The 278585-nt window shown below is 35.5% G+C and overlaps 13 protein-coding genes across 20 annotated transcripts; 5 read left to right on the top strand and 8 right to left on the bottom strand.

The window, feature by feature from the left end:
* Positions 1–18489: 18489 nt before the first annotated feature.
* Positions 18490–22673, bottom strand: LOC136824858 (probable protein disulfide-isomerase ER-60). The gene is made up of 5 exons (XM_067080836.1): positions 22515–22673; positions 22256–22337; positions 20005–20125; positions 19529–19723; positions 18490–18741 (listed from the first exon to the last, which is right to left on the bottom strand). The coding sequence occupies exons 1-5, from the start codon at positions 22646–22648 to the stop codon at positions 18638–18640; spliced, it is 636 nt and encodes a 211-aa protein (XP_066936937.1). The 5' UTR covers positions 22649–22673; the 3' UTR covers positions 18490–18637.
* Positions 22674–23121: 448 nt separating this feature from the next.
* On the top strand, positions 23122–27573 carry LOC136824857 (ras-related protein ORAB-1-like). Its single transcript, XM_067080835.1, has 3 exons — positions 23122–23236; positions 25799–26104; positions 26579–27573. Exons 2-3 carry the CDS (start codon positions 25817–25819, stop codon positions 27029–27031), a joined length of 741 nt encoding a protein of 246 aa, XP_066936936.1. The 5' UTR covers positions 23122–23236; positions 25799–25816; the 3' UTR covers positions 27032–27573.
* Positions 27567–34333, bottom strand: LOC136824856 (glycosylated lysosomal membrane protein-like). The gene is made up of 5 exons (XM_067080834.1): positions 34232–34333; positions 33087–33551; positions 30657–31189; positions 29650–29817; positions 27567–28977 (listed from the first exon to the last, which is right to left on the bottom strand). Exons 1-5 carry the CDS (start codon positions 34319–34321, stop codon positions 28953–28955), a joined length of 1281 nt encoding a protein of 426 aa, XP_066936935.1. The 5' UTR covers positions 34322–34333; the 3' UTR covers positions 27567–28952.
* A 19781-nt stretch (positions 34334–54114) lies between these two features.
* Positions 54115–62000, top strand: LOC136824855 (cAMP-regulated phosphoprotein 19-like). Its single transcript, XM_067080833.1, has 3 exons — positions 54115–54436; positions 59960–60052; positions 60596–62000. The coding sequence occupies exons 1-3, from the start codon at positions 54401–54403 to the stop codon at positions 60833–60835; spliced, it is 369 nt and encodes a 122-aa protein (XP_066936934.1). The 5' UTR covers positions 54115–54400; the 3' UTR covers positions 60836–62000.
* Positions 62001–97211: 35211 nt separating this feature from the next.
* On the top strand, positions 97212–166491 carry LOC136824854 (U11/U12 small nuclear ribonucleoprotein 35 kDa protein-like). 5 transcript variants are annotated; one of them, XR_010849179.1, is made up of 4 exons: positions 97212–97431; positions 111874–112421; positions 124869–124936; positions 165587–166491. XR_010849179.1 is itself a non-coding variant. In XM_067080829.1 (3 exons), the coding sequence occupies exons 1-2, from the start codon at positions 97243–97245 to the stop codon at positions 112378–112380; spliced, it is 696 nt and encodes a 231-aa protein (XP_066936930.1). In that variant the 5' UTR covers positions 97212–97242; the 3' UTR covers positions 112381–112421; positions 165587–166489. The 5 variants fall into 5 exon arrangements, 4 of the variants coding, with proteins under 4 accessions (XP_066936930.1, XP_066936933.1, XP_066936932.1 ...); XM_067080829.1 differs by lacking the exon at positions 124869–124936 and having other exon boundaries at positions 165587–166489; XM_067080832.1 differs by lacking the exons at positions 124869–124936; positions 165587–166491 and adding an exon at positions 136391–137555.
* Positions 166492–170073: 3582 nt separating this feature from the next.
* LOC136824853 (methionine adenosyltransferase 2 subunit beta-like) lies at positions 170074–171620 on the bottom strand. The gene is made up of 2 exons (XM_067080827.1): positions 171068–171620; positions 170074–170561 (listed from the first exon to the last, which is right to left on the bottom strand). The coding sequence occupies exons 1-2, from the start codon at positions 171579–171581 to the stop codon at positions 170185–170187; spliced, it is 891 nt and encodes a 296-aa protein (XP_066936928.1). The 5' UTR covers positions 171582–171620; the 3' UTR covers positions 170074–170184.
* Positions 171621–173641: 2021 nt separating this feature from the next.
* On the bottom strand, positions 173642–188761 carry LOC136824851 (uncharacterized). 2 transcript variants are annotated; one of them, XM_067080825.1, is made up of 12 exons: positions 188579–188761; positions 181991–182218; positions 181817–181900; positions 181288–181338; positions 179871–179917; positions 179539–179611; positions 179256–179337; positions 178857–179000; positions 175288–177372; positions 174857–174897; positions 174517–174654; positions 173642–174339 (listed from the first exon to the last, which is right to left on the bottom strand). In XM_067080825.1, exons 2-12 carry the CDS (start codon positions 182192–182194, stop codon positions 173878–173880), a joined length of 3411 nt encoding a protein of 1136 aa, XP_066936926.1. In that variant the 5' UTR covers positions 182195–182218; positions 188579–188761; the 3' UTR covers positions 173642–173877. The 2 variants fall into 2 exon arrangements, with proteins under 2 accessions (XP_066936926.1, XP_066936927.1); XM_067080826.1 differs by lacking the exon at positions 188579–188761 and adding an exon at positions 182815–182888.
* A 3574-nt stretch (positions 188762–192335) lies between these two features.
* On the bottom strand, positions 192336–197123 carry LOC136824848 (serine/arginine repetitive matrix protein 1-like). The gene is made up of 3 exons (XM_067080821.1): positions 196758–197123; positions 196035–196146; positions 192336–195768 (listed from the first exon to the last, which is right to left on the bottom strand). Exon 3 carries the CDS (start codon positions 195757–195759, stop codon positions 192643–192645), a length of 3117 nt encoding a protein of 1038 aa, XP_066936922.1. The 5' UTR covers positions 195760–195768; positions 196035–196146; positions 196758–197123; the 3' UTR covers positions 192336–192642.
* Positions 197124–197588: 465 nt separating this feature from the next.
* Positions 197589–216198, bottom strand: LOC136824849 (KH domain-containing, RNA-binding, signal transduction-associated protein 2-like). 2 transcript variants are annotated; one of them, XM_067080822.1, is made up of 9 exons: positions 215962–216198; positions 202676–202845; positions 202211–202327; positions 201679–201825; positions 201231–201438; positions 200917–200993; positions 200384–200436; positions 199965–200008; positions 197589–198574 (listed from the first exon to the last, which is right to left on the bottom strand). In XM_067080822.1, the coding sequence occupies exons 1-9, from the start codon at positions 216050–216052 to the stop codon at positions 198438–198440; spliced, it is 1044 nt and encodes a 347-aa protein (XP_066936923.1). In that variant the 5' UTR covers positions 216053–216198; the 3' UTR covers positions 197589–198437. The 2 variants fall into 2 exon arrangements, with proteins under 2 accessions (XP_066936923.1, XP_066936924.1); XM_067080823.1 differs by lacking the exon at positions 197589–198574 and adding an exon at positions 199555–199771.
* Positions 216199–216433: 235 nt separating this feature from the next.
* Positions 216434–227399, top strand: LOC136824850 (zinc finger protein 593-like). The gene is made up of 3 exons (XM_067080824.1): positions 216434–216733; positions 226248–226310; positions 227100–227399. Exons 1-3 carry the CDS (start codon positions 216540–216542, stop codon positions 227311–227313), a joined length of 471 nt encoding a protein of 156 aa, XP_066936925.1. The 5' UTR covers positions 216434–216539; the 3' UTR covers positions 227314–227399.
* A 1804-nt stretch (positions 227400–229203) lies between these two features.
* On the bottom strand, positions 229204–260555 carry LOC136824847 (rho GTPase-activating protein 24-like). 2 transcript variants are annotated; one of them, XM_067080819.1, is made up of 15 exons: positions 260402–260555; positions 253174–253313; positions 252887–252994; positions 251872–251968; positions 250547–250665; positions 249638–249770; positions 248976–249053; positions 248443–248577; positions 234629–234722; positions 233841–233937; positions 232845–232975; positions 232328–232488; positions 231477–231518; positions 231121–231265; positions 229204–230685 (listed from the first exon to the last, which is right to left on the bottom strand). In XM_067080819.1, the coding sequence occupies exons 2-15, from the start codon at positions 253306–253308 to the stop codon at positions 230595–230597; spliced, it is 1566 nt and encodes a 521-aa protein (XP_066936920.1). In that variant the 5' UTR covers positions 253309–253313; positions 260402–260555; the 3' UTR covers positions 229204–230594. The 2 variants fall into 2 exon arrangements, with proteins under 2 accessions (XP_066936920.1, XP_066936921.1); XM_067080820.1 differs by having other exon boundaries at positions 249638–249758.
* Positions 236315–237458, top strand: LOC136824841 (chondroitin proteoglycan 1-like). Its single transcript, XM_067080814.1, has 3 exons — positions 236315–236453; positions 236606–236989; positions 237157–237458. The coding sequence occupies exons 1-3, from the start codon at positions 236351–236353 to the stop codon at positions 237336–237338; spliced, it is 669 nt and encodes a 222-aa protein (XP_066936915.1). The 5' UTR covers positions 236315–236350; the 3' UTR covers positions 237339–237458.
* A 581-nt stretch (positions 260556–261136) lies between the features above and the next one.
* LOC136824846 (ras-like protein RAS2) lies at positions 261137–263596 on the bottom strand. Its single transcript, XM_067080817.1, has 6 exons — positions 263376–263596; positions 263186–263208; positions 262767–262846; positions 262532–262582; positions 262179–262278; positions 261137–261998 (listed from the first exon to the last, which is right to left on the bottom strand). Exons 1-6 carry the CDS (start codon positions 263551–263553, stop codon positions 261855–261857), a joined length of 576 nt encoding a protein of 191 aa, XP_066936918.1. The 5' UTR covers positions 263554–263596; the 3' UTR covers positions 261137–261854.
* Between the last annotated feature and the right edge of the window lie 14989 nt (positions 263597–278585).

Raw genomic sequence — 278585 nt, 5'->3', positions numbered from 1 at the left:
ATTTAAGGCCGAATAAGTTTTGGCATATAAGGTACCCTAGTACGCATTCCCGGGATATGAATAAAAGTATGCCCTGTAGTTGTTTCCTGCCATCAACCTCTGCGTTGTTGGGTTAAATCCAATTTTGGTTGCAATAATTTCTTTCACCATTCAAAAAAAACATCCAAATTTTTCGGAACCCAGTGTTCAATATCCAAACCCAATCCATGCTAAATCAAATGGAACCTAATTTCAATCATCTCTAAAAATCAACCCTATTTAAGTTGTTTGTACTTGTGAAAATACGTCAAAAAGGCCACCCTAGCCCTTCTTAAATATCACCAAAACAGCGAACAAACAAGACAGCGAGAGAGAGAAGAAAAAACATATCTAATATCAGGTATCTCACAATTGTCAAGTTTGTTTTTCGTTTTTACTCCATTTTTCTCTCTATTAATACCCCTCAAAAATGATAATGTCTTTGACACTTCATTATTTATCTTCAAAGAAAAATTTCCGCTGAGTGCCAAAATATATGCCATTCAATGGAGAAACTTACAACTGGGAGAGTGCTTTTCTAAGCTTCTAAGCATCTTCTCCTTACACGGGAATCTTCTTTCAAATCCTTGAATACATCTTTCATGAATGCATGTTTTTTTTTAATGTGCAAGAACCCCTATATCGGGGGGGGGGGGGTTCAGGGGGTACCCAATTCCGCAATTCCGCCAATTTTTTCTCCAATTTCCGTCAAACCGTCTTAAATTGAACCAAAATTCCGTCACCGAAAATTCCTTTGAAATTCAATATTTTTGTCGAAAATTCCGCAAATTTGGAATATCTTTTACCATTTCCGAAATTCCGCAATTTTTTTTGCTAAATTCCGTTTTTCCGCACTAAAATTGTCTAATTTTCCGTCTCCGTCAGAGAACCCAATTTCCGTAATTCCGTCTAAATTTTCGCCAAATTCCGCCACTCCGTCCGAAAAAAGGGCCGATTCCGCTCCTCCGCCAAACGTGAAACCCCCCTATATCAGGCTCGCGTTATGCTTAGTATTCTTTTGTTCTTAAACAATAGAACCATTGCTTAGGTACCAAAAGCTGAACCTGTATATGCTTATAGAAAAAAAACATGTGTCCCCTTTTTATTATCTCCAATATAGTTGATGCTCTCTAATTCGACATTCTACTATTCGATACGCTCTATTATTCGATAATATTGAAAGCCTCTGTCAACGTGAAACTGTCATAAACGACGTTCTACTATTCGATACGCTCCCTTATTCGATGAAAATCCTGTTCCCCTAGAAAATCGAATTAGAGAGTTTCAACTGTATATCATAAATTTTTACTGTTCGTCTCCACAGGTTAAATTTCAGAGAAAGCCAAACTATCGAGCTCACAGTAATACACATTATACACTAAAATTGACTTCGTGTTTGAAACAGTGGTTCTACTTATTCCAACACCAACTAAATATAGATATCATCAATTTTTTATTTTGCTTACTTTTTTTAGACAGCTCGTCAGACATATTTGACAGTTGGCTGAAAATATCTCGGAAAATATTTTGCAGACTCATTAACACTTTACATTTTCCGAGTATATTATAACAAACAACCCTATTCAGACAGTAAATTGTTATCTTGATTTTACAGACAAGGTCATTACTTTGATCAAAATTAACCGATTTCATTAGATTCGTGCATCTGTAACATGAAATCAGATCATCATTGTTTTCTACCTACCACGCCAAGCTTTAAAGGGATGAGTTAAAACAATTTAAATATTGTTCCCTCTGCTTAGAAGTGGTTTAAATTACTCAAATTTGACCAAAATCCATTACCTACTACATTTATTGACCTATTAACAATAGAATGGGGATTTCGATAAAAAAAAATTTTTACACTGTGTGAAGAGGGTTCACCGGGGCTGTGAGACAGGAGTGTCTTTTTGAAGAGTCCATAGTTATACCTCAAGTCGACGATCCAATCGTGTACACAAAATCACTAAAAAGGAAATAGTTTAGGAGGTGGGATGAATTTGGAAATAGTGGTTAGCCCGGGCGGAGTAAGCAGTGGCGGAGGTGTTTACAGTTTGCTCCAAACTCTATGGCCACTTTTTTCTCTCGTAAGATAAACTGCCCTCACGCCATGACTCTGCACATATATATTTTCCAACGTTTACTGAGCCTCTGACGGACGATGGCATCGTCTATACCTAGAGAAGAGTTTACTGATGATATATAAAATATTCTGATCCAATCGTTCACCAAATGACCTACACAGTAATCCTAGTCGACACACAACGTCAAAACAGCGTCCATTTGACATTCTTAACGTCCAAATAACGTTATTTGAACGTTAAAACAACGTTGTGTGCCAGCTGGTATGAATCATAAAAAATCTGAAATATTTGTCAAATTTCCTGTCTAGACAAAACACACTTAAAACTCAAAACCACCTCTTTTGCAAGAGATATAGGTAGGGGTGTACTTGATAGAAATTCTTCCATGTTATTTTGAAATATGAGAAATATCCGCAATTTATCATTCCAATTTCTCGTTAAAAGAACTTATATATGAATTTCTAGTCATTTCAGCATATTCCGTGTTTTTGTCACCCGTATCATGCTCTCATGAAACCTGTATCCATGTCAATAGACGTCACGAGAAACACTTACCTCGTTTTTGATATATTGCTACAGGTCACAAACACTAGCCTGTACCAAACTCTTCTTCACTGACCGAAAAGATAACGTCCCAGAAAACTGGGACAAACTGAGACACGGGATCACGCTAACCGAAACAGACCGTCACACTCCAGGGGATTAAAGGCGGGGTCAAAATGCTCTCAAACCTTACGACGGCACCACTAGAGGTATATGAACCAACGAGATGACTATTATTAACCAAAGAGCACCACAAAACAACCAAACTAGCAGTTTCAACGTTCATTCAACGTTCATTTAACGCCCTTAGCATCCAAAGATAAATCTTTTAGCAACCTGTACATAGATCTCATTGAATTCAGTCAAGGATATAGAAACTACAACACAGGATATTCAAATTACCGATTTCTTCAAACGGTAACATTCCATGTGAGTGAAGGTAGAGAGTCTATCACCATATTTCCCTAAACACCCTTCCTGGAAGAGCTTGGGATTTGAACACAGTCCATTGCGGTGAAAGTCTGTGATCGAAACCTTCACACTACCAATCGGCAGAATGTTGGTGAGATACAGTGATAGTGTTAAGTAACATTCCAACTTAGAGCTCCATTAAGATGTTTTCCAATGTTGTATAAATAAAACCATGACCGTACGTGACAAAAACAACTTCAGAAAACTGCCTTAAGACGATACTTTGGTCAGCAGTACACTGTAGTGTGAACAAAATAAAACACTCCATCAAAAAACAACACGTGTTCTTGTTATTGTCCCATACAAAATTTTGAGTCAAAACAACCCTTGCTAGATCTATATCTCTCTATTTTAAAAAAATGGACAGTTTTTTTTCTTCAATTCTGTCTGACTACTATGGGAATAACATGCTGCGTTTGTGACGTCATCGTCTTAGAACATGATACCAAATTTTGTCAAAAGCTGTCGCATTTTTAGAAGATACTCGCCTCACTAAGGTAAACTGTGCAAAGATGTCTTCCTTTTACGCTGAAAGAATTGTCTGGGTTTTTGTAAGCATTACAGTACCATCAGGTTTCAAAATACATTACCTCATTTTTGAGTTTTTCGAAAGAAAAGTCAGTGGCGGGCGGATCTAGGTGGGATTCAAAATTTATGACATAAAGTGCATTTCTTATCAATACACTTCTTTGACCGTAGCCACCAATTGCCGAGTGGGCATTTTCTACCACCCTAAAACCATCACAGTCTTTTTAGCACCAATAGACAATAGGAATAAAGAGTGGGACGGTTTTAGGATGGTAAAACGGACAAAAAATGCCCGCGTGGCAATTGGCGGCTACGATCGAAAAGGTGTATAGTCCTTAATAAAATCGAAGACACTCAGTCATAAATTTGAACCCTTTTACCACCACTGAAAGATCATAAAGTGGTTCCGTTCCTATTTCCTGGTGTTCTTTGATTGCCGAAACTGAACTTTGCAAAGATTGCTGGGATTTTCTCCAATCAGAGCACCGTTGCGCTTTTTGAATTTTAAAAATTAAAATTTTACATGGAGTAGCGCGCTAATGATTGTCACACGATAAATTTAAATAGTCTGTTGTTCTGAATAAATTCTAAGAACGCCTAAGCTAATATCCAATTCAAAATACAAGTGTCTGTATTTTCTTTTCCGACATTCTCACCATCAGCCTTTGAAGATTCTTGCCACATACCTTGATTTTACCGCTTATCCAACACAATTTAAGGATATTAGCAAGTTTATGTATTTAGCTTTTTGAGGACCACGATATGACTGAAGCCATTTGGAACAACCCGCACTGTGGGCCGCAATTCTGACCTGATACATCGAGGACAATAAAAATGCTGATTTACCGTTGTCCTCAGTCAGTCAGGATATGGACAAAGCAAAAGCTAATGTACAAATATGAAAGTTGTTACGTTGTTACATTGCCATGCGACTTGACAGTAAGACGAATAGGAAATAGCGGAGAGAAAATTGACGAGCCCCTCCCTCACAAAACTTAATTCGATAACAGGTCTAAAACAGTAAGTCGGCCATCGCAATCAGACCCAGTCGGCACACAACGTTGTTTCAACGTTTATCTAACGTTCACAACGTTCATATAACGTTATATGAACGTTGAAACAACGTTGTGTGCCAGCTGGAGAGGTGATGTAAAGGTCGCTCTTTCGATAGCAATCTACCTGACGGTGAAGGAGAAGGAGCAATTAACTCTTCTGGATTTTCGCTTCACCTTGACCCTTTACTTTGATTGCTGAGCAGCAAGCATAAAGGCATCAAGTACAGTTTTTGTTCTAAATGAGAGGTCTTTGGTATGACTCAATTGTAGATTGGTCCCAGGATATTGCACACCGTAGCCGATGGACTATGCTATAGTCTAAGACAAATCACTATCTGAGAAATAAGCCCAAAGCCGAAGTAAATTTCGCAAACGGTTTTTTTGCTGAAAAGAGTCAGTAGAGTGACTCAAAACTCTCCCACCAATTTTTTCTCCGTATACCACCATAACGCTATACCGCCATATTTTCCCGCCTTTACTATCACTGTAACGGACGATAACATCGTCTACGTAGTCGAATGCTTTACCTTTGAACTACGGTATTTGTATGTTTGCCAATACCATTTTTCTCAACTTTTTGTTAATAATAACACACATCCACCTTTCCTTCCAAAAGCATTGCCAAAACCATCTGATACATACCAAAAATTTCTCACAGAGATTACTTTTTTGATTGTAACAACAATATAAGACAAGTGCCTCTTAACAATGTAGATGGGCTGAGATAAGCTGTTGTTTTTGTTATGTCGTAAAAAGTTTGGCATTTTAGAGAATAACAAAGCATGATGGGTAAACAATGGGACGTAGCAACAACATTGAAAATATTTTTCGGTAAATAATTTGACATGCAGATATTTTAGTAGCCAGATTATTATCATTTCCTGCGAACGCAAAATATTTTTCGAATAATGTGAAAAAATTTCAACCTTCATTTTTGAGAAAGTAATTTTCCATCTTGATTTTTATGCAAGGGAACAATCAAAAAGCATAAAGCATGTCAACCTCGGTATCGTTGGAAAGCGCCACTTGCCCTCTTGAAAATAGCCTAAGATTATTTTTCACGATTTTCAAGTTATTCTTTAGTACTTTGTCCGCAGTAGCATTTGGAAAACAATTCTTTTTAAGTTTCATTTTCCCAACGTAATAAACAACTGACAAAAAAAAAGACTTTATTGGAAAATTTCCACTTCCACCGTCCTTTCAAAATCAAAGTGCCTTCTCTAAATTTCTAAAGAGCGTTGTTGACTTTCTATGTCAAAAATACCTTTGAAAAACTCTCAGAATCTAAAGTAAGTCATAAAGCAAACTCAATCTTCTTCTCCCTTTATCACAAGATAAACCGAAACAGCTTCTTTTTACAAACAAACTTCTGCTGTTCCACTTACATTTTCTCACGCATCGTTATAGCCATTCGGGGGGGGGGGTTACTTAGGCAAAAATAGGAAAATAGAAAATTCACGTTTTTTAGGAAATTTTAGAACATTTTGTGCAATAAAGATATACAGTAAAACTTAAAATGACGGCTTGAAGGCTTGAAGAAAGTTTTACTTTCTACATTCAACATTGAAAACTTATACGTAAATCTAAAAATTTCCATATTATATAAACATTTCCCACGCTCAGATATAAGACAATTTTGCTCACGTCAAAACAATCTATCGATCTTCTATCCTCCGGTGAAAATTTCACTTAAAAGTAACAATCTGAGGTTCCCGCAATTTCATCACATAATGCAATTCTATGCACACACAGTAAATCATAATGGTCATTTTACTCCAACATTTAAAATTCATTCACTTTTTTCTCTACTAAACTTGTTTACAAAAAGTTTGGTGTGAATGAGAGAGATAGAGAGCCAGACATTATATTTCCCAACGTAACATAAAGTTCATGTTTTTATAACTTTTTAATTTTCTCAAACTCAAACCCTTACCATAACTGCATGAGAAAAACAACTGTCTCTTAATTACTGAAGTTAACTAAGCCTGTCAACTTTGCCTTAAAAAGACAGGAGAGCCGACGAGTAGCGCCCTCAAGGCGGGGCTTTACCGCCTTAAAGGCGAAGAGTTGAGGTTATATTTGGACACCCCTGTCTTAGTGACCCTCTTAGAAATTTTCAGCCAATTGAGTTGAATCTTTTGCACCTTTTCGACCGTAGTCGCGTGGTCAGGCGCGTGCCGCTTTTATCCCACTAAACTCGATCCAATCCTTTTTTAACACATTTTTCTATTGTCTATAGGTGCGAAAAAAGGACTGGGATGGTTTTAGTAGGATAAAGCGGACAAAAAAAAGTGCACGCGGCAATTGGTGACTACGGTCGAAAAGGTGTATTCCTTTCTCAGTTGAGATGCGAATTTAGCGTAGTTGTTTGATGGAAACGTAATAAGAGATTATTCCCAGAGAGTTTTGCCGACATAAGGAAGGCTAGGCTTCCCTAGCCTCTGCGGTGCTGCTTGACTTGAGTTCAGCCAGTCAGAAGGTTTTCCATATCTTAAGCATCAAATAGGTAAATACCTTAAACGCTCCTAAAATGCAATATTTGTTTCGATGTCTCTTATCAGTGTGTCGTCGACCCTAAGTGCCCAGCGGGGGGGGAGTACTAGGGTTGCGAGCTGACGGGGGGGGGTGCCGCCCGACTTTTGACCCTCGGACCCTTACCGGGACTAAAAAGGAGAAAACAAAGGAAAATTTTGTGAATTTTACGACCCTTACCGGGACAAATTTGACCAAATTTCGATCTTTCTGGGGGGTAAAAAGTAAGTCCCCTTAGTGGGACTGAAATTTGATTTTCTGATTTTTCCGACCCTTAGTGGGACTTTGGAAATCCAAAAAAGGTACCCTTAAGCAGGGAGTGTTAAATACCCCCTGCCTTAAGGTAAATAAGTTACCTACAATCGCTGCTTATCTTCACAGTCAACCATCACAAGTGTCACCTATCCTCTTAGCAAGCGCACGATAGAATCCAGGTAAGGAATCTCATGTGCTCTATTTTATATAACCAACTTCGATCAAGTTCTATATTTTCTTTCACCTGACTATGTAACATGATGCATATACGCATTAAAAAGATTTCTTTACATAAATTGATTTTAGAAGTCGGGAAAGTAAAATCTACTATGAATGAATTAGCCTGTACCCTGTGCCCTTAACACCCACAGGTCATTTTTGTTTTTTGAAGAACCTTGTTTTTTTTCGAGGAGGAAGAGTTTGGTGCAGGCTATGAATAAACTTGTTTCAACTTCCTACTGGTTGTTAGACACTAGACAGTACGTTGTTCTCTTCTTAAGTTACATGTCTGGGTATGTTTCAGATTGAATTGGTTATATCTTTTACTACGTTCAGATGTATGAAAGATAAATTTAAAATACAAAGATTTAGAAAGATGACAGATCACTCAAAATTCAATGTGGAGGAATGCATAAATTTTCCATAGCCTATTGTTAAAATCTACAAAAGTCATGGACACTAATTGGGGGGGGGCAAGAATTACCAATGTGCTCCGTGTCTAGGCTAAAAATATTGATGCAAATCTAAAACATATCCCCTGAAAAAAGACATACAGAGATCTAACATCACTAGCAAAAATCAAAACGCTGCAGAGAAAGGCTTCAGACACGTAAGCCAGTTATTATATAGATAATGAGGGATCCTAGCACAATAAAATTTGGACCCTAGCACCTACCAGATGCAAAAATGTTTTTCTTATATCTACACCCTGAAAAAGTGATAAGAATGTCCAAAATGCGATCACTTATATTATTTCCGACTTCTCAGATTATGTGAAAGTATGAGAAAGGCCTCTTGACCCAAGGCACGTCCCAATATCCAATTTGGCCTAAGTGACTCGCTCGGTTTGCAAAACGATTTAAAAATGCTAGCAATCATACTTTTACTCTCAAATTTGATTAATGGTTATCATCATAATGGTTAACATCATAGAAGAATTGAAGAAATTGCATGGTCTAAATGTCACACGGTATTTTACTTTTCCAAAGCATGAAAAATTGCACCGCATTTCGAATTGCCGATTCAACTTTTTATGGTTAAACACTCTTTTGTGAATTGAGATTAGAAGTTTTACAAAGACAACACCAGTGGAAAAGAGTTCTTGAATTCCCAAGTCAATTGAAACACCCCTTCTCACAGACCCACTGGGACTCCTTCCCACTGGAAAAATGGACCAAAATATAGTCCCCGGTGGAAAATTATCCCCCAATGTGACAGATGCATGAATCCTATGAAATAGGCTAATGGGCCGTGCAATTTATTGCTTTCAATTCTACTCAGGAGATTCGACTCCAGTCTTCGGATATATCTTCAGGGATTTTTCTTTGTTTTTGGTAGGCTGACGAATGAAAAATTAACTCTTGCGATTTCTAGATTCCAGGCTGGCGAACTCTTAGCAAGTTAAGTGTATTGATTAGCGTAAATATGTACTTGAGGCGGCGAACGGAACTTTTCGAACGGTGAATTGTAATTTTTTTTTTGCCTTGGATCGCCGGGCCTAGATAAGACCCCTGCATGTGCCTAACCATACAAAGTAATATCCCAGCTGGCACACAACGTTTTTTCGACGTTTATCTAACGTTCACAACGTCCATATAACGTTAGATGAACGTTGAAACAACGTTGCGTGCCAGCTGGGATAGAAGTAGGTTGGTTGAGAAAACAAATAATCAGTATCGGTATTCTCTGAGGAAAAGACCCTTTTGAAACTATTTTTAAGGGCCTCTTACGAATCTAATCGCTTGATTTTCTCATACTTTCTCTGTTAGTTTCTTATGCAATAGCAAATGGTAAATGGCTTCAACCTTAAGGAAGGTGTTGCTTTCCTTCTCAAGTTTCGTATTGTGGTCGTCATAACCATATTCAACAATTTATGCCATCGTTGAGTGACCGGGGAATGGCTTTTGAAAACTTGCAACTTTTTGAACACGTGTGTTTAAAAGATAATCATATGGTTTGACATATATTTGGCTTGGAGAAACCTTCTATTGTCCTAAGTGAAACTTCCCAATTATTTTGTAAAACTATTTCCCAAAGTTGAATTTTCTGAAAATGGGTTCTTACACGGTTTTCTTACGTTCTTATGTTTTGCAGGCGAAAGTTAAAAAAACTTGTTACTTGAATATCTCAACGGTGACCGGACGTTTCCCCGACGGACGTTTCCCTGCCAGACATTTCCCCGACAGGCAATTCCCCGACGGACTTTTCCCCGACTCTGATCTGACATTGACAGCTTCCGAAGCGGCCTTTGAAAAAGAGTAAGGCGAAAAATATTTCTGGTTTTGTTCAGTACAATAAAATGAAACCACAGGCAAAGTATCTCTAACCATCTGATTATTCTTTTAAGCGTTTAAGTAGATTACCTCAAGATTTGCTGGAGTTAGGATTTTTCTTGGCCTAATTCTTGTACACCCTTAAAGCCAAAAAAAAATCATTAATATTTTTTGTTGAACTATTGAATCGATGCAATAATGACTTTGGCACAATACATATACATTTCAAGCCCGAGTGAAGCTGAAATCTGATCAAAATTACCGTCGGCCGAAAAGAAAGTTAGCTGGAAAGCACTGAAAGAATTACTAAGAAGAAAAATTATTTTGCATACCTAGACTATGCTATAGTCTAAGACGAATCACTATCTAAGAAAAAAGACCAAAGCCGAAGAAAATTCGCAAACGGATTTTTTTGTATCCTGAGTATCAGAGGTTGAGAATATTTCAACCTCTGAAGACCAATAATAGAAATTTTATCGCGCATGTGTCAATCTAATCACTGTAGAAAAAATCAAAGATGAAGAGCAAATATTACCATATTAATGTCTAGCAGACTGTATCAGTATGCATTTTACTATTTACGAATTCCCCAGAAACCTCTAAAAGTGTAATTGAAACGAGTTTCTTTCAAAAGAAATCTTTTACATGATCCCCAAATGTATAAACAGTAATTATATGATATATGATTTCGACCTGTGCTTTTTACAGTAGTTTTTTTACCGAAAAGAGTTTACAGTCGGTAGAGCTGTCAGTTGCCAGTTGCCAGCCGTTTCTTCGAAACTCCCGCCAATTTTTTTCCGTATACCGAAATAACGCCATATCGCCATTTTTCCGCCTTTACTATCACTGTAACGGGCGATAACATTGTCTATTTGCATACCATTAAAAAGACGTGTAATCAAACCAAGTCCAGTCAGACTTATGAAATTCACATGAATTGTGCAGACACATGAAAACGGAAAAAGACGTGTAATTTAGACGATCCTATATCGTCTACACAAGACCACTAAAAAAGGTAATAGTGTAGGAGGTCGGATAAATTTGAAAATGGTGGTTGACCCAGGGCGGAGTAAGCAGTGGTGGAGGTATTTACAGTTTGTTTGTTCCAGACTCTACCGCCCCTTTTTTCCCGTAAACCGCCCTCTAATGCCCTGACCTTGCGCATATATATTTTCCCACGTTTACTGATGATAACATCGTCTACGCGTAATCAATCCAATTCCAGTCAGACTTATGAAATTCACATGAATTGTACAGACACATGAAAACGAGACAATATGTAATGTCTGCTCTAAAGTCTAAAAAAAATAACGAAAGAAAGAAAAATAAGGCAAAAAAATTGATACCATTATCGTGACTTGATTGACAGATCGGGGTGTTTTTAAAGAAACTTTGGTCAAGTGCGTAAGTGCTTAAAATTTCATTCTTAAGCTAAGAGTTGTTATTGTTGACTAACTTTACTCATATTTTGATGAAGTATTAAGGTATTTTGATACTGTAATTTCTTCTCAGATATTTCTCAATCGTCTTGTTTTGATGACGTAGATGCATTTAACTATATCTGTAAACTTTGTAAATGGGTGTGTCAAAAATTTATTCACAGCCTTATCTCACACCCCCGTTTGAACTTCTCGAATACTTCTTTCCACAGTGGCGATGAAAATTCGCATCCCAAAGGGGAGAGAAATTCTGAAAAAATTCAAGAGGGACAGTTTTGAAGTGCAATATTTTATATTAAATTTCAAATGGGGTAGAACTAGAAGAAAAATTTCCCAGTAGGGCTAATTTTGGGGTATCTTTCCCACCGGGAACAAATCTTTTCAGTGGGGCCGGGATCCCATAACGGGTCTGTGACACATAGTGATATTTCTTCCTCGGTTAATGAAAGCTTTTTGGGCTATATACAACATACATGATATACGCAATAAGTACACGCAATGTTATATCCGTCTTGGGTAATAAGGTTTTTGATATTGCGTACACAACTCGAGTACCAGCCGGCCGGCACACAACGTCAAAACAACGTCCATTTGACATTCATAACGTCCAAATAACGTTATTTGAACGTTAAAACAACGTTGTGTGCCAGCTCGAGTACCACATTTAAGGGGGCAAAGAAGGTAATCAAAACAAGGCTTATTCTAAAGGTGAGATGGACGAAAGAGAAGACATGTTTAAAACTATTGATTTGCACACATTCAACCTTCCTTGATTTTTGGATTAGTGATTTCGGCCATTTTGTAAGAAACTCAATAACATGTGAAAAGACAAAGTCGATCCCAGTCTCTTAGTTTCTTTTATGCATTCTGAAAGCGCTCGCGAAATCAACTGGATTCTATCACGCCCATTCGACAAAATCAAGAAAGTGGTACAAGTTACTCTGAGATTGGTCAAAATGTCTTATACAATATCCTAGGTACAGTTGTTGCCCTCTAACTCGATTTTCATAGGGAATTGGAGTTTCATCGAATAAGGGAGCGTATCGAATAGTAGAACGTCGAATTAGAGAGTGTCAACTGTATACCTAAGAGAAGGTTACGTCGAGACGGTCGAAGCACTTTATTATTTGGTATTTTGTTTCATTATCTTACACTCTTTAAAATCATACAATCTTTTTAAAATCCTTTTGAGATATTTAGTGTGTCTAGATAAACTTGATTTATCTACTTTGATTCCCGCTTTGATTAGATCCGAAATTTAACTTGGACAAGCGGTTGTTTCAACCAGGGAAATAAAAGCCAACCGGGCCTAGTGAATCTCCTAGGTAGGATTTGAAGCCGATAAACTCTACCTAGGTTGCGCAGCCTTGAGAGGCTCCGATATTTTTTATACAAATTCCAGATTTAAAGTAAAAGGTTCCTCTATATAGATCTCAAATAAAATATACCACTCGAAAGCAAAGAAACCGCTAAATTTAATCCATTATTCTAATGCTTCACTATTTCTTGCCTGAGAAAAGTTAACGATTCGCTTCTATTTCTAGCCCTTCGGTTTATTTACTTCATTGGTTCCAACGCTTAAGCAACTGCTCTTGTCTCCCGAATAGACGTCCCCCCCGCTAATTGTTAAGAGCGAAAAAAATCCACCCCCTGCTCTTATTAAGACCCCTCCCCCCCCGCTAATTAAATTTGAATAATTAAATTTTTTATTACAGTGTAGATAGACTTTAAACTTGTTAAAATTTTCCTTTTTGTTAGTATTGGTTCTTATTTTACGTGTTCATTTGTTAAAGTTTCACTTTTGTTGTTGAAATTGATATCAGTTAAAAAAATTATGTCTTCAAATTACCCCCCCCCCCCTCTTATTCCATCCACCCCGCTTATTAGAATTTATAAAATTTTCCTACCCCCCCCCTGCTTGTTCGGACCCCCCCCCCCCCCCCGTCTATTCGGGAGACAAGAGTATGTTAATGGACTCGATGTTGACGCTTGGTGTTCTGTTCTGTTCCGTCCCCAACTTGGGAAATTTGGACAACGTATTTCGAATCTTTTTATAACTCTTTAGCACTTTTGGAAAAATGACGTGTGAAAGTGTTTTGGAGAAGAGTTTTAACATATGACTTTTAGTTAATGGTTTCACCACTTGAAAAAATAGGCTTGTGTTAGTCTCGATGTTTTTATCCATCAATATATTGACTTGATTCAAATATAGATTAAGTTTACAATTGTTGTATGACTAACTTTAGATTCAGTAGAGTTCTCGATACCCTGTTAGAGCGTTATCATAGTTCAGAAATGAACGGAGAAACTTTTTTTCCTAATACTTAACCCAGCTGGCACACAACGTTGTTTTAACGTTCAAATAACGTTATTTGGACGTTATGTATGTCAAATGGACGTTGTTTTGACGTTGTGTGCCGGCTGGGAAAGTTTCCTGCTCTTTCTCTTCTTTAGATTAAGTAATATATGTCTTGGCCGAGATGCAGCTATTCTAGTCACCTTGTGTGGTCTTTCTTGTCCTTCAAAGATGATCCGATCCTATCGTCTACGCAAGATCACTAAAAAGGGAATCATTTGAACAATGGAGGTAAACCCGGGGTGGAATAAACAGTGGTGAAGCCCGGGGGGGGCACTCGATTTTGAAAACGACCGTACATTCGGCCAAAAATCAGGTCTTTAAAATCGGACCCTTATAGTTCAATTTTTCGAAATTTTTTGCCCTTGTCACTTACCTGGAGTGCCCCTCCCCCGGGTGGTGAAGGTGTTTACTGTGTTTTTTCCTAACTCTACCGTCGCTATTTCCCTATTTATTATTACGACTGTATACTTCGTACATATATAGTTTCCTGCGTTTCCTGTCCCTTTACGGACAATAGCATCGTCTATGTCTCATTGTTTTTATAGAGGTCCCCTGGTGATTTCTGTAATGGTGTGATCAGTTCGTTTGCTTTTACGATGGCGCAACCCCAAATTGTGTGAAATTTTCGTGATCGTAATGAGAGTAGAAAAATTGGCCTGTTAGTGTGGTGAGAGGTGGTTCTGTGGAGAGGGGGCTTTAAAAGTTTATTCCCTTTTGTGAGGTACAGGTGTAGTTGGAAAGATAGACAAATAATTCGATTTTCAAGGGGAATAGTAGTAGGGGGAATTTTTGTTCGATTTTTTGGAATCGCTCGAATGTTTTGTTAGAAGCACTTGTTATACATTTTTGGAAAGCTAAGGGGTAGGGGAATCGAAATTACGATGTTTCCAATTTTTTTCGGACACTTTGGTACGATTTTCGGACAAATATGACGGTCTCAGGCAAAAATCATAGGGTTAAAAATTATTGAAAATATTAGCTCGAGAAAACGGAGACCTGTTGTATATTTTTGGAAAGCTCTCAAAAAATTAAGATTAGAGATATATTGCAAGTATAGGTGATTTTAGTACCTAACTCGAGATATTAACCCTTGAAAACCGTGTTTTTCAGCCAGAAACAGCTATTTTGTCCAGTTTTTGCGCTTTTTTAAGCTCAATATATCTTGGTTTTCATCGAATAAAGGAACGTATCGAATTTTCCAGCACGTTTATGAGGGTTCCATTTTGACGATAGCTTTCAATATTATCAAATGAAAGAGCATATTGAGTAAGAAGCAGTTTTTGCTGATGCTCAGTAATTAAGAGAAGGATCAAGGGTAAGTGAAGTAATCCAGGGACAAAGAGTGGCGCCCTCCCCTTACCTTCGGATAGATAGCTTTTGAAAAAGTAGCCTTTGGGAGGACTGTGGTCGCATAGTTACTAGAGAGCCTCAACTGTAGACAAATTAATGTCTAGCTTTACGGTATATAGCATTGACTAAAAATGCAGACAATCGTAAAAAGTATGATACATCATTCCCTTTACCAGCTTTAACGAAGAATACAGTTGAAATTGACAAAGTGTTGATACGAAAATTCTTAAAGAGAAAAATTCCTTACCGCGAGAAAGTAGTAAACAACTAGGTCAAGTTTCATATTCCCCACCGAAATAGTAATAACTGGAATAGACTATCCTATAGTCTAAGACAAATCACTGTCTAAGAAAAAGCCCAAAGCCGAAGAAAATTCTCAAACGGGTTTTTGGCCGAAACTGGAACAGCCGGTAGAGTTTGCCAGTTTTTCTTCGAAACTCTCATGCCGATTTTTTTCCGTAAACCACCATAACGGCTGTAAACTCCGAGCATGTATATTTTCCTACCTTTACCATCTGTAATGGACGACAACTTTGTCTATAGCTGGAATGAAATTGTGACAGTGACAGTTTTTTATAGCTTTTGCTACCAGGACATAAAGTAGACTACACTCTTTATTTTATAAGAATATTTTATAAGATCAATAAGGCTCAAAATCGCCAAAAAATAAGAACAATTTACGAACAGTGCTGAGCCTGGAATTACTCAATCTCAAGCAATTTAAGCGGTCAAAGTAATAAAATTGGATATAAATCTCAATTTTACCTTAAAAATAAAAACAAGTCAAGTACAATGTGAGGCCTAAAGTCAAAGTGCAAAAGAAAAAGAGCATCCGAGCCTCTTCAAAAATTTAAAGAGTGTATAGTATAAAAATAGAGTATTCCACTAAAACGTGCAAGGTTGTAGGTTGCCCTTATATCCTAGCCATACCAAGGATTTATTGATGATTCATGGCTAACGGTAAATGCTAAGCACTGGAATACCTGAGATACTCACACCTCTACCAGACAAGTTCTGGGTACGGCTTCACGGACTGTTTTGTTATCCTAAACATTCACCAAAGAAAAATTTTTCATTCACAAATCATAGTGCTTTATCCGCGAGAGACGATCAAGTAAACTCAGTTCTGGTACAGTACTTTTAATAGGGTTGAAGAGGGATGAATACAATCTATAATTTCATACTTCTACAAATGGACTAAGTATTACACTGCGATTCCAGGAGTGAGGATTGAGTGCGATTCCACTGACAATTATTTCGATCCATTAATTGATTATCCAAGCTATTTGTTCTTTACCTTCGGAATGACTATGAGAAAGACACCATAATGAAGAGCATACCAAGGGTGTTTTTCTCATAGTCATTCCGAAGGCCGGGGAGAAGGGGGGTATATAGGCAAAATTGGGTGCCGGGTATGTGCGAGCCATAAGGGTCTCTTTTTCACACTCTCCACAAAAAACCATTCAAAAGAAAATTGAGAACTCTGTAAGGGTCCAAAAATCACGAAATTCAAAATTTTCTCTGGGTCGTGATTTTCCAAAATTTGGACAAAAATCGAGTCACAATCGACAAAAATTTTGAGGAGAGTCTCTCTAAGGGTCCCAAAAACGTCAATTTTGCCTCTCTCTAAGGGTCGATTTTCGATTTTTGGCTCGGACATACCCGTCACCTTACAAAACTAGTAACCCCCCGTCCGAAGGTAAAGAATAACTACCTTGGATAATCAATTAATGGATGGGGAAATAATTGTCAGTGGAATCGTTTTGATTAAGTCAAAATATCGATTGCAAAGTGAGGTCTCTAACTCGAACAGTTTTCTGGTCCCTTCAGTTAACATTGCCTTATAAATCTTACTCCATAAATCGAAATTTCCTTAACTCGAGTAAACTTGTGTTCTCTGTCCGTGTTCGAGTTATGGAGACGTTGTATAATGAATACATCCCCTTCTCACAGACCCGGTGGGACTGTATCAGCAAGTGGGGGTAAAAATAACGGACCGAAACTCGATGGGATTGATATTTCCATGTAAGGCTGGGTTTGAATTCCATGGTTTTCTAGCCAGAAAATTCAGTAGGGACGGAAAAAATAACATAAAGTTTTGCAGTGGGGATTTGCTTATTTGATTATTTTCAGCGGGGACAAAAATGAGAGTATAATTTTCCAGTAGGGACGATATTTTGGCAAATTTTTCCAGTGGGAAGGGTTCCCACCGGGTCTGTGAGAAGGGGGTGTATGAAATAACTCACTGATGAGTACTTCAAGAGATTATTAAAAACGTTCCAAAAAATCTCAACAATTTCTCTTTGAAAAATAAAAACGTCAACTTTATGTATAACATTGCCAAATTTTTCTACTTAGATTTAGAAAATGAATCCTATCAAGTCGGATCTTCAAGCTTTTGTCAATAGCGGCCCTTCTTAAGCCTTGTCAAAGTATATCAAGTAACTTGACTTTTTAGTAAGTGGTATAAAGTGAGAGACGCCCTCACATTATGTAAACACAATTGAAAAAAAACACAGTGTTTTTGACGATTTTGTAAGGTCACGTCAACAAATCCTTTTTAAGGTGTTGATATGTATAACAGACAGGCAGAGTGCAACCATATTAACGCGATGATATTAATTTGATTGTTTTTCTAACTTTAACAAACTCAAAAAAACTTGTTTACGGTCAACCTCGTTCCCTGTGTATTATCAACCTTTTGATGCTTAATGATAGCGCTAGATAATACCCTGGCCTTGCCCTGGCGTCCATAAGTAACGTAATAAAGCCTGGGATACACAGGGATGAGGTTGGTTCATGGTATTATCCTTAAACGGTTACTTTATCGAGCGCTTTTCCCCTTTTATTGGCTCTTTTTCGCCACTGCCCAGTTTTTAGTTTACACCAAAAACGACCCTAAATAACGCTGAAACTTATAAAGATCCCTTATTTGGCTTTACAACAATCAAGTTGGCTTCTGGTATCCACAAACAGGTCCTTGCATATTCAAGACCTGCGGTTTTGTAGAGGTCTGCAATTTAGACTAACAGTCAAGCTTTTAACTAAACTGCAAAGTTTTTTACTACTTTTTAATATGTTTTCCATCCAATTATATCATGTCCGCTTAAATCGAGTAAAAAATTAAAGCCGTTTTTAAAAAACATAACTTTAAATACAAAATCTTGACCCATTTCATGCTTTTTTAACACTAGCCTTTTATCCGCAACAGACCGAAAAATAAGACTAATAAGGGCCAACGTACAAAGGGCCGGAAATAGGTGTTAGAACTCATTTTAATTTTCGCTAGTTGGATAATTTTCACCATAAAGTACATACGCTCTCCACTGCTGCCTTTTTTTAATGTAGTAATAATCAAGACAATTTCTGGTATGAAAAAATATATTTATCATGTAATGATAGGAAAATATACAAGATTTTGATAAGATCAAAAAATAATACAAAGATAATTGGTCAAATTGGTTAACTGTTGATCACGTGATAAGAAAAAGCCATGCGCATGCGTGCATGTTTATTTGTCATCTTCACCATATTGCATTTGTGCTTTGGATAAAGATTTTTTATCCTTACTGCTTGTGATACACTGTTTCTTCAAAGCTGACGTACATCCTTTATCTATAAAAAAGAAGAAGGATTCATAAAATTATTTCTGTAGCAAAATCTATACAGTCTGTTCCTCTAAAGAATCCTACATTGTAACATGCATGCGTAATTTGTCGTTCTTTAAACCACATGTAGTTTATTCCCGTGATAATCAAAGAGGAATGAATACGTAGGGGTGCTACAGTCACAATCGGTCGGGGTGTTGTAGATTGAAACATTTGTCGTTTTTTATGAAATTTGTCATTCTTTTTGTCTATTTTTAGCAAATGCAGGATCCTTTAGATAAATCCCCTCATACTAGACTAGCAAACTAGTTTGGTAATTAATAAGGGCGGGAGCAGAAGGGCGGCGGATGTTTGCTAAAATAGGAGTTGCATAGGACAGCAAGCAGAAGTTGATGATCTGACAAATTTTTTTCCTAAGCTTACCTAAATCTTGCCTGTTGTACCAAACGACCACGACTTTTTTCTCGACGCCGTTTCGTCTGTAACTTTTTATATTTATTCCCCCAGAGATCCTTGGGGGAATAAAAATTCTCGGCTTAAACCAAAGGACCGTAGCTTTTGACTGCAGCAAAAACTCTATCAATAAAATTTGTCACCGCGAAGGAGTGTTTTTGTGAATAAAGCTCAAAACGAGAGTGATAAAAAACCGCATGTTGGGATAGAGATAGGCTAACCTAAATCCTAAAATCCTGCGTTCACTGTTCCAGCCCGATTGGCGTGCCAGTCTAAATCTATACCAAACCGATGCGTAACTTAAACGTTTTACCATAAGACAGGCGTAAAACTCAACTTACTAATTTTTCCTTTTGGTTTTTCGATTTTGCATTTGGCACATGACAGGGATGTTGCAACAGGTTGTTTGTTGAGCCCGGCTGCCGGTTGTGCGGCACCTGGTAAGTGTCCGGCGTATGGGTTACCCGCAGGCTGTTCTGGTGCTACTTGCGGTGCAGCGCTGTTTTCAACAGTGTTAATATAGTTTGCAATCCCATCTAGAAGTCAAATATGTTTAATTCAAAATGAGAATAATTACATGGAAATATACACGATCTCGTTGGTACTATTATGGCAATCAGACTATTTCTTTCAATCAAACCCCTATTTTTTAATTAAATTTTCTACAGACTGAGGTTTGTTTTCATTTCAAAGGGAAGATTTTCTTGAAAAAGAGTTTTGAGTTCTAATTACTCTTTGTTGTTAAATAGCACCAGTGTTGAAGTGGAGAAGAAATAACATTCTACACACGTATCTATTAGTATTACTGATTACTCACCTGTGGTTTGTGGTCCGGTATAGTCACCATTGTACGTTCCAAAGTGAAAAGATTTCAGTTGTGGCCAACTTTTAACGGAATACATTTCACACATCCCTTTACCAGCTCCGAAGCAATCTACCTACAAAAAATAATATGTATAGCTGTTCATAGAGTGCAGAGGGGTTGAAGCCCCCCCCCTGAAGGTTCAGCCCCCCCCCAGAGATTTAGCCCCCACCAAAATTCGAAATAGACAGCCCCCTTACCAAAATACACAAAAAACAAAAATGTTAGAATGGAAAAAATTTCAAACAATGCAAGGTCTTTATTTTGCATGTCCACACAAGAGAAAGAGATACCAAATGTATAATGTCTTCTTTGAAATTCTAATCAACAAACGTCAATAGTACGACTTCATTATTACACCCGGGGGGGGGGGCACTCAAGGTTTAAATGCCTACCAGAAGTTCGGCCCTTAAGGGTAGGTTTTTCATAGTTCAGCTAGTGCACTGTAAGGGTAGGAAATTACAAAACTGCACTGAACTGCACTGTAAGGGTAGGAAATTGTGATAAAAGGCCGATTTTTTGGTAAAATTGGCACAAAATTGGTCAATTTTAGAGGAAAAATTCCACATTTTCTTGGAAAATTTTGAAAAAGTGCACTGTAAGGGTATCAAAAATAAGAAGTAAGAAAAATTTCTTAGTTCTTGGAAAAAGTTGTTAGGTTAGCCCCCAGTCAACAGACCTAAACAAATAGCCCCCCCTGAGTAAGTAGCCCCCCCCTGATCTTAGGGAAAAAGAGCCCCCAACCAAAACTTTAGGCTCTAGCCCCCCCCCCTAAGAGCCAGGGGGGTTGCATTCTATGCTGTTGTTGGAAAGAGAGTCAAGAGTAGATCTATCAACAAACTTAATTCTGTTGAAGATTTGGCAAGGCGAAAATAAAAAAAATGTAGTGTTTCCGGAATGCAGGTTAAGGAACAAAGCTCTCATGCGGCCGGTCGGAAAAAATACTAATGTATTAACTACTAACGAACAAAACTTGATTTACAAGTGGGAATCTAACCAAACAACGTTTGATAGCTTGAACAGCCAACTTAATTTTCTTTATGCTGAACTGAACCATATATATGAACCCATAGTCTGCGACCGGCCGACCATTTTTTATTTTCGCCTAAATGAATCTTTCCTAACGATTTCGAATGATTTTTCACTATTTAACAAAAAGCTCAAATTCATTTATTGGGCTACGTAGAATCAAGGCCGTTATATTTAGCTGTCGTTGGAAAGAGATTCAAGAGTAGAGACATCCACAAATAGTGTTAGTTTTCCGAATGATCGTTAAAAACGGGAAAGACTAGAACCTTGTTCATTATGGTTGCAAAAAAAATAACAAGCTAAAGTCTATTCACGATAAGTGTGCACTCTTTTTTCTTTTACCTATAACTTTTGAAGGAATTCTTCAATCTTTATAAATTTGGTATCATTGGAAAGATATTAGTGAGTGAAGCAATTTGAAATAAAAAAATTTTTAAAAAGATTTTAAAAACGAAGATGAAAATGAAGAAGAAAAAAATGAAGATCTTGTAGAAAAGTGCTATAACTTTCATTTTCAGTGAAGTAAATCCTTGATCATCGAACGTCATTACTGTGAAAAAAATTCTCAAAAATAACCATTCAGTCAAAAGATATCAAACAAAGTTATAAGCTGGTTGACGTCTAAAAACGCTGTTTTCTGCTGTTTTCTGCTGTTTTTTGGGGTCAATCACTTATGAACTTTGTATCATAACTTTACATTGAATAAATATTTTAATGAAATTTTTTCACAGTGATGACCTCCTAAAATCAAAGAATCTCTCCAGTGAAAATGAAAGTTATAGCACTTTTCTACAAGATCTTCATTTTTTTCTTCTTCATTTTCATCTTCGTTTTTAAAATCTTTTTAAAAATTTTTTTATTTCAAATTGCTTCACTCACTAATATCTTTCCAATGATACCAAATTTATAAAGATTGAAGAATTCCTTCAAAAGTTATAGGTAAAAGAAAAAAGAGTGCACACTTATCGTGAATAGACTTTAATAGAATGCAACAAACTGACAAAAAAAGAAGCATAAAATTGGACTCGGTCATTATAAGATTATACAGTAATAAATTTATACACGATTATAAGAAAATTTATATGCCTAGTATTACACTCCTATCTCACAGATCACTACCATGTGGGGAGTAAAAATCATGAATAGAAGAATTACAGTCTAAAAACCAAGCACTTACTTTGGCCAAGTCAGCACCGCGTGGTCCAAGGGTGGTCGCTGCGCCCTCAAAATGTGGATTCAAATTTGCACAGTCACTGCACCTATAGTAATTGAGAGGAGATGGTGAAAATCGATGACACCGTCGTAATAGTACAACTCGAACCCAGTCCCTGTTGTCTCTTTTTTATGATTCTGGTAGCGCTCACCCTATATTTGATGCACAAAATTTTTTTCGTAATTTTCAAAATGTATGTATTGCTATTTAAACTGTAACTTACCATGGTGCATAAAAGTTGACCAATAAAACTTGCTTCTTTGCTGCGTAACTGTAGAAATCGTTATCCGTCAGTTCATTGACGGCGCCGTACGTCATTTGGACGTACAAACAAAACACAGCTACGATCTTCCACATTTTGTTTCTTTTTAAATACTTAATCCTGAAATAACGAAGTTTATGTTTTTATTTTTGGAAAAATATTACTGTTTAGTACGCGTTTTTCAAAGAAAAAAAAGATTTGGTACAGCTAGTTTATAGTTAAATATGACACAATAATGTGTCTTCTTTTCTCGAGCCGTTTTACTCTTCATTTTACAGATATCTATAGATATACTCCCTGTATAAGAAACTCCCAAATAAATGAAACGAAAATGCTAAAATCACCGCATTCTCGTCAGACCTATAAATTCTGAAAAAAAATTAAAACCAAAAAATCCAAAATCATTAATAATCAAAATATAATATGTAGAATTAGAAGATAAGACATAAAACAACTTCACACTATGATACGCTGTAACAAAAATAAATAAAATGTGATTTACTTTTCATGGTTGAAAGATTTTCGACAAAGTAAATCTTTAGTGTTTGCTTTCTTTTGTTTGAAAGGTTCCATTTTCACGGTTGACTGCACATCGAATGTTGCTTTAAAAGAGCACAAAAATGGAGCTGATTTTCCAAGCTAGAATGTGAACAACCTGACGAACAAAACAAACCAAGTTTATTGTAAGTTTTTCTTCTTTATTACTAGCCTTAGTACACCCCCTTTTTCAAAGCCATAAGAATAATGAGCCAAAACAATAAGAACAATTTAAGAACAATGCTGAACCTGAAATTACTCAATTTCAAGCAATTTAGGGGTTAAAGTAGTAAAAATTGCGGGTATAACCCCTAAAATACCTCAATTACACCTTATAAATAAGAACAGGATAAGAACAATTTGAGGATCAAAGTTCCGAAAAAATAAGAACAGCTGAGCCTTATCAAAAATTTTACTGGTTCTTATAAAAAAAAAGCTATAGCACAATAACGGAATTACGGACTGAAACTTGATGAGGATTTTTTTATTTGATCATTTTCAGTGGGGACGAAAAAATTGAAGTACAATTTTCCGCTGGGGACGATATTTTGGCTAATTTTTCTAGTTGGAGGAAGTCCAGCCAGGTCTGTGAAGAGCGGGTGTCTTAGTAGTTTGATACATTACAATATTTCGTAGGATCCAAGTTTTTAGTACATGATCTTTTCTACTTTACTGCAGTAACCAACAGCACTCTTTTGCTTATCGAGGTTTAACTTTTACAAAAAAACAGTAATGGAAAAAAGTTTTTAAATTTGCAAGTCAATTTGAAATGATGATGAAGAATAAATCTTTTGCAGCGTTTTTCTTGAAGGGAGATCTGCACATACTTGCGCATTTCCCCCTGTAAATTGAATTGAAAATAGCATGCAACAGATGCACGAATCATATGAAAAGGTTGAGGCTTTTTGCACTACTGATGTAAAACGTTGGTTAGCGATGACCTGGGAATCATGTATACGGGTCGTCCTTTTATCAAATTTCACCAGATGAAAACAGGCCAAATCCAACTTCTTCAAGATTTGAAGTCAAACGTTGAAACAAAGTAACAATAGTAGACATACAGTAGAGCAGTGGAGTAACCGAGTAACAATAATAACCAGTATAACCCGAAAGTTGAAAATTTCTAAGAGATAGGTGGGCTGGTTTTTAAAGCATTGTTAACTGGGGAAGGGCTTGTCTGAATCGCAGACCTCTACAAACCCCAGGTAGTATAAGGAGCACGAATCTGTTAGTGGATGCAAGGCTCGGGAAGGGCCAGAAAAAAAACTTATCCGAGTAAAGGAGACATTCATGTTATAAAACTTTTGATTGAAGAATCATGTGGAATAATCTTCAGAGTTGGAAATTTAGACTTTTCCCCTCTCATCTCTCATTTGGATATTGGTTTATAACGAAATTTTTTTCATTAATATTCAAGTATTTAATTTTTTTTATTGAGAGGATTTTTTATTGACGAAAAAACAGCTTGAATTTTCTGTGAGGAGACAATGAAACTCTCAAACCTTGTTAAATGAAAAACCCTCATTTTTCTCAAGTAGAACGGGGACATTAAAAACTCCAAAACTCGACTGTTAATAATGGAATGTTATGAAAGTTTTGAAGGACAAAAAAACAAAGATGTTGGTGATAAGCTAGGAATATTGCCTTATTATACGAATATTACTAAGCAAGTATTCAACGGCCTTGAAATTGTATATCTTTAATATATTTCTTGATTCTTGCTTCCTTTTTAATATCATCAATAGACATGTTGGCGTAGTAGAATAATATACATCGTATGGTCATTGTCCTTAATTTCCCTGTTCTGAGTTCGATTCCCACTGGAAATTCGGCAAATATTTCGTCCCCGGTGGGAAAGTACCCGAAAATTTCAACCCCACTGGGAAATCTCGAATCCAAAACCATCCCCACTGGTCTTTTTTTGAGCTTGGAACAATAGAATTTCTATCCCCATTGGGATTTCAATAGGAATTTCTATCCCCACTGAGGAAAAAGTTCCACTGGAGAGTGTGAGACGGGGGTGTACTGTGATACTTGGCAAGTGAAAGCATCTTCGGTCGGGTCAATTCATACCATATAAGTGGAATAGGGTACAATGAATCTGATATAGAAGAGTTTGAATGAAATATCGTGCATTGTGAAGTGTGGTGACATTCATCCCGTTCTACCCTCGCGGTGAGCATTCTCTCCTGCGTGGTTAGAGTGTCATCACTGGTGTGGGCAGCGCTAAGTACTCTTACTTGGAAAATGAGGGATTCCTAATTCTTAAAGAGTAGGACCCACTCCCCGATATGCGAAATGGAAGGCTGATATCATCTGGTGGTACTCCCATTGTTCCCTGCGTATTATCCGATATTTATTGATAACGTAATAGCCTAAAATTGTCTGATTTTCGAATGTGGAAGTTAAGTGCTTCAAAAATAATATGTCTGATTTTATTTGTTCCTGGATCGGAAACTGCTGTACTCTACTGTAGTATCAAGATTTCTTTTATGGCATTGCTTAGAAAAGATCCTCTTCCCAGAGGGGGGCCTCGAATCAGCAATTTAAAAGGGTATTCCCTTGCATCTTTCAGTGAAGTAAATAAAGTTACACGGATATACGGGAATGAGATATTGCTGTTTATGTTTATTTGCGAATAACCTGTTAGTTATAAAAATTAATTTAATCTCTGTATAATTGATGTTTTGGATCTCGTTTATTTCTAGATTGCGAGGTCATAAAATATGACTTCTAGCCGATCAAATCTTGATGCTGATTCATTAAGATCCATCAATTCCCAAACACCATTAATGAGAGGTGGAATACACATCCCTTTGATGAACAACAGTCTGGAGTTTCCCGAATATGATTTCCTGTTCAAAATACTCATCATTGGAGATTCAGGAACAGGGAAAAGTTCATTGTTGATCAGATTCTGTGATGACTTTTTCTCGGATAAGTTCATCAGTACCATTGGTGTAGACTTTAAAATCAAGACGATCGCTTTAGATGAAAAACTGGTCAAGTTACAGGTATATAGTACAGTACAGTTCACACTCTAAAATTCGACGTTCTACTATTCAATACACAAGAAACTCTTATAAACAACGCTCTACCATTCGACATACATCTTTATTCGATGATATGAACCCAATTCCCCTTGAAAATCAAATTACAGAGAGTCAGCTGTAAATAGAACACAAGTTCCCTCGAATTATTTTCTTCGTTTTTACGTAGCTACAAATGCCACGAAATCGCTTTAGAAAGAGCTATACACTACGGGTTCGAATTAGCTATCTGTTTTAATTTCGTGTAAACTGTATTTACGAAAAACAAGTTGTCTATTCGGATTACATGTGATATTTTCGAGCAAATTACACAAAAAATCAAAACAAAAGAAACTAACCGGAAGTCCTGGGTTTCTCAAAGCCAAGTCCAATTCAGCCTGTTAATCTTTCTTTCGTTTTTTGGTGCTATTACTTTCTTTTATATTGTTGCATTTTTAGATTTGGGATTCTGCCGGACAGGAGCGTTTCCGCACATTAACCACTACATATTACCGCGGTGCACACGCCATTATTATTGTTTATGACGTCACAGATCGAAGTACTTTTGTTAATATCGGCACATGGTTAGCGGAGATCAATAAAAACGCTACAGAGAACGTTATAATAGCCCTTGTTGGAAATAAATGCGATATTCAAGAACGACAAGTTGAATATGAGGCCGCCCGGGCGTTTGCGGACCGCCTCGGGGTGTTATTTTTAGAAACCAGCGCCAAAGAAGATATAAATATACAACGACTTTTTAACGAATTAGCGCACGAATTAAAGAAGAGACTTGGTGATCCTTTAGAGAGTAAACATAACAGTAGTGATTTTTCGCGGACAGTAAATTTTACGGGATCGGAATGCGGCGAAAAAGACGGATATCTTGCGCAATGTTGTCGCATCAGGTAGCATTATGGACTGACGAAAAGGGTTCCTTCGTGATTCTCACGATCGTGCCGCGTGGTCTTACCAGCAGATTATAAAATACTCAAAATTATGGTAGAGCTCTGCGATCACATTAGTGTTTATAATCTAAAAGAGGCAAAGATGACGCCCCAATACTCGACTTTTCTCGAAGAGAATTGTATGACAGGTTTGGATGTTATTGACCACAGACAAAATTTTGAATATATTTGGAACATATTTGATAAGTTTAAAACTTTCTTATGGATGAATAACAAGCAAGAATGTAAATTACAACGTTGAAATTGCCGATAGTATTTATATTCTCAACAGCTCGTTTAATTGTTGTTCCGGAAAAGCCCATTTTTGACTGGCACAAAAATCACCTATATCTGAAACATTTATCAGGCGATGTTTTTCTAAATAAAATTCAAGTTCAATTTGAATTTTGTAATTTGAATATTCCAAGCCAAAAATGACAGACCATCAGAATTTCAGATGCTTACAATGAAAGAAATATTTTGGTCGTGTAGAATGACTATTAAACATTTTTTATCTTTTTGTAAATCCTGTAAAAAATTACAATATTATTGTGCTCTATTATTATAACAATGGTATCAAAAAATTTGTAAATTATATTTACAAGAAAATATATCCAACGGGACGAAAAATGCTTTTGTAGCTAGTAAAATAAAGATGGCGAGTCTAAAAATTCAACCTCAGAAACAGGGAATATTTATCTGACTGATTAAAGGTAAAGGCTTTTACTTTTTAATCTTTTACCCAATACGATTAATCAAGGCAAAAGAACTTTTGAATTTAACACCATTCTATTGGTTGCAATTGACGTATTCCCAAAAAAGGGCCAATAAAATGGCTTCATTAACGTACAGAGCTAATAAGTCAATGCGCGTGGATATTGAAGTAAACCAATTTTGAAAATCTTTATGAAATCAGATTAAAAGCGAATTTTGTCCCACCCCTCGTCATAATAAGTATAAATGCGTAAAATATAATTAAAATAAGCGAATTAACAGAAATGAGGAACTGATGGAAAATAAGAAAAACTACGAAATACCACTGCGAAAGGATTATTCATCGATTGACTTTGTTCGAGGGAAAGAAAAACCAGATACTACAATCTTACTTATAATATCGACAGGAAAAAAAATCCAGAAAACTCATCGTAAATTTCCAGGTGATTTAACGGCGACAAAGACTTTGAATTATTAAAAGACGACCGTTGTGTCTAAATCTTTAGTTTTAGCCTCCCTATAAAGACTTTTTAAAGGACAATATGAGTGCGCCAAGACTCACGAAGTGTAATTAAAAAATAAAACTAATTTTTCTACTTTCGCTGTGGTATTTCATTTTAATGAAGAATTATATTAATAAATTTGACGTGAAACAAACTGTATAAAAAATTCTCAACAATATTACCTAAAATTCTAAAGTGAAGATCTAGTTTTTAGTCAAAAAGATGTCCATCAAAAAAATATGTTAAATTTCTTCTTGCTATGAATGTTTACTTTACACCGTCACTTAAACATTATTGACTAAGGGATCGTGAGGGGTCGGAATTAAATTAGCGCCGGTGGAAAATATTGAGCTTTGGCGTAATAAGGTCCGGCTTAAAAGGTAAAAGGGGCCGGCGTAAAAATTGCCGATAAGGTATAACGGCATAAATCATGAACATTTTTTTTATTCTTTTGAACGTTTAAGAAAGGCTTTTTAGATAAATTCATGACTAAAATTGACTTCATTTCACAGAAGCTTGAACGCACAACTAACCGCACAACTCTTTCAAAATAAATTCTAGAATACTCCTATAGACCAAAATATTTTTAAAAGATGAAGTTACAAGAACTAAGCTATTCAACACACCAAGACACCAGCAGTTCACGAAGAATTCAATCTCATTCGAAACTTAATCGATAGAAGCGTAACTATGTCTGAAAAGAGAAAGTAGACAAAACTTAAAAACGAATTGAACATGAGAAGTGTTAGTGTGTTGGTTGGTTAGTTCTTGCGGTGTATATCTTAAAGGAAGAAATTTTGGCGGAAAGATCATTTAGTAACTTTCTGTCGTTCTTTATTATTCTGAAGTCCAACTTCTTGTTGGTGCGAGTTTGATCCTTTCTCCCCCTCAAAAAAGACATTCTCGGGCATCCGCCAAATTATGTTCCCGCCAAAAGTTCTTCCTTTAAGGTAGTATAATATGTACATGTGGGAGAAATGGGGAAACTTCTATAACACGGACCATCGGACCAATTGTGTTCGATCTATGACAGGTCTCCATTTACTTCTCAAATTCTTAAACATTTCAGATTTCAGTCGTTAGAGACTTTGGACGGAGTTTTTGAAAGTGGTACCCGCCAAGAAGCCATTGGAATGTTAAAATTTAAAAAATTCAAAAATATTTGTAGATCCAACGTTCTCGATTCATTTACACCGCTATTGAGTAGAGATACCATAAGGGTACCACTTTCAAAAATAACTCCGATCAAAGATTTTGCTTGGCCAATGGTCTGCACAATGGTCTGTTACAGGCCAGAAAGTTCGCAACAACAAGGCGTTATAAAGGTCTTAGAAAATGTAATGTATTCTAATTAATACGTTCGTACTTGGATTTTGCACTGTTTGACTTCCACAACCTCCTAATGATCCACACGAAGATGGCCAACAAGAATCCAGCAACAAACGGACCAGCAAGTCCTAGAGTTATAACGGTGACGGCGAAATCCGAAAGACTGATATCAACCGGTGGTTTCCCCGAACCAATTAAGCCAGACCTAGAAGATATAAGATAAAGAAAATCTTGTAAAACATTTTGGTTTGATAAAAAAAAGAGAGGAAGAAAAAAGAGGCCAGAAAAGAACATCATGAGCAACTCTCAGACTAGGAACTAAATGATGAATTTCCAGTAAATTTTAGGGTAGTGTGTAAAGGAAGAAAAAAATATTACTACCCTAAGTGGATTAATTTTCGACTTTTGGACTTTTTTTTCTTAAATCGAGAATCTAAAATTTTCGTGCGGACGAAAACGGTCAAAATTCGCGAAAATTTGCAAAAATTAATCCACTTAGAATTAGAAAAATTAAGGCTCACAGTGCTGAAAGATCAACAACAGCTTTGTTTCATTTTGAACCATAAATGAGTATAGTTAGTAGCTACAGCAGTCGTTAAGCCTAGCGTGGAACATGTGTACTAATTGTATTTTCAACCACCTCCGTTTACATGCACTTAGTACAAGGCTTATGTATTATACCATTAGACCACACATCCATAAAAACAATCCTTTTTTGACAAAAAAAATTCCTCGAATCGACTGCAGGTTTTTTTGTGGTTATCAGACCCATAAGGAACCTCTGTGTCGCATTTCAAAACATCCTACCTTCTTTCCAAGGTAAAAACCTAATTCATGATATGCACCACTGGAGAGTCTTCTGAGAACTTTTAAAATTTTCCACCCAATACGTCACGTAAACAATAGAAAAAGTGACGTATGGTGACGTGGGTGGAACAAAAACAGAAAAGTTGAGTAACTTCGTGAAGTCATTGCAGTGGTGCATGTCATGAATTCTAGTGGACTCAAATTAGATTTAGAACCGAAATAACAACAAAGTCTTACCACTGGATGTATCCACCGTAACCTCCATCTTTGGTGACTCCGAAAGTCACATTGACAGCAAAGAAGTTTGAAACATCATGTGAAGCAATACTCCATGGTACATCACCGCTATATGCTGACAGGTGTCCCGAGTTTGGCATCTCTTCATTGGAACCACTGGTATACCAATTGTTATAAGCTAATGCTTTATTTTCGAAACCAGGTGTTTCCCCACTGTACGCGACCGGTTTCCACGAAATAAAACTCTGACATGGCGTCATTTGGGCGGGCTGATCTTGTTGAAGGGTGGCCGCCCATGTTTCAAAAACGCCCGGTGAGTGTTCATCGTCGATGCTTTTGGCCAATTCGAAAGGTGATGATTTAACGTCTTGGTTGTTTATTGAGAACATGACGGTTTCTACAGCGTATCTCATGTTTGTATAATTGGAATTCTTCGGAAGGTCTTTCATTTTGAGATCGTATTGAGTGAGGTTGGCATCTTTTGGATAGCCAGGTAACTCGTCTTCAAAACCATCCGACTTTCGAACAGAAATCTGAAATCCAAAGTTATGTAGTGAGTATATTTACAATTCAAAATTTGTGAAAAATATCTCAAATTTCAATCAATACTTTGAAAGTGTTCTACTAGTAGCAACTGTTAGCCGCTTAAGAAAAAGCATCTTTTAAAATGGAACCCGGTGTAAAGCAAAATCAAAATATTCACCGAAGTCAATAAACCTATCAATTTATCAGAAAGAGGAAGATAAAAACATTTTTTTGCTAATGTCAGCATAATACAACAATAGGAAGACATTGTCCTGATATGAAATATAATAATAATGCTATTACAAGTTCGCAGGCCACCGTGCGAGCACATGGGCCTCTATGAACCGCTCTTTGTTCGGTTTACAATTTTCTTAAGGTAGAGTTTTTTCCTAGGGCTCCCCCTGACTTTGAATTTGAAGTTTGCGTCCTTTATTGAAGTGTTCATTTCTTGGGCTTTGATACACCACTCTTTGATTGTCTTCCTTTCATTTTTCGTAAGATTTTCTGTCACCCGGAAGGGTAATCTTATAGGTAATCCTCCTTTGTTGATCGCCTTTAACACTGTATTTTTGTCTTCTTCGTTTGCAAATCGAACTTTTATTGGTCGATAGCGTTTCTCATTTTCTCTTTCCTTCGAAAATTTTCCGATTCTTTGAATTTCTTCGATTTTTATATTCCTTAAGTGTAGCATCATAGGTAAGACTTTTTCATGAAGATATTATTTGTCGTAGATTTCGGTTGACTCCTCTGAATCTTCAGTGGATTCGTCAACACCATGAAGAATTGGATTGCATGCCGTGGAGTGAATCTGTCGTTCCTCCTGTTTTTCTCTTCGAAATGCATTTTCTATGTTCTTCTCGATTTGCCTCGACGCGACTGCTGCGTAGCTTCGTGGTCTTACTTCTTCTTTCTTTTCAATGATGTTTTCCATCTTCTTTTCGATTGTTGCCATTCTGGTCTCAAAACTATCCTTTGTTTCGCTGATCATAGTATTAACGTCTTTGGACTTTAATTGAGTGATTTCTACGTCCTGGGCTTTCATTATGTTCTCACAAGCTTTTATCTCCTTTCAGAATCCTGAAACTGTTGATGTTTCACATGAATTGACCCGTTCCAATAGATCAGGAGTGATCACAACACAATTTTGACAAATAAAAGCTCTCGATTTGTATGTTAGACATAACTGGATTTGATAGACGGGGAGCTTTGAACAAATGTAGTGTACGATTCGATTGCACTTTTTACATTCAAGTGTGTCTTTGGATCTTCCTTCTTCACTTGTAACACATTCAGATGGGCTGCAAAGGTCGTAAATTGATGCTGAATTTGGCTGTTTTCGTAGATTTTCCTGAATTTTCTCCGCCATATTTACATCTTTTAACAACCATATGTGTCTGATATGAAGCGGGAACACTTATGTAAAATTAAAACCTTTTTAAGTTAGATCCTGGTTAAACCAATTGAAAGCGTGATTGTGATTATACTTGGTTAGAGATTAGAGGAAGACAATTGCCGTGTAATTTTTCGTCTAAATTACATGAGATCAAAGCAAAAACTATACAAAAATCTAATTCAAAGCCCGTGTATTCTTCCTCTAATCTCTAACCAAGTATAATCACAATCACGCTATCAATTGGTTGGTTTGTGTAACCAGGATCTACCTTAAACGTTAAAGGTTTTATTTTTATGTAAGTGTTCCCGCTTCATATCAGACACATATTTCATATCAGGACAGTGTCTTCCTATTGTTATATTATGCTGACATAAGCAAAAAAATGTTTTTATTTAAATCCTGCTCTTCATGTGTGTCAATCCAATGTGAAAAAGCTTGTGAATTAAAATTGATGAGTAAGCATACGATATCACTCTTATTTAAAAACAAAACCTTTAAAAGAAATAACTTACTTTGAAGTGTAAACTAGTCTTATTGTAATCATCATTCATTCCATTTGAAGTGCCAGTAAAAGTCACGGTATCACCAGATAAGTTTTGGCCATCAATTTTCCACTCAATGTTATCCAAAGCGTTTTTATCGTAGTCAATGTGGCTTGAATGTGATGGTAGATTGATAATGTCACCACCATCATTATAAGGAAAGATGTTAGCAATCACCAGGCCTGAGTATTGTGGATTATTTTTGTTGTCTGAGAAAATGACACTTTGTCCTGTTTGATTACAAAAAGTGATGTTATCAATCTTGAAAGAGACATCCTTGAAAACGTGCCTGATGATAACAGTAGGTCTGTGTTTGGCTGATACAATGTAATGGATGACATCATGCTCATAACCTTTGCCTTCCCGAGTCGCAGTGAAGTGAGCTATGGTGTAAGTCCTGTCCTTGCATTTTACATTTAAGTGTTTTTGCTCAATCTGGAAAGAGAAAAAAACAACAAGTGAAAAGGATTAATGTCTTCCGGTAGGTGGGTAGGTGTAAAAATGTAAAAGCAAGTGAGGCAATATACAGAACTTTCAAGATTATCTTTAACAAAATTCTACAATCCGTGCCATAATATATTTGCACTTTTGGCTAATTTACAATTTTTCGAAAATTGAAGTTCGAGCGAGAATGTCAATTTCAGGCCCTCAACTTGATTTCATCGAGTATTTCGATCTGGGAGGGATTTATTGGTTTCTAGGCTATATTTCAAGCCCTATTGGAACATTTTTGAACTTTTGGATCCTCAGATCCTAAGGTCCTAAGTCTTAAGTCTAGCGTTAAAACTCAGAGTTAAAACTCTACCCTTCGAACCTACTTTAGAGCACTTACAAATCGATTGTGGTTTCAAAACACCCCGGTGAATTTCCCTTTTGTGCCAAGTATTTTGTCCCTGATTGTAGTTATAGGAATTTTCAAGATAGTGACTAATCTTAAGTTGTCCTATATAAATATATTTTTGTAGGGAAATTTTCTTCCTTTTGTCCTCTACTTTCACAAGTGATGTAGTGATGGTGTGGTGTCATCAAAGAAGAAAAAAACCTCATTAGGAAAAGAATTACGCCAACTATAAAAGTCAGTTCTGCAAAGAGCTATTCATAATTAAAGCACTTACAGTTCTTGTAACTTCATATTTTTTTGCGAAGGTGAATGATAAAATCAAGAGCAGTATTGAGCCAATATTGATCAAATATTTTTGATACATTTTTTCAATGTACTAAAAAAAACAATTATTGTTAATAATTTTATCTTATCTTAATAATTCAAAATTGATGGGAAATGTAATATTTGGTTTTACCTATGAAGTGGCTACTAAGGAAGGGTCTTCATTTATAGTGATCAAAATAAACTAAAGTCAGTAGAGTTTGAAACAATTGGTTCAATAACTCAAAGTCAATCACAGTCTGGAAAAATGAGAATCTGCCATCTACTCTGATGAATTTGAACAAACACTTTGTTTGATTGGCATATATATTTTCAGTCATTGATGACTTTGGCTGACTTTGAGGCAATCATCATGATAAAAGTGAAATTCTTCTTTTCACAGATAAGAAAATGTTTTCTATCGAACTTTTTAATAAAACTACAGGATTATGCTTGTGCTTGACGTCACTATCGATCCTGACTTGACAGTAAGAACAATGGAGAACCAAATTTGACAATGCATAATTTATTACGAAGGTCGAGAAAGTTTGTGTGATGCAAAAATTGTGCATTAAATAAAGCGTTATAAAAACGCCCATTGAAAATTGAAACTACGAATTTATTGAAATATTTCACTAATGAAGCACCAAACTTTTTGTTTTTTGTAAGTATTACAAATTTATAGTTCTAAATACTTTTTCTGGAGGTCATAGGACAATTAAAGTAAATTTAAGATGATTGGGTGGATATTGGGCGGATGGGTTTTTTGGAAACTGTACGCGTGTTTTTGTCATACTTCCAAACAACTAAAACAATCTGGAGGTAAGTGTAGAAGCAACACAGATTATTTTTAAATCAAAGAAGTATTTTTTAGCATTTATAATCAAATAATGTATATACGTTATATTTTTGTTAGTTCAAAAATACAAAAGGCCAATTTTGCATTCGTGAAAAATAAAGATGCATATATAATCAAAAAAATGATGAATTAATATTACATAATTAATGCAGAATCTTTTATTCTCCTCTAATTTATGATCTCAGAATATGATGAACCTGACTGACTGAAATTGCATTTACATAAGTTGTTGTGGAAGTTAACGCATAAGACGAATGTTTGGGAAATCAAAAAGACAACTTTTGTAAGGATGTTAAGTTTCATTCACGTCACTTTGTGATGCATTGATAAGAAAGATCTGAAATATGACAGTTAGTCACACTAGCGTCCTGACGAAATGCGAATCAAAGATTAATGCTGCAAAAGCACTATATTATTTACTTGACTCACAAGCAAAAATATGCACTGCATACTTCTAAAGGGATTCATGAAAAAATAGCGCGGTGCTTTTTAATGAAATTAACATTTTCAAAAACTATGAGAAATTGCCTAAAATTTGAGCCAAGCCAACCTAGATCAACTTCCCAAGAAAAAGATCTACAGGGGAGACGAAACCCACCTAGATCCATGCACTGCCGGATAGGCTATTTCCTGCAAATTTTGGCTCAAACACTGACCCATTTACATGTGCGGAATTATTTTTACTTTAGCGTATAAACAAGGCCTTAAAAATCTAAGCGCTTTCTCGGGAATTTATAATGACAAAATTTGGTTGGTTGATATTCTGGTAGAGCTGCCAGTCAAAATTGGTAACTTATTTTTCAAATCCAAAACCTATGCCATTTAAAAGCCCTTATCATAAGAGAAAAAATGAGGGGTCATTTACCTGGCAATAAGTTTTAGTTCTTGAGATATATCAATTTGATGTTCCAATTTTACAGCTCCTTTGGTAACAAGACTCCCCAGCTAAATTTTATAATTTTTTTGCACTCAGTTTCCATTTCGCTCAACCAAATCTCGGCAACCCCAAAATTGGGGTTTTACCTTTCGTGGCCTTGAAAATCAGTCAACCAGCTTCAAACTTTTGTTTACTACGAATGATGTGAAAAAGAGATTGAAAAAAGGTTTTCACATTTAAAAAGAAGAAAAGAAAGAAAATCAGAAAACAAAACTAAAATGTTTCTTTTGAATCCAGAGGAAAACCTGGGCAAAGCGTTGTGATTGATTGGGAAAAAGCAGGAATCAAGTGGTGAAAGCATGGTGAAAAAATTTTTCGGTGCCGTTTTTGAGGAGAAGGAATATGGCAGACCGCACAGCGGGTTTTCCTTAATATTTTAGAAACAAAGAAGAATGAGAATGCGGATTTTTTTAGAAGCTGAATAAATTCTCTTGGTTTTCTCAGGCTAAAATCTCAAAAATGGTTTCAAATGGTGTTCTGAAACTTTGGGTGTTGAAAGTATTCTGGAAAAACTCTGGGAGAATCAAAACGGTTTGGGTTAGAAATTTACCCAAATCCGCCATTATGGCATTGCATTTCCACTTAAAACGAGATATTTAGAGTTAAAGTCTAATTTTCTCAGGCTAAAATCTCAAAAATGGTTTCAAATGGTGTCCTGAAATCTTTTGGTGTTGAAAGTATTCTGAAAATACTCTGGGAGAAACAAAATGGTTTGGGTCAGAAATTTGCCCAAGTCTGCCATTATGGTATTGCATTTCCCACTAAAATACGATATTTAGTGTTAAAGTCTGATTTTCTAAGGCTAAAATCTCAAAAATGGTTTCAAATGGTGTCCTGAAATTTTTTGGTGTTGAAAGTATTCTTGATATACTATGCAGTCAGGACCTCATTTCACTTTATCGATATTACGCAAACGGCAGTTTGCGCTGAATAATCTTGGTTTCGCTTTCGATTTCAAGCAAAGGTCTTAGCAACAGGGCGCGTGTACATAGCAACGGGGCTGGGTAGAAAAATCTAAACATAGAATTCAAAAAAAATAGCGATCATCGTATAAAGCACTAAAAAATACCCCCTTTCTATGTTTAGTTTGTTCTACCTTGAATTATAATTGAAAATATCTTCAAAAAACCTTCGTCCGCTATCAGCCGCGCGGTAATCTTTGCCCGCTTCAATTCTTAGATAATGAATAAGAGAGGTGCGCTTAGCTAAGCCGTGCTCGCGGGCGATAAATTTATGTTTACTTATCTTGTATATTTTAGTGGTATTTATCCAATGAAAAGGATGTTGACAAAATATGCACAGCGCTGACAAAATATGCACGACATTGATTATGACATCATTAACTATGTCAATGTCGATTCAACGCCCGTTAAAGAAAATAATTCGTAAATTCTTTTTATCTTGAAATTTAGAAATGCGAGCAAAAAAAGATCAAATTTAATATTTGTTTCCTATCTAGATTATATTAGCGTTAGAATACGGTAAATTTTCACGAAAAATATTTCGCGATGGCGGTACGCCCAATGGCGCCCTTGGGAAAGTTCCATTTTTTAATTATCGGGAAATTGGGGAAACCGGTTCACCACGTGGATAAAAAACATAGGGAATGAAACCTGATAGAAGGTTTTCAACCAGATTTATTCAGATAAAGCTATAAGAGGTTCATTACTTGTGGATTTTAAAACCTACATAAGCAAAAACGAAAGTTGTTGTGAAGGAAAGAGTAAACGCAAGACAGAAGGTTTGGTTGTGTTGATCAGGTATGTTTTTATTCTATCCAAACTAATGTTAAATTGTTAAATCTTTTGTGTTGAAAGTATTCTGGGAACAATCAAGGAAAATCACAGTGGTTCACAATGGACATATATATGCCAAAGTCTGCCATTATGAATTTTATTTCTTTAGGAAGAACACTCAAGCTTACTCAAAACATTGTGTTTTAGAATGAAATACAATTCCATAATGGCAGACTTTGGCAAATTTCTGACCCAAACCATTTTGGTTTTCCCAGAGTATTTCCAGAATACTTTCAACACCAAAAGATTTCAGGACCCTATTTGAAACCACTTTTGAGATTTTAGCCTGAGAAAATTAGAGTTTAGCTCTAAATATTGCGTTTTGGTTGGAAATGCAATTCCATAATGGCGGACTTTGGCAAATTTCTAACCCAAACCATTTTGGTTCTGCCAGAGTATATCCAGAATACTTTCAACACCAAAAGATTTCAGGACACCATTTGAAACCATTTTTGAGATTTTAGCCTGAGAAAATTAGACTTTAACTCTAAATATCGCGTTTTAGTTGGAAATGCAATGCCATAATGGCAGACTAGGGCAAATTTCTGACCCAAACCATTTAGATTCTCCCAGAGTATTTTCAGAATACTTTTAACACCAAAAGATTTCAGGACACCATTTGAAACCATTTTTGAGATTTTAGCCTGAGAAAATTAGACTTTAACTCTAAATATCGCGTTTTAGTGGGAAATGCAATACTATAATGGCAGACTTGGGCAAATTTCTGACCCAAACCATTTTGATCCTCCCAGAGTATTTTCAGAATACTTCCAAGATCCAAAGATTTCAGGACATCATTTGAAATCATTTTAGAGATTTTAGCCCAAGAAAACCAAGTTTTAGCTTGAAATATTGGAATTTAGCATAAAAACTCAATTTCTAGGGCGCCATTAGTGATTTATAGGTAATTTTTGAAAACTCAAGTTTGATTTTTCCTGGAGCTTTCTATGAAGTGTTTCATAGCTGAAAATTTCAAGTGTGTACCTTAAAAAGCTTAAAAGTTGTGGGTCCTCAAAAATGTTGCTTTCATGCATTTTGCTACCCAGAATCGGAGAAAATCAGCCTTTTTAGCCTGAAATTGAAACATTGAGCAATCTCGCTGGGGTTATTTTGTCTTTTTGTGTTGAATATTAGTACACGACACCATTTAGAAACCATTTTGACCCTTTCCTGGCCTTTTATAGTCTTAAAATGGGCAAAAAATGCCATTTTTACTCATTTTTCACTTTAGTGCGAATCAAAGACCCCCCTGGGGAATGCTGGATTTTTGACCTAGGAGGTTAAATATTGCGCAAAATGTCTTACAATAGATTAAATTTTCACAAAAAAATATTACACTTTGAATTTTTTGACTTTGCCATTTGACGATCTACCCTAAAGAGGAGATATTCATACTTATAACACTTCATTTTTCGAGGTATTTCGTATTCTCCAGCACATTATCTTCTTAACTACAAAGGGCTACAAAAAGGCTATAGAATATATTGTTTACAATGATGAAAGGTAGCTTCCCTCCAAATTTTAATGTTTAGCCATTTGGCTATCCAAAGTTACAGTATTTTGCGTCAGTAATTTTTTTCTTTATTTGTTTTGCATAAACTAGTGATATTTTGTGAATGCAAATTTTTTTATCAATCAATCTAGCGGGCTGCCTTTTTTGTTAACATGGAAATTAAGTTTTTTTATCAATCAATCTAGCGGGCTTGTAGCCTTTTTTGTTAACATGGAAATTAAGTAAGTAATTGGGAGGTTTTAATCCATAAAATTAAATGTTCTGAATAAACTTAATTAAAAATAAAATTGCAATATAAATCAATGAGTTACGGGTAAAACCAAGTAAAACCATCGAGAATAAACTTAAAACTTCTGCTTCATAAATTCAATTTTGCAAGAGTTTTTTGGAAGTTTTCTATATGTTATGCTTCCTGATTTTTACCATAAATCAACAAAAAGCCTTCTGTCTGACTGAAATATTTCTCTACAAACACAAAAATAACAAATTCATGGAAGAAAATTTATTCATACTTTCACGCATAATTATCCCCCCTTTCGCAAAATAAAAGGTATGGTTACGTCACATTTCTTATCAATCAAAATTTTTAAAAAAGAGAAAGAATTTTTTTATGAATGTACCACCAGTTCAACATGTACGGCTAGAACAAAAGAAAATAGCCATTGTGAGTCTTTCTAACTGTTCATATGCCTATGGTAAGATATTTCACCCCAAACTTTATTTTACTAAAATTGCAAATTCGTTAACGTGTGAGGCGCGACCTTTGGCCGTCCTAATTCTGGTTACTGCACGTTCACAATCGATCATTTTGTCTCATTTTAAGTTTCAATTTATATTTTTTAAATTGTCTTGGGAACTTGAACTTGATTCATCCTTGTTGTTGCATATACAACCTGTAGATGACTTTCTGGTCATTCATTTAATAAGGGCTATGCATGTTAGCCTCCACTGATGCAAGTTACCCAATCGCACAGTACTTTATATTCAATCCTTACACCAATACCCCAAAAGTAATTACTGCCTCACGCCGAATATTAGGCGTGCTGTTCACTAATTCCAGGTCATTACATTTTTTTATTTGACGTCAAATAGTCAAGACGTGTTCTGCATTGCTTTCAAAAAAATGGTGGAAACTCAAAGAAGCATCGAAATTCGCTAAATATGAACAAAAATCGCGATAAAAACACCCAAGACCCACCAATTGAAGCAGCAAACACAACTGCAACATGCACCCTTGTTACGTGTATTGACGATGAAGATCAAAATCGACTCAAATGCCGTAGCTGCCAACGTATGGTATATACATTACAAATGCACACAATTGCCACTTTAGCTTTACCAACTGCAAATATTGACACAATCTTGACAATAATCAATATGTATGTCACAATTGTGTGCGAATAACGAGATCCTTAAGAAGTAAAATCGGAGAAAACAAGTACCATATGATGCAAGAGCAGATTGCTAAAAAAGACGACGAAATCAAAAAACTCAAAAAACAACTGACCAAAAACCGAGAAGTCATCAACAAAGACATCGAAACAATGCTAACACAAAAGATGAGCGACCTAGAATCCAAAACAAGGAAAATGATAAAAGAAGAGATACAACAGACAAAAGATTTTATGAAAGAGTCATCCCGTAAAACCTACACTGATATAACCAAAGCGCACAAAGAAAATCTTAAATCTGTTGTTGCGGAACAAATAGAAGAGGAGAGGAGAGAAAAACGAGACATCGAATCAAGAAGAAAAAACATCATAATTCATGGACTCCGTGAACAAGCTGAAGACACGAAAGAAGAAGATCAAGAAAAGGACAAAAAGGAAATTGAGGATCTGCTCAAAGATATCGGCATCCGCGACATCAAACCAACGCATCAACATCGTATTGGGTTCGAACATGAAAATGGGCCGAAGAAAAATTGTCCGATAAAGGTGATCTTGCAAAGTGAAGAAGAAAAAGAAAGAATCATGAGCAACCTTAAAGCCTTAAAAAAGTTGAAGTGGCTTGGATATCATCTAAGCATCACTGATGATTTCACCATCAATGAAAGAAGAAAAATCAAAGAGATGTGCGAAAAAGCTAAAAAATGGAACTCCGAATGTGATGGTGATTTCATTTGGCATGTGAGAGGAAGTCCCAGAACAGATAACCTTCACTTGATAATGAAAACAAACAAAAACTTTGCCAACCAAAAGCTGTCAATATCTAGCCTCAGTACCAGCGACGATGAGCTGCCAACAAAACATTAGTCTTTTTTAATTGTAAAGTAGCGTTGACTTTTATTAGACTTTGTTGCTACCTTTTCGTCAACATGAAATAAACTATTACTTACTTACAGTGTAGACCTATGGCTCTAAAACAGCATCTAATAACATGAAAACCAGAATATGATTCTTCAATGGGAATCAAAACTAATAAGTGCACTTACAAACATCAATTTGTCAGATCTAACAAAACTAATAACCACACTGTCATCATTGACAATAAAACAAACGATTTTCTGTCAAGAGCCTTGTAAACATTCCAACAACTTCCATCAAAATGATCTATCACAGCTCAGTCTACCATTTTTAGCGCGGTCCGAGGATTGAGCCGAGAACGCTCCGCAAACTCCTGCGCGGGTGAAAAACTTAAATCTGTCAATCATTTTCTCAAGCGAATAGTACGCGAAGCGATTCTAGCTTTACGATAGTGCCGCGGGTCATCAATGGATAGTATTCAAATATTTTACTGCTTTATTCACATACTGAATTTGAAAGATCTTCTATGTGGCGTTTTTTTGCAAACTTCAAAAAACTGATTTTTGTCCCGCCTTTGCAGGACTTTAGCTTAAGTGCTTGAGTGCAGCATAGGGTACAAAGTCCAAACATGCGTTTCCTGTAATTTTTATGTGAAGAGTTAGGTCTACACTGACTTACTTACTTACTTACTTCCTCCAGCCTGGAATTACAAAATTAAATCAAAACAAAAATGGTAGAGTAGAGCTGCAAGCAAAGCTGCGTAGTTCATTTGTTTTGAAATTTTGCTGCTTTGATTGGTCAGTCATTTGAGGGCTATGCATGTTAGCCTCCTTTGATGCAAGTTACCCGACTTCATCACGGCTGTAACTGTAAACTGTATGTATGATATGACACTAAACCAGACCCGATCAATCGAACACAAGTGTTTCAACCGGTATTCCAACGAAGCCATATTTTGGTTTGTACAGAAATTTTGCCCGCTCAAATCTAAACAACAAAATGGTCAATCTCACTAAAGCAAAACATTGCGGCCACGGCATTTCCCTGGATAAAAATTCTGGTCACGTGACCATCTGTGATTTTAGACCAATGAAAATGCTTCATTTCCCCGGATTAAAGTTGTGTCTACACTAACACGCGCGAAATGGCTAGAAAACGAGAGAAAAAACTGGGGGTCAAATTAAATTTTTCTTCCTTCTTGCGGCAAACATAAAAGACTTTAAGAGGCCATTTATTTAAGAAAGGGGTGTTATATCATAAATGAATTATGTAAGTAAGTGATATGTTAAGTAACAAGCTCATTAACAATTTTATTTTGAAGTTTGTTTTTAAAAACAGAACCCCCGTGCTATAAGATAATCTCATTTTCTTAACTTATGGACCCAATTGGAAGTTTTTGTAATACATATCATTTGGCAGTGTAGTTGCAGCCTATACAAGAATTGGAATCTAAAGTCTGAAGTCGTAACGCCTTGTCAGTGACCCCGCAGAGAAGTTTTTAGTTGGCAGAGACTTACTTTAGGTTGGTTTGGAAATCGTTTTATTTTGAAATGTAATCTTCACTTTAGATGAATACTTTTATTTATTTGGATTCATGAAAGGTTCAAGGTTTGTTTACTTTTTATTTCAAATTATTTCATTGATTTATTGAGCTGCAATAGCTGAATGAAAAACGAAGATTTTTGATAGTTATCATCGTGGCCTTGGCCGCCATTTTGAATTTCGATTTTTTTTCTCCTGTACTCGGCAATTTAGAGGTTGTTCGTAATACGCGATTTGGCTTACGCGTAACACTTGTGCGAACTTGTCGAACCAATCGAACAATCGAACTAATCGAACTCCATCGAACGATTAAAGTTTGATTAAATAAATTAATCGCACTCTAAGATTAAGATTGTGAGTGTTCGATAAAGTTCGATCAATGGGTTTCGGTGCGATCAGTTTGATAAACCAATTTTGTTCGACAAGTTTGTGCTGCTCCGCCACCCTATATTCAGTTAAGAACATTTGGCGAGTTCCTGTATGCGGCCGCAATCAAAAAAATCATAACATCACTCATTAAAAAATGGCGTTCGTGTCTTTTCGCACTTCTTTTAGCCTAGACGATGTAGCAAACATAGTAAGTATAAGCACACTGTGCTTTTAATTGGCTGAGATTTTTTTTTGCGTCAGAAAAACTTTTTCAAACTTTCAGCGATGATTGACCAAACTCCATAACCAGCCGATAATTTTAAAATCATAAAACAAAAGAAAGTCCGAAAAGATTCATTCTGACATCAAAAATCTTGAAGTAACAGACGAAGTGATCTCATGTAAAATATGCTATATTTCGTATTCTATCTAATACATCATTCAGGCAAAAAGTAAGTACAAAGAATAAAAGCTACTATTTATAAAAGTCATGGTAAAAATCGTAAAAATGTTATCAATAAAAAGGCAATTAAAATGTAAAATTGGCTAAGTATAATGATCCGAAGTGACTGATGATGAAAAGAAACTAATCTCGAGAGAAATTAAACAAAGAAAAGAAGGCTACGAAACAAATATAACTCTCTCGAGGCTTTCAGGCCACTATTCAAAATTGGTGTATGTCTTTTAATATATAAAGCCTCTTTGATGAGCAAAATACTCCAATTGTTTGCGGAGTCGATAATTTTTGTATTGTCTTTGACCAAATTGATGTAATACAATCTTTCATCCCCACGAGTAACGTTGTCAATATCAAAAAGCAACATTGTTCTTAGATAATTTAATTGGTTGCATTCTCTTAAGTGATCGAAAATGGCACTATCCTTTCTTGTTGCATGTTCAACACAGCGTTCATGTAAATTCCTTTCAGTTTTTCCAATATACGCGGCAGAGCAACCAGGACAACAAAAGCGATATACAACATTAGCTTTGTAATCATCAGGGGTTTTGTCTTTGTTGTTTGTAAAGAAATTAACTTTGGTCGTAGAAAATGACGTTTTAAAGTGTAATCTTTTGTCAGGGCGAATGCATCTTTTTAATTTATTTTTGAGGGAATGTGTCATCTGTTTACTTTTATCACCAAAGTATGGTAATTTTAACCAAATAACTGTCTCATTTTCATTGGTTTCTTTCGTTTCTAATCGTGGGCAGTTAACTTTGTCAAGCGTTGTCTTAATGATTGAGTTGCTAATTTTGCATGGGAATGAATTCCAAGAAGCGAATTTGCGAGAAGGCTAAGAACTCTATTCGAGCCTTTATTTTCAACGTCCTTGATATTGATGATCCCCGTTTCTACAAAGACTCTAAAAGTATCAAACTGATCCAGAAGTTAAAGAAAGATGTGGCAATACTCAAACCAGACAAAGGAAATGGTGTTGTTCTAATCGATATGAATGATTACCGTACATCTATGTCACATTTATTCGAGGATAAAACTAAATTCTCGAAAATAGAAACGGATCCTACCTTCACACGTTTAAGAACTTTACGCAAATATCTCAAAACTATCAATAAACGTGAAGAAATAACAGATGAACAGTATAATTCTATGAGACCAAAGCACGCAAAACCGGCTCGAGCGCACAGCTTACCTAAAATACACAAGAAGTACGAAACCTTACCTAAATTTCGTCCAATTATCGACACCGTCAACTCCACACACTACAACGTTGGGAAATTCCTAACCAATCTTCTAAATCCACTCACCATGAACGATTACACAATCAAAGATACATTTGATGCAGCAGCTAGAATTAAGGATATCCCTAAACACCTGTTTGACGAAGGGTATGTCTTTGTTTCATTTGACGTTACCTCTTTATTTACAAACGTGCCATTGACTCGTACAATTAACGTCATTCTAAACCGCGTATACAACCAAAATCTTATTCAAACAAATCTTAAGAAATCTACATTAAAGAAACTGATCAAGGACACTTGTACAAAAACTGTTTTTTCGTGCAATGGGCAATTGTACGAACAAATTAATGGTGTTAGTATGGGTAGTTCTATGGGACCAGTGCTTGCTAACATAATAATGACGGAATTAGAACAGAAAGTCATCACTAAACTCATTAATGATGGCACAATTAAATTTTATGGCCGATATGTTGATGACACACTTCTAGTCATCAAATCCTCTGATTTAACTAAAATTCATGAACCTATGAATGCCTTTGATAAAAACATACAGTTTACCGTAGATAACTTCGATCAAGAAATACCTCATTTTCTCGACCTTGAGATTGCTCCAGATGGGTTATCAATCTTTCGAAAAGACACAAACACAGGACAATATTCCAATTTCAATAGCTATGAAGATTGGAAATTCAGAACCGCTCGGATTCGAAGTTTGGTTAACAGAGCTAAACGTATTTGCTCAGATTGTAAACTCAAACAAGAACTGTCCAAAATTCGCAAATTCGCTTCTTGGAATTCATTCCCATGCAAAATTAGCAACTCAATCATTAAGACAACGCTTGACAAAGTTAACTGCCCACGATTAGAAACGAAAGAAACCAATGAAAATGAGACAGTTATTTGGTTAAAATTACCATACTTTGGTGATAAAAGTAAACAGATGACACATTCCCTCAAAAATAAATTAAAAAGATGCATTCGCCCTGACAAAAGATTACACTTTAAAACGTCATTTTCTACGACCAAAGTTAATTTCTTTACAAACAACAAAGACAAAACCCCTGATGATTACAAAGCTAATGTTTGTATATCGCTTTTGTTGTCCTGGTGCTCTGCCGCGTATATTGGAAAAACTGAAAGGAATTTACATGAACGCTGTGTTGAACATGCAACAAGAAAGGATAGTGCCATTTTCGATCACTTAAGAGAATGCAACCAATTAAATTATCTAAGAACAATGTTGCTTTTTGATATTGACAACGTTACTCGTGGGGATGAAAGATTGTATTACATCAATTTGGTCAAAGACAATACAAAAATTATCGACTCCGCAAACAATTGGAGTATTTTGCTCATCAAAGAGGCTTTATATATTAAAAGACATCACCCAATTTTGAATAGTGGCCTGAAAGCCTCGAGAGAGTTATATTTGTTTTCGTAGCCTTCTTTTCTTTGTTTAATTTCTCTCGAGATTAGTTTCTTTTCATCATCAGTCACTTCGGATCATTATACTTAGCCAATTTTACATTTTAATTGCCTTTTTATTGATAACATTTTTACGATTTTTACCATGACTTTTATAAATAGTAGCTTTTATTCTTTGTACTTACTTTTTGCCTGAATGATGTATTAGATAGAATACGAAATATAGCATATTTTACATGAGATCACTTCGTCTGTTACTTCAAGATTTTTGATGTCAGAATGAATCTTACTTACTTCGTGATACTTCGTTATTGATTATGTACTTTATGGTACTCATCCAATTCGTTGAATCCGATGATTGACCATTACTGTTGTACTGTTAGAGTCAGCTCTCCTGAAGTTGAAATAATTAGGAAGCAGCGGTTCGTCTGGCAGTGTACTGAGGAATTGGTCAAGATGCTGTTTAAAAGTTTGTTTGGTACAGTTTGTGAGGTTTCTAAGGGATTTTGGCAGAGCATTGAAGAGCCTTGGTCCTTCTTGTGAGAGACAACCTCTCCAGATATTTTTATGTTTGACATTTATAGCTTTCAAATTGCATTTTCTACCCAGTCTCTGATTTGTGTAAGAATGCACGCCGCCTGCCTCGTCATTGTAGTTGAAATTGGGGGCAATGTCTTCTAGTATGCACCACGTGTAAATGATTCTGTACCTGTCTCTTCTTCTTTCAAGACTGTAGATTTTCAGTTGGTTCAATTTTTCCCAATAGTTTAAGTGGCTCAACGAGGGGATACCGTTCAGGAATGATTTTTGTAGCAGCTCTAGTTCTTGAATGAGACATCTCTTTGATGGAGACCATAGTTGAGAGCAGTAGTCAAGGTGTGGAATGGCAAGTGACTTCCAAAGGGTTAACATGACATCTTTGTCCCTTGTCTTGAAAGTACGAAATATCCAAGAGCTGATAGATTTCACTTTGTTGATTTGGTTTTTGATGTGTTGATTGTAGCTCATATCTACATCTAGAGTAACTCCAAGGTCTTTGACTTGGCTTTTTGTTTCAATTTGATCTCGAGTATCAGAATAATAAACTGAATAGGGTTTCAGCTCTTCATTTTTTCCATATTGCATATGTTCGAATTTGAGTCCATTCAGTTGCATATTATTGATCTCTGACCATTTGTATACTGAGTTGAGATCGTTTTGGAGAAGTTGGACATCATTTTGACTGGCCAGTGCTTTCATCAGCCTGGTGTCATCCGCAAATGAAGACAGGACAGCGTTGTATATATCTTCATCAATATCCTGTATCATTACAAGAAACAGAAGGGGACCTAGCACAGAACCCTGAGGCACCCCGGATATGATATCTGCATTTTTGGATAGCGTTGTGTTGACAGAGACTCTCTGTGTTCTCCCTGTAAGAAATGACTTTATCCAGGATAGAAGTTTTCCACAAATGCCATTTCTTTCAAGTTTCTGTAGCAGTATCGAGTGATCAACACGGTCAAATGCTTTACTGAAATCAAGATAGATGACATCTACATTGTAGCCATTTTCAATATAGTGGATTAGACGTTCAGTGTGAGCAAGCAGTTGGCTTAAGCAGGATCTTCCTGACCTAAATCCATGTTGGTTGCTGTTGTAGAGGTTGTTTCTTTCCAGATGATCTTGCAAATTTTTTCTTACAATCTTTTCAAAAACTTTAGTGACGTGTGATGTAAGAGCGACAGGGCGATAGTTTTCAGCCAATCCTTGATTTCCTTTTTTGAAAATAGGGGTGATGTAACTTGTTTTCAGTATCTTCGGAGTGAATCCTTTGTCAAGAATGTTCTGCCATATCAATCTGAGTGGTTTTGCAAGCTGTGATTTGTTTTTGAGTAGAAATATAGCTGGAAAGCCATCTGGGCCAGCAGCTGAGTTTGAAGAGAGGGTTTGTATCTCTCTAATAAAGTCGTCCTCTGTGAGGTCAAAGTAATCAAGTTTCTCCGTAACTTGCGAAGGATTGAGATCAGGGTTTTCATATTGTGATTTTGGTGGTGTGAATACAGATTTATATTGATCTTGAAGTATATTGGCCATCTGAAGGTTATTGTCTGTTAGCTTATTTGTGATGGGATCTAATAATGGTCCCACTTTAGGTTTGGTTTTAGAAAATCTTTTTGCGTAAGAGTAGAAGAATTTGGGGTTCACTTTGATTTTGGAGATTGCATCTAGCTCTTGGTTGTACCTTTCGTTGGCATAGCTGCTTTGTAATTTTAGTTCGATATCAATCAATCTTGACTTTGTGTTCTTGTTGAGCTGTCTTTTCTTCAGTTTCTTTCTTTTTCGCATAAGAATTCGACGATCGCGTGGAATAATTGTTTTCTTTATCGGTTTTCGTAAAGGAATGTTGCTTTTGGTGATAACATCAATGCATTTCTCAAGGAATACATTGTATTGTTCATCAGGGTTAGAATCATAAGTTTTTAAAATATTTTCCCAATCAATATCATCCAAAGTTTTATTGACGTTTTCCCAGTCTATTTTGTTATTGTAAAAGTTGAATTTGTCGAAGTCATTGTTAAAAATTTTTTCTGTATCAGTAATTCTAGTTTTGTTAAAAGATAAATGTGTAACAACCTCAATGTTGTAGTGATCGGAGTATATGGTTGGTGTTGTTTGGTAGTTAAAGATCATGTCTGTATTGTTTGTTAAAAGAAAGTCTAAAATATTTCCGTTGGTGTGTGTGGATTTATTCACAATTTGAGAAAGGTTGAACTGTAGTGCGAATTCATCTAAAATTTTTACGAGTGATCTGTCACAGTTCATTGTAGGTACACATTGTTGGTTTGAGAGTGTATGTGGAATGTTAAAATCACCGCAAATGTAAAGATCAGGACAGCAACCATAGAGAGTTTCAATCTTTGATACTATTGATGATATAAGCTCTGCGAATTCTGGTGCATCTGATTTGTGATTTGGGTTTGTTGGCTGTCTGTATAGAATTCCAATGATAATGTTAAGATCTTCAGAGTAAAGTAGAAGTCCTTCATTTACACCATTTGAGAATTCGAGTAGGGGTTTGAACAATGGAGAGATGTCATCCCTCAGATAGAAGGCAACACCACCACTGTATCTTCCTTGTTTGGGTTTATCACGATCACGGTCCTTTCTATGTAAGGTGTAGCCTTCGATTTCTAGTTCTCCAGCTTTGTGGTTGGGTGATAGCCAAGTTTCTGTTAATCCAATAAAAATATGATTTTCAGTTGTCAAGATATCTCTGATATAGGGAACACAAGATGGTGCGGTTTGTGGACATAAACCTTGTATGTTCAAGAAAGCAAAGGTTGTTAGTGCAGGGTTCTTGTTGATTGGTGGTTTGGAAGAAAATTGTCCTGTAGATGGTGTGGTTGGTGTGTTTGTTGGAGATTTTGAGAGAGATGGGTGTGTGGTGGTGGTTTGAGACTTTGCAGACGGAAGTTGTCCAGGATTTTGAGAAAATCCAAGGAATCATTTGTGTCAGCATGATTCTTTGTTGGAGTTTCTGGTCTCTTTTGAGTGCCTTTGACATGGGCAAAAGTGCAATGGGTGTTGAAACATGCACCTCTCTTGATTGAAGAAGAGCACATTCTTGGGTGGAATTGGTTACATTTAGTTCCAGCATTACATCCCTTTGGACCCTTGTTTCCATGTTTCATGAGTTTGGTGCAGGCTTTTGGATGGTTGTACTGGCAGTTCTTGCCTCGAATACCGTGCTTGCATTTACCTTTGACATAAAATCGGCAGGTTGGTGGTGTGTTGTGTATCTCGGTTTCATCTTTTGATTTGTCAGATGATTGAGGGACTGTAGAGTCTGATGTAAGCTTAGTATTGTTTTCAAGTTGTCTTTGAAATCTTTTCTTCAAGAAGTCGGTTCTTCCTAGATAAACACCATCAAGGGTTCTGTCTGTATTTACATTGTTGTTGTCTATAATAACACTAGGTGTTAGTGGTAGTGATCGGTTCCTTGGCGTTGGAGGAAGAGATCTTGATCGAGGTCGAGTGGAGGATATTGAGGTGTATGATGAGAGGTCAGTAATACTTTTGGTAGGTGAAGATACAGGTGTATGTTGTGGGGAGTTTGCGACAAATGTGGTGTTGGTAGTTTTGATTGTTTGTGTAGGTGTTTGGATAGAGTTGACATGATTCACACTGGAATTGGCAGTGTTGGTTAAACTTGTTTTGTGTGGAAAATTTATCGTATTTTCCTGACAATGTTGACAAAGGTAAAACATACCAGGTATTTGGTAGATTAAGTCCCTCAATTCCTCGTCTTGGTCAATCAAATTAATGTTCTTTAGCAGTTTTAGGTAGCATGGTCGATGGACTTCTTGTCCACAGGAGCCGCATTTTAAGAGTGAATCGTCATGCATTTTTACTCTATATGACTGGTTGCATATTTGACATATGTCTGGAAAATAGCTCTGTATGACCACACACAATTTTTCAATTGCTTCGTCTTTGTTCATTGTGTTGGTTGTTTTTGACAGGAAATTCAGTGTTTCCATGATGGGATCCTTTCGGCATGATTTCAGGGTTTTTATGTTATCTTTAGTTGGCTTTTCTGGATTGTAGAGTCTGAGGCAGTTTCTAATTGTTTCATTGCTGGCCTCTTCTGCTAGTTCAACAAGTACTTGCTTCCAATTGTTGATGAGATCGACTGGTACAGCATTTTTTGTGGTATTTTGAGAGTTTTGCTGAGTCGGCATGGCTGCAAACAAACAACACCAAACCAGAGACTGGGCAGGTACTTGGCTTAGTGGTTTAGTAGAATTTCGTAGCCAACAGGATAGTTGAAAAGAATTAGTTGGAAGACAAATACAGATAACAGATAATTCAGGATACAGATACCTGATCAGCTGCACATGGGAAACCATTCACTGTCATGTGCAGCTGCTCCTCAGGATTTGGCAAAATGCCTGTGTGACCAGCCACAGGACCCTTGTCTTGAGATGTGATATTGAAACGTTGGATGTTGGACGGAAGAAGTAAAAAATAAAGTAATACCTCAGTAGTCCAGGGCTAACCTGGTGTGTTAAAGCTATGTGGTCTTTGGTCTTTATCCAGGTTGATTTTTGATAGCCAGCAAGCCAAAGAAGTTCCGCTTGATCGGCCACTTCTGAGTATAAAACAACTCAGGTGGGTTGGGCTACCTTTGGCCTAGGCCCCGGGATCAGCAGCCTCTACCCGGTATTCGTTTTCTTCTCGGCTTTTGTTGATATTTCAGTTTTTTTTATTTCTCTGAAAAAACAATGGCCTCAGCGCTCCAAGGCCTTTGACTCAAATTTGGAGTTATGGTGTTTCTTTTTATTTGATCTTTTCGGACTTTCTTTTGTTTTATTGACCAAACTGTTACAATGAAAATTATCCAGCGCATTTTTTATCTTCTTACCTTCTTCATTTTCAATGAAGCACTCAAAGTTTACTGAAGGTAAGCACATAAGATATTCTTATAATTAATGATATTCTTTGAAACACGCTTCGTTGTGCGCTGTGGTGGAGTGCATGACGTAACTCGCGCGGCAATTAACTAGCCTTCTGTTGGAAGATCATATTGGGCGTTTTGGCGTTACCACCCTCAAAGCAGCGGGCGCCTTTGTCTTTCCGCAACTCTTTCCACCATTTTAGATGGCCTTAACAATAGATCCAAAAGGGCGCCTTAATCTTGGAAGATAATTTGTTTTGGTCTCCGGCTTTGGGAATTAGCAATGTTTTTGGTTGTTTTCAATGGAAAATGGTAAGAAACTTAAGTTACAAGTGTCATTTAGTTTTTGCTGGCTTATAGAATGGCAGGATCCTGGATGGTTTCCCTAACTGATATTAGCTTCTTTTCAAAGCCAAATTCGGAATGTAAATCGGGAAATCAGTGTAGCTCTAAAGCTCTTAAACAGCATCTAATAACATGAAAACCAGAATATGATTCTTCAATGGGAATCAAAACAATAAAGTGCACTTACAAACATCAATTTGTCAGATCTAACAAAATTTATAACGGCACTGTCACTGTTCACATACTGAATTTGAAAGATCTTCTACTGTATGTGGCGTTTTTTTGCAAATTCAAAAAACTGATTTTTGTCCCGCCTTTGCGGGATTTTGGCCCAGGTGCTTTCAGCGCCAGAAGAAGCGGTTTGTTGGGGCGGGCGGGCGCCCGGGCGTAGTATTCCGCCACTAGGCCGCGCGCGAAATCGCAACAGAGGGGCTACGGACTTTTTTCCGGATAGACAAATATCCGGGTACAATAAACATCAAGCTGTTAAGTCCGGGAACTGTGTCGAAATTGGCAATCGCGTGCCAGGACAAAGTTTTTGCAAGCGAGGGAAGATATGAGGATTTTAATATCATCGAACTAATCGAACTTTTTACTGACCAAACTAATCGAACTGCTGTTGCTTCAAACAGTTACATCAATATGCCTTCTTACATGTCTTTAAAAATATAAATAAAAGTAATCACGAAAAAGGACGCGAAAAAAAAAGACATAAGTGTGAGAACAGAGTAATCAAACTCGTTAGAAAAAGTACCATTAGAAGTCATAAAAAATCAACCTGAATAAATGCAATCGGAATTCCAGAGAACTTCATAATTCCCCAAACAACATTACATTACTATGTCAAACTCCCATTACATAAATTTTACAATTACGTCAGAGTAGACTACGCTCGCCACCGAAGAGGTTTATTTGGAAAGGGTAATTACATTTTATTTTTCGCTTCTTTTTTAAAGATTGGCCGGGTTGGAAAAGTATGAATTTCTTTGTACATATTTTACCTACCCCAAATATTTAGGAGGCTGAGTTTTAAACGAATTGCCAAGTTGAAACGAACGATAAATGTATCAAGGTCTGTTTTATTTACCCCCTGGTGACTTAACAAAAGAGACTTAACTCGATGTTACAATCCAATTATTGAAAGTTTGTCTCGGCCTTTTTATAATGAGCAAGACATACGTTCTCTGATTACGCAATTTTCATATTGACATTTTCGAGGCATTTTGATGTATAACTGTCAAAAATTGTGAGTGTTCGATTAGGTTCGATTAATTTTTTTAATCAAACTTTAATCGTTCGATGGAGTTTGATTAGTTTGATTGTTCGATTGGTTCGACAAGTTCGATTGATCGGGTCTGGACTAAAAAAAATTCTGCCAAGCGTGTGATGGTGATAATTGACAGAAAAGAGCAATTAGATATCCAAAAACATAGTTACCCTACAATACCTACTTCTCAGCTACCCTCAGAAATCAATAAAATCGATATTAATTCACTATTTATATGTCATAATTTCCAACTTTTTTCTGATTTTGATCTTTATTTTCGTCGCCATGTTGTCATGTGATTTATCATTTACATGTGACTCGGGCCTTATAATGTTTACATCTTTTCCGTCTAGATAGGGCTTAATTGAAAACGCGTTTTGCCGAATCTACATTTGGAAAACGCGTTTTTTGTTCAGGAAGCGCTCGCACTCGCAGGCAAGAAGATTCAACCAAGGCCAAAGAAAGCCAAGAGTGAGGAAATCAAAGAAAATCAACATCATTTTAATTTAAATCGAGAAGAAAAGCAACACAAGGGTATCGAAGACGATGATTTAGATTGAGAATTTAACCTTACAAATTCATAAGGAGCGTTTGTTACTCAACGTTGAATCAACAAAACAACTTTGTCTCGTCTGAGAAGCTGTCAAGCAAAAAAAAAGTTTTTTAAGCATATTGTTGTTTTCTCTTGACTATTATCACCCAAATGTCTACAATGGCAACATTTAAAGGCCCACAAGAGGTAAGAGCTACCTTTATCATGCAAGATTATGATTTTATAAAGCTCAATTCATGATGGAAAACTCATCAGTTTAGTGCTGTGTGTGGGTAGCATTAGCTAGCATCATGCTAAATGCTGCATTAGCATGTAGATTGTAGTTGCCCATTGTCACCCAAATGTCTAGAATGGAAACATTTAAAGGCCCACAAAAAGTGTGATCTACCTTTAACCTGCAAAGTTATGATTTTATAGCTAGGGTGCGCACTCGTCGGGATTTTTTGCGCGGAACGAGGAAGAATTTACAAAAATGAACTTCAATGCATTAGTACTTACCTTTAAATCATCCAAATCTGTTCATTCTTTTTTTTAAATCAATCAGGAATTCTCAGGGAAACAAGTAAAAAAAGCTGCATCCAGGTATCTATTTTCTTTCCAAAGATATTCATGTTTTTCGACATCAAGGTGAAAACGCGATTTAGCGCTGACCACGGCACAGGAAAATTCCTTACCCACATTGAGACAAATGGCTGTCGCTATTGAGCTGGTTCATCTTTTCAATCCCGGTTTTTTTAGTAAACCCAGGGTAAGATTAGGCTACAATCTATCACAAACTGCTTTATTTCAAAATCTACAGGCCGTACCTGGAATTTCGAAAAATAAGAAGAAATTGCAATTTTTTAACAAGATTGCAGATTTTTTCATTTAAGCACCATACACCATCTGAAAGCTGAGGATTTCAGCTTTCTAGTGGTAAAATTTGTTTTTAGCTATCATTTCCAGCTCATTAGCGATAAGCTAAAGTTTAACAGTCATCGGGCCGATTTTCAGACCGCACCAGCAAAACTCCCCACACCCAGCCACACGGAAGACTAGATTTCATCCGCCATTTTTGGCGCGATTTTGGTGCTTCCGAAAATTTATTTCTTGCTGGCGTGGTGTAAGGAGGCGATTCTTTGAAAAGGTGATTTTTTTGTGATCTGAAAATGGAATAACTTTAGGAACACTTAACCAATTCTAATAAATGATCCCTCATTTTTCTCATAAAGGTAAGGACTTTCAAATAAAATTAGTTTGGTTTCTAAAAATTGAGGGGAAAATTTTGGCCTGTCCACCCTATTATAGCCCAATTCATGATGGAAACTCATCAGCAGAGTACTACCGCCATATCATACATAGTCAAATCATAAACATTGGGCCATTCCAGCAGAATTTGTCTGTAACAGGGGGGGCGAACGACACAGGATTTCCAAAGGCAAAGGTTTTCACCAAAATTCAAAATTTCCAAGGTGAGAGAAGAAAATGTATAAATTTCCAAGGCAATTGAACTAAAAAAGACAAAATAGATATAGAGTGGAATTCCCGATGCATTTTGCAAAAGTACATAGATTTTCATCGGAATTTCCGACCACCACTGGAAAAGATAAATTATTTCCGAGGCTAGAAAAAATTAATAAATGCACGTCGTCCGACGGGGGTATACAAATATTTTCTGGAATGGCTCATTGACTTTTGGTAATATTATGTTGTTTTAGCTAGAGTACCCTGCCCAGTTGGCGACCGAAATTACGGGAAAGATGCACTGCAAAACTTCTAAAGGGATTCATGAAAAAATAACCTGGCGCTTTTTAATGAAAATTAACATTCTCAAAAACTATGAGAAACTGCCTAAAATTTAAGACATACAGTAGATGAAAAAATTTGAGCCAAGTCAACATTGAAAACTTATTTGAAGATCAACTTCCCAAGAAAAAGATCTACGGGGGAGACGGAACCCACCTAGATCGGCGCACTACCGAATAGGCTATTTCCCGGAAATTTTGCCGGACCTCAAACACTGACTCATTTACATGTGCGGAATCATTTTTACTTTAGCGTATATAGGGCCTTAAAAATCGAAGCGCTGTCTTGGGAATTGAATGACAAATTTTGGTTGGTTGATTTTGGCTGCTGCACGTTTTATTTTGTTTCAAACTTTCAAGTTTTAATTAATTGTCTTGCAAACTTGATTCTTGTACCGTAACTTGTTGCTGCAAATACATCCTGTAGATGACTGATGTTGTTTTTTCTGAAAGCTTGATTTTCTAGTGTAACTAACTGACTTAGCTGTGATAGATTATTTTGATGGAAGTTGTTGGAATGTTTACAAAGCTCTTGACAGAAAATAGTTTGTTTTATTGTCAATGATGACAGTGCCGTTATTAATTTTGTTAGATCTGACATATTTCATGTTTGTAAGTTGAAATTAACGCATAAATAATTAACACAAATTTGTTTTGCTTTTTCAAGGACACCACGGCTAGTTTTGATAAGGGGTGTTTTTATTAACACAAAATTTTTCAATAAAAAATGGCTAGTAATATTTGTGTAATAAGGTAATTCCCGAGGTAAGCGCTTCGATTTGTCAGACCTTGATTTACGCACTACCGGGTGCACCAAAAAAAAGTATACAACTTTGTCGAGATATTGTGAGCTTCAGGATTTATATTTTTTTGTTCATTCTTTTTTTATTGTATAGAGGATGCTCTAACTTGAATTTTGAGCTATTATACATTAAATTTGAAAAAGTAGTTCGAAAGTTACTTTTTTTTCCATGTCGAAATTTCAAAAAATCATTAAAAACAGCAATCACGCTATAAATAAGACAAAATGACAAAAACACAATTTCATTGTCTTTTTGATTCTTTTTTCTCCTATCTTATATTTTTGCCAACGGTTTGTCCATCTTATTTACACGTCATGAATATTTTCAAAACCAGCAAACTCAATGCAGACCCAAGTTCTTTGAGCAACTAGTTGAGGAATGGTGATTTTTTTTTAAATTTTCTCACGTAACACAGCACACCTCTCTTGGAGATTTCCAAAAAAAATTTTCAGCCTTACCAAAAATATTTATCCACATGGGAGTAGCTTGTCTTACCATATTCTTAAATTCCGTAACAAGTTTTGATGGACACAGTTGCATTTTTTGGTATTTTTTTGTGTAAAGAAGGTGAGTGCCAAGAGAAAAGTTTGCTCGCTGTTTTTAATGATTTTTTGAAATTTCGACATTAAAAAAAAGTCAGTTTTTTTTAAATAATTATTGAATTACTTTTTCAAACCTAATGTATTATATCTCAAAATTCAAGTTAGAGCATCCTCTATGTGATAAAAAAAGAATGAACAAAAAAATTAAATCCTGAAGCTCACAATATCTCGACAAAGTTGTATACTTTTTTTTGGTGCACCCGGTATATATATGCTGGCTAAATCGATCTAGCCAGCCAGGGTGCAGTATGTAGTGCTGACGAGTCCTAATAAGGACGAAATGCATATGCTGCTCTGCCACCCACATATCCTGAGTGAATATAGTTGGACAGAAATTCTTATTTCTTCACATATATATATACACATAATTCCACACATGTCAGTTATACTAGCGTCCTGCAAATCAAAGAATAATGCTGAGAAAGCCTATAATGTTTACTTGACTCTCTTTTTAATGAAATAACATTTTCATAAACTATGAGAAATTGCCCAAATTTTGAGCTGAAGAAGAAAAAATTTTAACCAAGCTAACCTTGAAAACTTATTTGAAGAACAATTTCCCAAGAAAAAGATCTAGGGGGGGGCCACCACCCCTCTCCTGTCTAACACTAGAATAGCACAACCCACAGTATGGCCCAAATTTTTTCAGGCCACTTGAATTTGAAAAGTCCTGAACTGGCCCAGGTATGTTCAGGCAAAAAAAGTTTTGATATTTTTGGCCAGAACATTTTGGCATCATTTTCGGGTATGTTCGGGCCATACTGTGCCTCCTAGAATAGTAGATAATTTTTCAAGGGTCTTAATAAGGGTATTTTAAAAGTAATAACACTAGTAGGGGGTCATTATTGGGTAATCCAGACAAAAGCTGAAAAAAAGCTTTTTTTCTTACAAGAGCTTTAAGGCGCTCAAAATATCAATTATGATTTGTTACTGATAAACAAAACGTCCAATCAATGTTTTCTGTGTCGAGTTTGAGTATTTTACATCGCTTTGAGACCAGGTTTTTGTATAGTTGTTTTGGGGAATGCAACGGTCTTTTGAATAACTAATTACTCCACAGCATTACCTAGAGCTGCCTAGAGACAAGATAATTTATCACATTTTTATTGGCTGAGAGAGAGAAAGTAATGTATGTAGAGTAATGAGTTATTCAAAAGACAGTCGCATTCACCAAAACATCTATTGACTGACAGTTAGTCACACTAGGAAATCAAGCTTTCAGAAAAAACAACATCAGTCATCTACAGGATGTATTTGCAACATCAAGGATGAGAGTTACCTGAATCAAGTTCGCAAGACACATAATTAAAAACTTGAAAGTTTGAAACAAAATAAAACGTGCAGCAGCCAAAATAACCAACCAAAATTTGTCATTCAATTCCCAAGACAGCGCTTCGATTTTTATACGCTTGTTTATATGCTAAAGTAAAAGCAATTCCGCACATGTAAATGGGTCAGTGTTTGAGGTCCGGCAAAATTTCCAAGAAATAGCCTATCCGGTAGTGCGCGGATCTAGGTGGGTTCCGCCTCCCCCGTAGATCTTTTTCTTGGGAAGTTGATCTTCAAATTAGTTCTCAAGGTTGGCTGATTTTCTCATCTATGGCTCAAATTTTAAGCAATTTCTCATAATTTTTGAGAATGTTAATTTCATCAAAAAGTGCCGGGTTATTTTTTCATGAATCCCTTTATAAGTTTTGCAGTGCATTTTTTTGCTTGAAAGTCAGCTAAACGATATAGCGCTTTTGCAGCATTAATCTTTGATACGCATTTTGGCGGGACGCTAGTGTGACTAACTGACTGAATGGTATTACCATAAATTTGTCTGATGTCAACATCCCTCTTTCAAATCTGACACCCTTCTTTAGAGATAGGAATACTAGGAAGATCTGAATCACTGATAGATAAAAGGTTGATTCATCTCTGATTACCAAGCAAAGGAATGTAGTTTCCATCAGCAAATCCAACTGACCTATTATTCCCAGCTATAAAGAAGGTTGTCAAAAATATGACGGATGTCAATATTAGACCAACCAACAGTGACTGGAGAAAATCTATAAATTGAGCGCCTTGTTGAAAAAAGTTCGGTTACTTTTGGTTGAAGTCATTGTTCATGCAAGAGGGTGTATAGGGAGGGATATGGCGAAGCTGTTGAGAGAAATGGTAAAAAAGTTTGGAATCGTTTTGGAATTTCAAGAATTTTGGTGGAAAAAAATCTGGAAATGCGCTTAACCAAACAGAATTTCTTCAACGTTGAAGTTTTTTTCTAAAACTGGAATATTTTCTTCTGATAATCCCTAGATTCTGGGAGAGTTGTCAGCATTTTTTCGTGTGGCAAGGTGTGATAGGAAAAAATCAGGAAGGTTTCAAAGTTTAAATGGTTCAAGAGCTGAAGCCAGGGGATCAGCAGTAGAAGAATTTTAAATAAAAGGCCATTCCAGAATTTGTCAGTTTATGGTTAGGAAAAGGGCAGGAAAATTATTCAGAAATGTGAAAATAAAGTTTATTTACTTTCTTTTCTAGTTGCCAGAAGCAGAACGCTTCAAACAGAAGTTCCCACAAGGAGCACCAAGGCAGTCTGATTTTCTAAGAAAACGCTTACAAGGCAAAGGAGGGGTAAGAAATCTGCTGCTGCTTGAAAAATTGAAGTTAGATTCATCTATGTTTTTAAGTTCAGGCGTATTTTCGTCGGTGATAAAAAAGGGAAAAAACAGGCTTAAAAGGTTTTGTTTTTAAATAAGAGTGATATCGTTTGCTTACTCATCAATTTTAATTCACAAGCTTTTTCACATTGGATTGACACGGATGTGCAGCAATATTGGTCAGAAAATGGAAAAGAAAAGCATTTTTTTTGCTTATATCAGCACAATTTAACAATAGAAAGACACTGTCCTTATATGAAATATGTGTCTGATATGAAACAGGAATACTTATGTCAAAATGAAACCTTTAAAGATAATCATGATTGTAAAACTAGTTTGGAATCTAGTAAGAAAATTTGAGTCTGTGAGTCTCACGCTCATAGTTGGCTCAAAACTAAGAATTACCTTTTCTCTACACATCTCTAACTGATATATTTGGGAGGGAATCAAAATAAGGTATTTTATAGTCCTTTTCGAAGAACTGGGTTTGTAATATTTATTGTGTTATCTTTTCCAGGCAAAGTATTTTGATTCTGGGGATTACAACATGGCCAAGAGCACTCATGGTAGGAATGTTCCAACTGGGAAAGCCATTCCAACACCTGAAAATTTACCTCAAAGGAAAATCTCCTCTACCAAACAGAGTAATCTGATAGAAGGCGGCACGAGTCCCCCGCAGAGCGCTCTACCAGAGGAGAAAGCTGTGACTGAAGGTGAGCAGCATAAATCAAAACAACATATCACTGAACAAGAATAATGTTTATATTATACCCCCAATTAATATTTTTAGCCAGAAAAGTTGTAGTCACTTGACTTGAACTTATTAAGTTTATTAGGAATGGATCCATTTTTATTTTGTTCCATTTCTCACCTTAACACTGTACATAGCTCATATCTGTAGATAGGAATTTGATCTTCATTGTTGGGTCAAGCTTCTGAATTCCTTTCTGAAGCTTCTTCTAGACCTATGATTGGGCTATAGTTTTACCTACTTTTTAAAAAACACTTTCCTCTGATACCCCCCACCGTCAATATTTTGTTAAAGGGCTTCTTTCCTTACGATTTTATCTCTGTTGATGTGAAAACAACCTTTTTTTTACACAATCATAAGCAATTTAAATCTACCTTGATATGCCAAATCCTTGCCCCTTGCCCCTTCCCCCTCACGCTCTATATTATTCCATATCACGTATAAATGAACTCTGGTTATGCCCATATTGTTTCTGTAGACTACACCTGTTATCATCGTTTTATGTAGTAACTTTTTTGTTTATGTTTTATTTTTTTGGTAAAACCGAAAAGTACTATTTTTGTTCGCCATTTATTTTGACACTATCAAAAGCTACACTTATTTGTTCAGTCCAAGATCTCGGCTTTTTCAAACAAAGGTTGATTCTGAGAATGGTATTGGATTTAGTCTTGACCATTTTCTTTTTAATGACAATGAGATATTTTGATATTATTTCAACAGTTTTTTGAATCAGTATCTTTTCATCTTTAAATGTCAGGAATTATTGGAAGTGGTAAATTATTATACTGGGTGCGCCATAAAAAAATTGACGTTTTCGAGCACATCTGGACGTAACTTTTTTATTCAATTGAGTATAACTTTTGATCTAATGAATCGAATTTAATAAATGACCCATCAAAATTTAAGTCCATCTTTCTTCTTTCCGAAGGAATAGGAATGGTTCCTTTAAAATTTTAGATCTCGAGAAAATCAGTTTTATATAACGAGAGAAATCTTTTTGTGGCGCACCCGGTATATAAACCCCTCTTCAAAAAATGTCTTGTTTCTTGAAGAAAACTCAAATTTTGTTTAATTATATTTGTTGCTATAAGGTTTTTTTATAATAAATCCTTGAATATGTGTTGTTATAAAATTTAAAGAAAAATCAAGAATCTTTAAAGTTAAAAACCAATATATTTCTTTATCTGCTGGTCTGTGGTCTATGGAACTCAAATTAATTTGATATGAATTTTGATAAGCTATAATTTATATGTCTGGAAAAGAGTCCAGTTGTAAAAAAAGGCTTTTGAAAACCTCTATTTCATCAACATGTTGTTTATCGACCGTTTTACTGTTTTTCGATTAACGTTTTGATAAAACTTTTTTCTTTTAAGCTAGAAACTATTTTTTTCGAAAAGTCTTATTGTGGATATCTAAAACAAAAATCACCTGAGATAATAAAGATTATTTTCGGTCCCATCTTTGTTCTTATTTGCCAAAAGATATCAATATCAATTTCCTTTTCAAGTACAATCATGGTAGACCAGCGTCCGAGGATCAGAAAAGGTCTTAAAAATGGTTTTCTTAGATCAGGATAAATTTTTGACATTATGCTCCTAATAGGGTGTAGAATTGACAAAAAAAATTTTCCGTTCGAATCTTCTGCAGTTTTCGAGTGAATCGATTTTTAGTTAATCGATAGAACTTATCAAGGGTTTACTGTGACACAATTCACTACCTCGGACGCTGGTCTATGGTGTCATTTCCAGATTTTAACTCGTTTTTTTTTCCTTCTTTTAAAATTTCGAGTTATTTTCCTTCCTTTGAATTTTCGAGTTATTTCGGAAAAAATTTTTAATTTGAATTCCCGAGTCATTATAAACTGGGAAATCCTGGCTTCCTCTAAGTTGCCAAGTTATTTTTTCTTCCAGTACTTCTTACACGGAAAAAATCGAGGAAAATCCGAAATTTTATGAATTTTTGTGGAATATTTAACTTCTTCAATTTTTTTTTCGATTTTTATATACGTAAAAAATGAAAAAAGATTGGAAAGAGAACTACAAACTTTTGAAACCTGTCGTAAAAACAGTGCAAAAGAACGTTTAGACAAAATTTCATTATTTTTTTCTCACTTTTTTTTCCATCCAATTAACCAACTAAACTAAAAACGCAAAAATCACGATAACAGACACCCTTGTCTCAAATATATGAGATATTATTGGGATCAGGTGACGTTAGCGTGGTCGGTGTCGTTTAAGTGAACTAGTATATTTTACAAGTTCACTTAAGCGACACCACCCAAAATGATCGTACCGAACTGACGATGGCACATTTCAGAAAGTGGGCCACCGTTTAAGATATAATTTACTGACCAGCCAGAATTCACTAGTTCACTTAAGCGACACCAACTAGTTCACTTAAGCGACACCCGCTAGTTCACTTAAGCGACACTCACTAGTTCACTTAAGAGACACCCGCTAGTTCACTTAAGCGACACCCACTAGTTCACTTAAGCGACACCTACTAGTTCACTTAAGCGACACCTACTAGTTCACTTAAGCGACACCTACTAGTTCACTTAAGCGACACCAAACTTTACAAGTTCACTTAAGCGACACCCGCTAGTTCACTTAAGCGACACCTACTGGTTCACTTAAGCGACACCTTCTAGTTCACTTAAGCGACGCCAAACCTTACAAGTTCATTTAAGCGACACCCGCTAGTTCACTTAAGCGACACCCACTAGTTCACTTAAGCGACACCAAACCTTACAAATTCACTTTGCTGGCTTGGATGATCTGCTGGCTTACCCAAGCCTCGCAGCAAGTTTAGCTAGTTCCGGACCATCGCGCTGTATTCATAGCGGCTATATCGTCCAGGGTAGGTCGAATTCTTTGCGAATTTCACGTCACTGAGATGCTTTTACAAGGGAGTTTTGTACAAGCATAAAGTCAATAAAATCAAATGCAATGCAATGCTTCGCCGCCAAGAAAAGTAGGTAAATCGTAATTACCATTCACACCTATCAAATATAAATGAAATTGAAAATGACGTCATTACGAAAATAAAAATTAGTACCTTAGAGGTGGATCCTTATCTTGAGCTCGAGATTTCGTTGATATAGCATTATATTTTGGCTTTTTGCTATAGCATAATTTTGCTGGCTCAGCAAAAAAGGACATTTTTGCTTATTAGGACAAAATGAGAAAAGGTATTTAAGCTTATTTGCCACTGTTTTTGTCTAAGAAAATCCAATTTCGCGAAAACTAATTCCTATGAAATAAGTCAATTTTAATGATTTGCAAAATTAAATTCCATCAAAACACGCATATTTTTACGAATGTCCTGATTCGCGAAATATTTGGACGCGATTAACTACATTAAAGTAGCTTACATCCACTCCAATTCACGCTGAAACTCTAAAGATAGAGGCCGGTATCCCATCGGAGAGGAAATGATAGTCGGTCAATCCAAACCTTTCAGGTTTTTAAACTCTTTCTAACAGTCAAAGCTTTAGCTTGTGGGAAAGGAATTCTACATCAGGTGCCAGATACCTTATCGGTAGAAAATATGTCTGCAAAAAAATTCCTCTTTTTGCCGAAGAATATTTTTCCCGGTGAATTTTTTACCGATAAGATATTGAGAAACGTTAGGTTTCCAGAGGAATGGAAAACGGTAAAACGCCAATAAATAAATTGAATCATCATTGTGGTCATAAATGTTTCCCTCGGCTCCTGTCGGGTATTTTTTTGTCTTAAATGGTACTGAAACCGTATTCAACAACCACGCATTCGGTATTCAGCAAAAATGTTGGGGGGCCTCTTAGTTTCATGTAAAAAAAATCGTATAGAGGATAAGCTTCGTCATCGTTTCGTTGTCGTTTCGTTGTCTTTCCCTTTTGATGGGTACGGTGAAGGAGAAGCTGAATCAAAATTTTGGTTACCGCCAACCCCAACCTTACATGTGTGGTTGCAGGCAGCCCTTATAAATAGAAAATATTTGTATTGACGGGGACAATCTTACCCCAAAACTTATACTTTATAAGAGGCTAGCCAATAATCAAGGCCAAAACCTGAGCACTGTGTCTCCGATCTTTCTTGGCTAAAACCCCCTTCAAAATATTATGCAAATTAGAAGTTAAATTAGTAATTTAACGCCCCTTACTACAAAAAGTTTGGGTCGAAACTTTGTCAAAATCCTCTTTTTAGGCTAAAGACTTTGTGAAGTAAAAAAGGGCACCAAAATTAGTAAAAAGGCCTCTATCTTTATCTTTTTGTACTTTTAATCGCCAAAAATTTGGAAATAAATGCTAAAATACTTAACGGATACATGTATTAAATTTTTTGTGCCAAAAACATCATCAGACAAGAAAAATCAAACAAAAAGCCTAAAATGACACATAATTTTAAGTTGATATCTTTCGATATCTTTCTAACATCATTCTGAAAAGAGCTAAGATTGACATATATTAGACTTGAGTGTCTTGGCTTCACTGTGGGGTATGAAAATCTTTTAGAGGCTCGTGATGGATCGGTGGTTTTATTGAGGTTAAAGTTTGAAAATTTCTGGTGTCAACATTCAATTTTTCATACATAGCATGTTTTTAGTATCTTTCTCGCAACTTGAAACGTCATAACGACATATAATTAGCAATTATTTTGATGCGTTCGCCTCTCTAAGGAAAACTTAATTTTTATTTGGGAATTGAAATGACTGTACTCAGATGAAAAAATGAACAATAATGTCATTACTGCGGACAAAGCTAGAACATGAGAAATCAATGAAAATCTTGCTCGTTGTTTATCCAGTGTCTATAATAAATACATTCAGCTTAGATTTGAAAAGGAAAGCGGGGCGATAAGTCCGTACTAGCCCCGCTTTTTTTGTAATCGCCCTGATATGAACGAGGATTTCAATTACCTAATCGACCTTTTTTACGCCGGCCCTTTGGCGTTATTTTTGGACCGGCATAAAAAGGGCCAAGATATTTTGCAATTTTTACCTAAAATCGGCGTTAACGTTTGATCATTATTTCTCAATTTGAAGGGTTTTAGGTGTGATTTAAAGACGAAAATTATCCATTGTTTTACTCCATACCGTATCACTTCGAATAAACGCCCAGGGCGTTTATTAAATTTTTTGGCTTTTAGGAGGGGCGTTTATTCCAGGGGGTGTTTAAAAGAATGGGGCGTTTATTAAGTAATTTGTATCCAAGGCCATTTTGTTAAAGTAAATTGGGAGCTTTTTTGCCTTTTTTATCTTCTGTTAGTACAATAATGTTCTTTCAGAGATGTAGAACTGGTGTCAAAATTACTTTAAACACTAAAAGAATACAATCTTTAACACTGTATCTAAGTTTTTCTCCTTACGAGACTTAATTACAGGTGATTGTTTCAAACGCCCCTCCCAGAGAGGGAAGGCGTTTATTCAAAGGGGACGTTTATTTGAGGGCGCGTATATTAAAAACTTTTCCCTTAAAGAGGGGCGTTTTTTGGAGGGACATTAAAAAGAAGGGGGCGTTTATTCGAATTAATGCGGTATCGGATATCCGCGGTATCTAAAACTTCACAAAAATCAGTGATTTTCAATGGAAGGATATCCCAATGGAATTTTTCTCAACTTCAGTTGAGCTAGAATCTTAGAATGTTTGTGAGTTTGTGAGTTTGTTTGTTTACAGACTTTGGGGCAGCGTAGAGAGCGGAATAATTGGTTTAAGGAGCTGAAATTTTGCACACGCCCTCCTTATGTTAAAACTTAGGGGTAATTTTTTTAATTTTTTTAATTTCGCTTTTTTTCGGGAGTTATCCCCATTTTACCGGGATTTTGCGCTTAACGTCATAAAAGTCAAATATTTTTTTTATTTTTTTTAGATTCATTGACGTAAATGAATTTATTGACGTCAAATATCATTTTTTAACTTTTGAAGTGTCAATGCCTTAAATTTTTTTTTCTTGAATTTTTGCAATTTAGATATTTCATTCCGATTTTGTTTATTCCTGAAATTGCCTACGACTGAGCCTTCTCTAATTCTGCTAAGTATTCAACTATCTGGGTTTATAATCGAGCCTTCCCTTTCCTGTGAACGATCGCCACGTAGGCTTATCAACCAAAGTTTACAATTTAGCCCTGCCTTATTCCGAGTAACCATCCCTTTTGGATTACAATTTTAAGCCTTCCCTAGTCCTGATTACTCATCACCCTATGGGTTAACAACTTAGCTTTCTCATTATTCCAATCACCATTCACCACGGGTTTACAATCGGCCTTCTCTTATCCCTAGTACCCATTGCCCTTTTAAAAAAAGTGTTTACAATTGGGCCTTTCACTTTCACACGTATACTTAAGTTGAGCCCAGTGTCTTAGCACGTTACAGTATATACCATTATTTACTAATTTGAAGCATGTATAGCGGTTTTTACAAATTTTGGCGTTATTAACGGCCCTAATTGGCGTAAGCCCAAATTGTGGCGTAAAAGGGGCTAGCATTAAATTAGGGCCGGCGTAAAAAGAGCCAATAAGGTAGTTGAAAAGTATCGTACGATATCTTTGGAGCATTTTTATTGGTAAAATATCGCACGAAATTTTTAAGCCAATCAAAATAAGAGTGAACGGAATGTTTTTTATAATTTGGAATGTTTTAATAATTTCCGAAAAAAATAAGGAACAGAAAAGGAAAAAAATCAAACTACAGAAGAAAATAGAGGAGACCATACGTGACCATATAATAATTTTCCCTAAGATAAGAAAGTCCAATATGTTTTCAATGCCGAGTCCAATGCAATGTCATCTTTTTGGAAACAGATGTCTGTTTCCCAATTTATCATGTCATCCCCCTAGAAATATTGATCTGTTTCTCTTTAATGACGTCTCAGCTGGAGCGGGGAAACAGATTTAAGATTTAAACAGTTTTAAGGAAAAGGTCTTTCCTAGATAACCGGATCTGTTTCCCAATTTTTCGAAAAAAAGCTCTCTCCTGGAAGAGGGAAACAGATATTTCGGGGAAATGGGCTCGTTGGCTGCTTCTGGAATTACATGGTATTCTCGGGTAATCTTCGTTTCATGAACATTTCAAATTAGTATTTATATACAGTAATATTTTGAAATGTTTTCAATGAGCCTCGGGGCTATTAATACCGAATAACCTTCTAAATCATATTATTACTAATATTTACCTCTATCAAACGTATTGCCCACGCAAGCGCGGTCAATATTTTACGGTATTGCCCTCATAAATAGTTAGTATAGGATTAGTATAGAAAATGGCTCTTCTTACTATTATAACAATAGCGTTCAGTTTGAGGTCGTTGTTATTATTTTCTGCCCGCGTAGTTTGATTATTCGCCCGATAGTGCCATTTGGGCCCGACGCGAAGCGGAGGGCGTAAATGGCACTAGAGGGCTAATAATCAAATTGCAACAGCAGAATTAATGACAACAAACGAACGAAAACTAAACGCTATTGTTATTATTATCCATATCGGACATTCAAACAATGTTTTTTTCTAGCGTCAACCAACTCTTTTCGCTTCAATGCATATACCCGGGCCGTTAATGATACTTTAGCCCTCTGAAGCCTGGCGCTTTAGTTTCCTCAGCGCGGGTATGACAATTTGAGTCACAAAACCTCTTAATACCGCCCGCCGATTGAACCTTTAATGGCTTACTTAATGACCGGCCATATGGTTAATAATATACAATAATGACCGGTTACTGAGAGTTATACTGAGAAATGTTGTCCGAGGTCGTTGCGTTGACCGAGGACAATATTTCTCAGTATAGCTAAAAAAAAAACCAGTCATTTTTGTATTTGTTAGCCTTTTCTTTCAGCTTCGGTTGATTTTTCGCACTGTTTTACTGTAGGGGAAAATAACGAAAGCAAGAAAACAAAAAAAATTGAAAATAGTTTTGATTTCTAACGTCAAAAATTAAAAATGAACGAATGATTTCAACGCAGTGTTCATTTTCCTTTGAAAAAACTGACGTCACTGACGGACAACCTCGTGCAGTGTATAGGCCTGTAGTCAAGCGAAATTGGACGTAAAAGTCATGTAAGACCGCGTCAAAATACAAACCGGTTAACAATAGAAAGAATTGACTTGATAATGTCTTCTTTTGAACAGCCAAATTGACGTCAAAAATGCTAATCAACAATATCTTGACCTCAAGTTAAGAATCCACCTCTAAAGGTACTCATTTTTATTTTCGTAATGACGTCATTTTTAATTTCAAGCTTTAGAGTTGATAGGTGTTAATGGTAATATAACAAAAGTTATAGCCGCAAAAGACGACCACCTTAGTTTAGTCTCTTCGTAAGTCTCTCTTCGCTTCAATGCAACGACCCGAGCGGGCCGCAAATGACGTTATTGCCCTATAACCCGAACGGTTGATGATATTTCAGCCATCTGAAGCCTGGCGCCTCATTTTCCTCACCACAGGTATGACTATGAGTCAGAAAACCTTTCAATACTGCCCACCGATAGAATCTTTCATGGCTTACTTAATGACCGTTATATGGATAATAATTACGATTTACCTACTTTTTCCTGGCGGTGAAGCATTGCATTGCATTTGATTTTATTGACGTTATGTTTGTACAAAACTCCCTTGTAACAACATCTCAAACAGCATCTCAGTGATATGAGATTTGGGTGCAACTGTGCAACTGCAAGCCCGCCAGAGAAATCAATCTATCCTGGACGATATAGCCGCTATGAATACGGCGCGATGGTCCGGAACTAGGTAAACTTGCTGCGAGGCTTGGGTAAGCCAGCAGATCATCCAAGCCAGCAAAGTGAACTTGTAAAGTTTGGCGTCGCTTAAGTGAACTAGCGGGTGTCGCTTTAGTAGGTGTCGCTTAAGTGAACTAGTAGGTGTCGCTTAAGTGAACTAGTAGGTGTCGCTTAAGTGAACTAGTAGGTGTCGCTTAAGTGAACTAGTAGGTGTCGCTTAAGTGAACTAGTAGGTGTCGCTTAAGTGAACTAGTAGGTGTCGCTTAAGTGAACTAGTGGGTGTCGCTTAAGTGAACTAGTGGGTGTCGCTTAAGTGAACTAGCGGGTGTCGCTTAAGTGAACTAGTGGGTGTCGCTTAAGTGAACTAGCGGGTGTCGCTTAAGTGAACTAGTTAGTGTCGCTTAAGTGAACTAGTGAATTCTGGCTGGTCAGTAAATTATATCTTAGACGGTGGCCCACTTTCTGAAATGTGCCATCGTCAGTTCGGTACGATCATTTTGGGTGGTGTCGCTTAAGTGAACTTGTAAAATATACTAGTTCACTTAAACGACACCGACCACGCTAACGTCACCTGATCCTATTATTGTTTTGGAATTGGATTTTTCACCCCCTTGCTTGTTGTTTTATCAAAGAGAATGGCGCTCAATCCAGCTTTAGCTTTTATAGTATCTTTGGTTTTATGCTGTTAAAGAAACTTTGAAATAAAAAGTGAGAACTCGAAAGTGGTCCACCGTACAATAAGGTATTTTAGCAAAAATGGCATTTTTTTTTTTTTTTTGGCATCAATTCGCTAAAGCGCTAAAATTTCTCCGAATTATTTAAAATTTGAAAATAACTCGAAAATCTAAAGGAAGAAAAATAGCTCGAAATGTTAAAGGAAGAAAAAAAAACCGAGTTAAAATTCTTGAAATAACTCGAAAATTTAACGGAAGGAAAAAAAACCGAGTTAAAATTCATGAAATAACTTGAAAATTTAACGGAAGGAAAAAAACCGAGTTATAAATTTGAGAATCACGTCATAATTTTCTGAAAATGACGTCATAATTCGGGTTTTCCGTAACTAGGAAAAATAACTCGGGAAAAACAACTCGGGTTTTCCGGGCCTCATATTCTGAGCCCTATTGAACTTTTGGATCATCACATCCTAAGCTCGTAAGTCTAGCGTAAAAACTCCTTCCTACCTAATTTAGAGCGCTTCCAAAACGTTTGTGGTAATAAGATTTTGTAGGAATTTCCCTTTTTTTCCATAATTATGACCATGATTGCAGTTAGAGATCAGTGGACGAAAAATAAGCTTTTATTGAGACTGGTGATATTCTCTAGTGGATTAGTGGCCCGGGGGAGGCTCTCATATGGTCCGACCCACCGCATGTGCCGCCCTGCCTTAAGGGTAGGTTTTTGAGACCCTCAAAATGCACTGTAAGGGTGTACTTTTGATAGAGTACAAGGGTCTTCTTTTAGCTGGATACACTATAAAGGGGGTATGTTTGGGGGCAAATGCCGTCGTTTAGAAATCGAGTTCCTCCCCGGCATTAGTCGTCCTATATACCGTAAGATGGCTAAACATTCCGCCATTCTCTAGGAAACATTCTTTCCTTTGTGCATTTTCTAGTCTAGGCATTTCCGGGATCTTTCCGCTTTTTACTGCGTACAAATCATTGACTTCTATGCCCCGAAGGGGCTATACCCTCGTGTTTCAGTCATATGCCGGATTGAAAGTAAAACCTATCGCTAGACCTCGAGAAATATACCACTTTAAAACAAAGAAAAGGCTAGATTCAATCTGTGCTTCAAAATGCGACACAAATCTCAAGGCTTCACTTTTCTTGCTTGAGAAAGGTTAAAGATTCATCTCCTATCCCCTTTGGAGCTTTATTTAAACTCGATGGTACAAATGCCAGGCAATACACAACAGCCTTGGGACAGACCGCCTAACAATTTGAAAATTTTGTAGTGCGGACCAACCGAGAGAAAAAAAAACAAACATACACCCAAAATTCGTTAATTTTAATAATTTGTAAAGGGGTCTTTAATATTTTATTTTCAGTTTTTCAAGTTATCCTTAGAATACTCCACAAAACTATCGAAAATGTCTATCGACAGTTGATTTACGTTTCCAAAAGTTAAAAATCTGTTTACGAATCTGAGAAATACCCAGAACATAGATAAGTGCATCAGCGGACAGAGCCAACACATAAAAAATGTTAATTTTAAACGAGAACATAGGTGTAACCGGGATATTGTTTACGCTATAAAAGAACTCGACTTGGTCTGGTAATATCCAAAACAAAACGAAAGTGGCTATCAACAAAGATGGTAGGTATAAGCGTTGTTTGATTCGCTTCAACGAGTTGTTGTTATTACGTAATTTTTCTCGTTCCTTCATCCGCCTTTTCTTTGTATTGTTATTTTCCATATTCACTATATCATTATTTTTACAACTTCCGTCTTTTCCCGGATGTATTTCAACATTTGATTCCCTGTCATTAATATCTTCATTTATATCACTTTTGACAGTATTTTCTATCGTCGCATCTGGTGGTTTCCCGTTTCTATGTATAAGCTCTCCGATGTTCCCAGATGCGATCGGGATAATATAATTCACTGACTGTAGTTGTGTTACTAAGCGTATTGAACATTTCCTGTTATGTCGTATTTTCACAAAAATATACGTATAAGTCAGAATCGCAATGAATAAAAACAATAACTCTTCAATAGGCCATAAGTATACAATAACAATATAACGAACTTCATTTTGGTTCGGTTTCAACGAAAATATGACAGTGAAAACGACCGATACAATCCAACAAGTAACCAAACAATAACCTGTTTTTCGTTTTGTAATCCACAACGGGTATTTCAAACTCATAGAAACAGCTAAATAGCGATCTACTGTCAACAAAGTCATGATTAGAACGTACGCCGTGAAGAAAGTTCCTGTTTGTACTAGCCACACTCGAAAAGCTGCATCTCTTAGGCTATACAGCTCGCATAGCCTGTGAACAATCTTTAGACTGCAGATGAGAAACTCTGATAAACTCAAATGAAAAAGATACAACCGCTGGTTATCGTAAAGAGCGATGTGTTTAACGTGATATAAACTGTACAATCCAACCAAGTGCATGACGGCGGGAATGACGTAACACACGCTTTGAATGCGTAAGAGGTTATTGTGTTCTTCGGGTAGCATCTTCTAGAAAAATCTCGCGAACAATTTATTTTTGATTTTCTTGAGAGTATCTTTAAAATGGTCGATTCTTGATCTTGCTTTCTTTCGTTTATCGTTACTTAGAATCCCCAAGCACTTTCAAATGAAGGATGTAAATTCAAAAACCGATGATGGGCTTTTGAAATTCCGAATTTTTGAGATCTAAGATTAAGGTTAACACGCAATTGCCATGGTTATCTGGTTTTTCGACTATGATATATTAATTATTACATCCGAAAGAAAAATCGCTTCGTGATATTGAATCCTTTTCTGCCAGATCGCTCAAAAACATTGCTTGTGATTCCTTCGTTTTTCGAAAACACGAGAACTTGAAGTGAATTGAAGGTGCTTTATAGTTTTTATCAATTTTGATTTTCCATATTAATTAGTTCTTTATTTCATAGTCATTTATTTCAGGGAGATCCTTTATTTTATCATTTTATTCAAAAATTATTTTCCCTATATGATCTCTCTTTGAAAAATAAATAGAAAGAAGGAATTCAAAATTAATTTGGTCCTAGATCTTTATCTTATCATAGAATATCATAACAGTCTTAGTTTCCCGAAAAAAGGGATATCAAAAATCTATTTAAACCGTGTAAAGGCGTGCTGGTTCTAATATAAAAGGCTTTCAATACGACCAAAATGGACCAAAATGCTTTTCAACACAAAATTGTCCAAGATCTTATCTTTTGCTGATAAGAAAGCGTATTATTTATTCGTTCCTTGAAACTTTTTTTTGAATTCCGGGGTGGGGATACTTAGGCAAAATGGGTGCCGGGTATGTGCGAGCCATAAGGATCCCTTTTTCACACCCTCGAAAGTCTCTCAAAGGGGTACAAAAACCATCAAAAAGAAAATTGAGTCTCTGTAATCCTGTAAGGGTCCAAAATCACGAAATTCAAAGTTTTCTCTCTCAAAGGGCCGTGATTTTCCAAAATTATGAAAAAAATCGAGTGAAAATCGAACAAAAATTTACAAAAAAGTCTCTCTAAGGGTCCCAAAAATGCCAATTTTTTCTCTCTCTCTAAGAGTCAATTTTTAGTTTTTGGCTACCTGTCACCTCGCAAACCTAGCACATCCCCCCGGGGTTGAACTTTAAGTTTGAAAACTTAAACATGCTTGATTAGTACTCAGGAAGGGTCTAAATAAATTTTTCGAAGAATGAAGAAGAGTTTAGCCCTCAACAAAATATCCAATTCTAAAGCAATAATCTTTTCACATAAAACGAAATTAAGAATAAATTCAAGACACTCTTCAAGTCGTATTGGCTAAACAATTGCTGAAAATAATTTAGAAATGCCAAAAAATGTTCAATTCCAGTAAAATATAAAATAAATTAAACTAAAAGTCGACATTAGTCAAAAAAAAATTGCTGACATCCACTAACGGAGGATTCGTTATAGACGGACTCAGATATTCCTTATCAAAAGGTTTTGTAGAGGTCTGTGATTCAGACTAAAGTTTTTCCCGAGACTGACAAATTAAAATATAACATTTTGACATTAACTTCGATTTTTTTTATTAGGTTTTTGAAATAAACCACTATATATAAAAGAAATTTAAAAAACCTGGAAATCGAAAATATACGTGCCTACTTCGAAATGATAATCTCGACATATCACGTCACCAGACAAAATCAAATGTCTTTGAAAGGAGGAGTAGGAATTTTGATTAAGATTCCATTGAGAGGATTATTAAATATTTCCTATCTATATAGGAAATATTTGTTAAAACGGTAAAATTTCTTCTCCTTCTTCTTCTCCTTCTCCTCCAAGTCTAACGCTCGGTTTTGGTCAATTTCGTGAGTTTGTACATGAGTCTCTTTTTAAATCAAGCTCCGGCGGTAAAAACAGTATGATGTTCTTTTTTCGAGGCGGAAGACGTCATTCTTCGAGAAACGTCTGTGGTAAATATCGGTACGGCGCTCTATTCTCCTTGTCGATCGGGCAACGTCGGCCGTTTCAGAAGCGTATTGTCGATCGTACCATACTGCTCTGTTTCTAACTGTCAAAACAAAGATGGCAGAAAATAAACAACAACTTTTGCTCTTTCGCTACTTTTCTTTGCTTGAATTGGATCATGATTTTTGTACGATTGTCACAAGGAATGGTCGATAGTGAACTTTTCTTAATATTCCTTTCTGGATTTGATGTTTCGTTTACATTATGTTGGTTTTTGGCTGGAATGTGCTGGAATGAGAGATGATACAATCTCTTTGGTCTTGGAAAAACAGGACATTTTATCAACTTTCACAACAAACTAACTTCAATTTTGTTTGTATATTTACATAAATCGTACGAAGGCAAGTGACTTTGAATAAATCTGACCATGTTATGCCTGAAAAATTACTACTTGCAATAAAAAGTTTGCACCCAACGAATGCAATGCCCACAATGCAACAATGGGAATGGTTGATGAACTGATTTTAGCTAAAAATTTAAACATGGAGCAAAATTGACTGGTTAATGATTGAATTTCCCTTGGTTTTTTTATCTACAACAATGAATTAACTGCTGGGGTTAGTGACAGTTAGTGAAAACTCGTTGCGGTTATAAATTTCAAATTTTAAAGCTGATAACCGGATCCGGATACACAAGGCCCCAATATGAAGAATGTTATGTTACTATACTTGTTTAAAAGTTTTATTACATTGAATATGGATGTAAATAATTTGAAATCACCTCACATCACACATGTATATACAATTAAAATTTTTCTTGAACTTGGAGATTCTCTTCCCCGCGTGCATTTTAAAACGTGGAAAACTTTAGTTGTGAATTTAGAGATCTTTTGCAACTTGTGTTTTAAACGTGGAAACTTTTGTCGTGAATTTGGAGATTTTCGTACTGTCAACTGCTCCAACTTGGGACTATCTGACAAAACATGGGACGGCAATTTGGCCACCATTTCACCGAACCTCCAAAGTCATTTGATTTGAGTTTTTAATGAACGGCGTACTGTATTAAAAAATGGCAAAACTCGCGCGACAAGTTACACACGCGTTATTTGTTAATCCCATCGGGCGATAGGCGGTTAGGCAGCCGACGTTCTCTAATTCTCCAATCGGCGCTATCAGTGAAAGTTATCGTGACATGTTATGAAAGGAAGTATGATTGATAAACTTGGTGGAGTTATCAAAACAAATTTGTTGTCAAAGAGATTTAACAAGTTAGTGAAAATACAGACCAGATATCAAACAGTCCCATGTTTCGACCAATCGTCCCAAGTTAAAACAGTTGACGGTATGTACATTTAAAACGTGGAAATTTTTGTGATAAATTTGGAGATTTTCTTACACGTGCATTTAAAACGTGTAAAACTTTTGTCGTGAACTTGACATTTTCTTCCACATGCATTTAAAAAATGAAGAAAACTCAAGTGATTTCCTGGCATGACAAATTATTTTCTTTTCTGACATTTTTTTGGAAATTTTGATTGTTTCCAAGTATGTGACATTTTTTGCTGTTGCAGCATGCTTTTGGAAATCATAAAATGGCTTCTGTTAGGGGAATTTTTTCCTATCAACATTCTTTCAGATTATGAAATGTTTCCCACTATATAAAAATGAGATTTTTTTTTTTTGCATTCTGTCGTAAAATATGAAATTGTTTCCCTGTTTTGAAAGATTTTTACTTTTTAGCACGTACATTATTTCAAAAAACTCCAAAACTTACTTTAAATTTTTACATTTTTTACAATATTATATATATGAAAGTATAATGCAAAATATTTCATCTCATTTTGAAAATATATAAAATTTTCTTTGGTTTTCTTACTGTGAAATATTCTCCTTTTTGTCATTCTTTCATTTTACATATTTGCCCTTTTTGGCTATATAATATTTCTGGAAATCAGCGCTTAAAATAATAATTATATAATCAGGTCTTTTGATGTGTTCAATGCAACACTCTACTTGGCGGTGCGACGCCGGGTGACCGCTAGTATAATACTAAAATCCATTTAAAGTCCACCTAACGAAAATTAAAGTTCCAGCCAATTTGATTACTGCATTGTTGTTCTCAGTCGGGTTCAGCTTGGATATATTCCGTGATCCGTAGCTTTGAACCTACAGTCATCTTATGAATAATCCTGTAAATACTGTCAATAACATAAATGGAATTTTGAAATTCTTAGGGACTTTTGTTGCTTTATGTTATCTGAGATTTAAAGCACTTTGAAATCTTTTGAGGGCATTAATTATTATTTTAATATTTGTAAAGGAAATATTTATCCGCATCTTTGCGGCTCTTGTTTCCATTTAACATCATTTTGTTTATGGTCGACCATTGATAAACATTGTTAAGGTCGTTTTGTAGGTGAAACTGGTCAATGATGTTTTGGATTCCTTTCTTTACTCGTGTGTCATCAGCAAAACGTGCAAGTTCTGCTTTGGTTGTCCCTTCATCAATGTCTGATATCATGATGACGAAGAATAATGGCCCAAGAACCGATCCTTGAGGTACTCCTGATTGAATTTTTGCCTGGTACGACTTGTGACCGTCTACAAATACTACTTGGTTTCTGTCTTGAAGAAATGACTTAATCCATTTAAGTAGTTTGTCTGTTATTCCAATAGATTTCAGTTTTGATAGCAGTATCCTGTGGTCGACTTTATCAAATGCTTTTGAAAAATCGAGATATACAACATCTACATCCAATCCTTCTTCTAGTTTTGATAGGATACTGTCATAGTGGCTGAGTAATTGACTAAGGCATGATCGCCCTTCCCGGAAACCATACTGTGTTGGGTTGAACAAGTCATTGTTGTTGATAAATTCGACTATCTTCTTTCGAACTATTTTTTCAAACACCTTGGTGAGATGGGACGTAAGTGATACTGGCCTGTAGTTAGATGGCTCTCCTTGATCTCCACCCTTTGATATTGGTGTGATATGATTTCTTTTGTGAATCTCCTCTGTTACTCCATGGTTCAGACATAGTTCCTCCAGAATATTGCGAGTGGCTTAGCAAGTTCTTCTTTGCAATTTTTCAGCAAAATCGCAGGAAATCCATCAGGACCGAGAGCAGAGTTTGGTGACAGTGTTGAGATTGCTTCAATGAAATCTTTTTCGTCAAAGTCTATGTCTTTTAGCACGTTTGGACATATTGTTGGATGAGTGACGTCATTTTCCGATGGTACACTGAAAACCGATGTGTATTGGTCTTGGGGTATATTAGCAATACGGTCAGCATCATATATCAAAGAATTATTTTTGTCACGCAGTGGTCCAACTTTGGATTTTGATTTACTATGCTTTTTTGCATATGCATAAAAATATTTTGGATTGTTTTTTATTGATTCTGTTGCCTTCCTTTCCTGACTTTTCTTCTCTGATTCGTAGGATAGCTTTAGTTTAGTTTCAATGTCTATTAATTTTTGTTTGGATTTTTCATTTTTCATTGGGTTTGGAAATTTTCTAAAAATGTTTTTTCTTTTTCTGAATAAAATCTTTCGCTCGCGTGGTATCTTCTGAAATTTTTTAGTGTTTGGTTTTCGTTTTGGTACATATTCCTTAATTATGTCTATGATCCAGTCTGTGATTGTTGACAATTGGTCAGCTGTCGGTTGATCATGAAGGTCTGTCCACAATTTATCCTTCATTTTTTCCTTGATTGATACCCAGTTTATTGTTTTTGAATGAAAATTGTACTCATCAAATACATTACGCACAACAAAGGGATCCTCCTTTTGGAAACTTGAGTGTAAATCAAAGTGAATTTTAACATTGATCATTGAGTGATGGGATATGTAATCTGGTGATGGGGCTGATTCATAGCTGTGTATTAGTAGAGGGTTATTTGTGAGCATTAAATCCAGTGTATTTCCTGCTTTGTGTGTGGCTCCTCTAATGTGTTGAATCAGATTATAGTCATTCATAAGAGTGAATATTTCACTAGTCATTCTTTGTTCCTCTGTAGATGCCCCAGGGTTTGAGCACTTGATGTCCCAATTTGCGTGTGGCAGGTTAAAATCACCTTGAATTGTTCATTCTTAGATGGATTCCCGTTTGATGAGTCGTCTGGCTGTCGGTATATTCCCCATATTTGGATATCCAATGTAGTCGAACTCAGACAGATGACTTCGATAACGCCATTTGAGTGTGTAACGGTCTGTTTGAAGTGTGATGAAATATCTTCTCTCATGTATATAGCGACACCACCACTACATCTTCCAAATCGTGACTTTGGTCTTTTTCTGTGGGACCGAAATATTTCATAGCCTTCTATGTGTAACTCAGCATCATTATGGTCTTTGAGCCAAGTTTCTGTTAAAATCATAAATAAAAAGTTATTCTCAATCAACTTGTCTTTGATATATGGTACTGTTGATTGAACTGTTTGTGGTTTAAGTCCTTGAACGTTTAGAATTGAAAATGAATTTAGCGAGACGGGTTGATCATTGACGGGTTTATTCCCCAGTTGGTGTTCTGAGGGGACATCATTCGTTGATTTCCTTCCTCACTTGTTTGTCCATCAGTGTGGATATTTTCTGATCGATCTCCAGTATTAAGTCTTTTTTGAATTTTTGAAAAATAGCTAAAAAATCCATTTCTTTGTTTGTATTCTGGTTATTCCTTCCTTGATGATGATGCATCTCTCTGGAAGCAAGTTCTGGATCCTACATATAAGGTTATGTATGTTTGAAGGTTTCAGATAGTCTTTTTGCTCAGGTACTTGTAGAAAAGACAAGGTATCTTCTAAAATAGATTTGGTAAATCCGTTGAAATCCTTCCTCAAACGATCAAGGTCCTTTCCATATTGGTAGGTTTTGATACATCTCTTGATGTCTTCGGTAGGAGCTAGTAGGCAGAGCTCACCAATTACTGAGTTAACATCTTCTTGTTTGGAAGTTTTGTTGCACTCATTATTTGCCATCCCAGACTTAGAAGATCAAACAAGACTGAGGGAGGGGTGTATCCGAAGAATGCTCGCACAACGTGTAGATCAAGATAATGCAGATAAAATAAAGGATTGGTACCTGCTCAGCTACGCATGGGAACCCAGGTGTTCTCTTGTCATGCGTAGCTGTTCCAGGGTCAAAAGCTGTGAAATCAATCCTTCTTGTCAAATGGTACAGTACTTCCACAATGACAAACCAGTTTTTCCACTTCTTGTTTTATTTTCTGTTTCTCTTTTTTATTTTCACTTTGACTCAAATTTGGAGTTATGGTGTTTCTTTTTATTTGCTTATTTGCTTAAATAGGATGATTTATCCTAAATAAGATAAAATCGATAGCTTAGTTAGGAGAAATAGCAGAAAAAGTTGATTTTCTGAACAAATTCAGAGATCCGCTTCAAGCTTTGCATAAACTTAAGAAATTTGGAGCCAGTATAGTATGCTTGTGAAGTCTGATCCATCAGTCAGTGTGCGTTCAGAAGTTATTCAACTTTTGACAAACTTCAGATTTTATGTATCAAACTCTCTTAGTAAAAACTTTGCTCGTAACGATGTTTTGAAGAAATAGAAACTTAGATATAAATAAACTTATCCTATTGTAGTAGACACATTTGCGCAATTTACGTTTGTGTGGTTTGTGTCAAGGAGAATGAACACTTTCTCGTCCTTCGACACTTTTCATTCACGCTCATATTTTTCATACGGCAAAGCGTGTAACAAAAGCATTATTTCTCCTAATTTGTATATTTTATCCAAAATAGGATAAATGTTTTATATTTTTTCACTCCGCGCTGATAAGAAGCTAACATTTGGCCTAACATGATCTTCTTTATGAGTAAAATTGATTTAGAGAGTTAAAAAGACGCGGATCTCTGAAGTTGTTCAGAAAATCAGCTTTTTCTGCTATTTCTCCTAACTAAGCTATCGATTTTATCTTATTTAGGATAAATCATCCTATTTAAGCGAAATACACGCATTTCTCCTAGTTTGCAATAGTACTTGACTGAAAAATATCAGCGTTGACGTTCCGATATTCCCCGATTTTCCCAATTTCCCGATTAAACCGGTTTCGGATGAGCTCTTTCGCGCGATTTTTCACTTTCGTTTTCAAACATTTCAGACTTGGTACTACAAACTGGGTACAAACTGGTAGCACACTGGGATTAGACTGGATAGACTTATATACCAAGTTTGGTTTTAATACCTTGCCTTGGGTTGGAAATTTTTAAACTATTTACGAAGAAAAAAGGTATTTTTTATCTAATTTCCCATTTCCATTTTCCTTTTTGGTAGGGCTGCCAGTTTTTTGTTGGGATTCAAAACTTTACTTATCTTATCTAGCCATTCCAGCCCAGGGTCAAATTGAAACTATTCTGATTTATCAGTCATTTATCAGTCATCTAAAGCTTAAAACCTCTTCCTATATAAGGATTAGAAACTAGGCTAGTCTTACCTCTTTTATCTTTCCCTTTACAACAATACAATGCTGACAAGTTGATACGTCAACACATTCCGTGAGAGGTCCTAAAGCCGACAGCCCAGCCTAATTCCGACCCCCTAAATAACTGTTATGAAAAAAAATTCTATGTTTACAAACATTCCCTCTCCAAGTTGAACGATAAACTATTGCTAGAACTCTCAAAACAAAACATCTAACAAGATAGCTGTAATGTCAAGATGTCAATTAATGTAATTAAAAAGTGCGAGTTGTAAAAATAATTACCTTTTATTCTGGATCAGTTGCTCATGTTTAAAACGATAACAGTTTTGTAATAAAAGTGACTTGTGCGGGGAAAAATACGAAACAACTTGGACTGGTTTCCATCAAGAAACAAACAGACTAAATTGTAAAAATGGCGCGAAGTTGAAAAAAGGGCGGATGCGGTAGCACTAATTTGAATAACAAACATCGAATCAATGAGGCGGCAACTATCAAGGCCCTCTTTACCACCTATAAGTCCGGATGTTTATTTACGGAAGGCCTGCTATCGGACAGCTCTTCATTTAAGTGTACTCTTTGACGACATATATTATCTTTACTAGAATAGGAGCAAGGTGTCATGTAATACATAATAATTGTAATATACGTTGTCTATTTATATTCTTATTATGTAATATATAATATAATGTAATATACGTCGTCTATATGTATCCTTACACAAAGTCATAGCCCCGCAATCAAGCCAAGTGCCCGTGTAAAGTAATAGAAACCAAGCTTGATTACGTAACGTTTCAAAATGAGCACGCTCGTACACAGACCTCTTATATTTTCGTGTGCTTTGGAAAATCAAAACATCTCGTTACTCTTTATGATGCTGTTACTACTGTTGTCATTTATGACGTTGTGCATATTGCAATAAAAAAATATGTTTTGTTATAAGAAGCAATCATTGTTATTTGGTTCAATTGGTTCAATGTATCAAATCTCTCAGTTTAGTTGACACTTTGGTATCTTCGTTGCGTCACAGCGAAAGGTTTGTTTTTATTTTAGTTTGTATCTTTGAAAGACCCCATCGGCTTTAGGCTGGGCTGTCGGCTTTAGGACCTCTCACGGTTGTACATTGACAACTAATCCCTGTCCTGTCCTGTCAGTGATCAGTGAGGCTGGAACTTCAATTTTTGAGGATTACGAGGACCCTGCCGACGCACCAGACTGTCCGGTGTATTTGTCCGGTGGCAAAAAGTATCCTTTCGCTACACCGGACGCAATAAGTCCGGTGTCAGTCCGGTGTTGCATACAGGGAATTTTGGACGCCGGAAATTTATGAAACAAAAAATTAAGAAACACCGGACACACCGGACTGGTCATGTCCGGTGTTTTGATTGTCCGGTGGGAAAAAATATCCTTCTCTGACACCGGACATCCAACTTCCTTAAGTCCTGTGTAGAAATTGTCCGGTGGTAAAAAAATTCTCATTTTACACCGGACTTTCGCGTGTCCGGTGTTCGTTAAGTCTGGTGTGTCGGCAGGGTCCTGGATTACGACACTGCTGTTATGGTGTCCATTCCAGCCAAGCCATATTTTATCATTCTACAGAAATCCCCGCTTGAAAAATTAAAACATTGATACGTGGTCGAGTTTACTAAACTTTGCCGAATTAAAACGCTGGAAAATATCATATGACATATGACCACGGCTTCCGTTTACTCCGATCATGATTCTGATCACGTGACATAGCTTGATGTTTTGACTTTTTTAAACCAATGAAATCATTTGTTTATACCGCACTAAAGGCCTTTCTAGATTACCGCGCAAAAAAACCGGGGGTCAACATGAACTTTAAAGCCTGCTGCGAGAAAGGGAAATGGTTTTGAAGAACCAAATATATACAGAAAGGTTTTAATATTATCCAAATATCAGGAAAACAAGTGACATTTACATGGTTGATCTTTATAAAGTTTGATCTGACGGTTTGTTGTAAAGAATGTTGACCCCCGTGTTGGTTTTATAACCTATATTTTTGGATTTGTGAGAAGACAAATGTTATTGTAAAAAAAAGTCATTTGGAAGTGTAATCATACCCTTTCCAGGGAACTGGACCAACATTTTTTAAGTCAGAATTCATTGCCAGTAATGCTGCAGCGTGGTTTGAAACCTTGCTGGTGGTTGTTGTAGGTCTGGTGGAAAATGGATTTATTTCTGAATGTAAACATTACTGCATCTAGAATATTTTCTTTATTTTGACAAACAAAAGGTCCAAGGTTTGTTTACTTTTTATTTTACTGCATTTCTCTGTCTTATTCTGCTGTAGTAGGCAAATGAAAACTCCTGATTTTTTGTTTTTGTCAGTGCTCGCTCGGCAGCCATTTTGAATTTTTTTTTCGACGTCTGTACTTGGCAATTTCGTGACCTCTACAGAATCGACAATTTTGCCTGAGGGGAACAGCAGTGACGATTTTACCAGCTTTTTAGCAATTTTTGCCTCGCTAACCCAAATCTCGCAACCTCTTTACCTTTAGGAAAGATCAAAATTAGCAGAAATTTTTTCATCTTCACAGGATTAATATTGTCGACAACAAAATACATTTTTTGGTCTTTGGGTTTGTTTCTGAAGTTTTTCCTTGAAAGAATATCGATCACTTTCCTTTTCCCCTTGAGCGCATGAGAAAAAAATGATCAGTCCGTCACAAAGTGCAATAAAACAAAACTCAACATCCTTACAAAAGTTGTCTTTTTGATTTCCCAAACATTCGTCTCAAGCCTTCACTTCCACAATAATTTATGTAATTGCAATTTCTGTCGGGTTCAACATATACGCGTGTTTTTATTCACGTGACCGAAGTGCCTACTAAAACAATTCGGGGGTAAGGAGAAGCAACATAGCAGATTATTCGTAAAGTAAAGAAATATCTTTTGGCATTGTCAATAAAATGTAATATATTACATTATATTTCCTTAATTCAAAAATCAAAAATTCATTTTGCAATCGCGTAAAAATAAAAATAAAAGAATTAATATTACATAATAAAGCGCCCCCTTCTTTTACTCTCGTCTAATTTCCGTTCTTGGGAGGTGCAAAACGCCTGTCCGCCCAATAGACCTTTTCGCCTTTCCAATTGCCATCTTGAATATGTATGCAAAAATAGAGGAACGAAAAAGCAGTGGTTGGATTTAGTTGGAAAAATATGCAAAATATGTTTACACAAAGATTAAAAAGACAACAAAGCATCTTATAAAGAAATATTATAATCATTAGAACAATAAAATATCGAATTTCTTAATCCAAAAAGAAATATTTACAGAACAACAATAGCCTTTTAGAAGTTTGTTCTTAAAGACATTGCATATTCTGTTTTTAATTTACCGTCAGCCGAATAAGGATTATCTTTGTACCTTCGCGGGTGATTTTTCAGCTTGAGTTTAGGTCTAATGTTATGGTTTTTTGAAGTGCTTGTTCTAAGAGATGAGCGAATTTGATTATTTCTAGTTTTCAAAAGAAGCAAATTTAATCTTTCTACAAGATTACACTTTAATATAATGTCAATTATGCATGTAAGTTTTTTATTAATACTTAATTTTTGCATATGTTTTGCATACTTGCTAAGGGAATTTCACCACGGCAATTCGGCCACCATAATTTTTGCATACAATTCAATATGGCGGATGGAAAGGCGAAAAGGTCTATATTCACCCAATCATCTTAAATTCACTTTAATTGTGCTTTGACTTTCAAAAAATATTATTTAAAAACTATGAGTTTATAATAATTACAAAAAACAAAAAGTTTGATCATCAGTGAAATATTCAATAAATTTCTAGTTTCAATTTTCAGTGGGCGTTTTTCTAGTGCTTCGTTGATCGCGCAATTTTTGCGTCACACCAACTTTCTCGGCCACTCGTAATAATTATGCATTGCCAAATTTGGTTCTCCATTGTCAAGTCAGGATCGATGGTGACGTCACCTAAGCATAAAAAAAGGATTTCGTCAGTTTTATGCATATATATATTAATTTGCAAGATATTCTATTCGCAGCGCGAGCACACTTTTCGTAGACTAGCCGGAATACCTTCTTTTACTCGAGGGATTGATGGTAACTTTTCATCTTCTTTATTTTTAAAATGAAGCACAACCGAAAAAAACGAATCTTCAAAAACTTGCGTATTTCCAGTGAGTAAACGATTCTGACAATTAACAAAATTGAAAGCACATTAGATTTGATTTTGGGGGTGCTAGAAAAATATGTCCCGTCCGAAATCATAAATTTTATATCTCTTTTAGCTTAAAGCCGGTTGATTTATTTTCATTCCATAGAGTGTCCCGGGCAAGTTTATGGTAAAAAAGAAGCTCTTGAGTTATAATAAGTCTAAGTAAATGTTGTTTTTTTTTCATTTTAACACGGCGATTTGTGCTAAATCTGTACTGTCCCGTCCAAAATCATTTTTCGCATATATCTAGGCCTTAAAAGGTGGTGTCAAGGTACATTTCCATGAAATATAGGCTATAGACTGTCATAAAAAAGCAGAGTGATGTTAAAAAAATTAACTTTATTTTTCATGATTTCGGATATTTTTTTCATATTTCGATTAAAAGCCTACTTGATGCGAAAGAGAAATCGTGTATTTTTTAATACACTGTTCATTAACTCAAATCAAATGACTTTAGAGGTTCAGTGAAATGGTGGCAGAATTGCCGTCCCATGTTTTGTCAGATAGTCCCAAGTTAGAGCAGTTGACGGTAAGATGTTTCACCCCAAACTTTATTTTATTTTACTAAAATTTGGAATTTGTTACCGTGTGAGGCACGACCCTTTGGCCTACTGTACTGTGAGAGAAAGCAAAAAAAATGAAAGTGGTTTCTTCTACTGATTGCTTCCTGGCGCTCCTTCACATCTGTCTAGCAAATTTCCACCAATGAGATTTCTGCATTTCACACGGCCCTTCGTTTTTGCAACTTTCTATGTTTGGTTTTTTCCACAAACTCCTGTAACATAAGGCGCTGTGGTATAGTGGTCATTGACCTTGTTTGCTGCACAGGCAACTGAGGTTCGATTCCCACTCGCAGTGGTTCACTTGGCAAGTGAATGAACCTTCGCCCGGGTCAACCCATGCCATGTGAGGGGAATTGGGTAGTCAGTTCAAGGTGCTGACAGGGTGCTTATTGAAAGCGTCTTATAGTTGCGATAATGGGCCTTAAAGCTTCCTGTGACTCAACCAAATAGAAATAGAAACTATGGGACAGAGAAATAGCTATTACACAATCGTTTTATCATATCCCATTATATCTCCTGCATCACCTTAGGTATGATAATGAGAACTTATGAAAATAGTGCCAAAAGGATTATATTTTATAAATATAAAATGTTTTTATCCCCTTCTTTGAATTTCTGATAAAAATGATGTCACCATCTTATCTCTAAAACAGCTCTTTTGGAGCATTTAATTTTTTTAAAACCTGTCAATCTATATCCACTTGCACTGTCAGCATTCTATTGAGTATGAAAAAACATTTTGTTGTAAATTAATGTACATTCTTCATATTTTGTCAATATTTGGTTTGTAACCTGTGACCTGCATTTGGAACTAGCCTGTTTTCTAGTGTAGCTAGAGACCTGAAATTTGGAGGGTGGATTCTTTACCTTTGATGTTAGAATATCATTATAAAAAAGTATTTGTAAAATACTTAGTAAATTTGTGACTCCCCAAGCAATTCAAAGTACCTGAAAATGGGACCAGTCTTTTGACAGTCTTTTATAAGGGTTGGTAAATGACCGGTAAAAAATTACCAAAAAGCCGCTGCAAGTCTAGTTAATTTAGCTGCCGCTGCAATACATCTGGTCCCAGACTGGCCCCGATCGCCAGGTTGACTGATGTTTTCCTTGATGTCACTGATCTTTACCAGAAACAGGAGGTTCTAAGAATTGAGCCCTTTGGAACTTCTTTGGTATCACATTCACACACTTCTACTTTGCCAGTTTCTTCCTTGCCTTCATAGATTTTTTTCCTAGATTAATTGTCCATTTTTTCAAGCTTATCTTCTTATTGATGTTCTTTGAGGATAGATTTGATATTCAGTTCATTTACATTGGTAATATTGGCTTAGATCTGTCTCGATTCTTCAGATTTTTCGTGATCTCTTCTTTAATGACTTTACGCGTTCTGGTCTCCATATCTTTTATCTTCGTCAAAAATGTCTCTAGTCGTTTTTGATTATCTCTCCTGCATTTGTTTTAATGTTTAGTTCTTGGCCGAAGTCTTTGTATAGTGGTGTCTTTCTTTGTTTGTGTTCATCAATTCTCTTGACTTTACAACTCGCACGCAGTTGATGCATAGCATTTGAGCATGAACATAAACAACTGGGCATCCATCTCCTTTGTATTTTTGTAGAAAGCACTGCTAGCTTCGTTGCCGCCTCGTTAAAAACATAAAATGAAACAATAAATTTTGATGATAATATAACTCTTGGGAATACCTTGCTAACAACGTCATAACTTCGACAAAAGTCTCTGTTGTTCTACTCTTCTCAAGTCGTTATCTATATCATAACAAAGATAACAGAGGCAAAATCATCGTCAGCTTGTCAAAACTCCGACCAATATTTCTAAATTTTGACTCAAAACCAAAAGTATGGAATAATTTTAGAGAGTATGGGATTCAAATTGTGATATTCTTATGGGAGTGTGATTATTTACGTGGGTCCCGTGCCCTCGTGGGTCCCGTGGGTCCCGTGCCCTCGTGGGTTTGTGCCCCCGTGGGTCCAAAAAAAAAACCCGTGGGTCCAAAAAAAAAACCCGTGGGTCCGAAAAAAAACCCGTGGGTCCAAAAAAAAAACCCGTGGGTCCGACAAAAAAACCCGTGGGTCCGAAAAAAAAACCCGTGGGTCCAAAAAAAAAACCCGTGGGTCCGACAAAAAAACCCGTGGGTCCGACAAAAAACCCGTGGGTCCGAAAAAAAAACCCGTGGGTCCAAAAAAAATCCCGTGGGTCCAAAAAAAAACCCCGAAAAAAAAATCCAACTTCGTGGATTTCATTGGTTGGTTAGGTTCCGGAAAAATAAATGTCTCGAAACATTCTATTGTTTGCTTGTGTGTTTTAAACTGCGGGTCTGTTTTAGATATTGTCTGCGGGAGACTGAGTGTTCGAAAGTCTTTTTCTCGAGTTCAAGGTAGGACAAAACAGTCGAATATCAACTCTTTCAATACCGCCATGAAGAGAAAGTTTCTGGATTCTAGCAATTGACAAATGAGAAAGTTTGTTGCAGGGCGATTTCTTGCTGCTGAAAAGACTTGCTTCATTTTTGCTTTTATCGAAAGTAAACTTCCTTAACTTTGAAGAGACCTCTTATCAGACCCAAATCAGGTGATCACGTTAAATTTCAAGTTCAATCACTCATCACGAAAAATGACCAAATCGAAGTTCATCACGCAATTATCGGCAATACATACAGAGCAAAATTTCGTTTAATCACGCATCACGCTCCAAAATTTTTTGTCAAATCGTGATCACGTTCTAACTTCCAATCACGCAATCAAGCCAAAAAAATTCGGAATCGCGCCATCACGCTTGAATGAAAAAACCATGGTCACGCCATCACGCAAATCGCTGGGGAGACCTCTCTTTGAAGAAAATTCAGTTTCAAAGCGAGTGGATGTTTCTATCAGAGGCTATAAGGTGAAGAAGACGTCGTTCCAAAAGGAACAATATTTTGGCTGGGCGATATCGAAAGAGTTTTAAGTCTGGATGATGATAAAGAAAATATTTCTTTTAGCTTTTCGTTCAAATACAAAATAAACGAACTTAAAAGAAATATACAACTACAAGAACATTGAGGGTATTAGTAATATTAGTTGGTAATATATATCAAAAACAAAATAAAGTACCTTAAAGGAAGAAATTTTGGCGGAAAGAAAATTTGGCGGATTCAGCGGATTTGACTGAAATCCGCCAAATAAGGTTCCTGCCAAAATTTCCTTTTTCCGCCATCCGCCAAATTAAATTCCCGCCAAATTAAACATTTTGAAAATATGATCTCTTTTAAGGTGTTTTTGCTATTTTTTCGCTGTTTTGACGCCATCTTAAGGTTAAATTTTTAAGCGACCGCCAAATTAAATTCCCGCCAAAATTTCTTCCTTTAAGGTAGCAAACAATAGAATGTTTCGAGACATTTATTTTTCCGGAACCAAACCAACCAATGAAATCCACGAGAAGTTGGATTTTTTGTTCGGGGTTTTTTTTTGGACCCACGGGATTTCTTTTTTGAACCCACAGGATTTTTTTTGGACCCACAGGTTTTTTTTTAGACCCACGGGTTTTTTTTTGGACCCACGGGTTTTTTTTTCAGACCCACGGGTTTTTTTTTTGGACCCACGGGTTTTTTTTCGGACCCACAGGTTTTTTTTTTTGGACCCACGGGTTTTGTTTTTGGACCCACGGGTTTTTTTTTCGGACCCACGGGTTTTTTTTTTGGACCCACGGGGGCACGAACCCACGAGGGCACGGGACCCACGGGACCCACGAGGGCACGGGACCCACGTAAATAATCACACTCTTCTTATGGCACAGGCTCTCAACTGATAATAATACTATTTTTTCCAGTCATAAAAAAAAGTGGTTCAAAAGTATACACGCAGATCATTTGAGCGAATTTACTGAGCTAGATGTTTTTAAACGATGTATTTCATATGCAGGAAGTTCAGAACATTCAAAATGGACTCTCTTTTTCATAAAACGAATAAAGATGATGGAGAGCAATGCTCTTGGCGATTTTGTGTTAATTTTGATGATTTTTTGTGATTTTGTGACGTCAATTTTTTAAATTCTACGTCCTACAGACTACAATTTTGTCCACATTTGTGATTAATGATCAATTGTACTCCAAAAATGTGCGATGCCCGGGTAAGAGTATTAGTTTTTTTGTTTTTTTTTGTTTCATTTTTGCATTACTGTGATTTGTAAAGAATCAAGTTTTAATTACCGTTAAATAGAAACTTTGTCTTCTGTATACACAAGATATTATAGAAGTGGTCTATATAGCACTTTTTTCGGGACACCTTGTATATCGGGATATTAAATAAGCAGCGTTAGAATGGAAGTTATGATAGTTTTGGTACATCCCATTCTTTCTAAAGGCTGGCTAATTACAGATTAAGAAATTTCAGCAATATTGGTTGAGATACGCTCATAGTGAATCTGCTTGTAATATTGTATAAGTAGTCCTTTTTAAGATAAAAGTGTATCTAACCCTTTACAGTTATATATAAGTCTTTCACATTCTCAGTTTTTCTTACTTTTAAGTGATCATGCTTGACTAGTTCCTTTCAATTGAAATTTGATACAAGTTTTTATAGGCTATGCAACTGGTACTAGAGGTTCCAAGACATCATGCCACCTTAGATAAATATTTCATCTAGAAATCGCTCATCATTCATCAAAATTCTCATCTTTTTTTCTCAACCACTATTTATCTCTTTGGACACTCATTTTCTCTTTCAGCTTCAAAGCTTTAAAACTGTTATAATCTTGTTCCCAAAAAGGGTACGCCGATAAACGGAAATACTATCGAGGCTTAGAAAAAATGTTTCACCCTTAGCCGTTTTATGACAAAAAATATTTTTGATGTCACATTCGACATTTTTTATAACGTATAGATTTATGACCCGTATATATATGATCTGAAAAAAATGTACATGTAAACACAGACTAAAGGCGCTATCAATTTTAGTTCTTGGTCTAAACCCTTCGGTTTTGATGTTTTAAATTTGAGATTCTCTCTTGATAGAATAGTATTCTTTTTAGCTGACTTTCACTTTCTTCGCTGTTTTTTAAGCAGTTCGATGATCGTAAATTTGACATCTCTATTGAAATTATCAGAGAAATTATGTCCTTCCCTATTGGGGAGTGTATGCACGCTAAAATGGTAACTTCTTTCGGATGAAGAAATGCCGTAGGGTCCTCCAGGGTTCAGGTACCCCTAAAGAATTTAGGTACCAAATTTTTTAGAATTCTAAAGAAGTCCCCCCCCCAACTTTGAGTTACCCCCTTGGTTAGCAAATATGTTCTTCTCCTTGCGAGACTAGCTTGTTCTACTTTACTGTGATTTAAAGTACAGTGTACAAGAAGCCAGCTAGGTGAAAAGGTAAAGACAGACAAAGTTATAAAGTCTTCTGAATAAAAAGGTTCGATTCAAAATTGGAAAATTGGGTTAGTCAAGGAAAATACTTCATACAAAAACAACACCGCAGGTACCCCGAACATATCAAGGTACCCCCTGAATTTAAAAATACTTCCAGGTAACCTGGCTTTTTTAGATATCCCCAAATTTCTGGGGGGATGGTACCTGAGTACATTGCTTCTGTAGTTGCTCAAACAGAGGTCAAAAAATGTTTTTGGATCCAAAATATTTGATATTCTGGTATGTGTGTTACTTGACACGGATGTCATTATGATATAAACTGCTCTTTTGGTTTGTTTTGATAGGAATGTGGAGGTTTCAGTGACTTAACACCTAAATACTTGATTTCATAGGTGGTCACTCAAAGCCTTTTTATATTAGAAAATAAGTGGAGAGGCAAACATATATCATTAAACAGGTTGTTGTAGAACTTGAAATCTTCAGCCTACTTATAGTAGAGAATAGGTGGAGAAGCAAATATATATCATTAAACAAGTTGTTGTAGAACTTGAAATCTTCAGCCTACTTATAGTAGAGAATAGGTGGAGAAGCAAACATATATCATTAAACAAGTTGTTGTAGAACTTGAAATCTTCAGCCTACTTATAGTAGAGAATAGGTGGAGAAGCAAATATATATCATTAAACAAGTTGTTGTAGAACTTGAAATCTTCAGCCTACTTATAGTAGAGAATAGGTGGAGAAGCAAATATATATCATTAAACAAGTTGTTGTAGAACTTGAAATCTTCAGTCTACTTATAGCAGAGAATAAGTGGAGAAGCAAACATATATCATTAAACAAGTTGTTGTAGAACTTGAAATCTTCAGTCTACTTATAATAGTAGAAAATAAGTGGAGAGGAAAACATATATTATTAAACAGGTTGTTGTAGAACTTGAAATCTTCAGCCTAGTTATAGTAGAAAATAGGTGGAGAGGCAAACATATATCATTAAACAAGTTGTTGTAGAACTTGAATTAAACAAGTTGTTGTAGAACTTGAAATCTTCAGCCTAGTTATAGTAGAAAATAAGTGGAGAGGCAAACATATATCATTAAACATGTTGTTGTAGAACTTGAAATCTTCAGCCTAGTTATAGTAGGAAATAGGTGGAGAGGCAAACATATATCATTAAACAAGTTGTTGTAGAACTTGAAATCTTCAGCCTACTTATAGTAGAAAATAAGTGGAGAGGCAAACACATATCATTAAACATGTTGTTGTAGAACTTGAAATCTTCAGCCTAGTTATAGTAGAAAATAGGTGGAGAAGCAAACATATATCATTAAACAAGTTGTTGTAGAACTTGAAATCTTCAGCCTAGTAGTTATAGTAGAAAATAAGTGGAGAGGCAAACATATATCATTAAACAAGTTGTTGTAGAACTTGAAATCTTCAGCCTAGTTATAGTAGGAAATAGGTGGAGAGGCAAACATATATCATTAAACAAGTTGTTGTAGAACTTGAAATCTTCAGCCTACTTATAGTAGAAAATAAGTGGAGAGGCAAACATATATCATTAAACAAGTTGTTGTAGAACTTGAAATCTTCAGCCTAGTTATAGTAGAAAATAAGTGGAGAGGCAAACATATATCATTAAACAAGTTGTTGTAGAACTTGAAATCTTCAGCCTAGTTATAGTAGAAAATAAGTGGAGAGGCAAACATATATTATTAAACAGGTTGTTGTAGAACTTGAAATCTTCAGCTTAGTTATAGTAGAAAATAGGTGGAGAGGAAAACATATATTATTAAACAAGTTGTTGTAGAACTTGAAATCTTCAGCCTAGTTATAGTAGAAAATAAGTGGAGAGGAAAACATATATCATTAAACAGGTTGTTGTAGAACTTGAAATCTTCAGCCTAGTTATAGTAGAAAATAAGTGGAGAGGCAAACATATATCATTAAACAAGTTGTTGTAGAACTTGAAATCTTCAGGCACTTTATCCGACGTCTTCTAAAAACATATTTTTCTCCCTTTCACCTTCTTGGTCCCTGATAAAGCATGATGACTCATAGCTCATCAATCAAGTTTATAAGTCATCTGCAAAGTGCCTCCGTCCTTTATAATACGTTTCTAATGACTTTAGATTGGTTTATAACCATCCTATGTCGGCTTAAATGAAGTCGGTTGACACCCAATTCAAAATCATTCAATTTTAGAGCTCCGCCTTTGCAATTTTTTTTGTCTGGGCTAATATCTGCCGTTGATAAGGAATTGAATGTTTCGTTGATCAAATTGATTGGACTTATTGTTGAATTCCCTAAATATTTCAGGAGAAAAGTTGGAAATTGGACAATTTACTCTTGGTTTTGATAATGTGAAATCCCATTTGAAACGGAATTGCAAAATGAGTTTAATGGGTTTAAATGTGTCACTTCAATAATGAGTGCTTGATATTAAAGTTATTAAAACGGTCTTTATTGCGGTTTCTTTCGTCCAGTTATACAATCGATTATGATATTGACTTTCTTTTCTTTCTATACAAAGTTTCCTCCAGCCTTCGAACGGTGAACCAGAAATTCTTTTACCTTACTCTGTCCCTGTCTGACATAAAGTTCAAGTTTGGTCATAAATTATATACCGTTATTGTTCAGAGAGTGTGCATCCTTTTATACACGCGATCAAATAGTGTAAAGGCTTATTGTCAGTCTTTTTTTTCTCTTCCGTAGTGACTATTTCATTTGATTGCTCAAAAAACTATTAACTTCTCAATCAACCATAAAACCTTTTCCTTTGGATAATTTGGACGAAATTTTGACCCTGATAGACTAAATTTTTTTGTCAAGGTGCATTTAGATTTCAACGATTTTTGGTCACGCATTCATAATTATAATGTGGCAAAAGTATAGCACGTAGAAAACTAAAAGCTGAGTAGGTTAGGAAACTTTTCAAGCGTGACAATCTACGCAGTGTTTTATAATTACAAGTAGGTGGGCACTGAAGGTTATACATCGATCATTATAATAATATAAAAAGGTGTAGGAGTAAAAATATTAAATGTTACATCCAAAAAGAGAGATTCAAGGAAAAAACCGGAAAACGTGGGGCTCTTCAAATTTGTTTTATGACGTGTAAATTACCGTTTTCTTGTCAAACGCTTCTTGTTTAATATTCCCCTTTGATGCTCTTTCAGCTATTGGCCACGATGCTAAAAAAGATTCAGTCCATGTCATCTCAGCAGATTCCGCATTAATTGATCAATAATATTCTACGAGTTCTACGTCTTTATTTCGAAAGCCTTTGTGTTTTGACGATCGCATTGCAGAAAGATTCGAGTAATAATGATACATGTTTTTTTATATAAAAACAAACTATATAAGAATTTCAATGACCAAAATATTAAAAACAAGTTAAGGACACATTAATGCTTTTTGCGGACCCTGAAACACCTATTTTCTAAAAAAAATGTGTTTAAGCTAAAGTGATTGGGATCTGTTGTACTAAATACTTTTTAAAATTTATCATTCATTTTTTTAATTCTCTATAACTCCCGGGGGAGGGGGCAGTCAGGCAAATTGACCGACGGGTATGTGCGGCGGTTAAGGGTATGATTTTCAAAACATCAGGAATGCACTGTAAGGGTGGACTTTTGATAAATGCACTGTAAGGGTGGAAATTTCAGCAAATCTGGAAAAAATTGCAAATTTTTGCTCGAAAATCTTGATTTTTTTTGCTCTAAAAGAGTTTAAAATTTGAAAAAATGCACTGTAAGGGTATGAATTTCACCGATTTTTTTCTGCACTGTAAGGGTGCGATTCTAAAAGCCAATTTTTTCGCTGCGCATACCGTCAGTTGGTAAACCCACTGCCCCCCGGGCTATAACTATATATTATAACAATTAGTAACAATTACTCAATCTTTTCTCAGAAAGTGCACGTTGGATATACGTAGGGTTACATATTTTTTTCAGTCTAGGTTTTCTAATTTTTTGCAAATCGGCTTTAAAGTGATAAATTTTTCTTCCGATTTAATCCATGAATTACGTCTTCTGTAAATTAGTAACTTCTATTTTTAAATCCAGTATCTGTTTCTTTTCTAAAAAAGAGCTTTCATAACTATTTCACGTGGATTTTCTTTTTCCTTCACTAAAGTACAATCGAAATATATAATATTATTTCACGTGGATTACTAGTTTCTGTACGAAGAAAATTCGCCTCGATATACGCCGATGATTCCATGATTTCGATTCCCTCCGTAAAACACATACCCCATCATCAATTTACATATCACTCCTCATCAAATATTAAAGGCCGTTTTAAGGTGTCCCTTACGTTTACCCATAGCGTCGACCCCTGACTATTTCTTCTATTATTTTTCTTTATATCACCACGTTTTATCCAAAAACATTTCATTTTACAGTCTATTGATTTTGTTTGTTTTGACTTTTGTCTACCATCTTGAATTAGCTATTATAGTCAATAGAATAGAAATGTGATTTTTCTAAAAACATTATCTGGGGGGACCTATTTTTTTGCCTGGGACCTATACCTGGGCCAACCCTATGTTTCTTCCTCTTCCTGAATTCCCCAGACATGTAGAAAATCTTGTTTTATTGTTTAACTTGGCTGCTACAGTGTGGTAAGCAGATTTATTTCTTCATTCTACCACAACGACCTCTTCGCTGCTCATATATCTTTTAAGTTTCACGGAACCGTTTTCCTTAAAAATCAAGTTCTAGTTTCTACCTTGTTTCGAAATTTTAGTTTAGTTTTTTTTTCTACGGATGAAATATTTACATAATATAAGAGATTTTTAGCTCAGAAAACGAGGAAAGAATCTTATTGTATTTTAGGTGTGGGTTTTAGAGGTTGTTCACTAAAAATGAAACCCCTAGATATTGTAATGTAATGTCACCAATGTGTTAGTTTCGATTCACGAAGTAGGAGCAGTGGTCTTTTCTCATCTAGTCTTAAATATACTGAACTTTACACCACAAAATTTTCCTGGTTTCACTAATTTGATTGAATTTATTTTTTCAAATTATGACGAAACTGATATTTCAGGTTCCACTTCAAAAAGGAAGTAAACGCTGCGAAAAATATGAAATCCGATTCTAAATCCTTTAAAAAACCTTAAAATTTTGTGTATATCCTTTCCTTATTAGAAATACATGTGTTTTTTTTATAAGCAAGTGTATGCCCCTTGGTCAGGCTTATGTGTGCTTAAGTTTTCAAAGCATCCATCTTATTTTTTACTTGACCTCTACCAAACCTTTTTAAACAGATAACGAGATAAAAATGACCACTTGAAAAATATTTTAGGCTAACATATATGCTCATGTTATGCTTAGGAATTCTGCAAATCTGAGCCTTCATATGCTTATAAGCGTTATGCTTATAAAAAAAACATGTAACGGACTAAATCTCATATATACATATAATTTCGAATTGTTAACCCTTATTACAAATGTCCAACATTATTAATTTGTCTTTTATTAATTTGAACTTAACTATAATCTGCAAAACATTCCTTCGCTGTCTGATCATTGCTCATCCGTCATTTTGTCAGGGTGTCCGTCAGCATGTAATAACACATTTTGAATTAAATAAGTCAATTCTTCCATACGTTTTTGAATGCTACTTGTTATTAATTTTTTAAAGTAAATTTTATTTGTTAATATTTCTGTCATAGATTTATAAAGCCGCGAAGGGCTACTAGATGTCGTGGCTTGACTGAAAAGTGTGTCAAGGTTAGGTAGGAAGTCCTACCTAGGTCACGTGAAATTACAATAGAATTTCAGCGCTTGACCAATAAGAAGCTTAGCAGGTTTTCGAAAATAATAGCAGAAATATTTTTTTGCGATATTCACAGTTTTTGCTTGGAAGAGCTTAAAGCACGACATCTAGCCCTTCGGGCTTTACAGAAATCTGTGATTTCGGTATTAACCTGAGCACCATCGTCAGTAAAAGTTTTGTTGTAATAACCCATTGAATTGTTTTATCATTCCAGTGAAAAAAAAAACTTACCCAACCACATTTTTCAAAATGTATGATGAAGATGAAGACCCGAATTCAGTTCCCTTACCTTACGAATTACCAACTTCTTACAAATGGCATCAACATGCGACATTTTATCATCCAATGATGGCTGGTTCTATCGATGGTACAGATGTTGTGCCGCACGACCGCGCTATCGTACGCGCCACGAGAGCGAAGTATAAACCTAACAAACAGGTGATTATTGATTTCAGATAACCTTACATTAGCCTTAGCTTTTATTGTAGGAAAATTTTTATTGGGAGGAATAAGAAGAGTGAAAATTTCAGCTTTGAGAACCTTTACGAGTGGATTCGTGGTCAAGGTAAAATGTTTACCATATCCATGTCTTTGTTTGAAAGCTCGGTTCTTTAGCTAAAAAATGTGCCGAAACTTTTGTTGAAATGGACATTTTTAGACAGGGGACATACAGTTGCACTTTCACTCAATGTTTAATAGCTTCCCAATCGATAACATTTTTGATCACCACAATATGCTAAATACTATAAACTGATTGGGTAGTTTTTTTTTGCCGTTTAGGGATTTATTTTTTTTCTAAAATTTTCTGGAAAGAATTGAGAAAGGGATCTCTCGAAGGTGATGATATAACCTGGTTATTAAGCCAAAATTCCTTAAACTGCGTTGCCTTTTTCCAAAAATCTAAAGCGAGTTAACGGTTAAAAAGGCTTATTTTGTGACGGAAGGAACACTTCTTTCCCTCAATTCTTGTCTATTCTCGATTTCGAGTTTTGAATCACTTGAGGATAAAGAAGTACTCTTTTGAGTAATCTCGACTCTCGCAGGAAGCCAGCATTTGCTTTTGTAAAGTTACTGAGTAACAATATTTCCAAAAAGATAAATTTGTAGCGGCGCCTCATTAACTTGCATCGCATGGTAACGCATTTGAAAGTCATTAAAGAAGATCTAAATAAGAAAATAATTATGCTGAATAAGAACTGACACGGAATCAGTGAGACACTTTATTTGATAATTACTCTCTTTTGTTTTGATGTTTATTTTTGGTATATTCCGGAAATGGAAATGAGTATGTGAAAAAGGGGAAATCACTTTTGGTTCTAATTGCTTTCCTGTTTCTTTTTAAGGCTGTCTACTATGTATAAACCATATACATTTTCCTTTTCCTGTCTATGAACCTCTCCTTTCAATTCGTCGAGTTCGATGACTTAGCTCATTTTCCACGTTCATCTAATGTCATATGGACTAAATACATTCATTCTGCACATACTACTCTTTGCTCTAAAGGGGGATGACGAATGTGACGATGTGACCCGATTGTTCAGCCAAAACGTTTAAAACTGGGCTTTTGCTTTAGCCAATCATAGAGGTAATAAAAGTTAGATGGAGTAACAACTTTTCTGTAATAGCCAGAGAAGTCATAAAACTCTTTAGAAATTTCTTTCAAATCGGCCTCCTTGCTTTGATTACCAATCCTTGATAGAAAAAATCAGTCAAGGTATATAGATTATAAGAACTAAAGTAAAGTTATTCTGTCCAACGAAACCTTGTATTTTTAGGTAAAATACGAATTTTTTTCGAGCAATAATTTCTTTATAGTTTTAAAAGAAGTTTTTATTTTATCGGGAAACTTTCGAGAGGTAAACAAATTTTGCGAATTCTTTGTTGTTTGTGGAAGGTTCTTTGCTATAAATATCTTTAGATCTAAAATAGCAAGCTGCCTCAAAATTTTGATAGAATATAGTTGAAATATTGGCATTAGTAAATATGTAAAAATTGACAAAATTTGCCGAGGATTCCCTGAGCAGCGAACATTTCAAATTCGATGTTCTGTGCTTATTCTTGCAAGGTTTTCTTATGTTTAATAAACAAAACTGTCATCACACAATGAACAAATTAAAAATGTAGCGTGATTTTATTCAAATTCTCTTCGACTCAAGTATTCCCATGAGCGAAAGCAAAATTAATGGCTTTTTCCCAAAGCAACAAAGAAACAGTTTGCTATCAACGATACAATACAATAGAATAGTAGGAGTGGTATCTCCATCTATATTTTTATTACCTCCATGAGCCAATCACCGCACTCTAAAGCTCATTTAATATTCATCCGAAATCTGGATGAAAAAGATCAAAGTGGTTCAGATTTTCCAAGCATGACGGTCAATGGCAACTTCTCCTAGTTGAGCCAGTGCAGAACCAGTATCAACATTCATTTGTCTTTCCATCTTTTTGGAGGTCTTTACGCGGTCTGGGGTTTTTGAAGTCGTCTTTTAAGACAATTTTGACGGGATTGTCCAGGTCTCTGAGAATGACAGGGGAAAACCAGGAGAGACGTCTCTTCCTAACGATGTTACAAAATGGTGGTGGTGACTCCAAGCCGGTTTCTGATTTCAATATTACGAACACGGTCCATTAATGTGAGGCCGAGAAGTGATCTGAAACATCTAATTTCGAAAACTAACTGTGTATCTGGATTTCCGTAGATTGGACGATGACGATTCGTCGAGCATTCGATTCTTCTCCACTACAACAAGTGAACGGTTAGTTTTTATATAGGGCGCCGATTACTCGCCCTGTCGTAAGAGCCGCATTATCCAGTGAACACCGACGAGGAGGGAGAGGGTTGACTTCTGAGCTGAGAGGCTTTTTGAGACGCTGCACATCTATGTACTTTTGTACATGTCTATTCACTCATCTTGAACACCCATTTATACTATACAAAAATTCTTAATGACTCTCTTTCACCTATTCGTACTACTATCCAAAACTGCTTTAACTATTCTACTACTCAAACTTTGTTTTTCGAACAGAGTTGCTTCAGCTTCGGCACTAGCCAAGGTGGTTCAAAAAATCATTTCCAGTTTACAATATAAAGGATTTCATTAAGAATATGTAAATGTGAAGAAATTTTTGAAAGTCTTCCTTGACGTTGATATCTTCCTTTGCAATTAATCCTGGTGAGCAAATCCGATTTAAAAAAAAGAGGAAATCATTGGCATTAACCAAACATGTCAATGTTGAACTGATTGTATTATTTAGCAATACAGGATGGTCATTTTTTTCGCGTTTCATCAATTTCGCAATCGAGTCATTTTGTTTAATTCCTGATCTCCAGGTTGTTACTGTTAATTATGGTTCTTTTTTGAGTTCTGCTAATTGGGAGGTACCTCGCTTACATGATCATTATTTCTTCATTCTTTGTCGCCATGCAAATCAACATAATGATGTGTCAATTTTGTTAAATTTTGTAACAAGTTTACTTACTACTAGGGGGAAAAATTCAGGAAAATAATCAAAAATCACCATCAATAAACGACTTTTGCAGCCCGTCAAAGTGCATCATAAATAAAGAAAACACACCAAAAGGTGCCCTACAATGCAGGAAGTGCCACCGTTTAGTCAATTATCTTTGTACAGAACTGCCACTTTACCAAATCCAGATATGCTTGTCATACAAATCAAGAAGTTTCCAGTGTCAAAACTGTACCAAAAAACGCACGCACCACAGGTAATGGAAAGGTAAAATTCAAATGAAAAATCAAAAATTGAAGGATTCAAAAACGAAATCAAAGCCTGTGAGAATATAATGAAAAGGCAGGACGAAGAAATAAACCATTTGAAAGCACAAGAAGTCAATGTTATGGTCAATGAAATGAAAGAAACTATCGACACCAGAATAACCACGCTTGAAAAGAAGATTGAAAACATCATCGAAAAGAAAGAAGAGGAAAGACCACCAATGTATGAGCTACGCTAAAATCACATCCAAACACATTGAGAAAAACATTGGAGATGCAATTCGAAAAGAAAAGCAGGAGGAGCAGCTGATTCGATCGACAGCACGTAACCTAATTTTTCATGGGATTGATGAATCGACAGATGAATCTGAAGAAGAAACGAAAATCAAGGACGAATAATTTATCCATAACAAAATTATTGGTTGGCGGCTCCATCTGAGGAATATAAAGACTACCGAGACGCAGCGGATCGGGAAATCTATGAAAGAAAGAGAAGATAAAGCGAGATACCGACCAATCAAAGTCACATTTACGAACGAAGAGGGCAAGAACACAGTGTTGCAAGCAATAACAAAAGCAAAAGGCTCTCCTTACCGAGTGACAGAGGATTTGACCAAAAATGAAAAGCAAATAATCAAAGAATGGTGTTAGGAAGCCGAAAAAATGAATGCTAAAATCAAAGGAGACAACACAAAATGGAAAGTCTGGGGGAGCCCGCGAAAAATACTCTATTTCAAAAAGATCACTGTAAAAAGTACGAGCAGTTTATAGAGGCCCATGTGTCTTCATGGTGGCCTTCAAACCTGTAAAGCTTTTTATTATTATTATTTTTATTGCTAAGGTGAGACAAATTTAATTTGTTGTTCTACGGGCAGATCGTTAGCAAAATATGAGTCGGTCGGTCGGTAAAATAAAAATAAGATTTTCATTGCAATCAAGGAAGGTAATTAGGCATTAAGTAATACTTTCAAATAATTTTAGTCGAAAATTCATCATTCATCTTTGTAATAAAATCTTTTGTGCATAGAATTCATGATTCTAGATTCTTTTCCACTTTTTTTAAGTGTAAATTTTTTAATAACTAGTATTAAAAATTTGGGACATAGGAAATTCAATATTATTGTTTTTTCGTTTGCAGCAAATGCTGGGTCGGTCGCGCCCATAGAACAACAAATTAAATTGGTCTCGCCTAATTAAGCATTATTATTGATTCGTTTCTCAAGACGTTTTCCCGTAAATTTGAAAATATTCAATTGCCCAATAACATTTTCTGTTTTTATTAATTTAGATATTATTTAGTCTAATATATCAGTCTTGTAACCAGGGTATTTATGAAATTCTAAAGTTCTTGGACAAAAAATCTCATACATCGTGGTACATTTTTTCTCGGATAAGGTTAGAATAATATTTAGATCAGGTGAAAATATTTTTCTTCAATTTTGATAATATTCAAATATTCCATTTATTGTAACTTTTTACTGTAGTATAATCTCTATGAGAAAAATGGCTTTAAATCCATGCTACCAAGATTAACAAATTAGCTAAAATAGATTTACAATTGCATCAAAAGCAAAAATTTAGGCTGATAACCGACTCGTAATCACAATCCTATGTACGCTGGAATAAACAATCTAATGATTAATTCAATTCAGACGAGACTAAACTGACAAATTGTTTTGGACTTCTAAATAAGTATTTATCAGGGTGTCTACGGGACCTTGAAAATGAACCACCCAACCTTGAAAACCTTGAAAACTATCAATTTTCTGGGAAAAACCTTGAAAACCTTGAAAAATCGTTAAAGACCTTGAAAAGCACTATCCAGTCATTCGAAAAGTAAGAATAAGTAAAAAACCGCCTGCGGCGCTTAACCTTTATAATATAACATTTAGAGAATTCCATATTTTCCTGTTTCTGTTGCGATTCTGTCGCAACGAATGCAACATATTCTTTTATCATTAGCTGAGTTTTTGTCACTAATTTTATGTTTGCATGAGCCCTAAGAAATCGACTGTTCCCCAATTTTCAAATCGCTTCAGGGCGTCTTGGAATAATGGCCGTTCATCACTAAAATTTTGAAGATTCCTTAAAACAACTCTTTTGGAAATTGATTTTAGTAAAAGACAAAATCAAAAACAAGGCGTTTTTTAGCCATTTGAAAGAGTCAAAATCAAAATTTTCTCTCGTCGGCGCAAACCATGGTTGCGCCTCCTCGGTCACTGTAAACAATTGGTTTTGCTTCTAATTCTTTATTTCTACAGTTGGAAGACTAGGGAGCTGGATTATTTCTCTTTGTAGTGTTGTTCTCGAGAGGGAGATAGGAATTTAACTGTGGAAGTAATTCTCCGGGCACCAAAAGCGAATAAATTTTATTTGCTGTCCTCTATTCTGAAAAAAAACAACAAAATTCCTGTAAAGAGCCATGTCAACTGAGTTTCAAAAAACCTTGAAAAGTGCCAAAGTTTTTGCCAAAAAACCTTGAAAAACCACTTAAAAATGACCAAAAAAACCTTGAAAATCCCGAAAAAAAATCCGTAGACACCCTGTTTATGGTTTGAAAGTCTATATTGATGCAAGCTCTATTTCGGTGTTTTTTATGTCGTCTTTATCCATTTTCCTTTTGTATTTTATTGGAAATTAATATTTTTTGCTGCCACATTAGGGCGCTTTACGGTTCTGCTTGTATATGTAAATCGACCGACCTTCCTTTCTGAGTAACTTTGCTACTTGTCATGCTTGGTGGATCTCTCGAACTTCACTACTTTTATACTTACCCCTATATCGTCTTATGCTCCACGAGAGTCACGATATTCTATCTATGAGTTCATGTATTTGCTCACTCAAACTAAGTAGTGCACTTTACACTTTTTTCTTTTTTAGACTTTAACTATAATACTTACGTTTTCGGCACCTCCAGTTTGAAAATTTTTCTTAATTTTATGGCAAATTTGTAAATGCTTTGACCTTTAAATGGCTTGAAATTGAAAGCATTGCTCTTAAATTGTTCTTATTTTTTGACGATTTTTAGCCTCGATGTTCTGTGAAATTGTTCTTATGAATAAAAAATGTATGCCTTCGGCAATACTTTTACTCGAATTTTCTTCCTGTAAATGTAATACCTTTTAGCACGAAATATGTAATCTGCCACTATTTGTGTGACGCACGGATAAAAACTCCTTTTAACCAATTTCTTTTTTTCTTTATTACCATCCGTTAAATGAAGAAAATTGCTCAATCACTTACTTTCATATCTTCTAAATATGGGAGATCTGCTGATTGGGCTATTTTTGATTTTCCGTTCCAGCCTCCTTTTCCTTTCTCTCCTCATATCTGTACCGGGATTTATTTTACCAGGTTAGCCAATCTGCCGAATCTTCTTCTATTCCATATTTGACCGGCTTGTATTTTAAATACTTTGGCCTGGAAACGAGTTTGATCAAAATTTAAGATTTTTTCTTGTCATTGTCTCCTAGTAAAACTAAATGCTGTCTGTAATCCTTGGCATTCTTTACATTTTTGAAGCAACTGCTAAGGTTTAATAGAAAGTTATGTTTTCCTTATTTCATACATGAAGACCAAGAATAACTATTTTTATTCCATTTAATCATATAGGAAAGGTCCCTTTTTTAATTTTAGTCTTGTATAATACTTTACACTTTTAGGTTGGTTAGTTTGATCTTGACAATAATTTAACATGATCCCATAAAAGGCCAATGTCGGCTGTAAAAGACTTGGGTCAAACTTCTTATAAATGAAAAACTGACAATTAGGTTCGCGATTGCAAAATGTCTTTCTGTTTGATTGACGTCTTTACGGTTTTTTTACTAATTTGGTTGAGGGGGTTGAGCGGAGACGGTTCTTTACAATTACTGTATCAAATCAATTAAGCGAAAAAATTCATTATTGTTTTGGATATTGCTTCATTTTGTTTCTCCTTTTTATCGTAATTACAGGGGTTTGATTGTTTGAAAGCCAACACGTGGGTTTTGTACGGCTAGCCAATAAAATATGTGATGTGTCAACGTTTTATTTATGTCTATTTTTGAAGAGGGGAATTACTTGCTGAAAGGCTGATATGGAAGAATTTATCCAACCGGTTAGATTCTAGCCGATATCCGATAGGTTACAAACACGAAATACCTTCTGACCGAATTGTGAAATTGGTGTTACACAGCTGATTCCTGTGCCAAGTTCATAACCGTTAGATATAATTTGCATAACCGATCAAGGCAAACTGCCAAAAGTTATTTTTGATATTGTATTGAAGTTGTCCGTTTTACGTTAAGAAAAAGCTCTGAAGCTGAGTGAATGTCTACATAATATCTAATTGTGCAACTCGGATCCTGAAATTTGCTGTAAGCTTCTTTCAATCGTATGTCTACGATATATTGCAAAGTTTATTTACGAACCATAACTTGTTTTGCACACCTGAACCTGTCACCTGCAAGCCAACCACTTTATTTCGTTTTTATCTGAAAGCCACTTTTTGCTTCTATAAGCATAAAAACGTTTAATTAGCAAGATTCACCTTTAGCCTTCGGCTTGAAATTCAACTAGTCAAACTCTTTAAGGTGATCTGTCCGGGCTAATAGTACTATTTTCAAGTTTTTCATCCATTCAGGATGAATATTAAATGAGCTTTGGAGCAAAACAACCACACCTAGATACTTACTTTCAGGTACCTAATAGCCGGGGGGTTTGGAATAAGCAAGGGGGTTGGAAAAAATCTCAAAACTTAATAATCGGGGGGGGGGGTTGGAATAGAAATGTCCTGGGTGGAAAACTTTTGAAAAGGAGGCTAATACAGCAGAATTAGGACAAAAGAGGGAACTTTCAAAAAATTTTCCCAAAAATTAATAAGGGGGGGGGGGTGGTTGGAATAAGAATGTCCTGGGTGGAAAATTTTCGAAAAATTAATTAGCGGGGGGGGGGGGGGGACGGGCGGCTATTAGGTACCCGAGAGTATTTGTACAACAAGTGAGAACCTAGTCGCTTTTGCTCTCTTTCTCAGGAAAAGTTCAATCGGGCTTCAATTGAAGTCGGCTGAACTAGCGTGTTGAATTATCGCGCTTGCCGCGGTCTTTAGAGTAGAGCGTGGCGCTGGTTGAATCTGTTTGAATGGATGATCTATATAAACCTTAGTGTTTTGATGAGATTAGGTAAAGGGAATTAGGTTTGAGTAAGAGCTTTGAATATACAAGGTAGACACCAGAAAATGAGATATGTGTCATTACATTGGAGAAAAAGTAAATACTTTAAACCTTCGAGCATCTACTTTAGGCGTACAAACTTTCGCGAGCAGAAACTTTCGCGATTTTCGCGAATTTTGGCCCTTTTCGCGAAAGTAAATGTCTTTAAAAATTCTAGGAAGGGCCATTCGCGAAAGTTTATGCTCGCGAAAAATTCTTGATAAAATAGAAAATCTGTAAAACTTCAAACTTTAAATAAAATGTAACTTTTCTGGCATTTTTTAGCCTGCTAAAAGACTAATAAGTCAAAGGACAAATGTTTCAAGCCAATCCACGAAGTATTTGTCCCTATCTAAGCATTTTTTCATGTGAAAATTCTCAATTTTGCGTCTTGATTCGCGAAAGTTTATGCCCGCGAAAAATATTTTTTCGTTAAATTCGCGAAAGTAAATGTCGTGAATTTCGCGATTTTTCGTCCTCGCGAAAGTTTCTGCTCGCGAAAGTTTGTACGCCTAAAGTAGTCAGGGCTAGATTAAATATCAGACTTCGCTCGATTGCTCTGTTAAAAGAATTCTTGTTATTTGGTCTACTTGGGATTGAGAATAGCAGAAATCTTCTTATTCTTTACTAAGAGCAGCATCTTTGGGGGGGGGGTCAGATTAACGAGTGCTATGAGTTTGATATTTTGGCCAGTGGTAGTTATGGATAATTAGAGATAATTTGCTAAATTTGTTCGACCAGATTTGTATTTTGATTTTGTTGACCGGTTGGCTCGTTCGATTTGATTGAATTTTGGCTGGTTTATCAACTAAAAGAGACTAGTAACGAAAAAAAAAATGGTCCCATGAGTACTTGGTACTTTGTAGACCGTTCTCTATAAATATACATCGACCCTCTGACGGAACTCAGGAACTTCTGGAGCTGTTGACTTGAAATTTCCACTAGTGGTAAATATTGACTATGAAGGAAGAGTGCAAAACTTCAGTTTGGTCCACGTGTATGGTTGGTGATTACCGACAGGTCTTTTCTTAATGCTTACTATCAGCAAAGCTTCTCGGCCCTTTTTACGCCGGCCCCTTTTACACCGACCCGTATTACGCCACAGCCAAATTTTGGGCTTACGCCAATTAGGACCGTTAATAACGCCAAAATTTGTAAAAGTGGCTACTTATGCTTCAAATTAGTAAATAATGACTAAAATTTACATCAAAATGTCATTTTCAGTAATAAACTGTTGAAAATTCCATCGAAAATCACTGATTTTTTAATATATCAAATATTTCACTGAAGTTTTAAATATGGAGTAAAACGATGGATAATTTTCGTCTTCGAATCATACCTAAAATCCTTTAAATTGAGAAATAATGATAGAAAATTAACGCCGCTTTTAGGTTGAAATTGCAAAACCTTTGCCCTTGTTACGTTTTTTGGCTGCAAACTTACTACATCATCAATACCTAACACTTTTCAAAAGTGTAAGTCATTTCAATCCGTAGATACAGTAACCTAGGCCTAATACGCCATAATGGTAATTTTGGACCGGTCTGTAAAATGCACGATACCAACAGGTGTCAACAAGTTGATTCCGTGCCCTAAAAATACATTTCACGAAAAGTTACCTTGCAAATTTAAGCAAAAAATATTGAAGTGAAAATATTTAGTGGACACAATTTAGTTTCAACAAAAACCACTGATTTTGTCCAAATATATTAACCCCCATTTTTAAACGACCCTCCACCTCTTACCCTTCCCCTTTTCACGAAGATTCCATGGCTTGGCAGCAGCTTTTATGTGCCCCATAAGAATTTAGGTAATTGCTAAAATTAAATTGATACACGCCCATCTTTGACGGGCGTTATAACTTGGAGTTTCGTAGCTAACTTTGGAAAAGGGGTTTAGTTTTAGTCCTGCTTTTCGCTTTTTGAAAATTCTCTTTTGTTGCCAAGCTTTGAAACTGAAAGATTTAGGCTGTTGTTTTAACAATCTCCTTTTCGCCTGTTACTTCATACCATGTACGGCTTCATTGGTTATACTTTGAGCAATCATTTCCAATCTTTAAGCTAGCTTTTGGTTTGTTAACGTTTCGTGAAATGCAATTTTGTCATTGCCTTGAAATGTTTTTCACAATCATCTTTCTTCTTTTTTTCCCTTCACACCCACATTTCATTGTCTATGTCAGACTTTTCACATTTCCGAAATCTGTTGTTAAAAATAAATATTTGTGGTCAGAAGAAAGCGCTAGATTTTGAGTTTTTTTCTCTTTATTCAAGAAAAAAGTTGATCTCCTTGGCCTCGCATGTTTTTATCATAGCATCCCTTCTAGATAAAAAGTTAAGGTCTCTACTGAAGGCGACGTGTAAGGCTTAAAAACTCAAAAGAAAAGCTAAGCATTTTAGAGGATGTCCCTTCCAATAAAAACCTTTGACAAATTTATTCAGCCCTAGGATGCTTCAATTAAAAGCACTCCATACTAAACACCAAGGTTGAAAAAAATACAATAGCTATTTAATGTACTCTTTCAAATTTTAAAGGTACATACCGTAAGAATAGACCTTTTCATGAATTACGTCACGAACATCACTTGCCTCGAATTCAAACAATTACCATGGTGATTATGTCCCTTGACACATTAAATGATTTTTTTATGAATAGATAGTAGTTTTTATTAAAATCCGCTGGAAGTTAATCACCCATGGCAATAATTTCAAAACGAGGCAAGGGATGTTCGTGACGTAATTTATGAAAAGGTCTATTAAAATGTCAGTTATTGATTTTCTTTGAAACTAAATTTCCTTTAATACATTCACTGCCAGCCCCTTTTCAGGAGTTAAGCCCAATGAAGTATAAGCCCGAAGGGCTAGAAGTCAATCTCTTTGGTAGGATTTGAAGCCAACAAATCCTACCAAAGTTGCGCGGCCTTGAGCGACCCGCCTGGTTTTTACACAAATGACAGATTGAAACTAAAATTTACCGCTTAATTTCGAAAAATATATCACTCGAAAACAAAGGAATTGCTAGATTCAATCCGTCATCAAAAATACGGCGCATATTTTAAGGCTTCAATTTTTCTTGCCTGAGAAAGGTTAGAGATTGACCTCTAGCCCTTCGGGCTTGAAACTCAATGGTTAAGCCCTTGGAATGTTATCGACGGTTTGTCTTTCCCAATTGTGATGGAAGTTATGGCCGTTAGAAGTACTTGTTGTCAGCTGTGAAAAAGTTGCATTTTGTCCTGTCAAAGCCATCAGTTTTAATTAATATTTTCAAACTAAACCTTGAGGATGGGTTTGATCTTATGAAAAAATGTCAGTCTCAGTGTTATTTTCCATAAACTTTCAAAACGCTGGGCCTGACCTTTCTGTTTCGCTGTTTTTTGAATGTCACTTGGCCCTGTACGCCCTTTCGTACTTGTATACGTACCTTATTTAAAGGTTTTCTTTTCAAATACAAGTGGTATCGTTTGCTTACTCATCAATTTTAGTTTACAAGCTTTTCCACATTGATATGACACGGATGTGGAACAAGATTGGTCAGAATGGGTAAAAGAAAAAACAATGCTTTGTTTATTCAGCACGAAATCGAACGCAATATAACAATAGGACAGAGACACTGGCCTGATATGAAACGGGAACAGTTATGTAAAACTAAAACCTTTAAAAAGGTACCTCTTGCTCGTCACATTTAAAAGCGTCAAAACTATGTAATGCTAATTCTCAAATAAAACAAATGTGGCAAATCAATGTTTATATAGTTTTATATCGGCTTAAGAGCAAACGCCTTCAAACAAAGATGGTACGGACATAAACACACCTTCAAATATGAAACCAAAAGAGCGTCAACAGAGTTATCCAACCACGTTTGGGACCTACAAATTAAAAATATACAGCCGAAATTGTCATGGAAAATTATCGACCACGCCCACCCGTATGTTAATGGCTCAAAAAAATGTAACCTCTGTCTCACAGAAAAATTTTATATAATTACGTCAGAACTCGATCTCGTTAACAAAAGATCTGAACTTATTTCTAAATGTCGTCATAACAACAAATTTATTCTAAAATTCGAATCGAACCTCGAATCGGTCCCCCCGGACAAATCATGAATTTTATTTTCAATACTTTTTAATGGTAATGATTTCATCATTGTTTTTATTACCTAGTTTTATTGCACCAATTATCCAGTTTTTTAACTGTTTACGTCGAATTTCAATTTTTTTCAATCATTTTGTACATATGACTAGTGTGAAAACACGAAACTCAGAGTAATGTACTTTACTTAGTTTTTTTTAAATGGAAGACAACTTTTAAAAATATTAATGCTAATTCTCTTGAGAAATGGTCCAAAATGTTGAAAGGTTGCGGTTGCTTTTACATATTGCGTACTTTCTTTCCGCTCATCAAAAAAGGCTTTAAAATGTAGAGTATATTCAACCTTCTGTTAAAAAGAAAATCTTCAAAATTTCTTCCTCTATGTGAAATCAAGTGCGTATTACTTGTAGGTGACGAATCGACGGATCCTGCACTAATGCACTTCTCAGTTTTCTCAAAGGTAACGAATCGAGAGTCTTCCTACATGTAATGGTTAAGATTGTTTCCTTAGTTACCGCCTCAAATTTTAAGTTGCGTAAATCCTGCATAGATTTAGATTTTTTAAATATATTTTGAATACATTTGACCTTGAAATTTTTTTTTTTATGAGTTCGTGAAAATTATCGTTAGAACACCTAATAGTACAATCAGTGCCATAATATATTGGCACTTTTGGCTAATTTACCATTTTTTGAAAATTGAAGTTCGAGCGAGAATGTCAATTTTTAGGCCTTCAACTTGATTCCATCGATTATTTCGATCTGGGAGGGATTTATTGGTTTCTAGGCTATATTTCAAGCCCTACTGGACCATTTTTGAGCTTTTGGATCCTCAGATCCTAAGGTCCTAACTAAGCCTTAAGTCTAGCGTTAAAACTCAGAATTAAAACTCTACCCTTCGAACCTACTTTAGAGCACTTACAAATCGATTGTGGTTTCAAAACACCCCGGTGAAGTTCCCTTTAGTGCCAAGCATTTTGTGACTGATTGTAGGGACAAACCCTTAGGACCCGCGAGTTTTTCCCGAAGGGGGGGGGCTTCCGCAAAGGCCCAGGAAATTTTTTAGTACTCAAAAACTGTCGTCACAGGCAAAGCCCCTTGGCCCCAAAAATTTGACCAAATTTCAAAGTCAATAAAACCATATGTAATATGCTATACTTATGCAATACTTATACCAATCGAAAGCACTCGAAAAACGATATAGAGGACTTTTACAGTCGATTTTTCAACCTATCTCGAGAAAATTAACGTCAAAGTTGCGTTTTGACGTCATTTCTAGTCGATTTTCCCGAGTCGACTATATCTTATATCTCAAAAAGCTAATTAAAATTCAGAAACAACGCATATCAAGCTAAAGGTAAAAACATTCAAACCGAAGAGCTAAGGGATCGCCCCTACTATAACAACAATGTGACCCTACTTTAGCGACAAAGTACTAACTAACACCATCATGTATTTCTTTAACCTGTTTAGAATGGTAATAAGAATTCATGTTCTCTAAGTACAAATCACGATCGACTAACATCAATTCAATCAGATTGTTTAACGAATCTTATTAATCTGGGGAAAGTTTTCGATGTGTTTTACGGTCACTTGTTTGACCACATCCATATGCAATACATGGATTTATAGTGATTAATTTGTTTCATCAACCTAGTCCAAAATTCTCATAGTTTCAAAATTTAAATTGAAAATTTTGAGGTTTCTTATGCTAAATTTCGGGGAGAAGAACTATTAGACGAGCTGTTAAAAAAGAGACTACTCCGAAAACAAAAAGACAAAAACTAACACCGTACTTGTTTTGTCATTTACTCCCAATGTATGAAGCGTTTAGAATCAAGTCAAAATATTATCTTATTATTTTTATGTTCAGGTTAAAGGTGATCCCGAAAAAACGCTCATGGTTCGTCATTTACCAAACCAAACCAAAGAAATCAGTTTACGCAACGTTTTCTCACGATACGGGGACCTACAAAATTGCCGGTTAGTCCGTGACGCCATCAGCGGGAAGAGCCGTGGTTACGCTTTCGTGGAATACAAGTGTGTGCGTGATTGTGAGGAGGCGCTTCGTGATTCAGGTGATTTAGTTATTGATGGACAAAAAGTAGTCGTGGATAGGGAATGTGAACGCACACTAAAAGGTTGGATACCGAGGCGGTTTGGGGGTGGGTTTGGCGGTAAGAAAGAATCAGGACAGCTCAGATTTGGTGGCATAGAAAGGCCTTTCCGTCGCCCGATTCCTGTCAATTCAAAACCCTTAGGAAGACAACACTCGTCAACTGAGAGTCGTGACGGAAAAAGGCGTTTCCCATCAACGAGCGACGCACCACGCTACAAACGAACGCCTCACGACGACGATAAACGCTCACGAATGAGGTAGTCATGGTAACGAAATGCGCCATCATTAAGAAGAAATCTAAGGTATGATAATTACATTGTATCATAACATTCTTTCATTCAACATTTTTGCATTTGCTTGTTACTGTTTTGAATGACGTAATAATGACGTAATTATGAACATAGACGTCGCACGCATGGTATATTGGATCAACAGGAGCTGGTCCAAAACAGGTTTGAATCCTGTTGTAACTACAGTAGTTTGTCTTTCTCGTATGGTATCATACTCCCTGAAAATCCAGGCGGGTCACCTTAACGATTGAGTTGGCGTAAAATGGGCATCAATGATACCCTGGTGGCGTGTTAGAAACTGAAACCAGGAAAGATTTTCAAAGCGAAATTGTTTTAGATGGCTCAAAAAACCCATCGATTAATTAACGTAGAGTTATTTTCTGACGCACGAGGCCCAATGTGTAATGCTACAGGCTTTGTCTGGACCTCGCTGTTTTAATTAAAAATTTTTTGGATTGTAATTGATCATATACATTGACATTTATATTCCAAGAATCATGGGGCTTTTTGAATTTGTGGTCGAGTCAAACCATGCATCGATATAAAAGACACCCTGACGTTGATGAACAATGAAAAAGTAACTGAATAGACTTATACTATACATTTTCCGAGAACTGTGTGTTTTAATGTGCTCGCGACATTAAAATCCAAGAAATTCTGTCGAGGTTGAATTTCCAAATAAAATGCTAATCGGTGCCTTGTCTTAACACATTTAATGAAGTCTTTATCCAGGAAAGTTTTGGTTGGTTACGAAAACATTAATGCATTTTCTAATGGTATGAAATTCACCATGACGTATTATTGTTTGGCTTGACTTGATTATTATTTGGAAAAAGACATTCTTCCACGGACTTCTTTTCTTAACGAACCTCGTGACATTCCTATTCAGGAAGCGTGGTCAATTTTATTGGCATTGGATTGTTTCATGACACATTTAACCTAAGTCCTTATTCACCTTCATTCTTTATCACGAACCTATCTGAACTCATGTTGTGCAAATCTAGCACGTATCCTGGAAATGAGCTAATGGTTCACGCATTAACTTTACCTTGATGACTAATGTAATTATTATACTGTAATTGTTTTTGAATGATGCAACCAATCATAACCGGGGGTAATGGAATTGGTTGGGTTGATACAATTTAAAGCCTACATTATGACGTCTATCTGTGAGAAATTGTATGAATTTGTAACAGTTTTTTTAAAGAAAAGAAATATCCATTTTAGATTTTCAACCATATTAAGTTATATATGTCATTGTCAATCTTGATCTCTTTTTGACAGCGTTTCTATAACCGGAATACATAGTGCGTAATGAATATCATACAAAATTTCTGTTTCCATCACAAAACGTTTCTCTCTCTCGCTCTCTCTCTATTTCTTGGCGTGTCGTGGTTTTGAAAATAATAAAAATAGTTGTAACCTTGTAAAATATGTTTTATCTAAAGTTGTTCAGATTACATTATATTCTCACCCACTACGTGAATTCATCCGCTGTGTCTTGAACGATACAGTAAATCTGTCTGGATAACATATTCTTCACCGTGTCCTGCCTTGCCTTACCTTTTTTCACATTGTATTTACTCTCAAAGGCAGTATTATAACTTGAACGAGACAGTATTCATCCAGGCAAAGACTCCTAATTTACAGTGTGAATTTGTTATTACTAAAGTATTATCTTTATAAATAAATTGATGTCTTTAAAAATGTCCTTCAGAACACAATGGTGGTTAACCACAGCTACCGGAGCTGACTCTATCTGGAGTCTTAAATAGTATTTTTTTAATTTCTGAATTTTCGTTGCAGCCTCACTTTCGGTATTAACCTAATGGATTTTTCTTATTTCTCTAAGACAAGAAGAATCAAAGATCTTTAACCGCCCCCTCCTTCCCGCAATGTGTTGGTACTTCCATTTTGACGACATTATGAAGTTACCTTGAAAATTTATAACATTTAGAAAAGCAATTTATTATCAGAAAGGACTTAAAAATTTACTCCTCAAAATTCTCCAAACAAGAAAAATGCAGTATGTAAACTTAACACTGTCGCTAATCTCATCTTTGAGACCATTTCCTGAGATGATAGACATGATCCTAAGTTAGAAAACAGTTGAAAAAGATTGCTTTCAAAAGGGGTTTTAGTACTGATTTTAAGGGGAATATTGAGAAGCAGTCCGAGTCTCCCTAATGGCAATTTAAAGGTGTCCATACACTAGTAGTGAATCGTAGTGCAAAGGTAGAGCATCCGGCTACGATGAGAAAGATCATGGGTTCAACCCCCGGCCGGGTCATACCAAAATGATACTTAATGCTCAGCAATTAAGGAAAGGATGAAGGGTAAGTAGAGTAGTCCAGGGGGGAGGGACATTTTGAGTATCAAGTTATCGAAACAGGAACCTTCGGATATTCTCCAACTTCGGTCGCGAGTATTACTTACTTTTTATTCTATGTTACAATTGTGAATGAAATTGAGAAAAACTGCAATTGTAAAGGTAATAAATTGTTGTTTCTATATGTTCTTATAAGGTTTCGTTTATCGAAAAGACCAGAAAACTTTTTCGGGTCAAGGAGACATTCGGGTTATACAAGTTCGAGTAATGGAGTCTCTGATGGAGACTCTAATGTAATCAAAATGTATAGTTCCAACTTCTTGGTTTATTTCAGTCAGGAGTAATACCTTAAACAAGGCGTATACCTTGTTTAGGATGTACCTTAAACAAGGTACATGTATATACCTTGTTTAAGGTAGGGGTACCTTGTTCAAGGTATTTTTTAAGATTTCCTCAAAAAACATCGATTTTAAATGTGTTAAGGAAAAAGGGCATGTTGAATTTTAGCACAAAGGAAAGAGGAGTCCTTGATTGACCAAGTAGTGAAAAAATTATCAAAATCTACAGACGGAATCTTTTTTCATCTTTGTTTTATCTTTGGAACTAGGTTTGGAACCATAAATTCAGGGGAAGAAGACAGGAAGCAAAGGAGAATAGTTAATAATACCTTAAACAAGGTGTATACCTTGTTTAGGATGTACCTTAAACAAGGTACAAGCATATACCTTTGTTTAAGGTAGGTGTACCTTGTTCAAGGTATTTTTAAAGATTTCTTGAAAAAACGTCGGGTACCATTTTAAATTGTTTTGTATTTTTTGTGTAAAGCTCTTTCTACACCCTTTAAAAAAGCCGATTTCGTTTCATGTAGACTAGACTTTAAGGTTGTTTTAAAATTGAAGATTGTGATCAATTCCGGCTGTGGAATTTTCTAAAAATCACCATGGGAATTCAGTTTCTCGTGCTCTTTCCAAAGGTATAGACGAGAGAGTGCCCTTTTTCCTAGTTTGGAAAATATTCCCACTACTTCCTAAATAGGAAGTATCAAACAATAGAAATTTGGAATTCTTACTTGAACAAGGTATACGCCTTATTTAAGGTATTACTCCTGACTGTATTTGTCTCCTTGTTCCCCTTTTCATACACCCCTGTCTCACAGCCCAAGTGGGACTTTTTTCCTCAGCGGGGATAGAAATTCCTATTGAAATCACTATGGGAATAGTTTTTTGTTCCGAGGTTAATAAACCCAGTAGGAATAGTTTTAGAGTACAATCTTTAAACATTGAATTTCGAGTTGGGATGAAATTTCAGGGTAATTTTCCAGCCGGGGACGAAATTCATGCCAAATTTTCCAGTGGGTCTATGACACAGGGGTGTTTTCATGATCTATATGATGGAAATGCCAGAGACTGGTAGGGATTTAAAAACACTTTTTAAGATTTTCTAGTGGTCAAAATTGTTGTTTTGGGTCAAAACACATAGGAAATCTGAAATGCATTATAACGACGTCGGCTTGATGATGTTAAGTAGAGTAACAAATGTGCAATTCTCACGAACCGAAAGTTTTCGTTCATTATAACCTCTAATTATAAACATACCCTATTTTTCTCGCTTGAAACAAACAACCTGACCTTTTTTGGTGAAAAGGTTCGATAAAAACAAGGAAATTATTGAAAACAAAACTATTTGAAGGTATTCTTATTTTAACTGTTACAATCGAAAATGGATAATTTGAAATGAGATACAATCGAAAATATAAAAGCCTTTTGTCAAATAATTTTGCCGACGATACAATAAAATGAACCTGCTCTTATTTGGTGAATTTTTCGTTTATTTATTATTATGAATTTATTTTGGTGAATTTCTTGTTTATTTATTTTAATGAATTTATTTTGGTAAATTTTTTAGGCTCGTCGCCTAAAATGAAAATGTAATTCCATGAAATCTTCATGAAATTAAATGAATATATTATCGCTCCTACTCTTTGGAGGATATAACAATTTTTGGAAATTTACCACTCGAACATTGTGACTTTTGACCTACCGGACTGTAGGTTTACCCCCGAACAAGCATCAGTTGACCCCCGGGCATTCAAAATTACCCCCAAATAGAGCAACTTTACCCCCTGGACAAAACAAGTTTTGTTGACTTTTCACTAACCCTCAATATAGCCTTATGTACGAAAATTTTTTGGAAGATTAAAATTACATTGCACACCATCCAGAGTAGACTTTCCCTTGGATGCATCTTCGAGATGACTTAGCATTGTTCGTCGTAGAGCAACGATAGAAGGTTTGTAACGTCCAATTGGTTTTTTAACCTTGACTACCAAACTTAAGTTAGGGGAAGAGATTGTCCATCCAATGAATTGAATATACTCTACTCATGAAAGAATTATAACTATCCTTGGATAGAGAAGTTAATGTGTTCACCTAAACCTATCATTCCGTGCTCGTGACATGCAGCTCTGATGGTGTATATAGTAATTAAGCTCGAACGATTTGATAGGAAATGGGTACCATAACTATGATTCAAGAGTATGGGGGGAATGCCTTTCATTTTGATTTGTAAGTAAATATTTATCGGGTTCGACCATACGATGCACTGTAGAAGGCGTTTCTCTTCATCATACTCTTGAATCATAGTTATGGTACCCAATTCCTCTCGTATGGTCTGAGTGACCCTAACAAAGATACATTCACTTGCCAAGTGAATCCAAGCACCGGAGTGGGAACCTCCTACTTGGAAGTCAAGGTTGATAACCACTACACTACAACACCCTAAGTGGCTACTGCCAGTTATAACAAACTCAGCTGAAGTCTTTTATTACATTGGCTGATACTCTAATCGGCAGCAAAGTTTGTCCAACCCAACTATAAGGAAGCTTCAAAATCCACGGATAGGTGGGTGGGTTTGCATTAAAAGGAAGATATTTGAAGGGGTTGATCTAAATGGGGAGAAATGACATCATAGTGTTTGATCAATTAAACAAACAAGAAATTAGATGTATCTCATCTCAATTCAAAGGATATTGTGTTGCGGTGGTGTTGGTTAAAGTATTAGACGGTAGATTACCTCGCGTATTAATTCAAATAGCCTGCCCACTTTCTCTCCATTGTCTGTATTGAATTACATACGTAATCTGGTGTAGGTCTCCTCCAACCTTTTTTCTCCAACCGTTATCTGTGATGACGTTGTTTTTTAGGCTATTTTGTCCATTTTTGTTGTTGTTTACAAGCCTTGTTGTTGTTGACTTATTGTTTGTGTATTTTACAATGCGTGTGCGTCTTAATAAAAGACACGAGTCTTATTATTATCTTTGAGTAGTATTAATCATGCAGTATCCCTATTATGTCAATGATGACCATTGAGACTTTGGTGCTCTATTTGAACTTGTTATACACGTGTTCTTAGCTTTCGTGTGGATACTCTGTCTATTGTACACGCCGACCACCTACACCCACAGTTGGGTAACTTACTATTGAAATTAATCGTCGAGTAGATTCTGATTACTCCGAGCGTGGCTATCATTCACTCTAACCCAGGCCCAACCCAGGTTAATCCCAATGCTTTAATCTTCTTCAAGCAGATTTGGATTGAATATTAAATGAGATTTTAAGCGCAGTGATTGGCCTTATCCAAACTATCGGACCAAAATCAAACGACGATCATTATAAACATTTCATTTTCGTTTTATAGCAAATATGCAACGCGGTTTTGATTGTTTTTTGGATGAACAACCGGGTTGGATCGTCACATTCGCAATATCACTTTAAAGCAAAGTGTTGTTTTGCGAAGAATGATTGATCGGTTGTGATATTAGTTAGACTAAACATTAGACTGGTCTTATGAAGGTTTTTGCCAAATCAAATCAAATGGGTCCTGTTAGAAAATGAGCCTGTTCGCTTTAGTTACTCCAAAAATTTGTGCTAGAAGCCTTATATGTAAAACGTCAATGAAAATGATACTTGTTCCATGTTCTTGTTTTGAATTACGTCAATTAGGCCTTAAAGTTCACCAAAGACTTTACGGCCAACAAAAAAAAAACAGTAACTCGCTATTTTCGTCAGTTATAAATCTGTTGCCATTCCTTTTACAAAATCTTTGACTATTACAGAGCCTCAAGCTTGATTATTTTTTTGCTTCAAAAATATTTAAATCCTTTAATTCTCTCTTTTATTGTTGCTCCCTCGCATAGGACCACATGGTATTGATATTTTGTATTCAAGTATTCAGTATTTCAAGTACGTTGGTAAAGTAATGAAAGGATTTCATCCCTTTTTGCGTTTTATTTTTTGACTACGGCATATATAGATTTATGCGATATAGCTTATCAAAAATAGAAAGCCCCAGTTTCGGTAGCATTTTAGTCATCGAATGTTCACGCTATTTTGGTCCAACTGACGTGCGAAGGGTTAAAACAATCAGTGTTTTTGACGTTCGTCCAGTATACACTATATGTAGGCTATATGAAAAAGAATTGCGTCACCAATTAGAACCCAACCAAGTGTGGCACCGCTCTAAAAATAACAGACATTACTACTACCTTTCCAATTAAATGAATTGCGCAAATCGGATTTTCAAACTCATTTTTCAGCAAAACATGACTATATAAAGTAGTTTGACGTCAATGCACCCCGAGGCTAACATCCCGTTTGAAGTCAACTCAGTCTAAAAATCAGTTTCTTTTTATGAAGCTTGTTATTGAGTATGTCAAAAATTGAATTGAATTTATTATACTTAGCCAACTAAGCCGACTTTCGTCTTTTAAAAAATCGACTTTGTTGATTTCCTTCTTTTCCTATACATCTATTTTAATTTCCATTAGTCTATACTACAGCTTAATTTGCATAAAATGCGATTTAAGAAGTTAAATATAGTAAAGCTTATTAATCTGACTAAGAGATCAATAGTTCTATATTTTGACAATTTAGTAAAGGTTACTGGAGTGTTGTCTGACGTCATTAAGTGGTATTAAAGCAGAGATCAATCAACGCAGTAATTTTCCAACGGCAATTAAAAACCATTTCTTAATCTTTCTTTTTTTCTCCCCCGCATACATAGTTGTCTTTTGATCAACCTTTTGATTGCATTCTTTTTACTATGTTTGCACTGCTTTGACTACCTTTCCTTCTTCGTTGATTCTTATTTGATCGATCAATGTCTGCCACAGCTAATCCACCATGTTTATCGGAGGTTTGCCATGGAAACTGTCCTGTTTCTCCTGTGCAAAATAAGGTGCTAATCGTTAAATTACCGGCGCCACTCCTCTCTCTCTTCTACATCCAACTAACAATATATTATTTTATATAATATTTCTGAAGGAAAAATAAAATTTATTTTGCCGGAAAATGTCATATTTTTGTATGTACCTGTTTTGGTGTTATAACTACCGATAAATAATCAGAATGCTTTCTAATCAAATAGCCATGGTTTATTCTCTTTCCTCATCCATGGATAAGTCAAATGGTAGTGGACAAACATCGCACAAAACTGCCTACCATTAAATTTTGATACAGTTGACGCTCTTTAATTCGATGTTCTACTATTCGATACGCTCCATTATTCGTTAATATTCAAAGTCACCGTCAATAAAAAATTCTCTTTGACGACGCTCTGCTTTTCGATACATTTACTTATTTGAAAAAAATCCAACCCCCCTTGAAAATGGAATTAGAACTAGTTAGAACGTGTAAACTACATCACTTTACTCTCTAATATTACATGTGTATACATTGTAATGCAGAACTAGTCTGATGTAGGTATCGTGACTGTCGATAAAAAATCTGGCCTACTAATTCACATTGTACGACAGCCCAGTGTGGGGAGTGGATGTCGATTTTCTTAGTGTCTGCCTTGTAGGCTCCGAAAATTTACGCGTGGAATCATTATGCATCGTCAAAACCGGCCTTTCCCCTCATTCAGGGCGGTCACTAGGGCACATGGTGACACATCATAACTACTGTCTTACTTCAAGTACCAGAGACTGTTCATCTAACGTTTCCAGACCATTTAAAAAGAACAACAAATAACTATTAAAAAGCGACAAAAAGAACGACAAATCCTAACCCTAACCCTAACCCTAACTATCAAAGAAAAAGAACGACATAATTGATATTGAATTATCCAACTTGATAGGAATTTTTGGTGCAATGTTGCATAAATTGCATGAATTTTTCTATTTTTTTTAATACAACATCGAATATTTTGATGTGTAAATTTTCATCTCATCTCATCTTGTTTTCTGATTTGTCATTATTTTTAACAACCATAGAGCAGGCACGACGCGACGGGTACGGCAGGTACGGCGGCCGCCGTACCAGATTTTCACAAAAAAAAACCCAAATTTTCCTCTTCGTCGGTAAAATCGCTACAAAATCGCTTGAATTTCCTCATTCGCCGTACCAGATATAAAAAGCTTCCGTCGTGCCTGTAGAGTGCTTTCTTTTCGGTTGTCTTCCTCTTCCTAAACTAATGTGATAATGTATGGGAAAGGTGTGTCCTTTCACCTCCACTAATTAATAGTCATGAAAAGGAAAAGTATGAAATCACTTTCAGCGACTGCCATCTTTGCTAACAGTTTCAATTCTTTCATCTCTTCGACAAAATCACTCAAAGATAATCTAAAGATAATCTAAAGTAAAATTTATCACTTTCGGGTCGAATATATCATTTTTTTATTCTCCAATTCCATTATGTAATATAAGAAACTGGATCACGCTAAACTTATCTATATATTTTATATTACATAAATTGTTCGAAGCCCTTCATGTGAGGTAGTTGTCCTGTTGTCCTGACCAGAAATGAACATAGTCGACCAAAAATAAATTTGTTCCGTATTTGGCATAATGGCACATTATCGTAACATTGTGCCGGATGGTATCTCCTGGTAACGGTGTATTTAACAGACCAGATTGATAATAGAATAAGTATTTAGTACGCCAAAACTAAAAGTGAAAACAAAATATGTAACATACCATAATTATTGTGCTAATATGGTCTTCCTCGAGGAACAAATACGGAATCAAAGGTTAGCAACTCAATTTCATAATTTCCTAGATTCCTTCTTGTTTACGATCTCACAGAAAGAAGAAAATTCGGGAAATTTTTGTCAAAATGTTCAAATTGAAAGACAGAACTGTATATTCAGTCCTCCCCAGATGTGATAGAACAAGTGAAGTCTAAATTGACTTAGAAAGTTGAATTAACTTAACAATTAAAAAATGACCTAAATTTCAATAGGATGAAAATTTATCACGGGACAATATTAGGCCTGATCAGGAATATGTTTTGGTATATGTACAGTGAAATGTCGTGTAAAATTAACTCCTGGGGTTGGAAGACGCCCTCCGTCGCGATCACGAAAAAGCCTAGTTGTTATATCAATTTTAGATTGTCATAAAAAAGACCGAGTTGTGCTGGTCACAAGTTCCTTCGAATTTTTAGTCAGACTTTTGCCCGTGGGGTTGTTTTCGGTTTTGTTTCTGGTTCTGGAAGATTCTTTTGAAACAATGAGCTTTTCAAAATGTAAAATGGGTGAATGGAAGCTATAGTTATATACTGTTGGAAATGTCTCTTAGTTGGTAAATTATATATGACTATGGTAAAGATCGTTATTGAGCTGGTCGATTTTTCGACCGGTTTGTTAAAAAGGTTTTATTTAAGCTGAGGGGTTCTTTCTCCACCGTAAACAGCTCAAAATCATACAAACGATCAATGCATTTACCGAGGCTTTGGGAAAAGTGTAGGTGGAATAATTTCCCATGTCAAAAGGTCACTTCATTACATCTCACTAATCGGCTATTGAATCAAAGACGTGAGGAAGTTAGAACCACACATCCCACAGCATTGAAAAGAACGCTACTTTTTGATAGTCCAATATTCACGGTGGAGTGTATTTTAATCAGATATCTCAGCAAAAAGTTGCTCTCTGACGCTTCTTCGGTGAGGTTTTATAAGATGAACCGGTGAAAATGTTGCTGCGGCGGTAATTAGGCGTGATTAAGGCTTAATTCAAATTTAGCATATATGCATATATTATAGTCAAACATCATGTAGACGTTTCGTTTGAGGTTTATTTTTTGATGACTTTGAGAATCATTATTATTACTCTAAAGATGAAAATTTCTATCGAATATTTGTTACTATAAACCGTTAGGGCGCCTAACATTGAAACACAGAAGGTTTTAATTTTCATAGATCCCTGAGTAAGATTGGAATGAGAGATGCGGTTCTACTTCTTCTACCATCTTCAGAACCGTTTCAAAGCTTTGCAAACAACGTATTATCTTGTTCAAGTTTCCTTTAGTTTTAACCTTTCACCCTGGGGAATTATACATTCAAGCTTAACGTGTTAGACTTAAACTCTCGGCTACATGATAGATGGATAGGAGGACAGAATATTAATAATAGTAGAACCTGCTAGTACAAATGGGCTCTTCCGACTTATTTTCATAGATGCGGATCGACGAACATTTCCAGAGTGTGGCAAATGAAATATGGGGTTCTAAAATCCAAGGGGTTTGAGGAAACCTTTCGCTCTTTTCCAGGGAAGGTTTTTTTTTACAGAGTGGTATGGCTAAGCAGCGTCTACCTATATTTTCTGAAATGATTATCTCAATTTTATTCAAAGGGCTCAAAGAATATTTTTGAAATTTCAAGGGATTAAAGATTTTTCTGAAATTTCCAAGGGATTAAAAATTATTTTGTAATTTCCCAGAGGTAAAAATTATTCTGAAATTTCCAAGGGATTAAAAATTATTCTGAAATTTTCAAGAGGTAAATATTATTCTGAAATTTCCAAGAGGTAAAAATTATTCTGAAATTTCCAAGGGATTAAAAATTATTCTGAAATTTCCAAGAGGTAAAAATTATTTTGAATTTACTAGGGTAAAAATATCGATTTAATTCGCCCAACTTCACTTTATTAGTGTTAAAAAAATTTTTTACAGGGGACTTTACTTACCCACCTTTCCAGGAACTCCACTTTTTTTTTCGGCTTGAAAAGGTTCATCCACCCCCTATATATTAAATGGAATAGCACTTTAAAACAAAAGATACTTCAGATGGTGGTAGAAGAGTTGAAATTTGGCTTTTAACAGTATTTTTTCCGAATAATATTAGTTACACTGTTCTTATCCCGATTTATCCCGTTGAAGTCCCTTTGCATGTTTTCCAAAAGCACGAACAACTTTCAGAACTCTCCAAGTAAATACTTACATCAAAAAGCTACAAAGTAAATCAAACTGTGAAAGTGGGATCCGTAATTAAAACATTTTCTGTTTGTTGACTTTCTCAACCCTGAACATTCAAATCTTGATAAAAACATTCGAAAGTGCATTCGACAATATCGAGCACGAAGGAGACAGGAAAAATACGGTTTATATTCCACCTGTCTTTTGACCAATGAAATCGCAAGAATCTTACTGGGATAAGTATTTTTCACTGAAAAATAAAACAGAATTTTGCTTTCTTCCTTCTGTGGGTTCTAATTTGCAAGTTTTCCGTCCTGAATGGGCGAGATAATATCCGTAGTTTCCTTTTCACACCACAATGTGTTAAAAATTCAATTTTGAGGGGGAGGGTCAAGCGTTGGAAAAATTTAGAGATTAGATGTATAATATTTCTTAGGAAAATTAGCATGAGAAAATATATCATAAACTATACATCACTGAATGCAGAGATCAAAAGTTTTTTTTTAATCAAATTGATTGATCCTCCTGAATGTTCAGAAACATACTCTCAGAACACATCGGCCGCTGCTTTCGATTCGACCACCACAATCAGTTTACAAAATATTGAAATTCCTAACCTGAAAAGGTTCACAAATTGTTTGAAAATTTTTTAAAGAGATCTTAAAAGATAGGTCTTTAGACTCCAAATCAAATATTGATCAATATAAATATCTCGAAACGTATCGATATCGACCAAACGTATCGACTACCATCAAAGGGGCCCCGTTCAGATTTTCTCGCGTACGTACGAAGCGGGGAGATGAGGGTAATTAAAAACGCTTCGGAGAGTCCAGTATTAAGGCAATAAAAGCGTCCCCCTTAAACCGCTTGGTACAATATTTTCTTTAAAAGAAATGATGGAACTCATTCATTCTATATATAAATTTCATTTAATTGCAGATTTCCACTTGTCAAAGATTAGAACATTCTAAAGGAAAAACGCAACATGACAAAGCTTCCATGATACGGTATTTATATCTTTTAATATTGCGAACTGTGAAATTCACTCTATAAAATTATAAAAAGGGGCCGATCTTACTCGTTTCCTTTCACTGTTCAAAGGGTTTTAACCGACCAATGAGAAGCCTATTTTTTGTTTAAAATCAACTTCTTCTATAGCTTCCTCTCCCGCATTTGGAGTGTAGCTCAGCTTGTTGTCACTATCCGAACTCATCTCTCCGTGTTCTTTGTGTTTGTCCAATTGTAGTGTCTATGTCAAATGACATCTTAGCGGAGAGTTTAGAGAGACCTCCCAGAAAACAACTGCACAATTATGATAATGGAGAAACCGGTCCAAAATGTTTCCTGGTCAGGAGCGTACATAGATCTGACATTGTCGATTTTTTATATTTTTTGATACCTTTCAGGGAATTATCAGATTTCGAATCTGACAGCGTCTATCGATTCACATAGATCCAGCAATATATTTTCTTTGAAATTCTGTTGATTTATGGAAACTACATTATAATTTGCATTATTACAAACGAGTAGTCTAGTACAGATCCTAATCAAAAGCCCAAAGCACTTCAAAAGTTTGGTTTCGTCGTTTCTCCATTAAACCATTGTTAATTTACATCTAGAATCTAATCCAAGTACTTTATTCAAGAACTCAAGATGGAGGTCGAGTGTTGCCTTATAAAGAGAATACTCGTTGAACCTTCAATAGAATGCCAAAAGGCATTTTTAACTTAACTACAAATGGGAAAGTCCTAGGGCTGTAATCTATGAAACGAAACAAGCATGCTAGCAGCATAATATAAAAATTCCGGGATTGGACACGCGTTGTATCATATCTTGACATTGTACGCAAAAAACACAATCTTGCAAATTTGCTTCGCTACATTGTCGTCCCTAGTAACAGACAAAACATTACAGAAGTATTAGCGTTTTAGGATTATAGACATTTCACAATTTATGTCATTGTACACTATTATGTTTCGTATCGAACAGTTTGAATTTGTCCTGGGCACGCGACAATTGTGCCAATTTGTCAATTCAGAACAATGCTATTTGCTTGCAATTGCAACCTCTTATATGTTTAAATCCGTTGGAATGTATAAATTCGCGTCAATTAAATCCCTGTAATTCATTAGAAACACTTAAGTATGCAGAAATTGGCATCGAATTACTGTCAAGGAATAAACTTCTTTCACCACAAGTCATCATACAACCATTATAATATGAGTTTGAAGTGTAATTTTAAGTTTTTTTGCCACTTGTAAATCTTGTTAAAATTTCAGTTATGTTAAGTAGATTTCTTAACGAACGAAAAGAATTTTTTTTCCTCTGCACCCCTTTGATAGTATGTAGAATGTTGTTATAAGTAGTTTAAGGATTTTCAATTACTCAACTACCCTGAAATGCTTTTTGCTAAATTTTTTTTTCTGCAGTTCTCGTCTTTTCAAAGCGATTATAATTCAGTAAATTCCAACCTTCTTGACACGTCGCTTATAATTCCTTCATGAATGCTTACTCTGCGCAAGTAAACGTATTTTGTGTATCTCGTGATTCCATTTTGATTACGCTTCCCCTAAAAAGGACCTATGTATAAAAAGAATGTTGCTAGCTGACGTCTTTACTGAATGATAGCTTTGAGATGACTTCATTTCTCATCCATGAAAATGCAATTGCTTGATATCCGTAAAGTAATACACTACGTGCTCATTTTATCAGCAACAATTTCTTTGCATTTTGATTTGAACAACTGCTCTAATATTGTAGTAAACTTCTTGCGACTGTGTCTAAAGATTTGCCGAGAGTCGAGTATTTGAATAAAGTGATAACCTGATGCAAGGAATCCCTCCTGGACAATAATTTCGCTAGTTAACCACCGATCCCGTACACAATGGCTTTATGAAACAGCTCATTGCATCTCGCAAAAGGGACAAACGAGCTAATTTGTACCTAATCAAATTGAGTTTAACCCAGGGTTAGATGCACTTTTGGGCTCTTGTAAGCCTAGTTCAGAACATTCATGACCTTCAGGCACATGTGTTGAATAATCAAGAATCAAACACCAAACCTAAATTTTGTCGTTGTGTTCGATATTCTCACCCAGTGGACCTTTTAAGGGGGATGACCCTGAAATTGTATAACTATCATAGCATCATGTGTTACCTTTACAAAAGATAACGAGGGACTGTTATATTAATCTATGTTCTATTCATTCATTACTAACTAGTTATAGCATATTACTTATTTCATAATACCTGATTCTTGTGCACTGATAAAGTTCGAAATGCCTCGCCTAGAAATTTATCTTTAAAATCTATCAAACGGTTTCAGTCTTTTTATATTATAGTTGGCCAAAAAAGAAATCAGGCATCTTTATGAGGGTAAAAATAACTTTGTTATTAAGCAATTGATACCGCTATAATAACCACATGATCGACCTGTAGCTCCACCTCTTCTATTTTTATCGACATAATGTGATTACCGTATGTTTCAAATACATGTGATTCCTTCAAAGTTAAATTGCTGATAGACTTTTCCTAAGTTAATTAAGGAGAAAGAAGGGCCAAATTTGACATTTTACAGAAATTTATCTTCCTTGATTAGCATATGCTCATTGGATGTTTCTGTAAACGATTTTAAAGACTTTCTTTTGCACCAAATGTTCAAAAAGTGAACCTTGACCTCGAACAGCAATTTGGTCGTTTTTTTCGGACTAACCACCAGAACTATTGGAAAGTCTTGAATTGTGTGTCATAGTTAAATCTCCTTGTATAACTCTAAATATCGATTAATTTGAAGACAAAGTTGAAGAGGTTCGTCTGATCCAAAGTGGGTGATATCAAAGAAAGGTTGCCTAATTGATTGTAGCGTCCTTAAGATTTTCATTTCATTTGCTAGTAGTAAGCCAAGAGTGGTGGTTTTAGGCTTGCTCTGATAAAGGCAAAACGTAAAAATAGATTCAATCTCGTGATTTCATGTAACATTCTCGGCCAGCTAAGTTTTGTAATATTAATACAGCACTTTCAAGGTCTAAGGCATATTGCTACATTTTTTATCCGAAATGTTACAAAATAAAAGTTCCTTTTTTCAAACTATTGGAAACCATCCGAGTGTCTTTCAAAATAAACGTTTGTCGTTTTTGGATCATCCTGCTTTTACACAACTTAATATTATAATTTCTCTTTGCAAAAGTATTTTCCGAATTTCGAAACTTATAGTTCATACCTCGATGCTTCGACCTTGTTTCACAATCAAGAAAAGTTATTGATAAAATATGCACTGTTTTGTTTATGCCGTCTAAACTCACCACTGACGCTCTGGTCGTACTTTTTAGGAACCAAACCTTTTAGACAGTGGCGGCCTGGCAGGGGGTGCAGGGTGTGCAGTGCACCACCCAGAAAGACCTGAGAGGGGCGCCAAAAAAGCTTTTCAAGGGGGCGCCAAAATTTTTTTTCATGTTTGGTTGGGCGATTTGCCGCCCTTTGACACGTTTTTAGCGCCTTCTATAAGTGCAATGTAAATTTTTCACCTGCGGCGCTTCGATTTATTTTACAAACTTTTTAACTACTATCAACATTGAATTGCGAAAAGTCTAAGCAAGAGAAGTGTTGTGTATCCCCCAGGGGTTAAAGGGGATGCTCACCCCAAAAATGAAAGATTGATCGAAACTGCTCGCTGTGGTTTTGTGTTCTTATGCCGACTAACTTTCTCCTTTTTAGAATATCTTTTAAGCTGTTTGACCTTTCTTACACCAAATTTTTTTGCCTGTGGCGCCACAATTACAGATAACCCTTACTCCTGCCAACTTTCGAATTTTTTGGGGCCTCTTTCAGCCATTGATCTTTAATGGAGAGTAAAGACCATTAAATAACAAGGAAATAGATATCAAGTTATCATTACCACCACACCTTCTTATAAATAAAAGTTTGTTAACTCAGATATTCCGGGCGTTATTTTCAACCAGTCACTGCTCTTACAGTTTAATATTTTCACTTAATGGTGGAGGGCGCAAATAAGGACAAAAATACCAGGGGCGCCAATTTCATAGTTTGCACCACCAAGAAAATTAAGCCAGACCGCTACTGCTTTTAGACCTGCACGTAGTTTGTTATTTCTCACTTACTTTCGGTGATAACGGTGATTAAAGAAATGTGTAGTTTAAGGGATCAACTTCCTCGGCCCAAACTTTCACGAAGATAGTTATAACTGTAAGTGATATCTATAACTGTAAAACATCCCCCTTAATAGTGGGTGTTTCCATTTCAGACAAGTTAATATATCTTATTAGTTGTTTGCGTAATATATAGTTACCTGATCTGAGCGTAATTTTGTTTCTGAATATTTAAAACCTACTAAGTTGATGAAGTTTTGTATTGTTTTGGAAAATACTCCACGGGACTTAGTTGTCTATTTTACTATTTACCACACAAGGAATTTTCCCACAAGACAAAGTTTCCCGGGGGGGGGGGGGGGCACTCCAGGTAAGTGACCTACCGGACGTGCGGCCCTTAAGGGTAGGTTTTTTGGGCTTTGGAAAGTGCACTGTAAGGGTTGATTTGTGAGCAAGTGGGAAAAAGTGCACTGTAAGGGTGTAAAATTTGAGAAAATACCAAATTTTGAGGTAAAAATTGAAAAATTGAAAAAAAATTTGCCCTGAAAAGGGCAAAACATTTCAAAAAATTGCATTATAAGGGTCGATTTTCAGCCAAAATTTTTCCTGCACTGTAAGGGTGCGATTTTAGAGACCTAGTTTTGGGCCGAACGTATGGTCGTTTTCAAAATCAAGTGCCCCCATCCCCCGGGGCAAAGTTTCTAGAAGGTTGAAGGTGTCTTCCAACTTATGCCGTATTTCCCATATTCTTTTGGGAAACAACTTGTAAACCTCTGAGTCACTTAGCCTATATTTTATTTTGGTACAGTATGGTCACGAAGTCTAAATATTGCATTTTTGAGCTGAATAACACGAAAACAACCTTTGTGTTAAAGTTCTATTTTCAACTTGTCTTGTTTTGACTGAGCTTAAGGATATTGTGAACTTAAACTTGTCTGTTTATTAAGTGTATAAATAGACAAACTACAGTGGCGTCTCCATAACTCGAACAGGCGTGGGAAACGCAAATTTATTCGAGTTATGGAGGTGTTTATGAGTTTGCTTACTGAGGTGAAGGTATAAGAAGACAATTAAAGAGACATTGGAGTTAAAGAGGTTCAAGTTATGGAAACTTTATCAAAAAAAATTACAGCCATTGCACTTTAAAAAGTTGATTTCTTCCACTCACTATGATTACTTATATTAAACATAAAACTGAAAGTACTGCAGGTCCATTTCGCCCAAATTCTTCGAATCAATAACCTAGGAAAGCTATCTTTAGGGGTACATTACGAAATGTCACGTCCTTAATGGTGTATTATTCAATTTCGTTGGTTTCGTACACTACATTTTTTTTCTTTTCTAAAAATGTGCCTGCTAAAAATATTTCATTTCAATTTCAAAATCAATGATAAGGCATTTTTAATCGATTTCATCTTAAGAAATAAAATTAAAAACATTGTATCTTAGTTTAAAAAAATAAGCGTTTTAAAACGATTTTATATCTCGCCAACGGCTGATCTAAACATATTAAACCATGTATTTTTCTGAAAGCCCATGATCAGGGCTACATGATGAGCTTGTCGATATTTCAATTTATCGTTCTTAGTAAAAATGCTGACGTCATCAAAATCGTCATTTTTTGGACTTTAGAGGTCATATCTCGGCACCACGTGGTCCAAATTTCAAAAGTAACCCCATTTTTTATCTACTCATCTAGAGGAATCTCCCTGTCTAGTTATTTTTGACATTTGGAAACCATTAAAAATCAGTTATCAAGGGTCCCTCCTTGATTAATTGTAGAAAAAAGTACCATGTCCACCATTATGGATTTGAGGGTGTTCCCATCTTCCTGGGGGTAGGGCTTTTTTGGTGATTCCTGACATGTTCCTGGACCTCTGTGCAAAATTTCATCTCTACACCATTTTTGTCTGGGTATTTATGCAATTCTACCTGACTATACCACGCACTGCTCTAAAGGGATATAGCGGATGTGGATTTGGGAATCTGAAATTTAGATGAAAATGATTTAAAAAGGTCTGGAAACCTGGACAGATTCTCTTACGGACCCTTGGCCTTTAGAGTCAATACGTGTCTTGCGCGCAGAATCAGAATCCACTCGAAGATTTGGTTCGTTAGCTTGAGCGAAAGGGCTCATGGGTAGCGCCTCTAGACAGAATACCTTTTTCATCTCCACAGACGTACAGACGATTGCTTTGGTTGCTTTTTTTGAAAATTATAATTTATTCCCAAATTTTGGTAAAGTGTTTAGAAATGACTTCCATGAGTCGGCCATGGTCGCAAAAAATAGTACCCCTGTATAAGGTTCGTGAGCTTTGGAAACCTCCCACGAATTCAAAACTTCTTTCCACCGAATATATTCGCCGTGTGTCTGGCTTTTGTGTATTTTGCATATCATTCAATATTATTTGTAAATAGTCTGTTACAAAATAAGGTGACTGACACATCTTTGACAAAACAATTTTTCAATTTCTGTTTTGTTTTTTTATCATATTTGTAAGTTTTTGTGCCTGTTTTGGGAAACGTTTTCAAGAAACGCTAGGGTGGTCGTTGCTAAAGAGAGTAGCGTAAAATTAATGAAAGAATATCGATGCACGTAGATGCACTATACCAGCTTGAAGGTTTCTTTAAAGTGAATTCCTATTGGTCGTAACAAATTTAAAGTCTCCTAAAGCACCAATCAGGACAAGTCTTGTAAAAAATCCCTACCAAAAGCTCATCACCAAGACGGCTAATAATTGATTTCCTTCTTACCAACTACGAAGACAAATTTTCACAAGAAATGAGGTTGGAAAAGAAATGTTTCCGTTAGAATATTACACCAGTGATAAGAAAGGAACAACACGAAATAAACATCAGCTGGTCTGTGATTTAGTCTTGACGTTTATGACGGATTGTATTGACGGATGTGAAATATGGTAATACTACAATTGTTTATCTTCAAGAATATTTCTTGTTTATTATTATGGTTCTTTAGTTCTTCTGAGTAGCACGATGATCGTCTGATTCTATGACGTAATGTTTTGAATTGTAGACAATTGGTCTAAACCCTGTTGCTCCATTTGCAGAATCAGAATCTAACCTTAGCTTGCTCTTTTCTGCAATGCTCCTGCATTTGCTACCATATAAGGCTTCATTGAGACCACAAACTATTTGTGTTATTTTTTTTTATTTTACCACGCATTTTAAGGGTGCACTTGACCAATCAAAAAAAACTTGAGACTTTTCTTGCGTCTCTATTAGTATTGTGCGGAAATTCAGTGACAACAAGCATGTGTGTTTCTACAGGCCACTTCTAATTGCAAAAAAGATAAGCTCTACCGTGTACTCAAGGTTTCTATTTCAGTCAGCATTTAATATTTTATTTTCGTCACAATGATAGACTTGTCGCCTATTGTCAAGTGTCAGTAATGTCAATGAGGAAATTTCTAGTTTTTACAAATTCGGAATGGAATTTGAAAAATAACACTGAAATAAACTTTTGAATCGTCTTACTTTAAAACTCACTGCATGTTATTTTTACAGATCGAAAGGACAATTTTCCATTGTAGTATATTTTACACTGTTTTGTTACCGTTTGTACGTTTATAGAAAATGATACCCCCTGTTTTTTGGTCTCAAATATCCTGTCATTGCGTAAGAAAATTCCCTATTTTAACTACTGTTGATCAGGGGGTATCACAATGCTTATTTCTGCACTTTCGTGTCACTATGGCTTGACAACAACATAAAAGTCACGAGTCTTTCGGCAGTCATCTCACTTATAATGAGATTTTTTCAAGGAATTGTCTAAAAACACCCTGCTACTTTCTAAGGATGATCTTCTGAGAAATTCTCTGAACCCAAAGATTTTAAGGTCGTGATTACACTTAAGAAGATATACAGTATTATTCTTGATAAGGGATCCCCCTTCGAGTTTCGATTGAAGAATATGAGTGTAGTGCATTCTCCTGAAGTTTTGGATTGTCAGAGGGTTACTTAGTTGGCGTCCAACGTCATTCCAACATCCGCCCAACGTTCATAGCATTAATGGGCTGTTCCCTAAAATTTCCATACACGGGGGTAGACGAAACTTTACAAGGCAAAAAAAGATTCTTTGGAATTGCGTAGAATAAGATACCCCTGGGAAATGGCAAATTTGCAAAAAAACCTTTGGAAAAAATTATTTCAATGTCTTAAAGTGAGGATCGATGAACTAACATCAGTCCTCTACCCCCTGGATATTTAAGAACAACTTTTTACACCATGGAACTTCTTTAGGCCCCTTGAAATTCTTCTCGGATTACCCCCTGGAAATGTTGGTCCATCCAATATAAGGTTAGATGAACGTTCCTTGTAACGACCGTCCGGGTAGAGATTAAATATATTCCTGAAGAACACATTGTTTGTAAAAAATGATTTTATCAGAGATTTATAAAAAGCATCAGGTGAAAATAATATCCTCTTTGATGACATCTCTGAACGACCGAGAAATTCTATTCTTGGAAAATGTAATTTTGTTTCCTTAGCAATTTTAGTAACTAAAATTCGCTAAAATCTTTTAGCGAGCTTTTTTAAGAGGCTTTTAACATCTTTAGTGAAACGATTAGTACAACGGATTAAGGAAATAGGATGCTTTTATGGCATCTATTTTTAAAGTGACTGTATTTTTTAGCGGTATGTTAGACCATGTTCACACTACCTATACTGGATAGCTTTTCGTGACGATAGAAAGTGGTTAATGTGAACACCCTATCTGGTATGATTTTCGAGACGATAGAAAACCTATCGAACCGGTTTTCGTAGCGGATAGGTGTTGAGACGATACGATGTCCTAACTGCTACGTCGCGTTCCGTCACATTCTGGACCGTTGCATCTTTTGAGTGTGAACACCCTATCCGATATGACTTTCGAGACGATAATAAGTTTTTGAGATATTAATAATACTCTTTTTTATCGCTTCCATCGTCTCAAATGTGAACACAGTAAACAAAGAGAGTCCTTTGTAGCGTTTCATGCCGAAAGGTGTTCGTTCACATTATATCGGATGGGCTATTGAACCTTTTCGAAAAGCTATCCGGTATAGTGTGAACATAGTCTTAATTTTATTGATTCTCGATTCTAAATAAACGTATTTTTTCTAAGAACGTCAAAAAACTCTTGAACAAAGTCTTTACAACTTTGTGTTTTAAGCTTAGTATTATTCTTAAGATGTTCTTGTTTCAATATTCTGTGGGTATTCTCATGTATGTACTTTTATAAGAACTTGCATATTCTAGAGTTCGCGAAGCTCTGGACTGGATTACTAACTAAATTTTGGTGCCTCGAAATCTCATGTATAATATCATTATCTTATATCATTTGTTCTTATGAAAACCTGTTTGAACTCTTGAGTTGTGAAATACACGTTGTCACAGAAATTTTCGGATGACTTGAGGTTCAATTCCATTTTCATCAACTCATCTATCTATTAATATTTTTTTCATATCAACCACACCAAATCAGATTTCTGTTGAAGCATGCATACTATCATCATATCGATCAGATCACATACCAATGAAAATGGTGTTGGCATAACTATGTCATTAAATCACATCTAATCACATCTCGCTTACCATGCTACTTATTGTTACTAAATATAGTTGTTGCTTTTTATAGAAATGAAAGTAGACTTTGATTACCAAAAAAAACATAATTTTCGATCCCCTCTTCATAGAAATTCTTAATGAGTAATCATATTTTGAAAGGTATTGAAGGTATTCTATTGTTGTTCTACTGGCATCGTTTCGAAAACGAAAGCTGTTGCTCATACCATTATTATGAATTGTTTACTGGTCTTTAAGGGATGCATTTTGATTGGTCTATGAATTAGAGTTTATTTCATAAGACCAGGTATGACTGACCAATTGGACCATAATGCTCACAATACCACTTCTAAAAACCCAAAACAGTAATTTCAGACATTTATTTACCAGGAAAAAGGCATAGTTACAATAAAATATAGATTCTATATTGCAGTCATGAGATTTCTACCCGGGGGGGGGGGGTACTTAGGCAAAAATAGGTGCTGGGTATGTGCGGACGGTAAGGGTCGGGTTTTTCACCTTTCAAAGTCTCTCTAAGGGTTACAAAAATCAGGAAATTTCAAAGTAGTCTCTCTAAGGGTGGGAAAAATCACGATTTTTAGAAAAAAAATTTGATTTTGAGAGAAAAAATTACAAAAAAGTCTCACTAAGGGTAGGAAATTTTGAAATCAGAAAAAAATTTTCGAAAAAGTCTCTCTAAGGGTCACTTTTTCACTAAAATTTGGTCTCTCTAAGGGTCGGTTTTCGGAGGTCCCGTCCGCACATACCCCTCATTCACCAACCCTAGTACCCCCCCCCCGGGGATTTCTAACCACTCCTGTAAAAGCAAACATGGATTATTTCAGGCACGTAATTGAGGATTTTGGACGCAAAAAATATAAACTTTTTTTGTTTGTTGCTGATGCTTCTAATTAAGGCGTTGTTTATTTCAAATCATTGACAACCTTCATATTTTTTATCATGATCATATGTTTTCGCGAAAATAGCACAATACTTTGATATTAGAACGACACATTTTTCCATGAAGAATGTTGAGAAATTTAATTTGACACATCCGATGAGCTTTTTAGAAAATAATGATTTTTCGATTTTCTAATAATAATGCAACGTACGTCATATTCTTCTCGAGTACCATCCCAAAATAACTTTATCGCTAAATAAGGATATCTTGGCCTAGGGAAAATAGCAAAAAGAGGTACTAGAGGGTAAATTAAAAGTTCAAATAGCATAATAATTAAAGAATAAATATAGTGTGTGAAAAACTAAATGCGAAAACATGCGCCCCTCTTAACCGTTTTCGTCTTAGCAAAATCACATATTAAGGGTTCGTTTTTCGACTTTTTTAGACATTTTGCTTTTCTCAAGTTATAAATAGATGTCGTGTTTTTCGCTCCCAATTAGTTCGGGTACAAAATGACAAAAAAACAGTAGTAATAAGCCGATTCCAAATGACTTTCAAAAACGCAGTTACTTTTTATAGTCACAATAACAAACATCAGTACCCCCGTCTTCTTTCCAAATGTCTGGTTTTGAACTCAAAAAACGTTCTGTTTTTTCCTATCACACTTGTTATTCACTGCTCCATAAATTTTACCTGAATTGCCCTTTAATTTTTCCACCGTCATTTTAAATTACAATATATTTAGTCGTTTGATGAAAAAACATACTTGCAACCCACAATCCTGACCAACTCGAAAAACGCTTTAATGTGCTATCATTACCCCCGGTTTTTGTTCGTTTTTTTTTAATTATGAGCTTTTTCTCTTTCTTTTCTCTCTCCCTCTTTTTACAGTCGCTTCGCTCTTAAAATAGAAATGTCACGTCACATGAACAGGATAAAAAGAGTCGTACCTTCGTTAGGAGAATCAGTTCACTACAAACACTCATAGAGTTAACATCAAAACTAAGAGAAGGAGATTTAAGAAAGTTTTACTGACAACAAACAGAAGATATATATTGACAACAACGATAACATTTTTTATAACACATACCATGATCAAAGTTATTACCTCGAAAATTTTGGAAGAAGTTTTACCGAAGACTTTTAAAGCAACCAAAAAGATGCCGAAAGACTTGATGAAACCAATCAAATCGAACGTATTTTTACGGCGATCATCATCAGATATTACACCAACATCTTGTTTACAAGAATCAAAGACTGGGTCGGGATGCACATGCGCAGTTAACCAATCACAAAAACGATGTACGATCCAGTATGATGACAAAGATAGAGAATACATCATGAATTTAATGTTTTTCGCTATCCAATATGAAAATACAGAACTTTTATTACAAATTTGTCAACAATCACAAATGAACTTGAATGTCTTCAATGTTGACGGTGTAGGAGCTTTACATTTTGCAGCAATTGTTGGATCAACTCAATGTATTGATATCTTAAAGCAACATGGTGCTTGCCTGAACTTTAAAGACATCCGCGGTCAAACGCCGATGCATTACTACAGAGCTGAAACACATTCGTCAACACCTATTTCTAGCCAATGCTAGTATGACCACAGACTTAAAAACCATAGACACCGTGGTTGAACTACCGCGCTAGATATTTTAATATAAATAAACTCTTTATAACTTTTCTTGCAGTATCTTCACAAATAACTCTAATTTCCATTAGCTTTATTTCTTGTACATATTTTAGTAAAAGCATTTTTATTGCTTGATTTTTTGTATAGCTCCTTGTTTATTTGAGAGAATAGTTATTTATTTTATTGGATACTGAGAAAATTTTATGACGGCCTGGATATAGGAAGAATGTATTGTGTAAAAATTGTTGTTTATTGTACATAAATTTTATTGAAGAAGATTGGAAGAAATTATTATTGTTATTATATAAAAGAAACAAATTTTAACATTATAAATAATTATATTGAAGTTAAAAAAAAAGATACGGAAAAACTTGAAAAAATAATACAAAATTAACAATGAAAATTAAATCAAAACTTGTCATTTATTTCTGAATTTAGCCTGGCGGTGTTGGTTGAATCACAATATTTTTCTAGACATCAAGTCTACTATTACACTGTGGCCACTTTCGAACATCAAAAAACTAATACAAATAAAACAGTTGATGGTCAATTCAAACTAGGGATGTTATTTTTTTCGCTTTTTTTAAGATGACCAAGATGTTTGAATAAACAACGGAGTTATCCTTTTTTTAGACCAGTATTTTTCCACTACGCATCGATTAAGAAAATTGTTCTTTTTCCGTTCGATCACTCAATCATGTTGTTTTAGTATTAGTATTAACCCTTTAAAAGTTGTATTTTTTGATGTAGCGATATTCACTTAGCAAAACATCGACAACAGGAAAGAGGGATGGAGAAGGGATCACTTAACTCCTTCATATTTTAGGGCAGGATAATGCAACAATTTTCATGTTCATTGTTTTCTCGCCAACTCGGATTACTATTTGCACCTTTATTTCCCTAAAACACTCATGTTGACTTGTTTTCCAATAACAACATCTCGAGGGTGGTTTTAGAGGGCTTAAAGATTTTAAAAGTTGTATTTTTTGATGTAGCGATATTCACTTCGCAAAACATCGACAACAGGAAAGAGGGATGGAGAAGGGATCACTAAACTCCTTCATATTTTAGGGCAGGATAATGCAACAATTTTCATGTTCATTGTTTTCTCGCCAACTCGGATTACTATTTGCACCTTTATTTCCCTAAAACACTCGTGTTGACTTGTTTTCCAATAACAACATCTCGAGGGTGGTTTTAGAGGGCTTAAAGATTTTAAAAGTTGTATTTTTTGATGTAGCGATATTCACTTACGAAAAAAACATCGAAAACAGGAAAGAGGGATGGAGAAGGGGTCACTAAACTCCTTCATATTTAAGGGCAGGATAATGCAACAATTGTTTTCTCGCCAACTCGGATTACTTTTTGCACCTTTATTTCCCTAAAACACTCATGTTGACTTGTTTTCCAATAACAACATCTTGAGGGTGGTTTTAGAGGGCTTAAAGATTTAAAAAGTTTTATTGTCTTGATGTTAGTAGATGCACCCACTCCAGACCATCTGTTGGTATTAGAATTCAATCATTTTATGGGATCTTGTTATGGTACAATGCGATAGTTACTAATTTATGACGAAAAAGGAGAGTTTAACCTTTTAATTATTGGATGACAACGTTGACAACTCAAATTAGGTAATATAATAGAGAATTAGAAGCCTACTGATCCTTTAAGGTTTACCTGAACCAATTTAAAATTTCTTTCAATACAAATTTAACGCTGCTTTTCTTTCAAAGCTAACAGTGTTATCTTTTTTTAACATCGATCAAATAACTCTCGAAAATCGCCTTATCGATTTTGTATGCTATTTTTGAACATTTCAGTTATAAAAAAAAACAACAAAAGTGTTGTTTTATTATCTCTCGCCCTATGATGCATTTTCTCAAACAATCAGGAGGCATCTCGATTTTCTTTCTTTAATGTATTCATTTTGACAGTTAGTCAGTTATGTACGTATTTCGTACAAGTTTCGACAATAGGATACTTTTATACAATTTAATTAACAATGAGCAGTCAATTACTGTAATTAAAGAAAGAAATTAAGGATTTTTTTTCTGTCAAGATTGCTAAGTGTCTCGATGTCCCGAATTCGGTATTTTAATTCTTTAATTCTCGATATCCCAGTTCAAGAGGAAATTATAATTTCGTTGTTTAAAAATAGCCGAGGATCGAATAACGTCTTTGCGCAGATACTGTTTCGACACTTGCTCGAATTTTACTGTCAAACACCAAATGATTGTATCCTTTGTAGCTATTTTGATGTAAGTTCTCCCTTATTTTGAAATACCAATTCACAAATTAATTGTAACACTGTTGGATTTCTTTATAGCGACTTTTTCTCACTGTCGCTACTTAAAAGCTCGTATCGATGTCCCAGATGGAGGTTAAACACCCTTTAATAAGAAGTTGCAACATCCAAGAAAATCTTTATTGTAAATCCATTTTTAAAATCCAGGTCCCTTCTTGATATATACGTCTTTTCGGCTGTATCGAAACTAGCTTTTAAAACCACCGCAGAAACACGACACGATAACGAAATTCGTCTTTTTTAGAATCATGCCTTGTAGCACGATTTTGAAATGTAACAGTCTTATTAGGCCAGGCCACAATCTCGACAACGAAATATTCGATAACGAGATTGCAATACCCGGGCTTTTGTAGAGGTCTGCGATTCAGTCTAGAATTATAAGGTTCAACAGACTGGAGTTCGAGTTGTTTGACTAGAGTTCGATTAAAGTTCGACTCAATAGAGCCTACTCGTTCGACAAATTTGTTCGACAAATCATACTTTAAACGTTTAGTAAATGTATTTGTCAAACTTAATCGAACTATTAGTTTTTCAGAAAAGTTCGATTAAACTCGATTGATATTTGTCTTACTTAATCGAACTAATAATTTTGAAAAAATTCAGACAGCTCGATAATAGCACGATTGAATAGCCAGTTCGATTGGTTCGTTAATATGTGGCCTGGATTAGTGGAATAAAATAACATAAAATCCGTAGAATAGATTTCGTTATCAGTAACCTTCATGAAAAGACCAAAGGCGATGAAATTATATTCAAAAATACGTTGCAAGTCTTATCTAAGGCTGATTATAGGGATCAGTAACATCTTCAAAAGTAAACATTTAAAAAGAGAAAGTTAAGGAAAATGACGCTTGGGTCAAAGACATCATCCGAAAATGATTGTAAATAATTAATAATTATTAATAATTAATAATTTTATTAAATCACTTAAATCTTCAATTTCCAGCTTCAGCTTACCATCCGGCGATTGGTTTTTCCTGAAGATGTCTAGCTCTCTTATAATAAATCTCTCTTTTGTTCTTACTGGAAGTGAGCGAGCGAGAAAAGGAAAATCCGCGCGCGGGCGTTTACGTCTATTTTTTGCATATATGCTTCATCTCAGCAAGCTTTTAATTAGCGTTGCATTGTTAGCCTATTGTTCTTTTAGTAGAGGCCACTATGTCTTCCCGTGTGCAGCAGCTTGTGCAAAGGGATTTTATGATTGAATATTGTACCTTGAATATAGAAGATCAAAATTTGAGAGGTGGGGCCGGGTGTGACCACCCGTTGCCATGGAAACTGACGCCATTGGTTACTATGGCAACCAAAATAAAAAGTCGTCAAAATTAGAAAATTTTTATTCCATTCAAAAGAGCATGAAAAACTGATAAAGAAAAAGGTCACAACCTATATCTGAAAATATATATATCAGGAGATATTAAGGAAATAAGCCAAAATGACGTCATGAAACGATGACGTCATCGAAAAATAAAAATTTGCCAAAATTCGAAAATTTTTGTTTTTTTGGAAAGAAGACCCTCCAGTGAACATAAAATATTATTACGAAAACGTTTGAAAATTTGTTAAAAAAGGTCTATTGGCGAAAATTGAGATTTTCAATTTTTGCCTGTCGAAGGTTACACGCAGCAGCCAGCACATTACAGGCAAAATTTTAAAATATCAATTTTGGCTAATAGACTTCTTAAAAAGGATTTTCAGACTTTTTCGTAATAATATTTTATGTTCACTGGAAGGTATCCTTTCCAAAAAACCAAAATTTTTGAATTTTGGCAAATTTTTATTTTTCGATGACGTCATTGTTTCATGACGTCATTTTGGCTTATTTCCTTAATATCTCCTGATATATTCATTTTCAGATATAGGTTGTGACCTTTTTCTTTATCAGTTTTTCATGTTCTTTCGAATGGAACAAAAATTTTTCAATTTTGACGACTTTTTATTTTGGTTGCCATAGTAACCAATGACGTCAGTTTCCATGGCAACGGGTGGTCACACCCGGCCCCACCTCTCAAATTTTGATCTTCTATTTTCAAGGTACAATATTCAATCATAAAATCCCTTTGCACAAGCTGCTGCACACGGGAAGCTTTTTCGCGACATAGTGGCCCCTACTATTTTATAGGGGTATTCAATTTTTACAATATGATGTGACAATTTATAAAGGGTAATAGCCTGGCGCCGTATGTTTCTTAATTAAGGTACTTTAAGTTACACGTTAGAAAGAGTAAATGTCTGTGTTTATTTTTGTTGACATTATCTTTTTAAATACACAGTATAAAATAAACTAAATAAACGATCAGTCAGAAATCTAAGGAGTTTAAAGTCGGAAATGTCAATATGTTGTATTCGTTCCCATGGCTTGAGACTGATAGTTTATCATTTGTAAGCGATGTGTGTGATATGATTCATCCTTAGTTACCATTCAAGGCCATTCAAAATATTTACATGCATGCGAACTTGAGGCTGGAATCTACTTTGAGTTGGGTTGTCTAGCATAATTTAAGGGAAAAAAATAAGATCCATCTGAATCTTTCTCCAGACCTTCTCTATAGGATGGTTATGCCTCAGGAAAAAATCCCCTAAAATCTCACTGGTGGAACATCCTTTTTTTGGGACATTTCTTTTTTCCCCAGGCTAAACCCTAAGGGCAAAATTTTTTGAAAATTTCAAACTCATTTTCAGACATTATCAAGTATACCATTCGAAAGCTCTGGAAAAACTATATAGAAGACTTTTAAACGGGTATAGCCGATTTCATTACCTAACTCAAGATAATTCACGCAGAAGATGCTATATATGGTCAATTTTAGTTTTAGACCAAAATGGGGCGAAAAGTTGAACTTGCGCATGAAATATCTCGAGCTAGGTAAGGAAATCGGCTATAACCGTTTAAAAGTCTTCTATATAGTTTTTCGAGAGCTTTCGAATGGTATACTTGATAATGTCTGAAAATGAGTTTGAAATTTTCAAAAAATTTTGCCCTTTGGGTTTTGCCTGGGGAAAAATGAAATGTCCCAAAAAAGGATGTTCCACCAGTTGGATATTAGGGGATTTTTTCCTGAGGCATAACCATCCTATAGAGAAGGTCTGGAGAAAGTTTCAGCTGGATCTTATTTTTTTCCTACAAACAGCCTGTATTTTTGTAACACGACCACACTATTTCACTTTCAAAATTATATCACTCTTGAGGCTTGATGAACCCGGTGACCAATATACAATAAGTTGATGCCAACTTCGATTTTTAAAGAGCAATTTTTAGCTATTTCCTTTTATTCCCTGTATCCTTGCGTCACGTATATTGTTCCTATGAAAATCTTCAAAATACATTTTTGCTGCACACGACGTTTGTGATTTGCTTTAAAAATGCGGTAGGCACGTCAAAAATTGCTCCCTTTACAATCACAACCAGTGAATCAATGCATTATGCAATGGTGTCATAGCAAAATAACCACAGACGTTATTACCATTAAGTCAAATAAATTTCATTGACATTTTCTATGTCCATAAATATATCCCGTGTTCTCACGTCCACATCTTCATGTGGACGTTGTATGAACATTAAATGGACCTTGATATAATTACCAAGGAATCTTCAATGGTGGTAAGAAAGGATGTATGTGTTCTGGATGGACGTCTTAATATCAAACACGGTCTCCAGTTAAGGAAATCGCACCGTTAGCATTCACTTTTATCTCTGGTCACGATGGTCCTATCACGCCGTTTTATGTACGGCCTTAAAACGCTTTATACATTTTAATCAGATCATAATCGGAAAATGAAATGAGTTTTTTCGACATCATTTTATTAAAGTGTTTCTATTTTTGGCTTATTTTATCAATTTTATTAATTTCGCTTAGCGAAAGTATTACGATAGCCTTCCGTGTGTCTGGCTGGCGAGACATTTTTTGGGGCGCAAATTATGGCGTGGGCGTTTGGCTGCGGGCGTACTACGGCAAATATTCTAAAGGTGGACTCACTCACAAAGATAAAAAGTGATAAAAGACAGGGCTTTACTTAATAAATAAAATACGCTAGTGCAAGAAGTGTAACCAAGCCTTTATAAACATTCATGGTGAGAACCTTTTAATGGCTGCTTGATTATTGCACATGCTTTTGAAACTTGCTGCTGCTGTATAAATTTTTATCATATTTTCTGGTCTTTTGTAGAGTGTTTAAAGAGGTTTAATAATTGTTTACTACTAATTATTTTATGTTTGTGTAGTTAGTGAATGCACCAATAAATTGATCATGCTCAGTAAGTAGTACAAAAAGAGTTAATTTTCCACAACAAACAACAACAACATTATTAACCCTCTCTTCTCTTCTTGGCCCTTCTTCACTAAAACTACAAACAGCACAGGTATGATCTTTTTTTCCTTTTTTCACCAGATAGTTATGTGTTAATAGTGAAACCAGTTGTGATAAACAGTCAGTTTTAGCAAGTACCGTGATTGAAGTCGGGTAACTTGCACAGCCATCAAATGACTGACCAATCAAAGCAGCAAAATTTCAAAACAAATGAACTACCCAGCTCCGCTTGCAGCTCTAGCCTACCATTTTTGTTTTGATTTAACTTTGTATTTTAATGACCAAATGGGTCATTCATTTATCTGAGGGCTACAGTATGCAAGTTACCCGATCTCACGGTATTTCTTAGAAATCATGTCAATTGAAATTCAGCAATCATTTTTGTATTAGAAACGACCCTGCCTAGACACTGCCGTACATTGTCATTGTACAGTCATTTACGGTGGGTAAGGTGGGGTGTACAGATAATGCAGCAGATTTCAAATTAACCTATTTTCATTGCCGTACAAAGGACATTTAGATCCAGCCCCACCTTACACCACCGCACAATGAACAGCGATCCTTTGTTAATGATGACAGTTTTTTATCCGATGAAGTTTGATTGGTGTTCGATGAGTTTGGTTAGTAAAAGTTCCAGCTTTTCCTCCCCGATGGGATGATAGATATTGGCTCGCTCTTTACGTGGGCGTCTGCTAATGAGCCTCCGGAATGTAAAAAGAATGGGCAACAAGGTAATAAATCAAACTAATCGAGCTTCAATCAAACTTCACCGATCTTGACACACCTTTTGCTAATTAGGATTTTCATTTTTAACCATGGTACGTTGTTTGTATAAGATTCCCATTTCGGCATTAAGATTCTTGTTACTTTTCTGGAATCTTTCCCCTATAAATTTTTCACGGGATAATCAGCAAGAGATTGGGGAGGGTTTGTTTAATGGGATGCAGTTTAAAGCAGTTATAATGGAGTCAAAGTTTAATCTTAAGGAGTATTATTTCTTTAAAGCTTAAAGTTGGCTAGGTTTTACCCTGCAATTTTCTAGTCCAGAAGCTGCTGGAGCTCAACTACACTCATTTTTTTGTTATAAGCATAACGTTTATAAGCATACTGAAGCTCAAATTTCCAGAAAAATTAAGCATATGCTATACATACCTTGAGGCTCAGCCAAAGAAATTTTTAGAATCATAATTTCCCAAACTTCAGAAAGTAACAGAAGAATGAACAATTTTTAAAACATTGTTGTTTTTCTTTAAATTAATGAAGAAGAGAATTACAAACAAAATTAAAAAAATTGGTGATTTTATTTTGTTTAATCTCTTATAAATAACACAACTTGGTCTCTTAAGAATGTACACTATCTAAACTTATATAATTTTTTTACCAAGCATAGGGTTAAGCATAATTCGAGTCTCAAAATTGAGATTTATTTAAGCATAGTGAGCTTTAGCCGAAATTTACCGTATGCTTATAAAAAAATGAGTGTGCTCAACTGCTTTTTGCCTTTAATGGGCTTTTCCAAAAAATGTCTGTACATGGGGGTGGAGGATATAGTGTCTGGAAGAGAGGGTAGTGAAAAATCTACAAAATTTGCCTTGTCCTGGGGGGAGTAAACTTGCTCTCGATGGGATCAACTGATGCTTGTCCGGGGCGGGGGGGGGGTTAGACCTGCTGTCCGGTAGTCTGAATCGCAGACCTCTAGCTGTCCGGGGGATCAAAAGTCACAATGTCCAGGGGGGATTTCCAAAAAATGTTATATCCTTCTCAATTTTAGATAAATTCTACTGTTTATAAAAAGAAGTTGATATAAACTTTGCGCAAGTGAAAGAAGTCTTTATCACAAGTTCCTTCAAAGCACAAAATGAGGTTTCTGGCATCAAAGAATGAAAAGTTAATTTTTTCTTCTTTGTTTTCAAAAAAATTTAAAATTATTTTTCTCAAATATATTGCAGTTCTCTGAATTATTCTGAATTGAAAGATTTTGTTTACGCTTTATAGAATAGAATTCTTTAGTCGCATTTTTAAAGGAATCTTTTTTTTTAATGGATTGAGATTTTTCATTAAAAAAACAGGGTATCTATGACCTGTGTGTACAATACATTGTGTATATTTTGTGTAACGCTTCATTCAAAATGCATAATGCTGCATGAGTCACGTTTCACGCGTCTTCGTCGTTGATGTTCAAGTATTATGCGAAATTTTCGACTTTAAGTCGTCTTGTTGGTTTTCCTTTCGTCGTATCATTATTTTCTTTTTGTGATTATGGGAGTTATTAGATTTGATGAGCATTGATAAAACATGTGTGGTGTAACTAACTGTATGACTAATTTATATTGAAAAATGGCCTCATACCGTCTCATAGCCAACTTGAATCAAAAATACTATTGTTTTGGTGTCGATTTCACCAGCGTCTTGCTGCACTTTAAGGGTGCGAGCTAAAAAGACAATTTCCAAATCCGGCTTTTAAATCTAGTGTCCAACCCTCAGGCAACAATCCCTATCGGAAAAGGTTAAGACTTTACCAACCGATATGAGTCATCTAGTTTTTGTAAGCTTTTCTATTTTATTCAAGGAGGAGGGGATGTTCTGAGGTAGAACCTGTCCGATCTCTTGCTCAATTGTAGATGTACTTTTTTGATTCCGGAAAAGACTTTTCTTTCACCGAGAGATATGAAGAAACATCTCCTGTTGTTTTCAGTATTGTTGTGTTAGGAAAGGGTTTTAGGACCTTTTAGGGTTTTAGGGTTTCAATTTTTTAGATCATTGCAAGACTTGTTGTTTCCCCCTCAATGCACATGACACGCCTCCTCCCATGTTCTTCCTTATAGAAAATCTCATAACAATGGTCTCAAAAATTCGTAACCCACAAAGCATTTCACTTTTTAAGAATCTGAAACTTAGACCATTTTTGCCCTCAACAACTTGAGAGGCAAGCCGACTACTACTCTTAGGTTCCAAATAAACGCCCCCCCCGCTTATTAATTTTTCGAAAATTTTCCAACCCCCCCCCCGGACCTTATTAGGACCCCCACGTTTATTAATCTCTAAGAATATTTTCAGCTGTCAAAAAGAAGGCCCCTTATTTTGCTCTAAATAGCCTGATTTTGGCCTATTTTAACTTATTTTTGGGTTTCTAAGTACAATTTCCAACCCCCCCGGCAATTAGGTCCCCCCTCCCGTTTATTAAAATCTAGAAAATTTTCCACCCCCCCCCCCCGTTATTTGGAACCTAACAGTACTAAGGATATACCTTTATGATACTCTGTATTGAGTGAATTAGGCCAGACCTTTTTCCATATTAGAGACAATTCGGCCGCTGTAGAACTGATCGGAAAAAGTGAACTTAAATATAGACTTTATATCTCTCTATTTCGTTCAATAACATCTACAAAAATTGTATTTTCTTACAAAAGTCCCCCATTACGTAAATCTCTCCCTATAAAACCTCCCCATAAACTCTATTTTTAGGGGGATTTGTGAAAGTGTTGTTTGTTTTTGTCAACAAAATCAAAGTGATGTCATAAGATCCTGTTTTTAAGGGGTTTATAAACCATGAATTTTGTCAGTTTGATTTTCAGGGAAGATTTTGAGATTCTTTTTTTATTGCAAGTGAGTAAAAAAGTATCTTCAATTATAAGATATTGTGAAATGAAAGGCTTTCAGATAAATAAAGGTTACCTTTTCGACTTTTGAAAACACTTTTCGAAAATACTTTTCTTATCGTTGCCTCATGTACGTTGTGAAATACAAGCGTGAGCCTTACGGTTATTATCAATACTCATCATACCAGTAGCATCAAATCTTCATACCTTTTGGGGAAATTTTTGGTTGAAGGCAAAAGTCCTTTAAAGGTTTAAATTTGATTATGAAGAATTGTCCTAGTCAGTAGCGTGGTGGCAGGGGGGGGGGGTAGTGCCCCCTCAGCAGCCGATTATTTTGGGGGGCCGAAATACAAAGGGTGCAAAAATACGCTTTCGATTACTAATCTTGGCGACGCCCATTCGCTCCTTTACACCTTAGTTATAGCATTTTCCGGCCAAAAAGAAAGAAAATACCCCAACATTTTTGTGCTCGATTCGCTCGCGTTCATTTTACAAAGATATTTACTTTTTATAGGGGCTCCAAATTCAAAATTTCCTAAATTTGCCTCCCCAGTTTGCTTGAACTTTAGTCGACCTACCAAGCTGCCGGTGTTAGTTGCTCTATAAATTTCACTATCATTTTTAATCATTCGCGTGAATCCTGATGGTGATTTTTGAATGATTTATTTTTTACTCGAAATTCAACTCTAGGGACTAAGTGATGAGATAAGAAGTCAAATATGAACTGTCTGTGTTTTCAGTGGGTTCTGAAAAAGACCTCTCCTCCTTCTTTCACCTTTAACTTATCAAGGAATTCTTTTACACCCGTGTTAAGAGATATGTCTTGTGTTGATGGCACGATTGCACTTCCCTCCTCGACAAATACGAATCTCGTTCAAATAATGTTGATTTGAAATTCCGGTGAAAGGGTTATTTTTAGCCTAACTTGTTGATGGATAGGTTTGTTTTTGACAAAAAGAAACAACATTAACTCTCCTCTCGTCTGAGATCATTTGATGAAAATACACAGCAGTCCTGTTGATAAGGTTTTTTCATTGAACAACGTCAAATCTAAAGATGTAAACACACACTTATACATTTAAAGGCCCCTGTTTTTGCCTAATCTCCTATGATAAGCGCCCCCGAATTAATTTTTCAAAAATTTTCAACCAAGGACATTTTTATTCCAACCCCAGCACCCGCTTATTAAGTTTTGAGATTTTTTCCACCCCCTCTTACCCCCCCCCCCGGCTATTAAGTACACGGCATTCTATTGCTCTTAAACAAAAGAGCGATTCTTAAGGGACCAAAAACTCTGAGCCTACATATTCTTATAAACGTTATTTTTATAGACAACAAAACATAGTGTATTTTTGGGTATCACTCCCACTTTATACTACACCTATGTATTGCAAACATTCCCGGGGGACGGAGTTAGCAAGCCACAAGTGTGTGCGGCAAGTAAATTAGCTTTTAAGTGGTGGATCCCTTGCAGCAAAAATCGGTGAAATCATTAATGATCTTAAAGTCTATATTTTCTCTGAATCTTAACCCTTTATCATGTATTTTTCCTTTTTGTCAACCCTTGTAGCGCAATACACACTAGTTCCCCTATGTTGTCGGATTTTTCAGCATTTTTCAGAGTGCCTTTTTCTGGGTCAGAGTGCGGTGTCATAAAAGTTGACGTGCTATCGATGATTGTACGTGTTAAATAGATCGAAATGACAACGCATACCTGTATATTAAAGGTCGACTTAAAAGTCTCTATTTTGTTAGAAATCACACTTTACTATCAAAGCTACCTTAATATCCAGTTCACCATGCCGCATTGCAATAATAATCAACATCGACACGTGATTTATTAATGCTATGTATTATGAACGCTAAAACGGGCTATTAGTCATCTTTTTAGTACATATTAATCTTAAGAATCGAATTGAATGATGATTTTAAGTCTCGACTGTCATAATAGAAGCGTTGCAATGACCGCGCTGAGGTTTTCGGGCTTTGTAGCTCATTTTACCGGATTTGTCTTTACATAAGTTTTATAAGCCTACGTCTGATTGGTTACTTGCATTTTAGAAAATATTACAATTTTTTGCCCTAAAATAGACAAAAAAAGAATTGAGAAAATCCACCATGAGGGTCGATTTGTCGCTGAAATTATCTCTGCACTGTAAAAGTCCATTTTTAAAGACTTAATTTTGGGCCACACATACGGTCCGTTTTCTTTTTCTTGCTTGTAAAAACTCCCAAGGGAAACTCTGTTCAGACTAATTTCAGACATTCTTCTTTTCTTTTTTTTTCGTTAATGTCTTCGACCTTTCAACGCAGCTTAGCTTTTTAAATAAAATACAATCATATTTTCCAGTTTCAAAAGAAAGCCTTCTGTGTGATAATTCGGTGTTAAGACCTTTAAACATCATCAAACTTCACACCGATTACCCCGATTAGTATTATCTTGATGGTAGCGATGAAAGAGATTATTCTAAACTACCTGCTAAACCACTGTTCCTTTCGATACACGTCAATTTTAAGACGTCTTACAAGCGTCATTCACACTCTAATATTATCGCATAACCATTATCATATTATCCTATAACACCTATATTACTGTATTACGCGCCTTACTCAAATCTACGCTTTTTCGCAAAAGCGTTTCGCTCCTATCCGCTCCACGAGAAAATCGTTGGTAATAGTGCTTATTATAAGTTCTGAGAAAAAACTGTCACTGAAGTTATACTCAGAAATGGAGATCCCTTTAATCTGACATACTTTTAGTTTCAACAAAAATCATTTTACAATATCTTTATTATATTATCTAGTTTCGGGTATTATCTTTGACCCCTAACCGTATTTTCGAATGAATTTCCCGAGAAGTCTCTTCTTAGGTGATAATTTTACCTTTTTGCATTATTTAACATTATGATCGAATTTGAAGTTAGATAATGATAGATTTTCTTCGTTGAAGTTCTAGGAATACCTATTGGAAGATTTAATCCATTTTTGAAATGAAACTTGTCATTCAAGTTGTGTAACTCTTTTCAAGCTTTCGAGAAAGCCCGGGGGGGGTACTACCCTTGTCGACCGACGGGGGTGCTCCGCTGAGGTTCGAAAAATGGACCCTACGTGGGACTCGAAATTTGCGAAAAAAGTGACCCTGAATGGGACTGAAATTCCAAAATTTTCTACTTTTTACCCAAATTTTCCAAAAATAGGCACCCTACGAGGGACTGATTTTTCTATTTTGGTGTTTTTGCGACCCTACCTGGGACTCTTGGAGGTTAAAAAAGGTACCCTGACCAGCGGAGCATCCCCGTAACCCATTTTGCCCTAGTACCCCCCCCGGGCGAGAAAGCTTTAGAATACATTTTTTTCTCGAGATGCATAAATTTATTGTTGTCCTCGTTTTCAAACAGATTTTATTGCTATGAAATTATACATTTAAACCAATTTAAATTCCCAAAAGGCAAACATTAACTCTAAAAAACAAAAGCACTTGAAATTCAAAATGTCTCATGAGGTGTAAACAACACAATTATCATTGTGAATATGTAATTTTATAGCAATGAAATCTGTTTGAAAACGAGGACAACAATAAATTTATGCATCTCAAGAAGAGTGTATTTAGAGAGGTTTTCTCTTGATAAAATCTTTCCGACTGCTTTTCTGGTTTCTGTAGATACAACGGAACGACCACAAATTTGAGGGACTTCCTACACCAAGAGTTACAAATAAAAAATTGAGGTTTTCAGTCTTGAAGCTGAAATTAGTTTAAACTATACGGTAATTATCTCATTTATGCTTTTTTACACTCACGACATTTTGGAAAATAATCGATCGAAATCTTGGTTCAATTTTCCCGTGGGCTGAGTATTCCTAGTAAAACAATGAAATAATAAGTTTCTCTTTAAGGGTTCTTTTTACGTTATGTCACTTAGAATTATATGTAAAATTTGAAATCAAACATCGTGGAATCAGACCATCAACCGGGTAATTCCTTGTTAAAGTACCTAAATGTCATGTTAGACTAGTGAAGTAAATTTTGTCATAATTAAGAGTTTATCCCGTATAAGGTAAATAGTTGTTATTCTTTTATTGTCAAAGCCAGGCACGTATTTTTATGCTCAAATCGGATTTCTTAAAAGATCAACATTCTCTGTAGCTGGCAAAAGAGACCTGTATTTTTGCAACTCTCTCACGAATGATTCATTTTTCTTGCAAAAAAAAACATTAATAATCCCCCATTAATAAATTCTCTGCGCATCTTGGCAGCATTGATTGACCCTGTTCTTCTTGTTTTGATATGGTGATATGCTCTGGTTTCCTAGATAGTGACTGCAGGTTCACTTTGGAAAGCGTGGAAAATATACCCTTGGAACATTTAAACCTATGCATTTTCAGTTTAAGTTGTAACAGTTAAGATCTAATTGAGATTTGCATGAGAAGAGATGCAGTCGTAGACAGTTTGTTTACATGTTAGTTGACACGTCAACCCCGCCTTGCGACGTGTATCTCCAGAAAGCTTACGTGAGATTAAAATTATCTACACTTTTAATCTTAGATGAATCATATTTTATCACGTCGAAAACATCCCAAAAACTACGGTACTATCGTTTATTTTGGCACGCCATATACTGTACTGATCATCCTACCTCAAACTTTTTCATATTTTCTTGAAATTTTTTATAGGAACCAGTAAATTCTGCTGATTCTTGCGATGGTCCTGTTTATTGCGACTATATGGTGAAATTTTCCATTTAAACATGTGTTTTAGTCAACATGTTTTTTGTCATTCTTGAAATGAGTCTGTTCCTCATTTGCTTCCAGGCATTTGGCCTCATGTTTTCTCATAAGATTTTTCCTATAAAATAACGCATAGCCCAGAAGTGGATTAATGCATAGAGATCTATATTTATTTGCTCAAATTGTTATGACTATGTCTAGTGAAAATAGCTTAATCCTTTTCTCAAGTATGAGAGAGATTTTGGCAACTGTGAATGAAATTTTACCATGAGCAATGTATCCAAGCTATCTGTACTCGTGCCAACATGACACGAAATACGTGGGTGAATCTACTCTCTCAGTGAGAACTCTTTATTTAGAATCAGAAACTTGAGGGTTAAGTGGTTGTGTGAGGTCCAACGTCATGATTTTTGGAATCTAATATGCTAGGTGGTGTCTATTTCACCAAATTTCTATGTCTCATTTTTCGATCGATTGATTACCCTTTCATCACTTAGCCTACGGTCTCGAATTTGTTTTCAACGTAGATCAACCGTGCATGCATGTCTGGAGATGTATGCAGCTCTTTCAAGTTTTGTTAAAACCTCCGTCAAAATTTAGCTTATAATTGAAATCTAACAGGGCTCTTTTTTTCAAACTGCAGCATTATGTCCCCGGTGGTCATCTTAAACCTTTGTCTCCCCGATGTTTTCATATAAATTCACCGACTTCTATAATGCTCACCCATGGGTATGAATTTTCGCCAATAGTACTATGATACTATTGCTAACATTCGATCCCTCGTATAGTGAACACCCTCTTCTCACAGACCCGGTAGGACCCCCTTCCACTGGAAAATTGGCCAAAATATCGTCCGTAGTGGAAAATTATACTCCATTTTTATCCCACTGAAAATAACGAAATTAAAAATCCCCATTGTAAAATATTGTGCTGTTTCTTCCATTCCCACTGAGTTTTCTGACTTGAAAACAATAGAATTCAAATCATCAGCCATAAAAACATGGGAATATCTGTCTCATCGAGTTTCAGTCCGTTATTTTTACTCTCTCCAGCTGAAAAAACCCTGCTGGGTCTTTTCGAAGGGTGTCTAAACGCTAAAAGATAATTTAATAAAGTAGTTGCACTGTAAGCAGGGAAAGTCCCATACCCCATATTGTAAACATGCCTGTTTCATGTACAGCCATGATGTAGGTCTATTCTGCTGACACACCTACCTAAACTGTATGTAAAGAGATTAGAACAACTCGCCTCCACAGAATGCTGGTCAGATGACTTTCTTTCTACGAAAATCTTTTTCAACTTTTGTCTTTGCTGAATCTCATCTGATATACACCTCTGACTAAAGTAAACAAATCAAAGTCAAAAATGATTTTTTTGCTTTGAATTTTAGAAGTGGTCTCCTGACTTTATTACACATTAATCAAATACTCGTAAATCTCAAACTAACAGTTTGCTTAGATATCTAGTTAGTAAAGATCCCGCCTGTATTAACCATCTTATCAATGACTTGAATTACAGTATTTACTATATGCTAGTTCAGATTTTGAACTTACTTCGATGTTTTTGTTGACTTTTGTCGTGGGAATTCTGTCAAAAAAGTCAGTTATGGTTTGAGAGGTGCTATATTAATCAGGAGTGACAGAAAAAAGCTTGCTTTCATTCATTTGACTTTTCATGTGGGCCCTCTACTCGTATATTACCTTTCGAAACTAAAGGGTGCAGTTTTAGCAGGAAAAACCTTAGTTAAGTTCACTTTTTCACCAGCAAAAATTCATCAAAACCAATCCGTAGGCTCTCTGACATTTTTTTATTAACCTTTGACATTATAAACCATAATGCTCTTTTTTAGCTGCTTGACCTTTTCAAGGCCTATTTTAGGCTGTTTAACGAGCCAAAATTAACGCCTGCGGTGTTTTCTCTGACGCACGTTATACTTAAAAAATTCATTGTTAAATTACACCTACAGTACTAGCTGTTAATGAAAAAAAATCTTCAATTTTTTGAAAAAATTGTTCGAAACTGAAGACTATGCGGTTTCTCAAATTAGAACAGTTAGATTCCGGCTGAACTTTGGATACTTTCTAATCAGAAATAGAAAATAAAAAATGGACACAAAAAGCTCAAATTCAAAGATAAAATGAAAAATTGACCATAAAATTCTCAAAACCTTGGAAAAACTACCAATATTTTGAAAATTCTGCAGTCTGTAAGGTGATGAAAATAAAAATGAAATACCAAAATTTATTTTATTTTTATTTCGATTTTTGGAATTTTAGGGTCGGTAGGGGCCGTAAAACAGTGTATCAATATTTAATCCATCAATTACGTTTGCGATAACTTTAATCAGCCTAAAATTTAGTGCTGAGGTAATGAAAATGGAGATTAGATTTCGAAATACACAAAATATTTTCCCTATTCATCAATTTTCCCAATAACATTTTTGGAAATTTTTTCTTGTTCTCGAAATACACCGAAATTTGATGATGATTCAATTTTGTATGCCAACTATTTCGCGTCAATCGTTTTGCTATTTTCACACAAATGATACTTGACTATTTATGTATCTATATTTAAACTCAAAAACACTTAAAAATAGATTAATCTTGCCTCCGGCAATTTAAATCTTTTCAATTCTTACGAATGGTGTATGATGGTTTTGTATTTTTCTTGTCAAGATTTCTTGGCAAATTTAAGAAGAAATTTTAAAAAGATGTTCTAAGCCATCTAATGCATAGAATGAAAGAAAGAAAGGGCGGGGCAGGGGCTAGATATTTTCCCAAGAAAATCAGAATTAACATGATGTCATCTTTGTCTGGTCAGGAACTTCACCACTTTCGTCAAAGAAGGAATGTGTTTCCTTAAACTTCTATAAATTTAAGATACCAGACTTTTAGAAACCGGAAAGAAGGTGTTCAAATGACAGAATAACTTCCCTACACGAGGTTCAAACGATCTATAAGTAAACGTAATGCCTTTTACGATAAGAAAATTCCGTAACTAAATTCCTCTGCATCCTTAATAGCTTCATGTTGTCACTTGTAAATTCCTTGCATTTTTGTACTGTACTGTCGCTCTTTCGATCGACCGATTGGCCTTTGATCTTTCTGAAATTACCGCTTTTTTAGTTTCGTGGCTTTTTTTAAGCATGATTTGGAGTACTCAGAGTACTGGTCCCCGGGGGGGGGGGTACTTAGGCAAAATGGGTGCCGGGTATGTGCGAGCTATAAGGGTACCTTTTCTCATTCCTCAAAAGTCTCTCAAAGGGGTACAAATTCAAAAGTTAGTCTCTAAAAGGGTCCCAAAATCACGAAAAACAAAAATTTCTCTCTCAAAGGGTCTCGATTTTCAAATATTTTTTGACCAAAATTTGGTGAAAATCAAACCAAAATTTGGAAAAAATGGACCAAAATTTAGGAAAAGTCTCTCAAAGGGTCCAAAAATCACCAAAATTTTGTCTCTCAAAGGCTCGATTTTCGATTTTCGGCTCGGACATACCCGTCACCTCGCAAACCTAGTACCCCCCGGGACTGGTCCCTGGTTAAGGCTTGGGGACACGAGAAGTTTTTTTCACGTTGGTGCAATGCAACATGCTCCATCCCACCAACCTGAAATGCTTTCTAATGTCTTAGTTCTCACTTAGGTGCTGTGCCAAAGGCCTTCAACAGATTTTCACTCAAGAAACAAATGCCAAACAAACAGCAAATTTCAAATAAAATCTCATCTCAAATCGAACAGTTCTTGCTGGGTTTTCTTGGGAACCTCGATGATATGTACTCAAAAATCGAGGAAAGTACAGCCTACGTCTATAAAAATATATACACGCTTTTTTAAAATAAGAATATTTTCTATAAAAATATCAGGGTGAAAATTGGTCAAATCGTAAGAATACCCTAAGAATACCCTCCAGAGTGAATTTCACAGAATTTGATAAGAATACAGTCATTTTGAATTTGGTTAACAAAAAAAACTGCTTCCTTTGTTAGAGATATATTGTTTTGAGGAAGAAATGTAATTTTAACCCAAATGTTCACTCAAATGTTCACTCAAAAGTCCACTCAAAAGTCCAAAACTCTCAAATTGATCGTTTCTCATGTTTGTAAAAAAGTCGAGCCTAAAAAAGTAAGAATACGTAAAGAATATTTCACCCTCAATTTTGGCACTAAGAATAAGATTTTATTTATAATAATTAAGAATACTTGACCCTTTTGCAAAGTACACTATTCTTATAAAAAAAAAGCGTGTATAAAATAAACCAACTAACTTCTTGTTTTATGATATTTCACACACAGTGAAATGATATTTCCAGCTCAAAGAACGCCAGTGGGTGGGTCCACAGGGTTTTGGACTGTTACTTCCCTATTCAATTTTCAATGGGGTCATAATCATAGGGCATTTTTCAGTGGGGTTAAGGTTTCTCACGGCCCCCGGCGTGCGAATTGAATTGAGGGGGCCGAAAATATATGTCGCCCACCATATTCGTTGGGCGACGAAGAAAATTTTCGACTTTTAGCCCTTATTTCACCCCTCTAAAAGGTATATATAAGATTTTTTAAAGGTAAAAAAAAATTACTTTGCAAAATATTGGGGGGGGGGCCATGTTTCTGAATATTTTTTCTACCAAGGACGGTATGTGTTTGGTCAATTTTTTCAGTGGGGTGGGGATTCCTGCGAGTTTCTGTGGAGCGGGGATTCTACTAAACAATTTTTAATTTCCATCGTAGTATTTTTTAACCTCAATTGTCGCGGATGCTTATAAAATCTGGCATTAACAAAGGGAATAACTCAACGAAGCGGAACTAATTCGATTGACGTCCAATGAACTTTTTTTGTTGCTTTGGAAGTTTCGTTTAAAAATATATATTTTTCATCAATCAATACAAGATATTTGTTGCGAATATGAGCTAATTTAATTGGCGATATTATTAATTTCGAAAAATAGCGCTTCTTTTATGAGCGGTTTTGAACAAAAGAATTTCTATTACCCATCTACCTAGACTACTAGTTTCCAACGGCACGTATTTTTGATAAGAATGGCGTTTTTCCATTTTAATCATTGATGATCTTAATTTTTTGTTGGAAAAAATCATCTCTAAAATATTCTTATGGTAGATTCAGTTTAGGAACCAAATTTAACCTGAATTTGATATGTAATACAAACCTGAAGCACAAAATAGCACTTTAGTGAAAGTTTTGAGCCTTAATGGAGGATTTTTAAAAATCTACAGTTAAAATGCTCTGGATATGGCATTCTTAGGTTCAGAGCATAACGCTTATAAGCATATGAAGGCTCAGATTTGCAGATTTCCTAAGCATAACATGAGCATATATGTCAGCCTAAAATATTTTTCAAGTGGTCATTTTTATCTCTATAAAAAAGGTTTGTTAGAGGTCAAGTAAAAAATAAGACATTCCACGGCTAGCTACATTCCACTGCTCCCAAAATCTGAACAAATTTTTACAAAATTTATGAAATTTCATAAAAAACTAGGCTCGGGGGTGAATCCTAAGCATGATTCTTAAGCATATAATAAGCATAAACTATGCCTGGATGCTTTGAGAACTTAGGCATACACGAGCCTGACCAAGGGGCATACACTTGCTTATAAAAAAAAAACATGTATCGCTGCTCCAAACAATTTCCTTTTATGGGTCTGGAATAAGAATAGAGTCAAAAGCTCTTGCAGTTTTTGGTTTCTTTCAATTCTCAAAAGCTAGAAGATTTGTAAATCGACTTACCGGGCTCTTCCAGAAAATGTTCGTACATGGGGGGGGAGTGGGGGAAATAGTGTCCGGGGGGTAAACTTGCTTTGTTTGGGGGTAATTTTGCTCTGTTGAAGGGTAATTTTGGGGGTCAACTGATGTTTGTCCGGAGGGTTGGACCTGCTGTCCGGGGTCAAAAGTCCGGGGGGTAAATTGTTAATAAAAATGTTATATCATCCACCCCCAATATTCAAATATTTTCTTGAAAAGCCCATTTTGCATACTTTTTGGTCACAGGGTTTGAAGTTAGACCATTTGAAAACAGGATCAGGGTTTATATAAGTGCACGCTTCTTGCATAAAAGCCAGTAAATTTTAGTCAGTTTTGACTATTTTAGTGTTGCTGCTTTTTCCCCTGTGGAAATCCAGTCCAGTTGAGATTTTTAACTTAGATTTCTGTCTCAATTAGAGCCCAGGTAGAACGAAATTTCGCCAAGCTTTTTGCATCTAATTCTGAACTTCCCGTCCACATTTACAAAAGTGGTTACAACATTGTTATCAACGTTTCCTCATTTCTAGGATTTAATTTGAATGTTCTCAATTAGTGCTTTCTTTATTCTTAGCTTCAGTTGAGCTAGAATCTGACAATGTTTGACGGGTCAATATCTGGGGATGTTTTTTTTTCTTTTTCAGAATTTTGACTTTTAGGGGCGTGGTCACGAGTTTTAGGTTTAGCCCAAAACGAACCTAAAACATTTCTTATATCAGATATTTTCTGTTGATGTTTACAATTGGACCTACGAGCAATTTAAAAGATACTGCGGTTAGCACGTTCGACAGTTCACTAAAGTGACCTTAAAATGACCTTATAATTATGGAAAACTATTTTTAATTCTTGTCTAAACCCGACCACATGTGTTGACAAATCCTTCTGAAGTACTGAATTTATCATTGTTGGATAATGCATGAAAATGTTGTTATTCGATTGAGCGTTTTGACATTGTGAAGCGATTCATGTAAACAGTAGGGAGCTTTGATGAAAATTAATCCACCTCATTATAAAACTAATTTGAGTTATTCCCACATTTTGTCTACATCCATAAATACATATACCGTTAAGTTATTTTAGTTTCCACAATTTCGACACCTTAACGGATCGTCTCTCTTATATTTATAGGTTGTACTAAATTAAGGCCACATGAGTTCCATTGTATTGTCTATTTTTATGTACTGTATGCTGCCTTTTTTAAGGTTGTTCCTGTACTCAGTTTACGGAATTTCTAGAATTATAGATTTCGAAATTGATCCGACATATTTAAGATTTTTTCAAAGTAGGAGCTAGGACTAAATCAGGAGTACCTTTCTTGTATATCCTTTTTACATCGACTATGTATTATAGAGGTTTGGATAAGGTTTGCACCATAAGGCTTGCGCGTAAACTACTTTTCCTCTCCTTACCAATACAAAATTTCACAACCTTTTTTACCTTATTTGATTTCCGCAGTTTTTTTGCGTCTCAGCTCTGTGGAAATTTTATTGTCTTGAACGCGTATATTGGCTAAGACCAAAGATCACAATCCAAATCTAAGTTGATGGAAAAGTAAACCTCCCAAACTCTACCAATTCTATGTACTTCTATTGGGCTGTAATTTTATACCAAGCATTTTCCTTACTCGGTAATTTTTACTTTTATGAATTTTTTTTTGTATGCAAATGATGTAGATACGGGTAGCTGGCAGTTTAAAAAGTTTAGAGAGAAGAATTGAGTTCAAGGAAGCAAATCCAATTTATACTGACTCAGAAGTTAGATTCCTATTTTTGATTTATCAACCTGAATTAATATAACAGTTTCTTTAATCACTCGAAGTAATAAAATATCCTGTATGAGAGATATTTTTCCTGGCAGTTTCGTATTGTCCTCGTATTTTTTGTCCTTTTACTGACGTCAGATTGACAGAAATCTCAAAGAAATAAAAAATCTGGTTTATATTCCTCATATGATATCTATCAAGTCGCACAATGGACCCAGGGGACACAAGGTTGAACATTAAAGGGTATATGCCGCCCGACTTCTGAAAATCGAAAAGTTCTAAATTGATGAAAAAGGCCAAAATTTTGCTAATTTCGGGATATCGAGAGTTTTATTTACCGATATCAGCTTTTCAACTTTCGAAAATTAGAATTTTTTGGGTTTTTTTGTAACCTTTAAAATTTAAATTATCAGGATAATGATTTTAAGACCTTTTTAGATCCTAACTTCCTAACTAAAAAGGACAAGACATTTTCATACTAATATATCACACTGCAATTTAGCTGTGCGATAATTAGTTCCCGTAACGTTCTGATATATCTGGAATTTCAATTGCTAGATATTGGAACGCAAATCAAAGATTCGGAAAAAACAAACCATTCGTCATCAAATAACTCAATCAAGTGATTTTTTCATCCGCTTTTCGCGTTCCAATCAATTCCTTTTGTATCTTGGGATCGATGTTAATCCGTCCATTCTATTCTATTTCGTGTGATTTTTATATGAATCTTCATGCAAACTAGCACGTCGTTTTTCACCACAAAAATGACTCAGCATGAAATATTACTGTCTAGACTCTACAGTAAAAACCACGAAAAATACTTCCGATGAAAAGATACTTCTTGAGCTTTTAAACACTCGTCAAAAAAGTTTTTTTTATAGTTTAATTGCTCGTTGAATTTTCATTTTAAAAATCTCTAAACAAATTGGCTATTCAAGTCCGTCATATTATTCCTTTGTATCAAGTCGGCCAACCAAGTCGGCCTTTATTCCTAATAAAGGAATCACGGTGCCCGGGCAAAAAATGGATTTCAAAACCGGACCCTTACAGTGCAGCTCTTGAGCAGTGAATTTCATCAGACGTTTCTGGCCCTTACAGTGTAGTTTGATTTCATATCTTGATTTGCTGAAACCACCCGAAAATGAGCCTGAAATGTTGACACATTGTGCAAAACAAATCAAAATGGGTGCGAGTCAAAACTACTAAAGATACATCAGATATTTATTGTCAGACTTGCAATTCAGCAGTCCTTAAACACATCGTTACAGTGTATTCAGCTAAAATAAGACCTTTGTAGTGCACGCTATCAAAAGTAAAGTGCATTTCGAGAGAGAAACCTACACTTAAGGGCGTTACATACCGTGGGTCGGACCATATGATTGACTTTCTTAGAAAAAACGCGTGAATTCCAAAACTTGTTTTGTTTTATTTTAGAATGTGAGGTCTGCAATAAAATTAAAACGTTGAACCTATAGCTCGAACCAGTTGTTAATACAACAAACTTTCAAATATAAGCTGGGTCTCCTGTCTAGATAGCAATTAGCACTAAAACCTCTGCCAAAAATAAAATCAAGCGTTTTTAATGCTAATCATTAACCTATTGTCGATGATCAATTTATAGCAATTTTTAATGATCCAATTTCCGAACTCATTTTGTGGAGATTATCGTTCAAAAGCAGGTGCTTAGATGTGATCTTGAAACCTTCTGAAAGATGCGATTAAAGAAAGCTATTTTTGAACCTTCTTTACTTATCAAGTGGGTTTCATTTGTTTCGATGAAAATCACCGGCTGATCTATTTCGGGAAGACTTTGAAATCGTCATGTTCACTGTATTCAGATTCAGAGAGACTACTAGTAGGTTTTATATTGTACATGTTTTTTTATAAGCATTGCGCTTATAAGCATATCTAAAGTCTGTCCAAATATAATTGGCAGTGGAAACAAAAAAGGCTGCAACTTTTGATACCTTTCGAACCAGGTGGCATTTTTGCGCTCGTTGAAAAGATATGAAACAAGCGATACTTTTATGGACCTACCTGGTTATCAAACTAATCAGTGAACATTGAAACAATGAAACACATAAGACATAACTGGTCAAAATACAAAAAATAAAGAAAATGAAAGCATATCTATTGAGAGAAACTATCAACACTATTGAAAAAGATTTTTGAAAAAGAAATAAAAAAGCTATTAAACGCTTTTCTTTATAAAAACCACTATCAGACAGAAAAATGCACAGCTTAATAAATAAGGTTTCCAGAAAACTCAAACAGTCGCACTCTACCGTAGGCTGCACGCATCCCCTCTGATATGATTTGATATAGGGGATGCGTATCGTCTAAGATATTCCTGTCCCAGCTTACCCCCGTCTTTTCTTTTCTCTTTTTTGATTATGTGTCACAGCTGTACAACGACTTCTCTTTTTCTTTGTATAATGAATGAAAATTTATAATTATGAAAGCAATAACACAATGACGTCATTTTTCTCTTTCTGTGATTGGATGTAACAAAATTATGTAAATTTATGCAACTTTCGGTTACCCCAAATTTGAGGTAACTCTCGGACGAGAATTTCATACACGATACGCATCCCCTATAACAAAATAAATTCTGGGGATGCGTGCAGCCTAACTCTACCGTGACATTTTCTTGAAAAAATGAAGGAAAACCGTTTTAAGCCGGTTTTCGCCTGTTCCGGCGATTTTTAAGGAGTTCCGGATTCAAAGGATGATTTTTTTGGAAATCAAACAATGCTAAGTTTTGGGCATCATCATAAAGAACATTTTTCTGTAAAGAAACAATTAAATAAGTTGAAAAAATGTGACGGAAATGTGAAAAAAACGACGATTTCCGGCTCATTTTCGACAAACGGTTTTCGACACCTTTTCGGCAGTACTAATGTGCATCTATGTGCAAAAAATCGCAAAAAACTAATGATAAAATCTCGAGAAAATCTCAAAAAACCGCTTTTTTCGGGACATTTCCGGTTCTAGCGGCCGGAAAAATTTCTTTTTCGAAAATTGGGCTCTGTCACATTTTGGGCATTGCCATTTTACATCATTGTGCAAAAAATCATGAAAATCTGTCGAGTATAAGTTGAAAAATGAAAGGAAAACCGTTTTACGCCGGTTTTCGGCTGTTCCGGCGATTTTTAAGGAGTTCCGGATTCAAAGGATGATTTTTTGGAAATCAAACGATGCTAAGTTTTGGGCATCATCATAAAGAACATTTTTCTGTAAAGAAACAATTAAATAAGTTGAAAAAATGTGACGGAAATGTGAAAAAACGACGATTTCCGGCACATTTCCGGTTCTACAGACCGGAAAAAAATTTTTTTCGGCAAACGGTTTTCGACACCTTTTCGGCAGTACTAATGTGCATCTATGTGCAAAAAATCGCAAAAAACTAATGATAAAATCTCGAGAAAATCTCAAAAAAACACCTTTTTCGGGACATTTCCGGTTCTAGCGGCCGGAAAAATTTCTTTTTCGAAAATTGGGCTCTGTCACATTTTGGGCATTGCCATTTTACATCATTGTGCAAAAAATCATGAAAATCTGTCGAGTATAAGTTGAAAAAATGAAGGAAAACCGTTTTACGCCGGTTTTCGGCTGTTCCGGCGATTTTTAAGGAGTTCCGGATTCAAAGGATGATTTTTTTGGAAATCAAACGATGCTAAGTTTTGGGCATCATCATAAAGAACATTTTTCTGTAAAGAAACAATTAAATAAGTTGAAAAAATGTGACGGAAATGTGAAAAAACGACGATTTCCGGCACATTTCCGGTTCTACGGACCGGGAAAAATTTTTTTTCGGCAAACGGTTTTCTAAACCTTTTCGGCAGTACTAATGTGCATCTATGTGCAAAAAATCGCAAAAAACTAATGATAAAATCTCGAGAAAATCTCAAAAAACCGCTTTTTTCGGGACATTTCCGGTTCTACCGGCCGGAAAATTTTTTTTTTCGAAAATCGGGCTCCGTCATATTTGAGGGTTTATAGTAATGCACCTTTGTGCAAAAAATCAGAAAAATTGAATGAGCCAATCTCGAGAAAAGTTGGTAACTAACGTACTAACTAACGAACACGGGTTAATTTATAGGACCTCCACCCCACCGGGGTAGGTCCAAAAAGCAAAGGTGTAAAAACAATGTTAATAATTTACTTTAGCCGTAATAGGAAAACTTTGCAAAACGATCCCGATAAATGTCCCCAAATCAACAAATTATAATCACGAGTGAAATAATTTCAAATAAAAACACCTAATTTTATTTTGAAAAACGAAGATGAAAAATGAAGAAGAAAAAAATCAACTTCTTCCCTATTTGAGCTATGAATACTAATTTCACAATAATAAAATTTGAATCTTAGCTCATCTTCATTGTGAAAAAAAATTTCAAAAATATTTATTCAGTCAAAAGTTATGGACCAAAGTCTTGGTCTAATTCGGACCAAAAAACAGCAAAAAGCAGCAAAAAGTACCCTTTTTTTTGAGGTCAACGAGCTGCACACTTAAATTGGTATTTATAGCTCAAATAGGGAAGAAGTTGATTTTTTTCTTCTTCATTTTTCATCTTCGTTTTTCAAAATAAAATTAGATTATTTTAATTAAAATTTTTCCACTTGTGATTATATTTTCAACAAGCGCAAAAACGCTATCTAATTCGAAAGGTATCAAAAGTTACAGCCTCTTTTGTTTCCGCTGCCAATTATATATGAACAGACTTTAGGCTCATATATGGCAAAAGTTTAAGCATATGTCAAACATTACTTTGAGCCTTTTCAGAATTTGTTTGTTTTTGGCTGGATTTTCTAAATTTCTCTAAAATTTTGCTTAGGATATAAGCATCCCTCAAAGCATTTTTCAGCTATGTAAATCTCTCGATCTAAGCATTTCCGAGCCAACTTTTGGATTTTTGTATGCTTATAAAAAACATGTACTGAAACGACTCAAGAAGCCCAGTGTTTGCCACCAAGCTTCAATAGGCGTCTAGCAATTCGGGAATCGGATTCTGTTGAAAAAGGTCCTTTACTGATTTTAGATTTTCATGGACGCTGATTGCTTGGTGCAGGCTTGATCTTAACAGGAATCCTGAGGTTCGATCAGAAACTCGAGCAGAAATTTGGAAATATAAGCGGTTGTACAAATTAACAACAAGACGGATGACAAGTGCACGGATTATTCGCTTGTTCCCGAAAAACATTAGCTCATTTGTAACCCTGAACCTTGCGCGATAGTATCCATAGTTCTCTTTAGATGAATAAATTCCATTGGAAATGATCTGGGAAAGATAAAAAACGGATAACTGTACTTTTGGTTTTGATAAAGAAGCCGTTAATGATGATTGGTCTAAGCAAGCTCAAATAAAATGACAAGAAAAAAAATCGGTTGATTAATTTCTGGCTAACTTTGGTACCCTTAATTTTTATTGTTTCTAATTATGGAAATGATTTATGGCTATTGATGATGTCATTTTGAAAACTGTCCTGTCTCTGCTTTGAACAATTTGTAAGGCTGGTAAGCAAGGAGATAAGAGACAGCATGCTATCCATACGAGACTTTACTGATCATAATAATTGATTCATTAACTATCATATGTCTGCTTGATTTCAAATGATGGGAAAATACAAAAATTACAAATTTCAAACAGAGCGTCTTCAGTGCTTCTAGTAATAGTTTTGCTGTACTGGTAAAAGCCACACCCTTGATTGAATAATTGACTAATAACGTAATATGGATGACAAGGTCTTTTTTTGCTATAAAGACGCAATCAAAAATCCGATTTTTTGACACGCTACTTTAAAAATTGCTTTTACACACTCAACCCTTATATTTTATCCAAAGACAGGAAGCTTATCTTAAAAGTGCAGGTCGCACTAGGTGAAAAGCTGTTTATCAGAACTTTCCAAAATTTCAAAATGCCATGTTTTCGATCGAAGAGATAAATCGAATTGAATTTTGCAATTGATTTTTGACCTTTTTTAATTTTATTTATAGGACAAGGAAACTGGTGTTACAAAAGATGATAGCACGGGTTCAGACTAAAGACGATTACGAGCGACTGATCTAACATCGGTAACTTGACAACACCCCTGTCTCACAACCCCTGTATAACTTCTTCCTATGAAAATCTCTATCAAAATCCCAATGGTAATAGAAATTCTATTGCTCCTAGATCAAAAAATCAGTGGGAATGGCTTTGAAGTACAAATTTTTTCCTTTAAATTTCAATTGAGGATGAAAACGATGTCAATTTTCCCGTGGACCTGAAATTGAAGAGTAAATTTCCAATTGGTAGGGGGTCCCATCGGGCCTGTGATACAGGGGTGTTTGACAGTTCAAGTCGAACGAATTTGAGGGATGACAGGCTGACACATTGGCAAGGCCAATAAGACAATAAACTTCTAATTGTACAGGTCAGGATCAAAGAAGAAAATTTTAGATCTATGGTTCGATGGATATAGCTTTGCAAGAAGGAAAAAGGAAAACAATTGCATGGCCAGATTCAATAATGATAAAACGGATGGATATAATTAGAAACAATATTTCTCCTGAAAGTGTGAATGAATAACAGGAATAGATTGATGATTCAAATGTTTTTGGCTCGCTACACAACCTCGTTAACGAGTTTTACAAATTTAGAATCATAATTCAATTAAGTGGCAGTTCTTAATATTCCTGGTGAAAATAGAGAACAAAAGCTATTAATTTATTGTCGGATGCGTTTTTAATGGTACAAACGTCAATACCTCGCTTTTCTCTTTTCGGTAATTCTTACAATTATTTTTTCGTATATGTTCGACAGAATCTTTATAAATTTGAGCTTTGGTAATATACTAGGATTTTCATTATATTAAAACTAATATATGTATAATATTTTTTATCTAAATAGAGTTGCAAGAATTGAGTTTTCATCATTTTCTGAAAACAACCCCTAATTTTTGACACCCCTGTCTCACACCCCGGTGAAACCTTCTTTCCTCAGTGGGGATTAAAATACCTATCGAAATTCCAAAGGGGATAAAAATGCTATTGTTCCAAGGTAAAAAAATCCTATGGGGATGGTTCTGGAGTGCAATTTTTAAGAATTGAATTTTGAATGGGGATGAAATGAAAGTCAATATCAGTTATCGCTAAAATCAAAGAAAAATCTTTATAACTGGGCTTAAAATAATTGAAGTACTTTAGACGTACAAACTTTCGCGAGCAGAGACTTTGGCCCTTTTCGCGAAAGTAAATGTCTTTAAAAATTCTAGGAAGGGTGAAAATTCTCAACTTTACGTCTTCATTCGCGAAAGTTTATCCTCGCGAAAAAGATTTTTCCGTTAAATTCGCGAAAGTAAATGTCGTGAATTTCGCGATTTTTCGTACTTTATATAAAAATTTGTCCGTTTTATTTTGGACGTACTGTATGTCACAGATCTATTATATTTAATATCGTGGGGTTAAAATGGTCAATACAATACAGTGTTATACATTCATAATCTCTCCCTTCAGAGAGGGACGGTTAATTTCGTTTCTGGTTTCACAAACAAATATTTTAACATACAATTGAACTCATGTAATTCGAACTCCTATAATTCGAACAGATTCTGTGGTCCCCTCAGAATTTACCTTGAAAACCTTACAAGAAAACTCCTTTAATTCGAACCCCTATAATCCGAAAAATCATAAATCGAACAGATTTTCAGGTCCCGTCAAGAGATTTTAATCATGTAATTCAAATTTTCGACTTTTTTGATTGACACACTCGACAATCAAAGACTTTTTTTGAAAAATTATGTATTGACTTTTAAATTACAAAACATGTCTGTGTCAAGATTATTAATACTACTAGTATACTACTAGTATTGCATTATTCGGCAAATTAGGCAACGAAATTTTATTCTCAACGCCCGAAAGGGTGGTTGAGTTCATACAATCAAGTTTGCACGTTGGCAGTTTAAAAAGAAAACATAGAGGCAATTTTTACCAAATATCAGAGTTATTCACTTGGATCAACGTCTAATATATTACACAGGAAATTTACTTCACTTAAAAACCTCATTCAATTTCATGATGGTCAACCAAAGCGTTTTGAGTACAAAATGATCAATTGAACAAATCAAAACAAACATGTTTTTTTAGAGAAGACCGTTGTGTAAGACCGATGAAAGAAAATTACACTTCAAAATGTTCCACGCGCAGTACGCCTACCGCTTTTTCCGGTGCTATCACCTCAAGTGGTATAATGCCCCAAAACATCACACAAATAAGACAAAGATAATATCATTGTGGTGAAATGTCGACAATTCTTGTTTAAATTTCGAGATATTCTAGAGAGCGGCATTTCTTTCCCAACAAATTCCATTTTAAGTATTTTTATTGTGTGCTTAGATTTCCTGTTGCAACCTCAATCGGGCTCGTTTGATCAAGTGATTTAAAACAAATTTAACCAAGTTGTCAACTTTATTTTCTAAATTTAGCTTCAAAAAGCTAACACTACCGTTTTGTTTGAAAAGAAAAGATGTTTCTGAATTGACTTTATTTTCAAGCATTAGGATGTAGTATATTTTTTAAATAATGCTTTAAGTTACCAGGGATCCAGGCGGGGGGGGGGGGGGGTTCATTGAGTTTCAAAGCCCGAAGGGATAGAGGCGAGACTCCTGGATGCGAAATGAAACCACTTATTTCCCATAATCTATCGCTAGATTTCAAAAAATGTAGTCCTCCAAAACAAAGGAACCGCTAGATACAATCCGTCGTCATGATTACGGCGCGTTCTATGCGCGTTTTGGAAAATAAGTAGCTTTAATTTCTTTTGTCTGACAAGGGTTAAAGTTTCCCCTCTAGTCCTTCGGGCACTTGATTCAAAAACAACCAAACGTGCGGTCCAAAATTATGCCTTTGAAATCGGACCCTTACAGTGCAGAGAAAATGTTGCAAAAGTCCTTACGATGCATTTTCTTGAGAATTTTTTACCAATTTCAGGCAAAATATGGTCAGATTTTCAAAATTTTACACCCTTTGAGTGCAATTTTTCTTATCTCTGCTGATTTTGACCCTTACAGTGCACTTTGGTAAGTTTGGAAAATATACCCTTAAGGGCCGAACGTATAGTTCTTTTTTGGAAAAAGTTTTTTGTATGGTAGGTCATTTACCTTGAGTGCAATCACTATTTGAGCAGATAGTAAAAAAATATTTTTGTAAAATCTAACGTTTTCCCCTCTGTATCAGAGGCTCGAAATTATAGTCCAACTATGATCTACAGGGTGTCCTGAAAAACAGAGAATATCAAAACATGTTTTTCAGTAGATGTATTTTGTGTGCTTTGCATCATTGCGTACGTAACAACAAAAAAAGAAAACATCACATATTTCTACTTTTACATCTGTGTTTTTGATAGGTAATAGAAGGTTTTTTCTTAAAAGTCGCTAATGATTAGCTAGATAAAATAATAGAAATGTGATATTTGCTCTATCGTCATTTTGAAATACCTTAAATAACAAAACTCTTCCATGCCTGATTCATGTCTGCACATAGTTTTTTGTCCTGTCAACCTTCCAAAATACCGCAAAAAATTAGACTGCATCCCTTGACAACGTGTAAACAAAAAATAATGCATAAAGCAGAGAATTCAAATCTTTTACATCACTTTTACTTCCAAAAATTCACTGATACCGCGCCTTCGAACTAGGCAACCATTTAATTAGACTAAAGGGGAGTTTTTCGAATTTGCCTGACCTGAACCATTTTAATTTCCTACTTTTAGAAACAGACGTGATAGATAATAACTAGATGTTTATGTTTATGTATTATTTCCTTGTACACGCAATTCAAAGTGGGTGGATAAGCTGAGGGTTTTAACACTTTCCTGCAATAAACGGTGTTGATCGATTTTATCGTTCATCATTTATAAATGTGGTAACTTTCTCATTAACCTTATATAATTCAGTTGGTTTTGTAACGGTCTAAAAGGTAGTAAATCGGAACTATCTAGTATTGTTCTTGCGGCGGATTAGATTTAATCGGTTTGTTTACGGTTTTTAAGATGGTTTCATATACGACCAATTTTGTACAATTTTCAAGAAACACGAAACAAATTAAGGCTTCTGGAAATAGATTTATAATAAAAATGTAGGGAAGTGGCTTGTCTTATTTTGGTTGATGAAAAAAACACGTTTTCTCTTAAAATAGTTTGCCATAGGAAGTGGATCATTAGATTACGCTTCGCTTTAGGCGCCTACCTTCAAATGTGAATTACCTTTGGTTGAAGTAAATTACTTAAACTTCGCGTTTTTTGATTACCCCAACCTACTCACTAAGTTACTTTAACATTGAAACAAACAAAAAGAAAATACCACATAATTCAAAACTAACCATACATTCTGCACTTCAGTTAAATCTACCCCTCCCAAATATTGTCTTCTTATCGAGAATCTTTGTCGCACAAATATCACGAAATGAAACTTATAAATATTTTGAAAAAAGCGACAAAAACGATGTAAAGGTTACGTAGCTGATAGTGTCCCGATTATATTCAAATACAAAGAAAATTAAATCCAAAATTGATAAAAAAAAAGTATAAAACATGAAAAAATGATCAACTTACACGATCAAACAAATTTCTGCAAAACTCTTTTGATGGCACCTTCAAATGAAGTTCTTGCACCAATATTCAGTTTTTCAAGACCAGAACAATCGAGTTGACAATGATAAGGTCGAGGCGTGCTACTCGATGTGGGTCCGTTTACAGGTTCCAAATGATCCATAGATAGATTGAATACTTTGGACATGATTTTAACCATTTGATATTTGGTGAGTTGCTCATTACCTTGCCAGTGGAAAATCCCTTTGAATGTAGGGGCAGTTTGGGAATGCTGAATCATTTGACGACAAACAACTGCAACGTCTTCAGTAAACGTTGGGTATCGCAATTCGTAATTAGAAATCTTGGATGGAGTACTTGTATCCTTCAGATTAACAAGCAGCCCTTAAAAGAAATGTTCATTTCCCTTCAACATAAACTCTTCGACTACGAAAGTAGCAAGATCGAGACTTAAATAAACAGTGTTTGGTCCTGTTGTTTCGAGAAAAAACTTTTGAAGTCTAGTCGAAAAAATGTCGAGCGGGAAAATGAAGAGAAGTTATACAAATTTTGGAAACGTTTCAATCCTCAGTAAAGGGATAATCAGATGATTTGAGATATTTGGTCTGCAGAAACCTTTTGTGCTCCAAGTAAAATATAAGTATATTTGTCCAACTACTCTCCAAAGTCGAGATATCACAGTTTGAAATTACTGAAAACGGGTTCTTGCACAGTTTTAACGTTGAAATTCTATTGTTTTCTTACTAAAAAACTTGTAATCTAAATACCTCGTCTTTGGAAAATATAGGCAATGATATTTTGAGGTTTTGCTCAGGAGAATAGAAGGAATCTACATGTCAATCTCAAACCATCTGATTAACCTCGTTAACACATTAAATTAAAATCCATACCGGTAACAGCACTTTCATTAACCCTTTCAACTTCACCATATAGGATAGGTACTCTTAAGATAGCATGGCGTTCACAATTCGATGCCGTAACTTTTTCACCTTCAAACTTGGTCTGTCCATAACGATTCAAAGGGTTTGGTTTACTATTAGGCGTGTATGGAGGAGCTGAACCATCAAAGACGTAATCAGTACTGATGTAGATGAGAAAGCTACCCAGTTTCGAAGCTAGTTTTGCAATATGCTCAGTAGCTTTGATGTTGAGAGCGACTGTTTCAGTCTCTTTGTTCCCGACCACGTCAGGACGTCTTTCGGCCGCTGAGTGAACCACGACATCTGGTTGAAAATCGTTCATAACTTTTTCTAGCTCATCAGAATCAGTCAGATCAACTTTCTTCAGTCCACCATTGAGTCGTGTAAAACCAAGACCCAGAATTTTCCATCCATTGACAGCTTCCAATTCTTTCTTGATTGCTCTTCCAAGTAAACCTGACGCTCCTGTGATTAAGACTTTCATTGTATTTTTTTTTATTCAACTGTTTTTATTTTTTGTGCTGAAAAAAAGTAAAAGATTTCAAGAAGAGCATCAGTAGTTCATTGAAAGCACTTGTTTCTGAAGATAATGTATTAAAACAAAGCGAGATAAAAGTAGATGACACAAAGCTAAATTCAGTGTCAGGGAGAGTATAGCATGCACCCGGAGCTGAAGGTGGGAATCCACACGAAAGGAGTAAAATTAATATCCAAAACATGAATAAGACGCGGAAAGACTGTGAGAATTTCAATTCAAAGAAGTTTCAAAGCTTTCTTTTTCAAAAAAGTCTCATTTTTATCAATAACAATTTTCATAGAGTCCTTAAATTGATTACAAAAATCTTTCTGGTGACTCTGTGCAAAGCTTATCACCAATTTCATGAGTTTTAAAGATTTCTTAAATCGGTCAGCAACTGTCACTATGTTAGACACCAACAACATTTTAACATTATCGGTCAAGTTAGCCTTCGTTGCAATGAGAACATCCAATGTTGTTAGAAATTCTTCGTTCCAATGGGAAAGATTTTTACGAGTAAGTCCATATTCAAGGATTGTGTTGATATCGTCTGAGTTTAGAATATTATCTGAAAATAATTTACTGATCACATCTGTATGGATATTGCGGTAATCTTCAAATAGCAGGCTTTCACCGACGATAGCAATAACAGAAACACGTTTACATATACCAAAAATATCTAAAACGACTTGGTATAATTCTCTAGATACTAGACCTTTTTGGTCATTCAATTTGGATGTGACACTTCGTGATATAAAAAGTTTCATCTTCTCAAAGGACAGCGAGTCGTCTGCCACAAATGATTTGATCAATAATAAAATAAGGTTCATATCCCATTGGCCAATTTCTACTTTTTCGAGAAGCTGACCAAAACATTGAAGAGGGCAATCTACTAGAAGTTGTTTAATCTCTACTGATGTTTCAGATGGAAAGTCATGCGCAATACGTTCAATTAGTGAAATATTAGATCCAATAATAACGGTGTGTTGTCTGTTACAGCCTCGTTTTCGATCGTCTTATTTCGTTGATTTTCAGTTCCTGACAATTTGGATAAGTTCAATTCCATTTCAGTTTTCTCGCAAACAGATATCATTTCATTTTCATCGATGTCGTCATCTATGAAGAAGTCATCCGGACTTTGACACCTTTGGCGTTTTTTGGGCGGTGGGGATACGTCACTTTTTCGCCGACCCTTTTCTGTCTTGTGAAATTGTTGGACATTAGGACACTTCAGACCGTGCCATTCTCGTAAGTCAGTTAGAGTTTGATTAGAGAGACAGCAAAAAGTTGAATCTGGGTGAATTTCATCCTTGAGTATAACTTTACACCAAGTATCCAAAAATGCAAAGTTTTGTTGTAAAAACTCTTTCCATAAATCATAATCAAAGTCATATTTAAACCTCCGTGCAAACAAGATAATGTTTTGCTTCAATGGTGAAGATAACGATAAAAATACTGGTGCTTTTTTAAAATTTCCATTCAAGTCAAGCTCTGGTAACATTACAGACTTTGTCAAGATGCTAAAAAGAGTTTCGAGGTTACATTTTCCAATAGCTTTTGCATGAGACATATTTCGTTGACGTGATACTTTATAATATGATTCTGCCCTTTGGAGAGGGAGTTTCGGCGACGATAATAGGTAAACTAAATGTTGCATCTCTTTGCTCAAAACTTTATCCAAAATTAATTTATCATGTGACATTATTTCTTTTTTTTATCGAGCTGAAAAGAAGGTACAATGAATTACAAAGTCAAAATTATAATCATCTACACGCTTTTTCTATTATAAGAATAGTGTACTTTGGCTGAGGGTGAGCATTATTCTTATTTTTCTATTGTTCTAAACAATAGGTTCTAACTCTGAAATCTCACCCTGATATTCTTATAGAAGTTATTCTTATAAAAAAAAGCGTGTATTCTGAGTGAACTATGTCAGAATCTTATCTCGAGTCCTAGATGAAGGTGTTTGAGAAATTGTAATTTATTGTAATGAGAAAAATAAAATTCTAGAGTAAAAATGCAAGGAATTATGAATATTAAAAAACATATTTCTTTTTCTAAATGTTTGTAAAAAATGATAGAAGAATTGAAAATTCCTCTCTCATAAAAATCAACAAAAGGAAGGAAGATATTCATGCTTAAAAAATGTTGGTCTCGTCAACCAAACTTGTAAGCACTCAATTCTAAAATGATAAAAAATGAAAAAAATCTATAACAAAACAGAAAACAACAAACAAAATTCTAAAGCGACGGAAAAATCTCATCAAAAATTATTCGAAGGTCGTATATGATCAATACGCATTGGCTTAGGACCTTGACCAATAATACCACGCCCACCGTTAAAATTGTGACGTTGTGAGATGTGTCTTTGGTTGTTGGACCGATGGTGCAAATTTGAATTAATGAGACCGACATTGTGCTGGGAGAGGGCGCCAGTATGAGGCGAAATCAGGCCTCTACGATGGCGTGGGGGCGTTTCGTAATCGGAAAGATTAGGTCGTGGGTGGCGTGGTTGATGTTGGTGCTGGAAACCGGTCGCGAGATTTGTCGCAGCTTGTTGAGGCTGTTGATGATGTTGAAGGCGTGTCTGGAGAGAAGCAGGTGTAACAATTTGTTGCGCTTGTGAGGGCGGTGCAACAGGATGGTGTTGTTGCATGTCCATCAAACTTGTTTCCGTTTGTTGTTGAGGTGAATTAGCCACGTATAACTCGTTCGTTGTGTTTCGCTAAAGAGAAAGGGGACGAGGATAAGCCATCAAAATCATAATTTGATTAATTTCTTTACCATCATGTATTTCGACTTTACAACGCAAGTAAAAGTTGCAGAAAGGTAATGATGTATTTACTCAGTCCAGGCTAACTTTCAACACTTATACTGAAAAGGATTATGGAGAAAAACTCACGGAATTTTCGCTAGAATTATTGAGAACCAGTTGATGGACAGGTACTTGTTGCATTGGAGTATTAGCCACTGGCAAAGGTAGAATTCCTGCTTGGTTCACTTGTTGATGGAAATTCTGAGGGCCCATCATCATACAGTACTAGTGAAAAATAGAGTTTAATTAATATAGTAGCAATAAATATTTTGCAGGTTTTTCAAAAAGAGGGTAACAACTTGGATAAAGATTCTGGAAAACTAAATTACAACATAATTCGATTTTCAGCATTACTAACTCATTTAAGTATGGCTAGATCTGAAAGCATTTCATCCAAGCTGTGTGGAGCTTAAAAGGTCCAACTAACCTGTACACCAAGGTTGTAAAAGTACTGCACAACTTGAGGGTCTAAAACAAGAATAAAGAAAAATCAATAAATTCTTGCTTTCAGTGCGAGCAATTACCAAGCAAAAATGTCAGCATGAAACTGAAGACTAAGGACGTGGAGGGCATTAATTTTACTTATTTTTTCCGATGCCACTTATTTCCCATCCAAGACGCGTGACCCATGTGGTTTTCACACCAACGCTATATTGAAGTTAAGTCCAGCGCCAGATTTTGAAAAATACGTCGAGCAAAAACAAAGAAAGTGTTAGATTCAATCCGTCATTTTAAATGCATTGCAAATAAGTTCACTTTTTCTTGCTTGAGAAAGGTTGAAGATTCCTCTCTAGCCCCTTAGAAGTCACACCGGGATATAGGACATAATACAAAAAGAAGGGAAGAATCTAAGTATACCTTCGGGTAGATCTTTAGCCTCTGGATCTTGAGACAATTGAAGATGTGTGGTTCGCATATCAACATTATTCCCTTGTCGATAGATGACGGGGTAGAAATTGGCTTGTGTTGCAGCTGGGTGATAGAAGGTTTGAATGTTATTTGAAGCAGTATTATGGGAGACAAAAGGTGATTGTTGTTGTGATTGCAGTATTCTAATGTATTGTTGTTGTAGAGATTCAGGCGTCATGTGCTGTTGTTGTTGGTTGATGCCGGTTGTTGTTGGTTGATAATTTTGTTGTGTTGGATGATGAAGTTCCATGTTTATCTGATTATGGCTTTGTTGTTGTTGTTGCTGTTGGTAGTTCATATGTTTCTCGATATGATCACGAGGGATGTGAATTTTACCACGCTCACCACCAGCGCCCCCGCCACTGGGTATGACGGGCGTTTGTTTTTGTGGTGGGATAGGCGCTTGTTGCGGGCTCATTTGTTGGATTTCATCTGGTTGTGGGATAAGTGAAGGTATATTATGTATTGTCTCAATTATCTCAGTTGTCGATCCGAAGCTAACTTTCTTTTTGACTTTACCAAGTTTGGGCGGTCTCGTAGGACGATTTTCGCTCATTTCGACGCTGCTTCGCTGTGATTCCGGACTCACTATAATATTGGGTTGTGTGTTCTTATTCAAGTCAAGTTGTTCTACTTTTGTTTCTAAACAACCACTAGTGGAGTCAGTGTGCTTGTGAATTGTAGGGGGAGATACAGTTGGTGGCTTTTCTAATTCAATCTCATCTCTCTTTTGTATTATTGGCGAGGGAGCCTCTTGTTTTATCTCTTTTGCCATGGTAACACCGATAGAATCTTCCCCAGTGACTTTCTTAGGAACCTCCTCTTTCACTGGGGAAGCTTTTAATTCGCTTTTAGAAGGAGATGTAATGGAACCACTTTCAATTTTAGCACTACTCATCAAAATATTTTCTCGAACTTTCTTGACTTTAGCACTAGCTTGGGAAGTGAGACTAAGTTTTTTAATGTCTTTAGGAGGTGATGACACGGGTTGACTGTTTGCAGTGGTAGTTTCAGGTGATTTCTGATTATTTCTAATATCTATTTGAGCAGTGTCTTGTTTTGATGCATCAGCTATTGGAGCAGTGTTAGTTTTTTTCTTATTTTTGACTATCTGTATGGGATCAGGTGCCCTGTCAGTGGGTTCGGAGCTTTCAAGTTTATCACTGTTAGCATTTGTTGGGGTTAAATTATTTTTCTTAATTAATTCGTCAGTTGTTTTGGTAGTGGGTGTGGTGACATCGTTGGGTGGTTGTTCTTGTGCAGGATTACTCCGCATACGGCCCCAAAAAGCGGCGGCTGTTTCCGCAGGTTTGGCGACTTTGGTTACAGATTCTTCAGTCGTTGCACTACCGTTGACTACAGGTGCCAGTTCATTTTCAGTCTTTTCTGTTTTCTTAGGCACAGTATTCTCTCGCTGTTGATTTTTGGTTGGCGAAACTGATTTTTCTTTACGTTGGTTATTTTTACGACCTCCTCCTCTGTTAGTGTCTTTTTCAACTGGTGCAGAACCACGTGACCTATTTTGCTGATTGTTTTGAAATTCATTTACTTTACGTTCCTCTTCACGACCTTTACGATATTTCCGTCTCTTTTGCGATTGAAATTCTTGTTCATTTTCGTATTTATTATAGTAGCCGGGTAGCGATCGGTAGTCGTGCTCTCCGTTCACCATCGGTTGGAGATCGTCTAAATGAACATAATATTGGACATCCTTATCCTCGGGAACAACGATACACTTCTCTCCCACTTTCTGAACTCGAACAATCACTTGTTTACTGTGATCTTTCGATTCACGGATAGTGGCTATACAGACATCCCCTGGCTTGAACTGATGTGCAGCGGCAACGACTTGATCAAATTTTTGTTGTTCAGAACGAGTGTTTTCCCATACATCTAGCTCAATGTTTCGGTATACTGAAGGGTCCAAAGAAGCCGTCAAGGAACGCATAACTCGTGGATTTTTGTTTGATTCGGGAATGACCGAAATCAAATTTTCCCAAGGATTGTCCGATTGTTTACCATCGACCATTTTTCCTAAAAATTTCATTACAAAAACGGTATATTAAAAAAGCTAATTCCTTTTTTGAAAAATAGCTCAGTTGATGATGTTTGTAACTTTCTTATATAATGCTGATGGCTCATCTTGCTGACCTTAGTTTGGTGGAACATCACTTTTTGATCAAGTTTGGCTTGGCTATATATTGATCAAAAATTGACTCCAACTTAATTATCTTCAGGTGGCTAAATTGGCTATACCAATTTAAAAATCTCTTTTAAATGACATACATGATGTTGCCTGAAAATAAATAATATTTTCAAAATTTGACTCTGAAAGAAAAATCGTCGAAAACAGAATTTCATTCAGTGGGATCATTAAGTCATAAGCATAGTATAGACCAGCGTCCGAGATTCAGAAAAGGCCTTAAAAATGGTTTTCGTAGGGCACCCCTTAGATCAGGGCAAATTTTTGATAGTATGCTCCTAATAGGGTGTAGAATTGACAAAAAAATTGGCAATGACGTCAGCATTTTTATGAGAGCATTTTCAGAAAAAATTATTCCCAGAGATGGATAGCACTGAATAGTATCCGAAAATGGTATGGTTTGTTAACTTTCGATGTTCCGATCTTGAGATATTTAATTTTTATGCTGAAAAACTGAATCAGCAAAAAATATCGATGATTTTCAATATTTAAACCAAAATATCTCGAGATCTAGACATCGAAAACTGACAAACCATACCATACTACTAATTCAGGGCTATCCAGCTTTGAGAATGATTTTTTCTAAAAATGCTCCCAGAAAAATGCTGACGTCATCGGAAAACGCCAAAACGTCGATTTTTCGCCTTAGAAATGCCATTTCTCGGCACCAGGTGGTCGAAACTTAACAAATAACCCCATTTTCTTTATCTAATTTTCACGCTGAATCCGTTGGTTGCCTCAGATATTTGATTTTCAGATTTCGAAAAACCGTTAGTAAAGGGACCCTCGATAAGTTCTATCGATTAACTAAAAATTCTATTCACTCAAAAACTGCAGGAGATTCGAATTGCTAATTTTTTTCGTCAATTCTACACCCTATTAGGGGCATAATATAAAAAATTTGCTCTGATCTAAGGGGTGCCCTGCGAAGTGACACAATTCACTACCTCGCGAAGTGACAAAATTCACTACCTCGACCGCTGGTATAGAGAAAGTTTGGAGAAATTTTCAGCTTTATGTTTTTGTTCCTGTAAATCATGCTATAAGAACCAACTAAAAAAGAGTTAGAAATTTTTCTAGGACAGATATTTTTGGCATGCTTGATGAACTTTAGCTAATAATGTACACCAAATTCAACTTAGTTTACATATTTTCCTAACCCTTGCTTCTTCTTGAGATAATTTTTTGTAATAATTTCAAAATTGAGTTTTACTTTTTGATGTCAGAAAGTGATTGTTTTATGGGAAAAGAGATCTGCAAAAATTAAGACATAATAAAAATACAACGAACAAGTGCTAAATGCTGTTTGACTGACCTTTATTTTGTTTAGTTTTTACTTCAGTCCATGCAGAGGGGTCTTGGCTTTCTTCAGCTTCAGATATAGCAGTACAATCAGCTTCCATTTCACGTTTATCAACTTCAGCAAATACATTCCCAAGTAAAATCTCATACACAATGGCTAAGAAGTATAGAATTTTAGAGGTAGCTCAATTTTTTTGGTCCTGTACCAGAAAGTCTGGACCAAGGAGTTCCGCGACTCATACTTTGCCCTGTCCAAATTCAATTTCTAAAATGAGTATTCAAAAGCTGGGTTTAAAAAATTCAGTTTGGATTGAAGGATATTTTCCCCTGGAAACCTCCTTTATACAAGTCCACTTTACTTCTATTGATTGCATTCAGCAGTGCATTACAATTGAAAAGAGATATAACTTACATTGTGCAATAGCAGCACTCGATTTAAAAGAGATTGGGTAAACACAATCATAATGGTTGTTATTCAGGTAGCAGAGATGAATCTGAAAAAAAAAGAAATTAAGTTTTTACTGTAAATTCATTTAGATTGTCATGTAATCAGTACATTTATAAATAAATCATTCCAGTCAATTTGAAAAAATACTGAAATTTACCAACTAGAAAATATAAGTCCAGGTAAACCTTGGATAACCCAGTTCTGATAAAAATTTCATTGTTTTCATTTAATATAACACTATAAACACCTTTTTGTCGAAACCATTTTTTGTAACATCCTGTGGAGTTGGATTTGCAATTTGATATACAATGAAGTCATATCTATTAGAAAAGTACAGTTGGGATCACAAGAATTATGACGTGATAAACCTCAAAAGCCTCCTCTGGCGGAGCTGGACATTTGTTTATACTACTTTTCATGGCCATATTCAAATGCAGCGTATACTTTAAGAATGGGTCATTGACACAGAATGTATTTTAAATTAGGTGAACAGTAAGTAAAAATTGCATGGAACGAAGGTAATTTTGGTAGCCTTTTCTAGCTTTAAAGTATCGTCAAATTCGTAGAATTGGCACTTACTTATAGAGAAGTGAAAGTGCCGATATTTCTGAGTGACCACCCCATTCCTAAGAAAGTAAAAGAAGATATCATTATTTAATATGTTTGAAAGACAATGTAGCTCTAAAAGAAATTCCGTGTAGTAACAATAATAAGTCTCAAAGTTGCACATTTGACCTGATTTGACGCGCTATTTTTAAATATAATTCATCTTTTTGCGCCAACGATCGAACTGATGGTTAGCAAAGAAATAGAGAGCAGAGATTACAGATAAAAAAATTGGCTTTGTAATACTTCAGAAAAATTCTTAGAAAAATCTTTTGTTGCAAGGGAATGAGACTAAAGATAGTGGAAGTGTTATCTCTAGACAATTAACAAAGCTTTCATCTTGGCTTGGTAATATAAAGCCCTGATAAAATCAATTTCAAAAGGGCAGACAAGAAAAGCCTGACATAGAACATAGCAAACTAATAGAGAACAGAGCTTACAGATAAGAAATCATTTGTTGCAAGGGAATGAGACTAAAGATAGTGGTAGTGTTATCTCTAGACAATTAACAAAGCTTTCATCTTGGCTTCGTAATATAAAGCCCTGATGAAATCAATTTCAAAAGAGCAGACAAGAAAAGCCTCGAATAAAACATAGCAAACTAATAGAGAACAGAGCTTACAGATAAGAAATCATTTGTTGCAAGGGAATGAGACTAAAGATAGCGGTAGTGTTATCTCTAGACAATTAACAAAGCTTTCATCTTGGCTTCGTAATATAAAGCCCTGATGAAATCAATTTCAAAAGAGCAGACAAGAAAAGCCTCGAATAAAACATAGCAAACTAATAGAGAACAGAGCTTACAGATAAGAAATCATTTGTTGCAAGGGAATGAGACTAAAGATAGCGGTAGTGTTATCTCTAGACAATTAACAAAGCTTTCATCTTGGCTTCGTAATATAAAGCCCTGATGAAATCAATTTCAAAAGAGCAAACAAGAAAAGCCTCGAATAAAACATAGCAAACTAATAGAGAACAGAGCTTACAGATAAGAAATCATTTGTTGCAAGGGAATGAGACTAAAGATAGTGGTAGTGTTATCTCTAGACAATTAACAAAGCTTTCATCTTGGCTTCGTAATATAAAGCCCTGATAAAATCAATTTCAAAAGGGCTGACAAGCAAAGCCTGACATAGAACATAGCAAACTAATAGAGAACAGAGCTTACAGATAAAGAAATCATTTGTTGCAAGGGAATGAGACTAAAGATAGTGGTAGTGATATCTCTAGACAATTATCAAAGCTTTCTCTGAAGCACGACGTCTTAGTTTTCTCAGCGCAGGTATGACTATTTGAGTCATAGAACTTTTCAATACTGCCCGCCATTCGAATCTTTAATGGCTTACTTAATGACCGCTATATGGATAATAATCATAATTCTTCACCTTACCTTAAGATTTCTAAGATTGAACAGGTGATGCTCAAATGAGCCTTCAATGAACTAAAAATGAAAATTTATCAAAATAAGCTACATTGTATTTTGTACATCTTTTTAATACGTGCTTCTTATTTTTACCGTCTAGTTTATATGCCTTTTTATTTACAAGCACCTCATAAGTTGGGATACTCATACACCCTTTAATTTTCATACACCCTGTAATTTTCTGGGATATTTTTGAAGTGTTCATTAATGATAAAATATAGGTAAAAGAGGGTAAAAAATATATGAAATTTTATGACTGTTAGGTCTTATTTTAACAGATCTTACAACCCAGGGACATTATTTAACCTGATTAGTTAGAGGACTCGTTTCTAAAAAAGATTGAAATGAGATTTCGAGATATTTATATTGGTTGCATATTTGCGCACCTTTCAATTTTTGTGCAGCCAAGTTTTATTGGGTTAGGTAAGTATTCTTATCAGAATTTATTCAAATATTCATGATAAAATGGATTTAAAATTGAAAGGATTAAACTTACAGATTCAAAAATCTTTCTGTGGACATTCATGTAAGAAATGCAGTCTGTTCGAACTTTTTTGTGTAAAAATTGTGTGAAGAAGACCTAAAAAAATGAAAATAATATTTTCCAATTAATTCCGTATGAAAACAATAATATGTGCCGTTGACTTAAAAAATCTTAAACACTTTTTACCTGTTCAGCTACAACGCGAAACAAACAAGAACCATCTTTAGCAACTGGTTTACGATACATGTTTATATTTCTGAGGTATTCATCCATTGCCTGCTCAGTAGTACTTGGAGTGAAAGAGCCATTATTCCTTGGACCAGCCATGGAATGATCATCTTTCTTGATGTCAGCATATGCAACTTTTCCTCTTCCTTTACCGAGTGCCATTCTCCAAGTCCACAATCATAGGTTCTAAAATCGATTTCAAAAAAATTAATAGAAATTTTTTAATAGTCAAACTGGTCACAGCTAAAAAAAGGTTCTTCTGTTTCATGAATTTAAACTTATAAATTAGTGGGGAACGGACATTGGTTTACTATCAGGTAATCATACCACTATTTTTTGGAGTCATTACCGGATGGTTCAAAAAAAAAACTTTTTGGCAACGTTTTAGAACTATCAATCTGTAAGGTTTACCTTGCTTTATTAAAATTGCAGAGGGTCTAACTTAAATTTTGATGTATTACTTTTTACATTTGGACCATCGGTTCAAAAGTTATGACCACTTAAAGTCAAAAATCACTTTTCAAAAAGAGCAAAAATATGTCAAAAAAGGGTGATTAAAATTTGTTCAATTCGTTTTCTCCTCTTCCTTCTTTTGTTTCAATCAAGCATATACGCATTTTTATGATGTAATTAGCTGTTTATTGAGTATTAAAAGATACCAACCAGAAGGTATTTGAATGTTGAATTGTCAGTTTAAATTGTTATTTGGTATAATTTTATGAAAAGAAATGTTATTGGAAAGAGGCAAGTATGTAAAATTCTCCATCTTTTTGTCAAAATACCTTGTATTACGAATAGGACCAGAGAGTGTGGGCTTGTCTATCCATTTGTCTTCAGTTAATAATGCTTTTCCTTAAAAATAAATTTTTGTTTATAGCCTTGTGAGTATTTTCTTCATAAAAAAGTAAAAAATGTGGCAGTATATAATAAGCAGATATTCAATAGGTAAAAGTTGGTTATTGAGATTTATTAACCCGAGGTGATGTAATATTCAACAAGGCGAAGCCGAGTTGAATATTCATCACCGAGGGTTGATAAATCCAATAACCAACGTAAACCTATTGAATATATGTTTTATTATATGCCCAAAGACGAAAACAAGTTATAAGTTTCTATTTTGTAAAGAGATTCACACAAAACTCTTACACAAATCGAACATTCCAATGTTTTTTTTCTTTTTAACTGCTTTTTAATGACTTAAGTCATTCAATTGTTCACGAAATTCACAATTGAACTCTTTTATTGTCTCTCTTTAATAGCAACAAAATAAAAGTGACAAAAAATCAAGTTTCGAAAAAAAGTTTGAAAAAAAAAATTCTACTGTGGTATAATACTGTGGTATATCAGGAATTATTCAATGGCTGTTTTTGCCTACGGGTATATAATAATCATTATTAAGACATGTCTATTGCAGTTCAATCTCCTTCTCGTTGTTGATCTCATCAGCCCTTTTTCAACCATTTTTGTTAATTTTGAAGAATGACATTTTACTTTAAAAACTTATTACTCAAAAACTATTGAACCAAAATCAATAATTAACAGCTCCATTAAAAAAAACTAAAAAGTATCACTCTGAATTCGGTGCTTACCTACTAATCATATGTATAGTAATTAAAAAATAACAGTGTGGTAAATCAATGCCATAAGAGTGCTCAATTAGTTAAGGACCAAGGCTGTATATCAATATTTTAAAGTTATCTTCCATTAAAAAACTAACAAGTGATACTTTTATGGACCTACCTGGTTATCAAAACTGGACAAAATAAAAAAATAATTGATAATTGAACCACTCAAACATTGACTGAGCTTAATTTAACAGAAGACTCTGTAATGAAAAGGCATGGTAGTGTAGCGGTTATCAACCTTAAATTCTTGGTGCTATGAATCACTTGGAAAGTGAATGTATCTTTGCCGAGGTTGACCCATGCCTTGTGAGGGGAATGAGCATCATAGTTTGGAAGGGGGTCACTATCCCCTAGTCTATAGCCCCCCCCTACCCAAGTAAAAAAAATTATCAAACCTAATCGAACAATTTTTGAAGCAAAAAGAGTAAAAAGTTTGATTAGTTTGATGATTTATATCCTTGTATTGACTTGCAAAAACTTTATTGCGGCACACACATGCAATCGCCATTTTGACAGTTCCTAGACTTACTGTTTATTGTAACTGGATATTTGTCTATCCGGAATAAGTTTCGCCCGGGCGGCCTCGTGGAGGAATACTACCGAGAAGTCGGGAAACTTGCATAGCCATCAAATGCCTGACCAACCAAAGCAGCAAAATTTCAAGACAAATAAAAGTGCAAGAAATGCGCAGCTCCACTTTAAGCTCTACTCTACCATTTTAGAATCTCATATTTACCACACAAGTATTATTGGCAAGTTACTTGCTGATAGAATTGCGGGTAAATAAACCAGGGTGGCTGGTTATTAAAAAATCATGGAAAATCATAAATTTCAAGATGGCATGAACTCAAATGAAATCAGGTTTGTTTTGATTTAACTTTGTAACTTAATGACCAGCCAGGTCATTCATTTGAGGGGTATGCATGTTTCCCTCTACTGACGCAAGTTAGCCAATTTCACGGTATGCCCCAGCAGAACCACCTCTGGTCAGTATAAACTTAAACTCGTATATCAAGATTACAGTATTTCGAGTGCGGGCCAATTTTACTTTCGTTTTGAGTGGTTTCATTTTCGATTTCAAGCCAACATCTTAGCAATGGGGTGCATAGTTACAGGGGTTTGTGCAAAAAACTAAACATAAAGAATTTTCCAAATTCCCCACTTCGATTAAAGCAATGAAAAATAAAACTTTTCTATGTTTAACTTTTTTGCACCTATTCTTCAAAATGAAAATATTTAAGATTTTAAGTTCTTCTTTTATTCAATTATTTTTTACGGCACTTTGTTGACAATCTAACTCTCACATCAAATTCCTGCTTTCTTCAGTAAATTGAAGATGAGAAAAAACTTAAGCCACAGATCATGGATTGAAACAAATATATAAAGGCTGGGATTTTACAGCCGCCTGTCGTGCAAGGCACTGAGAGGCCACGGGTGCCAAAAAGAAGGGCCGTTTGAAATGCGGCAATCTCATTGGTGGAAATTTGATAAACAGCTGCAAATGAACGCTAGGAAGCAATCAGTAGAAGAGACAACTTTCGTTTTTTGTTGCAGATTTCAATATAAACTTCTCTCAGGGATTACTTGTCAATGCACATGTACACACGTGTTATGTCAACTTGTCAGCATTGTATTGTTGTAAAGGAAAAGATAAAAGAGGTAAGACTAGCCTAGTTTCGGCTGGTGTTTAAAGGGTACAGGAAAAATGTGAACTGATCGAACTGCAACCCATTGATCAAACTTGATCAAACATTCACATTTAAAAAAAATCTTAGAGTTAGATTAATTTTTTACTTGAACTTTAATCGTTTGATGGATTTCAATTAGTTCTATTGGTTCACAACTTCAACCAGTTTAATTGATCGGGTCTGGAACTTTGCTAACGCGTTAAGGCTAATCTCCACTTTCGCGCGAAATGAGCAAAAACTTTTTGACCTTTTGTAAGGTCATGGTCAGTTGAAAAATGAAGCAATTCCATTGGTCGAAATTGACGTACAACGGTTGAAAAGTTTTTTTTGTTTGCGCAAAACTTTTTTTTGACGTAATCTTTTCTATAGGCATAAAAGATTGAGAAAAAAACTTCCCCCTTTCTACAAGAAATTCTCTTTCCCTTTCTTGAGATTGTTTTAACATCCCTACCCCCTCCCCCTTTATACTGCTTTATTTATATCACCATTGGGAATCCTCAGCTCAATTTTGTGCTTGCTTTCCTCGCATGTTCTCCCACATTCATAATTGAGCTAAAGACTTTTGATAGGTGATAGGTATTTGGTTTAGTTTTGTAAAAGATAAGTAAGTATTCAGCATGCAGGAATAGTGTCAGGACCTGCAGGCGACCTGGTAGGGTTGGGTGTGGTTTGGGTCTGGTTACGTATCAGATTGGCTAGGAATTTGGTTACGTATCAGATTGGCTAGGAATTTGGTTATTATCAGTCAGTTAGTCACACTAGCGTCCAGCCAAAATGCGTATCAAAGATTTATGCTGCGAAAGCGCTATATCGTTTACTTGACTCTCAAGCAAAAAAATGCGCCGCAAAACTTCTAAAGGGATTCGTGAAAAAATAACCCGGCGCTTTTTAATGAAATTAACATTTTCAAAAACTTTGAGAAATTGCCTAAAATTTGAGCCATAGATGAAAAAGTTTGAGCCAAGCCAACCTTGAAAACTAATTTGAAGATCAACTTCCCAAGGAAAAGATCTACGGGGGAGGCGGAACCCACCTAGATCCGCGCACCGCCGGATAGGCTATCTCCCGGAAATTTTGCCAGATCTCAAACAATGACCCATTTACATGTGCGGAATTGTTTTTATTTTAGCGTATAAACAAGGCCTTAAAAATCAAAGCACTGTCTCGGGAATTTAATGACTAATTTTGGTTGGTTGAATTTGGCTGTTGCACGTTTTATTTTGTTTCCAACTTTCAAGTTTTAAATTAATATTATTGTCTTGCGAACTTGATTCAGACAACTCTCATCCTTGTTGTTGAAATGTATCCTGTAGATGACTGATGTTGTTTTTTCTGAAAGCTAATTTCCTAGTGTGACTAACTGTCAGTTAGGGTTAGGGTTGGAGCTCGAAAAAAGTACTCTTTTGTGATTTTCTCTTAATATAGTCTGGTCTGTCAGGCTAGCTCTAAAGCTTTAAAACAGCATCTAATAACATGAAAAACCAGAATATGATTCTTCAATGGGAATCAAAACTATAAAGTGCACTTACAAACATCAATTTATCAGATCTAACAAAATTAATAACCGCACTGTCATCATTGACAATAAAACAAACGATTTTCTGTCAAGAGCCTTGTAAACATTCCAACAACTTGAATCTGTCAATCATTTTCTATTCTCAAGCGAAGAGTACGCGAAGCGATTCTAGCTTTACGATAGTGCCGCAGATCATCAATGGATAGTTCAATTATCATCATCCCTTTATTTTCATTCCTAGAACTTTTGCAAAAAAAAGGAAAAATAGAAAAGTGGTATTTTTTACTGCTCTACAGTATTCAAATATTGAATTTGAAAGATTTTGGCTTTGCGGGACTTTGGGTTAAATGCTTGCGTGCAGCATAGCCATAGGCAGTGAGGCTGGAACTTCGATTTTTGAGGATTACGATTTTACCAGTTTTTTAGCGATTTTTGCCTCGCTTACCGAAATCTCGCAACCTCTTTACTTTAAGGGAGATCAAAATTAGAGTTTTTCAGCGTTCCGAATCACAGGATCTATTCTCAACAACAAAATACATCTTTTGGTCTTTGGGTTTGTCTCTGACGTTTTTCCTTCAAAGAATATCGATCACTTTCCTTTTCCCCTTGCGCGCGCGAGAAAAAAATGATTAGCTCGCGTTTTCGCGCGGGCGAATAAAAATGAGGCGGCAATCTTGCACTGAGGGTGCTACTTAGTTTCCGCCCTATTTTGCGTCCACGACCATAGAATGGTCCAAACACGGGGGTATTTCAAATGATAAACTATGTTGTTCTGTAAGTGTTTATTTCCTGAGAGATACAAATAGTATCTTGAATATTATCAAATTATTTATTGAAGTATTATTGAGTGCAAATTTAAATATATGGTTAAATAAAAAACAAACGATGACAGTTTTTTTGCTGACTTAGCTATTTGACAAGTCTCGGAAAGAACTGCCATAGGAATTCCGATACCTAACCTGATTGGTTAATTTCAGAACGGCTTCAAGAAAATTATAATGGCAGATAATTTTAAAAGTTTCTGAGGAAAATATGTGTAATTTATCGATGTTGATGGCTGGTTGATTCTTTAAAGAAAAAAGATAACAGGTATAGCTTTTTCTAATCCTGGAATATCGAGGTTCCAGTTACACTGATAGGGTACAAAGTCCAAACATGCGTTTCCCGTAATTTTTGAATGAAGAGTTAGGTCTATACTGTCTGTAGTTTTTACAATATAAATAGACGTCAGAAACACTTTCCTGGCATGAATCCGTGGCGCAGTGCCAGTGGTGGCTAAGGCGCATTGGGTATCTATCTTTTCGGAACTTTGCATTTAGCAGGGGGTTCGAATCCCACCGGTGGCTATCTTTTGGTAAGTTATTCAGTCAGTCAGTCAGAAAACATAGAAAATAACTCACAAAGAATCAGAAAGTCAGAAAAACTACGAACAAGAGACTGGAAAGAAGTACGAAATAAGTCCAGATATGTCTTTCGCCTTAAAAAGAAGAAGCAACGACCGTTTGTATGATAATTGGTTTGATAGACCTCTAAATCCACCACCAAAAAGAAATGGTCTGACTGCAACAGTTTCATGTAGCTATGGCTTTAAAGGTGACTGCCTGACTGTCCCTTTTTAACCCAAACTCAAAGTCTTGATCTTTTCGGTATATATTATAAACTTGACTGAATATATATATTGGGGTGATGGTAATTTAGACATAAGAACTAAACTTACATTTTTCATGTTGTTGAGCCTGGTTCCATTTTCCGCTGCATTCAAGCGGTATTTTGAAAGTAAAAATGAGAAAAAGATAGCCAAGTTTTAGTCAGTCTGTCGCCATTTTGTTAGAGTCTGGTGGATTTTTGCCCACTGTAGTGTTGTGAGTCCAGCACGTGGAAGGAAACGATGGAGAACCACAACAAAGCAACACAGCGGAGAGCTTAACCGTCGGGCGCATAACCACCGACCACTCCGCCCGTACGCCTCTTCTGTGTCCTCTCCTCAAAAAATAACAATAACAAACAACAGATTTGCGCAATCCTAAAAATTGAATATGAATATGGTGGACTGAAAAAAAAAGAAGACTTCAAAAACCTTAGTTCGCTCTTTTCCCGAAACCAATTGATTTAGGGTTTGCACGTCTAGCCTACTAAAATAAGAAATTATGGTACAAACAAGTGGTACAACTTCAAGTGAGATTTGGAGACTCATGTCTGACATATTGAACCGAGCCAGTTAAGACAGTTAACCCACTGTACAGTTAAGTTCCAAAAGTTAGACTAGAGAGGTAGGCAGGTCAACTTTGGACCTTCTCGGACCCTGTGCGAGATGATAAGGGGCGAGAAGATATTATGAAAGGTTTGAGGATTTTTTATTTAGTATTTTAGTATTTTTACGTCCCATTTGGGCAACCCTTTTTTGACCAAATTTCGTTCTTTCAAGGAATGAAAAGTTGAAATTTTCCTATTTTACCGACCCTTAGTGAGAGACTAAGACTTTAGTTGCTGATTTTTCCAACCCTTCCCAACTTCCGGAGGTCCCAAAATAAGCACGCTCAATATGGTGGAACATACCGTACCTTACTTGCCTAGGTACCGTACCCTCGGGTCGAGTCTATAGCACCCCCCTTGTCACATACCCGCTGGGATACCAGCCCCACTGGAAAATTTGGCAAAAAGTTCGTCCCTGGTGGGGAAAATACCCTAGAATTTCGGGCCCCACTGATATGACCTTATAATATTGAGATTTCAATATAAATTTTTATCCCCGGTGGGGAAAGGTTTCACCGGGCTGTGAGACAGGGGTGTAGTTAGGCTGCTGGCATCCACTAACGGATTCGTGCTCCTTATACTACCTGGAGTTTTGTAGAGGTCTGCGATTCAGACTAGGTTGTGTAGTCTAAAGTCATGAGGATGGCCTGGGCCTAAAAAGATGAGGATAACCTGAGACCAATGTCGTGAGGGTAGATGACTTCTTTTCGAAAGTGAAAGATTACAAAAGACACCGTGCAGAAAGATTCTCTGACGTCCACCAGTAACGTACCTAATAAAAGCGTGTGGGCTTTGATACAAGAGGACGCTTGTGTTGTATTAACAAAGAAGAGGACTAAGTCATTTTGATAGGGGAGAAGATCAAACCCTGAGGATGAGGTGTAATTAATTCATATTAGGACACATCAGATATACATCCTATTCCAAAATAGACCTACATCTAGTATGATCAAGGACAGTCAAGCCCACTAAGTCCTTAAAAACTCATGTGTGTAATACAACTTCCAACAGGTATGGCAGTGTTTAGATAAGGAGAATAGAAAAACCTAGGGCAGTATGACCTGAAAGATGCCCAGAATCAAATCTAACAAAGACTAACATTGTGCATCGTGACGTTTGAAAAAAAAAAATGCCTAGGTCCCCGGGGAGGGGGGTTACGGCTAGGTGGTTTACCAACTGACGGTATGTGCAGCTAGAAAAAATAGCTTTTAAATTCGTACTGTATCTGCACCCCAGAGTGTAGCTGGGAGTATCCGTCTACTCTGTTCGTGTGATTTCGAAAAAGTTGTTTCAGAGCATACTGTTACATATTACTGATTATTTCTAGACATAAAATTTTAACTTGAATTGATTTTTTCAGGCAAAAATCTGATTCGAAGTTGATTGGATACTACTCGAATTGAGACATTTTTTAAATAAATCCTCTCTAAATCGAAATCTATTGGAATTAAGTTATGATGATAGGGTATTTTCTTATTCCTAATGAACAAAGGAAATGTGGAAAATAGTCCATTTCAATATTTATTGTTCTAAGTTAGATATTTTAACGAAAATGTTTGACCTACCTTTTGGGGTTAGTTGACCTACAATTTGGGAGCCTTCATAACCCGACATAAAAAGTCTGTCAAATTATATAAAACTTGTTTGTTGTACTTTCATAACATGAAAGTATTACCTGAGAGATGAACAATGTTGGCATTTCAAGCTTTTACGACGTGTCCCAGACCCGCTGGGACCCCAGCCTAATCAGAAAATTTGCCTAAGTTTGGAACAAGAGAATTTCTATCCCCATTGGGAATTTAGTAGAAATTTTTTGACCCGATGTGGGAAAAGTTCCACCGGGGCTGTGAGGCAGGGGTGCGGTTACATCATTCACATATTTTAACACAGAATCTTCAACCTACAAAATAAAAACAACTTTCTTGTCTCTTCTTTTCGTCCTTTCTTTTACTTTTCATCATTTGTAGCACGATAAAATTAATATCTTTGTTAATTTTCTTTCAGAGTATATTTCTAAAGTATGAATTTCACTAAGAGGACAAAAATTTCCGATGAATACTGAAATTTCGCTCTCAGCAACCGAATCTTTTCACCTACATTCTGGGGTTAAAAAGCGAAAAAAAATCCAATTTTCAGAATAACAAAAGCTCTCTAGAATATTGTTTTGGCATAAAATATTTCTAAAATTTCCTGTTATAATTAATTCAATCGAAAAAATATCAACATTTTGCTATTACTAGATTTAAAGCCATAAAACCAAACCTACATTCTGGGGGTTATAACGAAAATGGGAGTCAACTTCAAGGACCAAAAAAATTAGCCTATCTATCAAAAGTAATGAAACTAACCCCTGGGAAAGGATTTTGGGAGTTCAAAATTTCGTTTAAAACATTCAATATTTTTTTAAATGCAAATCTACATCTCTCAGGTCTGATTCAAATTTCACCTACATTCTCGGGGTCAGGTGCTGTATAGCATTTAGTTAAAACGAATAATAATATAGAAATAGTCTCAATGAGTAGCTTCTGATGGGATTTTTGCTTATGTAGTGTAAGTTTGAATAGAGTATGGATCTCCAGACTACCCAAAGTGCAGCGAAAAATCGGTGAAAAAGTATTTTCTTCTTTTAAAGCAAAAAATCAAGCTTTTCGGGCAAAAAATTTTCCCAGATTTGCTGAAATTTCCACCCTTGTAGTAGTGCATTTTTCAAAAAGTCCACCCTTACAGTGCATATTTCTGCTATCTTGAAAAACTAACCCTTAACCGTCGGCCAATGACCTACCCCTACCAATGAAGTATAAGCCCAACAGGGCTAGAAGCAAATCTTTAACCTTTTCCAGTCAAGAAAATGCGAGTCCTTAGAATATACGCCGTATTTTTGACGACAGATTGAATTTAGTGGTTTCTTAATTTTCGAGTGGTAGGTATATTTTTGAAAATTACTAACCGGAAAATTCTACCTTCAATCCGTAATTTGTATAAACATCACACGGGCCGCTCAAGGCCGCGCAGCCTAGGTAGGATTATACGAACGGCTTCAAATCCTACTTAGGAGATTCGCTTCTATAGCCCTTCCGGACTTATACTTCATCACTCAGCGGGTTTTCCGAAACTGATTAATGAAAATTAAACTATTGGTCGAAATTTTCCGAATAGACTTTGGCGAAGGAGATTAACAATTAGGGAAGAGGCGTCGTAAAGAAAACATATAGACGGTACTGTTCAAGAGAATATGTCAAACTTCTTTCAAGTTATAAATATATTGAATGATAAAGTTGGTGGTAAATTTGTAATGTATATAACGCTAACAGTTTCCTGACAATGTATAGAATAATGTTCGAATGGAAAAATAAAATAAACACAGAAACGGTTAAGAAAGTTCCAAAAAAATTATGAACGAAATATAGGAATAAGGATAAATAATAAAGGGCGAGTGTTGTGTAGCTAGGGCAATAAGTAGGCTATTGTCGCTCAAAGCTAAGACGGTTCACTTTCAGTTTGTAGTTTTTTTGAGATATTTCAAGATACCTATAGATCGCCAACATCAGATGACTTAGAGTCATCAAGTCCAATAATAGATTTATTACTTTTCTTGTCAGAGTTTTTGCTTTGCGCAAAGTAGTCGGATTTCGTTTTCTTACACAATGGTATGTATTCACGGTCAATGTCTCTTAACGATTCTTTGATCATTTCAATTTTAGAGGATGCTTTTGGATCTTGTTTCGCGTGTTTTAATTGTCGGATCTTTTTATGTCGTTTTTTGAACAGTTCAATGCAACGACCGGTAAACCAGGATGGGACACGTACTTTAGCTTTGGGTTTAATTCCACCGCTACTTGTAGCACTCGAAGAAACTATTGGAATGTTCGTGAGATTTGCATTCGATTTAACAACGGGTATATTTTGTTCTGAATTATCTTTGCTTTCATTCTTAGTTTGTTCAGGAGCGGAGACTTTTCGACTTTTGAGGTGAATATCGCCAGGAGATGGTCTAATTACAGTACTTTGTATTGTGGGCTTAAGAACAGTAGTGCTTGATTTTCTTCCCTTTGGGTTAACAATGTGTGTTATCTCGACTTCATCTTCACTACTTGACGCATCCGGCGTTGCGTCGTTTTCAATGTTTTCTTGTTTTATTGTCACTTCACTATCGTCACCTTTACGATCTTCAAAGCAAATATCTTCGCTAACTGATGATGGTTTTTGAGTTGACGATCTTCTCAAAAGACTTAACTGTTCAGCAATACTAGATTCATCGGGTTTAGGTGCAGAGGATGTTGGTTTTGATGCTTCGACATTCTGTTTCGATTTACGTTGTGTGGTAATCGGTTTTGTAGCGATTAAGCCGGGAGTCGAGAGAATACCAGGGGATGGAAGGATTCTTTGGCCTTGAGTCATTTGAGCCGGAAGGTTTCGAGCAGCTTGCGTATGTTGCATTATCATAGCTTGTTGCTGTTGAAGATAAGGATACGGTGATTGAACTTGGAGTATCGAATGAGGTGTATGAACCATGATTTTGTTAGCAATGAATTGAGAGACTTGATGATCTTTGTATTGTTTGACGGAATTGTCAGCTGCTTTGATCAACATGTCTTCGATCGCTCCTCTCGCTGGTGAAAAGGTTGAAGACACACTTCCACGCCTATTCGATGTTTTCCTGGCTCGACCAAGGGGCGATGGACTTCTTTTGCGCTCGTTTTGGTACGAAGACTCTCGCTCGTGGTAAGGTGAAACACTCCTCCGAGGTTCTGATCGATGTGTTGTATCACGTAAGCGAGGAGAAAGACTTCGTCTACAATCGTTGCGGTGTCGTGGTGAACAGCTTCGTTTACGTTCATTGCTTCTTACGTGATTACGCATCGGCGAGTTGTCACGACGATGCTCACTGTACCTAGATTCGATTCGACTACGTGGAGAAAGACTTCTCTTACGTTCTTGAGAGCGAGATTGCTCTCGCCGAGGAGGAGACTTACTGCGTTTACGTACCCATTTAAATGGATTATCATGGTGGTGTGGAGAATGACTTTTACGTTCGTTTCGAGGGGAAGGGCTTCGTTTTCGCTCATGTTGACGGTACATATTTCTCTCAAGAGGTGAAACACTTCTCATGCGATCACATCTGTACGACGATTCAGATTCACGTGGTGAATCGCTTCTTCGACCAGTATTTCTTTGCCAATAAGGATCCTTTTCATCTTGAGAAGAGCTTGTATCGACTCTAGATAATTCAGGGAGTTCATATAAAACGGGCGAACGAGTACTGCGCCTTGATCGTCTGGATTCGATATCAATTCGAGCATCTTGAGTATCTTCACTGGAAGGACTTGACTGGATGAGTTCCACTGTTGGAGAAGGTGATCTATCTACAATATCATACACAATGGGCGAAATACTTCTTTTCTTTGGTTTTGGAGGCTCAGCCTGTGGAGTATCTTCTCGTCGTAAGGCTGGTGTATCATATTTTGATCTCTCGTTGAAAACGCTTGTTTGATTAGAAATATCAATATGAGCAGACGGGTGCTTTTGTGAAAACTTATCATCCAAAAGTTGACTTAAAGGATTAGTACTGACCGATCCATGTTGTTCACGACTCTCCAGTTCTTTGGTCAAATAATCAGCCACATCGCTGATCGAGATTCCATAATCTTCCAGAACTTTACGACTCTTTTCACTCTTTTCGTCAATTCGATGGCCAGTTCCTTCTCTCATCATTTGGTTGCGGTAGTACTCTTCCAAACTAGCATGCACTTGTTGTCGGTCATCATCTTTGATGTTATTTCGCACATGAGCTCTTGGATAATCACCAGTATCGGAATCACGTTTTAACGAAGATCTCTCTACTTGATCATGTACGTGTGCACGGTACTTGTCATCATTAACGTCATCCTCCAGCCTATCACGTCTATCATCAGGCCGACCTCTTGAATACTCTTCTCTGTAAAAACTCTCACTGATAGTAGTAGATTTTGGAGCAACGTGATTATACTCATCGCGAGAGTCTCTGCGTTGAACAGGCTTATGGTCGTAATCAATACTAGAGTAACGCAAAGCACTTCGAGATTCGTCAGCACTGCTATCATTAACGTAATAATCATTAGATGACCGTCTCGTAGAAGTACTAGCGTCATCACGGTGATATCCACCACGCCTGTCGGAAGACGCTCGTTCAGAAAAGAATTCTCTATCATTAAAACGGCAATCATAGCGCTCATCGTTATTATTAGAATCATAATGATCACGAGGGCTTCTCCCGCGACTATAATGTTCGCGCCGCTCCTCGTTATCAGAAGAATTGTATCTACGCGTAGGTCTTTCATCACCATCATAATACCTTTTGTACTGATCATTATCATCGTCATCCATGCAGTAAGTGTCATTCTCTTTGTCTCTTGTCACAAAACGTCTTGTGTCATAGTTATTATTTTCACGTGTATCATAAGAAGAAGTAGTGTCTCGTGAATGATTAATATGGTTATTATTGTAGTAATTCTTGTTGTTATAACTGTCTCGTGTATTGTTGTTGTTAGTAGCAGGATTTCGTTGGTTGTTATAACTGACCATGGTGTTTAAAGAGCGAACGCGTCTTTGCTTGTTCAGGGAGTTGTTATATCTCCGCTGATTGCCACCGCCGTTTCGTCGATTCATTCTGCGTACCTATGAATGAAAAATATAGGATTCTAGACACCGTGAAAAGTAGAAACCACGCTATCGAAGTGAGTTACTTCGATGAAAAAAACGTAGTTAAAAGATAAAATGTAGCGTGGTACAGCAATAAATTTTTATATTTTCTCTAGGTATCGGGTCTAATTAAAGACAAGTAAAATATTGCAGCGCATGCAAGGTTTTGAAAGATCTCCTTAAAAATGGCGCTAAAGTGCTTATAAACAAGAGGCAATGCTCCAATTAAATAATGCAGTTACCTGAAAATCACCAAAGTTTCATTAAGCTCATAGAAAGGTCTATTGGTGAAGTTGACTTGATGTATATAACCAAGACGGTTTACACACAAAGGACCGAAGCACAATCCTAAACCTACCAAAATAGAAAGAAACGAAATCAATTCTCGTTTGATGAATACAAGAATTAGCAAATTCATAGATTTATTCATTTCGTATTTTACAGATTGTAACGACAATTTTAACTCTCAGTAGATTCAAATCATCATTATCATAATCATTGATCCTTTAGCCATTTCCGTTTGGTTCTACAGTATCAATAAAGTAAATTTCGATTGAAAATATTCCTCTGATATCATACAAATCAACTTAGTGTAAAATAAGATTTCATAGTATTTCGACAGAAATGAAGAACTAATGATAGGCTGAAAAGTCCGTGATATAATTTTAGCCTGGATATGCTACAACTGTTTATTTCACAGCCGAGGCAATGTCAAAGGTAAACCTACCGCCAGTTGAATAATGTCAAAAGATCAATGCATAGACCTTTTACAAATCACGGTGTGATGTTGAATAATAAAAAACTCATGAAAACCTTGACTCGCCGATCATTGATTTTTCTAAGTATGCACTAATTATTTTCTCATCATTGTTTTGTTGCTGGAGTTTTATAATTACTGAACATGACACCGTGATTAACAAAAGATCTATAAAAATAATGATAATGAATGGGATGAAAAGCCTTACCTTTACCAATCGACACGTGAACCAACTGTGGCGAATGAAGAAAGATGATGATCACCAATGAACGACCAGAAGAAGATCAACGCAAGTGTCGAAATGATCCAGTGTACCACCACCAAACAATTATTTTCTTAGTTAATTAATATTGAGCTGAAAAAGTCTGAATATGATTAGCAAGGAGAAATGCAAAATGGTCAGGTACAACAGTCAAATGAGAACAAGTACTGAGTGAATACAATAACAAGTTCAAACAATTACCTAGAACCGTCAAAATCAAACTTTAGTCAGTATTTAAGTACGAATCTTTTAGAGCATTCACTACGACCACAGATTTACAAAGCCCGAAAGGCTAGATGTCGTGCTTTAAGCCATCGCAAGCAAAAAAAGTGAATATCGCAAGAAATATAGTTTCAATTGTTTCCGAAAATCCTCGAAACTTCTGATTGGTCAAGCGCTGAAATTCTATTGTAATGTCACGTGACCTAGGTAGGATTTCCTACCTAACCTCGGCACACTTTTCAGCAAAAGCACGACATCTAGCCCTTCGGGCTTTATAGATCTGTGACTACAACTCACAAGGAGAGCTTCCACCTCTAGTAAGACTTTCTTCTGATGGAAACTGAAAAAAAAGCGTTAGACATTTTCATTTACCATGGGAATGAAGCGGAAGTTCACCTTCACACAGGAAAACAGTTACTTGTTTATTTCATGATTAAATTTATAAATGATTGATTGAAAAGCAATTTAAAACTAATTAGTAAATCAAATGAATAGAAACAGTCCATTACATTTATTGAAGTGAGAATGACCAATAAAATGGCTAATTATGAGTAGTAAGAGAATAGTATGAGAATATTACATCAGGTGTCTTTATATTTACAGGATGCAAGTTTCGTGAACTGAACATGGAATGCCACACGAAACACTCAATTTTGTGAAATTTGCTTTATTTTAAAATGCTTACTAAATTATACGGTTTAGAAGGTATTCGAATTTTATTTTCTAGCAAACAGTAAATCGAAAAAAAATAATGGAAGTTTAGTATGGCCGGTATAAAAGATCTTAAATAGTTTATGTAAAAATACATCTTTTGGCAACGAAAAATAAAAACATTTTTTAACAATGTAATGTGATATTAGATTTGAGCGACTTAAAAATATTATTGAAAATCAACTCCTTAAAAGAAGCCAAACCTTTACAGAGGAAAAGTATTATCAACTTTATATTGTCACGAGCAATTATCCCTCTAGCATGTTTAAGAATGTTTAATTTTCCGTAATATCTAAATGAGCTTATAAAAATTCTATCTGTTACAGTATAAAAAATATAAAAATACATTTTAAAAGTTGAAACCTTCAAAAATACAGTAATTAAAACCTTAAAATTTACATTTTTAACATTGAAAAATTATTTTAATCTTGATCCAGTCGGAAATTCATAGAAAAATGTTATTACAAGCTCGGAAAATATAACAACCATACCACTCTATATACACAGATGCAATTCAATTCCATTTTCAGATTCCAAAAAGATGAGTGTATTATTTGAACACCAAAACAATTTAAGGATTAAAACGGAAACTTTTTAAATTTTGTGACACCACGGAAGATTGATTGATGTTATGATGACACTTGTTTAAGAAAGTTTTGATAGTTTACGTTTTAAAATTCATGATTTCAACACTCAGCGCATAGAGCTGCGGTATGGATCCGCATCAGGAGATGGGTAAGTGACATCAGCATAAGGATCTACTCGATATTTCTTAGGGCCATAATGCCCGGTTGGTGCACGAGCGGGACGTTTTTCACGCCGTCCTGTACCTACAAATTAATTGGTGATTAGATTTAATTTTAAAAACAGACCTACCCTTTAAAAGATTACCTGCATATCACAGAAAGTTTCCGACCAGGAAAAAAGCATCCAAATTTAAATTTTGAATCCGTTTCGTTAAAATTACTTTGTTTACAGAAGACAATGCAATGACCTCTTTTTTATAAAGCAATATGTTGACTTCTTTATTCTATGTGAAGCAGAAGAGATGATTGACGTTTAAGCTACTGTAGCTTCTGTCAAACAGCTTAGCAGTAGCGCGGTGGCAAATTCTTAATTTCCTTTCAGACTTGTAAAGCCAACACGCTACTGTTTGCTAAAGGCTTAAAAATTTTATACGATTTTAAAAATATTTACATTTGAAAATAGCGAGTAATGTTTTAACAAAATTAACAATGTAATTTTAACGTTTTAAGTTTTCTTTATGATATAATACAAAACACCTCTGCTTTAAAAATAAAACAACATGCTACCTTAGAAAATAAGCCAAAAATAATGAAGAAAATGTTATTAGAAAAACCAAGAAAAATTAAACCAACCCCTAACCGCTAAAAAATGAAGACATCCTCTAAGTTTTAAGCCTAACCCTGGAGGTTAAAAATCTTTTAAAGCATATTTAACATTTTAACAGTGTATTTAAAAGAATTTATGGTGCTCAACTTATCGATTTTCACTGGTTTAAAAAAAACTTACTTTAAACTTATCCTTCACATTGAAGGTTAAGTGGAAATAAGAAGTTTTAAACTATCTAATTAATATAGAAAAATAAACTTAAAAATCAAAATAAACTTAAAAAGAAAAATATACTGTACATTATCAAGTTTATAGTTTGTTAACACTTTAGAGGTGCAACCAGTGAGGGCACTGCATGGCTCGAAATAACGATTTCAACTGGGTCGGACAAAATGTCCGACAGGGGTTGTTTTTGGCTTAGAAATGATCAATTTTGGGTCGGACACGGGGCAAATTGGGTCGGAGAATGTCCGATGTCCGACCGCTATTTCGAGCCCTGCCGCTGTTTATGCATTTTTAAAATAAATCCATTAATCATTTGGTTTAAAAAAGTTAATACTTGAACTTTCTGTAAGGTGGTGATGAAAGCTCGTTACGAGGCGAGGTGTAACTTTTATCATTACGGGTAGAATAGCTTTCGCTTTTTCGCAAAAAATTATCATTTTTTCTTGACTCTATAAAGGAAGAAGAACAGCTAGTTAGTTTCGTTTGGTCAGTGAGAGAAGCAGGACATTAGAACAAGAACAAATCGAATTGGTCTTAAGGAATAATGAACTGATTGTCTGAGTTTGTCTAGTTTTAAAAGCTAATAACTTCAATCAACTAAACGATTCAAATTTGCATCAATAAAGTTAGAAAGTGACTTACTGGTCGAAGGATAGTCGTCTGGGTACTCGTAATAAACAGTCTCGCTAAAAATTGAAAATATATACATTTGGCAAAACATCCCTCTGTATTTCTCTTGTTCAAATGAACAAAACATTTCGCAGCCGTGTATGGTATTGGGCACTCAAGTGGGAAAACCACAACGAGCCTATCTTTAGAGATGGATTTCAACACAAAATGTAGAATTGATAAATTTCTGCAAGGTCTAAGCTATGAAATTCAAATATAGAATAAAAAATATATGTTGTGAACAAAAGTATAAAAGCAAAAAAAGACACTGATGTTTGTCAGGTGAGGAAATTTGATATGTTAGAGAAATCAAAACACAAACACGCAAGACGATTATCATCACTTTTATTGTTGTGTTGACATTCATCTTTCATAATAAGAAATCATCTTACCTTGTTTCAGGGTATCCTTCATACGTTGCATCAAAGGTGTCATACGTATCATACTAAAAGTGTGAAGAGAAAACATCAGATAATACAATGAGAAGCGGTTGCGCTACAAAGTGACATGATACTACCGAATTTAGATATATAGGGAGTTTATGTATGTGTGTTTTTCAGCGACGGAGACGGTAAGGTTCAAATTTGAGTAGATCCTGACCAGCTGAGGACGACGGTAAATGAGCACTTTTACCGTCCTCGATTTTGCGGGGCGGAATTGCGGGTTTTTCCAAAGCTTCAGTTACTCTACCGTCCTCAAAAGTGCAAATACATAAACTCGGTTATGTCTTTGCGATGGCGACGGCTAAATTCTGATTTGTTTAGATCCTGATTGACTAAGGACGACGGTAAATTACGATCAGCACTGTTACCGATCTTGATTTTACGGATCAAAACTGCGGGATGTTTCAAATCGTTTCAGTCACTCCATAGTGATCCCTGATCCCCCCTTCTTAAGGAAACTACAAACGAAGGAAAGTGCTCACGTATTCGGGTGCAGTGGAGGCGTGTCTTGGGACAGTTATTTGTCTTCCACCTCTGCCTCTTGCTATGCGTGGCACCGCTGTAAAAATGTAAAAAAGTAATTGAAAGCTTTAACTTGAAATTATACAGTTGAAAAAAGAACTTACTAGAAGATTATAAAGAAAATGTAATAGCAAAATCTAATCGAATTTTTAATTTAATTCGAAAAAAATATCTCTCTCAAATTTGACACATAAGAAACTTCTAAAGCATGTCAAAATAATATTGGCAAACGAAATGTATCACTGCAAGGGGATTGAGAAATTAAGCTTCTCACCTCTTCCCCGAACTGAGGCGACAGTAGCTTGAGCACCGTTCAATATGATAGCACCAGGTGGCGGGATACCAACACGGATGATGGGCGCAAGAGGGCGTCCTCTGCCAGGAACCAAAGTTGATTTCATACCTGATGTTTCCCCTCCGACCTCTATGCTGTTCAGTAAAGCCATCTCTCGCATCTGTTCTTGCCTAATCTCATCATTTTCCTTGAAAAATATTTCACATCTAGGCTCGTATAATCTGACTTTAGTAAGCGCATTACGAAACGATGACAATATTCAGCAAGGGAAACCTGCGTACCTAGAGTTTGGAAAGCTTAACCACAAGATCTTTGAAACAAGAAAAAAAGCAAAGATTAGTCCACACTTAAAACGCTGCATACTGTCTTAGCCCTAACTTTGAGGCAACCTTTTGAGCATTGAAAACTGTGTCGAAAAATTGCTTACCGGGACCATGTATTTTTGTATTTCGGCCAGAGCAGCAGCTAACCTGGCATGAGCTTCACTTTTAGGTCCTTCAACCTCGATCAAAACATGAAGCGGATCTTTCAAATGTTCATGCTTTGGATCGTCACTGTTTCGTAGCTCCTCTTCCTGTATTTGAAGATATCATACACAAATACACATCAGAGCATTTTGTTAACAGCTCTATTTTGCTATTAAAAACTAATGGCCTTTAATCAACGATAAGAATGAACATTAAAAATGTAAAAGAGGAAAGATACAAGCCATGTTGTAGTTTATTGGAGATATAGATAAAATCCTCATCAGAAAACAATATTTCTACATGATATAAATAAGAAAGTTATTAACCGAATAAGTGAGTCAGCTTTAATTAACCACTTATCTCGTAATTTCCTATTGGTTTTAATTAATGTTTAACAATGTATTCCAGCAGGTGGGCTTAGTGGTTGTCAAGCTTCAAAAAGAAATGAACAATCTTTAGAAATGACTAAGAAAATAGGGAGAAAATAATTACCTTAGCTTTGTCTCTTGTAGATCCTCTACCAAGTACTGACATTCGAGTTTGTGTAGATTGTTGCAATCTTTTTAATGTGTTTCCTCTTGGCCCAAGAAGTTTACCAACAAAGTTAAACTAAAAAGGAAAATTTGCTCTTACTTTACTTTATAGGGGCTATATGTATCGAATTATCTCTAAATCAATTAATTCCACAGTACAGGGTGACGTTAATTTTAGTTAATTTCTTGTACAAAAATGCAAATCTTTTTAAAATTTCATTTTATACAACCTAGGAAAGAAGATGGTTTTTTACCAAAAAGTACTTGCTAAAGTAAAATAAAACTTTCTTGTTTTTTTACTCACTACTTAATGGAATGGTAGATTTGAACCAAAAAGATTTCAGCCAGTCACTCAATAGTTGAATCAATTTTCCATACTATCTTTCAAAATATGTTATTAGAACTAAAAATGAAAATACAATACCTTGGGGTACTCCTTGACAGGTACAACGACTTTATCGCTTAGCTTGACAACTTCTTCAGTGACAATACCACCTGCGTAAGTTCTGTAGCGTGGCTTCTTCTCTCCTCCTCCTTCTTCATCAAGCTCTGCCCGACCCAATGTATCTCCTTTACCAGATACCCTCAGAATTTCTGAAAAAAGAATAGAAATTTCAAATATTTGGTATAAAATCATATAATGTCCATGATATCTTTAAACACTGATATTAGCTCCTTGACCATTATTCATCTTAAATTTGTTTATAAAAAGATAAAAAACATTCAGTGTGTCTGGAAAGAATGGAACTGAGAAGTCAACTCAAGAAAGTATTCTTTGCTCATTCAATTAAAATCCAAGTCAAATGAACGAGCATATTAAAAAAATCAAGAAATGTTCTTTTCTATGAGAATACATTATTGAAGTGTTACAGTCCAGTACTAAAACTTGCAAATTGAAATGATTAGGAGAAAAGCCCAGGGGGCACTCGATTTCTAAACAACGACATGTGCCACTAAAGAATGGCTTTCAAAATTGGACCCTTACAGTGCAGCCCTTGAGCAGTGAAAAGGTTCTCTCACAGTGCATTTTACTGAACGTTTCTGACCCTTAGGGTGTAGTTTGATTTCATACCTGAAAATGGGTCTGAGTTGTCGAAACAATGTGCAAAACAAATCATATTGGGCCATTCCAGAATTTGTCTGTAACAGGGGGGAGTGGACGAAAATGAATTTCCGAGGCAATTTAATTAAAAACAGCAAAAAAGAGTGGAAATTCCGATGCATTTTTGCGAAAGTAAGTACATGAACTTTATCTGAAATTCCAACCATCACTGGAAAAAAAATTATTTCAGAGGCTAATAAAAAATTAAGAATGTACGTTGTCTAACGGGGGTAACCAAAATTTTCTGGAATGGCCCATTGGGTGAGAGTCAAATTTATAGATACATCGAATTTTTACAGTCAGACTTGGGGGACTGCCCCAAAAAACATACTCTTAAGGGCAGCACATGCTGTGGGTTAGACCATATGAGTGCCCCAGAGCTGCCATCTTGAAATGTTCATTTTGTTTGGAAAAACAGGGCCCATACCCCCACCCCGGGAGGAAAGGGTAACTTTTTTTAGCACTTTCCTAATTCGAAAAATTTTCTTTCCTAAATTAGGCAAAAACTCCTGCTGACTGGGTACATCTAAATTTGAAGGTCGTGGCTTCTTCACAATTGTGAAAGACACATCTGGACTTATTTCGTACTTTTTAGTCTCTAGTTTGTAGTTTTTCTGACTTTTGGGACTTTGTGAGTTATTTTCTATGTTTTTCAACATTTTGAATGATTTTCCGAAAGATCGCCGACGTGGTATTCAAACCCACTAAATGCAAAGTTCCAATGATCAGAAGCCCAATGCTCTATTTACTGTGCCACGGATTCATGCCAAGAGAAGGTTTCTAACAACGGCTATTTATATCATACAAACTACAGACCAGACTATATTAAGAGAAAATCACAAAAGAGTGCTTGTTTCGAGCTCCAACCCTGTCCTGACCCTAAATGATAATATCCTATTTCTAGCCATTCTGATACACAACCACACCCAACCCTACTAGGTTGCCTGCAGGTACTGAAACTTTTCCGCATGCCGGATCTGAAAAATGTATTTGTGTCTTTCACTTTTATGAAGAAGCCATCACCAAATTTGATATCATATACAGCTTTACTCTTTCCTGTTGATACTCTGTTACATCGAGACCTACCAACAGTGCAGCTGGAACTTTGATATTTGAGGATTAAGATTTTACCAGCTTTTGAGCAATTTTTGCTTGCTACCGTCAATTGCTCTAACTTGGGACTATCTGACAAAACTTGGGACTATCTGACAAAACATGGGACAGCCATTCGGCCACCATTTCACCGAACCTCCAAAGTCATTAATTAACGTAACCACGAATCATAGATAGCAAATAATGTGAATATACTATACTCTCACCAGGTAGGCTTTCACACCGCAAAAGGAACAAATCTTTGCGACAAGAAACGCCTATATGTAATTTCGCGTGCATTCACACAAGTGTCCAAACACAGATATAAAAAGTCTGTTCTTCTGCGGAAGATTGTGAGATCTGTTATCGACATTTGGTAACTTTGACATGTCAATCAATTGTGCACGCTGGAAAAAGCATCTCTAGAGAAAAGCAACACAAAAAATAATGGCATCAAGATGTGAGCAGCATGAGTGATTAAAGTGTTAATTATTTCTTCAAATTATGTACTTTTAAAATGCTTAAAAAATACATTTGTTTGTGATTATGGGATGGTGAAAGTTTGATTGATAAACTTGGTTGAAGTATCAAAACAAACTTGTTGTCAAAAAGATTTAAACAGTAAGTGAAAATACAGTCCAAAAATCAACCATCCATCCCAAGATTTGACCAATCGTCCCAAGTTAGAGCAGTTGACGATATCTAATTAAGTATTTTTGACCGCAAATTTAAACATATGGTTAAATAAAGCAATTTGATGGCAGTTCTGTATATTTCCTGTAACCCCTGGGAAAAGTTATTTTATACATATCTCGGAAAACAACTCCCATAAAAATTCCAATACCTAACCCGATTGGTTAATACACCTTTCCCATAATTCAAACTTCTCAGAAATAGCCTGGGAAAATGTTGTTTTCATTTAAAATGACCGGACGCCGATTGGAGAATCAAAGAACGCCCGCCCCTTTACGGCCTATTGCAAATTGGTATTAGCAAATAACGAGTGTGTAACTTGACGCGTGAGTGACGTCGAATGCTCCATTGCTTTGCCACTAATTTGTTTTTTTTTCATTCCAGACATTTGCGTGTGTTCCACTACGGATTTTTTTTCATATTTCGATCTAAAAGCCTACTTGGTGAGAAAGAGAAATCAAGTGTATTTTTTAATACGCCGTTCATTAACTCAAATCAAATTAACTTTGGAGCTTCGGTGAAATGGTGGCCGAATTGCAGTCCCATGTTTTGTCAGATAGTCCCAAGTTAGAGCAGTTGACAGTAGTGGGTTTTCAGCTTCTAACTTTTGATAGCAATCTTTGTTTGGCAAAAAATGTTCAGGGTGGTATGATATCATGAATAGAAAGAACATACTAAAATTTGAAGGGATTTTGATTGACAAAGCTTAACCCTATTATTATCAGGCTTTTTCGGATTTTGTATTCTCAAGGGGGAGTGTTTTCCACCAGCCTTGCATAACTTTTGATCTGGAAAAGATATGGACTTGAAATTTGGCAGAAATGTTCTCTACCATAAAAGGAGTTCATAGAAAAAAATTTGGGTTGATGACGTCATCATAAAGGTGATGACGTCATCACAAACTTTCACACTTATCGCTGACCAATGAAAAGTACTAACCAATAAAATAGCAATTAAAGTTGAAAGAATGGAGATTTTTCAATTCTGTTTTGATTTTCTAAAAGGCAAAATAAATATCTTTAACATATTTGCCGGTTTTTAACATACTGATAAAATTGACGTTTGAAATCCATGCAGAAAATGAGTAAATTTTTCAAAAAACAATGACGTCATTTTTGATGACGTCAGCAGTTTTTGAAAATTTTTTAAATATTTTTTAAAATTTATTATTGATACCTAAAACCTGTCAAAATTTGAAGTCAATTGGATGCCTAGATCAAAAGTTATGCTACATTTAAGCTTTTGGGATTTTACAGGGTTTTAGCTGGATTTTATGATACGCCTGCACAAAAAAGTCATAAAACCTGATCTGGTCGGTGTATAATTGTAAAATTTGGTATACATGCTGCTAATAGGATTATATTAAAAGTCAAAAACTTTCAGAGTGTTAAAAAAAAATTTCAGTGAGCTATTAGCAAAATAGTGCCAGCCTGATAAAAATAGGGTTAAGAAAAGCACAAAAAAACAACTTTCCATAAGGAAACGCAAGCAAAAATGGGTTTGTTTACCTCTAGAGACCAAACGGTGGAGAGCATCAAAATAATGTGCTCACATCTGTTTTGTGAAAATTACGGGAAAGGTGTATTTGAGAACGGCTTCAAGAAAGTCATATTGGTAGATAATTCAAGTTTCATAGATCAATGTAGCCTGGAGAGATCCATACTATGATTTCTTATTCTATAGATCACTTCTCACTTGTTTTGGTTATCTCGCTTATGGTCTCACTTTTGTTTAAGATTTTCAGCTTGAAAACCAAGGTACAGTCAACAGCTCTAACTTGGGACGATTGGTCGAAACATGGGACTGTTGATATCTGGCCTGTATTTTCAATTACTGTTAAATCTCTTTGACAACAATTTGTTTTGATAACTCCACCAAGTTTATCAATCATACTTTCTGTCATAACATGTCACGATAACTTTCACTGATAGGGCGCCCTTTTTAACTTTGTTTTTATTCAAAATGACCGGACGCTGTTTGACGGGACGCTGTAAGACCGGATACCGCTGGAGAATTAGAGAACACCCGCTGCCTAACTGCCTATCGCCCAATGGGATTAACAAATAACAAGTGTGTAACTTGCTGCGCGAGTGACATCAAACGCTCCATCATTTTGACACTAATTTGGTCTTCTTCGTTCTAGACATTCGCGTGTGTTCCACTACAGATTTTTTTCATATTTCGATTTAAAAGCCTACTCGGTGCGAAAGAGAAATTGTGTACTTTTTAAAACGCTGTTCATTAACTCAAATCAAATGACTTTGGAGGTTCGGTGAAATGGTGGCCGAATTGCCGTCCTTTGTTTTGTCAGATAGTCCCAAGTAAGAGCAGTTGGACGGTATAAGACATTCTTAATATTTTTCATTTTATTAATCATATTTTTTGTTACATTGGCGAGAATAACTTTGTATAAAGTTTTTGCTAATCAAATAATAGAAATAGAAATAAGAGACAAAAGTTGGGGGTATTAAATTTTGTCTCCATTGTCCTGTATTTCAATGCAGCTTTGCTAGACTAAACAAGACAAACCAAAACATAATGACATCACAGTGAATTGGTCTATATACTGATGGCAAAATATATTGCATGGTTTGGGCTGAGAGTTTGAATGAATTTCCCAAATCCTAATAACGACGGTTGAAAACACAGTTCGGCAAATTGCACAGATCCCCAACGCTGCGAAATTCTGCATCTTTAGCGTTGTGATATTCCACAACATTGCGAAATTTCGCAGCTTTACTGCTGCATAATTTCGCAGCTCTGGCCTTTGGACCAAAATCGGCATCGCAGGGCGGCCTGGACCAGGGTCTCAAAATAATGTGCATTTTGAAGAACAACCCAAAAGGAAACTTTTCACCCCAGCATTTTAATTTCCTACCTAGCGATTATTCACAATCATTCTTGGAAGAAATGCTACTTCGTTAAAAAAAGTGCTACTTTGTTCAAGAAAGCAAATTTTTGCCTGATTTTAATTTGCATGTGTTTAGAAGAAAAATGGTAGGCGCTCATAATTTTTAAAATCACAAGCTTCAATTGGAAGCGTTGCGTAAAATAGCAGCGCAACCCTGGGGAAACGCTGTGAAAAACCGCAACGTTGCGGAATATTTGCAACGTTGTGGATCTACAGTATGCAATTTGCCGAACTGAACATAATAGCCAATCAAATTTTGTTATTCTTTTACTGGTCACACTTTCTTACAGTATAGACCTAACTCTTCATACAAAAATTACGGGAAACGCATATTTGGACTTTGTACCCTTATGCTGCACTCAAGCACTTAAGCCAAAGTCCCGCAAAGGCGGGACAAAAATCAGTTTTTTGAAGTTTGAAAAAAAACGCCACATAGAAGATCTTTCAAATTCAATAGACCTTTTTGCCTTTCCATCCGCCATATTGAATTGTATGCAAAAATTATGGTGGCCGAATTGCCGTGGTGAAAATCCCTTAAAAAGTATGCAAAACATATGCAAAAAGAAAGTATTAAATAAAAACTTGCATGCATAATTTGCATTATATTAAAGTGTAATCTTGTAGAAAAAAGATTAAATTTGCTTCTCTTGAAAACTAAAAACAGTTATATTCACTCATCTCTTAGAACAAGCACTTCAAAAGACCATAACATTAGACAGAAACTCAAACTGAAAAATCACCAGCGAAGGTAAAAAACAATCCTTATTCGGCTGACGGCAAATTATTCTCCTGGGAATAGAGCCGCCAAATGATCAAATCAAAACATTGATAAAGTGTGACATCATAATTACTGCTTTCAGTTTGCGTGTTTTGAAAGTTTGATGTGTGTACTCCGTCTTCGTGGAATTTTTTAATGGCATGAAAACAGAATATGCAATGTCTTTAAGAACAAATTCCTAAAAGGCTTTTGTTGTTCTGTAAATATTTCCTTTTGGATTAAGAAATTCCATCTTTTATTGTTCTAATGATTATAATATTTATTTATAAGATGCTTTGTTGTCTTTTTAATCTCTGTGTAAACTTGCATATGTTTTGCATACATTTCAACTAAATCCAACCACGGGATTTTCGTTCCTGTATTTTTGCATACAATTCAAGATGGCGGACGGAAAGGCGAAAAGGTCTATATGTGAATAGAGCAGTAAAAAATACAACTTTTCTATTTTTCCTTTTTTTTGTAAAAGTTCTAGGAATGAAAATAAAGGGATAATGATAATTGAATACTATCCATTGATGATCCGCGGCACTATCGTAAAACTAGAATCGCTTCGCTCTTACTCTTCACTTGAGAAAATGATTGACAGATTGAAGTTTTTCACCCGCGCAGGAGCCATAGCTGTCAACTCTCCCGCATTGAGCGGGAGACTCCCGCATGCCAACGATTTCTCCCGCATAAAAAAAATTTCGCCAAATCTCCTGCATTTTCAGGATTTTCTCCCGCATCTCCCGCATTTCCAAAAATTTTTCGATTTCCTGAAAAAAATTTCCTGATTTTGGAAAAACGGGACGAAAAATTCTTTGATTTCCCCGATTTTCCGAAAAAAAATCTGAGAAAGTCGGAATTGGCGGGAAAATTTCCCCGAATTCCCGATTTTCCAATCTTCAAAATTGGGAATCTCGGGGAAAAATTTTCCGACTTCGAGCTCTCCCGCATTTTGGTGAGGCGAAGTTGACAGCTATGAGGAGCTCAGAGAGCGTTCTCGGCTCAATCCTCGGACTGCGCTAAAAATGGTAGACTGAGCTGTGATAGATCATTTCGATGGAAGTTGTTGGAATGTTTACAAGGCTCTTGACAGAAAATCGTTTGTTTTATTGTCAATGATGACAGTGCCAGTTAGGGAAACCATCCAGGATCCTGCCATTCTATAAACCAGCAAAAACTAAATGACACTTGTAAACTTAAGTTTCTTACCATTTCCCATCGAAAACAACCAAAAACATTGCTACTTCCCAAAGCCGGAGACCAAAACAAATCATCTTCCAAGATTATGGCGCCCTTTTGGATCTATTGTTAAGATCATCTAAAATGGTGGAAAGAGTTGCGGAAAGACAGAGGCGCCCGCTGCTTCAATGGGTGGTAACGTCAAAACGCCCAATATGATCTTCCAACAGAAGGCGAGTTAGTTGCCGCGCGAGTTACGTCACGCACTCCACCTCAGCGCACAAAGAACGGTGTTTCAGTGAATATCAATAATTATAAGAATATCTTATGTGCTTAACTTCAGTAAACCTCGAGTGCTTCAATGAAGATGAAGAAGGTAAGAAGATAAAAAATGCGCTGGATAATTTTCATTATAACAGGGGGGGGGCACGCAGTTACTACAAGACAGTATGACACTTACTACCGTGGTGGTACTGTATTCAGAAGTTATGAAAACAGTTACTACACAGTGTAGTAACTGCTGTTTGGGGTGGTGCCAAACACTAAAACTAGCACTTTTGGTGTAGTAAGTGCTTATATTTTAATTCTTTTTAAAGAACTTTCAAAATTTTTCACAAAAAATGATTTTTTTTTGTGAAAAAATTCTTTGTTAAAAAAAATATTTTTGTTATAAATGGACGAAAATAAATTTGAAATTTTTCTCAGACCCAACTTTGAAATTATGCTTTCCCTAATTATCATTAAAATGTTCTCAACAGCTGTTAACCAAGTAAATTAAAAGAAAATCTAGCACAAAAATGGCTTTAGGTTGAAAAATAATCGCAATTTAGGGTAATTTCGAGCATGTTTTTGATGATATCACTCAAAAACAGGGGTGGTGGAAAAGTGATTCTGATCAAAGGTACGTTTTTCTATTGTCAAGTAATTTTGTCATAATGTTTCCATGTCAACACTTTGAAGAGAAGTAATACTGCTCTAGTTGGTCTGTGAATTGGCGTATATGCATGTTAGCCTCCACTGATGCAAGTTACCCTTTTTCACGGTAGTAACTGCAAAGGGTGGTGGTCCTGAAAAAAAGTGTTGAAAAAGCACTTACTACACATCATGTCTTGTAGTAACTGCGTGCCCCCCCCTGATTATAATAGTTTGGTCAATCATTGCTGAAAGTTTGAAAAAGTTTTTCCGACGCGAAAAAAAATTTCAGCCAATTAAAAGCACAGTGTGCTTATACTTACTTTGTTTGCTACATCGTCTAGGCTAAAAAAAGTGAGAAAAGACACGAACGCCTTATTTTAATGAGTGTTGTTATGATTTTTTTGATTGCGGCCGCGTACAGGAACTCGCCAAATGTTCCTAACTGAGTGCGGTTATTAATTTTGTTAGATCTGAAAAATTATTATTAAAATGAATATTACAGGTTGTAGGCACTCAGTGGGCCTCTAAACCGATCTCAATTTACAAATTTCGTATAACGAATTTCTTTGGATGGCATTTCCATGCTTCTTTCAACTTTTCTTTGAAGCCTTTTATGGAAACGGCAGCTACCACCTCAGACGGCAATTTATTCCACGTAGGGATGGTTCTGTAGTAGAACGACTTTGTTTGCGGGCTGCGGAATCCATCACTTGCAAAGTTCGGCTGGAGTTCATCTTTATGTTGTCGATTCGGACGTGGTCGATGGGTAGTTTTCTTTGGAATCGTAGCTTTATCGTAGAAGTGAAGATGCTTATAGACCTGCACCATATCACAAAAAGTTCTACGAAACTCTAGTGTTGGTAATTGTAAGCTTCGTAGTCTATCCTCATAAGAGAGATTTTTGTAAAGTTTGACAAGCCTTGTCGCACGTCTCTGCACTCCTTCCAATAGGTTGACGTGTTTCCTTAGTTTCGGTGACCAGACTGATTGTGCATATTCAAGATGCGGTCTAACGAAAGTGCAGTACAAAGTAAGAAAAATCTGTGGGCTAAGGTTTTGGAAGCCACAGTTAATAACTCCAAGCATCGAATTGGCCTTGTTGACTTGCTTATGTTCCTCGAAACTCAACTCTGCATCGATAACAACACCAAGATCTTTCTCTATGAAAACGTGTTCCAGTTGATTTCCATTTAGAGTATATGGATGTGCATGTTTAATGTTTGTAAACTTTCCAATTGTAAGTACATGGCACTTGTCTGGATGGAACTGAAGCAACCAGTCTTTAGACCATTTCTCCAGCTCCTCAATATCTTTTTGTATGACAAGAGAGTCATCGATGGAGTCAACTTCTTTAAATATCTTTGTATCATCAGCAAAGAGTAGTATGGATGAGATGATTTTATCAGGAAGATCGTTGATATATAGAACAAAAAGTAGTGGCCCAAGTACACTACCCTGTGGTATTCCACTTACTACATCATTTGTTGTTGATTTTGACTGATTCACTTTTACCTGTTGTTTACGTCCGTTAAGGAATGCTCTTATCCAATCAAGTGTAGGTCCTTTGAGTCCATATCCCATTAGTTTTTGCACAATCGACGGTGTGGCACGGTATCAAATGCCTTTGCAAAATCGAAATAGATACAATCTACCACTTTTCCTTCTGAGGTACTTTCACAGCATCTATCGATGTATGTTAGCAGTTGGGTAACTGTCGAGCGTTTGCTAATGAAACCATATTGTTTATTTGAAAGGAGTTCCAGGTCGTCGAGATGCTGTGTAATGTGCGCTCGTAGAATTGTTTCCATCATCTTACAAACGATCGATGTTAAACTTACAGGTCGGTAGTTAACAGCCAAATTTTGTGCTCCTTTGCTCTTATAAAGTGGAGTTACATATGCTAATTTCCATTCTTCCGGTAGGACTCCCGTCGATAACGATTCGATCATTAAAAGTGCAAGGGGTTCTTCGATATAGTCTACAAGTTCTTTTAACATTTTTGGATGCATTTCATCTGGACCAAACGATTTGTTGTCATCAAGTTTCAGTATAGATTTGTAAACAAGATCTTTTGTTATTGGTATTCTTTTGATGACGCGATCTGTGCGGGACTGGAATTCCGGTAGTTCTCCTTCGGGTTCTTTTGTGAAGACACTACAGAATTGTTTCTGCAGGATGTCTGCTTTTTCATGGTCTTCATGTTTTAAAGATGAAATGTCATTTGGTGTTTCGAGTAGGGATGAAACCCCACTTGCAGATTTTAGTTTACTTCGGACATGTGACCAGAAGATCTTTGGTTTACTTTTCGACTTGTCGCAGATACCTTTTTTGTATGACCTTCGAGCTTGTGTTATCTTTCGGTTCACTCTGTTCCGTGATTTTACGTAGTTTGTACGGTTCCTAGCTTTTTCTTCCGGGTCTTTAGACTTTAACCAGAGACTATGAAGTTGTCGTTTTTGTTTTATCTCATTCTGGACCTCTTTTTTGATTGGTATAGCTCCCTTGAGTTTCCAGCTTTGATTATCAATATATTTTATTGGAATAAACTGGCTTCTCAGATCAAGAACTTTTCCTTTAAAGATTGTCCACATATCTGTTACTGATTTTCCTCTCAATTCGTTGATCAAATTTTTCGACCATTCTCCATCATTTAGGTGTTGTTTCATCTTTGTGTAGTCACCGGTTTCATAACTGTATCTTTTCGAATTGGGTTTGCGTTGAGTGTAGCAATCAAACGTAAATACCAATATGCTATGGTCGCTCTTCCCAAGGGGGCTCAGGTACTGAAGGTCGCTTACTTGATTTTGTTCATGAGTAAGTATTAAGTCTATCGTTGTAGGTTCGTCTGTTCCTCTGCATCGCGTTGGTTCATCAACAAGTTGATAGAAAAACGCGTCTCTGAGAGCGTCCAAAAACTTTTCTTCCTTACTTTCCTCAGAGTGTGACGTTGTCCAGTTATCCCAGTTTATGGTTGGATAGTTCATATCACCTAAGAGACATTTATGAGTGTATCTCTTCTCGGAAGCAATAGATTTGATCAGCTCGTTGAGTTTATCGTTGTTTTCTTCTGAATGATTGTTGTTTGTTGGACTACGGTAAAGGCATCCAAAAACTAACACATCCCTGCCGCAAAGTCGAATTTCGATTATGCATGATTCATCAAATTCTGTCGCCGATTTTACACCAACTATAAGATGCTTGATCGAGTTGTGAGCTAATATAATGATCCCGCGTCCTTTTTTTGATGTTATATTTTCATGGTTCACCAGCTTATACTCTTCAAATTCGTATTCATGAGGTTCTCTCAGTGCACCAACCTTTGATTTAACTTCACAAATTGCAATCAAGTGTGGTTTTACATTTCGTGATTGCATTTTTAATTCTCCCAATTTTTCAGATGTTAGTTGGTCTGCATTGGTATACATGATTTTTATATTCTTCGCAGTTATTGTATTATCTTGTGTCTTTGTTTTTTTGGGTTTTATTGCTTTCGTTATTATCGTATTTTTTCTTACATTCTTTGGTGGAAATTAATCTTGTCGTTGGTTGTTGACCTTCTTTAGGCGGAATCCGTTTTTTGAGGAGCCACGGACTCGCCAGATCCCACCTGTTTCGCTTTCATTCTTTCTTTTAGCTTCAATTACAAGATTTTTGAATTCTTTCCTTTGATCAGGGGTTAGATCTTCACAGATACTTATCCCTTTATACATATTCACACCCTTCAATACGTGAAGGTTACCGAATATACTTTCCTTTTCATCTTCCTTGTCAAATGAAACTAGCAATGGGCGTTTCTTGTCGGCTACTTTTGCTCCAAGTCTTGTCATATGTTTGATCTTGACCTTAGCATGAAGATTTTGGGTGAGTGTTTTCACCCACTCCTCGTCTTTCTTCGCCTTCGGTTGTTGATCATCAGTGAATTCTTCAACACCGTGAATGATGATGTTTTTTGAACGTTTTAATTTGTCCTTTTCTTCTTAATTTTTTACAAATTGATGTTTGTAAGTGCACTTTATAGTTTTGATTCCCACTGAAGAATCATATTCTGGTTTTCATGTTATTAGATGCTGTTTTAGAGCTTTAGAGCTACACTGTCTTAGAGAAAGCGCAAGTTCCGAAATTTGGTTTTTATTTTAGTCAGTATAGACCTAACTCTTCATACAAAAATTACGGGAAACGCATATTTGGACTTTGTACCCTATGCTGCACTCAAGCACTTAAGCCAAAGTCCCGCAAAGGCGGGACAAAAATCAGTTTTTGAAGTTTGCAAAAAAACGCCACATAGAAGATCTTTCAAATTCAGTATGTGAATAGAGCAGTAAAAAATACAACTCTTCTATTTTTCCTTTTTTTTTGCAAAAGTTCTAGGAATGAAAATAAAGGGATAATGATAATTGAATACTATCTATTGATGATCCGCGGCACTATCGTAAAGCTAGAATCGCTTCGCTACTCTCCGCTTGAGAAAATGATTGACAGATTGAAGTTTTTCACCCGCGCAGGAGCTCGGGGGGAGCGTTCTCGACTCAATCTTCGGACCGCGCTAAAAATGGTAGACTGAGCTGTGATAGATCATTTCGATGGAAGTTGTTGGAATGTTTACAAGGCTCTTGACAGAAAATCGTTTGTTTTATTGTCAATGATGACAGTGCGGTTATTAATTTTGTTAGATCTGACAAATTGATGTTTGTAAGTGCACTTTATAGTTTTAATTCCCATTGAAGAATCATATTCTGGTTTTCATGTTATTAGATGCTGTTTTAGAGCTTTAGAGCTACACTGTTAGTAAGGAGGACAGCGCTAAATTCGAATTTCCAACTATAAATTTTTTGAGCAAGAAATCTGCCTCACAGGTCGTACCCGTCCAGATTATAAAAATTTGTCATTGGTCCTACTTTAATTTTTTACAGTAATTCTATATGGCCCAATAAATCACTATAAACAAGCATTTAGATGGAACTGATGAGGCAAAGAAACATCAAGCAAAGCAAAGGAAGACAGTGTTGTTTCAAGTATTAGCTACCTAGACAGAATTTTTATAAACCCGATACTTACCATCTTCGATGAGTCTGATTGCATGAGGGAAAGACTTTGGGTCCAAATGATCTTTTTCTTCGAGGAGGGATTGCAGATATGTATCGTCCATTTTTTTCGTAATTTAAGTTACGACCCGATATGCACTCTAAAACTGTCTAAAAAGCAAAAGGCAGTCTTGACGTGCAGAATCACGGCTGCGGTCACTAAGCAAATGGCTTGTGATCTTTGCATTCGCTAGTAACCGAGTTGTCCATCACACTATTGTTTTCCCGCTGCTCTTTTTAGAGTAAAGTAAAAATTATAGATTTGTTGCCGAGCACTGCTTGAATAGAAATTCGCCGACTTAAAATGTAAACATTTCCACGAGGTTTCGCAGTTCAGTAGCTCCCAACTTAAAAATAATATGCAACTATGTTATAATTTGATAATATCCGATACCAACTTCATCAGTCTACTCTATTATTTTCCGCGTAGTTAGTTATAGTATTGTGCTTTTAAGCCCGACTAAATCTAGAAACCACCGATCCCTCTACCTACCTGCCGAAAACACGAAGAACAGAAGAAAGTTCTCTTTATATTCAACTACAGAAACTGAAATGGGAAAACCACAGAGAAAAAAACGAACACACAAAAATATCAAAGATTTCAAGAAGAAATTTCGGACAAGGAAAAGAACAAAAGATATCGACGAAGTTCACGAAGATGTTGAAAAGAAATCTGATGCACTTTTACATCAAAAAGTGGACTCTGACCTTCCTGGACAAGGCCAGTTTTACTGTTTATTTTGTGCGTAAGTGGATGCTAAGTTTTAATTTTTTTACATTTGCAGCCCAAAACATTTTTACTTTTGTTGTCAGTGTTTTGTTTTTTTTCGATTTCAAGAAGATAGACAACATCTGGCCTGGGGTTTGTGCAAAAGAACAAACGTCATAGAAAAAGCTGATACATTCATGAATGTAATAAAGTTATTAGATTTTCAATCCTAAACAGGGTACTGATAACTTCCAGGGCAGGGGATAGTCATATGGGAGAACGTGACAGTCTTTTGAATACCGTCAATTGCTCTAACTTGGGATTATCTGACAAAACATGGGACTGCAATTCGGCCACGACCACCATTTCACAGAACCTCCAAAGTCATTAGATTTGAATTAATGAATGGCGTATTAAAAAATACACGATTTCTCTTTCGCACCGAGTAGGCTTTTAAATCAATATGAAAATAATCTGTAGTGGAACACATACATGCGAATGTCCAGACGATCTCAATAGAACGGAATCGACAATCGAACCAGTCAAACTAAATAGAACGCAATCGACCGATTGAAATTCGATTGTCGAATGTAATCTGTTAATCTCTACCTTATAGATGAATAATACAAAGTGATAAACAATAATATATGATAGCCAGTGGGGCTTTATGTGTAATCTGTAAATGGTAAACGTTCATATTGATTCTTGTGTTGGTTCAAGTTGGATTGTGTTCATCAAGTCTTCTGTTGGGAAGACTTATTATATTGGTTTATATTGCATCCGGTCAAGCAAGGATCAGCAATCACTAGGTTGGTAAATACCTATTTAACATTTGGTAGCAGAGGGAACAACGATCCACTATGGCAAACAAGAATGATATCAAAGCCCTGCCGGCATTGAAGGAGGATGTTCCTTACGAAAACTGGAAGAAGGAAATAACCATTTGGCAGCTCTTCACTTCGTTGGAGAAGAAGAAGCAGGGCTTGGCAATTTTATTATCTCTTGAAGGCAAAGCAAGGGAAGCTGCGCTGGAGTTAGAGGTGGACGAGTTAAATAAAGATGATGGTGTGAGCAAGGTGCTTGCACAACTAGATAAACTGTATCTCAAAGATAAGCTGCAACTCTCGTTTCAAGCATATGACAGTTTTCGGAAGTTTAAACGACCCAATGATATGCCAATTGCAGATTTTGTTGTCGAGTTTGAACGCCTGTACAACAAAGCCAAAGCTTACGAAATGATTCTTCCTGATGGTATCTTAGCGTACGAGTTCCTCAATAATGCAAAACATCTCAGATTCACACGAAAAGTTAATTAGAGCAACAATGACTGAGCTATCTTACAATTCAATGAAAGACCAACTACGCAAGGTTTTTGGAGATTTGAGCCTCTCGGTATCTTCAAACAGAGCAAGGATGTAGGTGCTGTAAACAATCAGGTGAAGTTTGAGTCGCGAGATGAGATGACATTTGAGACAACAAGCAGAGACGAGGAAGCAGAAGAAGTTTACTATGGAAATTACCGTGATAGATCAAATCGTGGTGGAAGATCTCGACCTAATCGTGGACGATTCAATTTTAGAGGTAGAGGAGGTCGTGGACAGCATGGTGGTGCGGAAAGAAGACATCAAGATGGAAAACCAAGACGAAACCCATCTGGACCAGACGGTGCTCCTTCAACTTGTATGGTTTGTGGATCAGTGTTTCATTGGGCCAGGGATTGTCCTGATTCATATGACAATCTAATGAAGCACAAGAACAAGAGCAAAGAAGATGACGAGATAGCCTTATTTAGTGACACTTTAAAGCAGTTTGTGGGAGAAACCCTTGGCAAAGCAGTGTTGGACTCTGGATGTACAAAGAATGTATGTGGAAAAACGTGGCTTGGATGCTATCTAGAGACACTGGACAAAAATCAACTATCAACTGTGAAGGAATTCAAAAAGCAGCACAAGCTTCAAGTTTGGCAATGGAGATAGTGTGGAATCCTTGAAGAAAGTAAAGGTACCAGCATACATTGGAGGAAAGAATGTATTTATCGAAACTGATGTCATCGATGGAGACTTACCTTTACTTTTGAGCAAAGATGCCATGAAAAAGGCTGAAATGAATATTGATTTCATCCACAACAACGTCACAATTTTTGGACAAACTCAAAAGCTTATGTTCACTTCCTCTGGTCACTATTGCATCCCACTCGGATATTGCACAAATGATCTCAACACAGCACAGAAAATCTGAATGCGATAGTTTGGCTTTATTTGGTTCTACAAACTCAGTAGAAGAGAAGAAAGGAATGATGCAAAAACTACACAGACAGTTTAGTCATGCGCCCTATCACCGAATCAAAAGTCTTTTGAAAGATGCTGGCGTTGATGATCAAGAAAATATTGACATTCTGAAAAAGGTGTGCGAGTCTTGCAAGATATGTCAAGTGTACAAAAAGACACCCCAAAGACCTGTTGTTGGTTTGTCGATGGCACATCAGTTAAACGAAACTGTTGCTATGGACTTGAAGGAGTGGAAAGAAGGATCCTCTAAAACATGGTTTTTGCATCTAGTTGATCATGCAACTCGGTACAGTGCATCATCGGTCATCAAGAGCAAGAAGAAAGAAGTTATCGTTGGACAGTTATTTGACATCTGGATAAAGATTTTTGGTTACCCAAATAAGTTTCTTGTTGACAATGGGGGTGAGTTCGACAATCAAGAGTTCCAAGATTTTTGTGAAAATCTCAATATCAAAATCAAGACTACAGCTGCTGAAAGCCCATGGAGCAATGGATTGGTTGAGCGACATAATGGAATCATTGGAGAGAATGTTACCAAGATTGTGAGGGATGTAGATTGTGAATTACGAATCGCATTATCGTGGGGCAGTTAGCGCAAAGAATGCATTACACAATATCCATGGTTTCAGTCCTAATCAGCTTGTTTTTGGTAGAAATCCGAATTTCCCCATCAGTACTTACCGACACAAACTACCTGCGCTTGAAGGAAAGACAACAAGTGAAGTCGTACGTGACAACTTAAACGCCATGCACTCAGCAAGAAAGGCCTTTGTAGCTTCTGAAGCATCAGAGAAGATTCGAAGAGCTCTGCGACACAATGTTGGAAGTTCTGTGGATGTGAAATATGTCACTCAGGACTCTGTGTATTACAAAAGGAAAAATGATCCAAAATGGAAAGGTCCGGGTACAGTAATTGGGCAAGATGGTCAACAGGTGTTGGTTAAACATGGAAGTGTGTATGTGCGTGTACACCCTTGCCGACTCATGCTCGAGAAGTCAGAAGTTCAATACAACCCACCAAGAAATCAGGAGGATGTACCAAATCCAGATGCACCATCAACTCCTAGACAGCTCCCTCAAGGTGTGGACAGCGATTCCGATGATGATGACACACAAGAAATAACACCGACAAACAATGTTGAGCAACAAACTGAAGAGAATGGTATCGCTAGATCAGTAGCTGGACAAATGCAAGATAGTGTGGTACAGAAAAATGTCACACTACCGAAACCAAAACAAAAAGTTAAATATCTTCCAAGGGATGATACCAATTGGAAAACTGTAGAAGTCATTTCTCGGGCTGGTAAAGCAAATGGAAAATACAAACATTGGCTCAATATTAAAAATGAAGACAATACAGTCGAGTGCATTGATTGGAAGAACAGTGTTCAAGAATGGCATCCAAATGAATCAAGTGATGAGGAGGCTAATGGCATAAATGGTGCAATAATTGAGGATTCCCAAGAAGCTGAAAACCGTCTTTTACTCTGTCAACGGAATGGATGTTGACCCAGTTTTGCTGAACGAATCTAAAGAAAAAGAGCTGGCAAATTGGAGAAGAAACAACGTTTACCAAGAAGTTCCCGATGCTGGACAAAAGTGTGTGTCAACAAGATGGGTGTTCACTGAAAAGTTTATTGATGGAAAGAAATCAATCAAATCTAGATTAGTGGCAAGAGGGTTTGAAGAAGACAGCTCGTTTCAAGTCAATTCACCAACCTGTAGTAAAGAAGCTTTGAGACTTGCTTCAACCTTGATGATGACAAATGGATGGAAATGTAACAGCATCGATGTTCGTGCAGCCTTTCTCCAAGGCAAACAAATCGATAGGGATGTGTTCATTAAGCCCCCACCAGAAGTTGAAAACAAAAAAACATCTGGAAACTGAATGTTTGTGTGTATGGACTATCAGATGCACCAAGAGCATGGTACCTTCGTGTCAAAGAGGTTTTGGCCTCACTTGGGGCTCGATGTTGCAAACACGATGCAGGATTATTCTACTCTCACAAAAATGGAAGTCTACAAGGGATAATTGTCATTCATGTAGACGATTTCTTCTGGGGTGGCACCATGGATTTTGTGCAGAAAGTTATCCAACCATTCAAACAAACGTTCGAGAGATTGGAACAGAAGAAACTGGTTCGTTCAAGTATCTTGGACTCAATATCACACAGACAAAGAATGGAATCCAAATTGAACAAACACGATACTGTCAATCAATAAAGCCTATTCCTGTCAGCAAAGAGAGAAAAACCCAAAGGAATCTACCACTAGGAAGTGGTGAAACAAAGCAGCTACGTATGCTGGTTGGTCAGATGAATTGGGCTGCTACGCAAACCAGACCAGATATTTTGTTTGATTGCTGTGAACTTGCATCAAAGATGAAGAATGCTACTGTAGCCGACATCCTAGATGCTAATAAAGTGTTGAAGAAATTGCAAAATGATGTCATGATCAAGCTCCCACCATTGAAAGACATCAATCACCTAAAATTTGTTGTGCATTCTGATGCATCCTATGCCAACCTTAATGATGGAGGATCACAAGGAGGCTATATCATACTGCTATCAGACGATATCTCAAAGAAACTGTCACCAATTGCTTGACAGTCAAAGAGGATCAAAAGAGTGGTAAAGAGCACTCTTGCAGCTGAAATGCTGGCACTTGTAGAAGCAGCTGAATCGTGCTATTGGCTCCAAAGCATTCTCAATGAGGTTTTGGGAACTGAAGGTTGTAGAATTGAGTGTTTATATTGACAGTCAATCACTGTATAATGCTGCTAATTCAACAACGTCGTTGTCTGATAAAAGACTACGAGTTGACGTTGCAATCATTCGTGAAATGTTGCAAAATAATGAGATTTCAAAACTTGTTTGGGTTCCCTCAAAATCTCAATTAGCTGATTGCTTAACGAAGAAGGGTGCTAATACCTCTTCGATTGTCAATGTGTTGACAACGAATCAGCTTTAATGTAAAAATTTACCTGTTAATAATGATGTATATACTATTCTCTTCTTTTATGAAAAACAACCAACAAAAATGAGTAAAAAAAAAAAAAAAAAGAAAAAAAAAAGAAGAGATATGAAGAGAAGAAACGAAACGAAATGGTAAATGTTCAAAGATGTATATAATGTATATATTGAAAACTTTGTCGTTCAACTATCCTGCCAAGACACGGTAGAACCTGCACTTTGCAGGGGGTCACCAGGGATGGGAACGAAATTGATTTTGTTGGTTGAATATGACTTTGTCAAAAATACAAAAAGACAAAGAAAGGGGAGATTGTTAATCTCTACCTTATAGATGAATAATACAAAGTGATAAACAATAATATATGATAGCCAGTGGGGCTTTATGTGTAATCTGTAAATGGTAAACATTCATATTGATTCTTGTGTTGGTTCAAGTTGGATTGTGTTCATCAAGTCTTCTGTTGGGAAGACTTATTATATTGGTTTATATTGCATCCGGTCAAGCAAGGATCAGCAATCACTAGGTTGGTAAATACCTATTTAACACAATCGAATCTCAATCGAATTTTACAGTACCGCAATTTTCAGATTCGATTGATGTTCGATTGCGTTCGATCATCAATTCATTGACCCCCGGATTGTTCATAGCATAATTTCTACAGGAAATCGAAAGTTATTTCATTCAGGTGTTTGAGAGCTTGGATGTTGGGAAGCTGCAAGAATAAAGCCAGACAATCTCAATTGAGCAGAATCGACGATCGAACCCCAGTCGAACAACAATCAAACCAATCGAATATTACCTAGAATTTTGACATTCGATTGAGATTCGATTGCATTCGACAATCGAATTTCAATCAGTCGATTGCGTTCAATTTGGTTCGACTGGTTCGATCGTCGATTGAGATCGTCTGGGAATGTCTGGAACGAAGAAAACCAAATTACAAGTGGCAAAACGATGGAGTGTTTGGCGTCACTTGCGCGACAAGTTACACACTCGTTATTTGTTAATCCCATAAGGCGTTAGGTGGCGGGCGTTCTCTAATACTCCAATCAGCGTCTGTTCATTTTGAATGAAAACAAAAAAGTTGAAAAGGGCACACCATCAGTGAAAGTTATCTGACATGTCATGACAGAATGTATGATTGATAAACTTGGTGGAGTTATCAAAACAAATTTGTTGTCAAAGAGATTTAACAGTAAGTGAAAATACATACAAGCCAGATATCAACAGTTCCATTTTTCGACCAATCGTCCCAAGTTAGAGCAGTTGACGGTAACTAGTTTTAAAATTTGCTACTCCAAAGTTAGTTGTTTAATGATAACTTACTCTCCGGTGCCTAATAAACGTACAGATCAAAATAAACGTACAGGGTCAGGGGGGAAATAATTAATTGGAATTAATAAACGCACATGCTGAAATAAACGTACAGGCAAGAAATCAGAGCTGAAATAGATAAACGTACAGGCTAAAATAAACGTACAGGGAAAAATCTACCAATTTTTCAAAAGTAGAGTTCAAATCAAATGCTCAAATTTATAGCAAATCATTCAAATTTACTCGTAACATTCAAAATCTCCCACAATATGTTCAAATGTAACTAACAACCTTTCTACACGTCTTATTGAACAAAAAGTAACAAGTTTTTTCCGATACTGGGTAAAAATAAGTAAACATACAGGAGGGAATAAAGGTACAGGCGGGAAAATTCCTCAAAATGAATAAACGTACAGGTTCTAATAAGGTGCGTACAGGCGGTAAATTTGACACGAAAAAAATAAACGTACATACTTATGTTTATTAGGCACCCGAGAGTACTGAATTAAAATATATTATAATTGATTTCTCAGGTAAATTTATGCTTGTTCAAATTTTTTGGTCATTTTCAGAAGCAGTTCCACCCTCTTAGTTATGATGAACCATACATCAAAAGAAGCGTATTCTGATGTTGAAAATGAAAATGGCTGTTACTTAGCTGTTCATTTTTGCCTTTTTTGATATTTTGGCTAAAAACCTGTTTTTCAGGCCATTTGTGATGACGTTTTAGTGATTGATTGTTAACTTTGGTATGTATTTGTTTATGTTTGATTTTTTATTTCGAAGACCAGCCTACAGCTATGTTGAGATAACAAGACGCATGTAGATTTTAGAAGATTCTACGGTATTCTGGCTGCAAAATCTTTTAAATCTTTCGATGATGTCAACAAAATTTGCAGAAAATCAAATTTTTGGAATATCTGCTGACATCATAAAAATTTTAAAAAGATTTTTAAATTTATACAATTCTTGTGCTAATATGGCTATTATTAAGTTTTGTTAACAAGTTCTTGGGATATTCATTTTTTTTATTTTATGACGTCAGCACAAATGGCCTGAAAAACAGGTTTCAGGGATCGAATTAGCGTATCGCATTTCGCAATTCGCGATGCATTTTTGGATTACTTACAAGCTAAAAATTGAAAATTGATCCATTTTAGGATGCAAAATCATGCTTATCAAAAATGCGATGCACTTTCTATCCCTTATTTCGATGCCTGGGTTTTTAACCAAAATATCAAAAAAGGCAAAAATTAAATTTAAAAAAGTAGAAGCCATTTTCATTTTCTTCATCAGAATACGCTTCTTTTGATGTATGATTGATCATATTAAGAGGGATGGAACTGCTCCCAAAAAATTACCGAAAACTTGGACATGCACTAATTTACCTGAGTTGTCTTTTAAAATACAACTTTACTTAGGGACAAGTTAATTTATCACGTTTAGTACTGGCTGAGTGCCTCCATTTTATTTCTCAAGGTCTTAGGTTTTCATGGGTTGGCAAACGATATCATCTTCTTATTTTCTACTTTCCTATCTTCTATTCTAATTTTCTGACTTTCTCAAATGTTTCTAACTGTTTTAACTTTGTACTGTCGTTTTGCATAAGATTCTCATTTCTGCACTAAGATTCCTTAGCCACTTTTCTAGCAGATTAAAGACCAGTTTCATAAGTAAACACAAGATTTGCTGTACCTTTAGAAACAAACCTTTTCCTATCTCATGCTGGTTTATCCAAGGAAAAATATCAAAAAAATTCTGAAAAAATGACAAGAATCTTTTAAATGGGCATCTTATACAAAACCACAGTATTTTTCTGAAATAGGTCTTCTACCCCAGCTTGAACCACCAAGTGCAAGCTCAACGCCCAACCGCTTGCTCTACAGCACAGAGACACATCAGAACACTGTCATTCACAAATATTTACAGCATGTAATTTTACAGACCTTAACCCTTTTTCAGTCCCAGAGTTTTCAAGGCTACTTTCCTGGAACTAAAAATTGCTTTTAGAGACTACCTAGATAACTTTTAAACCACAACTGCTATGTTTCTAAAATTAGTAGGAATGAATTAAAGGAAAACTTATAAAATAAAAATACATATAACATTATTGACAGAGCTGCTTCAGCTGCTGTAAAGGGAATTTTTTCAGCAAAAATAAAACTTATAAATATAAAATAGCTGTATTATTATATTTTTATATCAGCTTTTGTACATCTTGAAAAGTTAAACCTTACATTGGGCTCTTCCAGAAAAAATCCGTTCATGGGGGGTGGAGGATATATTATTTTTTTCATGAATTACCCCTGGACATTTTGATTTTTAATCCCCTGGACACGGGTTATACCCCTGGACAAACATCAAATCAACCCCGTGGATACAAAAAATTACCCCTGGACATTGGAATTTACCCCCTGGACATATTTTTTCAATACCCCTGGACAATTCATTCTCCACCCCCCATGAACGGATTTTTTTCTGGAAGAGCCCATTGCAGATTTTGGGCCATTTGGACAATATAATTTTTTTAAACAACCTCTTACAACCATCACAAATTTTGTAATGTACTTTTCGGATAAACTCCAAATTTATATTTTAACACTTAAAATTGATTTATATAGTTGTCTTTAATAAAAGTAAATGACTAAAAGTTTTGTGCTTCTGCACTTGTTCAAATTTACAAGTATTTTTTAGATCATTTCTCTTGTACATTTGAACAAACGCAGAATTGTACTTTTATTGAAAGAAAACTATATCAATTTCACTTGGTATCTTGTTGTTTATCATCGAGCACTATTCAGTTTTTCATGGCAATGATTTATTTTAACACTTAACAAAGTTTTTGGCTCTATGTAAGTTATAGAACTTTATATTTCACAGATCTATAGCTAATGATTTATGTGTTGGAGATATTAGGGGTAATTCACTTGTATGACACTAATAGATGCTTAATTCAGGTTTATTTTTACATTTCAGACGCTACTTTATGGATGAGAAAACACTGACAAGTCACAAGAAGACTAAGAATCATAAAAAGAGGTGAGTTTCCTAATCTTTTCCATCCATTTATGAAGTGGGAGATGATTAGGGGCCGTCCACATAGAATGAACAAGTACGTACTTACCAGAGGGGGGGGGGTATAGCCATTTGCGTACATTGTGCTATACAATGAAACACAGAATAGTGTCCTTAAACCAATTTATACATTATATGAAGCATTATACATTATATGACATTATATTGTCAAATAGAACAATCAACTGACCAAACGCACACAGTTTTTTTCTAAACCCTCAATGTTTTCGCAAGCTCAGCATTTTTGTCATAGTAATTCAGACCTCCATGTTTAACTGTCAATCTGGCTTTAAAAATTTGAAAAGTCTGATCTTAGGGTTTGAGTAACCGGTTCCCCTCCTCTTATTTCAATATTTTCCTTTAAATATGTGGACCTATCTTTACTTAGTTTTCCTAAATTGTGCACATTATATTTTACTGGTTTGAAGCCTTTATTATGATGATCTATCCCCTAGAGATGCTGTCTTGAATCAATCTCAAAAATTGATTTTCTTCTCCCTTCCGCCAATTTTACCTAAAAATAATACCCTTTAAATGGGAAACTGTCACATCTAACTTGGGGATTCTTTTTTATGTTTCATGTGGAGTTCGCAGGATGATCAAAGTGGAGTTTTGGGAAATTTAATTTGGTGTTCAACATATAGGACCCATTGAAGCAAGTTTTACTGTGATATTTTTACCCCATAAGGCTTTTAAGTTTTTCTTACAAAAAAATGTACACACTCTCGCTTAGAGCTTTTAATTTTTCTTTAGAATGCGGGAACTGAAAGATAAACCTTACAGCCAAGCAGAAGCAGAGATGGCAGCAGGTATGGGCTCGTTTACAATTCAAGTCACAAAACAAGGAAAGTCTCTCAATAACAATGTTTCGAAAGTCAAAAACGCTTCATCAGCAATGGATACTTTTTCACCGGCTTCCAGTGTGACGAGCACTTCAAACATTATGGAAGGACTTAATATAGGATAGCCGCTACTTCTAATTCTTAAATAAACTGGTATCCTTGAACCTGTGGTCGGAGGTGTTGATCAGGTTGAGTTTGTGGCAATGGAACCCTTCCTTTTAGAGAAGTACGATATGAATAGTAGCTTGTGATGATTGGAGATTTGGTTTCATAATTAGTTATTAAGGGGACTGTTTTTTTTCTTCAACAAACTGTGATGCAGTGTAAAGTACAAATATCGACTACAAGAGGGGGAGAAAGTGCCTACTTCGCAACATTAAAAAGAACGACACATTTCACCATCCATAACCCCGACCAATATACTGTACGTATATTGCGTAAAATAACAACTAACAGTTTATAAATACGCATGCGTTTTAACTTTGTTTTAAAAATGAAACAATAAATGCGAAGTAGACACTTTCTCTATGTGACAAGCAATCATATTTTTTATAACTTTTTGATAAAAGTTAAATTTTATGATATATTAGATTCTTATCTGGACCGTTTTTGCGCAAAAATATGTGCCATTTTGAAGTTTCCAATAAAATGGTAGCTGTGTTTCACCTAAATTTCCCTCGTGATCAAAAGAGCACCCATCTTGAGTAACGAATTGATCTTTATTAGGTTTTTCATGGTCATTTTTTATCCACCAGCCACGTTCTTTGTTAAAAGCAACTTGATCTATCATGTCTCCGACAGTTGATGTGGCTGATGCAAATGTCCCACGGAAAACCCACGAATCTGATTCCTTTCCTACTGTGACGTCCTTGTAAATGGCTATTAGATCACTCTCGACAAATGGATATGGTACAGTGAAACTGATTAGCAAATCAGTATTTTGGACTCGATCTGAGAGTTCATTTAACCCGATCCAGTAATCTGATGTAAAAATTCCATTCACTGAAGAAAGAGAAAATACTCTTTTTGGATATTTTAGTTGGCCAATGATTTCTCGACCAAAACCATTGCAACGAGCGTAGCGATATTTTTCTTCTGTTTGACTTTTCAACGACATAAGATAAAAATCATTTTTTTTATTCTTGCATGATGATACTATTGAAAAATCAATCAGCCTTTCTAAATTAATTGCTGATATGAAGGCTATACTGTTTTCCTTTCGAGTAAATATTGTACCAGATCGTTTAGTAGCAAACCAATAAAGTGAACAACCGAAATGATAACTATCGAATCTTTGGACTTGAAAAGACATACAGTTTTTTGTATGGTAACATCTAGTGAGACAATTTTCGATGCTATTTTCGTGGAAGTTAGCAAAAGGGTCAATAGGAAGATTTGTGTATCTATCAAGAATTTCAAAATGAATTCCATCCAATCTTTGAAATGACATTTGACTGCATTGTTCAAGGATAACATTCTGAATAATGAGCGGGAGTACAATTAAAATCCGAAACTTCTTTGCTGTCATTGTTTCCTGAAACGACAATAATAACATACCTAAACTTTAAAGGGGGCTTTAATAGAAATTTTGAATTTTATATTATATTCTCTTAAAAGATTTATAAAGTTTTAAAATTTTATATATTCAAACTTCACGACAATTGATTTGATTTATATTTTGTAACTTTTCTTTTTTCTTTTTTCTTTGTATGCCGTCCGTTGCATAAATTATACTCAAGAAAGAACAAATGAAAAACGAATTTTCCTACTCTTGAATTAAATTTTATTAACAATTAACTATTAATTTGATCGGGAAGGAATTTAATTTGGCGAATGAAGGATATTTTTAACCAAAAACCAATACTCTTAATTACAATACTCTTAGAAATAAAAAAAAAAAAAAAAATTCAAATCAATAAAAAGATTGTCACTGAAAGGTGAAAAAAGTTACTTTGTATTTTTTTGCCAATTAAATACAAACATGACTGGTCTAAACACTCTCTTTGGTTTGAAGAAAGCACATACAATTTTATTTCATTTGTGAACTAATAATCTTTCTCTATTAAAAAGTTATCCTACTGTGCCGCTATAAATCTATTGTATACAAAAATAATAATTTCATCTAAAAAGCCAAATTGAAGAAGAAAATAATTACAATGAAAAGTATTAAAATTCTTTCTAAGTCCCGCCAGGAGACCTTGCACTGCCATGGTGTGAAGTGGTAGGATGAAAAAGAGAGGTCCTCGGCCCATTATTAATATACTTAGAAAGGTCATAAAAAACTATACCTATTATGCCCTAATTCACACCACCCGGCATTGGGTCAGTACCCTGCGAAGTTGTACCCCTCCCTGATTGCTAATACCCAGCCCTGAAAATGTCCAAAACTTATATAAGTAGCTTGACTAGCAACCATAGCGTTGAAACTAACTATGAAAACAATCATAAGCACTTAAAAATCAGGTATTTTTGGTTTTAGCTGGCTTCAAAATGCTTAACAGAGGCCTAATTTGAAGCATTTTAGTCAATAAATGAGTTGGAAGGCCAAATTTTGGATGTTGCTTAGTATAGCAATTCTGGCTTAAAACCAATAAAGATCTTTGGTTCAAATCCTGAAAATCCTTAGCCCTACTTCAGCCATGAGCCGTAAACGGTAAATTTGGGTTGGTACAAATAGAAATGTATATTGATTATTATGTATTATTAATTTACCTCATGATATCATTAAAATATTTTCTTAGTACACAATATTTTGCTGATGAAGTTAACATTTTCAGGGAGGAGTAACAGAATCAAGCTACGTTGGTCTAAGAAAGATTTCTTGACATGCTTGGTAGTGTCACTCGGTAAGAACTCGAGTTTTTAACACAGTCGCACTATGGATGAAAACGAAAAGACTTCTGACTTTGAAAATTTTAGGGCTTAATAGAAAAATATGAGAGTAAAGTTTGTTAAATGCTGATATCATAAAAATATAGGAATTTTTCAATATTATAAAAATTATCGATTATTAAACAGTATTTCATAGATATGTACAATTAGAAAAAAATACTCTATAAATTTTCTACAAAAAAGAAAATAAACTTTACATAAGTCTACAAAAAAATTCCCTGTCATTTACCAATTTCAGTTTTTGCCCAAAAGAAAAAAAAATGCTGTCCACTGACTTTATTTTTTCTACGACTTAGTTTTCGTTAAAATTAGTTCCCTTTAGATGCAAAAACAAGAGCAATGACAAAATTATTCCCCTGTTCAATTTTTTGAATATCGAGAAATATACTCAAACTTTCAAAATGATAACATCAACGGGGAAAAGCAACCGGCGCTTGAAGAAACTTCAACCAGTATCCTGCCTGTTGAGTTGTTCCAACAACACTCCTTTTTCTTCAAGATTTTTTTTGTTCATTTATCGGATAGATATATCAACGTGCCCAAACTTCCTGCAGTATTCTTCTATACCTGCCCTGTATAATTCAAGTCGTTCTTCTAAAGCTTGCCTGGAAGATGAAAAAAGATTTCCATACACGTAATTGAAATGTAGAATATCATGACATAGAATAGTCTAAAAGCTATTCTTATACAACGTAGTTTATGTACAAATTTGGTAAAATTTGGTATCTACATGACTTTCCTTCGTTTTTCGATACATAGAAAGTGTAACGTTCACTCAGCTTGTTCTGTAAAATATACCCTTCAAAATTACAAAGACGGAGGTAACTCTCGAACTACAATTTTATACACAAAACGCATCCCGCATCCCCTATAAATAAATCTTGGGGATGCGCGCAGCCTATATTTAAATGCGTGATTTGGATAAAGGATTTCGTGTTCGTGAAGAGGAAAACACGTTTTTCGCAATGGTGTTAGGAGAAGTACTACCGCAGGGGTCATAAAGAAATTACTAAAAGATGGATGAGTTCAAAATATCTAACCTTGCTTTTTGTTCATCAACCAATCGAATTTTGAGAAGTTTTTGAACTTGTTTCTCTTCACCCAGCCTCTTCTCTAGGTCCGATATCTGCTCCTCGTAATCCAATTTCATATCTACCATTTCTTGACGTAAACTTGCTGCCTCTTCTAAAAGGTGTTAAGTATCAATATGAAAATGTTAATAGATGCATCTTCTGAAAAGGAAAATTTAAAGCCCTTCATTCCCCAAACCCAACTTTCTCAAGTTGATGAACGGTCCCAACAATCGACAAAAAAAGTAAGGAAAAACAGACGATATGACATCTTTAATGATAAATCATATTTTAAATCCCAAAACACACACAAACAAATTCCTTACCCATTGAAGATGGACTACCTGATAAACTTTTTGTTCGCTCATCTAAAAAAAAACGAACAATAGTTGCCTTATTGTTAGAAAAAATCACTTGGTGACGAAACTTAAGGCCGGCGACCTTTTCTGCGACGAATATTTTTTACAAAATGATTTGTGATTACTTTGAGCATTTTTTTGTTTAAAGTTGATTATTTTAGCACTTAAGAATTGCCAGAAAATATTCGTCAGTAAAAATTTAAATATTCTTTGCCATCGATTTTTCTCACCGACAAAGTTTCTATTGATAAGATATTTCGTTAGATTTTTGATAACTGGTTAGGATGTTTACGAGTACTGGAGATGTGTAATACATACATGTACACATCTTTTTCTCTGTTGTTTTATCTTAATGACGGCAGGTGTAAAGAAAAATACAGTGTGTCCCAAAAGAGCGAACTAATTTTTATAAAAAGTAAAATCCTCAAAACTCTTTATCTTAACTGGGCTTAAATGATTAAAATAAGTTTGAGTTTATCGATCCAGTGATATTTTCATATTGGAAGTTTAACGTGGCTGGATCACGAGATTCAAATTAGTACAAATAGTGGAATAAATATCCTCCACATTGCCCGATGATGGGAGAAGAATCTCTCGAAACGTAGCCAAACCTAAATCTGGTGATCCAAGTCACGATAAACTTCTGATATGGTCTTAGAATGATTGAAGTAAGATTAGAATTCTTTGCTCAGTAAATAGATATTCAATCACCAAGATGATTAAAATAGGTGTTTGAGATTACAATTTCGCATAAATTATGAGAATTTTACTTTATATAAAAATTTGTTCCCTTTTTTTGAAACACACTATATACTTACTTTCAATAACGATATCATGTAAACTACTTTCAGATAATGAACGTTTGAGTTCACCATTCACTGCAAGAGTAGGTATGGATTTGCATTTGTGATAGTCGAAAGTCGCACTTCTTTGCTCCGAATCGAAGTCAATCAAATCGTTCATTCTGTGATCATTTAGCCTACGAAAATGAGAAAATTTTCTCTTGGAAAATCTGGAAAGAGAGCCTTGCTTGATTCGTGCTGATTCGTGGATTTCCAAAATCCCGCTAAGGGTCGGAAAAATCAAAAAATAAAACTTCAGTCTCACTAAAGGTAGGAGAAATAGGAAAATTTCAACTTTTTACCCCCAGAAAGATCCAAATTTGGTCAAATTTGTCCCAATAAGGGTCGTAATATTTAAAAAATGTTCCTTTCTTTTCTCTTTTTTAGTCCTGGTAAGGGTCCAAGGGAGGGTCGAAAGTCGGGCGGCACCCCCCGTCAGCTCGCAACCCTAGTACCCCCCACCCGGGCTAGCAGTATAGTTGTTATAACATACAGAGTTCTGTTTGGATCATAATAACATTCGTCATTGGTGACAGGGAAGAGATTGGCTTGATTATTGATTAATGCAACTGTGGTCGTGTTGGCTTCTGATAAACATTGCAGTAACATAGCCGGATCTTCATTCTAATAAAAATATGAAATAGCCTGTTGATTGAAACTAGTAATTACATTACGCCAGGTTTAAGCGCACCCACCTCGCTCCGCCTCTCCCTCGACCGCCATATAACGACGTAGAATGTAAATAGAACATAACGTAACGGTTATTTTGTGCAACTTTTAGGCGTGAGAAGATCGAATATCCCCAGGCTTTCGTCAGCCCTGGGCCCGTTTGTGGGCCTTACAACGCCCCCCCCCCCGACCCCTGCAATTTACCTGCCTGTTGAACTTTTTTGGCATATACCTCAGTTTAAACAAATAACAATTCGGCGTGGACTTTCCACACTGGTTGCTTACTGCAACAACTTCGTGTAATTTCTTTATTAATTTCTGCAAGGCATGAAGCTTTGAATAGGAATTAGAGGTAACTAACTTTTCTAGAGTGTTAGATTCCATAATAATAGAAGGAATACTCTTCTTAAACAAATTTTGCCTATGCAGGTAAAGGCTGGTCTCCACTTTCGCGCGAAATGAGCGAAAAACGTTTTTGTAAAGGTCATTGATCGGTTGAAAAATGAAGCAATTTCATTGGTCAAAATTGACATAACGCGAAACTTTTTTATGACGTAATCTTTTCTTCAGGCAAAAAATTTTGAGAAAAAAACTGTCGCCCATTTCACGCGAAAGTGGAGACCGGCCTTAAGTTCGGAAAAATTCGATTTAACTCGAACCGTTCGAGTTAAAATGGTCTGCACTAAGCGACCTAATTCTAAAAGAATAATGTAAAAGAATAACGAAAAAGAAAAAGCTTTCTTACTATTTTAATCAGACGTTTCTTTAAAACACTCATACTCTGAAAATTCAGTATCAATGATAATACTTCTATACTAACCTGTGGTCGTAAGATGTTTGGTCCAAAAACGAGTGCCAAATTCTCGACCGTCATCTTCGTTTCATTGTGGTATTCTTTCAATTCGTATAAAAAGCGACTGTAATGTATAAATAGAATACACATTAGTGTTGTGTAAGGGTGTTATGGTTGCCTCGAGTATGACTTCGATAATAAGACATTTAAATAAAAGATACCTTTCTTTGGACCACAATAAAAAACCATATACCTTATATAAGACACTATAAGTAAAAGGATGATTCATTTAAACATAGAATATTTCGCTAACAAATTTGCCCCCGGGTAATTCCCTTCCGGAAAATCCCCCACTCTCAATTTTATCCATAAAAAAAATCCCCCCCCCCCCGTCCCTCGAAATTAAGGGAGCCAACTATAGAATTTTTACTCAAATTGCTAAACTTGATATTTGAAGTAACGATATATTGGGCAAATTTTTTGCCAACTACCTGGCTTCTGAGTATTCAAGGGATCAATCGGTGACCTTGAATTTAACCATCGTCCGTATAAGATACCCCAACCACGGAGCCTTTTGTTTCTTTTTATTGTTTCCTACTTGGACTTGTGTTGAGAAATTAGTTTTTTTTGCTAACGTTTTAATCACGTGATTAAATCTTAAACCAATCCCAGTTACTTGGAGACGTGATCAAAAACTGAGCTAATTGATTTTTATCTTTTGAGATTAACAAAGGAAAACAATAAGTTTCCAGACCAGGGTTTTTTAAAACGAACTACGATTTAACCTATTTATTTCAAAAAACGTTAAAAGTTACCATAGATATTTGAGTAAATCGAAGTGAGCTTTTGGTATGTCTTTTAAGACAGGAGCAAATTTCTTCATAGCCTCATCTGAATCTTCTTTGAACACTGGAAAAGTAAATTACGAAAGAAAATTTTGAAAGAAAATAGAAATGACCAGTTAAAGAAAACTAAAAAAAAGGAAACCTTCGAACAGATTTTATCATTCTAGCCATTCTAGTGCTGCAATACTTCAGCTATTATGTGCATTGATCTAAACCCCCCTGCAGAAAATGTTGAAATTAAAGATAAAATCTTCACTAGATTTTGGAAAGTTTTAATACTATGGGAGAACCCGAGTTCCAAACATTCAAAAAGTAGAATGGAAGTTACTTCATAGACGATTAGAGGGATATTATTAAAAGCGAAAAAATATTTGTGCTGAGCTTACAGCCGTAATGGGCGGTTTACGAGAGAAAAAAATCGGCGGTAGAGCTTGGAACGAATACTATAAACACCTCCGTAGCTGTTTACCTGCCCCGGGCTAACATTCGTTTTCAAATTTACCCCCTCCTAAAGTTAGGTTAGGTTACAGTGATTTTTTAAATCGCTTTCCTTTTTTCTATCACAAAATTAGTTTTAATCTATTCTAACCAATTCTTGTAATTGAGAGAGTTGCTTAACGAGGTGAACCAATTATGAAGAATAAACCAAAAGATATTAACGGCTTCCTGCCTTCATACATTTTGTAATTCAATGAAAGGCGCACGTTCTGACATGCTGTTGACATTCAACCTAGACTGGAGTCGTTTATAAACCCTGTAATAAAGAAATATCATTGCTATGATAACATCAGTTTGTTTAAACTAAAATTTGTTCCTTCCATTTTTTTGCTTATTTTCTACTATGTTTAGATTATTCGTCTAGCATGTTAGTCATATTGGGCTTTTCCAGAAAAAAAGATTTTACCCCACTGTTGAGGATATTGATTTTTCGAAGTATCGAACCCCCTGGATATCCTACTTTATTATTAAAGACCCCATGGATATCCACTCTTAAAAATATGCTCAACCCCCTGGATATCTTCTCTTATAAAGATGCTTACCCCTGGATATCGTATTTTTTACTTTAAAAGACACTTTACCCCCTAGATATCCGCTCCCTTGTAGATATTTAACTCCCTGGATATCCACTTTTGAACAAAATCGCTAACCCCCTGGATATTCGATATATATAAAGCAAGTTTGTTATAACTGGTCGTTAATGAGAAGCGAAATAAGAATTATTACACACTAAAAACGAATGGACACTTCATTCTTTTCAATTTCGGTCCGAATCTGATACTTATGCGATCTTTTATTCAGGCATCTGTAGATAACCCAAACTTCATACACTTGTTTCAGTTTCCCAGGCAGCAATAGCAATTATTAGTAAGCTGCAATCGGTTTAATCACAAGTAAATTGCCAGATCGCTAATTAGAATCACTTATTTTTTAATGAAATTTTTCCCCTACCATGCCCCTTAAGTATTTCACAAAGAAAATTGTATCAATTAGAGAAAAATGTTTGAACCCAGTTGCAACCCTTAAAGTAATTTACTTGATTAAAAATGAATTTGAAATTAAAAACCCCAATTTTTGTGGTGAGGAAGTTGTTACATCAAAAATTAGACCAAAAATTAATTAGTCTTATAATTGAAAGACTAATTCAAACTAAATGAATCAGCATTTTTAAATTGGGTATAAATAGAGCTGAAAATGTCTGGAAAACCATTCAAGCTTTGTCACAAAGAAACAACGGACGAAGTTTACAGAAACCTTCAAATCATGAAGATTATCATACTAGCCGCTTTAGTTGCAGGTAGGCGCTTAATATTCATCGACTTTGGACTCGAATACAATACAATGAAAGTACCTGTATTATTTAGAGCCCTTATCTTGAAATTAAAAAAAGGCCAGTGTGTGATATCGTCGTGGTTGAAGTTATGAGTTTAATCATTTGATTTTTTTTAGCTTGCAGTGCAGCACCTCATTCTCACGATTCCTGTCCACACTCCCTATGTAAATGGAGAAAAGTTGGAGATATCTTCGCATACAGCGAGCACAAACCAGCTTATTTTGTAACTTGCTCAAACACCGGTACAGTATGCAGAAGATGTGTTGATGGTTTGATTTTCAATGAGAAATTTAAAGCTTGTGTTCGTCCACTCAAGAAAACAACTACCACCACAACCACCACGACCACCGCCCCTACTACAACCACCACAACCACCCAAGCTGCCCCTACTACAACAACAACGACTTCCCAAGCCGCCCCTACTAAAACCACACGAGCCGCCCCTACTAAAACCACAAGAGCTGCTCCTACAAAAACAGGCAAACCAAAATCACCAAAATGTAAGAATATAGCAAACACTTGTCTTAAGTCAGAGTGGTAAAAAGCTTCTTTAAATAACAAGCATGTTTGTCTGATCTAATAAATTCTTCCTTTTTTTGCTTTACACAAGCTGAAATTTGGGGAAATTCCATGAGCACTAACAAAACTTTCTTCTCATTTATTTAAGGTGACGATTATTTGTGCGTTGGCGTTAAAAATGGTGAATTGTTCCGACTAGACAATAACATGCCACAATATTACGTTCAATGTTCTAATGGATTCGCTTCTTGCCGACAATGTCCAGCTCACATGTATTTCAACAACAAATTCAGTGTCTGCGTCCGACAAACTGTCCCAAGGGATTGGTAATTCTCGAGAATAACCCTGAACATGTACAGGTTGCAAAAGTCTTAAATTGTCTTCACATATTGAACTTTTTGTAAATTTTTTATTGATAATTTGTGTAATAAATAAAATTTAAAAAAATGATTAACTTCTTGATCTATTAGATGACAAATCTGTTATATGTTTGGGTGTGTTTTCTGGCCTGTCCTAGGTAGATTCAAAATATTTGTCCCGCATTACAATGAAAAAATAGGAAATAAGATATTTACATAAAAATGCCAATCTAATTTTTGACGCCCCAAAGGACATTGTCCGCATAGCACTGTCATGCGGACCTAATCCTAGATCATCTCATATATTGGGTTCCAGCAATTGATTCAACATGGCCCAATTTGAGACAACGTGAAATGACCATTTAGATCTGTAATCACCCTTTCGTAACCCGCTAATGGCCCAAACAAACAGAAGGCATTAGCTGGTCCACAAAACAGGCAGTTATTAGCTTGTGCCAAATTTAGAGAGGACACCCAATATCATGGCCCGCGTCTGTCCCTATAAAAAGCCGAGCTAATGACATATGAATACACAATTTATAGATAGATCTGATTCGTATCCGTACGCTCTATTGGTTGAGCCAGACAGTAAAGACTTTAGCCTTCGGGCTCTTACTAGTCTAATATTTCTACCTTCTGCTTTATAAAGAAATAGTCACGAATTCAATCGAATTCACTTTGTCACCTTCCTGAGCTCTACCGCTGAGTTATCTGACCTAAAGCAAAGTAAGGACCAGCTGAAAATACGCACGCACTAAAATGTCAAAAATCGAGTACCCCCCTCCCCGTGTACGCAAGTGTACGCGTATGCGCCTATTTCCCCTTGTTGGTACGTACTTTTTCCTTTCACCCCCCAGCAAAAAATTGTCTGGTTTGGGCCTATATTTCAAATAGCAAACTTTACTTTTTATTTGTCGCATTGACGATGAGTTGTCAAAAAACAACCTGGTCGCTTATTATTTCACAAAAACAGGACAACAATTCACTCTTTATCTCTTTCACAGAATTTTACATGAAAAAAGGGGCTGTAAAAATTTCTTTTGCGTACGTACATTTTCTTTCGACCCTCCTCTCCCTGTACGCAAGCATTCGCTTTTGACGCGACACCCCTACCCCCCTCCCACTTAGTACATAATACGTACTATGTGGACGGCCCCTAAGTCCATTTGCATTTCAACAAAGCCGTCCACAAAGTGTTACTGGTATCATTATGAAACCGGTCAACTTTTTCGATCCTGTACTGCTAACCATGCCACTCTCTTATTTGTTTCTGCTCTTTTTTTGGACCTACCCCGGTGGAGGTCCTATAAATTAACCTTTGTCCGTTCGTCCGTTCGTCCGTTCGTTCGTTAGTTATTAGCTTTCCTCTAGACTAGTAAACTAGTCGGTTATTACTTATAACCTTATAATAAAACTGTCAATCAAATAATGTAAACACTAATTAAATATTCAGCGTGCGTGAGAGAAAAGGAAAATAACCGACTAGAAGCTACTTCCAACGCCTTTTTTTCTTCACCTAAAATCGTAAGGAGAGACATACAGATTTCTGTATGTCTGACCCGTGCGGGATTGCATTTATTTCTCTTTCTGTTTATTGCGTTTTTAGAAATGCTCATTTATTTATATGTTCCCATGTTCAATGTTACTATGAAATATTATTTAGTCAAAAAAGTTGGATGGATTCTCAAAAACCTAAAAAAAGTTGTAAAATTAAACAACGTTTTTTGAGGGAAGTAGCTTCTAGTCGTTGAAATTCAGAAAAGAGACGCAACTTCTATTTGGAGCTTGATTTTTTGTATAATGGGTCTGTTTTCAACGACTAGTTTACTAGTCTAGCTTTCCTCATGATTGGCTCATTAGTTTTTTCTGATTTTTTGCACAAAGATAGATAGCCTTAAACCCTCGAATGTGACGGAGCCCGATTTTCGAGAAAAAATTATGTTGGGTTAATTTGGGCCAAAATATGTCTAAAATTAGGGTTTTTTGTGATTTTCTCGAGATTTTATCATTAGATTTTTTTGATTTTTTGCATAAAAGTAGGGTACCACCACATTCAAAAGTTGGCTGAAGCAGATTTTAATAGAAAAATTTTTTTGGCTCAAAAAATGAATTTTTAGCTATAAGAATCACTATTCATAGATCAATGTTCTTAAAAACTAATTACGTATTATTTTGATGAGAAAAAATGTTTATCATTTCAATAAGACCGACTGTGTGCGTTTTTGTAAATAAGAAAAAGAGAAAGTAAAATCTCCACCGGTACGACATATTTTTCCATTCAATTAATATTAATATAAGACAAAAGGATGAATAGTCTCTATGGAGGAGAGAGGTTTCGCTTGCATATTTTTTTCAGTTTGTCTCCTGAAAATATTTTCTTGTGTTAGCTTGTGTTATGTTATGACACTGAGACACGCGTTGTGGAAGAGAGATGTTTCTGGTGTTTTACTGTTATGAATTTTAAAAGTTTCTAATCAATCAGATCAACCATTGAAGACATTGAAAATAACAGAGTGATATTAAGTATTACTATCGGATCACTCATCGTCTCCTTAATATTTCATTACAATATAGTCTCTTTCAATCTTTATTTAGCATAAAAACCAAATAATATTAAACAACAAGAGAAAATATCAATACCACAATAGGCGATTTCATTAAAATTCCAGTGTCGCAAGAAAAATACAAACACAAAAAACAAACAACTTTCCAATCAATTTGCTATTTGAAAAAACTGCTGACATTCTTCAAAGAAGATTACCGTGGTGCAAAGCCTGTGCAAAGACAGAAGTCACCTGAAGAAGAAGGAGAAGGAGAAGAAGAGAAAGAAAAACAAATTTATTAGGAAATTTGATAGATATAATTTGTTGTTAAATATTGAAAAAAAATATTGAAAATAAAATAAAAAAGAAAAAGAAATCAAAAACAGAAAAAAAAAATAAAAAAAATAAAAAATAAAAAAAATAAAAAAAAATAAAAAACATAAAAAAATAAATAAAAAAGCAAATAAAAGCAACATTTATATCTATCTTTTGTAATTAGTTTTTTACTGATTTATACCTGGTGTCACCTATAAAGCGGTGGAGAGGTTATTAAATCAGTTGCCAACCTTAGTGTTGGCTGTCATTACGCTCATTACGCTCATTACGCTCATTACAAAATTTGATATTACGAGACTTGAAATTACGAAATCTGAAATTATTACATCTAAAACTTTGTTTGAGTTCGATTTTTTGAAGATGGCTGACGAAAGATTTCAGAAAAGCCAAGGGAGACCAAAAGGAACATCAAAAAAGAAAAGGGGTTTTAAGAAAACACCTAGAAAAGTGAAGCAAGTTGATGATTCGAATCTAGAACGTGTAAGTAGCTTGTTACCATTGAGAGGAAAATCACCTTTAGGGTTGAAAAATTTACAGCAAAATGTTTGCTTCTTTAATTCAGTCCTCCAAGTAGTACTTTACTCAATCGATAGCTTTCGAGAATTTGTCAATCATCTTGATACAAACAACCCTGCTAAATTGAAAGTTAAAGAATTATTCTTAGTGATGGAAAATTCTGCTACCACAATCGAAACATATAAATTTATTTCATCAATCGAGTTACCAAATTATGACCCTGCCCTACGACAACAATTTGACGCTGAAGAATGTTTAATGCACATTTGTGAATCTCATTTACCCTTTCAATGCTAATAATAACGTACCCGAAAATATTTTCCAAATATCATTTTTAGAATCTATATTATGTCAAACTTGCTTCAAAGCCTCTGAAAGATCCTTATACGATACCGTATGCCATATCGAATTCCCTAATCGTTTTAAAGAAAATTCAATCGAAGTAGAAATCTCTAGACGTATCAACAATCCAAATGGGGAATTTCTCGATGAGCTGTACGAATGTTCTACTTGCCCTGTTAGAACAAAAGCAACTAAAGCCAAAACTTTGTACAACATTTCAGATACTTTAATCATTCAATTACTCATTTTTGGTTACGACCGATTAACCAACACCTCTAGAAAGTTAGCTCCAAATTTAAGAATCGAAACGGACATTGAAAATGTACTTATAGGGAAACTTCATTTACAGGCCATTATTTATCACCATGGGAATACTGCAAATAGTGGTCACTACACTGCAGCTGTAAGATACGGAGAAATGTGGTATTCAGTTGACGATGAGCGTGTTGTGGCTATTGGAAATAATGTATTTAGATGTACGGTCAATGACCATATTGTTCCTTACTTATTGATCTATAGAAAAACAACCGAAATAATACCGATTACTCCTTCGAGTCAAGATTTTTTTATTGAACCAAATGTCAATTCTTCAAAAGATAATATCCCAACAGCAAATATAACCACACAATATGTAGCTGAAAACAACACTCCCGAAGTAAAAAATCAAAATTCTTTTTTCTCAAAAATTGATGATAATAATGAGTTGAATCCTGAAGTCATGATAAAGAGATCTCACTTGTTTTAGAGCTAGAAAGACAAAGCAGAAAAAACAACGATAAACCCGTCTGAGTCAATTTCCACCACACCTGTAAAAAGAAAACGTAAACTAACAGTTTCTTCGAATAAATCTGTCATGAAGAAAATGCGGTGTAATTTTGATAACACTCAAATTGATTCAGCCAGAAAATCTGCACGAAAAAAAATGCAAAATTTGCGGGAAAATCAAAATGATTTAGAAAAGAAAGAAAGCCAAAAGTCTGCACAAATAAGAATGCGAAATTTGCGAGAAAATCAAAACGATTTCGAAAAGAAAGAAAGCCAAAAATCTGCACAAAAAAGAATGCAAAAATTTGAGGGAAAATCAAAATGATTTTGAAAGAGATGAAAGTCGAAAATCTGATAAATCAAAGAAAAGGCTTTTTACGAGAAAATCAAAATGATTTTGAAAAGAAAGATAGCCAAAAATCTGCACAAAAGAGAATGCAAAATTTGAGGCAAAATCAAAATGATTTTGAAAGAGATGAAAGTCGAAAATCTGATAAATCAAAGAAAAGGCTTTTTCGAGAAAATCAAAATGATTTAAAAAAAAAAGAAAACCAAAAATCTGCACGGAAAAGAATGCAAAATTTGCGGGAGAATCAAAATGATTTTGAAAAAGAAAGTGTTAAAAAAAATAATCGGATAAAAAAGGGGAAATTTCGACAGCTTAGCAAAATAGAGGAACAAAAAAGAATTTGATAAAGTTCAAAGATCAAGTATGGTTGACCCTTCGATAACTTTAACCAAAGCTTTTGAAATCGTGAAGCAAAAATTTGTAACAGCTACACAAAACGGCCCGACAAACAAATGTCACATATGTCTAAAATGGGAGTACAAGGGAAACGGCAAGCGGTTCCTCCATAAAGAATATGAAGGCTTACCAATGTTTGAAGAATGTGATGCTGTCAACTTACATTGTGATTCAGAAGAAAAAATACTGGATTTGCCACCCATGTGTGATAAAGCAATAAAAAAAGAAAAGTTACCAGTGCAGGCTCAAGCAAATAATTTGCAACTGTCTACAAGAATTCCTGAATTAGATGATTTGTGCCCCATAGAAATGATGCTTGTGTCGCAAATTATTCCCTTCATGTTTATTGTACCAAAACATAAAGGTGGGCAGCAAGGTCTCAAAGGACAGTGCGTAATGGTTCCGGCAAATCTAGACAAAATTCAAAAGATTTTACCAAGAGTTTGCAGTGAAGAATTTTTAATATCACTTGCTTTAAAGCGACGTCTTACAGATAAAAGCTATGTGAATAAACAAAATATCCGACCTGCATTTGTTACAAAAGCTTTAGAAAAGTTAGTTGAAATAAATAAATTTTATGAAAATGTTGTACCTAATGCGAGATGGGAAGATGAAAGTTTGAGAAGAGACCCTGAATTATGGTCACTACTTACTGATAAAAATGCACAACCTCAGCAAGATGATGAAAGTGATAGTGATGATAACATTGAAGGCAATGATGATAAAAATCACGAAAAACAAATTAAATTAAAGATAACAATTCCTCCCAGCCAACTCTAATGTATGAAATTGAAGGCGCAAATATTACTTCAGAACAAGCTATTGAGATTGCTCATAAACAACCCACCCCTATATCATCTGATGATGAAATTGTCAATATTGCACCGTGCGAAAACGAATTGCCTGTGTCATTCTATTCTGAACCAGATTGGGAAGCATTAGCTTTTCCAGGGCATTATCCTGATGCTAAGAATTACTTCAATACGCCTAGAGATAGGAATATAACTCCAATAAAATATGTCCATGCCAGGCTGAAATCGTCAGATGATGATAGATTTGCTTCAGATCCTCAGTACATATTTCATTCTTTGCATTGGACGGACGGAAAGCTCGAATGTTGCTAGTGCAATCAGTTTTTCACAGCAAAAACACTTTCAAAGTGATATTTCTGCAGGATCATTGACCAACCCTGATAACGTTAGACAAATGATAAATGATAAATGATGACCAAATTTTCCAAAACTCATTCAAGAATATTAGAGGAACTCCACAGTGGTGCCATAACATGATGTTGGATGTTTTAGCTAAATGTCGTGTGTTTGGACCTAGCACATACTTTCTTACATGGAGTGCAGCATTATTTAAATGGACTAATATTATCAAAGTAGTCGCTACACAATACGGAGAGAAACTCTAACAGATGAAGAGGTGAATAATATGAGCTGGAGTGAAAAAGTTCAATATTTAAAAAGAAACCCTGTCACAGTAGCCAGACAAATCGATCACATTTTCAATAAAGTTTTTCCAAAAATGCTCATGAGCGGCTTGCATCCAATAGGACAGATTTTAAATTATGACGATAGAAGAGAATTTCAACATCGTACGGGGCTGGAACACGTCCATTCACAAGTCCATATTAAAGATGCGCCTAAAATCAAAATCAATGAGAGAGACAGTAGCAAAGACAACGAGGTTATAGATTTCATTGACAAATATATCACGTGTCAGCTACCGGATAAAGAAAAATATCCTGAGCTCTATCATCTAGTTAACACAGTTCAAAAACATCATCACACATTTACTTGTAGAAAGAAAAGTGGATCAAGATGTAGGTTTAAAGCACCTTGGCCACCTTGTGAAGAAGAAACTCGTATTATACGTGGAAAATACATTGATAAAAATGAGTATAGACAAAGCAAAAGAATTTTAGATAAGGTACTTGACGAAATTAATAATTGCAGTACAGATCTTGAAAGTGTTACTCTTGATGATTTATTATTATCTTGTGATCTTTCAAGAGATGAATATTTCTCTGCATTAGATATAGTTCAAAGAAAGCTGACTGTGATTTACAAAAGGAAACCTCATGAAACTAACATCGGCCCATACATACAATACTGTCATAATTAGCCTTTTACAATCAAACATGAACATTCAGTACGTTACAAATATGTATGCGGTGTTAGCGTATATTACTTCTTACATGTGTAAACCAGAAAGAAATATGAGTGAACTTATGAAAAAGGCACACAAAGAGGCATCTGGAAAAGCTGTAAAAGATAAATTGCGTGCTATAGGAAATGTGTTTTTGACTAAACGTGAAGTATCGACTCATGAAGCGATAAAAAGGACTCTGTCTTTAAAGATGCGAACCTCGAATATTGATGTTGAATATATTCCATCAGGACCAAAAGAAAAGCGATTAAGGATGTTAAAAAATCCATCTGAGCTAGCTAAACTCGATCCAGAGTCCAAAAATGTTTACAAAAAGAATTTAATTGACAAGTATGCTAATCGTCCTAATAACTTAAGAGACATGTGCTATGCTGACTTTGCTTCCACGTATACTTATCCAAAGAAAAAAAGAAAAACGAAAATGAAGAAGAAGAGATGAAGTAAATGAATCTGACAATGAAACAGAAACTATCGAGATTAATGCTGAATTATCCAAAACAATTACATTGAAAAATGGCATGGGGAAAATGAGAAAAAGAAGCCGCGCGTGTGTAATCCGATATCATAAAGTTAGTAAACTTCAAGATAGAAATAATTACTACCTGTACTTCTCCAATTATACATGCCTTGGGAAAATGAAGATACCATTAAAGGAGATTGTGCAACATTTGAAGAAAAAAATTTGACTTTGAAGTTGAAGAGGTGATTATGCCAAACATTTTAAAACATGATTCTAATTTTAACCAACCAAATGAAATAGACCTGGACGAAATACCCGTTTATGATAACTCTGACTCAGAAAGTAGCAGTGAAGATGAACAAGGCAACGATTATGGTGTATTTCATCCAGATTTGATAGACTTTGATCAAGACAAGGAATCTAATGATGAATCGAATGAGAACCCTTGATACCTTGACCTTTTACTGTGACAAATCAAAATCCTGCTATGCCGCGTGATTTATTTTACAATATGTGTTCTAATTTTAACGAAAAAAAACAGAAAAAAAACTTTTTTAATTACATATTTAAATATGTCGTGACTCTTAAATTAGCTGAGAAAAACAATACCCTTGAAAAACCAGACCCATTTAGAATTCTATTAAGTGGTGGTGCAGGTGTTGGAAAAAGTTTCTTAGTAAAAGCTTTGACTGAACAGTTGAGAAAGATCTTGAAAAGAGCCTGGTCAAAATTGTGACACACAACCATCTGTTCTTGTAACTGCATCAACTGGTAAAGCAGCAGCAAGCATTGACGGACGGAACCACCTTGCACTCAGTGTTGAAACTACCGATATATGGAAAGGGGACATACGTTATTAATAAATCACTCAGCAATTCAAATATGCAAAATCTGAGAGTAAAATTTAAATACTTAAGGATTCTTATAATTGACGAAATCTCTATGATTGGTGACAAAAGTTTTGATGATTTGAATTTAAGATTGCAAAATATCAAAGAAAATAAAGATTCGTTTGGTGGCATTTCCTTGTTATTGATTGGAGACTTTTTTCAGTTGACACCTGTTGGTCAAAACTCAATATACGACCCAAAAGGTTTAAGATTCGCATGGGACGAATTCCAACTTTACGAGTTAGAGGAAATAGTTAGACAAAGTGGAGATTCCGAATTCGCTGAATTACTTAATAGGCTTCGTGAAGGTAACCATACGTCAGCTGATATCGAAAAAATTTCATCTTTCGAACAAACTGATACAACTGAATGGCCTGAGAATTTCATGAAAATGTACATAACTAACCGACTAAAAGATCAGCAAAATTCTCTTTGCTTGAGACAATGTAAAGAATGGGGTAATAAACATACCTCTTTAGCAAAAGATGAGTCAAGAACTAAAGTTAGCTTAAAGAAAGATATGCCAATCAATGAGACTGCAGGGCTACCAAAGGAATTGACGATATGTGTTGGAGCTAGAGTCATGCTCACAATCAACAAAGATGTTGAAGATAAATTGATTAATGGCTCAACCGGGATAGTTCGATACATTCAAGGGCTTAGAAACAACAAACCCTCAGGTATGATATTGGTTCAATTTGACAATCCCTCATCTGGTAACAAACTGAAAGACTCGAGATTAAAATATGAATACAAATCATGCGTTCCTATTTACCCAGAAGAAACAAAAACTTTTAAATTCAATGACATTGAAATTACAAGAAAACAGTTCCCATTGATTGTTGCATTTGCTACTACGATTCACAAAGCACAAGGTAGTACATTGGAATACGCTAGTGGGAATTTAGATCAATCAACTAGAAGTGGGAAAGGGTTAACACCAGTTGGACCAGGGCTTCTATACACGCTACTTTCTCGTGCCACATCTAGTAACAATATACATTTATTGAATTTCAAGCCTGATAAACATATTGTTGTAAATAATAAGGCCCTAAAAGCAATGGAGGAAATGAGATCGAATAAGGCTTTATTGTTAACTCATCCGTTGGAAAGAATGCACGGTCCAAACTTGTGTCTTTTCAATATTAGATCATGGAATATGCATATTGAGCATTTCCTATCTCAAGAAATTTACACCTCTACATGCTGCTTGCTATGTTTTACAGAAACTGGTAGAAATACTGCCAAAAGGGTAGAGGATAATCCAAACTTATCTACTTGGAAAACATTACACAAACAAACTGAACATGGACTAGCAATAACTTATGATACGAATCATGTTCAAATAATTCAGTTATTAAATACAGTTAGTAACATAGAATTACTTCCGTCTTTGGTCATGGTCAATGGTGAATATATTTTACTCGTTTTAATTTACAGACCTCCGGCAAGTTCAATTCCTTTGTTTATACAGTCGCTGCAAATCGAACTCGATCAAATTGGACAGCAAATTGACGTTGCCACATACTCGACAGTAATTCTTGGTGATTTCAACTTGCCTGATAACAGAAATGATCTGAATGAATTATTACCACCGCATATCTTTCACCAGCGTTGTCAATATCCCACTCATATCGATGGAAATATTTTAGATCTCATCTTCCAAAATAATTGCTCCGATGCAGCAGGGTGGATGCCATCTCCTTTCAGTGATCACTTTGCTATTTTTGTTAACCTCATTCCATACTCTTAGAATTTTCATAATTGATAATTAAAAATTCGGTAATTCATCTGTATATTTTAATGTATATTTTGTTTAAATGTAAAATGTATATATAGGACTTTGTAAATAAATAGAATTGAGTTTGTAATTTTATTGCTACCCCCCCCTTCCCCATCCCCAACTCCGCCACATGAATCGCAATCTATGATGAAATGAAAACTGAAAAATGTAATAAAGTTTATTCTTACTTCAGTTTTAATTTATTTCTGAACGATTGTTTACAGTGTCAGTATTTTTTTGCTTTTAATAAACACTGTTTGTCTCTTTCAAGATTTTATGCTCTGTGGATTTATACCTTTCATGTTTTAAAGAATTTATTGCTGCCTTAAATTTTCATTCTTTCATTATAATGTTCATAGTTAAATGTACATGTTTTACCAGGTAGGTCCATAAAAGTATCGCTTGTTTCTTTTTTTTTAAATATAAACTTTACTTAAAAAATACTTTTAAAACAAAACATTTCGACCTTAATTTATTTCATTTTCTTCAAGAATGAAAGTTGAGAAAGCCACAAACTTACAGCCACCGACAGCAATGAATTGATCGTAATTATCTGGAGGAATAACTGACTGTGGTAAATCACCAAGATATTTTTTGAGAACTGATGCAACAATGTGCACTTTGTATTCCCCGTCTTTCAACTCTTTCAGTGATCCTAAATGGAAAATGAGAAAGAAATTTAACATGCATTCATGAAATTTAACATGCATTCATGAAATTATGAATCCTTACTTCAACATCACGTTAATTTTATTTTCCATACTAAAAAAAGGAAAAGTCAGAATCTCCCCATATTACACATATGAAAAAACACAGTTTTTTTTAAATGAGCCTGATAAAAAGGAAACCAATTAAATACAAGTACATCAGTACAAGCACATTCAGCTGATGATTGATGCTTTAACCTGCTTTGTAATTTGGCATCACTTAATTAACAAGATTCGCCTTTTTAAACATTTTTCTAAGAATTGGAGATCAATTAGCATTAAAATATTATTAAGTAACAGTTTCAGGTTCTACTGAAAACATTGTCTAATATTGTTTGATACCTACCTGTATTGAATTTATTTTTCAAAGCATCAACTTCTTCTTGTGCTCCTGGTATACGGAAAATTCCTTCTTCATGGAGACCTATAAGAGACCAAAGAATTGCATAGAGAGTGAGAATGAATTACTACAATTTTTCCACAATACCTCTTACATTTACAGCAACTTTCCAAGAGACGATTATTCCCAATGGGGAAACAAACAAACGTCAAATGTTAAAATCTTAAAAAAATTCTCTTCCAAAGAACACATAAAGAATTAAGTCAGTAAGGAAAACTGAAATTGAATAGAAATTTAATCAAAAACATCCAAAAAAGAGATGATAGATTGATAACATTGAGTTCAAAGCCCCGAAGGAGCTAGAGATGAGTCTTCAACCTTTCTAAAGCAAGAAAAAGTGAAGCCTTATTGCAGCGCTTTAGAATGATGGATTGAATCCAACCCCTTCTTTGTTTTTAGGCAGGATATTTTGCAAAATCTGGCGATACATTTTACTTTTAATCTAACGTTTGTGGCCCACGCGGGTCACGGCGTTTAGGATGGGAAATAAGTGGCTTAATTTTCCATCCAGGAGTTTCATGTCTAGCGCTTTGGGCTTTGAATTCAATGGTTGATAATATCTAATGAAGGTGAAAAGTTGAATTTTCAAGAATCTTTAATGGACTAACCATGTTTTTTGATATATTCCACACAAAGTTCCACAATGATTGGAACCATTCCAGCACCTCGTCGTGATTCAATGTTCATTGTTTCCCTGATAGATCGACCAAACATTCCACCTCCCAAGGGCTGAAAACAATACTAGAACAATTAATACAAAAAAGAAGATTAGTTGACAAGGAATTGACCATATGAATGAATGCAAGAAATAATTTGCAAAATACAAAAAAAATCAGTATTCAGTACAATATTGTGCAATATCCCAGAAAAGTTGGAGACTTTAGTTGAACCGAATGAGTCCTCTATAACTTACTAGCTTAAAGTGAGAGACAAATAATTAATGAAATTGTGTTTTTGTGAAACAGTTTTTCAAGCTGTATGTGCATTGTATTGCTGTGTGTTGTGCAAGGAAATGTCATGCAATCCAAACCTGCATACTTTTGAGAATTTTGACAAGCATTCAATCCTGCATTCATTTATACGCCTCGTTAGTAGGAAGTAAGTAGTTCAATGAGTTTATTGACATTAATTAATCAGTTATTAGTAGAAATTAATATTAAAACGAGTTTTGGGCATTATTAAAATGTCTTTTTGTATTTTGTCTAAAACAGGTTGTATCTGGTAAATTGAAAAATAAAATATCATTAGGTATAAAAATATAATCATGCCTTTATAACATAATCACAACTTTTAATGACAACTACTTAAAACCTCAAATAAAAAAGAATCAGGCACAGAGATAAGCCTCATTTATCATTCACAGGAAGAAAGAAGTGTGTAAAGCAAGCTTTTGCCAAAATTACTATTCATGCATCTTACTTAGTGTTAGGGATAGAATATCAAAACCATTAATAAATATGTGAGTCATTCTCTTTAATGAAAATTGTCGTCAGTTATATAGAAAAGAAAAATCTTACCGTGTAAATGACCCTATTGATGGCTCTAATCCATTCATCTAATTCATAAGGTGTGGATGCCGCAAATAATAATGTATCAAAGTTTTCGGTAACTGGGCGTCCTTTCCTCTCTTGACCAGCTGAAAGGTATTAAACAAAAGTTTTGTTCAAACAATGTTACTTCACAAAAAAGAAAACTTTAATCCAAAGATCATTCATAGTGTGCACCCCCCCCCCTAAATTAAGGGGGGGTTTTGTTGATTTGGGTTCAAAATCTTTAGGTGGGACTTCCAATTTTTTGGATTTCAGGGGGGGGACAGGATTAGGTGGGACCTGATTTTTTAAGGTGGGACTAAGGTGGTTTGGTTGTAAAATTGAAACATCTCATCAACATCAATCAATGATATATAACTTTAGTAGTTACCTTTTACTATTGAAACCTAGTGGATAATCTTGTACATATGACCTGTATTATACCGGGTGACCCACGAAAAAGTTCAGACGTTTCCCGACGTCTTGAGGCCGAACAAATGTCCCTAAGTGCTTGGAGTTTTGATATTTAGAAAGTAGATATCCTAACTTAAAATTTGAGCTATCACTTTTTAAATTTGAACAACTTTTTCTCTGCTTATGAGCTTTTAAAGTCAAAATTCACTTTACGGAAAGTGTAAAAAACACGTAAAAAAGGGGTATACTTTAAAGAAGACTTAAGTTTTGCTTCCTAAATTCTGCTGGGAATTCAAATTTTTCAAAATCTTGGTGGGGGATATACTTATTGGTGGGACCATGCATGATTGATTCTAGGTGGGGGTTTTAATGTGTGCTGGGACCTTATTTTTTTGGTGGGACCTGGACCCCCCTTGCACACTATGTCATTATAAAAAAGCTTTATTTAATTTTAGATTTATTTTGATGTGTGATATTTTTAACAATTCAATTCACTGAAAGGGTAAAAAAGAAATAAGGAGGAGAATATTCTCAAATGATAATCATCTACACAAGAGTATCTATAAACCCCTGTATGACTGATCCTGAAATTTAAAAACTTCAAATCTCAACGGGATGCATTTTAAAATTTATACCTTAAGTAGAATAATTAACGTAGGTATTATATTTCGCGAGTTTTGCAAAAACTCGAATCAAAATTTTTCATCCAGCAAAAGCATGACTTCTAGTATCCAGATTTCACCCCACTGTCTTAAAAAGCTCTCATTTTTGTTCATAAATATATTCACTTGAAAGTTGAGTGAAAGGGACAGTTAAAAGGGAACAGGTAAATTTGAAAAGTAACAAGATGGTAGCAACTTCTCAACAAACTATCATAATAAAACTGTAAAGGAATTTACCAACAAGTTGAAAAGAATATTTATTATTTGTATCTGATGATTGTATTCTTTTGACCTCATTACCAGCAAGAGGTATTTGACCTAATGGAGTGGTATCCTATAAAAGATAATAATTATAGTATCTCAGCTATAAAATATTATCAAATAATGCTTTTCCAGGTTGTTCTAAACAAAAAAACAGCACACAAAATACGAAATAAAAAAATGGTTTGAGAGACCATCAACTTTATATTAACCCTATTAATATCACGTATGTTGGGGGGGGGGTTCCTATTATAAGGGGGGGGGTGTTTTCCACCACCTTGGCATAACTTTTAACCTAGAGATGGTATGGACACTAGCATGAAAAGTATTCACAAAAAAAAATTGGCTTGATGACGTCATTGTACAGATGGTGAAGGTATAACAAAGTTTTAGATTTACCTCTGACCTTGTAGAATAAAGATAATTAAGTCCTGTTTTGATTTTCTGAAAGCCAAAATGAATTTCTTTAACATATTTGCTGCTTTTAAACACAGCAAAAAGATTAGCTGTTAAAATTGATGCTGACGATGAGTAAAATTTTTCAAAAAATAATGACACCATTTTTGATGAAGTCATCATTTTTTTAAATTATCTGAAACATCTTGATACCTAAAACCTGTCGAAATTTCAAGTTAATTGGATAACTACATCAAAAGTTATGCCAAATTTAAGATTCTGAGGTTTTACAGGGTTTTAGTTGGATTTTATGACATGCCTGCACAAAAAAACTTATAAAACCTGATCTAGTAGCTGTATGATAGTAAAATTTGGTATACATGAAATTGCTAATAAGATAATATTAAAAGTCAAAAAGTTTCAGAGTTTCAAATAAACTCCTCCAGTGAGCTATTAACAAAAAAGCGCAAGGTTGGCAGAAAACACTCCCCCCTTTTAAAAATAGGGTTAAAAATACTGAAAGAATGAATTATAATTGTATATTATTGAACGGGAGATTGATTATAGTTTCATAAAAAAAGGGTCATCAACTTACACCCTTGGATTTGAAATAATACAGTTGATCACCCTTAATTTCAAACCATCTCCGATTAGCCAAAGGGGATTTCATTAATCCTTTCTTCCAAAGCCAACCAGAATGAACCTAAATAAAATAATTGTATCAGGATATTTTTCAAGAAAATTGAGAAGTGATGTTTTGCAAAATGTTTTCAATTTTTTTTTTACTTTAAAATATTATTGTAAAGCTGGTTTTATATTCAATCCAAAAACCTTCTATATATGATAACCTGCAAAGTTTCCACAAAATATCTAAAAGCTCACTGTTTTTTGTCTTGGCAAAGAATTAGCATTTGCTTTCTTGTGACTCATAATTGACAAGAAGGAATGTGTCTTCTTGATTTCAAAGTTTTGCTGCAGTGATGCAGTATTCGACGATTTGGTATCACCTTTGTGCATCAAACCTAAATAAAAAGATTATATATTTTATCTCAATTAGTAATTACGGACAAAAATATCTAGTTATACTGTATATAAAGTCAGAAGAGAAATAAAAATTCAGGTCCCAGTAACTCATTTCTATCACTGAAATATTTTTGAAGGTCCATAAAAATCTTGCAAATTTGGGATCGCAAGTACCAAATTTTGTAAAAATACCTAGCTATCAATATTTAGGATTAATATTAAGGGAAGCCCTCATTTCAGGAGCCATTTAGTGAAAACCTTGTAGCATAAAGAAAGCAATAAGTTTTTTTTTCATTTCAAGCAAAAGCTTTTTAGTTCAAACCATCTTCACCTCAGTGCTAAATATGAAGCCAAGGTATAAATTTTAAGGAAGTTTTAAACTGAAAACTATATTGAAGAGCAACTTCCAAAGAAAAAGATCTACGGGTGAGAATACCTGAGAATACACCTACCTAGATCCTCGCATTGCCGGTAGGCTATTTTGCAGAAATTTTGCCCAGCCTCATACACTCACCCAATTACCTATGCAAAGTTATTTCTTAAGTAAAAATTTTACTTAAGTGTTTAAAAATCAAGGCCTAGCAAATAGAATCAGTAAGCCCTCAAAAATTTATAGAGAAGAAAGCGAGTATGGTTGAATTCTATACCGAAAATTATATTTGATTGATATAGAAGTCAGATCAGCAAGAGGTTCAGCTTAAAGAATTGAATACGATTTAGTCTAGGCAGAGGTTTTTTTGTTTATTAGGCTCTTCCAGTTAAAGTCTGCAACAGAGGGGTGGACTGGAACAGCAGATTTTTAGTAAGATGTTTTTTTTAAATTCTTGGATTTCCAATAAAAAATCAATTGGAACTCCTAGATTTTTGGTGGAAAAATCTGGAATATATAAATTTTATAGAATTTCCAAGGGTTTTTAAAATTAAAAAAGAGCGGAATTTCCATAGCACTTTGAAAAAATTGACTGGATTTCTGAGCACCTTTTTATCTGAAAGTTCCTGTTGTCCACCCCCTAAAATCAAATCTTTCCACCAAATTTCCATTTTTATCTCGTTGAGTTGCAGGAGGCTTTAAGGCTATTTTCACAAGGTACGCTTTCAATGAGCTTGGACTGACTACCCAATTCCCCTCACATGACATGGGTTGACCCGGGCGAAGGTTCATTCGCTAGCCAAGTGAACCACTGCGAGTGGGAATGGGATCCTCAGTCGCCTCTGTGCAACAACACGTGTAACAATCCTGCCAGGACTTTAGCTTAAGTGCTTGCGTGCAGCATTGGGAGGAACAACATCCAAATATGGGTTTCCCTAGGGAATCGCGATTGTACGGAAATGGGAATCCTCATATCGAATAAATTATCTTCTAAACATTTCATTCTTCCCCATAAATGTGAAAATGAAAAACAAAGCAGATTTACGAAAAACACCAGCTTTTTTGCTGATTTTGCCTTGATTGCCCAAAAACCGTAAACTTTTTAGTTTGAGGAAAGAAAAAAATTAAAGTTTTTGGGTTTGCCAAAAAATCGCCTCGTCAAAATTTTTTCATCTTTGCAGGATCCATTCGCAACCTCGAAAGACATCTTTTTGTCTAGGGTTTTTTTTTGGCAAGTTCTTCCTTCGAAGAATATCCATCACTTTTGTTTTCCCCTGAAGGCAGCGAGAGAAAAAATATTAGGGCTCGTGCTCTCTTGGGGAGCGGCCTAGACTCACTTTCGTTTTGTATAGTTTCATATTTAACCTATAAGCAGGTAGCTTAATTCAGCTGTGGTATAGTGGTCATTGACCTTGGTTGCTGCACCTGCAGATACTGTCTACCAGCCATTCTGAAGCTCAGTTTTTCATTTTGTCTGGTTAAACTTTAGAAACTAGAGGCTTAGATAAATACTTCTAAAGTAGCGCTTCTAATTAAAAGAGGGATAGACTTTAAAGTGTTTAGCCAATCTAAAGATCATTTCAGACAAAGTTTTCTAAGGGGGTTCCACCAGACTCCTTTCTCAAATCATTCTCGTTAAGCTCGAAAAATTACCGGCCAAATGAAATTTCCTTATTTGCAGCACTTAAAATTTGGTGTATTACTTTTTAATTTTACTTCATTGGTTCAACAGTTATGTTCAAAAACCTAAAATGTCAATTTAAAAATATGTCAAAAAAAGGCTAAAAACAAGGGTATTAAATTGATTGTAATGAATATAGACACAAAACGATTTTGTGCATCAGGAAATGTATTTCCATTATGTAACAAGTGATACTTTTATGGACCTACCTGGTTATGCATTAAACACATATATATAAAATTGATATCTACGTGAGCATTACCGTTAAACAATCATTCAGAACACAAATAGTGACGATCTATTAAAATTAGTTGTTTATTTCTTATAAAAAAAACGAAAATTTCATACTCTTGAAATATTCTTTCATATTCAAAACTTTGTGAACAAAAAAAAATCTCATCAAAAAACTGAGTAATTTGGCTAAGAACATTGATGTATGCCTAGTAATAGTGATTCTTATAGATAAAGATGCGTTTTTCGAGCTGAAAAATTCTTTTTTTACAGATATCTTGCTTTTACCTACTTTCATGTAAACATTTTTTTTCAAAAATCAGGCTGAGTCACATTCGAGGGTTTACACCGGGTGCGCCACAAAAAAGTTTCCTCTTTGAAACTGATTTTCTCAAAATCAAATTTTTTAAAAGAATCATTCCTATTATATTGGAAAGAAAGATAAACTTAAATTTTATGGGTCATTTAATAAATTTGGCTCAATAGATCAAAAGTTATGCTTAATTGAATATAAAAAAGTTGCTTTCAGAAAGTACCCGAAAACGTTAAAAATCGCCCCTATCAAAGTTTTATTTTAAAACTAGCAATCGCAATAGGCTTTACATGATTAAAAACATTTTTCAGTAATTAAACACATAAATTTTGAAACTGATGGATCAAAACGGTTTAGAATCTTCATCAAAATCATTTTAATTTACTTTTATCAAGATTTTCTTCAGATTTTTGGTTGTAGACGGGATAAAGTCTATGTAAGGCTGGATGAACCTAGAAACCCATATTTGATGTATTTTTTTGAATTTTTACAAGATTTTTTGGCTTTTTTCGACGAATTTTCTTCCTTTTAATGTAATTAAACCTTCCTTTATATAACAAAAGGTGATTTAGACAACTATTTATCATTTTTGATGACTAAAACAAAAATACTGATGTTTCAAATAATTACGCTTCTGTTTAATTTGATAGGTCGATTTTTAACGTTTTTGAGCACTTTCAGAAAGTAACTTTTTTATTCAGTTAAACATAACTTTTGATCTAATAAACCAAATTCAATAAATGACCCATCAAAATGTTTTAAGTTTATTTTTCTTCTTTCCAATGGGATAGGAATGGTTCTTTATAAATCTTTAGATTTCGAGAAAATTAGTTTTAAAGAGAGAAACTTTTTTGTGGCGCACCCAGAGTTTTTCCGACTCAAAGTGAATATTTACAATCGGTCGGAGGACGTGAACCAAACTATCAATTGGGCCTGGCCTTGTTGCAATCTGGCAAGTAAAAAGTAAACAGGTACTGTGAGATTGGGTACAATCTTTCGATGACCGCCTAACTTGTATCAGTGGAGGCTAACATGCATAGCCCTCGCTCAAAAAAAAGACCTGGCTGGTCATTAAAATACAAAGTCAAAAATCAAAACAAAAATGGTAGAGTAGAGCTACATGCGGAGCTGCGTGGTTGTATTTTAATGACCAGACAGGTCATTCATTTGAGGTCTATGCATGTTTGCCTCCACTGATGCAAGTTACCCGATCTCACGGTATATATAAGCTTTTTCTAACCAAGGATCTGAAGGATTCGAGCCACACTGCCTAGGGTGGAAAATTATTCTTTTTTTGTCATATAATTGCGTGTCAAAGCCCTCCTTTTCAAACTGGCCATACATACGGGTGTTGCAGCGCGGAATTGAAGAGAAATCATCTGCACCTAAACTGCCAGACGATCTCAAGCGAACAGAACCGACGATCGAACCAGTCGAACCAAATCGAACACAATCGACCGATTGAAATTCGATTGTCAAATGCAATCGAGTCTCAATCGAGTATTACCGCAATTTTCAGATTCGATTGATATTCCATTGCGTTCGATTGAGATTCGATTACGTTCGATTGCACGGTGCTGGCGGTAGCGTCATGGCTCCCGTTCTTTTGCTTGGCTAACATTGAAGCGCTTCTTTTTTTTGCACGGGAAAACATGTGGTTTTGAACTGTGACCTAAGGATTCGGCCCGAAGAGAGTAAAGGCGGGATAAGAAAAGCAAGTGTTATCATGAGGGCGGAAGGATAAATTGCCGAATTAGGTCACATGACAAATCATATTCTTTCCATACGGTTGAGAAAGTATGACGAAAGTGGTGGATTGTATGTTTTCCGGACATCAGAGGGCGTCAAACACTCTTCTTTGATTTACGATGGAAAATCGGCCTTCTTTAGAGCATAGAGCAATCAAACGCAGTTGAAAGACGATTAAACGGCAATCGAACGCAGTCGAACAACGACAATCGAATGCAGTTGAACAACAATCGAACCAATCCAATATGACCCAGAATTTTGACGTTCGATTGAGATTCGATTGCGCTCCACAATCGAATTTCAATCGGTTGATTGGGTTCGATTTGGTTCGACTGGAAACTGATGTGCAAGAAGAAAACTAGAAAAATACGTACCTCCAATGAAATAAAAAGGAACTATGACCATAATAAATTCAACTGAAAGCTCTTAAACGATCTAGCAAGAGTGACAAGATGTGTTAACAGTTAAGGACACGATCAATAATATGAGACACCATTGTGGACATCATAAAATTGTCCAAAAATTTGTTTTGTTAATAAGTTTCTGAATTTTAATTGTCATGGGTCGAAAATTTAACAGAAGTCAGATATTACTACGTTCTTTAAATATTTTTTTTTAACAAACTAAAAACTTCATTTTTGACAAAGATATGATAAAAAATTAACATTGTTAACTTTTTATCAATTCAATGAAAGTCTAAAAAGTCTGAAATCCCCCCAATGAAAAAATTTTTACTATGTTTAATTTAGCCATATTAAATATTCACAAAAATTTATCAGAGCGTTAACAAATATTGATAAAATTTGTACTGGTACACTCAGCAAATTACGAAAATGGTTTGCTGCCCTTGGAACCTAGTAAATTAAATTTTAGACAATTTCATGAGAAAGTGAATTTATCAGATAGAAATAACGATTGTTGCATGCATTTTGGACACAAAAATGATAAATTTCTAACAATTTTGGCAAAAATTGAACTTAATCTTAGCAAGGAAAAATATAACATATCAAGTTTTAACTCAATTTGGGGCAATTTTTAGGTTTCAAATCAGGGTTCCAAAACTTTTAAATTAGTGAAACTAAATTGCAGAAATGTATTTACAGATAACCAATCTTTAAATGTGACCAGTTAAAGATATGCGGATGCAACGTTTCAGGATAATAGCCAGACGGTGTCAATCGAACAACTTCGAACAAAAATCGCAATCGAACCAATCGAACGTAATCGAACGCGATCGAATAATTGCGATTCGATTGTCGAACGTAATCGAATCTCAATCGAACGGCCGATTCCTGGGTAATATTCGATTGTGTTCGATTGCGTTCGAGTAAGGTTAGATTGGTTCGATTAATAGTTGACTATGTTCCATTGGTTCGATTACGATTATGTTCGATGAGTTTGATTGCAATTAAATTAAATTGGATCACTCTGTTAGAGCTTTTTAGCGTGGGGCCGCCGAGCGCTTATTAAGTATAGTACGAAAGCGAATAAAATCTAAATCATTTCAATCGAACGTACTCGAACATAATCGAATACAATCGAACGTAATCGAAGCAATCGAATGGCAAATCCTGGGTAATATTCGATTGCGATTCGATTGCGTTCGACAATCGAATCGCAATTATTCGATTGTGTTCAATTGCGTTCAATTGATTCGGCGTTCGATTCCTTCGATTGACACCGTCTGGTAATAGAGTATGAAAATTCGTAATTTGTAAGTACTCTAGATTTGGAGAAAACGCTGTTACTGGCTGTTATGGTGTTTCACGTTAGTTCTGTTTTGTATTTTATCAGTTTTTGTTATATTAGTGTTTGATTTATTCTAGGGTGTTTTTAATTAGGTTGTAGATCAGCTTCTTGAGCATTTTGAAAGTCTTGATTGAGTATCTTTAAGTGGCAAAGACTAATAAAACTATAACAGAAAGTATATTGTTAAAATATTATCTTCTATTGTCTGTTAACATTTTTATCATTTGAATTCTATCTTTTTCTGATTTCGCTAATATGCAAACAATTGGTCATTTTTTAACCATTTATGTCAATTTTGATAATATTTTAACACACTACTTTATTAGTGTAATATTTACAAGTACATACTAGTTTTGGTTAAGTTTTTATCTATGTTTGTTCAAGTTATTCGAAATTGTAGTTCTGCGTATAGTTTAAAGAGATATGTATCAAAACAAAGAGTTAAAAATAAACGACCCAAATTTTGGCAGTTTCCCACAAATTTATGATAAAAATTACCAAGTTTTGAACTTCAATCTGTTATAAAATTATCATTTCATTGTTTTTGAGCCTGAAACCTGTCAAATTTGATAAAAAATTATTATTTTTGGGTCTGTCCGAAGGATTTTTTTAATTTCAAGGTCAAATTAAAGTTTTAGATACCTTGTTTAAATTTTTATCATTTTTTTGTCATCACTTTAGGTGTTAATAAGTTGTCTTGATTTGATCGTTGTGACACAGGACCTCAACAGTGTTAAAGATTTATCAATTTTTGAAGATAACATATCCACTGATATTTGTCAATATTCACTATGTTCAAATAATTGATAAAAGTTTAACACATGGTATCAATGTCCACAAGTAGGCCAAAATTGGTCTCATATTATTGATCGTGTCCTTAACTACTGGGTTGGAGAGAAAAAATGAAAGGCATATTTTTTGAAAGACAACTCTCATAAAAGCAACAGTGACTCTTAAAGTAGTATTCAATAAAAAAAATATTTTAATACATTACCTTATGCTGTTCCTTATCCTGATTGCCTGATGATATAATGAGAATTTCTTTAGGAAGACAGTGAGCAGTGTAGCAGTGAGTGGTATTCAGCATGAACATGAACATGAACAGATGAAGGTTGGGTGCAAAATAATCGAACCTTTTGCTACCATTTTTATTTTTTTGCATTTGTTACCGCTGGCTTACCTAACCGCAAGAATTTGAAAACCGGCACAAATCTAGACCGGAAAAATCAACACTTTCTTTTCTTGAGAGCGAGGGCGGTCTAATATCTTCACTTTGATGAGAAGTAATTTCGAGTTTTCTTCTTCACACCTTGAAAGGATTGCTAACCAGCTTTGCTGTTTTTCTATTTTTGTTTCTATTTTTGTTCTTTTTCAGACGCTTTGACGGAAATCAGGGAAAAAGTTGGCGGAATCGAGTTCCCCCTGCTGAACATCACCTAACCGACTTTTCAGAAAGGCCATAAAGTAAAAGTATACGGCAAATTTTTGGTATTGTTCATACAAAACTTTAGTTAGTATTTTGGGTAATTCATACTTAGTCAACTCAAGTTTGCAATAGGCTCAAGAATGTTTTTGGCAAAAGGCTCAAGTCTGAAGGAATTCGAAGGAAAAAATTATGTGTCACAAAAAAACAACTAAATATTTTAATGTGGGTTCACACACTTCTTTAAAAAAAGACAAAGTGCAGTGAAAGTAATTTTTCTTTATGTACAATTAGGCAGGAAAAAAGTTCGTTGATAAAATATATTTCATGAAAAACAAAAAAAAATTTTTTTAATGTTTATTCATATTATTCAAGTAAAAATTTACCTTTCAATTGAACAGAACGTCATCTAAAAGGTTAATTTACATCTCTTTACAAAACCAAAATACGATCAGTTAATTTGCAAAAGAAATCAAAAAATGCTACCCACAAAGCCTCATCGTATATTAAAAAATAGTTGACCAGAAAACTAGACCCTAACTCAAAAAAATACAAAGTTTGGGTAAATTTTTTATTTTATTCATGCGGTAAAAGGATAATTGATTTGTATGGTTCAACATAATAAATTGAAAAAAAAGAACTAAAAAAAGGCACAAAAAAATCAAAAAATTGTAAAATGAAATTGAATAATAATAGTTATAATAATAATAATAATTAGTTTTTCTCTCTATGTACTTTCATATATTGTTTATGTTTACACATTGTCCAGTATCTGGCTTTAAAATCCAGTCGATAGAGTTCATCAACTTTGATTCACTTCGTTTTTTAAAAAAACATCACTGACAGCACATGTTATATTGGGTCGGTTCTTTTGCTTTAGCCTGTATAGATTATAGAAACAGGGATCCCTGATCCTTGCAGTAGATTGATTGAAAAATTTGATGATGACTATTACAACGTGGATAATTTTTTTTGTGAAAAAGAATTTGGCTGGTAATAATGTTTCTTCCTTCCTTTTTCCAATTTACAAAATAATACACTTCTTCTTTTTCTTTCCTTTGACAGGGGATTCGATGACTTCGTTAGACCTTCTAATCGATCGAACCAAATCGTGGAAAGCTGCGTCGACGTTAATTCGTTGTTTTGCGCTAGACTCCAAATAAGAAATCTTAAAAGAAAATAAAAACGAATTGGAATTTAGAGGCAAGGAAGGGTATTTACAAAATGGTTCCTTACGAAATGCGACAGATTTCACTTTAACTTCTAATTCTAAGTGCATAAAATCATAAAGAGATGAACGAACTTAAATCAAATTACAAGTGTTTTCTCAAAAAACAAAATGTTTTACTTTTAATTTTCGTCCTAATTCTTGTGCTTCTGCAGTTGATACCGTCCTTTCATTTTCCAAATCAGATTTGTTACCGACTAAAATCATGGGAAATTCATCTCTGAAAGTAAAGAAAAAAACATGTTATTTCGGTTATTGTAACACAGAAGGGTGTGGGTTCGATAGAGGTATCCTTCTCTTTGTAAAGTGGAATTTCTCAAGCACTATCATCAAGAAGTGATGGTTTTCGTTATGACAGAAAACGGTAAGCGTACTTCTTTAGAAATTTGATATATTAAAATTACAATGCTAATAATCACAGAATTTAAAATCGTTGAAAAAGAAGATCACTAAAATATATTATAGCCACTCACTTGTCTTTTACACGAAGAATTTGTGTGTGAAACCTTGGTATTTCGTCGAAACTGAAAGGAAAGGACAAAGATATTATAAATAACAAGTTCTATTCTAAGCTAAAACTTGTTAAAAGGTTCTTGATCGGGTTGAAAGTTATAGAGAAATTTTTGAATGCATAGAATTTGGCAAAAAAATGTTTTGATGTCGAGTTCATTTTTTAGGGATAGTTAGCAAAACATGTCATAAATATACCTTGATTTGTCTGTCACTGAGAATACTAATAAGAATCCTTCACCAGTTCTCATATATTGTTCTCTCATAGCACTGAATTCCTATTCGAAGAAGAAATACATCAGAATTAAGAAGATTAAAGTCGTAAGTGCCTTATTAAAACAGACTTTGGAAGATTTTCGTGATAAAACAGACATCCATAATTAAAGATGAATTAAAATAAATCTGTGATGCAGAGATATGAGAGAAGTGTGTCTCCACTATAAAAACTTGTTGGTAAAATGAAAAAGTAAATGTGATCCGTAGTATTTCGTATTAAAGTAGGACATAAGGTTTACACAATCTTTTGTAATCAGAACAATATATATCGGACATCATTATTCTGTTAGATAAACGGCAATGTAAAACATACAACGATTGAAAAAAGCAAGAAGTTTTACCTCTTGTCCAGCTGTATCGAGAACTGAAAGAAAATAAAACAAGAAACATTATTATAAAGAAAACAAAAAGTACTTTCATTTTCTCTAACCTGAAGAAAATGTAAAGCAATTAAGAACTAAGCCTTGAAATAAGTTTGACAGATACATTTATTATAAACAAGAAAAATGATTTTCAGAACATTATACTTACTATCTAAATGTGCTACACGATCATCGATGACACATTGTTTCCTATATGAATCTTCTATAGTCGGATCGTAATCTTGTACAAAATGAGACTGGATGAATTGAATGGTCAAGGCACTTTTACCGACACCACCACCGCCGACGACTACAAGTTTATATTGTCGATCAAGTTCACCTGCCATTTTTTATAATTTTATATGAATTCCTATTTTAATTCACTAAAATGATATGAAAGTTAAACGTTCAAAAAAAAAATTCCTTTGAAAGAAAGAAAGAAGAAATGTCTGACTTCTTAGTTAATCACAGTAAAAATGTTAGAATATTTAGCTTGATCCTTTCTGATAAATAAGTGTATGTTTTAACATATCTCTGATATTGACATATGATTTAACATGGCTGAGAATTTCATAATTCCAATATCTCTTTTTAAACTCACAATTTTGAACTACATTATGATTGGTCCATGATTTAAATGTTCAGATGCTTATAAAGCAGGAATACACAATGTAATTTTAAAGACCAGATAATATGATAATATCAAAAAAATAATTTTTAGGAAATTCTTCTGGTGTTTAAAGATATTCTTTGTCATGATATAGAATTATAAACAGAAAGGAGACATCTCTTATGGTGACAAAGTGCAGTTTAAAAATGCTGTGTAGCCAAATGTAAATATGCTAAAAATGACGTCTTTTGTCATTACGTCTCATTACGTTTTACTGCCCAAAGATAAAAACGTGATCTTCATTTGACATGTCAGTGTTTTTCCTAAAATATCAATAATGTACTGTAACGTGCTAAAGCACTGGGCTCAACTTCAGTATAGGTGTGAAGGCCTGTTTCCATCGATCGCGCGAGCGTGCACGCTAGGCCAAAATTCTTAAAATAGATTTGGCCGCACACTCCGCGCGATCAATGTTTGATTTCCATCAAAAACATACACAATCTGTATGTTTACATTTTTTTGTTTACTCCGCAGTTTTTCTTTCTTGATTGGTTGAAAAATTATCAATTGAGATGTGCGCTCCTGTACGCTCAAAAAAGTTGAATATTTTCAGCGTAGAAAAGAGCACAAAAGCTTACAAGAGCGTACACTTTTTGTGTACAAGAAAATTTAATTCGTGACGTCAATAGGCTATTTTAGGAAATTTTGCCCTAGCGTGCACGCTCGCGCGATCGATGGAAACAGGCCTTGAAAGTGGAAGGTCCAATTGTAAACATTTTTTTGTAAACAGGACACTCAAGAATAGAGAAGGCTCAGGGTGATGGGTACTCAGGATAAGGGAAGGCCTTTAATTGTAAAGTTAGAATTATGAGTCACAGGGTAATGAATGGGTACTCCGGATTAAGAAAAGCACAATTACAAAGCCCACATGATGGGAGCTCAGGATAAGGGAAGGCTCGGTTGTGAAATTAAAGAATTTGTAAACCCAGGGAGATCGAGTAATATTTGACATCAGCAATGAATAAAAATCTATTTCTGGCTCTTACAAAATGTTTGACGTCAATTATTTCGACTTTTATGACGTTAAATAAGCGCAAAAAAATGGGAATAACTCACGAAAAAAGCAAAATTTAAGAAAATGAAAAAAAATATACCCCTAAGTTTTAACTTAAGGAAGGTGTGTGCCAAATTTCAGCTCCCTAAACCAATTATTCCGCTCTCTACACTGCCCCAAGGTTTGCTAAACTGAGTTGAGAAAAACTTTTTTTAAAGCAAATCTACATGAAAAGTATTTTTGAGTTTTTTGTTTCTCACTCTTTAAATTATCTGCTACGTCATTTTATCAATTTTATTTAGCATAGAAACAAATACCTGAAAATTTTGACTGAATTAAAAATGTATTAGTTTCCAAAATATATGTGCAATTCCAGGCCTTGAAATAGTTTTTTTCTTATTTAACCCTTTAACTGCCGTTCGTATATTTTAAGGGTTTGACCTATTTGCCAGATGTCTGCATATCTTAACAGGTCGAAATTACCTCTAAAAAACTTTTTCAGTCAATATTATGATCCTTTTTGTAACAATAGATTAGAATTTTCAAAAAAAATGCAGAGAATAGTGCTTAATATTAAGCACTTTTCTCGTTTTCTGTGGATAACAAAGTATAGCAACCTATTTCAAACGCATTTCTCTTTAAAAAGTATATCATTCAAGAGCTGTGACTCATTGATAGCAAAACCATTGCAAATGAAGCAGGTTGGTACCAGGTGAATTTTTCGGTATCTTACTTTTCATGCCTTTTCAAAATTTTCTTGGTGGCTTGTGAAAGTTCCCCAGGCTTGAAATGCTTAGATTAGAGTAATAATGCCATATTTGACACACAAAAAGCTTTAAAATACCAAACAGTCCTGAACAGTCAATAAAATCATACATTTTAGACAAAAATTGATCTTTGGTGCATGTACTCTGAGGTTTATTTTCAGGTGAAGGTGAGCTAAGACTAATTCGGCCAACCCCCGTCTTATCCCCGTTTTACAACTGGTAGTCAAGTACATCTGAAACATAAGGGAATGTTTACACATGGACAGGATAAGTTTCCATAAAGCCCCAGCAAAAACAAAAGTTGGATTTGGCTGAAAATGGCTGAAATTGGATCTTTGATATATTTTTTTTGGTAAAAGCTAATTGTAATTGGCTATGAAAAGCTTATCTATTCCTTGTCGAGATACTTTTTATTTGAAATTGATTGCTTTACCAAATAAAAAGATATTAAAAAGTCTTGACAGGCCATTTTGTAATTTTTGTGTCATTTTGGTCAGCTGATCGGATTAACGCATTTCCATTGTTTTGCCTTTTGGAACATGCACATTTGAGTTCCTCCACTTAAATATCAAAAAAAAATTCTATTTTTCATGGAAAATGAGCTATAAAGGCAATTTCTTTGCTTAAGGTTTGTTTTTCTTCGTGAAGTTTCATATTCAATCTTTATTTAAAGATTGGATATCTTATCAATTATCTTGGTTTTTTCAGGTTCTAGAACTATTTGGGAGTAGAGAGCTTTTTACAGATCTTTAAAAGGTCTATTAATTCTTTAGATCACGTTTGTTTGTGTTGTGGAAACACAATTTTTAAATGCGGGAAAAGTTATAGGGCGTCAGGGTGGTTTACGTGAAAAAAGTGGCGGTAGAGTTTTGGAACAACACTGTAAACATCTCCGCCACTGCTTGCTTGAAAAAAGATTTCTTTTAACTTTAAACATAGACATATTATATACCAATCGATCACAAATTTTATGCTGATTAAGAAAAATGTCAGAACCATGGTCTGAGAATTTCGCTATCTGGAGATATGAAGCACTTTCGATTTTGATTTTTTGAAATGACTACTTTTGTGTGGCGAAATGCAAAATCAATTTAGGCAAGGTCTTTTTGAAAATTGACCCTACAAGATTTGACTATATCTTTTTATTCCATGAAGCAATTACTTTCAAATAAAAAATATATTCACAATGAATGGATAATCTTTCTAGAAATCCAAACAAATCGAAGCTTTAACCAAAAAATAGCACTTTAGAATCAGAAACAGCCAAAAACCAGCTTTTTACAATTTTCATTGAGTTACAGGAATTTATTTATTCCTTGTTTGTTTTGATCTGAAATTTTTAGTAGAGGTGGCCAACATGGTTCCCTTGCTCATATCAAGGCAGCATGAGAAGGGTAAGAGAATTTTAAGTTTCTAAGTAAAATCTTAATCATCGCCCAAAAAAGTGCTTTTTTTGTCCATATCTTTTATATAAATAGTCCCAGTCTTATGCCGCCTTCAGTAATGCTTCCTATACCTTTAGTCCTTCAGAAAAACCAAAAATATTGGCTTTAATCATTTGCTGTCAATTCCTGTAGCCAGTAGTGTGACCCCTGTACTGCGCGATTGCTTGAGGAATTTCAAAAATTGAGGTTTTTGGTGGGAAAATGAAAAAAGGTTCCAATTTTAGCAACCGACCGACCAACTGACTCATTTATCAAAGCTTCCAGGACAAGAACAAAACAATCAACTGGGCCTGGCCTTAAAACCTTTACCACGTCGAGGCCGTAAATTTACGTTTTAAGCAATAGCCGAGGCCGTAAATATACGTTCTCCGTGCGGGATCCTGGGATATGTCTTATATGACGGAGAGAAAATGTAAACAAACTATTAGTTTGAAACCCCCCACTTTCGATTTTAACAGTCAAAACAAACTAGGAAATCAAGCAAAATATTCTTTGGGAAATTAAGAGCACATGGACTGCTGTAACTAACTTTTTGTGTTTATTTAGTGGAAAATGGTTTGTTTTATTGGTTGGAAATGTTATGTATTGCTTCTTGTTTGTAGTTTAGTCAGTGTTTGAAGTAAGCTTCTGCATTATTCTTTAGTATAACTGTACATCAATGGTGAGGACTGGAGGCTTGTAGGCCGTCATCGACCGTCACCGAAACCCAAGTTAAGGCTTATGATAAGGCTGCAAAGAGTTTTAAAGTGTATATACTATGTTATTTCTATTGCTTTCATGCTAAGATGATAAGAAAGTCATTTTTAGTTAAATATTTTCCACAAAAATTACTCTAAAGTGCCTCTGCCTTTCGTGCCTCTGATTTACGTGGAGATTTTCGCAAAAACCAAGGTTTTCTAAAAATGAATTCTGCCTTTTCTAGTAAAGGTATGATTGTGTTTTTTTTAGCTAGCAGTTGTAGTTATAAAGGTGGAAACAATAAGCCCAGAAAATTATGGTATCGCAAATGTTCTCCCCACTTTTTTTTTAACCTGAACTTAAAATTTTGAAAAATATGACAAATTGCATTTTGAAATTTTTTCAACTCTAAGGCAGAAAGACTACTGAATCCTTTATTTCAACATTTTCCGAAAGCAGGATAGAATTGGCAGGGTGGACAGGCCAAAATTTTCCCCTCAAATTTTGAAAACCAAACTAATTTTATTTGAAAGTCCTTACCTTTGTGAGAAAAATGAGGGGTCATTTGGGGGGTTCCATGTACAAAACAGCGGCATGTATCAGTACTTTGTAGCAAATTTCGATTTTAACACCCCACCCACCCCTATAGTACAAAATGTACAAAATACTATCCAGCAAACTCCCAAAAACACCCCAACACCACCTATATTTTACAATATACTATCCAGTACTATCCAGCAAACTCCCAAATACACCCTGACACCCCCTGTATAATACAATATACTATCAAGCAAACTGCCAAATATACCCCAACACCCCCCTTACATAGTACAATATACTATCCAGAAAACTACCAAATATACCCCTACACCCCTTCATAAAATAAAAATTTTAAGCCAAAAAATTTTGGGGCAAGTTTTTTATTCTTCCCATAAAAAAAATTTCTCGAAAATTGACAAAAACAATACACCGTTTAACAGTCTCGTCATCTCCACCGTAGAGGCGATAGGTAAAAATGCTCACTTTAGTACTGTTATGTGGAAGGTTAGAGAAATGTAAACATTGCCATTTTTTTTCTTTCCTTTAAAGAGAATGTTTTAGATATTTGAACATGATATTAATGACAATTTTATGTATCTCTCCTGAAAATTTCACAAAAATTCATCTAGAGGAAAAGAAGTTATGATTAAAAGGAGTTCTTTACCTACCATTTCTCTGCTGGGTTTTCTTATGAGAACTGGATGTTTACCTACCATTTTTTACGGGGGAGAGTGAAGTTTCCCGTGGTTGCCAAAATCAAAACGATGGAAAATTGTTCATATGTGTGCGCAGTTGACACTGTTAAACGAAGGTGTATTGAGAATGTAGAAAATTTTTTTGACAAAAATCTAAAATAAATCACAATTTGATTTGATTTTGGCTTTTTAGTACACAAATACTAAGCAGAAAATCCGAAATTTGACCCTGACACCCCCTGTATAGTACAAGTATACTAAACAGCAAATCAGAAATTTGACCCTGACACCCCACAAGTACTAAACAGAAAAATTTTTTTGAAAACACCCACCCACCCCATGATACATGCTGCTTTTTTGTACATGGACCCCACCCTCTGATTGGTTAAGTAGTTCCAAAGTTATTCCATTTTCAAACCATAAACACCTTTTCAAGGAATCGTCTCCCTACCTTTGGACAGAAAAACATTAAAGATGGCAGGGCGTGAGGAGTTTTGCTGGCGAGGTCTGAAAATCAGCCCGATGACTGTTAAACTTTAGCCTATCGCTAATGAGCTGGAAATGATAGCTAAAAACAAATTTTACCAATGAAAAGCTGAAACCCTTAGCTTTCAAACGATATATGGTAGTCCTGATAAAAATTTCAGGAAAGTGCCGAAAAATCGAAATTTCTTCTTTTTTCTTGATTTAAAGACGGCCCCCATAGATTATCGAAAAGGCTACCACGTGACAAACTAAAGTACTATCTTTCCCGCGTTTTATAAAAAAAACGCAAGTCTATAACTAATCCAGCTCAATAGCGATAACCATTTGAAAAATGGTGGTCAAGGTAGACGGTGGTGCCACAAATTCCGAGTCGCCATTTTTTCACCTTGATGTCTAATAAATGGTACCGTGAGAGGTCCTAAATCCGACACCACTCCCTAAATCCGATGGGGTCTTTCAAAGATACAAACTAAAATAAAAACAAACCTTTCACTGTGACGCAAAGAAGATACCAAAGTGTCAACTAAACTGAGAGATTTGATACACTGAACCAATTGAACCAAATAACAATAATTGCTTCTTATAACAAAACATATTTCTTTATTGCAATATGCACAACATCATAAATGACAACAGTACCGTGAGAGGTCCTAAAGCCAACAGCCCAGCCTAAAGCCGATGGGGTCTTTCAAAGATACAAACTAAAATAAAAACAAACCTTTCGCTGTGACGCAACGAAGATACCAAAGTGTCAACTGAACTGAGAGATTTGATACATTGAACCAATTGAACCAAATAACAATGATTGCTTCTTATAACAAAACATATTTTTTTATTGCAATATGCACAACGTCATAAATGACAACAGTAGTAACAGCGTCATAAAAAGTAAAGATGTTTTGATTTTCCAAAGCACACGAAAATATAAAAGAGCTCTGTGTACGAGCGTGCTCATTTTGAAACGTTACGTAATCAAGCCTGGTTTCTATTACTTTACACTGGCACTTGGCTTGATTGCAGGGCTAGGACTTTGTTTAAGGATACATATAGACGACGTATATTACATTATATTATATATTACATGATAAGAATACAAATAGACTACGTATATTACAATTATTATGTATTACATGACACCTTGCTCCTATTGTAGTAAAGATAATATATGTCGTCAAAGAGTACACTTAAATGAAGAGCTGTCCGATTGCGGGCCTTCCGTAAATAAACATCCGGACTTATCGGTGGTAAAGAGGGCGTTGATAGTTGCCGCCTCATTGATTCGATGTTTGTTATTCAAATTAGTGCTACCGCATCTGCCCTTTTTTCAACTTCGCGCCATTTTTACAATTCAGTCAGTTTGTTTCTTGATGGAAACCAGTCCAAGTTGTTTCGTATTTTTCCCGCACAAGTCACTTTTATTACAAAACTGTTATCGTTTTAAACATGAGCAACTGATCCAGAATAAAAAGGTGATTATTTTCACAACTCGCACTTTTTAATTACATTAAATTGACATCTTGACATTACAGCTATCTTGTTAGATGTTTTGTTTCGAGAGTTCTAGCAATAGTTTATCGTTCAACTTGGAGAGGGAATGTTTGTAAACATAGAATTTTTTTTCATAACAGTTATTTGGGGTGTAGGAATTAGGCTGGGCTGTCCGCTTTAGGACCTCTCACGGTAGTAACATCATCATAAAAAGTAAAAAAATGTTTTGATTTTCCAAAGCACACGAAAATATAAAAGAGGTCTATGTACGAGCGTGCTCATTTTGAAACGTTACGTAATCAAGCCTTGTTTTTATTACTTTACACTGGCACTTGGCTTGATTGCGGGCCTTCTGTAGATAAACATCCGGACTTATGGGTGGTAAAGAGGGCGTTGATAGTTGCCGCCTCGTTGATTCAATGTTTGTTATTCAAATTAAGTAGTACCGCATCCGCCCTTTTTTCAAATTTGCGCCATTTTAGCAATTTAATCTGTTTGTTTCTTGATGGAAACCAGCCCAAGTTGTTTCGTATTTTTCCCGCACAAGTCACTTTTATTACAAAACACTGTTATCGTTTTAAACATGAGCAACTGATCCAGAATAAAAGGAAATTATTTTTACAACTCACACTTTTTAATTCTGTTTAATTACATTAATTGACATCTTGACATTACAGCCATCTTGTTAGATGTTTTGTTTCAAGAGTTCTAGCAATAGTTTATCGTTCAACTTGGAGAGGGAATGTTTGTAAACATAGAATTTTTTTCATAACAGTTATTTGGGGGGTCAGAATTAGGCAGTGGTGTCGGATTTAGGACCTCTCACGGTCTCACGTATATCTTTTTATTGAAGGTAGGTAATAGGATGGGTTTTTTTTCTTTCCCGACGAGTGCGCACCCTATAGTTGGGCTTTCCAGAATGGGCTTACTTTTTTGAATCAGTTTAGTAGATCAAAAGTTATGACGGAAAGCGTAAAACTGTCATTTTTGCCAAAAACACAAGGCGTGCTGTGCTGGGGTGAAGTTTCCGGAGAGAAAGCGTATGGTTAAGGTTAAGCAAAAAAAGATGAAAAGTTTCAAGTCTTGTTGCGCTCAAAGCGACAGCCTTTGAAGGCTTAATTTATGTAATTCATGCAATAATTAAGCCGCTCGCCTTGCTCGCTGACCATAAAATACTGAGTGGGTAGCGGCCTTTATATATCACGACCCACGGCATGGCCCGAACATGTTCGGGCCTCTTGATTAATACTTTTTTTAAAATGGCCCGCCCAGTTTCGGACCATGTTCGGGCCAGATTTTCGAAAACTTGCTACGATCGCGCGTGTAATTTCAGATAATATTTATCCCGTTCCCTTTTCTCGTGGTCTTCTCCTATTCGAAGCAGAATTTTTCTGGATCGTTTTTTGTACTGTTATACAACTTTGTGAATCAAACTGGTATTTGGAACTTTGAATTTGTCTAATGAAAATATTTAACAATGGATGATGATAAACCAGAAAAGGTAAATAAAATTAAATTCTACTATTCCTGTGATGGCCCGAGCAAATCCGTATCAATTGTAAATACATGGCCCGAACATGGTCCGAACAAAATGTTCGGGCCCGATTCAATAATACTTTTTGGTGGCCCGAGCATGGTCCGAACAGGCCCAAACATGTTCGGGCCATGCTAGTAGAGGCCACTATGTCTTCCCGTGTGCAGCAGCTTGTGCAAAGGGATTTTATGATTGAATATTGTTCCTTGAATGTAGAAGATCAAAATTTGAGAGGTGGGGCCGGGTGTGACTACCTGTTGCCATGGAAACTGACGTCATTGGTTACTATGGCAACCAAAATAAAAAGTCGTCAAAATTGGAATTTTTTTGTTTCAGTCGAAAGAGCGTGAAAAACTGATAAAGAAAAAGGTCACAACCTATATCTGAAGATGAATATATCAGGAGATATTAAGGAAATAAGGCAAAATTACGTCATAAAAAGATGACATCATCGAAAAATAAAAATTTGCCAAAATTCGAAAATTTTTGGTTTTATGGAAAAAAGACCCTCCAGGGAACATAAAATATTATTACGAAAACGTTTGAAAATTCGTTAAAAAAACGCAGCCCTGTGAATCCAGGTCGGCATTCCTGAAGTCGGCTTTTATTTGCCGACGCAATTTACACTCGAGGTCGGCGTGCAGACAAAAGAAATGTTTTGGGTCGGCAAAGCAGACCTAAAGAGGAAAAGCATTATTTGTTAGGTTAATCTAATTGTGTTATCATTTGATAACGCATGATAATCGAGCCTCATTCCATTCTCTTTATAAAACATAAAACTTAATAACACAATTATAGAGCAGCTGAATTTGTTAGTTTGTTAATTAATAATTTAATAACTAATTTAATAATTAAGCCCGGGTCACACCCGGCCCCACCTCTCAAATTTTCATCTTCTACATTCAAGGAACAATATTCAATCATAAAATCCCTTTGCACAAGCTGCTGCACACGGGAAGCTTTTTCGCGACATAGTGGCCCCTACTATGCCGTGGGTCGTAATATATCTAGATATGTGAAGGGAGTATTTTTTAAGGGGCCGTCGACATTCGACTTTCGAATTTTTTAACGGCATTTGGCCGTTAAGGGGGGAGGGGGTCAACCATGTGCCGTTAAGGGAAGGTCGAAAATCTCTTTAGGGGACAACTCACCAGAAAATATCGATTTTTGAGACGTTTATTCCATACAAATGTTACTTTCCATATTTCTTTTCCTCCTTTTATCAACTAAGATCTGCTAAAGTCGCATACCTAAAGTATTCACTTTGCTATTTTTTAGAATAATTTTAACCAAAACAAACGACCTGATTTTTATGTCTCGTGTTCCTTTTGTTTAGGCCGATGAAATTTACATATGAGTTTACCGTCGTGAACTTACCCAAAAATAGATGCGGCATGATTTCATTATTCATTATTTTCCCAACAGCACCTTATCCACCATTTCTGCTAACCATTCTCTCTCAAAATAAAAAATTTTGCTTCGCTTCAACCCTACGCATGTTTTGCGAACGAAAAATAAAGATCGATTGCTACAGTGGCGCTAGATTTGGCAAAAAACTAAAATGGCCGCCAGGGCGGTTAGGCAGATAGATGGGCCCGCTGTAGTTGTAGGATTGAGGGCGGTCACATTTTCTGTAAAAAATCTTCTTTGTTTACCCGTGTTTACTCTGGGAAAAAGGTCATGCGTAGAGGGAATCCTGCGTAGAGACGATTTTAACAACGATGGAGGTTGTAGTTGTAAAGAAATATAGAAATAATGAAAATTTTAGGAATTTTGAAGATAATGAAATTTTCATGCAGGTGCTTTTTAGAGATGCGGGCGGCCGACGGTAAACTCATATGTAAATTTCATCGGCCTTAGACGGTCCGCGCGGCCCTTGAGTTTCGCAGATGGTCGGTCTTTTTTCTTTGAAATGCCGCTATTCTTTTGAGTATGATTACGGAGATAATTAATTCGCCCAACTTTCGGAAAAAAGTTTAGAAATTATCTCCGTTATTTTTAAAATGTAAACTGAGCAAAGCCGTAGCGATATTAAAGATGGCTGACGAAACAACGATGAAAGTGAAGAAGAAAATTTAGAGTTTCATCGATTTTTGACAATTTTTTAACTTTAGAGAATTTGATGGCCATTAACGTAGAGGGGGGGAGGGGTCAGAACCATAACTAGGGTGGTCAGGCCAAAATTTTCCCCTCAAATTTTGAAAACCAAAATAATTTTATTTGAAAGCCCTTACCTTTGTGAAAAAAATGAGGGGTCATTTGTTAAAATTGGTTAAGTAGTTCCAAAGTTATTCCATTTTCAAACCACAAAAAAACCACCTTTTCAAAGTATCGCCTCCTTACACCACGCCAGCAAGAAATAATTTTCGGAAGCACCAAAATCGCGCCAAAAATGGCGGATGAAATCTAGTCTTCCGTGTGGCGGGGCGTGAGGAGTTTTGCTGGCGCGGTCTGAAAATCGGCCCGATGACTGTTAAACTTTAGCCTATCGCTAATGAGCTGGAAATGATCGCTAAAAACAAATTTTACCAATGAAAAGCTGAAACCCTTAGCTTTCCAACGATATATGGTAGTCCTGATAAAAATTTCAGGAAAGTGCCGAAAAATTGAAATTTCTTCTTTTTTCTTGATTTAAAGACGACCCGTAGATTATCGAAAAGGCTACCACGTGACAAACTAAAGTACTATCTTTCCCGCGTTTTATAAAAAAAACCGCGAGTCTACAACTAATCCAGCTCATTAGCGATAGTCATTTGAAAAATGGTGGTCAAGGTAGACGGTGGTGCCACGAATTCCGAGTCGCCATTTTTTCACCTTGATGTCTAATAAATGGTATATCTTTTTATTGAAGGTAGGTAATGGGATGGGGTTTTTTTCTTTGTTTTCTCTGATAGATTCTAAGTACTAAAAAAAAAAGAATGAACAAGTTTGGAGTTGTTAAGGATAAGTTATGAAGGATGGAATGTTGTAATTTTGATTTTCTACTTTTTCCACGCAAAAAATCGTGACGAGTGCGCACCCTACCATAACGGCCAAATGCCGTTAAAAAATTCGAAAGTCGAATGTCAACGGCCCCTAACTCGCATTCCGCCGCATTCTCAAAGACAACTATCCAAACACCAGATCAGATGAAATTAACATTATGTATGCCTGGTGTTAAAACTTCCCTTTTCGTAGAATATAGATAAAACACCACCGGCAATAAAATTTAACTTTGTCATACAGATAAAAAAAATAGCTAGCTAATACCCATCTCCTCCCTTTTGATCAATGAAAAAATCTACCATGGTAAGAAAAAACATGTTCTTGTTTCCAGAAAAATAAAGAAAGATACCTATCACGCCATAACCAAGATCGAACAAAGCTTGTATTCGTTAATTAGGAGAACAAATTATTGTAATAATTCATCTTTTAAAGATTGTCAGGCCGAAAATGTTAACTTTATTTCTGTGCCGCACCCCGCGGTAAGGTCTTACGGATCTGCTATGTACACAAAGGGTGAGTTTCACAACAAAAATATTTTTGACTTGAACGCCAAGCTCTTGATTCCGCCCGTGATGACTTAGACTCTTGCACATAACACAATCCAATAAACGCCATTTTTCCATGGCCTCATTTCGGAAAAATCGGGCGATAAAATGAAAAGTTTTTACCCGATTCTGCGAATCCGGTATATATCCATGACGTAATGGAGGAGAAAAGAAGAAAAGCGAAAGTGAACGGCGTAGGTACAGGTGGGCTCAGCTTTTATACACTATTGACTGATTGATGTTGGTAACATGAGATATCTGCGTGTAAGAGTAAGAAGAAATCTGTGTAGCAACTAAACTATAAATGTTCGGTCGTATTAGAATTTACGGATAAAGCCGACTGTGCTAGTTTAAAGTCAAAAAAACTACGTGAAGTTAACTAAAAGTGAAAGATGGTAAAAGTTAAGTAAGTTCAGATTTGTTACGTTCGATTTAGAGATTTTTCCAGGTCAGTTCAGTTTGTCTTTTTTCAGATCATGTCAGATGTTTTATCATACGCCTTCAATTTGGCCAGACGACGGTAAATCGGAAGCGCCATTAAATACGAACTTTTTAAACAACACTATCTCGTTTAAAACAATACTATCTTTAGTTTAAAACGATATAGCTGGGAGACCCGACTTCTCTGTCTATGTGGTTTCAAAAAAATATCAAAGTATAGACAGTAGTAGCCGGGAATTATACAAGATGCAAGAATTAATCGCAGAATTTGATTGGCTAATATCTTATTGTTATGATTTGATAAACAAAAGTATGACGTCAAACAGCTCTATTGTTTCAAGAAGTGGCGCGAGCTTTTGAATTGTTTTGAAAAAATAACGTTTTTTTCTTTTGTGATTTGAAGTGATTTGAATCGAGTCAATAATTCCATACTCTGTATTTCAGTAAAGTTGTTGGGATTTTAACAGGATAGAAATATTTTTGTACAGAGTATGGTCTCCAGACTAAAAACGATACTATCTCGTTTAAAACGATAGCATCTCGTTTAAAACAATACTATCTTGTTTAAAACGATACTGCAGTCAAGGATTATGCCCTAAATAAGAGATATACTCTATTTAAGACCAGACGATCTCAATCGAACGGAATCGACGATCGAACCAGTCAACCAAATCAAACGCAATCGACCGATTGAAATTCGATTGTCGAACGCAATCGAATCTCAATCGAACGTCAAAATTCTGGGTAATATTCGATTGGTTCGATTGTTGTTCGACTGGTTCGATCATCGATTCCGTTCGATTGAGATTGTCTGGCTTTATTCTTGCAGCTTCCCAACATCCAAGCTCTCAAACATCACAAGCCGAATGAAATTACTTTCTATTTCCGTAGAAATTATGTGATGAACACTCCGGGGGTCAATGAATTGACGATCGAAACGCAATCCAACGCAATCGAACATCAATCGAACGCAATCAAATATCAATCGAATCTGAAAATTGCAGTAATATTCGATTGAGATTCGATTGCGTTCGACAATCGAATTTCAATCGATCGATTGCGTTCGATTTGGTTCGACTGGTTCGATCGTCGATTCCGTTCGATTGAGATCGTCTGGTTAAGAGAAGGTCTCTTAAGTAGGAGATTTCTTTCTCTTAGCTAGGAGACTTTTCTTTCTTCGTTAATTTTTCAGAAGCAGCCAACGAGCCCATTTCCCCGAAATATCTGTTTCCCTTTTCCAGGAGAGAGCTGTTTTTGAAAAATGGGGAAACAGATCCGATTTTCTGAAGTGATTTGAATCGAGTCAATAATTCCATACTCTGTATTTCAGTAAAGTTGTTGGGATTTTAACAGGATAGAAATATTTTTGTACAGAGTATGGTCTCCAGACTAAAAACGATACTATCTCGTTTAAAACGATAGCATCTCGTTTAAAACAATACTATCTTGTTTAAAACGATACTGCAGTCAAGGATTATGCCCTAAATAAGAGATATACTCTATTTAAGACCAGACGATCTCAATCGAACGGAATCGACGATCGAACCAGTCAACCAAATCAAACGCAATCGACCGATTGAAATTCGATTGTCGAACGCAATCGAATCTCAATCGAACGTCAAAATTCTGGGTAATATTCGATTGGTTCGATTGTTGTTCGACTGGTTCGATCATCGATTCCGTTCGATTGAGATTGTCTGGCTTTATTCTTGCAGCTTCCCAACATCCAAGCTCTCAAACATCACAAGCCGAATGAAATTACTTTCTATTTCCCGTAGAAATTATGTGATGAACACTCCGGGGGTCAATGAATTGACGATCGAACGCAATCCAACGCAATCGAACATCAATCGAACGCAATCAAATATCAATCGAATCTGAAAATTGCAGTAATATTCGATTGAGATTCGATTGCGTTCGACAATCGAATTTCAATCGATCGATTGCGTTCGATTTGGTTCGACTGGTTCGATCGTCGATTCCGTTCGATTGAGATCGTCTGGTTAAGAGAAGGTCTCTTAAGTAGGAGATTTCTTTCTCTTAGCTAGGAGACTTTTCTTTCTTCGTTAATTTTTCAGAAGCAGCCAACGAGCCCATTTCCCCGAAATATC

Source organism: Clytia hemisphaerica, unplaced genomic scaffold, assembly GCF_902728285.1.
Source record: "Clytia hemisphaerica strain Z4C2 unplaced genomic scaffold, Clytia hemisphaerica genome assembly, whole genome shotgun sequence".
In the NCBI taxonomy this organism is placed as follows: domain Eukaryota; kingdom Metazoa; phylum Cnidaria; class Hydrozoa; order Leptothecata; family Clytiidae; genus Clytia; species Clytia hemisphaerica.
The sequence above is the reverse complement of the archived record's forward strand: the minus strand, read 5'-3'. Positions and strand labels throughout refer to the sequence as shown.

Coding starts and splice junctions, on each gene's coding strand:
- LOC136824858 (XM_067080836.1), bottom strand. CDS start 22,648: ATGTGGAAGATCGTAGCTGTGTTTTGTTTGTACGTCCAAATGACGTAC. Junction 20,126..22,255: donor GCGGTGCTGACTTGGCCAAA/GTAAGTGCTTGG, acceptor TATTTTTTGTAG/GTAGATTGCTTCGGAGCTGG. Junction 19,724..20,004: donor TACCGGACCACAAACCACAG/GTGAGTAATCAG, acceptor TTTGACTTCTAG/ATGGGATTGCAAACTATATT.
- LOC136824857 (XM_067080835.1), top strand. CDS start 25,817: ATGACTTCTAGCCGATCAAATCTTGATGCTGATTCATTAAGATCCATC. Junction 26,105..26,578: donor AAAAACTGGTCAAGTTACAG/GTATATAGTACA, acceptor TTGCATTTTTAG/ATTTGGGATTCTGCCGGACA.
- LOC136824856 (XM_067080834.1), bottom strand. CDS start 34,321: ATGTATCAAAAATATTTGATCAATATTGGCTCAATACTGCTCTTGATT. Junction 31,190..33,086: donor AGACTAGTTTACACTTCAAA/GTAAGTTATTTC, acceptor TTTGGATTTCAG/ATTTCTGTTCGAAAGTCGGA. Junction 28,978..29,649: donor TCAAACAGTGCAAAATCCAA/GTACGAACGTAT, acceptor TTCTCTTTTCAG/ACATAGTTACGCTTCTATCG.
- LOC136824855 (XM_067080833.1), top strand. CDS start 54,401: ATGTCTACAATGGCAACATTTAAAGGCCCACAAGAG. Junction 54,437..59,959: donor CATTTAAAGGCCCACAAGAG/GTAAGAGCTACC, acceptor TTTCTTTTCTAG/TTGCCAGAAGCAGAACGCTT. Junction 60,053..60,595: donor GCTTACAAGGCAAAGGAGGG/GTAAGAAATCTG, acceptor TATCTTTTCCAG/GCAAAGTATTTTGATTCTGG.
- LOC136824854 (XM_067080829.1), top strand. CDS start 97,243: ATGTATGATGAAGATGAAGACCCGAATTCAGTTCCCTTACCTTACGAA. Junction 97,432..111,873: donor AGTATAAACCTAACAAACAG/GTGATTATTGAT, acceptor TTTTATGTTCAG/GTTAAAGGTGATCCCGAAAA.
- LOC136824853 (XM_067080827.1), bottom strand. CDS start 171,581: ATGAAAGTCTTAATCACAGGAGCGTCAGGTTTACTTGGAAGAGCAATC. Junction 170,562..171,067: donor TAATGAAAGTGCTGTTACCG/GTATGGATTTTA, acceptor ATTTCTTTTAAG/GGCTGCTTGTTAATCTGAAG.
- LOC136824851 (XM_067080825.1), bottom strand. CDS start 182,194: ATGGCACTCGGTAAAGGAAGAGGAAAAGTTGCATATGCTGACATCAAG. Junction 179,612..179,870: donor GCACTTTCACTTCTCTATAA/GTAAGTGCCAAT, acceptor CTTTTCTAATAG/ATATGACTTCATTGTATATC. Junction 174,340..174,516: donor ATAATTCTAGCGAAAATTCC/GTGAGTTTTTCT, acceptor CTTTCTCTTTAG/CGAAACACAACGAACGAGTT.
- LOC136824848 (XM_067080821.1), bottom strand. CDS start 195,759: ATGAATCGACGAAACGGCGGTGGCAATCAGCGGAGATATAACAACTCC.
- LOC136824849 (XM_067080822.1), bottom strand. CDS start 216,052: ATGGACGATACATATCTGCAATCCCTCCTCGAAGAAAAAGATCATTTG. Junction 202,846..215,961: donor AATCAGACTCATCGAAGATG/GTAAGTATCGGG, acceptor TTCTTTTTTCAG/AAATTCTGAGGGTATCTGGT. Junction 201,826..202,210: donor CTACAAGAGACAAAGCTAAG/GTAATTATTTTC, acceptor CTTCAAATACAG/GAAGAGGAGCTACGAAACAG.
- LOC136824850 (XM_067080824.1), top strand. CDS start 216,540: ATGGGAAAACCACAGAGAAAAAAACGAACACACAAAAATATCAAAGAT. Junction 216,734..226,247: donor TTTTACTGTTTATTTTGTGC/GTAAGTGGATGC, acceptor TTTACATTTCAG/ACGCTACTTTATGGATGAGA. Junction 226,311..227,099: donor ACTAAGAATCATAAAAAGAG/GTGAGTTTCCTA, acceptor ATTTTTCTTTAG/AATGCGGGAACTGAAAGATA.
- LOC136824841 (XM_067080814.1), top strand. CDS start 236,351: ATGTCTGGAAAACCATTCAAGCTTTGTCACAAAGAAACAACGGACGAA. Junction 236,454..236,605: donor ACTAGCCGCTTTAGTTGCAG/GTAGGCGCTTAA, acceptor GATTTTTTTTAG/CTTGCAGTGCAGCACCTCAT. Junction 236,990..237,156: donor CAAACCAAAATCACCAAAAT/GTAAGAATATAG, acceptor CATTTATTTAAG/GTGACGATTATTTGTGCGTT.
- LOC136824847 (XM_067080819.1), bottom strand. CDS start 253,308: ATGCACAAAGGTGATACCAAATCGTCGAATACTGCATCACTGCAGCAA. Junction 250,666..251,871: donor ATATTCTTTTCAACTTGTTG/GTAAATTCCTTT, acceptor AATACCTTTCAG/CTGGTCAAGAGAGGAAAGGA. Junction 248,578..248,975: donor GAAAAATAAATTCAATACAG/GTAGGTATCAAA, acceptor TTTTCCATTTAG/GATCACTGAAAGAGTTGAAA.
- LOC136824846 (XM_067080817.1), bottom strand. CDS start 263,553: ATGGCAGGTGAACTTGATCGACAATATAAACTTGTAGTCGTCGGCGGT. Junction 262,847..263,185: donor TCGATACAGCTGGACAAGAG/GTAAAACTTCTT, acceptor TTCTTCGAATAG/GAATTCAGTGCTATGAGAGA. Junction 262,583..262,766: donor TCAGTGACAGACAAATCAAG/GTATATTTATGA, acceptor CTTTCCTTTCAG/TTTCGACGAAATACCAAGGT.